The sequence below is a fragment of the Carcharodon carcharias genome, chromosome 5, assembly GCF_017639515.1.
Source record: "Carcharodon carcharias isolate sCarCar2 chromosome 5, sCarCar2.pri, whole genome shotgun sequence".
NCBI classification, from domain to species: domain Eukaryota; kingdom Metazoa; phylum Chordata; class Chondrichthyes; order Lamniformes; family Lamnidae; genus Carcharodon; species Carcharodon carcharias.
The window spans coordinates 73774368-74053388 of record NC_054471.1 but is presented as its reverse complement, the minus strand read 5'-3'; the positions used below and the strand labels follow the sequence as shown (position 1 = coordinate 74053388).

Below are 279021 nucleotides of genomic sequence, written 5' to 3'. Positions count from 1 at the left end.
CAGTTGAATAAAGACATCTTTGGGAAAGATTATTCAGTAAAAATGTTGTAGAAAAATACATAAATGGTTAAATTCTCTTCATTTTTTATTTTTGCTTGTGCAACCTGTTTTCAGCAGAATTCAGTTAGTTCCTCTCTTGCTAGTCTACATACCTCTCTCTCTCTCTACACTCACTGTACTTGCCTTAACTAGCTAATCCATGATGCTCTTAACTTACTTCAAGCTGTTAAATTATATAGGATTACAGCACAAAAGCAGGCCTTTCAGCCCAGCAGATTTGACTGTGTCAGTGGTCCCCTGTGATTTAATCTTTTCTTTGATTGACAGCTCAGACATCTGGTCCCGTACATCAAAGGTTGAACAGATGGCTCAGGTATTTCAAAGACATTAATGTATTCAACTCTGGAGGTTTTGTTTATGGAGCTGTGCAATGGAATCTCATTATGAATGCTTGGCTGAGCTCCAACCCCCACTAATGGAATCAGCTCAGCAGGGGTTGTTGACAAAATCATTCAATAGAATTTCACTTTGGATGCTTGGCTGAGCTTCAATCCCCCACTAATGGATTCAGCTCAGCAGGGATTGTTGAGACAGCTATAAGGGGACTATAAGTTTAATCATTTTGAAGTGGTTTTTGAATGACTTTGTTTACTTTGTTTTATGAGCAATTCAAAGACTTCCCAATGTTATTACAGGGCTGATATGTTCTGTACATTGTGGGTACTGGGTGAGTGGGCATGGGAGGTGAAGGGAATGGGGTGGATGAGTGGCATGGGGGGGATGGAGTTATGGAAGAGGAATGGAGTGAGGGGGCATGGGGTGAAAAAGTGGGCCTAGGGGATATGGAGAGTGAGGGAATGTGGAGGTGTTTGAATGGGCATGGCAGGAATGGAGGGGGCATGGGCCAATGGGGAGATATGGGAGTAGGTAAGTGGGCATGTAGGGTATGGAGGGGGCATGGAGTGATGTTGTCCTAGAGAACTGAGGCAGGCCTTCTGACTTGTCCATCTCAGCATTCACCTGTCTCCATTTCTGCCTCCACCCTACCTGTGAGTCCCTGAATCCAGCCTGCCCCCACCATTCCACAATGAAAGTAGCTTGGACAAGCACTGCCAGGCAAGAGTAAGGATTGCAACATCGGGAAATGGCCTGGCTCACGATTCTCACCTCGAAGATGAAAATCTGGGCCTATGACACTTTAACTTCATGTCACCTTAACAACAATTCCATTTATCTTTCGTGTGTGCTTATCATTAGACCCCTTAAACTCATCTGTATACTTTTCACCTCAGCCATTCCATTTGGGAGCAAGTTCCACATTCTCTGAGCAAAGAACTTTCTCCCGAATTCCTTATTGGATTTATTAGTAACTTTCTTATGTTTATGGCCCCCAGTTTTGGCCTCCTCACAAGTGAAAAAATCTTCTCCACACCTATCCTATCAAACCCCTTCATAATTTTAAAGACCCTAATAGGTCATTTTTCAACCTTCTTTTTCCTAGAGAAAAGAAAAATCCCTGACTGTTCATTCTTTCATAATATTATAATCTCTCAGCTCTTTTATCATCCTTGTATATATTTTTTGGACCTTCTCTATATCTCTTTTGTAATATGGAGAGCAGAAATCTGCACTGTACTCTAAGTGTGTTCTAACCAAGAGCCCATAAACAATGTGCTCTTGCAATTCTGGCCTCTTGTACATCCCTAATTTTAATTGCCCCATCATTGGTAACCATGCCTTCAGCTGCCTGGGCCTTAAGCTCAGGAATCATCTTCCTAAACCTCTCCACCGCCATTTCCAATTGTCCTTTTGAGACTGCCCATTCAATTCTTCAGCACTGACTATAATTATATGACTTTATTTGGCATAAACAAGAACTAATACATTACAATATTTAAGTCATTTACAAATTGTCCTTTGGGTAGAAGATATGATCCTTTTCCCATACTACTATTCACATATTACACCTGTCTAATGCTTTCTGTGGATCTTCTACACTAAGGTAGGCCAAAAACCCTTACGATGTACCTCAAAAACCAGGGCTACCAGAGGATGCCTAAACTTCACACATTGCAAGAGTTAAATGTCCCAGGTTTTGGTTGGAACTGCTTTTAGATTTTTAAATGGATGTTTTGCAGGCCCAGGGTGATAAACAATTGCACCACAGGACTACTTGTATTCCAAAGAGCAGAAGATCAATTCATTAGATGGAGCTAAGCGATCCTGCAACCAACAGGTCAGACCTAAGCTCTGCAGTCCTGCCATGTCCAATCATAAATGTGGGTGGACAAGTAAACAACTCACTGGAGGAGGAGGCTCCACAAATATCCCCATCCTCAATGACCTGGGAGCCCAACACATCAGTGCAAAGGATAAGGCTGAAGCATTTGCAACAATCTTCAGCCAGAAGTGCCGAGCGGACGATCCATCTCGGCCTCTTCCTGAGGTCCCTAGCATCACAGATGCCAGTCTTCAGCCAATTCGATTCACTGCATGTGATATCAAGAAATGGCTGAAGGCATTGGCTACTGCAAAGTTTGTGGGTCCTGACAATAATACTGAAGGCTTGTGCTCCAGAACTTGCCATGTCCCTAGCCAAATTGTTCCAGTACAGCTACAACACTCTCATCTACCTGGCAACGTGGAAAATTGCCTAGGTATGTCCTAAACACAAAAAGGAGGACAAATCCAACCCAGTCAATTTCTGTACTATTTGTATACACTTGAACATCAGCAAAGTGATGAAAAGTGTCGTCGACAGTGTTATCAAGCAGCACTTACTCAGCAATAGCCTGCTCACTGACACTCAATTTGGGTTCCGCCAGGGCCACTCAGCTCCTGACCTTAGTACAAACATAGGCAAAAGAGCTGAACTCCTGAGGGGAGGTGAGAGTGACTGTCCTTGACATCAAGGCAGCATTTGACAGAGTATGATATCAAGGAGCCCTGGCAAAACAGATGTCAATGGGAATCGGGGGGTAAACTCTCCCCTGGTTGGAGTCATACTTAGCACAAAGGAAGGTGGCTGTGTTTGCTGGAGGTCAATCATTGCTGGAGTTCCTCAGGGTAGTGTCCTAGGCCCAACCATCTTCAGCTGCTTTACCTTCCCTCCATCATAAAGTCAGAAGGGAGAGGTTGTCTGATGATTACAAAATGTTCAACAACATTCGCAACTCCTCAGATACTGACACAGCCCATGTTCATATGCAGCAAGACCTGGACAATATTCAAGCTTGGGCTGATAAGTGGCAAGTAACATTCCTGCCACATAGTGCCAATGACCATCTCCAACAGGAGATACTCCAACCATCACCTTTTGACATTCAATGGCATTACCATCACTGAACACCACCCCCCCCACCCCCCCGGACACCCCCCCCACCCACCCACCCACCCGCACCTCACCCCCCGCCCCCACACCCACCACTATCAATATCTTGGGAGTTTGGGAGTTACCATTGACCAGAAACTGAACTGGACTAGCCATATAAATACTGTGGCTACAAGAGCAGGTCAGAGACTGGGAATTTGGCAGAGATTAACTCACCTCCTGACTCCCCCTAATCCTGTCCACCATCTACAAGGCACAAGTCAGGAGTGTGATGGAATACTCCTCACTTGCCTGGATGAGTGCAGCTCCAACAACACTCAAGAGGCTGGACACTGTCCAGGGCAAAGCAGCCCACTTGACTGGCACCCTGCCCACCGCCTTGAATATTCACTCCCTCCACCACCATCGCACAGTAGCAGTAGTGTATACCATCTACAAGATGCATTGCAGAAACTAACCAAGGCTCTTCTGACAGCACCTTCCAAACCCATGACCGCTACCATCTAGAAGAACAAGGGCAGCAGACACATGGGAACGCCATCACCTGAAAGTTCCCCTCCAAGGCACTCACCATTCTGACTTTGAAATATATCACCGTTCCTTCACACTCGCTCGTAAAAAAATGCTGGGACTCCCTTCCTAACTGCACTGTGGGTGTACCTACACCACATGGATTGCAGGTGTTCAAGAAGGCAGCCCACTATGTCATTCTCAAGGGCAGTTAGGGATGGGCAATAAATGCTGGCCCAGCCAGTGACGCCCACTTCCCATGAATGAATAAAACAATTTGTCTAGCAATAACAAAGATACTTAAATTCATCAAGGTCAAATATTGTTTGATAATGCTCCAGTGAAGTGCCTTAGGACATTTTACTACTTTAAAGGCACCATTTAATCAAAATTGTTGTTGTTGATGTGTCACCATGACTGGTATGTTTTGGTTTCAGCTTCCCTGAGCTAACGGGCAAAGGAAGTGGGAGGCAACAGGGGTAGATCAGACAGCGAATGAATTGTTTAATCATGGTGCTCTGGCCATTATGGTGTGGGGCAGGCTTGGAAGCTTTTCCTGTCTGTCAATTCTGTACATGTTCGTAAAATTCAGTGGAAACACTGAAAGCTGCATTGAAGAAAGAATATTATAAAAAAAAAACACCCCTGTAGCCCACACTCTTGTCCTTGATCTAATATCCTGAAAGAGTCCATCTGGTTGGCACAAGTCCAATTGTGCTCCCTCCCCCACAGTCAAACTTCAAAGTTACTCCAAAACCTCAAATAAATTATGACTTTCTGAAAGTTCAATATTTTCAATTACATTTTTATCTAGCGGAAACGATAAATTGATAAGAGTTCACATGCAAATCTGTGGAAATTCAGCTACGACAGTGAAGCCAGAATTGGACTTGGAATCAAACTCCGGGAAAAATGTATGTGGGATCCTTCCCACATGTTGCAAGGAGCTTAAATTATTAGTGAAAGGAACTGACAATGTGAAGGAGGCCAGTGAATAAAATAGAGAATGAAATTCATATAGTCTTACAGCAAGAAAGCAATTCTACATAGTGCAACATCTCCACCACCAGAAAATATACAAAGCCTATATAGTGTGATTAGTAACTTTAACATCATCAACACTGTCAGAATGGGATGTGATAAATTTAAATGAATTTCTAAGAGAGGAATATCTGAGGTCATTTTAGGATAGTTGAAATTTGATGTTAAATTCATTAACAGCCTGACAAACAGAACGGTCAAAATTGTAATTAATGGTTCTCCAATTCAACAATCAGAGGGGTCATGAGGAAATAATCCCTTGTGAGATGTCTAGGTTAGCAACCATACAAAGAAAACAGCTCCATTTCAGAAAATATGACTGTTAAACTCCCCATGCGAGAGGGGCATCCGGAAAACTAGCATTTTTTTTCATTCAATTATGGGATGAGGGCGTCGCTGGCTAGGCCTTGAAAATCATATGGGAATTTCAACTCTTAAAACCTGGCCCCTTATTCTTTAGTTCTTGGTAATTATAGAGGCAAGAATTTTACTTTTTCTAATGGTGGTTTGCAAGTACAGATTTGGAACAATTACATATCCCACTGAATGGTTCTTGGACTTTCTCGCCTGATGGGGTGTATCCCAAGCTTCACAGTCATTTTGATGCCTCCTATTTGACACAGAATTTCTTTGACGTTCTACTATTGCATCTTTTAAAGAAAGCATTATGTCCACCGCTGGTCTCTAAAGGGGCACGAACAGAAGTTTCTGGGTATGCTCATCTGCATTTTTATCAGCGCAAGCATAGGTGTGGAACCAGAGCAAACAGCTGGACCAGCAGGAGGCTTCTGTGCGGCCTTTACAGCAGCATACTGAGGACAAGAGGAGAATCAGGAAAGGAAGGACTTGCATTTATATAGTACCTGTTATAACCTCAAGGCATCACAAAATGTCACAGTTGTAATGTAGAACATAGTGACTAATTGGCACACAGCAAGGTCCCACAAAGAGCAATGTGATAATGATTAGTGGTGTTGATTGAGTGCTAAGTATTGGCCAGGACTATGGCGAGACTGCCTCTGCTCTTCTTCAAAATAATGCAATGGCATCGGGAAGAAGCATAAGAATAAATATCCACAGGGAATGCTAATACTGGCACTGAGTAAAGTGGGCTCCAAAAACCAACTGCTGCTCTGAGAAACAAGCATTCATGGGCACAAAAATAAAATTGATAACATTTCTCCTGCTTTTAGAAATCTTAAATAAGATCTGCAGCTATTTTCAGTCATTTCCATCTTTAGCCGTTGCTGTGCCTCACACGAACTGGTGTGACTGATTCCTAGTGTGATAATGGGCTAAGTCCAGGAAACTCATTTATGCAGACCCACTGGATGACGAAGGTGTGTCAATGGCAACAGGGTGGGGACATCATGAATGGTTTGGAACATCGGGGGAAGTTGCTGAAAATTGCACAAACACAGAATTTGGGTTCCTCACCAGTTTTCTACTGGGTAAATTTGCTAAGCCATTCAGCATTGTTAATGCACCAGAAACAGCAGGAAATTTAATTCATTAAATGACTCTTAGAAATAAAATCTTAAATCCACTTAATACCAGACAGCACCCAATTTCTACACAGAAAGACCCCACAGACAGTAATGTGGACCAGATAACCTTTTCTTTAGGTATGTTGTTTGAGAAATAATTATTGGCCGAGAAACAAGGAAGACCTCATTTTCCAACTGAGTACTTTACAGCCTTTCGGACTGAATATTGAGTTCAACAATTTCAGATCATGAACTCTCTCCTCCATCCCCACCCCCTTTCCGATCCTCCTTTTTTCCAATAATTTATATAGATTTTTCTTTTCCCACTTATTTCCATTATTTTTAAATGTATTTTTATCCATTGTTTTATCTCTACCTTTTAGCCTATTTCGATCTCCCCGCCCCCCCCACCCCTCCCCACCCCACACCCCCACCCCCACCCCCACTAGGGCTATCTGTACCTTGCTCATCCTGCTTTCTATCCTTAATGTCCCATTAGCACATTTCTTAGCTAATATCACCACCGTCAACACCTCTTTGTCCTTTTGTCTATGACATCTTTTGGCAATCTCCACCTATCACTGACCCTCTATCCAGGTCTACCCCACCCCCCACCCCCCACCCCCCACCCTTAACCAGTTTGTATTTCACCTCTCTTCTATTTTTCCTTAGTTCTGATGAAGAGTCATTTGGACTCGAAACGTTAACTGTATCCCTCTCTGCAGATGCTGTCAGACCTGCTGAGTCTTTCCAGTTTTTGATTTTGTTCTAGATTTTCAGCATCTGCAGTATTTTGCTTTTAAGACATTCAAAGTAATGCTGTAGGATCTGTTTTAGCCACATGAAAGGGAAGGTGAGACTTTGCCTTAACACCTCATCCGAAAGCTGGCTCTTCCAAAAATGCAGCAGTGCCTCAGTGCTGCACAAGTGTGTCAGCAGAGATTTTGTGCTCAAAAGTGAGAACTTGAACTTGTGTATCTTCTGATGCAGAGATGAGAGTTCAATGCTGCCATTGAGCCACAGCTGACACCTTGTATGTGCTATTTATGACACTATTGATATATTTTCAATGTCCTGAAGGGAGAATCTAACCTACAATAATCAGAATAGTCAAACCGCTTGTGTAGATCTCATCATACACTAAGGGTACAGATTAATTGCCAGTATTTAATGCAAGACATACTGTTTTCTCACATTAACATTTATAGAGCTATGTACAGGTTTGGTGCCAGAACTAAAAGGAAAAGACAGGCTTGCATTTATGTAGCACTTTTCACAACCACTAGACACCTCAAAGTGCTTCACAGTCAATTAAATATTGTTGAATTGCAGTCATTGTGTAATGTAGGATATGCGACAGCCAATTTGCACACAGCAAGCTCTCACAAACAGCAATGTGACAATGACCAGATAATCTGTTTTTGTGAGATAGATTGAGGGATAAATATTGGCCAGGACACCAGGGATAACTTCCCTGCTTTTCTTGAAACAATGCCAAGGGATCTTTTACATTTACTAAAGTAGACAGATGGGGTCTCAGTTTAAAGCCTTACCCAAAAGATGGCACCTTCAACAGTGCAGCACACCCTCAGTATTGCACTGGAATGTCAGCCTTGATTTTTGTAAACAAGCCCTAGATTCAGACTTGAACCCAATGCTGCTGACCTCTGAATCTCCACTTAGTGGGACCACCATTCAATGGGTCATATAGAGAACTATTTTAACTTTGGACATTGGCATAAAATGGGCAACATCAAACTGGTTATGCATTATATACGTCGCCTGGTGTTACTTTCAATTAAAGTCAGTCAGATCGGTAAATTGGGCAAGGGGAGTAAATTCAATAGCCCACATTTCACACCATGGACCAAAGTTAGAATTGTTTCCCATGTTTTGAGTCATCGTGGTTAGGACGATGGTTGCAGTTCACCCAAACACTTTATGGAGCAGTTACTGTTAACCTTACAGATTGGAAAGAATTCCTGGCACTCGTCGTCTGTCTGGCAAGAATACAAGCCTCTGAGTTGTTTAATAGGAACAGTGGAAAGCTATTCAGTCCTTCAAACCTATTCAGGTGCCTGATCTGTATCTTAACACCACTTACCCATCTTGGTTCCATAACACTTTATACCTTTAGATTTTTGTATCAAAGATAGATATCTAAATTAGCACCCACAGTAGAGAGCTCCTAATTTCCAATGCCATTGTGTGAAAAGGTTTTTCCCGAGTTTACCCCAAAGCCTAATTTTCAGGTTATGCCCTACTGTTCTGGACTCTCACACCAGAAGAAATAGTTTCTCTCAATCAACCCTAACAAATTCTTTTATCATTTTAAACACCTCAGTTAGATCACCCTTTACTCCTCTGTACTTATTCCTGCTTCATGCAACCTTATCTTCATAATTTTACCCTTTCATCTCCAGTATCATTCTGGTGTTTATTGACTGCCCTTCTTGGTAAGCAATTATACTCAAAGGTAAAATATATGGCAATAGGAGATTGGAATCCAATAGGAGAATTTGTAACCTTGTTCCTAGACCCACAGGTCCAACATCACCAAAAAGAGATGATCAGGTCATTTGTTTCATTGTCTGTGGGAGCTTTCTGTGTGTAAACTGGCTGCTCCATTTCCCACATTAAAACAGTAACGTTGCTTCAAAAAAATACTTCATTGGAAAGCACTTTGGGAAACTTGAAGTTGTGAAAGGCAAGCACAAGCTAGAATAGATAGCTAGCTAGATAGATCGATAGGTCAATAGACAGACAGACAGATAGGCAGACAGTCAAAACTGCTCATTAAAGCATCCATCACTAGCAGCAAATAACGTCAGGTATTAGATATCTGAGATTGATTTTTAAGGCTGTAATTTCAACTCTGGATTAAAATGCTTGCTATAACAATCTGGCATCATACATTATGGGGAAATTGGAGATCTCACAATGGGATTTCTGCCCTTTAATCATTCTCAGTTGTCCACTGTTCTCAATTTATGGCCATTTGTGAATTGAAATAAGAGAAATAAGAGAAAAATGTTGGATAATATACAGGCAAAATAATTACCATTGCATACTATGTGAATTCATCCAATTTTCTAAACAGTTTAAAGTAAATGTATAAATATATGGCACATTCATTTTTATCTGTATGATTTGCTTTCTTCATGGATTTCGCTTTCTTCTTGCATCCAAACTTTGACATTTACGTTGACTGCAGCGCTTGTCAGTGTCCGAGGTTTCATGAGATTTGCGTGTGTCTTCTGCCCCCTGCTGTTCTACACTGAACCACCTCTTAAAATGTTCTATTTCTACTTTGAGGACACTTGTCATTGTAATGAATTTGTTCTCACACACTTTCCATCAGGATAATATAACCTCCATTGACAAACACCTCAGTTCAATTTACCCTTTCACAGTCACTCCAATTAAAATCGGGCATCAGGCTAGATTTGCTTTTTGTTTATCACATTGTATCAAATGTCTTCCTAAGTTAATAAAGGAGAAAGATTGAATATCCAGATACCTTTCACATTCCCAGGGTATCACAAAACACAACATAATTAATTTACTAGAACAGTGCTGGGATGAGGGCTTTCAGTTATGTGGAGTGACCACAAAAGCTGGGGCTGTTCTCCTTAAAGTAGAAAAAGTTAGGAGAAATTTAATAGACATCCTCAAAATTATGAGTTGTTTTGATAGATTAGATATGGAGAAACTGTTTCCACTGGCACAAGGATTGGAAACCAGAGGACACAGATTTAACGTAACTTGCAAAAGAAAATGGCAAGAGATGAGCATATATTTTACACAATGCTTTGTTATGCTGTGGAAAGCACTCTCTGAAAGAGCAGTGGAAACAGATTCAGTAATGATTTTCAAAAGGAAATTGCATCTATACTTAAAAAGGAAAAAAAATTCAAGACTAAAGGAAAAGAGCAGGGGAGTGGGACTAATTGGATTCACATTGTAAGTTGGAGAATATAGTCTCCCTCTTACCTATCCCTGTCTCTCCTCCACTGGTTCTGTCTCTCTCTCTCTCTCCATTGATGCATCTAAAGGAAAGCTAGATCAGTTGCATAGTTACATAGAGCTTACAGTGCAGGAACAGGTGTTATAGTCCCCATGAAGACCGATAACTTTTTAAATAAGGGGACCCACACAACAGCAATGGAAAGAAAACTAGTGTACAAGATTTCACTTTTTAAGACTTCTACTGTAACAAACAAAAATCAACATAAATCAAAAATGAACAGGCAGACAATACTTAAAATCAAATAGTAAATTTTAAATAGTCAATACAACAAAGATACACCTCGCTTAGTTACAAGTGCTTGCATCACTTCCTGCACAAATGTGGCACCATGTGTAACCTCACTTTCTTTCAACTTGACTCTGGTACCTCGGATTTCACACATTTCCCAATGGATTTGGCCCTCAAGTTGCTTTCCCCAACATCCGTATTCTATCCAAGATCCCCAGATATGGTTAACACTGAACAGGCAAATATCTACACTCTCTCACTTGGATCACGACAATTCTGATGGTGTGGCTTTCCAAAGTTCCTTTTCAACTGACCAACCAACACATCTGATACAAACACTCAGCTCTTTCACATGTTGCTTCACCGAAAACATCTGGAGTTGTATTTCCTTCTTACTGCAAACAGAAAACTGATCTATTAATAGAAAGTTTTACTTGCATCCCTCACATAAATTCTGAGTTCTGAATGGCAGGTTCTGAGACCAGCTGTAATTCAATCTCCCAATTAGCTGATAATTTTATTAGTTACTTTCTGACTTCCATCCCCATAGCAAATTCAGGTCACCTGGGCATTTCTTGTAAGAAAAATGCTTGCTAGGAAGTCCAATTACACCCTTTCCAGAATAGTCCAGTTTCACTTTGGAATTAAATGGACAACGCACAAAAAAGAAAATACAGGCTTTCCCCAAAGCACAAGGATCCTCACACAAGTCATTTGGTCCAACAGGTGCATGCTGGTGTTTATGCTCCACATGAGCCTATTAAATCTCACCATATCTGTGTAGCCTTCTATTCCTTTCTCCCTCAATGTCCTTATCTAGCTCCCCCTTAAACATATCTATGCTAATCACCTCAACTACTCCCTGTGGTAGCAAGTTCCATGTTCTAATCACTCTCTGGATAAAGTAGTTTTGCCCGGAATTTATTAGTGACCATTTTACATTTATGGCTCCCAGATATTGTAAAAAAGCTACAGAAATAACACATCTCATATAAAAGTTAATCCTGCATTTATATAGTACCTTTCACAAACTTAGGATATCCTAAAGCGCTTCACAGCTTATGAAGTGTGGTCACTGTTGTAATGTAAAAAATACACCACTTAATTTGCACACAGCAAGCTCTCGCAAACAGCAATGAAATAATGACCAAATAATTATTTTGTGATATTGATTGAGGGCTAAAGAGTATACAAGATGGAGACACCAATAGAAGGACATACAGGTAGGGAGGTGAAGTAGGATAGTAGGACACTTGTGTAGAACACAAATTCTAGCAAACTCAATTGGGCTAAATGGCCTTTATCTGGCCCGTACATTCTATGTAATTCTTTCTCTTCACTACTACTTCTCTTTCCTCAAATATTCCTTTTTCACTTTTGTCTTTTTCTTTCCTTTTGCTTTCTTTGGGCTGGATGGTATAATAAAGTATGGTATAGCATGTTGCAAGCTACATTTGGTGAGAACTGTGAGAAAAATGTAGCTTCAAAAGTCCTCTACCCAGCCTTTTACCAAATTACTAATGCCTCCACTAAATCCCTTGTCCCCATTCTATCTTTTTCCACTTCATCACTCCCTTACAGTAATCACTGGTTGGAGGGTTTGGGCCTCTTTGTCTACATCACATAAGCAACAAATCAGATTCATACTCCAACCAGATCAAACCTATTAATGGCAAAGAAGGTCCAAAAATATCATAGGACCCCAATTTGCATATTAAAGAGTGTTGGCACCTGAAACAGACAAACACTTTAGGCGGTTGACGGTAGGCCCATTTCAAAATGTAACTAATCAGGATTGAAGAAACATAAGAAATAAGCTGGAATAGCCTTAGAGCCTGGTCATCATTCATGGCTGATCATCTATTTCAACTCAAACTTCCCACACTATCTCCATACAAATTGATTCCTTTGGCATCCAAAAATTTATCAATCTCTGTCTTGAATATTGCGACTGAACAAAGTGGAGTTGATAACTAGCTATAGTTAAATACCAAAACTTACACAATTTAGGAAACAAGAGTGGGTTTTTTGAGACTAGTAATTAGATTAATGTGCTGGGGGCATGGGTTCAAATCCCACCACAACAGCTGGTGGAATTTAAATTCAATTAATAAATCTAGAATATAAAGCTAATCTCGGTGATGGTGACGATGAAACTATCATCGATAGTTATAAAAACCCATCTGGTTCACTAATGTCCTTGCCTGGTCTGGCTCCAGACCCACAGCAATAATCTTTCAGGTGAAACCAATTAAACCAAATCAACAAAATTGGGATAAATCAAGCACAGCCCCTAATTCAGGTCAGCTGTAAAACCAAGAACAAAATTTAAAGGAACCTTACAAACTTTAAATCAAAATGTGATTAAAGGGGTCAACAAAACACCCCAGTCCCTGCGGTGCCCACCGGGCACGGAAGGCCTCGAGAGTGCCAGCAGACACCGCGTGCTCCCTCTCCAGGGACATCCGGCCGCGAACGTAGCCGCGGAAGAGGGACAAACAATTGGGCGGGACTCCCCCGTCGATCGCCCGCTGCCTGGACCTGTTAATGGCCAACTTGGCCAGGCCCAGGAGCAGGTTCACGAGGAGGTCCTCCTCCTTCCCGACCCCCTTCCGCACCGGGTGTCCATAGATCAGGAGCGTGGAGCTGAAGTGCAAACAAAACATCAGTAAAAGGTTTTTCAAGTAACTAAAAAGGGAGTGCAGCCTACAACACCCTATATACGCATGGTCCACGGACTCCACAAGACCGCAAAAAGGGCATGTGTCCTGAGAGTCCGTGAACCTATGCATTCTCCTATTATAGGGGACTGCTGCATGCAACACCCTCCAACCCAGGTCCCCGATAGAAAGGGGGAGGACACCTCCGTAGAGGGCCTCCCATCGGGGGCCTCCGCCGCCGGACAGACCCACAGCAATGTGGTTGACTCTTAACTGTCCTCTGAAATGGCCTAGCAAGCCACTCAGTTCAAAGGGCAATTAGGGCAACATATGCTGACCTTGCCAGTGACACCCACATCCCATGAAAAAATAAAAATAGCATAGAAGTATCATCACAGTACAGACTAAGTTTCTGTGACAGTTAGTTGGTGGTTACCATTATAAATATAAAAAGCAATTTACATTATACTTACAAGACAACAGAAAAAGTTCACACAAAGGTGAGATACAAGTATGATCATGTGAAGTTTTGGAGATGGGTATATGCAAATGTAAGATTTATCTGAGTAAGGATTATTGACCTGAAATGTTAACCTTGTTTCGCTCTCCACAGAAGCTGCCAACTGCTGAGCATTTCCAGCATTTTCTGTTTTCAGATTTCCAGCCTCTGCAGCATTTTGCTTTTGTAAGATTATTTTTTTAACATTTTAGAATGTAGAGGGATAGAACTTACCTTTATATTAGAGCTTACAACTAATGCAGTAATTGATGTGTAATGTAGGAAATGTGGCAGCCAATTTAGGCACAGCAAACACTTTGCACAGGAACTCTGAACGGGAATTCCAGAATTCATTGAACACTGGAGAGATGCCAGAAAGCTAGACGTTACTCCTTTTTAAATGAAAGTTAACAAAGGTGACCAGAAAACTACAGGTCAATGAGTTTAACATCATTTGTGGAAAAAAATTATGGCAACCCTTATTAATTCATGAAGAGGAGACATTGCCAATTTAATTTACTGGTTTTCTGAGTGTGAGACAAAGTAGCTTGATATGGATGAGGCAGTGAATGCAATGTACTTGGATTTCAGTAAAAGTTTCTGATACAGTTCCTTTGGAAAGGCTGGGACTAAAAATAAAGTAAGTGGAAAAAGGAGAAAACATTTTACAATGGCCACATAGTTGGTTGACCAATGCAACTCAGAGGCTGATGGTACTGGGTTATCATCAGCTTGGAGAGTTTATTACTAGTGGGATTCCACAAGGTTCATTTGGAACCTCTTTTATTTAATATCCTTAGAAATGATCTGGTGTTAAGAGTCAGAAGGACAATGGCTAAATTTTCAGATGATCTCAAGCTGGTAGTACATTCCAGAGATGAACAGAATAAGCTACAGAATGATTTAAATATACTTAGGGATTGGGCAGACAGGTGGCAAATGAAATTCAATGCAGACAAATACAAAGTCACACAGAAACAAGAAAAAACAGGAATCAACAATTACTTGAAAAAAAATAAATGGAAGAGATCCAGGAATCGTGATTAGGGCAGTGAGTAAAGCAAATCAGGTGTTGGAATGAACTTAAAAGATCAATATTGAGTCACAATAGCTACCGCACAGGTCACTGTAGTACAGAAAGGGCATTGTGCCTATTGCAAGGACACTGAAGAAAACAACCAGAATGATTGAAGGGATTGAAAAATTGGATTCTGAGTGATTACGTAAATTAGGCATGCTCTTATTGGAAAACAGAAGATTTGAAAGATATAATGATTACTGTTTAGGATTCTAAAAGGGTTGAATGTTAATCATGGCAAGCTATTTCCACTTTTTCCAGAATAACAGAACCAGGGGACATGGCATGCATTTGAAGGGAGTAAATTCAAACTAATCACAAACAATATTTCAGTGAGCAAGTGGTCAATCCACAGATCAGACTCCCTAGGGAGATGGTTGAGAGTAGTTAGTATTGATCCATTCCTATACAAACTTGATGATTCCTTTCAGAAGGTGCTATTTTGCAATATAGTGTATCAAGGCACGAAATATGTTGAGTGCAGCATACACTTCACTCTGCACTTTTGGTTCCCAAAACTTGCCAACAATGGAGCTTTTCCTCACCTTAGGTCTGGGTCTGTTGTAGACAAATTTATAGAAATTGATTGTTGTGATTAGTCTTTAGTCCATTATCATTGTATCTATTATGTGACTATGATGTAGATGGACCTTGGTACTTTTGCATCCATTAATTCCCACGTTCCTAAAGCATTCAGTTGGAGAAAGGCAAATATTACAGGTAGATGAGCAAATTTATAAGTTTCCCCCAACCCTCCAAAGAAAAGTTCAATTTATCAACATGCCCAAAAACCTGAAAACATTCAATGCTCATGCAATTGTTCTGTGGCACAAAATTGCAAACACAGTCTTTCAGTAGTTAATAAAAATGACAATTTATTAGAATTCCTGCAGTTTAAAATGAAATCAAACATTTAGTACAAAAGCTCAATATCGTGCATCATTGAAAGACCAACAGACTGGGGAGAGGTCCTCTCAACGCAAACTCCTGCCTAACTAAACCTCAGTGTAGAAAGGAGAAGTCTACTTTGTACATTAGTTTAGAGACTTCTTTCAATCTTCATCTTGGTTTCAGAGAATTTAACGTGACCCTTCATCGCCTTTTATTCTCATATGCTTGAAAGCAAAAAATACACAGATGTTTCAGACAAGTGTGAGATTAAAAAGGTACAACTAATGTGAATGCATTAGATACGAGCAGACCAGTGTAATGTTTAACTGAATGGCAACAGATATGAATACTGTGTTATAATGAATCAAATATTTCCTGGAGGATGAAAAAAAAGTAATGGAGCCAAAATGACATAACTACGGGTAAATGAAGCAACTCTAGAAAAGGGTCAGAAATCAAATGATGTTCAACAGAAATGTGTAGTGTATGCTTCAAATTTCAGCAACAAAACGCATTTACACTGAATGGAGCGATTGAAGTAGTAATGAATGCAACACTTCATTAACTTGTAAATATCTATACACAAACAAATTAAAACAAACACGCAAGTGCACAACTTCAAATGTTGCGCTCCTTTCCATTGCTTTTTAAACAATTTTTTTTGCGTGTTTAGATTTTCTTTTTGTATTCTTTGTCTGGCAGGTTAGGCGCCCACAGCCAAGGGCGCCTGCCGGTTAGACGCCCACAGCCAAGGGCGCCTGCCGGTTAGGCGCCCACAGCCAAGGGCGCCTGCCGGTTAGGCGCCCACAGCCAAGGGCGCCTGCCGGTTAGGCGCCCACAGCCAAGGGCGCCTGCCGGTTAGGCGCCCACAGCCAAGGGCGACTGCCAGTTAGATGTCCTAAGCCAAGGGCACCTGCCGGTCAGATGCCCAGAACCCAGAACAGCCAGACTGACCCTAGCCTCAATGAGGTTCCAAAAACATTTCTCCATCACATCTTGCCATGGCTCAGATAAAAGGGCTTCAAACCTTTAACTGCAGCACTGCGTGACTTCACCAACAGAGCAGCACCATTTTAAACAATAATTTTCATTGGGTCTACTCTGCAGCGAAACATCTGCCTTAGCACCTGCTGCGACAATACGCTTCAGATTTATACTGTTGGATCTCATACTACCAGCCAATTTAGTATTGGTGTGGCTTACCAACACTTCTAAAGGCTCCTCAAAAGAAAACGGTAAAGGTGTTCAGGCAACAGAAGCTGATATTCAATAGTTTCCCGTTTCTCCTCACCCTACACATGATTCAAAATATAAAATAAAATAAATTAAATAGCGTTCCTAAAGACCAGCTCAGACTTTTCCCATGTGTTTGCCTTAAGGTGTGTGAACTTGAAGCACAAATTTCATACAGGCCTGTAAACAGGGGTTAACACTGAGCTACACACATTTTTTGTTTTGTTACAAGCTTTAAAATAGTGACAAGTTAAATGGGGACACAGACTCTGGTTTCTACATTTAGCAGCAGTGTCTTGTTTACAGCACAAATGGAATCCACGAATACTCTGATGTAAAGCCTTTCAAATCTGATGAATTGGCTTTCAACAACAATCCCGCACCCCTCATATCGTTCCATCAGTGTTTTAAAATCAATAAAGTGCGGTGAAAAGGTGTTAACTTTGATCGTGAGGTCACATCAACACACTACAGGATCAGAGTTTCATATGCCAAGGCTGAAGGGAAAGACATTCAAATCTATTTTTGGCGGTATACATGTAAACAAAAATGCACATGATCAATTCTTTAATAAAACATTCTAACGTTGGAGGTATGAGCTGTATTAAAAAGTAAAACCATGTTGCTTTGGTAGTCGAGTGCTAGACCTCCAAACTAATACCTACTCCTTGCATCTGGGATAAATTTATGTTCAGTATTGTAGGTGGATTCACAAAGCACAGCCTTTCATTTGGCAGACTGGAAATGGCCCTCTTAGTTTAGTTTCAAAGCAAGTTGCTCATTTCCCCACTGACCATTAGCATCACAGGTAACACTCACAAAGGCAGAGAGTTAGGAAAGAGCAGAGGGTGAGAAACAATGGTGAACAATGATGAATATCAAAGCATTAACCACTTGGTGATCTAGTTAATAAAACAAGGCTGTAAAACTAAAGTGCTAAAAGTGGCAAAGTTGTATAGTGTAAATTCACTGCACTGTGGCATTTTTGCTTTTGATGAGCGTGAGGTATAGTATTGCTTTGCAGCAGCTAGCTTACTGACATAACTCAGAAGGACAATCTTTCTAGCCTCAGAGTGTGCTTGAGTTGTGATTCGAAAAGACAAGAAGCATCAAGCTGTTAATTATTCCACACAGGTTGAGCATCTTTCTGATTTACCAAATGATGACAGGAATTTGCCGTGTTTTGGTCAGGATTTAGTCAGGACAATCAACATCTCCTTCGCACGTACGACATTCACTATATGATTGTTCTGGGTGTCGGGGGGTGGAAAGGAGTTAGGAAGAAAGAAAAAGCAAGACTGTTTTTGTTAAAAAGGCCAGATCCATGCAAGAAAACCATATGTACAAATGGAAGACTCCAATAAGGGGAAGGTTTCACCCACAAAAACGTCCATCAGTTCAATGTTCCTTTCACCTTTTTCATTACCTCGAGCATGCCAGCACAGGTACTGTACTACAAAAATAAATCTCACATCAAAGCAAAATATATCATATACAAAGTGACAGACCACATTTAAGATTAGAATGTTTTGCAGTACGTTGTCAGTGTCCAGGGCGATTAGAGAACTGGTTTTAGGACCGAACGCAAAGGGCGACCTCCTTTAGTAAGCTCCCGTGTCACGCACATGCAGGGCAATGGGACAGCCTCCCCGGTCCTCTCCACTGTGTTGTACCGACAGTCCTTCAGGTGGTCAGCCATGCTGGCAATTTCTGCAAACTTCCACTCTTTAACCGTGCCGAAGGCTGTGCTGAATCGCCAGGCCTGCAAGAGAGTAATGTCACATGGGTCACAAAGTGCTGTACAATTAACAGGCACTGGAGTATGAGGGGGAAAACAGCCTTAGAGCAAGCCAAGGAGGCACTCAAGACAGCAACAGGGAATGCAGTGCATTCCTTCCAATTTGTCATTGTAGTCTTATTGTACAGTAACTCTGATACTTTTTTTTTAATCAATTGTCACCTTCATTGCCACAGCATCAAGTTTATCTTTAACTTAAGAATCCAAAGTGGAATATACAATCCATTGGACTGAGAATGGGCTATTAGCCTGCAAGTGTAGTCAATCAGCCTATGATCTATTAGACTATGAGAGCAGTCCACCAGCTTATGATCTATTAGGCTCCAGCTCCATTACATTAGAAGCATATTTCATTAAATGTGCAAAGGAAATGGGGAGCAAAGAAAGGGTCACTGTGAAAAATATGGCAAAAAAAATTCTTATAAAGTTGTGATGCCATAATATCCCCACAAAGAGGAAAGTGAATGATAAGAGAAAGTCATGTTGGCCTAGATTTGGCATAGAGAATAACGGTGAGGATATTAGTGCTCACCAATCATTTTGAAGTATATTGGACAAGAACATCGAGTCCGCACAGGTGCAATAAAGGGTGAAAATCCAGAAACTGCTGTCTGAGTTAACCTGTTCCTCTACAGGCCACATTGTTACTTGTCAGTAGACTCGGCATTAACACACATGTAAGGGTGTACTTGCTGTACTTCTCACTTGTTACTCCCCAGCAGCAAGTTAGGTGGGTGTGGGGCAGCCAGTCTGACAGTGAGATGGGCAGAGGCCGATCAACGTCAGCACTAAGGAATACAGACAATGCCAAATTTATAAGGCATGCCCCTTTCAATGTCCTTTGCTCCCTGGAATATGCTCAGAGCACCAGGCCAGTTCCCAGACCGGTTGGGAAATAAAGTATCAGGCAAGGCAGCAGCTCTTAAAGGGTTGCTGCTTTCCCTTAAAGGGAAGTGGGCTATTTTTGCTGGTTGTAAAATGATTCTGTGATGGTTAGCATGGGCAGATTGTTAAGTTTGGAAATATAAGATCAGTGAATTGTATAGGCACTGAAAGGAAAGATGCTGTAATTAAGGTGTGGGCGAAAAAGAAGACCTACATGTTTAAGTATATTAAGCAGGATCTTGCCAGATTAGGCCATCTGGCAGTATGTCCCAGAAGTTAGGCCTTTTCTATCACTCTTCAGATCGAAAATTTCTTTTCTCTGTAACTTGCTGGCGGTGTGAACTGATAACAGCATGAGGGTCATGGGGCATCTGGGAATTTACTGGGACAAACAGTGTCTCTCCTTAATCAGATTTAAGGATTGAGAAAGAAACGGGGACATGAGAAAAGGAAACTGAATGAACTAGAGTCAGATCAGGTACGGAAAGAGGAATAGAGGGGAAAGAAAGATTGACTGTGAGAGAGAGAGCAAGAGAAAGGATACAGAAAAGTAAGATTAAAACATTTAAAATTATGAGTTTAAAATGTCCCACATTTTAGTGCATGCAGGAATAAGACTCCAGCTTAAATTGTTCTCTTTCTGAGCCACAGAGGTTGATTGACAGTCGCTAACAATTATCACATTATTAACAGGGTGAACATAACCTCAGGCTGATAATCATTAGTCCTGACTTTGTGATGAGAATGGGAAATTAATGCGCATACTCAGCAAGTTTTTCAAAATAATGAGGGAGAATAAAGGCATCTGTGGCAAAGCAAATTTGTTAGCAAATTTTTAAGGTGTGCAACAAAAATATGGTAGCATTCAGAGATATTTATTATCCCAATACAGGCCGGGAAATGCATAGTGCTAAGGGAAGGGAATGAGGGGAATTTCTAAAGTGCACAGGGGAATTTTCCACATCAATATATCTCCAGTTCAATCAAGGAGGAAGCTGTTTTGGGTCCGGTTCTGGGAAATGAAGTAGAGCAAATGGAATGTGTTACAGGTGATCATCATCCAGCTAGTAGCAACCTCAACAAAACTTGGTTCAAAGTAATTAGAGAAGGAAACCAGAAAAATTCAAAGGTAAAAATGCTCACCTGGGGAAGGGCTAATTTCAGTGATTTCAGGAGGGACCTAACACACGTAGATTGGTAAAGGCAACTGGAGGGTAAAGCGATGACAGAGCAATGGAGGGCACCAGGGAAGAGATAGTTCAGGTTCAAACTAAACAAATTTTTTTGAAGGAAAAAGATACAGCATCTGAAATGAATGTGCCATGATTGGCAAAGGAGATAGAAGTTAAAATAAAACAGAAAAATGAAGCTAATGAGAAATGTCAGGAGCAGGATTCAGTTAATAAACAGGGAGATTATGGAAAGTACAGAAGAGAACTGAAAAGTTCATGTAGGAGGCAAACAGAGGTTCTGAGAAAAGTTTAGTAGGGAACATTAAATTGAAGCCTAAGACATTTTATAAACATAAGTTGTAAGCAGTTAGCTCAGGAAAAGTTGGGCCATTAAGAACCCAAAGAGAAATCTGCAAAAATGAATCTGCAGAGAACATGGCTATCTATCTTCACAAAGGATGCAGATGTGAAGTTTACACTAAGAGAGAGAAGTTACAGAGAAGCAATACTGAAAACGCGTCAGTAACCTGGTCTGGGTGGAATGCATCCGAGGCTGCTCAAAGAAGCAAAGATTAAAATAGCAGAGGCATTGGTCACAATCCTTCAAACCTCATTGGATACGGGGGAAATGCAACAGGATTAGAGAGCAGACAGTGTTACACCACTATTAAAGGGGGGGGGGGGGAATAAACCAGGAAACTACAAGTGAGTCAGCAGAACACTGATGGCGAGGAAACTACTGGAAACCACTTCAGGGATAAAACATGGGTTAATCAATGAGAGTCAGCAAGGATTTGTCAAAAGCAAATAATGTCTGACGAATTTGATTGAATTCTTTGATGAGGGAATAGAGGAGGTTGGACAGTAGATATTGGAAGGCATTCAACAAAGTGCCAAACAGGAGGCTTATTAAGAGGAAGGAAGCACATGGAATTAAGGGGAAAATGGTGGTATGCATACAAAACTGGTTCAATGACATGGTGCTGCTGGATGGGTGTTTTTCACACTGGGAGGTGGTTCAGCGATGCTCCCCAAGGATCAGTTCTGGGTCAATTACTCTTTTTTTAATTTTTATGAAAAAAACCTAGACTCGGATGTAGGGACCATGACAAAGTTTGTAGATAGTACAAAACTTGGTATGTAATAGTGATGAGGACAGTTGTAGACTTCAAGCTGACAGGCAGGATGATTAAATGGGTAAAAGTATAGCGGATGGAGTTCAGCACAGACAAGTGTGTACTTTGGAGGGACGAACATGGAGAGACAATATACTATAAAGGAAACAATTTTAAAAAACATAGGTGAGCAGACAGACCTTGTTGCCCATATGCATAAACCATTAAAGGTGACAGGGTAAGCTGATAGAGTAGTTAATACATACAGTTTTCTTGGGTTAAAAACTGAGGAATGGAATATAAAAGCAAGGGTCACACTAAAATTTAATAAATCACTAATTAGGCCTCAGCAGCCGTATTGTGGGCAATTCGGTGCAACACTTTAGGAAAGATGTTAGAGCCGCAGGAAGGATACAGGGGAGGTTTACCAGGATGTCACCAGGGATGAGGGACTTCAGTTATAAAGAGAGGTTGGAAAAGTTAGGGCTATTCTTCTTGGAACAGAGCAGGTTAAGATGTGATCTAATGGAGGTTTTTGAGAGGAGAAGTTTTGATAGAGTAGAGAAAGAAAAATTATCCTCTCTGGCGAGTGGGTCAATAACGAGAGGTTATCGATTTAAAATCATTATTAAAAGATATGGAGGAAAAGGGGAGGGAAACCTTTTACATTCAGCATTATCAGGATTTAGAACGCTCTACCTGAAAAAGTGGTGGAAGCTAATTCCATAAATAATTTTGGGAAGAAGAGGTGAAAATATATTTATTTTAAGGTATCTTGTGGGGATTTTCTCAAGGGCTGCTTTTTGGTTTTCAGGGGCTCCTTTTTCATTTTCATTAACTCCTGTAAGTGATGCAGTCACGTAGAAGCATTACATTCTGTATTTGTGTTGATTTTATTTTTAGGGTTTCCTTCTTTAGATAAGATAGCACAAATACCGAAGATCTTCTAACTTGGAATCTAGAAATGTTTTTAATTTATTATAAATAAAACTCCCATACTCCATTTCCAAAATTAAAATTCTACTTGGCACAAGGACTGCAGAGGTTCAAGAAGGCAGCTCACCATCACCTTCTCAAGGACAATTAGGGATGGGCAATAAATGCTGGCCCAGCCAGTGATGCCCATATCCCATGATTGAATAAATAAAAAAAGACTTGTTGGGAATGAGCCTCACATCCACAGCCCCTTTTAAAAATTAATTGCAAGCAATTAGCACTCTCCAGCATTCTTTGGTTTTGTTCTGCCAATTTCAAGTTTCCTTCCCCTCAACATTTCTGTTTAAAGTGAGTGCTGACAAACACATCAGGATACTGGCTTCCAAAGATCCAACTGTGCAACAAAGGGAATACACACAAATTAATTCTGCACCAAAAAGATGACCATCAAATAACGAATGGTTTATGTCACATATACTTCATATTTGTGATATTTTTCCAAGCTAATGCACGTCATCTGTGCTTTAGTGAATCATAGGTTGGAACCCGTTTAGCACAGAAGCACCCTAGTTAAATGAAAGACACATACCACTTTATCGAGATGGTTAACTCACTAACCTCACCTCCCCCCCACTCCCAACACCATACTTTTTACAAAAGACATTGAAAGTCTTAAATAATTATAGAAACAGACAGAGGTATGCTGGCTATTAGAAATGTCTTTAATAAATGTCCCCAGCCTGACAGACCAGATTAAGCCATAACCCGGTTACTACAATTAGGTTTAACAAAAAAAAAATGTTGAATTTAATAATGAATTTTACCTTCTAATCGAAAGCACAGCCATGGGTAAGAAATCTGCCCCAGCCTATGCAAACATATATAGGGCAGAATGGGAAGACAGTGTATTTAAAAAGTGTCCCAGGCTCCCTATGTTTTACCACAGATATTTGGATGATATATGGGGTATTTGGACTTGCACACAAGCAGAATTAGAAAAATTCATTAATATCCTCAATAATCATTACCCCTCCATTAGACTTAAAGTCACAACACAGAAGGAAAACATTAACTTCCCAGACACCACAGCATTTAAATTAGCACAAGAATACTTTATGCACAGGCATAAAGCTAGCCACAAAGGTTTTTCAAAATAACGAACACACATAAAAAACCATTACCCTAAACACCTTACAGACTGGTTGGGGCCATGGACAGTGGGAAGGAACGACGTGAAAGTGCAGGTGCTGCATCTCCTGCACTTGCATGAGAGGGTGCCTTGGGGAGTTTTTATAAGTTCTATTTTTCTAAAAATAAACATATTGCAGAAAGGATCTGCTTCGGGTGTGGACTTACTGCATGACTGACTGATTGGCATTCCATTTTCACTGTTCATAGATACGTTAAGTTGACGTTGCTGCCGACTGCCTGTCTGTGTTCCTGCTTTCTTTGTAAAGCTGTTTTGAAAATGTTCAACAGCACCTTCCAAACCCGCCACCTCTACCATCTAGAAGGACAAAGACAGCAGACACATGGGAATACCACCACCTGGAAGTTCCCCTCCAAGCCACACACCATCCTGACTTGGAAATATTTCGCCGTTCCTTCACTGTCACTGGGTCAAAATCCTGGAACTCCCTTCCTAACAGCACCGTGGGTGTGCCCACACTACATGGACTGCAGCAGTTCAAGAAGGCAGCTCACCACCACCTTCTCAAGGGGCAATTAGGGAAGGGCAATAAATGCTGGCCTAGCCAGCGAGGCCCACATCCCATGAACAAATTTTAAAAATGACCTAAGACAGCGTTTATTCAGTAGCATTTGCTTTACTTAATTCTTATATAGTAAAACTCATTTGTTTAAAAAATGTGAAATCTTGTGGCATAGTTTCTTTCAGTTAACCACCAAGTGTTCAAATTTCTCTTTAAATGCTAACTACCTCTACAGTGATCATAACAATGTTGTTTCTTAATTCTTATACAGACAGCAAATCAAATTTATTTAAACAAATCACAAACCTTGCCTTTTGTTTTCCAAGAGGTCTTTCCATGAAGATCCTGCCTTTTTTCCCAAAGTAGGATAACCATTCCCCGAACCTGCAGCAGACTGCTGCATATGTCCCTCATTAAGTGCGACACTTCTGAGAGCTGAGACAAGCTGAACCCATCTAGAAATCCAGCAATGTGCTGTAAAATCTCAAAGGGCAGCTTGCTCAGTTGATCAACGGCCACTCCTATGCCAGGCATCCGACTCTCACGGGTTCCCAGCAACACCGACGGGACACACGGCTGGATTCCAAAGGACTTCAGGTGGCGATCGTGAATGACCTTTGAACCCTGGGTAGAAGGGCAGAACCGTCTCTGGGAATAGGTACAGCCATAATAGGCCAAAGGGCATCGATGTTCCAACCAGCCATTGAGGCCAGCATGAATGTCCCCATGCACATTCTTAAAGTGAGAAGGAAACTCATCTCTCCTAAAAAACTGGCCACATACAAAAGTGAACATAGAGCGTTGCTTCGTTTGATATCGGGTAACACACTCCAGGACCAGGTCCAGCCCAAGTGTGTGGAAAGGGCTCGGGTTCGACAGCTGAGGGTTTGCGTGGTCACAGGCGGATGCAGAGGCAATCTCACCGACCGTGCTATTGGTAGCTAATATGGCTGCCGGGAATGAGAAAGTCTGCGTGCCCAAATCAACACGGCTTCCATCGACACTGCGGCTGTCCGAGATTCCTCTACCACTGGGAGAGTCTCCTAAACAGAACAATAAAGCAGCTGTGATCAAATCAATTCCCTGTAGTTCCAGAGGGTCGTCATCCACTTCCAGGTCTGATGTATCAACTGCTTTGCTTTCCATTTTTTTCCTGTACCAATTCAAGTCCCCAAGATATGGCCTACGTCCATTGTGTCCTTCTAACAATTTGAAAGTGGCAATGTTCTTCAGTGCTTGCCGCTCAGCAGGTCTGTTGACTAACTTTCTCACTCCACAAGGATCAGGAGCCAAGGAGCCCTCCTGAAAATGGTCTGGATGTAACAAACTTTCCACAGTGAGTAACTGTGCAAACACAGGTAAGAAGTGATCAGGCTCCGATGAGCTCCCATCGCAATCCATGTCATTTTCATGGCAAGAGCCATTCATTGTCTCTTCTGCTTGCTGATCACAATCGTATGAATCCATTCCTTCCTGATTTAAGGTATAAGTGTTCACATCTGCTTTGTGAAAACCATTACATAAGGCACTTGTCTTTAGCTGAATGCACCCATCAGTGCCATCACTTGCTTCAGTCACCATACCTGACAATGCATGAAACCCATTTTCCTCCACACACAAGTTCCAATCCCTCCAGGGCGGATCATATGTAACAGAGTCGCAATCTGCACCACCGACAGCTCCTCCCTCTGTTGTGCTTTTGCAAGGATCATCGCTGACCTCTGCAAAGTACGGTGCTTTGGAGAGATCTTCCTCCACAACCTGGACCCCACCATTCCTTTCAGGTTGCTCCTCAGGCAGCCTCCGATTCACCAGTTCCCCATCTTTTGCAGCGTTACTCAAGAGATCAAGGGCCACTACTAAAGTTCTGGTCGTTTCAACCGTTGCTCGGTATAGTTCAGTGTAGGCTTCTTCGTTTGCAGACAGCAAACCGCTGGAAGGGGGTTCAGCCAATGCTTCCGAAGTTCTGGGGATTTGCTCTACATTTTTGAACTGCTTGGGAGCCGAGTTCGAAGCAGTGGTTACAACCTTCAGTGATTCAAGCAACATCCGCTGATCCTGAAGAGCTAAAGCCAAGTCCAACTGCTCCACCCCATCGCCATCTTTGCTTAAACTTTCATAGGATTTGCGGTCAGCATAGCTCACAGGCCAGCGATTCCATTCCATCGTGCAGCAAACCACACTGGCAGGGCAAATTTCCAGGTGCTCACCGATCTTGTTCCGCGCAATGATGAACGGGCACCCAAACTCGCTGTTGAGGCATGGCACTCTCTCGAGAGGGCACAGCAGGCGATGTTCACTCGCTTTGCATGAGTGAAAAACAGCTCCACACACCAAAGGACAGCCAATCAGGTCACACGACACGTTTGTCTCTGGCCTGACCATACAACGTCGGCTCACACAGTTTAAGCAGTGCAGATGTTGCTCCATTATGGCCTCTCCAGTCCTGTGTGGAGAAGTTCAATTAATAACATTGCACATCAACATTAGCATTATTAAAACTATTTCAGCAGAAACATAGAACCAGTCCCTTGAGCCTGTTACACAGGAACAGGGGGTCGTCTCTCAGGCCTCTGAGACATACACTGTCGCTGGGTCAAAATCCTGGAACTCCCTCCCTAACAGCACTGTGGGTGTCCCTACACCATGTGGACTGCAGCAGCTCGCCACCACTTTCTCAAGGGCAATTAGGGATGGGCAATAAATGCTGGCCTAGACAGTGAGGCCCACATCCCATGAATGAATAATCAAAAAACACAGGGAGGCCACTCATCCCCCTGAGACTGTTACACCGGAACAGGAGGAGGCCACTCAGCTCCTTGAGTCTGTTAGCCACAGGAATAGGAGGAGGCCATTCAACCTGTTACACAGGAACAGGAAGAGGCTGTTCAGGCTCTTGAGATTGTTACATAGGAACAGGGGGTGGCCAATTAACTATTTATGACTATTACACAGGAATAGGGAAACACCATTCAGCCCCTTTGGCCTGTTACACAGGAACAGGATGTCTTTCTGCCTCTCGAGCCTGTTACACAGGAATAAGAGACTATTCAGCCCTTTGAGCCATGCATCACCAATGCTGGTCAGGCATCATCACGTGGCCTCCTGTCTCCGCCCACTACGATACTTGCTGTCCGACATGTCCATACTCTCAGCACCTCACGCTCCCAGCCAACTGGAAAGAAAATATACTCTTGACAGCCCTTTTTTTTCCTGTATCTAATACCTAAATAACTAATAACCAAAAGCGTTCAAGGGAAATGAAACAAAAGCACACAATGTTTTAACATCCCACGGATTTTTTCCCCTGGGCTTTTGCTTACAGCAGTGTCCTCCAGATTCACATTTTAATTCCTGCAGACTCCAAGGCAATCCTGAAGGATTGGCAACCTCTATTTAAGCCCTTTCCACCATCTAGTTAGATTATGGGTGATCTGTATCTTAACGCCATCTAACCACCTTGGCTCCGTAAACCTTAATATCTTTGCTGAACAAAAATCTATTAATCCCAGCTTTGAAATGCTCAATTGACACTCTCCCCTACTCCAAGCTTCAACAGCTTGGAAGGAAATTCCTCTTCATCTCCGTCTTAATTGGGAGAACACTGAATCTGAAACTGTGCCCTTAGTCCGAGGGGAAATATCCTTTCAGCATTTACCCTGTCAAGGCCCCTCAGAATCTTGCATGTGTCAATAAGATCACGTAATTCGTCTAAACTCCAATGAGTATCGGCCCAATCTCTCTTCATAAGACAACCCCTTTATTCCAGGAATCAGCCTAGTGGGCCTTCTCCAAACTGCCTCCAATGCAAGTATATCCCTCCTTAAATAAGGAAACCAAAACTGTACACAATACTCCAGGCGCAGTCTCACTAATGCCTTGTACACTTGTGGCAAGACTTCCCTACTTTTATACTCTATCCCCCTTGCAATAAAGGCCAAGATTCCATTTGCCTTCCTAATTACTTGCTGCAAGCTAACTTTTTGTGATTCATGTACAAAGACATTCAGATCTTTCTGTACCACAGCATTTTGCTGTCTCTCCCTATTTAAATAATATGCTTTTCTATTCTTCCCACCAAAGTAGACAACCTCACATATTCCACATTATACTCCAACTGCCAAATTCCCACATACTGTGAATTTATTTTTAAAAATGCATTCATTCGTGTAATGCTTACCTTCAAATAAGACTCACAAAAACTATACATACATCATATTCCCGTATGATATTCACAAGCCCATAATCACTCCTATATATCTTCCATACAATGCTCGACACAGAATGCTTACCTCTATAATAGTCACATCTTCATAATACTCAAGACACATACAACATTTACTCTTATTACTCCTACCCAGATAATGGCCCTATACAACAGTCCCCACCCAATAATGACACCCAGTGTGCAATATTCCCAGAGAAAAAGCACCCTTCTTTACAAGAATCACAGCCATAATTTAACCCCTCAGAAAGTGCTTTTATGATTCATAAAACACTCACATATAATGCTCAGTGGTACAGTATTCAAACTAAATAGCATTCAGAGTCTCCAAATTATGTTCAACTGTTAAGCAAAATTCACCCACTAGGTAATACTCACATTTAATATCTGTCATTGGGAAAATGGTAGAAGCTATTACTGAAGATGTTATAGCAGGGCACTTGGAAAAATTCTAGGCAATCAGGCAGACTCAACATAGCTCTATAAAAGGGAAATCATGTTTAACCAATTTATTGGATTTCTTTGAAGGAGTCAAATGTGCAATTGATAAAGGGGAACCAGTGGATTTACTGTACTTAGATTTCCAGAAGATAAGGTGCTACAAAAAAGGTTATTGCAGAAAATAAAAGCTCATGGTGCAGAAAATAAAAGCTCATGGTGCAGAGGGTAACCTTGGCATAGATAGAAGATTGGCTAACTAACAGGAAACAGTGTATGCATAAGTGTGTCTTTTTCTGGTTGGCAGGATGTAATGAATGGTGTGTCACAGGGATCAGAGGCCTTAACTTTTCACAATTCATATAAATGACTTGGATGAAGGGACCAAAGGTATGGTTGCTAAATTTGCTGATGACACAAAGATAGGTAGGAAAGTAAGTTGGGAAGAGGACGTAAGGAGGCTACAAAGGGGTATACATAGGTTAAGTGGGTGGGCAAAGATCTGGTAAATGGAGTATAACATGGGCAAATCTGAAATTGTCCATTTTGGCAGGAAGAATAAAAAAGCATATAATCTAAATGGTGAGAGATTGCAGAGCTCTAACATTCAGTGTGATCTGGGTGCTCAAGTGCACAAATCACAAAAGGTTAGTATACAGGTACAATAAGTAATTAGGAAAGCTAATAGAATGTTATCGTTTATTGCGAGGCAAATTGAATATAAAAGTAGGGTAGGGAGGTTACAAGACGATGCTGAGGCCACATCTGGAATACTATGTACATTATTGGTCTCCTTAAAGGTGTGAATGCATTAGCAGTTCAGAGAAGGTTTACCAGGCTAATACCAGGAACGGGTGGGTTGTCACAGGTCGGACAGGCTAGGTTTGTATCCACTGGAGTTTAGAAGAGTAAGAGGCGACTTGATTGAAAACTTTAAGATCCTGAGGGGTCATGACAGGGTGGACGTAGAGAGGATGTTTCCTCTTTTTTTAATTCATTCATGGGATCTGGGAATCACTGGCTAGGCCAGCATTTAAATGCCCTCTGAACAAGGGATGGGCAATAAGAGTCAACCACATTGCTGTGGGTCTGGAGTCACATGTAGGCCAGACCAGGTAAAGACACTAGTAAACCAGATGGGTTTTTACAACAATCGGCAATGATTTCATAATGATTTCATCATTAGACTTTTAGTTCCAAATTTTTTTATTGAATTCAAATTTCACCATCTGCCAGGTCCCCAGAGCATGTGGGTCTCTGGAATAAAAACAAAAAAACTGCGGATGCTGGAAATCTAAAACAAAAACAGAATTACCTGGAAAAACTCAGCAGGTCTGGCAGCATCGGCGGAGAAGAGTTGACGTTTCGAGTCCTCATGACCCTTCGACAGAACTTGAGTTCGAGTCCAGGAAAGAGCTGAAATATAAGCTGGTTTAAGGTGTGTGTGTGGGGGGGGCGGAGAGATAGAGAGACAGAGAGGTGGCGGGGGGGGGGTTGTAGGGACAAACACGCAGTGATAGAAGCAGATCATCAAAAGATGTCAACGACAATAGTACAATAGAACACATAGGTGTTTAAGTTAAAGTTGGTGATATTATCTAAACGAATGTGCTAATTAAGAATGGATGGTAGGGCACTCAAGGTATAGCTCTAGTGGGGTTTTTTTATATAATGGAAATAGGTGGGAAAAGGAAAATCTTTATAATTTATTGGAAAAAAAAGGAAGGGGGAAACAGAAAGGGGGTGGGGATGGGGGAGGGAGCTCACGACCTAAAGTTGTTGAATTCAATATTCAGTCCGGAAGGCTGTAAAGTCCCTAGTCGGAAGATGAGGTGTTGTTCCTCCAGTTTGCGTTGGGCTTCACTGGAACAATGCAGCAAGCCAAGTGCGTCACCCAGCCAGTATCCCGAAGTACAGGGATCTGGATGACCAGCTGAAATCAGCTGAAGAATTGATGACAGTTACCGGTGATCCTGAAACGAGAGCCCTGGCCATCGGCCTCGTTGAGAGCATAACGGACACCATGCTTAATGAAGGAAAGACTGACCAAACATGTAAGCGGTCCAGAAACCGAGTAGCTCGCCCAAAAGATGGCAGTAAGAACACGAAAGCCTTGGCTTGCTGCATTGTTCCAGTGAAGCCCAACGCAAACTGGAGGAACAACACCTCATCTTCCGACTAGGGACTTTACAGCCTTCCGGACTGAATACTGAATTCAACAACTTTAGGTCGTGAGCTCCCTCCCCCATCCCCACCCCCTTTCTGTTTCCCCCTTCCTTTTTTTTTCCAATAAATTATAAAGATTTTCCTTTTCCCACCTATTTCCATTATAAAAAAAAAACCCCACTAGAGCTATACCTTGAGTGCCCTACCATCCATTCTTAATTAGCACATTCATTTAGATAATATCACCAACTTTAACACCTATGTGTTCTATTGTACTATTGTCGTTGACATCTTTTGATGATCTGCTTCTATCACTGCTTGTTTGTCCCTACAACCACACACACCCCCCCACCCCCCTCCACCTCTCTGTCTCTCTATCTCTCCGCCCCCCCCACACACACCTTAAACCAGCTTATATTTCAGCTCTTTCCTGGACTCGAACTCAAGTTCTGTCGAAGGGTCATGAGGACTCGAAACGTCAACTCTTTTCTTCTCCGCCGATGCTGCCAGACCTGCTGAGTTTTTCCAGGTAATTCTGTTTTGGTCTCTGGAATAGTTCAGTGACAATACCACAATGCCACTGCCTCCCACTGTGGAAGAATCTTGAACTAGGGGTCACTATTTAAAAATAAGGGGTCACCCATTTAAGACAGAGATGAGGAGAAAATCTTTCTCTCAGAAGTTCAAGAGTCTTTGGAACTTCCTTCCTCAAAAGGCAATGGAAGCAGAGTCTTTGAATATTTTTAAGGCAGAGGTAGATTCTTGATAAACAAGGAGGCGAAAGGTTATCAGGGGTAGGTTATAATCAGATCAGCCCTGATCTTACTGAATGGCAAAGCAGGCCCAAGGAGCTGAGTGGCCTACTCCTGCTCTTAATTCCTATGTTTGTATTTCCTACTAGAGCCATCATAAAATTCTGGGATTGAGTTATGTTTAAGGGTTGTGTCTTAAAACAAAGGGAACTTGCACAAGTTTATAAAGAATGGCCACAGTTTGTGTACCTGACCTTGGGAGGAACCAAGGTGGGAAATATCACAAATCTCAGTCCATTTCAGGATGACCCAGGGGCATTAAGCAATTCATCCCCTTGTAGCAAACAAATAGTCACATCCATTGTGGTGGGAACAATCCAATTCACATGGAATGTCTGCAGGGAACATAGTCCTAGGAAGTGGGTAGTCAACTGGCTCCAGCATGAAAAGATGTTGGGGACACGACCAATTTGCTTCTTGGAGGGATCAGAATTAAAAGCAAAGCAAGTAAAATTTCCTGGTCTTGCAAAGTTGAGTTTTGAATAAAAGATTATAATTCAGGGTTCTAGGGTCTGAGCTGGATGCTAAACATTAATTTCAAGGAATCTAGTTAGAAGTTGTCTAGAAAGATTATATCAATAACGAATGAATCGACTTAGAAAAAGGAGCACGTCACTTGGTTTATTATCTTTTCCTATCTTACCAGAAAAGAAGTGAGATTGAGTTAAGTGGAATTTGCTTAGAGTACAGTCTGTATGTTCTCTTGCTGGCTGTGGAAATAAAGAAGCTTTTATACTGCACATCTGGCCTTATCTCACCAAGTGTTTCAATTCACTTTCAAAAAGATTGCAGAAGCAAAAGCCAAGTGCCAGTTACTTCCAAGAGGATTCTCTCAATCTCCCCAAATACTTTGGTAAATGCCCAGAGATATCAGAGCAGGACATCAGGAAGTTCTCACTCACTGTAGCCAGGTCACATCACAAAGGGGACCATCTTACACCCTCTGGGTTATGCTACCATGCAATTAGATGTTGACTAGTTAGGAGCATACTTCTGAATGCCAAGCATTCTGACTAATTACAGGAATCACCACTGCACTGACAGAATATCGAAGGCAAACCCAAAACTTGTAATACTCCCCATACAATTTACTTCACCACCTCCCCAAGCAACTTGCCCTTTCCACGTAATACTTACTGACCCCAACAAGACTCAACCTCTATATTTTTCATATTCATTCACACTGGCAAGACTATATTTACTGTCCAGCCTTAAAGCAAGTGGTGATGGGCCTTCGCCCTGAATCTCTTCAGATCTTATAGTGATTGCACACTAGGATTCCAGGATACTGACTGAGTGACAATGAATGAGCAGTGATAATAGGATGAGCAGGATGGTAGGAACGTTAAAGATTAGTGTTCAAATTTTTAATACACCTTACATTAAACTCAACACATATAACATTACACATCTCAAATGCTCCGTAATTTCAAACCCACCCATCAAAAACCCCCTCACACCATCCCCACCCATCAAAAACCCCCTCACCCCATCCCCACCCCATCAAAACCCCCCTCACCCCATCCCCACCCCATCAAAACCCTCCTCAGCCCATCCCCACCCCATCAAAGCCCTCCTCAGCCCATCCCCACCACATCAAAAACCCCCTCAGCCCATCCCCACCCCATCAAAACCCCCTCAGCCCATCAAAAAACCCCTCAGCCCATCAAAAAACCCCATCAGAACCCCCCTCACCCCCATCCCTACCCCATCAGAACCCCCCTCACCCCCATTCCCACCCCATCAAAACCCCCCTCACCCCCATCCCATCAAAACATCCCTCACCTCCATCCCCACCCCATCAAAACCCACCCTCAGCCCACCCCCACCCCATCAAAGCCCCCCCTCAGCTCATCCCCACCCCATCAAAGCCTCCCTCAACTCATCCCCACCCCATCAAAGCACCCCCTCAGCCCATCATCACCCCCATAAAAGACCCCTCAGCCCATCCCCACACCATCAAAAACCCCCACACACCATCTCCACATGATCTAAACCCCCCCCCACCCCATCTAAACCCCCCTCACCCCATCTAAACCCTCCCCTCATCACACCCCCCCACCCCCCCTCACCCCATCTAAACCCCCCTCACCCCATCTAAACCCCTCACCCTCTAAACCCTCCCTCACCCCATCTAAAACCCCCTCACCCCATCTAAACCCCATCTCCACTCCAGCAAAACCCCATCTCCACTCCAGCAAAACCCCATCTCCACTCCAGCAAAACCCCATCTCCACTCCAGCAAAACCCCATCTCCACTCCAGCAAAACCCCATCTCCACTCCAGCAAAACCCCATCTCCACTCAGCCCCATCTCCACACCCCCCATCTAAACCCCCCATCACCCATCTAAAACCCCCCTCACCCCATCCCATCCTCACCCCCTCTACCCCCATCTCTAAACACCCCTCACCCCTAACACCCCCATCTAAACACCCCACCCCCCCCTCATTACCCCTCACATCTCCACCCCCCTCACCCCATCTAAAGCCCCGTCATCCCGTCTAAACACCCCTCACCCCATCTAAACACCCCTCACCCCGTCTAAACACCCCTCACCCCGTCTAAACACCCCTCACCCCGTCTAAACACCCCTCACCCCGTCTAAAGCCCCCTCATCCCGTCTAAACCCCCCTCACCCCATCTAAATCCCCCACACGCAATCTCCACCCCATCTAAACCCCCCTCACCCCATCTAAACCCCCCCCACCCCATCTAAACCCCCCCTCACCCCATCTCCACCCCATCTAAACCCCCCTCACCCCATCTAAACCCCCCTCACCCCATCTAAACTCCCCTCACCCCATCTCCACCCCATCTAAACCCCCCTCACCCCATCTAAACCCCCCTCACCCCATCTAAACCCCCCTCACCCCATCTAAACACCCCCTCACCCCATCTCCACCCCATCTAAACCCCCTCACACCATCTCCACCCCATCTAAACCCCCCTCACCCCATCTCCACCCCATCTAAACCCCCCTCACACCATCTCCACCTCATCTAAACCCCCCTCACACCATCTCCACCCCATCTAAACCCCCCTCACACCATCTCCACCCCATCTAAACCTCCCTCACACCATCTCCACCCCATCTAAACCTCCCTCACACCATCTCCACCCCATCTAAACCTCCTTCACACCATCTCCACCCCATCTAAACCCCCCTCACACCATCTCCACCCCATCTAAACCCCCCTCACACCATCTCCACCTCATCTAAACCCTCCTCACCCCATCTAAACCCCCCTCACCCCATCTAAACCCCCCTCACCCCATCTAAACCCTCCTCACCCCATCTAAACCCCCCTCACCCCATCTAAACCCCCCTCACCCCATCTAAACCCCCCTCACCCCATCTAAACTCCCCTCACCCCATCTCCACCCCATCTAAACCCCCCTCACCCCATCTAAACCCCCCTCACCCCATCTAAACCCCCCTCACCCCATCTAAACCCCCCTCACCCCATCTAAACCCCCCTCACCCCATCTCCACCCCATCTAAACCCCCCTCACCCCATCTAAACCCCCTTCACCCCATCTCCACCCCATCTAAACCCCCCTCACCCCATCTAAACCCCCCTCACCCCATCTAAACCCCCCTCACCCCATCTCCACCCCATCTAAACCCCCCTCACCCCATCTCCACCCCATCTAAACCCCCCTCACACCATCTCCACCTCATCTAAACCCCCCTCACACCATCTCCACCCCATCTAAACCCCCCTCACACCATCTCCACCCCATCTAAACCCCCCTCACACCATCTCCACCCCATCTAAACCTCCTTCACACCATCTCCACCGCATCTAAACCTCCTTCACACCATCTCCACCCCATCTAAACCTCCTTCACACCATCTCCACCCCATCTAAACCCCCCTCACACCATCTCCACCCCATCTAAACCCCCCTCACACCATCTCCACCCCATCTAAACCCCCCTCACCCCATCTCCACCCCATCTAAACCCCCCTCACACCATCTCCACCCCATCTAAACCCCCCTCACACCATCTCCACCCCATCTAAACCCCCCTCACACCATCTCCATCCCATCTAAACCCCCCTCACACCATCTCCAGCCCATCAAAACCCCCTCACACCATCTCCAGCCCATCAAAACCTCCTCACACCATCTCCACCCCATCTAAACCCCCCTCACACCATCTCCATCCCATCTAAACACCCCTCACACCATCTCCAGCCCATCAAAACCCCCTCACACCACCTCCAGCCCATCAAAACCCCCTCACACCATCTCCACCCCATCTAAACCCCCTCACATCATCCCCGCCCATTAAAATGTCCAACATCCCTCACCCTCTATTTAATACTCAGCCCCTAGAAGGGGTTTACGCCCTCCCGGTCCCGAAGCAGGGCTGATCCTCTGATTCAAGGCCTTTTCCCCGGTGTTTCGTGGATCTCAGGCCAGCGCCGGGGCCTAGGCCTAGGCCTCTCGCACGGGGCTGGATTGACCAGAGTCCTAGCTTCAGGCGCTCCGCGCCGGCCGCTTGGCCTCGCTGTAAAGAGCAGCGTCAGGCCAGTGGGCAGGCTGCCAGGCCAGCCTGAAGCCCCGGAACAGAGGCCACGGGAGGCAGCTAACCCATCTACCGCTGCCTCGCTCAATGCCGGCGGTCCCCCAGCAGCCGAGGCCCAGGCCTCGGGTCCACTTGCGGTTGCTCGCACTCACCAAGGCCACGGTCAGAACCTCCACATCCGCCCTCAACTGAGGCCAAGCCTGAGACTCAAACCCCGCCCCAAAAGGGGGAGGGGCCATGAGGGGGCGGGCCCATGGGGGAGGTGCCATGGGGGAGGGGCCAGCGGTGTGGGGATCAGGGGAGGAGGGGGAGGTAAGGGAAAGGGAAAGGGAAGGGGCCTGATGAGGGGGAGGGGCCAGGGGTGGGGGAAGGGATGGGGGAGGAGCCTTGGGGAAGAGGCGGGGCCAGTTTGTAGGCTGTCGGGGGCCAGGGGTGGGGCTGTGTCAGGGAAAGAAGTCTAGGGAGGGTCTAGGAGAGAGGAGTCAGGGGAGGGGGATCATGGGAGTCTCCAGGGAAACAGGAGGAGCCAGGGTTGGTGCTATGGGGCCAAAGCAAGGAGCAGAGCCCAAATTCAGAGATGAACCCAGAGTCCCAAAGCCACTGCTCTACTCAGAACTTGGTCGCAGCAGCAGACTCCTAAGAGAACAGTGGAAATGCTTTAGGGGTATCCTCAAAGTATCCCTGAAGAGGTTAAACATCGCTGTCAACTCATGGGAGTCCCTGGCCTGTGATCAACCAAAATTAAGGTTCATTTGGGAAGAGCAGAAAGAGATTCCTGGTCAGCCAAGCAATGGAAGGAAAGTTGGAGCTCCTATCATCATTATCCATTACTCCAGACTACAACATGCATGTAAAAGTGTATGTTGCCATAGCAACTCGGATTGCTGGGGTGAGGGGCATTGGGGGTGTGCTGCCTGGCTCAGTTCGCTGGACAGACAGTGTGGATCAGATCCGTGCCAACAACACAGGGTTCGATCCCCATTCCTGCTGGGGTGGATTCGGGACCTGCCTCTTGCCTTGCACGTGCTGGAAATTGTGGCTGTGGGTCAGACCTGCCTTTAGGCAGAGAACTCAAAAAGAAGAAAAAGATGGAGTTTCGATCGTCACTTGGTGAATCATTAGGCATGAGTGGGCCGCAGCCAGGCCAGGGTTAACAGATGGCTTGTGTTCCAGTTTGCCAGGGGGCAAGATCACAGAAGAGTTCTGCTGCAGAGGAGTCAGGTGAGGACCTCAATGGGGCAACACACAGCTGACGGGCATGCACAGCAAGATGCTAGCTATATTGGCTAGCTTACCAATCAGAATCCCAACACTGTCAAGGAGTGTGGAAGTCTGGCTCCTAGCTGACAGTGTGTATAGTGCAGAACTTCCGTTCTCTGCAGCCTCTACTCCATCTCTGTGATGTCCAGCAGGCCCAGAAGCACTGCCACTGCTTCCCCCAGACCTGCTGCAGCCTTTGTGTGGGCAGTTCACCAAATTCTCTATCCTCCATGTAAGGATTCAGCGGCACTCACTGCCAAATCCAGAAACTCATCGTAACGCCTCCAAAAACTCTCTGCAGTACTTCCAGACACTTCGCAACAGCAAGAAGTTAATTTAAATCACCTTACCTCAAGTTGGATGCCTGACCCTTCAAATAACACTAGTGATGGGCTCCTCTTCCAGCTGAACATTTCATCTCTTATAAATGCAAATTCATTGAATGAGCTTGAATAGTTTAAATTTGGCAAATAGGTGTCCACTGTAAATCATCCCTACCATCTCCTCCAACCTCACCTCCAACAATGTGTGAGTAGCTCATGGACTTCTTTGTCACTAATATTTAGACCATCTGATCAGCTGACTCGGCTGTTTCCCTCCCTTCCACTAGTCACCAGACCAAACAAAAGTTCTCCCTTGCCCTAGCCCTGACTTTATATCTTTTTCTAATTTCTCTCCTCGCTCCCCTCATGCCCTCTCTGAGCTCATCTTGTCCATGAGACCCACCTCCTGCTCCCCCAACTCCATTCCCACTAAACTGCTGACCACCCTCTCCTGGTCCTCATATTAGCTGATGTTATAAGTAGTCTGTCTTCTGATGTTGTCCCTCTCTCCCTTAAGTCTGCTGTCATTATCTCACTTCTCAAAAAAAACTCTTCACCCCTCTGTTCTTGCAAACTACATTCCATCTCCAACCTCCCTTTCCTCTCCAAAGTCTTTGACCCTGTTATCACCTCCCAAACTAATGCCCAACTTTCCTGGGACTCTATGTTTGAATCCCACTAATCAGGTTTCCGCCACACCATAGTACTGAAACAGCTCTTACTAAATACAGAAATTCTTCCTCATCTTTCTTGACCTGTCTGCAGCCTTTGGCACAGTTAACCACACCATCCTCTTCCAACACCTCTCCACTGTCATCCAACAGGGTGGGACTGCTCTCACCTGGTTCCATTCATGGCCAGATTATCGCTTGCACTTGCTGTTCTCATAAAGTTACTCTGGTGACCCCCAAGGATCAATCCTTGGCTCTCTCCTACTTCTCATCTACTCGCTGCCCCTCAAAGTCATCATCCAGAAATACAGGATTAGTTTTCACATATATGCTGATGGCTCCCTGCATGTATGTGAAATATATATACTCCCATCTCCACCACCTCTCTCAATTCCTCCACTGTTATTAAGTTATCAGATTGCTTATCCAACAGAAATTTCATCCAATTTTTTTTATTCATTCATTGGACGTGGGCTTCGCTAGCTGGGCCAGCATTTATTACCTATCACTAGTTGCCCCTGAGAAGGTGGTGTGAGCTGACTTCTTGAACTGCTGCAGTCCATTTGGTGTAGATACACCCACAATGCCGTTAGGGAGTGAGTTCCAGGATTTTGACTCAGCGACAGTAAAGGAACGGCGATATATTTCCAAGTCAGGATGGTGAGTGACTTGGAGGGGCACTTCCAGGTGGTGGTGTTCCCATCTATCTGCTGCCCTTGTCCTTCTAGAGGATGGTGGCCATAGGTTTGGAAGGGGCTGTCTAAGGAGCCTTGACGAATTCCTGCAGTGCATCTTGTAGACAGTACTCATTGCTGTTACTGTGCATCAGTGGTGGAGGGAGTGAATATTTGTGGATGTGGTGCCAATGAAGCGGGCTGCTTTGTCCTGGACGGTGTCAAGCTTCTTGAGTGATGTTGGAGCTGCACTCATCCAGGCCAGTGGGGAGTATTCCATCACACTCCTGACTTGTGCCTTCTAGATGATGGACAGGCTTTGGGGAGTCAGGAGGTGAGTTACTCGTTGCAGGATTCTGAGCAATCATCAGTGAACATCCCAACTTCTGACCTTATGATGGAAAGACGGTCATTGATGAAGCAGCAGAAGATGGTTGGGCCAAGGACACCACCCTGAGGAACTCTTGGAATGATGTCCTGGAGTTGAGATGACTGACCTCCAACAACCACAACCATCTTCCTTTGTGCTAGGTATGACTCCAACCAGTGGAGAGTTTTCCCCTGATTCCCATTGACTCCAGGTTTGCTAGAGCTCCTTAATGCCACACTCAGTCAAATGTGGCCTCAGGAGTTCAGCTCTTTTGTCCATGTTTGAACCAAGGCTGTAATGAGATCAGGAGCTGAGTGGCCCTGGCGGAACCCAAACTGGACGTCAGTGTGCAGGTTATTGCTAAGCAAGTGTCCCTTGATAGCACCGTTGATGACCCCTTCCATTACTTTACTGATGGGGCAGTAATTGGCCGGGTTGGATTTGTCCTGCTTTTTGTGTACACCACACACCTTGGCAATTTTACACATAGACAGGTAGATGCCAATGTTGTAGCTCTGCTGGAACAGCTTGGTTAGGGACGCAGCAAGTTCTGGAGCACAAGTCTTCAGTACTATTGCTGGAATATTGTCAGGCCCCACAGCTTTTGCACTATCCAGTGTCTTCAGCCATTTCTTGATTTCATGTGGAGTGAATCGAATTGGCTGAAGACTGGCATCTGTGATGCTGGGGACCTCCAGGAGAGGCCGAGATGGATCATCCATTCGGCATTTCTGGCTGAAGATTGTAGCAAATGCTTCAGCCTTATCTTTTGCACTGATATGCTGGGCTTCCCCATTGGTGAGGATGGGGATATTTGTGGAGCCTCCTCCTCCTTCCCAATTAAATATTGGGAAGACTGAGCCTCTGTCTTTGGTCCCCACTCCGCAACTCTGTTCCTTAGCTACAAACTCCATCCATCTCACTAGCAACTGTTTAAGACTAAATCAGACAATTTTGGAGTCATATTTGATCCCTAGATTAGCTTCTAACCTCATATTTATGCCGTCACTAAGACTGTCCATTTCCACTTTTGTATCATCGACTTCATCTACAGCTTAAACTTTCATTCATGCCCTTGTTACCTCTAGACTTGACTATTCCAACGCAATCTTGGTTGATTTCCCACATTCTTCCTTCCATTAATTTGAGATCATACAAAACTCTGTTGCCTGTGTCCTGAACTCGCATTAAGTCCTGTACACCTATTTTCCCTACGTTCATTCGCCTACATTGGCTCCAGGTTAAGCAATGCATTGATTTCAGAATTCTCATCCTTGTTTTCAAATCCCTCCATGGCCTCATCCCTCCTATTTCTGCAATCACCTCCAGCCCCACAACCCTCTGAGGTATCTGAGCTCCCCCAATTCTGGCCTCTTGAGCATCCCTGATTATGATTGCTCCATCATTGGTGGCCATGCCTTCAGCTGCTTAGACTCCAAGCTCTAGAATTCCCTTCCTAAACCTCTTCACCTCTCTTTCTTCCTTTAAAGCATTCCTTAAAACCTACCTCTTTGACTAAGATGTTAATGTTATTCTATATGATTTTCTATTCTATTAAAGCTGTTGAATGTGAATAGTGATGCCCTGTGCTTTTCAAACCCCTTCGTGGTTTTATCTGATCAAATTTTATTTTGGCTATTAAGAAAACTGTTAAACTAAAGATTAAAGAATGGCACTATCCCAATAAACAAAACGATGTAAATCTCACATACCCAGTAATAAGCTGTGCTGAAAAAAGACAGATTTGAAAAAGACTTGCATTTATATTGTGCCTTTCATTGCCTTAATGTCACCACTGTTGTAATGTAGGAAACGTGGCAGCCAATTTGTGCACAGCAAGCTCCTACAAACAGCAAAGTGATAATGAGCATATGATCTATTTTAGTGATGTTGGTTGAAGGATAAATATTGGCCAGGAGACCTCCCCTGCTGCTGTTCAAATCATTGCTGTGGATCTTTTACTTCCGCCTGAGAGAGCCTCAGTTTAACATTTCATCTGATTAGACAGCATTCCAAAAGCACAGCACTCCACAAGATTATCAGTCTTAGTCTTGTATTTCATGGGTCTTGAACCCATGACCTTCTGACTCAGAGATGAGAATGCTATCATTGAGCCACAGTGTAGAAGTGATGGTGGTGGAGGAATGTAGAGAGAGGGTTGTTGTTGGCGGGCATGAGTGATGGGTGGAGGAGAGGGAGAAGAGTTGGAACATGTACTCTCCTTGATTCTAAGTTTTCAATGGGAACCTGAAATCTGGAGGCGAGAAGTGTTGACATTTCTCGAGTGTGCAATTTTTACACTTGTTAATACAATGTAATATAGTTGAAGTTAATACAACTTCAAGCTTTATTTAATTTTGGTTCTTTAAAGACATGTGCACATACAAATAATTTGAAACCAGAGCTTTGGGAGTAATTAGAAAGTTTTTTTTAATTTCAGTAAACTTTCCATGTTGCTTTTACTCCAAAGGCTCTTAGATATCATCCCATTCCACTTAATTGTCTTACTAGTAATGAGTATGCTCCCCAATATGCTTCCCAGAAATGTCTGAGAAACATTCAATTCTTAGATACCATGGAGAGAAAATCAAGGAGAAATTGGCCTCAACATGGGGGTGACAGCACTGGAATCTTCTGCCTCTCCGGAACTGGGCCATTATGGGTGAGGAATTGGGCACAGCAATATTGTGGCTGTGTTCTATAACAAATTACTTACAAAAAAACAAATACTCAAGATAAGTTCTGGTTACCCCTTTGAAAAACTACAGGAAATAAAATGTACAATATTTAGTAGGAGCAGAGATGCTAGTGAATGGCATACAATGAAATGAGATGGGAATAAATAGAAGGATGTTTGACGATACTGAATAGAACAATGAAGGCGATGGTGATGAATTGGGGTGATGTGAGAACAAATTAATACTACAAGGTCAGTTATGACTAAGACATCACTGGGCCAAGGAGGGAAGATGCTGTTGGCAGACAACTAGTAAATAGGACTGGATCATCTTCTACTTTTCCAAATTGGAGAATCTTCTGGTGCTAACCAGAAGTTGTGAGGAACAATGTTCAAGATGCTAGTTCAAAACAAGAGAAATTTGCCAGAGTTAGTTGTGCCCGAGCTTCAGTCTTTGATCTTTTCATCCACAACCAGAGTTTGCACTTGAGTGCTGACACTATCAGTAGGACCAGCAGCAGTCCAGTCAAGATGAATGTTTCAACAGAGGGGAGATTTACTGAGCCTGCAATAAAAAAAGGTATTTGAATTAAAAAATGTGTAAAAATCAAAGTGGTAGATCAACTAGACTAGCTAATCCATCAACACTGTCCCCTTTCCCAGTGACAATATCATGACTAGACTCTTCCTAATGTACCCTTCTCCTGCCCCTTCATTGATCCCCACAATGCCCCACCACCCCACACCCGCCCACCCCATCCAGGGCCAATAAGGGGAAAACTAAATACTCTGGAAAATTATTTTCCAACCCTCTCAGGCGATCAAAACCAGTCCAGTAGATCACATTGGCTATGCCTACGGTATGTTTTAATCCACTATATATGATGTGATCTCTGCCCAGCCAGTAACTGGGTAGCTTCAGTTAGCCTGTTAGACTGATTAAAGACACACTGGGTGAAATTTTACAGGCAAGGGGAGGCAGGATTGAGTGCAGGCAGGTATTAAATTCCCCTGAAATTAACATCATTGGAATCCCACTCATTATCATCTTGCCCTGTGTTTCACCAGGGTGGGATTGAAGGCAAGCAGTGAACTCCCTTGGATCTGTCGGGTTCGTAATGAAGGTAATTAAAAAGCCAACAAAGTACTATCTTAACCCTCAATTCAGCATTCACAGCGTACCTATTTCCTAATGTGTCAGCAATTCGCCAGGGTCACCGAGGCAAGCGCACGGCGGGAAGATCTCCTTCAGTAAACTGACAAGCTGGGAAGGCTTTGATCAGTGAAACTGAAGAGCTCCAGCCAGGGCCATTGAGAGACTGCTGTTCAATACACTTCTTCTCTCAGACAGTGCTGTCCTTGCCTGACAAGTGATTGTCAACTCATTAGAAGGCACTTCACTCACCTTCAACTGCACTTCCCTGCTGTCAGCCTTCACCACAGCATGGGAGCAGCTTTTGCAGCTCTGCTGTGTACCTCTGATGAGGGGCAAGAGCATAAGTCACACCAATGCCAGCAGGGCCGACAACAGCAGGAGCAACACTAGCAGCAGCGTCAGCTGCCTTCCCCTCAGCTGCAATCCACCCCACAGGGCAGAGAGAAGGACATTGAGATCTAACTGGAAGGAGGCAAGACCCCCAACATAGTGTCTACAGGCAGAAGATCTGTTCTCTCATGTGTGAGCTCCAGAGCCTGAGGAGGCTCAGGCTCTCATGGCAGGTCGCTGCTGATACCTGCAGTTGCGTGATACAAGATCGCTTTCCCAGTGGTCCAGATGGGCCCGTATTGCCTATGGCCAACAAGGTTCCTGTCTCTGGATGGCCACCTCCACCCCCCCAACCCCCAGCTCAGCCTAGGTCTTAGCCTCTCGCCAGGTTGTGCACTCTCTTCTGCAAGGAGCGAAAGCAGAGAGGTGTGAGTTTTGTAATGACTTCTGTGGAGAGGAGGGAAAGACAACATTTGTGGAGGGTGATTGTGAGGCATGGCTGGGCTGGATGTGATGAAAGTCCAAATTGTTAATTTGCTACAAAGCTATATAGTCAATGCATAAGCGAATGCTTACACCTGGAACATGTGGTACTTAAATGTTGCAATAAATGTTACAATTTTTAAAAAAAAGATAAAGAGGCAGTGGGCCCTCAGAGTTCGGTCGATATCCTGATCGTTCTCAGAGGCTATGGTGGACACTTTCCACTTTGTCCATCTTATGTGAAGAAAATCCATCATCATCAGAATATCTGTCAGTTAGTGAAACTGTCAGTTTTTTTGGGATACCTGCTTTTTGCATGGACATCAACACTCATTTGCAGCTGCTAATACTACTGGATTGGGAAACCTTTTTGGGTGGGAGCAAGTGCTATTTTTGGAGATTTGTCTTGGGAATAATATTGGCAACATTCGATATGTTGTGCCTTTGGAGATTTGGACAGTCAGGATTTCATATCCTCACCAGTAGAGACATATTGGACTTTCTCACAACTCACAGTCGACAATAGCATAGTCATCACAGATTACTAGCAGGCAGCCTTGGAATAAAGCAAGGTGAATCTTTGATGTATCGACCATGTAATGAACAATTCATGTTGACTTTGATTTGACCATTAAATTGAAATACAAAAATGAGGTGAGGTCTTCTTTATTGATTTTTCGTTGTGGTCATTTTGTGATTGCTGTTTTTTTGTCTGTTGATCCCAATGTGGATTGTAACAGAGGATGTGAGTGGACAGTAAATTGAGGCTAGGTGTTGGCTGCTCAGCTGAGGATGTGAGGCATCTGTAGAAAGAGGAATGAGTGGAGCTGCAAGATATGTTGTCCAAGGAGTGCTGTGCAGGAGAATGCTGTGACAGAGATTGGGGATTGGTAAATGAAAATATAATGCCACTCACTAGTAATACTCTCCTGAAGTCCTGGAACCTCTTCGTGCAATGTCTCCAGGTTGGTGGGACTATATTTCCACTGCTGACTTCCTCAGTTACTTCCTGCTTGGTTGGAGAGGTTGCCCTCTTCCCTCTGTCCTTGGGAGAGTTCATCTCGTTGGAGTCCCATAGATCCTGCAGCAGGATCTTCAGGCAGAATGAGAGAGACTTGAGGATAGCCTTCCCAGATCTCTGCTCCATTACTGTGATTGTCACAGCCTCAGGAATCCAATTGCTGGTGAGTCCTTGTAGCCCATGTTGTGACCCCTGGAAATGGAAATCCTTCCTTTGACAGAATGGATGCATCATTCTGCCCACCCTCCCTAATTGGCCAGCAAATCAGAGGCAGGATATTAATGCCGTTGTTCAAGGAAAGAGCTTCGACTAGCCTGCTCCTTTACTATTCTGGCACCTGACCCACACATGGTTCTGCCGTTCCAGCAGGAACTAGTTTGATAAAATTGCACCCATTATCTCATGATATGGACCTTAGTCCGATCAGAGAAAGTTTGTCACTTCCTATATATCTATGTCCAACATGAAACAATCCATATCATAGGCATTTATCCAATAATCTGATTGGACTTTACAACTTAATCAACCAGTCATAAGAAATGTCCTCAGGTGTAGTGAGTTCTTCTTAAAATAATTATTTATAGGTTGATTTAACTCCACATCTGTTCTCCACCTTTTGTCTGGTTCCTCCCTCCTCTTCAACCCACTTAATGCTTATCAAACCTCTTGTGCCTTGTCAATTATTTTAAGAGGAACCAGGACCTTGCATCTTACATTTCCTTGACAGCCAAATGGAAATTGTATCTGATGATATTCTGCCTCACAATCAAAATCCCTCATACTGCCTGACCTTCCCTGCAACCTGTCTGTCAATATTGTACTGAGGGCTGGTAGCACCTTGATTTCCACTTTTATACTCATGGGGGATAAGATAAACTGAGATGTATAAGGCACAGCTGTTGTCATAATCAGCGAAGACAGGCAGAAGAAAGAGGTCTAGTGAGGAGTTTTGCAAGTCTGAAGAATAGGGAAAGTTTCAATAGTGACTTCTGCCACTGGTAGTGACAAACTTTTTCTGACAACCATGAACTTGTTTCAAACTGTTTGAGAGACCCACTGGGATATTTTATCACGCAGAACCACATGTCCCATTCCCCCCACCTACCACCCTACCATTTCCCCAAGCTTCCCCCCACACACTCATTCTTCTCTGGAGCAGGTCTGGCATCCTCTATGGGCAGTGTGGGAGACGGCCATGGTTGCAGATCTTCGTGCAGGAGGTGGCAGCACTCTCTGCTCCCCCCTCACCTCACCACACCCCCAATTCCTTGCCCTTCACCCAACCTTATTGCCTTTTTAGTAAAATGCATTCATATCCATCCACTCACAGTGGTCCTCATATGATCTATATTGTTGGTGGGGCTGATGGTGGAATTGCGGTGGGATTGGGGTGTTAATATCTCGTACACTAGATGGAGCAAAAGTGAGTCAGGCAACATTTAAGCAGGATGGACTCCCACCAGCTATTATAACGTCTCCATTGAGAGGAGAGTTATTGGGAATCCCAGCATTCTTTTTAGAAAATGGGAGCTCCCGCCTCACAAAGCTGACTGCGATCTTTGAGAAAGTGACCATGTAAGTAGTCAATATCATCCAGTAAATTTATAGTTGCCAATTGTCTAGTTTTAGCATTAGTATTTAGCATTTTCAGCCCCATTCACGCTATCCACACGTGAGGGTAAGAAACAACTGATTTAAGGCCTGAATGAAATTGTCCAATAACGCAACACAAGTTCAGGAATTGTGACTCAGTAACGGATCAATTACAGCAACTGTTCCTCAGCAGGGAGACACTGTCAGGTTAACTGTCCACAGTCAGATCGAGTGCAAAATAATGTAATGCACAAATGAATCAACTTCACCAAAGCGATAAAAGTTGATGACACATCTGCCCAGTATTAGATATTAGCATGCTCACATGATATGGAGTACAAATTCAAAATGGACACTTTAAAACTTGAGTATTGCTGAAAAAAGAGACATGTCGAAGCTACGTATATTAATACACAGGGCCCTGTTCTTTGCAGACAGAAAGAAGATGCACACACATTGTGCCTGTTTCAGCTAAATGAAATAATTGACAGCCATTCGCTGACTCATTCTTCAGGGCAGTGCCTTGACCAATCAGGGTCAAGTTGCCTGGTTTAAATTTCAAACAACGTTTGGCAGTTTACTGTCAGTCACCATCACTGGTGCATTCTCCACGGCAACGCCTCTACAAATCAGAGTCCACTTGCCAAACAATCAGCTGTCTCTTAACATACAGTATAAATTGATGTTTTCCCCCTATACTGCTATCCTTGTGAAGTGTCCCTTTGAGTGCAAGATGAAAAGTTTTGATATGTCTCTTTTTTTTCAGCAATACTCAAGTTCTGTACTACCAAAGGACTATTTACTTTAAAACAAAATGGATTTGAGAGGTCAGGTGAGCTTTTCTTTCCTGCCAAAAGACATGGCCCCACTGTCAAGGGAGTGTTCTAAACTGCTTTTCAGGAACTCAGGATGTTCCAAAGCAAATTAGAGCCAATTAAGTACATTTGAAGTGCAGTCACTATCATAATGTAAGAAACATTGCAGCCAATTTGCATAAATCAAAGTCTCGCAAACAATAATTTGATAATGACCAGACATTCTGAGCAGACTATATTATGCCATGGTGGCCAGGCCCACGTCAATTTCCTGGTGATGGGAAATCCTCCCCTGATTAAGTCGGAGGGTAGAATGGACTGATGAGAGATTCCCAGCTGCCAGTAGCGGGATGTCAATTAGGCTCATTAATAAGCCAATGAACACCCATTAGACCTAAACCCACCACAATTTAGTGGTGGCTCAGGGATTAAATGGAGGCTGCACAGTTTCTCGTGCCTCTGGAAGGCCACCCAGCAAAACCTGTTGTGTTTGCCAGCAGCCTCCCTCACTATCAGGCACTCTGTGTCCAATCAAGGGACCTGGAATCGGGCAGGGGCTGGCTGCTGAAAGCCACCCCTTTGCCCTTGCTTCCGATCCCCCTCCCACAGCCCCCACCTATTAACCCCATCTAAAGCTTCACTCAACTGTGGCTTCAGGTGGCTGCAGTACTGCCAGCAGCTACTGCTCCCACTGGTCCTGGTGGCATGAGGAGCTGTCGGCCTCTGACTAGCTGGCAGCTCTCGATGGGAGGTACTTCCACCAATGGGGACCTCAATCACAGGGAAGGCCCAGCGGTGATCAGTTAGGTGCCTGCAGGGCACTTGATCCTGTTGGGCCTCCCCCAAAGAACTGACAGGAATTCCCCACCTGTTTTCCGACTAGTGGGTGAGACCCCCATCAGCTCCACAAAATCTTGACCACTGTTTTTAATGAAGTTCATTGAGGGATAAATATTGTCCAGGGCACCAGGAGAAACACCCCTGTCATTGGGTGAAAATGTGTGTTTTCTTGATTCATGTTTATATGGAGAGTGCCTGTGATATCCAATTCATGTTTTCAGCAGGTAAGACCCTGATATCCTGATATAAGGAGTCAGGTAGATAGATGTACCTTAACTTTCTGATTTTGTCTTGGTTGATTTTCGACTGATTAGCCCATAAGAAACAATGTGTAATGGGGCAAGATCTCTCCGCATCCTTGTCACCTCCTTTGAACTGCTACAATTCTGTTCAAAAGTACAGATTAATAATTAATTTCATTTTTGGAACAAAGCTCATTATATTTAATTAGGCCACAAATTGGTATCAATAACATTATGACAATAAAGGAATATTTGACTCTCCGAACACTAATATCTCATGACTCACTGGACTTGCTAGGGTAGCAAGGCTCTGCCAGGGAGCTCCATAGACCACCCAGAAACAACCATCAAATGTACCACTCATTACACTATAACAAACTTGCACATATATAACATCTTTAACCTAGTAAAATGTCCCAAGGCACTTCACTGCAGTGTTATCAAACAAAATTTGACTGCAAACCATGTAAGGAGATATTACAACAGGTGACCAAAAGTTTGGTCATGGGGTAGGCTTTAAGGAGTGTCCTAAAGGAAGAAAGAGAGATAACAAGTCAGAAAGGTTTGGGGAGGGGATTTCAGAGACTAGGACCCAGGCAGCTGAAGGCACGCCCATCCATGGTGGAACAATCAAAGTCAGGGATGTTCAAGAGGCTGAAATCAGAGATTTTGGAGGATTGTAGGGTTGGAGAAGGTTCTGGAGAGAAGGGTGGTAGGGCTGGAGGAGGTTTCAGAATGAGGGAGTGATAGGGCTGGAGGAGGTTACAGAGAGAGAGCAGGTTGTAGGGGCTGCAGGAGGTTACAGAGAGAGGGAGGATTGTAGGGGTTGGAGGAGGTTACAGAGAGAGGGAGGGTTGTAGGGGCTGGAGGAGGTTACAGAGAGTTGGAGGATTGTAAAACTTAAGGAAGTTAGAGAGAGAGGGAGGAGTCTAGGCCTGAAGCAAGTTCTAGAGATAAGCCCAATTCTCCCAGTGTAACAATGCAGGAGAGGTCCCTCATGGCAGGATGCAAGACCTTCTGAATCAGGAGGTTAGGCCTCACTGCACCTGGGGCTGAACTCCCAGTTCTATGGAAGAAAAGAGATTTTCCCATCTTGGCAGCCACACTATCACCATGCACTGACCTCATTAGTGACTTAAAAGGTCTGTAAGATGCATGATAATTTTTCCACATTGTTCCACAATGAAGTCCATATCTCACTAAGCTGTTGCTATCTATTGAATCTGGGTTCCCATATTTACATGGAATTACAATGAATTTTACAGCACAGAAACAGATACTGGTGTTTATGCTTCATGTAAACCTCCTTCAACTCCTCATCTCACCCCATCAGTCTACCCTTCTATTCTCTATGTTTACCCTATTTGTGAGAGCTGGATTACGACTTCTTTTGATGAGTAATTACATTTTTGATCTTGTACATTCCTAGGTCCTTATGTACACACTTAAACTTTAATTGATTGTATATGTGGGCAAATATCAGCTCAGCCTTTATAATTTCCCAGCCTTTTGCCAGGTGTCGACACAGAAAAGTGAAATATAGACAAGAGGACAACTAGGGATGGGAAATAAATGCTGACTTTGCCAGCGATGCTCACATCTGGAGCATGCATACAAAAGTGGACCTAATGCCTGTTTTTTACTGCTCCCTCTGGCTCCGCAATCATCATGAAAGTTCCTACTCCCTCCAGGTTACCTTGGTATAATTATGGTGACATAGAATCAGGAGAAGAAAAGCTCTGTTTGAATTTGGACACTTTTACATACCCTACATGGGTTTGGCAGGGTAAATATGAATATAATCCCAAAATATGAATATAATCCAACCTGTTTAGGAAGCCAAATTTAGACATCTAGCATTTCCCTAGACACAGAGTAGATAGTAAACTCTAGGAAGTTCTTCATTGAGGAGTTGAGGTTGAGGTATTAAGGATTCCCCAGTGCCTTTGGGTCAATATAAATTTACTGATCCCAGCACTCTTATAAAGGGAAACAGCTCAAAGCTGTGGTTCATGTTGCCACCAATGAAATAAATTGAAATTCCACAAATGGGAGACTCATCTATTCAGTGATCAATTAGATAGCAGGACCTCAAGAGCCATAATCACGTGGATTGTCCTGTCACACCAAGAATAAAGCATCATATGAATAGGATGAAAGGGAAATAAATATGTGGTTGGAGGGAAGGGTCAGAATCCTGGAACCAGTTATGCGGCAAAACTGGATGGATAGATCCCTTGACAGGGCTCGGTCCCCAATGTCTTTGATGCAGAAGTATCTTTCAGACACCCCAACCCCCCCCCCCCCACCAATAAGATATTTCTCTGTATCTACCCTATCAAACATTTAATCATTTTAAACACCTTGATTAGATCCTTCAATGTTATAAACTCAAGGGAACACAAGCCCAGTTCATGCAACCTGTGCACATAATTGAACCCGTTAACTTCTGGTAATTTTGAGCTCAACCCCCTCCAAGACCAAAGTACCCTCCCTGAGGTGCAGTGATCAGAACCAAACACAGTTACTCCACAAAGGATCTGACCAACTGAAGCTCAACTTTCTGCCAATGTATTCTAAAGTGAGGAAGTGATGATTCTTTTGCATAAGGCCCGAATGCGCTTACAAAATCTTCAGTAAAATCAGGAACATTCATTTTATTATCCTTAACAAACTACTAGATGTAGACCTAATTTGCCCCAGGATAGCAAAGTAGCTCATATAATGTCAATTGATTTGGCAGGAGGTGTGACCCAGTTGTTGTGAGGGAAGAGTTGGTGGAAACAACCTCTTAAGAATTCAAGTCATCATAGAGTAGACACATAGTTTACATCCTTCAAACTTCCAGTCATTTAATACTTACAGGCTGACACAGGGCAACCGTGTTGTGACATACTTGAACATGGCAGTGCAAGAAGATATCTTTGTAAAAGTCGCCCACAAACTTGAACATCTGGATGCGAAACATGGCCTCAGAACCTTGGCCTTTTGTTTCCACTAAAAGGGTGCACTCAGTCTTAATCTCTGGGTAACTGTTATAGGAACAATAACACAGTGGCATTAGTTACACCTGAGCTGAAGGTGATTGATTAAGTCACAAGTCTCTCTTATTGCTCCCATCTTCTACTGAACCGGTACTAAGGGTTGCCAACCCTCCAGAATTGCCCTGGAATCAACAGGAGTAAAGGTAAATCTCCAGGATGCTGCTCGGAGCAGAAGTAGAAAAATGGACTGGACAGGAAAAGCAACAGAGCCCTAGGAATAGAGTGATGGAGAGAAGAAGAGGGCCAGAGAGACTGTGAGGGGTCAAGGATTGTGACATTGGACATGAATGGGGACATTGAACATGCAGAATTGCCACATGGAAGCCAAAGGAACTGAACATTGGGCAGAGTGAATAATGGACAATCAATGCGATAGAACTGGTTTTGTTTCCCTGCCCATATCCAGTTTCATCCCATTATTTCTATATATGAGTGGCAATGTCCTGGGCACCAGATTTGTAGGAGTGGTGGTCTCTCGTGGACACTGGGTTTATATGAATGTGGGGTGGGGGTTTCTCCTGAGCACCAGGTTTACATGAGTGGGAATTTTCTCCCGGGCAGTGAGGTACACGAGTGGCAGTCCTGGTCACGGGTTTTTACTGTATGGGATGGGGGAGGCTCTCCTGGGCATAAGGTTAATACTATATAAGTAGTATCTCTTTGGCACCAGGTTTATGTTATATGAGTTGCGATCTCTCCTAAGCACTGGATTTATGAATGTGGAACTCTCCACTAAGATATTCCATTGTGCTAAAGCTGATGTGTATTTGTTAAAACTGTTCTGTGCAGCTCTGACTCTGACTAAGCATTGGCCTCAACCCACTGCTAACCTGGCAGCAGATGATTGTATGTGCAATGGGCCAAACACCAACCTGTCTTTAATAAAGATGTACTGAATGTTGTGATGGGGCTCATTGGTTGGCATTGCCCAACACTTTTCTAGACGCACCAATAAATGATTTGGTATCTGTAAAACAACCACAATTATCAGTTGTGACAGAGAAAATCCCCAAGTGCCTTTTAACTGATGAGAAAAAATTGCTAAATTGTAAAAGTGGAAAATGCAGAAGATCATATTTAGATGCATTTGCATACAATCAATTATTAACTAATCAATTTTTCCATGTGAGGCATTAAATCAAGGCCTCATCTGCCCACTCAGGTGGACATAAAAAATCCCATAGCACTAACTGAGGAGGAGCAAGGGAGTGCTTCCCTGTGTCTTAGCCAATATTTATCCCTCAACCCACATCACCACAAACAGATGAGCTGGTCATTTATCACATTGCTGTTTGTGGGAGCTTGCTGTGCGTAAATTGGCTGGCACCTTTTCCACCTTACATTACAGTGATTACATTAAAAAAGTACTTCATTGGCTGTAAAGTGCTTCGGGACATATATAAATGCAACTTTTTTCTTTCTTTAACAAGTGATCAACCTTTGTTAATCAATGTGTTACATCTTGGTGAAATTTCCTCTTGTATGAAATTATATAATCATGGATAACAATTTTGATTTATGGGAATGGCCCCTCAGGTGTTGACACTGTGAGTTGGCTGCAGTCACCGGACCCTACTCCAGGCACGTACCACTTCCCATCCTGTGTATGCCACCAGAAATCCAGACTTTGCACAAAATGTGTCACAGTCTCATCATGCATAACAAAGTTAAAGGAGAAATTCATATTCAGTTCTCAATATTTTAGGTTTTTTGGGCAGAAATGTCATTCACCAAGGTGACATCAAAGTCTTGCTTCTGCGTGAACTAGCAGCATCTGCAGGCCATTTACCTGCAATGATATAGCCAACAACAACTTGCATCTAAAGTGCACCTTTAATGAGGCAAGGTGTCCCAAAGTGCTTCGCAAGAGGTATTAACAAAGAAAAATTGATGGAGAGACAAAGGAGGAAATATTAGAAAGGGTGAAAAAGACCTTGATTGAAGAGTTTGGAGTCTTAAGTGTTAACAAATAAAAATTAGGACAGGCGACCAAAAGTGTGGTCAAATGGGTAGATTTTGAAGGAACATCTTAATTGAGGAGCGGAAGGCAGAGGAGTTTACTAAGGGAATTCCAGGGTGCGGGGCTTAGACAACTGAAGGAAGGGTTTTTTGTAGGTCTAAAGGAAGTCTCAGAGACAGAGGGGGCCACGGCCAAGAAGGGACTTAGGCATGAAGATGAGGTGGTGGGGAACTTGGAGCCAATGTGGGTCAGCAGGGACAGAAGTAATGGATGAGACGGATGGTGCCAGATAATATATGGGCAACAGAGTTATGGATAAGATGGAGGATGGAGGATAAGAGGTCAACCAAAAGAGGATTGGAATAATCTAAACTGAGCATAACAGGCACAGGAGGGAATATCAGCAGCAGTGCATTGAGGCAGGGAAGAGATAAGTAATGGGGGAAGAAGAGAAGCCATTGCTTAAGACTGGATAGTTAAGAGAGTAGCCATGCAAGGGAAGTCTCTCTGAGCTGGACAGCAGAGGAGTTGCAAGGGTGGTGTGGTCAACTGTGATTAAGCCTACAGAGAGTTTGAGAAAGATGAGGAGGAATTGTTCACCACACTTACTGTCATAAGGGGTGTCATTTGTGACTTTGATTAGGGCCATTTCAGTACCATAGCAGGGGTGGAAAACTGATCAAAAAGGTGCAAACAGGGACTTGCAGGAAAGATGAGGTTTTGACAGGTAATAACATGGTCAAGAATGTGAAACAAAAGGGAAGTTGAAATGGGTCAGCAGTGTGCAACGATACAGGAGTTGAGTGTATTTTTTTATGGGGAGGGCTGATGACGAGTGTTTTGAAATGAAGTATAGTACCAGAGGAAAGGAAAACACTTGCAATTACACCTGTCACAGAAGCCAGGAAAGGGAGTTGGATGGTCAACAGTTTTTTGAGACAGGGGTCAAGCAAGCAAGAGATGACTACCATGGACAAACTGATCTAAGAGAAGGAAGCTACATGAGGATTTAGAGAAGGCTCGAGATCAAGGTAGGTCATGAGCTAAGTGAATAATTTAATCTATTCAAGTAATGTGTACATCAGCCAGACTCAGTTTGTAATAATCCCACCTCTGAGTTCATGACTTAAGCCCATAATCTAGACTGACATTGCAGTGCAAAGGAAGATGCCATACTGGTTAATGTGGGAGCCTTTGATGTGACAATTAAGTGCCAGTTTAAAAAAGAACCATTGAGGGCAAATACGATTTTGCATTTTTTTGGAGCGGGGTTGAATGTAACATTAAAGAGATTATGGGGACCCTGCACAAAACTATAATTAGAACACCTCTTTATAGTGAGGAAAAGATTAGCTCTAGAGAAAACAGAAAGGAGATTTACTCGGGTGATACCAGGACTTAACCTTTGTCACTCGATATTTCAAGGACTTTTGGAAGTTCACACAATCACCATCAGAAAGATACATGAATTTCAGAGAATGTACAAGAGTGGTTATGCTAGCCTCCCCAATCTCACCCTGTGGATCCTAACAGAGTAAATAAAGAGAAACTGTTTTCAGTGGCAGAGGAATTGGTAACCAGAGGACACAGATTTAAGTCAATTGGGAAAAGAGCCAGAGATGAGTTATTTTTTGCACAGCGTGTTATGATAACCTGGAATGCACTGCCTGAAAAGATGGTAGAAGCAGATTCAATAGTAACTTTCCAAAGGGAATTAGATAAATCATAGAATAGAATAGATTTTTGAAGGGTAGAAGATTGCAGGGCTATGAGTGGAAAAGAGCAGGAGAGTGAAACTTACTGGCTAGTTCTTTAACAGAACTGGCACAGGCACAAAGGGTCGAATGGCCTCCTTCTGGCCTGTAAGATTTTATGATTTCTATTTGTACATTAATTATCCATGTAATCATAGGATCATGGAATGGTTACACCACAGAAAGAGGCTATTTGGCCCATCATGTCTGTGCTGCTTCTCTGGAGGAGCAATTTACCTAGTGCCACTCCCCACACCTTCTCCCCATTGCCCTGCAGATTCTTCTTTTTCAGATAATTATCCAATTCCCTCATGAATGCCTCGACTGAATCTACCTCCACCAGTGCATTCCAGATCCTAACCACTCAAGCGCACTCTTAACTCTACTAATGGACTGGAATAAGCCTCTCATTTTATCCTTTGCCTGCCTGCAACTCCATGCCCCCCAATTTGTTCAGCTCTTACATCAAATTTCACAGTTAGTGCAGCTATAATAGAAAGCTTGGATCAAAGCTGGAGGGGTGAGTGTTCATACCATATTGACTTTCACGTAGATGTTATCTTCCAGACTCAAAATGGAACAGTCATCCATTTCTCCTTATAACTTTCATCTTTGAAAAGTATCATTGAAATGGAGAAGTTCCCATCTTCAGTGTTCAATGTAATGGTTCTAGAACAAGCAAGGTGAATTAGCACTGAAAAAACATTCTCACATATCATGTCAAAAAGCTCATGTCTGGAGAGTTGCATACACAGACAGTTACCTGGTGTCAACACTCATCTTGTTTTCAGCATTGAGCTGCTGAACAACATAGTTCATTGGATATCTGCAGGCAAACGTGATGTTGATGGAGGTTCTGGTGACAATGGTGGAACTGTTGTTCTGTATTGTATTACTAAACACAGTGGACAGATCATCAGAGGCCTGGAAACAATACAGTATTTGTTTTTAAATAAAGACAATTTACAGCATTTATTTACAACAAATAAGTTAAGGAAGACAAAAAGGATGTTTGACCATCCAACTCTAGCACCCTAACTCTTCCACCAAAGCACACCTTTCTTCTACATTAACTATCAGATTCAAGGCCACTTTTCTAGCACATTAACTGCTGCTTAGTTTAGTAACAAGTTTGAAGTCCATTCCTACAGCACATTACCCCCTCCATCAAAGTCCATTCCTCTAGTCCAATCATTCCCATATCAGCTAATACATTCATTCTCCCATTAAAATTCATTATCTAGTACATTGAGGGGTAGAATTCATCTTGGGTAGTAGCAATAGTGTTTGGTCATTGCAGTCAATGGAACTTAAAGTCAGGTGCTGAGTATAAAGGGTGGCTGATACACTATCACCCATTTTGCATCATTGTTGGAGATGAATCTCCACCCTATGTCTCCTATTAAAGCCCATTCCTCTAGTACATTGGTTTCCCCACCCAAGGCCATTCCTCTAGTGCATTCATTCACCTATTAATGTCTATCACCTTCTGTAGTAATTATGGTTTTGTTAAATGTTGGACTGTACCTTTAAAAATAGTTCTGTGATGTAAGATCACATGAGCTTGTAAACCAATGTGTTAGCAGCACGGGCTACCTCCACAGTCAGTGTAAAGATAGAGATGGAGTTGAATACACACGTGTATTTGCTGCTGGCTGTATTTTAAATAAACCTATTACAAATAGGCGACAAGGCCACATTACAACAAACTGACAATGAGGATAAATCACGATAAATCAAGATAAATTGGAATTGGTACTGTACCTCACCCAGCAATTGTGAGTATCAATGTCCGTTTAAAATAACAGAAGATATACTCACCCAAAATGCCACAGTTTGGTAGGATCGATCCCTTTGAGCCAGCCACAGACGATTGGTCTCAGTATATAGAATGCCTCAAGTTCTTTCAAGCGAACAAAATCACGGAGGAAGAGACGAGGCGAGCAATCCTCTTATGTACTTGTGGGAGCAAAACCTACAGTTTGATTCGAAGTTTGATGCCACCCAGTGCCCCAGATTCGGAGAATTGGTGGACCTCGTGAAGGGACATTTTCAACCCAAACCCTCAGCCATGATACAGATGTTCCAGTTCAATTTGTGAAATAGAGCCCCGGGCAAGACAATTACTCGTTACGTGGCAAATTTGAAGCAATTAACGTAACATTATGAGTTCAGTGAGACTCTGAATGACATGCTCAGAGGTTGTTTAGTGTGTGGTGTGAAAGAAGACACTATTCAGAGAAGGTTACTGGCTGAAGTGAACCTGGATTTTAAGAAGGTGTTAGAAATAGTGCTGGCCATAGAGAGCGCTGTAAGAGATTCACAAGCAATAAGTGCCTTGCTCCAAATTGGACGGGAACAGTCAGCCGAAAGTGGCGCGTAAAAGTGAGACACCGCTGCGAAACGGGAAACAGGTCCCACTAACCAAAAAATAAGAATAAATAATTTAGCAATTAAATCGAAGGACAACTTTAATCAATGTGAAAACAATCAGTCTTTAAACAATTGGCAGTTTAAAAAAGTAGTGTTACTTTTGCCACAGAAGTGGTCTTATAATGAGACAGTGCAAAGTGAGGTTTAAACAGGCTTGCAAACAACAGAAGAAGCCCAATGAAATCTACATTGTAAAAGAGCCTGAAACAACAAATTCTGACATTTATTCATTATTTTACATGAAAGTTGGGAAGACAGAACCAAAATTTGTTACAGTACAAGTGAATGGTAAACCACTAAAAATGGAAATAGACATGGGAGCTTCCACTACTGTAATTTGAGAACACACTTTCAGACATTTAAGTAATGGTGAACATCAATTAAATTTGGAACAAACATCTGCCAAGCTGAAAATGTACACAGGTAAAGTAACCTAAGTAAAGGTATCAGCAGAATAACTGTCCATTATAGAAACCAATCGGCACGGCTGTCCATGATGGTGGTAGTAGGTGAAGGGCCAAGCCTTCATGGACGAGATTGGTTAAAGGAGATTAAATTAAACCGGTCCGAAATCTTCCAAGTTGAGAGCAAGTGGGCTACCAGAGCTGCTTAAAAAGTACATCACCGTCTTCAAGGATGAACTGGGAAAAATCCAAGGTCTGCAGGCCAAGATTTATGTGGGATCCTGAAGCAATCCCGCACTTCATGAAAGCAAGACAGCTGCCATACGCCCTGAGAGAGAAGGTTGACACTGAGCTGAACCAGGTAGAGAGGTTGGATATCATAAAAGTGGTTCTGTTCTCAGAATGGGCAACACCCATAGTCCCTTGTCCTTAAACCAGACCAAAGCATTCTAATCTGTGGGGTATAAACTAATGGTCAACAGAGCATCCAAACTGGACAGGTACCCCATTCCAAAAATTGACGGCCTATATGCCAAGCTAGTAGGAGGTACAACGTATACAAAGCTTGACATGAGTCATGCATATCAGCAATTAAGAGTTGGATGATGCCTCCCAGGAATTCATCACAATTAATACCCACAAAGGGTTGTACTAATATGCACACTTGCCTTTTGGTATTTCCTCAGCCTGTGCCATCTTTCAGCGAACAATGGAAAGCTTACTGCAGGGACTACCCCATGTTGTAGCCTACTTAGACGATGTGCTGATAACCAGATTAATCAAAAAACATATGGCTCAGCTAGAGGAAGTCCTCAACCCTTTTTACGAGCAGGAGTGTGACTGAAAAAGGAAAAATGCACTTTTCGAGCAAAGGATGTAATTTGGGCCACCAGGTAGATTCTCAGGGGTTACACCCAGTTGAAGAGAAGGTTAAAGCAATAACAGAGGCACCCACACCCAAGAACGCCTCTGAATTTAAATAATTTTTAGGAGTGATAAATTATTATTGGCAATTTTTACCTAATTTATCTACAGTTCTGGTCCCTCTGCATTCACTGCTAAGAAAGAACTAACGTTGATCTTGGGAGACACCCCAAAAAGAAGTGTTCATGAAAGTGAAACAGCTGTTACACTCATCCAATCTGTGAGTGCATTATGACCAGATGAAAGGTTTGGTGCCAACATGCGATGCGTCTCCCTATGGCGTGGGAGCAGTACTATCTCAGAGAATGGACGACGGCACAGAACAGCCAATATGCTATGTATCCAGGATGCTTCCCTGAAAAAGGGTATTCTCAGATTGAAAAGGTCAGTCATTTATTTTTGGTGTAAAGAAATTCACCAATACGTGCAAGGCTAGCATTTCACAATTGTATCAGGCCACAAGCCACTATTGGGTTTGTTTAGTGAGGAAAAGGCTATACCATGTACAGCCTCAGCAAGAATACAACAATGGGTCCTAATTTTGGCGGCTTATTATTACACCTTTGTGCATAGGCCTGGCATTCACATCGCAAATGCCAATGCCCTGAGTTACCTGCCCTTACAAGAAAATGACGAACATGTCCCAGTTCCACAGGAACTCATTTTACTGTTAAATATTCTAGATTCCTCGCCAATATATTCCAGACAAATCCGAGACTGGAGGAGTCAGGACCCAGTCCTATCTCGAGTGCAAGACCAAGTGTTACATGGTTGGGCCCAGGGGCCAGTCTGCGATGAAATGAAACCATTTTTCAACCGAAGACACGAGATGTGCAGTCAAGATTGTGGGGTGCATGGGTAGTAGTTCCTCCAAAGGGAAGGGAGCCACTTTTAGTCGAACTACACAATGCCCATCCAGGGATCTCCCGAATGAAGGCCATAACGCACAGCTACCTATAGTGACCGGGGATGGATGGCGATATTGGAAATGTGGTAAAGCACTGTGTGCAATGTCAGCAGCTGCAAAAGTTGCCATTGGCAGCTCCACAACACCCATGGGAGTGGCCTAGTAGACGTTGGGTGCAGTTACACATCGACTACGTCAGACCCTTCCTTGGAGCCATGTTTCTACTGATTATAGATGCTCATTCCAAGTGGGCAGATGTTTATGAGGTGAAGTCACCAATGTCTTGTGCGACAATAGAGAAACTACGCCAGAGCTTTGCCATCCATGGACTACCAGAAGTAGTTCTATCCAATAACAGCACTGCATTCACAAGTGCTGAGTTCCAACGATTTGTCAGCCTCAGCAGTATCACCCATGTGAAGACTGCACCGTACCATCCATCATCAAATGGACTGGCAGAAAGGGCAGTTCAAACTTTTAAGGAGGGCATGAGGAAGTTAACAGGTGATTTGTTGGAGACCAAGCTTGCACACTTTCTTTTTCACTATAGAACAATCCCCTACACGACGTCAAGAGCAATACCTGCAGAGTTATTGATGAGATGCTGTCTTAGGACAAGACCGAGCTTAATATTTCCAAATTTGGAGGTGAAGGTGGAGAAGAATCAAGGAAACCAAAAAGCTGCACTTGATTTGCATAGTCGTGAGAGACAATTTACTGTTGGAGAAGCAGTATATGTAAAGAATTTCGGTGGAGGACCGAAGTGGTTACTGGGTAAAGTAAGTTCACTGACTGGAGCATTATCATACCATGTGGAAGTAGAAGGGCGAATCACCTTTAAGCATGTGGATCATTTAAGAAAAAGAGAGATACCACAACAAGATATAGTTCTACCTGTACCATTACTGAACCAGTGTTCCCTGTTGAAGATGCTCAACCAAGGACAGACATGTCTGATGTCCCTATCTGAGTGGAAGACACTGAACTGCAAGTGCCCAACGAGGTACCTGATGTTCATGCAGTTCTAGGGAATGTGGTTAAGAAAAAGAATCTGAAGTTTTGGAGCTGCAACTTTCCGCATGGATCAGGACGACCAGCTGAAAGACGGACCTTGTAAATTTCATGACCTGTGTAAATATTATAATGTCATGAGATAAATACACTTGTAAATATAATATGCACAGCAAAGTTAAAGGGGGAGGAATGTAGTAATCATGGTTTTGTTAATTGTTGGACTGTACCTTTAAGAATAGTCCTGTGATGTAAGATCACATGATCTGTGTAAACCAATGTGTTAGCTGCATGGGCTACCTCCTCAGTCAGTGTAGAAATAGAGATGGAATTGAATACACACGTGAAGTTGCTGCTGGGTGTATTGTAAATAAACCTAATGTTTCCATTTAGAAAGTTGTCCGCAGATCAACTCTATTATAAATAGGTGACAAGGTCACACTACAACACCTTTGCCCAATTAAAAGAGACTTGGAGCAGTAGGAGGATATAAAACCTGCAGTTGTTATGGTGGCTACTAAGCTCTTGCCACGGCTCCTGTCTTCTGTGATTTTCCATTGGAAGGAGTTTCATGAGGGCAAAGTTATGCAGGATACAAGCTGAGACCCCGTTGGTGTTATTGCATTGCTCCCTGATCTATGGAGGCAGCAGAAGCTTTTATGGCAGGAGTGGGGGATCTTCTTCTTGTCACAGGCCATTCACACATAGACAAAATCAGTCACAGGCCACACACACATAAAAATCACCTTAATTTAGTCTTTTTAGAGAGAATACAAAAACGTTTAACTCACCCACTGTTTTAATGCGATGGCTGAATTTGAACATTGTATTGTTAAATATTATGGTAATTTTGCTGACGCTTTTATCCAAAGAAAAATCGTAACCATGATGATAAATGATATTTTGCAGGCGCTACTGTCATAGTTTTAGGAGTTTTGCTGTGGGCTGGATGAAATTGAGCAACGGGCTAGATCCAGCCCACCCCTAGTTCCCCACCCCTGCTTTATGTTCCACAGCAATACAAGATTTAGCATGGGTGTTGCTATAACTTCCCTCTGTACTGGTAGAGGAATATGAGCCAGGCCCGCAGGTATGATCCTGGTTACCAATCAACCAGCCAGACCCATCTTCCTCTCCCTGAAACACAGCAGAGTTCCTTAGAATGAAGGTATCATGGCAGGTTCCTGAACATAAATCTGTAATTTGGACTTGGGTGTGTAGTATTAAAGCTCCTGATGACACAGAAGTAGAGGGATATGGTAAACAGTGGAGTGGATTGTGAGTGTCTTTACAAAGACTTGGATGGGTTAGTGGAATGGGTGAATGTAGCTGACTTTCAAAAAATGACCACAATATTTTTTTTACCCCTATTTATAACTTGTTTTTTTTTCATAAATTCATTTGACCAATACTTTTCTCATTAGTAAGTTAATGTCAGTACATAAACGTGGGTCAATGCAAGACAATTGGGTCCTCATTGAACTGCATATCAAGGAGTGATGCCTGCTTACCCCTATTAGTACTAGGATTTAGTAAATGAGGAAAGAATAATCTCTCTTTGTGACACTAACATTAATTGAGAGTCAATATTGTATAATTCTCCTGACATTTCATCATCAAAACATGGCAGGTACCATGATGGTGCCGCAGTCTGAAAGATTCGTTTTTACTCTGAACACATAGAAGTTTTCAGTCTCCAACCCGTGGCATTCAGGATCATTCAGATGTAAATCCCAAATCTGTAAGGAGTCAGGGATTTGATTAAAGGCAGCTGGCATTGCAAACGTTCGGATATCAACATTTTACTATCACATTGTTTGAATATCTGTCAGTGATCTTTCATGAGTTTGACACTGTTTTTGATATTGAATCTTGGTGTGAAACCAAAGGAGGCTTCAAGTGCTCACCAAAAGAGAGAAACAAGGAAAAAGTTAGAGCTCTGCCTGGGGCTCCCACCTCGGATGTCCACTTACAACTCTCCACACTCTTTTTAAACATGACAGAGCAGAGTTGCCCTCTGTTCAACATTCTGTCCAGATAGCCAGATTTCCTCTGCCTCTCCAAGCTACAACTATTATCAACATCTTCCCCCAACCACCTCAAAAATCATTCATTCTAATACTTTTCAGTGGAGAACGTGTAAATCCTGTATTGTGAAACCAACATTATGAGGGAGTCAGTAGACTCTGGGAAGGTAGCAATAGGTTGGAAATAGGTCAATTTGATGCCCAGCTCAAGCAAGAAGACAAAGTAGACGCAGGGCGGAATTTTCTGTGCCCGCTGGCAATGGGCTTGATAGGGGCTTGAGTGGACAATATGGCACGATCAGCTTCACGATGATTGGAAGGCAGGTTGCAATTGTCTGCTCAGCCTGCTGATGGCAGGTCCTGTTTCTTGCCATCGGTCCTTGGGAACGTCATTGTAATACATCAGCATATCATTATCAGGCCATCCTGCCAGGTTCTTGCAGCCCCGCTGGATCGTCCGTCCACATCGGTGGGAAAGAACGCCGATGCATTTCACAACAGCACAGAGGCAACATGTACTTGGCAACCTGCACGTTGGGTGAACTGGAGGTGAGTGCACACAGCAACGTTCCGCAGAGCTCACCAAGGTCACGTGTTGCTTTGCAGGCTTCAGGTGCACCGGAGTCGTCAGGACTAAGTGCCACCCTGCCTCGGAGGCGACTTTTGAGGGTGAGAGGGAGCGGGAGGTAGGTGCAACCCTGCCTCTGAGGTGACTGGTGGCGGGGCGGGGGTGGGCAAGGGCAGCCCTGCTATTGGATATGGGGATATAGTACACAAGGGGGTAAGGTGGGCGAGGGAAGTGGCCACACATTCGGGAAACATGTAGAAAGTGACCATTCCTCTGCAAGTAAGACAGTTCAGGCACAGCCACGTTGGTATGATTGGGTCAGGCTCCTAGCTTATCTGGCCACTCAAGCAACGCAGAGGCATCAAAGCACCACCAAGTGTTCCAGACCCCCACCCTCCGCCACCCACTGAACCCTGCTCCCCCCACCCACTCACTGCAAATTCATGAGCACTTTAGCGGACTGCACAGCAGTTGGACTGCACAGGTTGTACAATCTGCTCACTAAAGCTGGCCATATAGCAGCCACTGCTGGAGGCACTCACAACCTCTTGCAATGTCAGCATCCCGGTTTGGACCAGTCTCCCCCATGATTCAAGCTAACAGGCCAGCCATGCAGCACACAAATCTCTGGCCATCCAAGTGGTGGCCATCACTCTCCAGGAAGCATTAAGGGCCCTTCAGACTTAACCAGGACAGGTTCTTAGTACACGCATGCTAACCACGTGTCTCTCCTTTTCATCCTTCAAGAGGAGTACATCAGGAACATGGAGCCTGGTGAACTAGCTGTATGCCTGGTGGCCTACAGAGCGTGAAGATGACGGAGGAGAGAGCGACTGAGGCACCTGGCTGCACAGAGGCAGGAGCAGCACCCTCAGGAAGAAGGTGCAGCTGGGGCTCCCGCACTTGCTGCACAAGAGCCACAAGGAGCCATTGCAGGCCAATGCCTAGCTACACTCAGGGTCTACAGATGCCACCTTTCATTCCTGCAGATGACTGAGAACCAGTGTCGCTGAAGACTGCAAATGTCTACGGAACTAGTTGCTCCCATCTGCCAGTTACTGCAGGGTTTGGTGCCTTGGATACATGGAGGGCATCTGCTGCCAGTGGCTGTGAAAGTGACCACAGCGCTCAATTTCTACACTAGTGGCTCCTTTCAGGGCTCCACATGTGACCTCTGTGGGATATCACAAGCTGCCACCCACAAATGCATCCATGAGGTCACGGATGCCACCTTCGCGAGGGCACAGAACTTTGTGCATTTTGCCTGGGACCAGAGAGCCAGGATGTAAGGGCCACTGGATTCGCCCAGATCTCGGCTTTCCCACAGGTGCAGGGTGTCATCGACTGCACTCATGTGTTGCTCAGATCACCATCACAACACTCTGTGGACTTCATCAACCGCAAGGGCTTCCACTCACTGAATGTGCAGCTGGTGTGCAACCACCAGAAACGCATCCTGCAGGTATGCGCACGGTTTCCAGGGAGTGTGCACGATGCCTACATCCTCAGTCAGTCAAAGATCGCTGGAGTCTTCCAGGGTCCACAGAAGCAGCAGGGATGGCTCCTCAGGGGCAAGGGCTACCCGCAGAGGCCGTGGCTGATGACACCCATGCGGCGGCCTCAGACTGCAGCAGAGCGACGGTATAATGAGGTTCATGCTGCAGCTCGCAACTTGGTGGAGCAAACCATCAGGATACTGAAGATGAAGTTCCGGTGCTTGGACCAGTCTGCAGAGGGTGTCACACACCTTTGTTGCCTGCTGCGCCCTTTACAACCTGGCACACTAAAGTTGAGATGAGCTGGCCGAGAAGGAGATGGAGGAGCTGCACTTCTCCTCCAATGAGGAGGACGCCGATGGGGATGAGGCTGAGGAGGTCCTCAGTAGTGATGATGACGGGGATGAGGCCCTTGTACTGGCTAGACAAGGCAGGCACACTCAGGAGGCTCTCATAGCTGCCAGGTTTATGGAGAATATTAACGACATGCAGTGAGGTGTCCCCACAAATCCTCACATCGCATGTTTGACTCCAGTCTGGCTTATAGCAGCATGAACACCCTCTGTGAGAATGCTCCTGTCATGGAGATGTAGTGGAGGCCCTAATAGTTGCTTGATTGCTGGAGGATGATGATGACATCCACAGCGGAGGTAGAGGCAGCCTGCTGACTGCAACACCCTATCTGTGATGACCTTGGTGAGCGTCCTCTGGAGGGCCGAGACCTCGAGGGCCCCTGCCAGCTTTCAGGGTCCGGCTGTATGGCAGTGGCACCCTCCTCAGCCTGTGGAGTCAGAGCTGCTGGGGTCATAGGAAGAGGGCAGACAAATGGGCCGGACACTCTTGGAGTCACCTGGATGGAAGGGCCCTGACTGCCCTCAGGGCAACTGCAGATCCTCCTCCCAAGCATGCCTGGGGGCCCCAGGCCGACTCATTGAGGAGCAGGGGTAGCTGGAGTGAGATCGAGCTGCCAGCACCCTTCTTGTGTACACACTGTTGGAGGCCAACTATGGCGTCAGTGATGGAGTTGAACCCGCGCAGCAGGGCAGGAGCAAAGTCCTGGACTAAGGTCTGCATGGCAGCTGCCATCCTACCAGTGGTGACCTCGGTGCATTGGCATGCTGGCACTGTCACCTCATCGGACTCTTCTGTCGTGCATTGCAATCTGAACAGTGCAGCAGACATCCCTTCCTGTTGTTCCCGAGCTTGCCTTTGCAACTCCAGCAACTGTGACATGACCGAGTCCAGAGGCTCGCCATCTGACTCAGACTCGGCAAATTTCACCTGGCAAGTCCCTGCCTCCACCTACTGTGGATCAGACAGTGCGATGTGCTCACCAGATCCCCGAGGCTACCGCTACTCTAAAGCTAAGTCCCATGAAGGTCTGTGTCTGCGCTGGTAGAGGGTGTGGGTGAGTGCTGTTTTCTTTTCGTTAGGGGATGTGGGCCAGCATTTATTGCCCATCCCTAATTGTCCTTGTTCAGAGGGCATTTTTAAGAGTCAACCACATTTCTGTAGGTCTGAGTCACATGTAGGCCAGACCAGGTGAGGATGGCAGATTTCCTTAGTGAACCAGATGGCTTTTTATGACAATTGACAATGGTTTCATCGGCATCATTAGACTTTTAATTCCAGATTTTTATTCAATTGAAGTTCCACCACCTGCTGTGGTGGAATTCAAACCCAGGTTCCCAGAGCATTACCCCGGGTCTCTGGATTACCAGTCCAGTGACAGTACCATTATATCACCGCTCCCCCAGGAGGGACTTCAGGTAGGGTGCTTTCATAATCCTCTTCAGAGGTTCTTCGGGGCTTGATTGGAGGCCCTGGGTCATGGACTCTGCCGGCTGTTTGGCAGATGTGCCTGTGAAAGCAAGGGGAGATAATTAGTGCATGGCAGTGGTTGTCTGATGGATGTTGCTCTGCTGGATCCTCTTTTGGTAGAGCACCGCCAACCTCACCGTCAGCACAGGGCCAGTCCAGATCCTCGCTGGCCAGCTGGATGACACTGTTTTCAAAGTTGGGGAGGACCTTGATTTCAGGCATTCCACCACCAGTCTGCAACCTCTCCCTCTTGTTGTGTGCCAGCTTATCCTGCATGGATAGAGATGGAGAGAGTGTAAGCAGGACGCCTGCCAGGCCAGATAACAAGTATGCCTGGTATGTGTGGGTGGTGAGTGGTCCCATGGATGGGATGAGGACAAAGACGGTGAGTGTGAGAGAGTAAATGGTGATGTCCGTTGAACTGGCAGTGAGTGAGGGCCTGTGATGTGTGATGGGTTTGTGAGTGTGTGAGTTGGGAATGATGGGAAGAGTGACTTACCCTGACAGAACGGAGGAGATCATTCATCCTCTTGAGGCACAGGGTGGCTGTCCTCCTCTGAAGGGTGTTGGCACTGACCATCGCTGCCACCGCCTCCCAAGCCGGATTTGGTCACATTTCTGCCCATTCTGCAGCCGGAGCGGTGGTACAGGACATCCCGGCGTGCCTCCACGGCATCCAAAATTCACCCGAGAGACCCGTCATTGAACTCGGGGTGGGGTTGGGGGGGGGGGGGGTGGTTTCTTCAGTTTCAGGGCCATGTCTTCTGTGCAGCAGTGGTAGTCTGGAAGCACTGAGATGTGTGCATGTGGCTGGACTTTAAATGTGGCACCCAGCATGATGAAGTGGCAAGGTGATGGTGGGAGGGCAAATGAGATCCCGCCCTCCATGGAAATGGCGTGTTTCCCGGGAATATATAAATAATGAGGCGGGTTCGGGACAATATGGTGTGAAAACTCGCCATCACAGCCAGCGGGTAAAACACCTTTTTTACCAGCCTTCTAACGCACTCCGTGCAAACAAATTAGTCTAGAGTGATAGAGATTGGCTTGGTCCAACAGCTCTATGCCAGTGTTAATAATTTACATGAGCCTTCAACCGTCACTCTTCATCTTATCCCATCAGCATATCCTTCTATTCCCTTGTAGCTTGTTTTTTTTATTCTTTTGCAGGATGTAAGCATCACTGGCTAGGCCAGCATTTATTGCTGATTGCTGCTCACTAATTGCCCTTGAGAAGGTGGTGGTGAGCTGCTTTCTTGAGCCACTACTGCCCATGTGTTGCAGATACACCACAGTTCTGTTAGGGAGGGAGTTCCAGGAATTTGACCCAGCAACATTGAAGGAACGGCGTATATTTCCAAGTTAGGAACTGTATCGCCTCCATCACCTTCACATGGTCCATCTCCGACACTTCCCTTCCCTTCCTTGACCTCTAGGTCTCCATTTCTGGTGATCGACTGTCTACCAATATCCATTACAAGCCAACCGACTCCCACAGCTACCTCGACTACAGCTCCTCACACCCTGCCTCCGATAAGGATTCTATCCTATTCTTTCAGTTCCTTCAGCTCCATCGCATCTGTTCTGATGATGCCACTTTCCAAAACGGTGCTTCTCACATGTCTTCCTTCTTCCTTAACTGAGGTTTCCCCCCTACTTTGGTTGACAGGGCCCTCAGCCTTGTCCGACCCATCTCCCACGCATCTGCCCTCACATCTTCCCCTCCCTCCCAGAACAATGATAGGGTCCCCCTTGTCCTCATTTTTCACCACCCCAGCCTCTGCATCCAAAGGATCATCCTCCGCCATTTCTTCCATCTCCAACATGATGCTACCACCAAACACATCTTCCCCCCACCGCCCCCCCATCCCCCCCCGCTCCCCCCCCCCCCCCCCCCCCCCACCCCTATCAGCCTTATGTAGGGACCATTCTCTCCTGAACACCTTGGTCCATTCCTCCATCACCCCCAACACCTCATCCCCTTCCCACAGCACTTTCCCATGTAATCACAAAAGGTGCAGCACCTGACCCTTTACCTCCCCCTTCCTCACCGTCCAAGGGCCCAAACATTTGTTTCAGGTGAAGCAGCACTTCACTTGCACCTCTTCAATTTGGTCTACTGTATTCGCTGCTCCCAATGTGGTCTCCTCTACATTGGGGAGACTAAACGCAGACTGGGTGATCACTTTGCGGAACACCTCCAGTCTGTCCACAAACATGACCCAGACCTTCCTGTCACTTACCATTTCAACACACCATCCTGCTCTCAAGCCCACATGTCCGTCCTTCGCCTGCTGCAATGTTCCAGTGAAGCCCAACGCAAACTGGAGGAACAGCACCTCATCTTCCGACTAGGCACTTTACAGCCTTCCGGACTTAACATTGAGTTCAACAACTTCAGACCATGAACTGTCTCCTCCATCCTCACCTTTTTTTTAATCCCCTTTTTTCTACATTCATTTTTATTTTTTATCCACTTATTTTTATTTTTATTCATTTTTCCGTGGCTTTACCCCCCTTTCTATCCCATTTTCTATCCCTTCTTTCCCCACAACCGCACCCTGCCCCCACCCCATTCCCTACAGGGCCATCTGTTCCTTGTTCCATGTTGTTCTTTCACACAATGTTACCCTTGTTCTGCTATTACCATATTCTACTTTCTTACCTTTATGCCACTATCAGTAACTTTTTTAGCACTAACCACTGCCATTAACACTCTCTTTTTCCTTTAGTTCATGACATATTTGTTAATCCCTCCTTTGTCCCCACCTATCTCTTGCCTTCTATCCAGCTCCACCTGCCTCACCCCCCCTTAAACAATATAAATTTCATCACATTTCCACTTCTCTTCAGCTCTGAAGAAGGGTTATATGGACTTGAAACATTAACTCTATTTCTCTCTCCACAGATGCTGCCAGACCTGCTGAGTTTTTCCAGCATTTTCTGTTTTTGTTATACTTATGGCTTTTGGTTTTGGACTCACCCACAAACTGGAAACATTTTCTCCACATCTACCTTACCAAACCCTTTCATAATCTCAACGATCTACTTTTATTGATTTGTGTATCTGTACCCCAAGATCCCTTTGCTCCTCTAACCCGTTTAAGACCCTTATTATCCAAGTAGTATGTGGCCTCTTTATTCTTCTGACTAAAATTAATTACTTCACACTTATGTGTATAGTTTTTGGAAAATTTGAAGGACATTGAATTTTGGACATTCTTCCTCCTGAGTAATTTTAAAAGTTTGCGGTATTAATTTGGAACTGTGAACATATCATTCTTCAAGAAACCTTGGGTCAAGATTGATGTCCAGCCGGGAACACCTGGTGAGGGGAGGGATACTTTGTATATCTACGTTAACAAAGGACTGCTTTTGTCAGGCTAAAGACTCTTGCTAATTGGTTAAAAACACTTGGCCTAAGAGGAGTACTCTTTGAATATCTTAGTCTTGAAAACTCTCAGAGAGTCTGTGGGGGTGCCTTAGAAGCAAGCTGCAAAAAAAAGACTCTCTCTTTCTCTCTCTTTGTCCCACCTTTGTGTTAAACTTTCCTTAGAAACATCTCATAGGAATAAATCATCTGTTTTTTGAAAGTCTGTGAAGTTGTGATAAGCAAGAGTCGTCAAGGATAGTTTCACCAATGAATCCATCTGAAAGAACTTCCAGACCTATTGTGACCAAAATTCTGTCAGATCAACTTCTCTTCGAATTTTATCCTTTTAAATGAAACATTCTCATGCTCCACAAGTTAACGTTTCGAGTCCAATATGACTCTTATTTGGATCATTGGGTTCCAGGTTTTGGGTTAACTGTTTCTCTCTCCACAGATGCTGCCAGACCTGTTGAGTTTTTTCAGCACTTTCTGTTTTTATTTCAGATCTCCAGCATCCACAGTATTTTGCTTTTATCCCAATGTCAGGACCTGAGTTAGAAAGTAGAAATTCCCATTTATTTGTGACCTCAGGACATCTCAACGTGACTTATAGCCAATTATGAAATGATCCTGAATTGTGGTCACTGTTGGAATGGAAGGTAATGACAAAATACTAGAGAGATTTGGGTTTTGCAACTGTCATGGAAGCAGCTGAGAGGTAACCTTATAAAAATATCCATAAGACATAGGAGTAGAAATTAGGCCAATCGGCCCATCAAGTCTGCTCCGCCATTCAATCATGGCTGATAAGTTTCTCAACCCCATTCTCCCACCTTCTCCCTGTAACCTTTGATCCCCTTACCAGTCAAGAACCTATCTATCTCGGTACACTCAATGACCTGGCCTCCACAACCTTCTGTGGCAATGAATTCCATAGATTCAACACTCTCTGGCTAAAGAAGTTTCTCCTCATCTCTGTTCTAATAGGTCTTCCCTTTACTCTGAGGCTGTGCCCTCGGGTCCTAGTCTCTCCTACTAATGGAAACATCTTCCCCACGTCCATTCTATCCAGGCCTTTCAGTATTCTGTAAGTTTCAATCAGATCCCCCCTCATCCTTCTAAACTCCATCAAGTATAGACCCAGAGTCCTCAAACGTTCCTCATATGTTAAGCCTTTCATTCCTGGGATCATTCTTGTGAACCTCCTCTGGACCCTCTCCAGGGCCAGAACATCTTTCCTGAGATATGGGGCCCAAAATTGCTCACAATATTCTAAATGTAGTCTGACCAGAGCCTTATAAAGCCTCAGCAGCACATCCCTGCTTTTATATTCTAGTCCTCTCGAAATAAATGCCAACATTGCATTTGCCTTCCTAACTACCGACTCAAACTGCAAGTTAACCTTAAGAGAATCCTGGACTAGGACTCCCAAGTCCCTTTGCACTCCAGATTTCTGAATTCTCTCCCCATTTAGAAAATAGTCCATGCCTCTATTCTTCCTACCAAAGTGCATGACCTCACACTTCCCCACGTTGTATTCCATCTGCCACTTCTTTGCCCATTCTCCTAACCTATCCAAATCCTTCTGCAGCCTCCCCACCTCCTTAATACTACCTGTCCCTCCACCTATCTTTGTATCATCTGCCAACTTAGCCAGGATGCCCTCAGTTCCTTCATCTAGATCATTAATGTATAAAGTGAAAAGTTGTGGTCCCAACACTGACCCCTGCGGAACTCCACTAGTCACCGGCCGCCATCCAGAGAAGGACACCCTTATCCCCACTCTCTGCCTCCTGCCAGACAGCCAATCTTCTATCCACGCTAATACCTTGTCTCTAACACCATGGGCTCTTACCTTACTGATCAGCCTCCTGTGCAGAACCTTGTCAAAGGCCTTCTGAAAGTCCAAGCAGAAGTCTAACCTACTTGTTACCTCCTCAAAGAATTCCAACAGATTTGTCAGGCATGACCTCCCCTTGTTGAAACCATGCAGACTTTGCCCGATTTTTCACGCACTTCCAAGTATTCTGAAATCTCATCCTTAATAATGGACTCTAAAATCTTACCAACGACCGAGGTCAGGCTAATTGGCCTGTAATTTCCCATCTTTTGCCTCACTCCCTTCTTAAACAGGGGGGTTACATTAGCGATTTTCCAGTCCTCTGGGACCCTCCCTGATTCCAGTGATTCCTGAAAGATCACCACTAACGCCTCCACTATCTCTTCAGCTATCTCCTTCAGAACTCTGGGGTGTAATACATCTGGTTCAGGTGATTTATCCACCTTCAGACCTTTCAGTTTTCCTAGCACCTTCTCCTTGGTAATGGCCACCATATTCACCTCTGCCCCCTGACTCTCTTGAACTTTGGGGATGTCACTTGAGTCTTCCACTGTGAAGACTGACGCAAAGTACCTATTCAGTTCCTCCGCCATTTCTTTGGTCCCCACTACTACTTCTCCAGCGTCATTTTCCAGTGGCCCAATGTCCACTTTTGCCTCTCTCTTACCCTTTATATATCTAAAAAAACTCTTGCAATCTTCTTTTATATTACTGGCTAGTTTACCCTCATATTTAATCTTCTCCCTCCTTATTTCTCTTTTAGTTGTCCTCTGTTGGTCATTATAGGCTTCCCAATCCCCTGGTTTCCCACTGCTCTTCGTCGCATTGTATGCTTTCTATCCAAGACTGTTAAGGATACAAAAAATGTTACTCTAATGTATTACTTTGAATTAAGTCATGGATGTGGAGCAAGAAGAAACATTATTAAAGTAGTGAAATATAATTTTAGGATTGTCCTGTCCTGTAGGCAATGTGTAGTATCTATATGTACAACGACTTTCATTTATATAGCACCTTTAACACAGTAAAGCATCACAAGGTGCTTCACAGGAACTGAATTAGTCAAAATCCTGACACCCAGCTGGCCAAGTTTAGATCGGGTAAAAACTTGGTCAAAGAGGGATTTTAAGGGCGTCTTAAAGGAGGAGAGAAAGTTTGTGGGGTGGGAGAGGGAATGCCAGAACTTAGGACCTCAGCAGCTGAAGGCATGGCTACAAATGGTGGAGAAACGAAAATGAGTTGACATGCAGCTACAGAAAGCAATTAGGAAGGCAGATAGTCCGATAACTTTATTGCAACAGGATTGCAGTATAAGAGTCTTGCTGCAATTATGTAGGGTTTTACTGACACCACACCTAGACTACTGTGTAGATTTGATTTCCCTACCTAAGGAAGCATATACTTGCCTTACATGGGGTGCAATGAACGTTCACTAGATAGATTCTTGGAATGAAAAGGTTCTCCTATTAGGCTAGATTGAATAGAATGGGCCCATATTTTCTGGAGTTTAGAATATGAAAGGTGGTCTCATTGAAACATATATAATTCTTACGATTTTACATTTTAAGACTTTTACTGTAACAAACAAACTAAAAGCACCAATGACTAAAAACTATTTCAGGAGGCAATTTATACTTTAAACTACAGAAAAGATTCCCCATTTAACATTTAAATAACCAAAAATCTCCCACCATGGTTAGACCTTTGTCCCTTACTCTATTCTCTTGTAACCAGTCCAAAGTGATTCTTAGCTCCCAATGGTTTGTTTCCATTCTTTTCCTGTCCCAGACTAGTAACATTTAACCCCAGAACTGTCTTTCACAGTGTTTTCCTGGAGGTTGCCTCTCTAGCTCAAGCTAGGTAAATTTTCTAGCCTCATTTTAAATCCTCACAAATTTGGTCTTTTCCATTTGAGCACATTTGTAGTCAGTGAACTATAGAAACTTTCCACCTCGATCTACTCCCTCTCTTTCTTGGGTGCTGGCAGATCATCCTGTATGTGAAATTCAGGGATATTTTATAGGAGAACATTGTAATTCGATCCAGCAATGACTTCCTATGCACTCTTCCCATCTCAAAGTCCATCGCCATGTCAACATGAATCATGTGGGCCTGGTATCCAGGTAGACATGCTGATTAGTTATACTTTAGACTCCCAACTTCATTCTATCTTAAAATTAAACAGGCAGTTTAAAGTAAAACCATGTACAAAGCCTAACTTTCTTAACACCTTTCTGGGACTTTGGAGACCAACAGTATTCTACTGTTAGCACAGATGCTTCTGCCACTGTCTACAAGTATGAACACCTTGCACCTTTTTCCCAGTAAAGCAACCTGGGCCGCCCTTTAATCTTTAACAGTCAAGTCACTCAGGTTTGCTGTCAGCGCAATTCAGGTCACATGACCCTTTTCATTCCTCCATTTTAGCCTAAATTAAAAACGCAGGGATAGGATCCAGTGGAGTTAATGTAGAAGTTCAGCCATGAACTTATTTAACGGTGAAACTGGCTCAAGGGGCCAAATGACCTACTCTTATTCCTATTTATTATGTTCTTATCACAGAGGCCAACATTGGAAGGATGAAGATATCTTGGAGTGTTTTAAGACTGGAGAAGATTACAGAGATAATGAGGGGCGAGGCTATGGAGGAAATTCAAAACAAGGAAGAGAATTTTAACATTGAGGTGTTGCCGGACTGGAGGCAAATGAAGTTCAACTTACCTTAAAATAAAATTACTAGTGACTACTTCTGTCAATTTGGTTGTGGTATAATTGCCCGAAGTGCCAAAACATGTCAACTGTCACACATTCATTACATATAAAATCAAAACATACAAATATCCCTACCTAGTCATACGATGCCCAAACAGAATGCAGTGCTCGAAATAGGGTCTAACCAGAGCTCTGTGCAGCTGTAGTAGAAGTTCTCCACCTTTGTATTCCAGCCTCCTGGAGATAAAGGCCAACATTTCATTAAACTATTTCAATTATTTTTCTGTCTGTAGCTGGGGCTACTGTTGTTCACAATTTACATTAACATTCAAACTTGCAAATTGGAAGTACAATTTTAAAAATTGCAGTTGACACCAAATTGTTAATACAGAGGAGTCCTGCGACAAAATACAGGAAGATAATCATAAACGCAGAAAGATCATGGGCAGAATCATCCCAGATTTGCACTGTGTGCAGTAGTGGGCAGGCAAAACGACATTTTACCCACCGGCCGCATGGCGGGTTTTCACACCATATCGTCCCAAATCCACCACATTATTTATGCACTCCCAGGAAACACACCATTTCCATAGCAAGCGGGCTGTCATTTGCCCGCCTGCCAACACCTCACTGTTGCATTACACTGGGCATCATGTTTAAAATCCAGCCACAAGTACAAATCTCAGTGCTTACAGACCACCACTGCTGCACAGAAGACATGGACCTGAAACTGAAGAAGACTGCAACCCCCAGGTTCAGCGATGTGCCCCTTGAGCGCCTTTTGGTTGCCATGGAAGCCCAGATAGGTGTCCTGTACCCCTGTTCTGGCTGCGGGTTGGGCACCAACAGCACTAACCCAGCTTGGGAGGCAGTGGCAGCGATGGTCAGCGCCAACCCCCTTCAACAGAGGACAGCTACCCAGTGCCACAAAAGGATGAATGATCTCCATTCTGCCAGGGTAAGTCACTCTTCTTATCACTTTCAACGCACACAGTCACAAACCTATCACACTTCCACAGGGCCCTCACTCACTGCCAGTACAAGGGACATCACCATTCACTCTCTCACACTCACCGTCTTTGTCCTCATCTCATCCATGGGACCACTCACCACCCACATAGCCAGGCATTCTTATCATCTGGTCTGGCAGGAGCCCTGCTTACACTCTCTTCATCTCCATTCATGCAGAACAAGCTAGCACACAACAAGACGGAGAGGTCACAGACCGGTGAAGGAATGCCTGAAATCAAGGTCCTCACAGACTTTGAAAACAGAGCCATCCAGCTGGCCAGTGAGGATCTGGACCGTTCCTGTGCTGATAGTGAGGTTGGCAGTGCTCTACCAAGTGAGGATCCAACAGTGCAACATCCATCAGACAACCATGCTGTGAGTAATATGTCCTGTTTCACAGGCCACTGCCATGCACTAATTATCTCCGCAGGCACATCTGGGAAACAGCCGATGGAGTCCATGACCCAGGGCCTCCAATCAAGCCCCAAGGAAACCTCTGAAGAGGAATCTGGAGGCACCCTCCTTGAAGTCCTGTCACAGCACTCACCCACACCTTTCACCAGCGCAGAGACACACACCTCAGTGGGACCTAGCTTTAGAGTAGCCTTGGGATCACAATCTGGTGAGCACATCGCACTTTCTGTACCACAGCAAACGCTGGCAGGGATTTCCCAGGTTCCCGGCACTTGGAGGACTACTGGAGGCTAGAAATTTGCTGAGTCCGAGTCAGATGACAAGCCTCTGGACTGAGTCATGTCACAGTTGCTGGAACTGCAAAGGCAAACTCAGGAACATCAGGAAGGGATGTCCGCTGCACTCCTCAGATTGCAAGGCACAATGGAGGAGTCCGTCCGTCTTCAGGCTGAGGTGATAGTGCCGGCATTGCAATACATTGAGGTCAACACTGGTAGGATGGTGGCTGCCATGGAGACCTTGGTTCAGGATGTTGCTCCTGCACTGCTGCGTGAGCTTAACGCCATCACTGATGCATCGTTGGCCTCCAACAGTGTGTACACAATAGATGTGCAAGGCAGCTCAATCTCACTCCAGCTTCCCCTTCTCCTCAAGGAGTCAGCCTAGGGCCCCCGGGCACCCATAGGAAGGAGGATCCACAGGTATACTCTCTGGGCCCATCCATCCAGGTGACTCCAGGAGTGTCCAGCCCATCTGAATCCCCTCTTCCTGTGACCTCAGCAGCTCCAGCTCCACAGGCCAAAGAGGGTGCTATTGCCACACAGCAGGACCCCAAAAGCAGGCCAGGGCCCTCCAAGTTTCAGCCTGCCAGAGGACGCCCGCCAAAGTCAGCAGGCTGCCTCTGCCTCCACTGTGGATGTCCGGGAAGCACCAAGACATAGCAGCAGGGTTAGGAAAGTTAAGGAGAATTAGTTGTATAGCCCAGACACGGGTGTTAATCACTTGGATGTAATGTTCACTATTGTCAATAAAATCCCAAGAATGTCTCCCTGACTATGGCTCCTTGTTCTGATGAGCAGTTTTTGTGTCACTCAGATGTGAAATCTTTCTGCACAAGATAAAAGGCAGGTGTCTCAGTCCAGGGCCTCTTCCCTGTGCTCTGTGCAGCCTTCAGACCAAAGTGATTGTCTGGCTTCACACTCATTGGACACATTAATGATGCCTGCACCTCAGCAGTGCTGGTCATTGCTGCCAGAATGTAGTGGGCAGGCGCCATAGAATTCTCTCATACTCTCAATGTGCTCTCAGCAGCTTTAAGGTGGGGCTGGCCCCCATCTCTTCAGCATCTGTAACCAGTAACACTGTGCTCCTGAAGGGTTCAGGTGCTGAAGGCAGACAAAGGATCCGATACTTTTAAAGTTTTATGGCTGCAAGTCCATGATATGACCCTGATCACAGAGATCAAGCAAGCTGCCCTCAACCAGACAGGAGTCAGACATTCTCAGAGGCCATGGGAAGATCTATTGAGTGTCCTCACTGCATGTAAACATCATCCTCCTGCAGTCGAGTGAGTAGGGCCTCCACTGCATCTCCATGACAGGAGCATTCTCACAGAGGCTATTGTCCCTGAGATAAGCCAGACTGGAGTCAAACATTCACAGATGCAATGTAAGGATCTATGGCGTCACCTTACTGCATGTCGTCATCATCCTCCACAAATCTGGCAGCTGTGAGGGCCACCTGAGTGTGACTGCCTCATCTGGCCAGTGCCAGTGTCTCATTCCCGCCTTCGAGGACCTCCTCACCCTCAGCCCCATTGACATCCTCCTCATCGGAAGAAACCTCCAGCTCCTCCATCTCCTCCTCAGCCAGCTCCTCTCCCCATTGCAGAGCCAGGTTGTAAAGGGTGCAGCAGACAACGACGATGCATGACACCCTCTGCGGACTGTATTGCAGGGCTCCACCGGACCAGTCCAGGCACCAGAACCTCATCTTCAGGATCCCAATGGTTTGCTCCACCAAGTTGTGAGTTGCAGCATGAGCCTCATTATACCATCGCTCTGCTGCAGTCTGAGGCCGCTGCATGGGTGTCATCAGCCATGGCCTATGCGGGTAGCCCTTATACCCGAGGAGGCATGCCTGCAGCTTCTGTGCACCCTGGAAGACTCCAGGGACCCTTGACAGACTGAGGATGTAGGCATTGTGCACACTCCCTGGAAACCGTGTGCAAGCCAGCAGGATGCGTTTCTGGCAGTTGCAGATCAGCTGCACATTCAGTGAATGGACCCCTCGCGGTTGATGTCGTTGACAGCGTGTTGCGATAGAGATCTGAGCGCCACATGAATGTAGTCGATGGCACCCTGCACCTGTGGGAAACCTGAGATCTGGGCAAATCCAATCACTCTTGCATCCTGGCTCTCTTGGTCCCGGATGAAATGCACAAAGTTGTGTGCCCTCACAAAGATGGCATCCTGGCCCCATGGATGCATTTGTGGGTGGAGGCTTTGGAGATCTCATAGAGGTCAGCTGTGGAGCCTTGAAAGGAGCCAGTGGCGTAGAAGTTGAGCTCTGCGGTCACTTTCACAGCCACTGGCAGTGGATGCCCTCCATGTCCCCATGGCACCAAATCCTGTCTTCACTGGCAGATGTGCCCAACCAGTTCCCTTGACATGCGCAGTCTCCGGCGGCACTGGTTCTCGGTCATCTGCAGGAATGAAAGGCACCGTCTATACACCCTGGGTCTAGCTCAGCGCCCACCTGCGACAGCTCCCTGTGGCTCTCGGGCGGGGTGTAGGGGAGACCAAGCCATCCCTTCATCCTGTGGTTGCTGCTTCTCCTTCTGCGCAGTTCAGTCATTCTCTCCTCTGTCATTTTCGTGCTCTGTAGGCCACCAGGCATACAGCTTGTTCACCAGGCTCCGTGATCCTGATGTACTCCTCCTGCAGGATGAAAGAGAGAGACACGTGGGTTAACATGGGTGTACTAAGAACCTTCCTGGTTAAGTGTGACAGCCCCTTAACACATCCTGGAGAGGGCTGGCCACCACTTGAATGGCTAGAGAAACCCCACCATTTCCACCCCACTCCACCCGACCGATTGGCGGCAGCCTTGCCAATTGGACTACATGCTGTGCTCTCAGCTCAGGCACAGGCATTCTCCTAACCCGCACTGCAAGGCTGCACTGTTAGCTTGAACCATGAGGGATACTGGTCCAAACCAGGATGCTGACATTGCAAGGGGCAGTGAGTGCCTCCAGCAGTGACTGCTCCATGGCCAGCTTTAGTGAGGAGATAGTACAATCTGTGCAGTCGTCCAACTATTCTGCCATCCACTAAATTGCTGATGACTTTGCAGTCTGTGCCGGCGGGGGTGGGGGGGGGTGGTGCGGCTGGAAAGCTTTGGAGCACTTGGTGGCACTTTGATGCTTCTGCGTTGCTTGAGTGGGCAGAGAAGCTAGAAGCCTCACCCCAATCATATCAATGTGGCTGCGCCTGAACTGTCTGAGTTGCAGAGAATGGTCACTTTCTACAGGTTTCCCTAATACGTGGCCACTTCCCTCGCTCACCCTTCCCCCACCACCCTGAATGCTTGTGCGCTATATTCAACGGCAGGCCCTTGGCACCCCCCCCATCATGAAACCGATTGCAGCATATTGTCCACTCACATCACCAATCACGCCCGACGCCAGCAGCCTGGAAAATTCTGCCCCATTGAATTAGTAAATGAATTTTATGTAGTGTGACATACAGCCTTTTGATAAGAGGAATAAGGAGGACATAAGCTCCTAAGAAAATAAATCTAAATAGGCTAGAGGAGCAAAATAACCTTGGGGTACAGATTAATAAATCACTAAAGTAATGATACAGGTTAACAAGGACATAAGAGAACCAAACCAAGCATGTGTGTCCATTTCTAGAGGAATAAAACTAAAAAACAGAGAAGCTATGTTAAACTGTGTAGAATCTTTGTTAAGCAACACTTGGAGTACTGTGAACAGTCTGGTCTCCATGTTATCAAAAGTTTATAGAGGCACAGGAGAAGATGCAACGAAAATTTACAAAGATGATACCAGAACTCTGTGGGATTATGAACAATCTCTCCCCTTCCCAAAACACTGGGGAAGATTTTATGAAGGTGTTGAGGGTCTTGCCTGCTGTCTGGAGAGCCAATGAGAGATCTGCGTTGCCTCCTTCAGGAAGGCCTGACGATATTAAATGCCTCTCAGGCACTAAAGTGGCCACTGGCTGGCCTTCCCTGGGATCAAGCAACCTAGGGGCAAAGGTCCCGCCCACTGAGAGCTGCCAGCCAAAACAGCAGCCACCAGAGGCCCATGATCACAGTGCGACCCAGACCAAAGGTAAGTAATGGTGGGAGAGATTTGCGTGGTGGGCGTTGTGGGAGAAGGAGCAGAGAGAGTTAACAGCATGGACAGGGAGGGGTGGATAACAGTAGGTCCCCCCTTCCTGATGCTGGGTCCTTCAATCAGGCACTCAGTACCTTTGAATGAGGGACCACCATGGGAGACCACAAGCAGCACAGTTCACTTGCCTTGCTGCTACACGTGGTGACAGGTCCGCCTGCCGCTGTGTTAAGTCATTGTTAATTGCCCATTGAAGGGCCTCAATTGACAGCAGGGCAGGAAGTCGAACCTCGGGCATTCATGCTCCGGACCTCATTTTGGCAGAGATGGAAGGCGGCGAGGTGCTCGGGTGCCACCCTCCTGCCTGGTTAAATGCCCTCCCCACCTCCAAACACGCCACAAGGGCATAAAATTCCGCCAACTGTACCTAACATAGACTAACCATGTGCAATCTTTCACCCCACCAACCCACAAATTATGTCAGTACAGACCACCCATTATCACATACTTGATGGGTAGAATGGCCTCCAGGTGTGGTGTACTATTCTAAGCTTCTATGATTATATAACTAGCAGGAAGGATTGAACAGGCTGGGACTCTTTTCTCTAGAGGGTTGGTCTGATGGAGGTCTTTCAAATGATGAAAGTGCTTCGTAAGTTAGATGTAGAGAAGGTGTTTCCACTACTGGAAACGAGCGATGGTAAATATAAGATAGTCTCTAATAAACCCGATAAGGAAGTTAGGAGAAATTTCTTTACTTAGAGAGTAGTTAGAACGTGTAACCCACATGGAGTGGTTGAAGCAAATAGTACAGATGTACTTAAGGAGAAGCTAGATAAGTACATGAGGGAGAAAGGAATAGAAGGATATGTTGATGAAGTGATATGGAAAGGATGGAAGGAGGCTCATGAGGAGTATAAACAGCAGCATGGACCAGTAGGGCTGAATGGTCTGTTTCTGTGCTGTAAATTCTATGTAATTCCAGATAATTCATACACTGTGCACTGTACAATAGAGGGATAATCTCTTGTATGAACCCATACGTTTTACAATAGAGGAATAATCTCCTATATAAACATGTAGGCTGGGATTTTACTGCCTCTCATGTGTGGGTTGCCAAATGGGGGAGGGCCATAAAATTGGGCATCATGCCATGGGCATCATTCCTGGCATCGAGCTGCCTGCCCCCACCTCCGTCACAACTTTACCAGCAGCAGGGGAGGAGTTAAAGGGCCTGCCTATCCCTGGACCATTTAATGCCCTTAAAGTAGCCAATGAATAGTCATTTAAGGGCCTCCTCCTACCACCGCTGGAATTTTATTGATGGCAGCTTTCACTGCTCGGGCTAGTGGCTGGGTAAGAAAGGGGAACCTCCTTTACAGTCTCCCTGTGCCCATTGGAGTCCCCCTCTGAAGGTATTCCCACCCCTGTATTTCACCTCACCAGGGCCTGCCAGCCTGGTTGCAGGGAGACCCACCCTCACTTACCTTTACATCAGGTTCCAGCAACGATCACCGGTTGGGACTGGTCCTAGCAGGGCCACCACTCCCCATGGAACTGCTCAAATCAGAGAGCTGCTAACCAGCAGCTCGCAGTGCAGGACTTTGTCCCCAGATGAGGGCAGAAAGCCCACCTCCTGGCCTGACAGTTATTAAATGGCAGTGGAACGAGCTGGTCAAGCAGGGGTGGGCTTACCCCCAACTTACACCAGGGGGTGGGGTCACATCTCCAGAGTAAAATCCAGTCCATACAGTTAACAATAGAGGAATAATCACCTACATAAACCCATGCATTTTACATAAGAGATTTAGGCCCAGGAGTTTGACTCTATAGACCTTTAGAAATGGTGGGCGGGACTCAAATGTGGAAGTCCTGGCCCTATTTTTGACAGATTCAATTTTTGTCAGCAGGGGAAGGAGGGGAGGGGGTGTGTTTCACACAGGAGAGAAACCCCAATTCAGCAGGGCCATTTGAACTTTTTATCTCTGTCCTGTCATAGACTGGGCACCAAGGTCTTTCCATAACAATGGGTGTGAAGGTTTCTCATTTACTTAGAGAGGCTATTAAATTGCTCACTCTCTCACAATAGCTTCCCTTTAGCAAATTAACCAGCATTTATCTCGCTGCTTTTATAAAACGTCATTCTTAAACAACATTAAAAGCATTTTTTTCAATCTTTTCTATAGAGAAATAGCCAAACAATATTGAAAAATGTGATCATATTCATAAACTGAAGGATGTCAAATAAGAGAATCTCATGTATAAAGTTCAGTACACTTGTACATTCACTGCAGTGTTTATTTAGGTCACATTGTCCTTCTGTTAGTAATTTACTTACATAGACTGGAGGACTCCTCTTTAAGAAGAAATATTTGGGGATCTCCACTTCCATCAAGTCCTTGGTGCACATTACTGTTTCATTGATTTCTGAGTAAACAGAAGATGGGTTTACTTACTATACATTGACTGTGAATAAGGAATGTGTGGATTCTGAGGCAGCAGGGAGCTGACCACACAGAGAAATCCATCATTAAGCTTAACAGTCTCCAAGTCAAGTTACAGACAAATCCACAGCCACCCATTGCATTTCCAATCCTCCAATATATAGTGGGTTTGGGATTAGTTAGGCAGTGATGGAGGGTAGGTTGAGGTGGCTGAAAGCTCTGCTGTCAATGAGATCAAAGGATGAGGCGAAGGGAGGAGTGGATTCAGGACAGAGCCAGAGGAGTATAATGTGACAGGGAGAAGCCTATAGGTTGGAGGAAATTGCAAAGGTAGAAAGTGGAAAAGCTGTGGAGGGATATAAAGATAAGTCCTGGAGATCACATGGACCAAGATTATCTATAAAGGCATTTACTTAACAGTGACTCCACTTCAAAAGGATGTTGTGAAGTTGTGAAAGACGCTAGTCCTTTTTTTTTACCTTCTCTGCTGCAGTCAGGACCCAGTGAGGACACAAAAAAGCAAAGTATTTTAAAATAGAGTGGGTTGGGAGGGGGAGGAAAGAGGCAGCCTATCAGTGAGAATGGTTGTGATGGGTTAGAAAAAATGAAACTGTAAACAGGGTGTAGGCAGTTGCCCTTGGACACATTGGAGGGCAGATGCTAGAAAACCAGAAATGCGGCCACTGGAATGTGGTAGTCCACAAAAGCAGCAGTGGGGCTGAAGCAGGAACAGTGGTGGGCAGCATCTTGCAGAGAGGTTCATAATAGGAAGGATGTGGGGTTTGAGCCACAGCTTAGGGTTGAACACATTGTCAAGAGTCGGCATAGTTTTGTTCAGCTTAGCAGAGGCCAAAAATCAATAGCTTGGTCTTCCCAATGTACAACTGAAGGAAATTGTGATTGACTAAAAATTTGTGTTGGGTTGGCAGTATAACAGGATGGCTGTGAGAAGTGGTACAGAGGTAGAGCTAGGTGTCATAGAATCATAGAATGATACAGCATAGAAAAAGACCATTCAGTCCATCGTGTCTGTATCAACTCTTAGAAAGAGCTTTCCAATTAGTCTCGCTATGTTTGCATTTTCCCCATAGCCCTACAAAATTCACCACTTCAAGTATTTATTCAATTCCCTTTTGTAAGTTATAGTGTTTTGAGGTTCAGCATAACTTCCTTGCCCTTGTATTTGTAAAGCCATAGAACCTGCGAGCCGTCGAAGTACATACAAAATAACCTCTTCTTTTTCTTGCATTCCTTGCCCGAAGGCAGGTCCAACCCAAAGCGCCACAACCTCCACCTCGTGTAGAGCAAAAGCAGGCAGGTCCCAAATCCACCCCAGCCAGAATGGGGATCAAACCCCGTGCTGTTGGCACCAATCTGATCCACACCAGTCGTCCTGCCTCCTGAGCCAACCTGCCCCCAAGGGGTCTGAATTGCTGTGGCAACTACACTTTTACATGCATTTTGTAGCCTGGAGCTATGGATAATGATGGCTCCTATTTTTTTCCCAAAACATAGCTGATGAGGAATCTATCTTGCTCTTACCACCTGCCATTTGCATATTTTGGAAGGATTTGCAAGTTGATACTCAATCTGTTTTGTCATGTTATGAACACACCTTCCTTGGCCATTAATTCCCGGAGTGGGACTTGAACCCAAAGCTTCTGGTTCAAAAGCAGGAATGCACCACAAGGCTACCTGTCGAACAGACCCACTGCCCACAAATGAAGTTGCTGAGGAGCAGCATACAAGAGGAGCCAAGCATATGTCAGTTGTGGCTCAATTGGAACCACTTTCACCCCTGCTGTGCTACACTGTCAGAGGTGCTGTCTTTCGGATGAGATTAAACCATCTACCCTCTCAGATGGATCTGAGATCCCATTGCACTACTTAACAGAGAGGAATTATCCCCAAAGTCCTATCTAATATTTATCCCTCAGTACTGAGGGATAAAGAGGCATGCTGTTGAAGCTTTTCGCCTTGTACTCATCAGGACAGATTCACAAGAATACCAAATCTAAAGGGTTTCTGTCCTGATGAGTACAAGATAAAAAGCTTCGACAACATGTCTCATTTTTCAGCAATACTCAAGTTCTGCACTACCAAGCGATTATTTATCCCTCAGCCGATATCACTAAAGGAGATAACCTGGACATTATATTTTTGGTGTTTATTGAGACCTTGTTGTGTGTAAATTGGCTACCACATTGCCTGCATTGAAATGTGACCACACTTCAAAAAGTATTTAAATTCCTGTAAAATGTTGTGGGATTTCCTGCGGTGATGAAAGGTGCTGTATAAGTCAAAATCTATCTTCTCCATAAAGTAGAGACCAATGGAGAGGGATGATTGAAAAGGGCAGTGGACGTGGTCGGCGTTGTCAACAATGTCAAAGGCTGAAGAGAGATCATGGAGAGCAAGGAGGCCACAGTGCAAGAGGAGTTCATTTTTAACCTTGACTAGGGCTACAGTGATGCTGTGAGATGGGGTGAAAACCAAGCTGATTATGGATAAGGTGGACAGGCAGCTGACAGACGACAACACACTCCAGGACATTAGCTAGGAAAGAGAGGTTAGAGAAGGGCCACTAGCTGAAGAGGATAAGACAGGTAAATGTATTGCTGGAGAATGGGTCCCGATATTCTGAGCACTTTATTGCCCATTTCCAGTAGTTTAAGATTGAAAGGCCACCAAGGGACACACAATGAATGAAAATGGGGTGACCTACAGAGTAGTTTATAGCAAGGCGGGGGGGGCGGGGGGGGGGGGGGGGGGGGGTGTGTGTGTGTGTGTGTGTGTGTGTGTGTGTGTGCAGTGGTGTGCTTGAAGGAGAACTTAGAGAATCTTTCCAAGCTATTGGTCATGGAAGTTGTGTTTGAACCAAATGTCTGGAATAGGGAAGCAGATTGACTGGACACACAGATGAAGACTCTCTGTTCCATCTAGTTTGTCACGCACAATTATGTTAACTTGTGTCCATTCTCCAAACAGATCCAAGTCCACCTATAATTTGCTTGGTCCAATCATCTAATTAAAAACAGTATAACTACATTTTGCCTACTTCCTTCCAATCAGTTCTCAATCCCGCTCACAAATACAGAGGCTTTGTTCTTATAGGGAAGCCTCTTGTGCGCTACCTTGTCAAAAGCTTTTTTTTAAGTCTAAGTAAACAATATCTTCTGGGCTTCCCTCATCCACCATCTTGGTGACATTTTCAAAAAATACAATCAGATTTGAAAGATATGACCTTTTTATGAAGCCATGCTGGGTGTCCCTAATAAGTCACTCTCTATCCAAGCAATCACACATTGCATCCTTAATGGTTCCCTCAAGTATCTCCCCTATTAATGAGATCCATTTAATAGGCCTACAATCCCGGGTCCATCTCACCATCTATAATAATCCTGATAGCAGTATTATCGTTTTATATCAGTGTGGACCTGGGGTCATGGAATCAAAGGGCAGAATTTAAATGGTATTCACAAACAGCGGCAGAAACACCCAATAAAACTGTGAAACAGAGAGCAAGAGAGCAATCACACTCCAAAAAATAAACAAGCTCTCATAAATCACGGCATAAGTGATGGTTAAAGTTACTCCTAGTTCTCAGTCAATCTGTCTAAGAGTGCTTTGCCCCTACTTTGACAGGCACACAGTGCTGGCCTCACTAAAAGTGCACAATGCATCAAAATCCCTGGTGCAGCATAGAGGCACCACCCAAACATCCTCAAACAAACTGCTATATGGAGATATCAGTCATGGCTCAGTTAATAACATTCACAACTCCAAGTCAGAAGGTTAAGGGCTCAAGTCCCACTCCAAAAACTTGAGCACAACAAATTTAAGCTAACACTTTAATGCAGTATGAGGGAGCGCTGCACTGTCTGAGGTGCTGCCTTTCAGGTGAGATGTTAAAACCAAGACCCTGTCTGCCCTCCAGGTGGATGTAAAAGATCCCTTGACACTTTAGAAGAAGAGTAGGGGAGATCTCCCCAGTATCCTGGCAAATATTAACAGGTTATTATCATATTGCTGTTTGTGGTATCTTGCTGTGTGCAAATTTGATCACAGCATTTCCTGCAACAGTGACTACCCTTCAAATTTTAATTTATTTGTTGTAAAGTGCTTTGGGACATCCTGAAATTGTGAAAGGCGCAATTAAGTCTTGCATCCTTTTACCTGTCCTCACATACCTATCACCACATGGAGATATTGGCCCCCCAGCTCTGTCATGGTATTTGCCATCCTGTCAGTACAGTTCATTCCACCTAGGACTGATTCCAATGCACCAGGAATCTGAACCCTTTCCTTGTTACACCATCCCTGTACCTGCAAATTCACTGCATTAAGTTGGCTGTCTCTGGACTAGAAGGTGCAAGGCACTAATTGTAAATCTGCATTTACTATCTTGGAACTCCTACTTCCTAATACATATAAATTCTACAATTGCACACTTACCTCCCATGTACCCTGGGCTTTAATAAGTAATGATAAGAATGGCATACAGAGATAAAGGAGCATTATCTAATGATCATTCTATCTGACAAACATTGGAATACTCCCAGAATACTTGGCAAGAAAAATAAATTTTGCTTTATTTAATTGCAGTTTATCCATTGTGTGTAAAGATAGATAGGGAAACAGATAAATAGACAAATATATAGAGATACAGGTAGATACATGTATGGATATGCAGATAGACAAATACTTGAATATACAGATAGACAAATATATAGATATACCGAAAGACAAACATAGATACATAGAGAGATAAATATATAGATATCCAGACAAACAGACAGATATAGACATACAGTTATAGACAGACTAAAAGGTAAACAGCTATGGGCATATAGATGGTTAAAACATCATTAAACAGTCATAAATTCAAGAATCAAAAGAAGAATTGCAGACTATACCAAAGGAAACTGAAAGTAAGAGAGAACAATCCACCTGCAGGCTGTTGGCCAGTTTTGGGATTGCTCAGTGTGTTATGTGAAAGTAGCTGGGAGAGACATGTTGCTGCTTTATTACAGTACTCACGCTTGGCTGCATTAGGAAATGATAAAGTCAAAGTTGGGAAGAACATCAATACGAATGGCAGGCTTAAGCAACCCTTTAAGGTGCTGGTGCAATTCTCAGTCTCGATATGAAGTGTTTGGACACTGCGGAATAGATCTGTTTTTCCCTCACACTTCGGATCAACTCATTCCTCTTTTCCCTTGAAATTTCACTTAAATCCTGAGTGCCTTTTTCAGCTTTAACTGCCCACTTGGAACACATCCAGTTGCTGAGATTCTGAAGGTGAATAGGACAAGCTTGTGGCAGCCTGGGTAACAGCTACACACAGAGAAACTCTCACTAGGCATTCAATGAAACAAACAGCATCAGCTCAATGGGACAATTCTCCAGGCTGACAAAGGACAATGGGATGTGAGTGACAGGCAGGAAGGCAATGACTCCAAGCGCTGCTCCCTCACTGCTGCCTTCTTAGGAACCTGAAGCAAGCCCCCAAGAAGAACTAATGATCTTTCTGTAGCTGTTGCCAGTTACATGGAGTCAGCAATGACTCATCTCTGAGTCAAAAGGCCGTGGGTTCAAGCCGTGCTCCAGAGGTTTCAGTACGTAATCCAGGCTCTCACTCCAGCATTGTACCGTTGGAGATGTTGTCTTTCTGATGAGACATTAAACCAAGACCCTTTCTGTCTTCTCAGGTGTACATAGATGTCCATGACACTATTCAAAGAGTAGCAACTATTTATATTTATGTAAGGCTTTAAATCTAATAAAACATCCCAAGATGCTCCAAAGAGCCATTATAAAACAAAATATGACACTAGGGTTGCCAACTCTGCTGGACATATTCTGGGGGACGTCAATGGAAGTGACAACATGAAGAGTTTGCAGTGTGGTGGGAGCAACCCTGGGAAAATAGTGAAGCTCAACGCAAACTGGAGGAACAGCATCTCATCTTCCGACTAGGCACTTTACAGCCTTCCGGACTGAATATTGAGTTCAACAACTTTAGATCTTGAACTCCCTCCTCCATCCCCATCCCCTTTCCGTTTCTTCCCCCTTTTGTTTTTTCCAATAATTTATATAGATTTTTCTTTTCCCACCTATTTCCATTATTTTTAAATGTGTTCCACCCATTGCTTATTTCACCCCACCCCCACTAGAGCTACCTTGCTTGTCCTGCTCTCCACTCTTAATTAGCACATTCTTTTAGATAATATCACCACCTTCAACACCTCTTTGTTCTTTTGTCTGTGACATCTTTTGATTATCTCCTCCTATCACTGCTTGCTTGTCCCAATGCTTGTCCCAATAAAGCCTCCCCCTCTTCTCCCCCACCACCCCCCGCCCCACCCACCCTTCAACCAGCTTATATTTCACCCCTTTCCTATTTCTACTTAGTTCTGCTGAAGGGTCATGAGGACTTGAAACGTTAACTTCGCTCTTCGCCGATGCTGCCAGACCTGCTGAGTTTTTCCAGGTATTCCTGTTTTTGTCTGGGAAAATACCAACTCACTCCCAGGAGATCATCTCTGTCTGAAATAGCTCCCTACCTGAAGAAGTTAATATGAGAAGTGCACATTATTCTGATGATAAGCTTCCTCCCCTGGTTTTGGGCTGGCCCTGGGTAAAGGAGGATCCGAACTGCAAACACCCAGCTCCAGCTCCTGCTGCCCTGGATCATTTAGAAGTCCCGGGCTGGACGACTGTTGGAATCAATCAGAGCCGCAGGGCTACAATGTTGCACTTTCGGAAGCAAAGCAGACGCGTCCGATCAATGGCCAGCTGGAGTGTCTGAACCTTCGGCAAGCACTGAGGACGCAGTCGCAGGCCCCACAAATACGCGCCAGTGTCAGCAACCTGCATTAAAGATGGTGCAGACAAAATTAACAAAGATGGCAAGTCCCGTCTGCACCGTCAGTTTGCCATTGATGTTGCAGTTTAAAATTTCCTGGAAAGCTTTCTTCTGCCACTGGGAGATTAATGTCAATTCCAGAAGACTCTCGGCCATTCTGAGGTCATAAAAGATGCGGTAGAGATGTCGTGGGACCCTTTTCAATTTCAGCATTACACTGAACCCGATCTGGTGAGAATTTGGAATGACCTGATCGCGTTGGCAACTTCACAGCAGGGCAGTGCCCAACACTGATGTATATTGAATGGAAAGTGGCACGGGAGATGCAGCCTTAATATCAATTAAGCGATGATTTATTCCCTGAACACTAAAATCGTCACCAACAGCTCTTCTTTTTGCCCAGGTTTTGCTTCACTGGTTGCGGATCTCGTTGCTAAAACGCGACTAATGTCTGGTGTTTTAATTTCATGGCTGAAACCGCACAGATTCAGTGTTAATTGTTCAGGTGCAGTGCCCCGAACAAATCCCAGACCAGAGACATCGCTGGAAAGTATTGGCTTCATTCATTGCTTAGATTTATATGTGGGAGAATTGGCTGAGAGGCCTAAATAGCTTTTGTGTTAATGTAACTCTGAAGTTGTACGAGAATCTGTGAACTGCAATAAAAATGTTACTGGGCTTTCTCATACTGTGATCATTCACACTTATATTTGTTAAACACCTATAAAATGATCGGCAGCAAAAGACAAACATTTCCCACCATTCCCTATCTGTGTTACTCTGCCTCCATTCACACAAACTAAAAGCCGCAGGAATGTATCCACAGACTGTTTTATATTTCATATTGGATTATACAAGGTGACTGAGGGCAAAAAGCGAGTTAAAAATTTAATATTTTTTGCTCTTCAAAGGTAAAATTTAAGATGAACAATCAGACACAAACATTCATATTCTCGCTCAGATTCACATGTGGCAGTGGCAGTGGCAGCCTCTGTCTTTTAAGACAATGGTTTTCACTGTGATGGTCAACTCTCTGTCAAACATCGCCTGGTGTGTCTCTGGAGACCCACTCTGGCATGGCAGTCTCTACTGCATTTGCTGCAGAGGAAGGTGCATGATTCACTGGCCTCTGTTTTCTCTGGGTCCTCTTCTTGGCCAATGGAGCTTTACATTTTTGCTTGCCTCTTCAAATGCTCTTCTAGACAGTCAGCCTCCCGAGATCACAGCCGTCAGTGACTGTTTCCCAGTTGTCAGTGTCAATGTCCACTGTCTTCATATTTCACTTGCAGGTGTCCTTATAGCAGAGGTTTGGACACCCAGGAAGTCGTGACTCAGTGCCCTGTTCACTGTACAGAAGGTCTTTGGCCATATGGCCATTATCCATCCAATGAATGTGGCCAAGCGATGCAGGCATCATTGGTTTAGCAATGAGTGTATACTGATGGAATTAGCACAGCAAAGGTGGAAACGACAACCTTTTCTCCTGCCTAGCATAAGTTGCCCAGGTCTCACCACTAGAGGAGTGCACTGAGGATCCAGGCTTGTTAGACTCTCAGTTTGGTGTTCTCAGTCAGGATGCTGTTGTTCCACACTCTCTTACCCAGCTTGGACATAATAGCTGCAGCTTTTGCAATCAGTTGGTTGATTTAAGCATCAAGTGACAGACTCCTGGGGCAGAATTTTACCATTGTTGGGTGAGCTCAGTGGGGGAGGGCGGGGTCAGTCGGGAAGCCGACCGCTGTCCATGATTGGGGCCAGACCGCGATTTCATTCTGGCAGGCCAATTAAGGCCCGCCCAGCATGAAATGCGAGCGGCAGCGCTGAGCACTGCCTGTGCGGGTGGGGGAGGAGGGTGAGTGCGAACTTCGTGCATGTGTGCTTGAAAATCTCCCGAGGCACAGAGCTGCCGCATGGAGATGGACAGTTTTAAAATTTAAAAATAAAGATTTTTAAAATTTTATATAACATGTCCCCTTATGTGACTGTCACGAGTAGGGGGGTACATGTTATAAATTAAATTTTAAAATTTTAATTTTATTTTTATTTGATGTTGGAAACCTCATCCCGCCCATGGATAAGGTTTTGAAAAAAATGAAAAGGCTGCTTGTGCTTTTCACCTTATGGTTGGCGGGAGGCGAAAAATTTATTTCAATGACCTTATTAATGGCCATTTAATTGTCGGTGATATGCTGCCGACTCCGGTGTAAGCCCGCTGACTGAAATATCACGTGACTGCATGTTGACGTCGGGATACTCACCTGACATCAACATGCGTTATTTTACACTCAAGCAGGTTCGGCGCGCACCCGCCCACCAGGGTAAAAGTTCTGCCCCTAGTGATTGTGGGGCTTAGATATGTGAAGATATCAACAACCTCCAGCATCATATTATCCATGCTGCTGGATGGCCGTATGGCAACTTCCTGGACCATGACATCTATCTTCCTGAGGCAAAACCAATCTCTTTACAGGCATGAGAGTCTCTGATTTTACGATTCTCGCTCAGATTCACATACATACACACACACTCACAATCAACTTCAGGATGCCCCAAAGCACTTTGCAGCCAATTTGAGCATTTTTTAAAGTATTATTTCTGTATTGTAGATCAATGTAGCCAATGATGTAATGTAGCCAATTTGCATACAGCAAATTTTAAGTAATATTGAGGGATAAAAGTTGGCCAGGATACTGGTGACAACACCCCTGCTCTTCTTTGGATAATTGCCTTGGCATCTTTTACGTCCATCTGAGAAGGCGGATGGGCCTCAGTCTAATGACTTGTCCAAAAGACAGTAATTGCAACAGTGCAGTTCTCCCTCAGTACTGTACTGGAGAGTTGACCTAGATATTTGTGCTCAAGTGTCTGAAGTGAAGATTGAACCCATGACTTCCTGACTCAGAGGCAAATATGCTACCAAACAACCTGCAGCTGACATTTGATACATCAGGCATCTGTTAGATCTGTGAGCATCCTACTGATATTGCAGTGCTAGCTGGCAAAGAGCCACATGCCTAAGCATTGAGGGCAGTGCCACCCCTCTGCTGCAATTTGGTTGCAGATGTGCTGGCTTCATATGACAAAGTTCTGTAACTGGGGCCCTGCTGACCCATATTGAAATGGAGGAAGTTGCTCTTGGTCATTAGCAGCCACAAACAAGATCTCTGCCACCTTCTTTCAATCTGCACCACTTTCTTCTCCTTCTTTCAATTAGCACCACTTAAAATCACAAAATTCTGTACTTCAGGGACTTTCAAAATAACCTACGTCAAAGAACAACGCACAATAGGGCTCCCAGCCATTCCTGATATCAGAACTGTAGCATCAATGGGAAAAATCTGTAATAAAAGCAAAATTGCACTAAAAATATGAACACTGAAACAAATACTTGCTAAACCTGAGGATCTTCTTAACAAGATAAGCTTCTGGTCTACATCAAGGTATCTCTCTCAAATTAACTACTACTTTCCCATTTCTAAAAAGCATGAGTTCAATGACTCAGAAGCAGGCTTCACAATTTGGAACAATACAATATTTATTTAGAAATGAGTGGCTCCTTTCCCCAAAAAGGACCATGAAGGCGGCAAGTCACACAATATAGATCACTGACATCTTACCTTACTGTAGCCCCCTGAACAAAGGTGGACTGGCTGTGAGGTACCATCTATAAAATCCAATTATGTTTTGTCTTCCTGAACTGAATTTTCCCCATTCACTCAGAACATTCTGAATTGCTAGCTTTAAGATGAACACATACCAAGAACGTAAGGCAGACTGACTTATTTTCCAAATTTCACATCTGCTTGCATTTCACCATCTTGTCACTATTAAACTTAAAAAGTACTCAAATCATTAAAAACGGCACCTTCTGAAGTCATTGCAAAATATTTTGCTTTTACAAACTGTAGTTTATTTTAAAAAGGTGAAGCAATAGAATGTTTTTTTAAAACTTACAGAGCAAGGTTTATATTAACCTGTGGAAAAGGGGTCAGTGAAGAATGCTGAAATAGTAACAATTCCCCAACTTGGGTGGGGCAGGAGGAATGTGCACACCAACAACAAAATCATAGCCAAAAATGGGTCGGTTTTCTAATTAGGAAGTGCTAGCTTTACTATTAGTCAATGAGCTCTGCATGTAGCGATGGAAGTGTCTGATGTCCTAAATCAAACTAAGGATAACCACATAGAGAGTGAACCATATTGAGTGAAGCTTCCAGGATGCTTTTCATCACAGATTGCCTCTTTTAGCACTTCTTGTAGCTTTGAATGTCTGCGTTATTCTCTTCTGCATTTTTTGTAAAATGACATGAGCGCATTAATACTGCGGTTGGGGAATTAAATAGTCAGCAAGCATTTTGAAACAATTCCACACATTTTAGGCAAATTTCCTTCATAAATCTGAAAAGAAATTTAAAAAGGAGGAAGGTAAGAAAGAGGTGCAAATCAAGAATAAGGAACAAGGAAAAAAGTGGTAAGGAAAAGAGGAAAGACGTGTACTTATTATTACACTATGAATGTGTTATATTTGGTTCACATGTTTGACAGTTCAGATGATTATGCAATGCACAACTTAACCCAAGATCAAAGTTCAACAACATGCTGTACCTTATACGTCTGGAACCTCATAATGTGTCAGCCATACTCAACGGGTAGCACTCTTACTCAGTCAGCAGGTGCAGATTCAAGCTCCATTCCAGAGACTTGACAAATTCCAGGCTGATAATCCAGTGCAGTACTGAGGGAGTGCTCCACTGTCAGAGGTGACATCTTTCGGATGGGACATTTAAACAAGACATGTCTGCCCTCTCTGATGGACACGAAAGGTCAAGTATTTTGAAGAGCAGGGAATTCTCCTCCCTTGTGTCCTTTTTGAAGGAACATTTATCCCTCAGTGAACACTTACAATTATATTTATTTGATTGCAGCTTGTGAAAGCTTGCTGTGCATTAATCGGCTGGCACATTTTCTACATTATAGCAACTACCACACTTCAAAAGTACTTCATTAGCTGTAAAGTGCTTTGAGACATCCTGAACTTGTGAAAACTGCTTTATAAAGTCCATCTTTCTTGCAGTGTGGTTCGGTTCAGCTCAAAGATTTAAAGCTTTCACCTTGAATGATTAGATCTCCTGTGTGTTTTGATGCGCCAGAGTACTAGCTTCTGATTTAAGAATAAAAGCTCATGAGAGCTTCAATATCTCTTCAGGTATCAATCCTGGAGTTTTTCAGAAAGTTCATGTATTGGAACATTCTTCATATTAACAGTTGGAGGAAAAAGCTCACAAAATAATTCCCCCATTAATTTTCTTACAGTTAGGAAAACAAAAATCACAAAGAAACATTTTATTCAATTATTACAACTGCTGAACAAATACATTAAGCAAATGTGGTCACAGCAATGAATAATGCAATGAGGATTGAAATCGATCCACTGATAACTTAACAAAAACAAGACAAAGAGTACAAAATGGGAAATCTCGCTTAGTTAAGACAGGAAGATGTTTGTTAAATTTACCAACATGAGGAATTTCTCCCCAAACTGTGCAATAAATAATGTATCAATGGGTAAATAATTCTTTAACACCTCCAAATTCCTGAACATGGGGAAAGAAAAACACAGCCTTATTCATGCGAACATATTACAAGTAGCAATAGTTGATCAACAGCGAGAAATCCCCTCCTGATAGTATTTTTTCATGATGTGATTTGAAAATAATTGTGAATGGGAGCTTGATCTTGCTCAGTCAGTTAAAATTATGGTCTGATTTTTCTTAATAAGGATCTTATCCTATCAAGTCAATCTTGCCGCTTGACCTTTTACATCTGAAGCTTGTATGAGAATACGAGACAATTCATATGGTAAGAAAAACCCTCGCACCCTCTACCAACCAAATTCTCCCATTAAAGTCCATCCCCTTTACTATTTCAGTGTCAGCTTGGCTCATCTGTCAGCACTCATACCTCTGAGTCAGAAGGTTTTAGACTCAAGCCATGTTTCAGGATTTTACCATAATCTAGGTTATAACTTGAGTGCAGTCCTGAGAAAGTGCTCTACTGTCAGACATGCCAACTTTAAGATCCATTCATGGGATGTGTCACTGGTAAGGTCAACAATTGTTGCCCATCCCTAATTGCCATCTTTTGGATAAGACATTAAACCGAGGTCCCATCCATTGTCGCAATGAATGTCTTTCAAGAGCACAGGAGCTGTCCCAGTGCCTTGCTAAACATTTATCCCTCCACCAATATCACCAAAGTAGATTATATGATCATCTATCTCATTGCTGTTTGTGTACAATTAGCTGGCATATATAAACAAGAGTAACTACCCTTCAAAAGTAATCCATTGGCTGTGAACTATGCTTTGGGACATCCTGTTGACATGAAAGCTACTTTTATTTTTCTTATTCTATTTGAACCCTCCCACTTAAATCTATCTCCCTACACCCAAACTCTCCTAAAGTTCATCTCATCTAACCTCTCCGGTCTGAAAGATTTTATTTTCTTTCACTGGGTGTGGGCATTGCTGGCTAAGTCAGTATTTTTTGCCTATCCCTAAGTTCCCTTAGCAGGTGGAGGTGAGCCGCTTCTTGATCCGCTGTGGTCCATCTGGTGCGGGTACACCCATAGTGTTGCTGGAAAGGGAGTTCTAGGATTTTGATCCCATGATAATGAAGGAATGGCAATGTGGTTCCAAAACAGGATGGTGTGTAGCTTGGAGGGGGAATTGCAACCATCCATATAATATCCCAGCTTTTTCAAAGTCCATTGCTTCACCAGTCAAATTTTCCTATTAAAGTCCAATCCCCAATACATCAACTTTCCTATCTCATTATTCAATAGCAACCAAAAACCTTTGATAGATTATTCCAAAAATCAGAGTTGATTTCATATTAAAGACATTGTAGGAAGACTTGCTCCAATACCTATTCATAACATCATGAAGAAAAGTATGAACAACATGCTTCATCACAGACCCTCCTCCAGAATATTTGATGGGCCAGAACTTGCTGTCAAAATACTGCTTAAAAGGGAATTCATTGCCACAGAAGGCTGTGGATGCCAGGTCATTGAGTGTATTTAAGACCGAGATAGATAGGTTCTTGATTGGTAAGGGGATCAAAGGTTACGGGGAGAAGGCGGGAGAATGGGGTTGAGAAACTTATCAGCCATGATTGAATGGCGGAGCAGACTCGATGGGCCGATTGGCCTAATTTCTGCTCCTATGTCTTATGGTCTTAAATAGTGCAGCAATTTTAGGCAAGGAACAAATGCATGGTCAAATATGATTTTTAAAAAATTATTTCATGGGATGTGGGCATCACTGGCAAGACCAGTAATTGTTGCCCATCCCTAACTGCCCTTGAACTGAGTGGCATGGTAGGCCATTTTGGAAGGCAGATAAGAGTCAACCACATTGCTGTGGATCTGGAGTCACATGTAGGCCAGACCAAGTAAGGATGGGGAATTTTCTTCCCTAAAGGGCATTAGTGAACTAGATGGGTTTTTACAACTATCGATGATATTTTCATGGTCACCATTACTGAGACTAGCTTTCAATTCCAGATTATTGACTGAATTTAAATTCCTCCAGCTTTGTCCCCAGAGCATTAGCCTGGGTCTCTAGATTACTAGTCCAGTGGCATTGTCACTACACCATCGTCTCCCCCTATCCAAGTGTTGTTGTCCAAGTTGCTTGACTCTGCCATTAGCTTCATGAAAACGGCATCTCATTTTTAGCCTCCCCTTCTTTTTAAAAGAACCTTGCTGTATTTACCCCTTAAACTCACCACAGAGTTAATTCTGGTAAGTTCTAGAATAAGAAGACTTTTAATGACATGTTAAGTGTTAATTACTGTCAATCAACCTCTCTGGTGCCAGAAATTAACAAATACTAGTAGAATTTCATTCCTTCAGGCATTACATTTCTGAGGAAGATTTTAAAAAGGCCAAATTTTAAATATTTTGCTTAATTTCCTTGTCTCTTTTTTTTTCTCTCAACGTAATCTTTCTTTCCCTGCATTTCTGTTTTTGTACTTGACATTGAATTAACCCCCGTTAATTTACACTCCTTCACAATCCTTCTTGTGTTTATTTCCCAATCTTACAGCACTTTGGTTAAGCAAATGCCCTGTTGTTTGCCCTGTTCACTCAGGTCACTGATGCCTCACTTCTTTCACTATGCCATTATCAGCTCATATTTTTAGCAAAAATGTTTTGAGCTGAAGAGCATAAGGGAAGTTTAACTGATGGCAGATGCCATTAGATGCCCTGCTACAGCAAAATTTGAGCCAACTGTTTCATTTTCGACCTTCCCCATTGTGATTCAATGTTTCATTCTTGACCTTGGTCCTTCAAGCGGTATTGAACATCTCACTAGACATTCCCTTTTGTATTTAACATTCCAAAATTTGGGCTTATTAATAAACAAAACAAGAACAGAATTTCTCCCTTAATTTGATTTTACTTGTGGTTCAGGTCTGTTTCAATTTCATTATTGTCCGGGTGGAGTTCAAGTCCTTTTCTTAATGATGCTCAGACTCCACAATAAATAATAAAGCAGGAGGTGTACGTTATTAATCTTCAGTGCTTAAGTCAATGATCCTCTTTCATTCATCTGTAGTCCTCTCTTCCTCTGAGAAGAGATCTGCCAGGTCCCCCACCGTCAGGACAGAAGCTTCCGACTGTACAATTACCGACTTGTTGTGACTAAAGATCAATTCAGAAAGAAAATCAGATTAATTAATTTCTAAATCATTGAACGATTACAAAATGTGGAAGGTTTTTTTGTTTTCTTAAAGAAATAAATTGTATTTATATGGTACCTTTTACAACCTCAGAACATCATAACGTGTTTTACAGCCAATGAAGTACTTTTGAAGTGCAAAACTATTGTAATGTAAGAAATACAGCATCCAATATTTGCACAGCAGGATCTCACAAGCAGCAATGAAATAAATGACCAGATAATCTATTTTAAATGTTGGCTGAGGGATAAATGTCAACTCGGTCACTGAGTAGAACTTATTTGACAACAGCAAACTGAGGTAGCACTGCACTACCTGAGGTGTGATCTTCCAGATGAGATGTTAAACAGAGGTCCAGTCTGCTCTCCCAGATGGGAAGAAGAGATCCCATTGGACTATTTCAAAGGACAGCAAGGAAATTCTCCCCTGACTAATATTAATCAATCAATATCACTAAATAAAGATCTGTTCATTATCAGATTATCAACGATTAAGGGATAAATATTGGTCAAGACACCAGTGATCACTCTCCTGCTCTTCATCAAAATAGTGTTGAGAGATCTTTCGCAGTCACCTGAGGGGGCAGACGGGGCCTCAGTTTAATGTCAACATTAATGACAACACCTCCAACAATGCAACATTCCCTCAGTATGTACTAGAATGCCGGTCTTGATTTTTGTGTTCAAATCCTAGAATGGGACTTTTGGACCCCTGTTTCAGTGCAACCAACTGAGTCACAGCTGACACTCTACCCATATCCCCTAATTCCCTTAATATCCAAAAATCTATCAATCTCTGATCACCCACTATCTTCTGGGGCTGACTAGGAGAGCATTGGAAAAGTCAAATCTAGAGATAACACAGGCATAGAAGTAGGATGTCTTGGTGATGGAGTGGATGTGTGGTCAGAACCACGTCTCAGGCTCAAATAGAACATGAAGGTTGCAAGCAGAATGGTTCAGCTTCAGACACTGAATTAGGAAAGGAATGGAGTGGGAGAATAAGAGACAGAGTTTGTGGCGGGGTCTGAAGGCAATGTTAGTTGGTGAAGACCACATTACTAAACCTATCCATTGATTAGTTCTGACTGTACAAGCTAAAAGCTTTGTTTAAGAAAAAGTCTTATTTTAATCTTTCAGCAATTTTGGATGCTTTACGCAAAATGAAAATAATAACTGCAATGTGTTGAAATTGAACACACCTTTTTTCAGTACTTTTAAGCATACTCTGCATCCTCTCCTCTATTGTTGCTTTAATTAGAAACCTATGAACAACAGTTGCCCTGGAAAGAGAAAGGGAAATGATTACTCATCATATATAAATTCAAACATTGTGTGGCATTTACAGAGCAGCACAAAGAGCCCAGAGCTTGTATCACAGTTCAGTTAAATAATCCTCGTTCCCGAGGTAGATGACAACCCGCTGATAGTGGCGTCACTTTCGCAGTTCTGATGAAAGATCGTCAACTTGAAAAGTTAGCTATTTTTCTCTCCTTAGATGCTGCTTGACCTGCTAATTATTTCCAGAATATTCTGCTTTTATTTCACTTTTAGAGAACCTGATGAAATTCAACACAGCTTACAAAACTATTTAATAGATTGCTTAGTGGAATTAAGTAGGCAGCTTTCAGGGAAAGGGCATTGAAAAAAATGGCCTCTATCTGCGCAGTAAAATTCTAAGAATAATGTAATTCTTTCCTATGTTAGAACAGTGACTACACCTGAAAAGTACTTCATCAGTTGTAAAATACTTTGGGATGTCGAGGTTGTGAAAGGCTATTTAAATGAAAGCCTTCCTTCTTTTACATTCAAATCAGTTTTGACTTTCTGTTTATTTATATACATTTAAAAAGTGCCACGTCAATTCATTTGACACTGATATGAGTTAAGCTAAAAAGAAATGAGAGACAGCAGTTCCACTCTAGATAGCTCAAATAGGAAAGCTGAGCTCTGAAGGACCATCTCACATCGTCAACCAACATCAAAAACTAACATTTTACAAGGCAAAGCCAGTCCTCAGGATGATTTAAAAGATAAGGAAGCTAGTCAACAATGCAATCATGCTTTAGTTAACAATTTAAAGGGATGCACCAGGCCATATAGAAGGCTGGATATGACCAAGTACTGCTAAAGAACAACAATTAGTTGCATTTATAAAGTGCCTTTAACAAACTTAGACTTACCAAGGTACTTCACAGGAGCGATTACCAAATGAATTTTGACAATCAGCCACCAAAGGAGATATTGGGACAGGGATCAAAAGTTTGCAGGATTGGGACACCAAGCTGTCTTGGAGTGAAGACTGCTTGCCCCAGACATGCAAATGGTCACCATTCCTGAGATTTGGAACACTCTCTCCCACCTGGGGCTAGGAATGGCTGGATGGAGGTCAGTTCCACCATTCTTTAGGTCAACCCCATAGATTTTCCAGGATGGTAGCAGGGTTGGAAAACTAGAGTTATGAAGAGAGTGGAGAATCTAAGACTATTTCCAATGGAGCACAGAAGGCCAACAGGAATTTTAATAGAGATTTTTTAAATTATGAAGGTTTTAATAGAGGGAACGGGACATGTCTGTTTTTTGGGGTTATCAGTGGTTAACAGTCATCAATTTAAAATTACTAGAGAGTGAGAAGAGCAGTCAGAAGAAATGTCTTTACACAGAAGTTGTTGCAGCATGGAATAGCGAGAAGTTGTCCACAAAATTGCAGCACATTCTTGGTTCAGTGGTAGCTCTCTTCTTTCTGAATCAGAAGGCCATGGGTTCAAGTCCCAAGTTAGAGACATGAGTACATAATCCAGGCTCACACTTCAGTACAGTGCTGAGAGAATGGCGAATTGTTGCTTGCTGCTGTCCTTTGCCTGCTTGATTGGACATCAAAAATAAAATCTAGGTTGACGCTTCAGTGTAGTACTTGCATTTCTTCAAAATGTGCAAAAAGCTACCAATCAAGTCAACATAATACTTAATAATAAAATGAAACGGTCAAGCTATTGTATAGAAAGGTCTGCGTCATCAGGGTTAGATGGAGAGGGTTTTTTATGAGGTTCATGTGGACCATAAACACTGACCAGTTGAGCCAAAATAATTTATAGCACAGAAACAGGCCCATGTCAGTTTTATTACATATTTGAACAAAAAGGACAATAAAAATATCAGATCAGAAAAATAGATGGATCATGTAATTCTAAACTACTGCTCACTTTGTTTGTCCAATACGATGCACTCTTCCTATTGCTTGTAGTTCATGAGCAAGGTTTAATATAGGCTCCACCAGCAGCACGTACGTTGCTTCAATGATGTTTAAACCATTCGATGCTGTATGGAGAGGCAGCAGCAAAATGTTGATCTTGGAATCGTATTTAAAAGCCGACAGATTCTCCTGAAAGGTGTAATTATATATTTTGTTAACTACAATGCAATAGTAGAATAATTTTACAGTTAGATGTTGTGATGGAGCCTCCAGGTTATGCACATTAACTTATTCCAGTTATGTTCTGTTGTAAAATGACCCACACATAAGCTTTCTATTTTGTAATGGCAAGGGTGAATCTTTCACTAAAATAAAAGCACCTCCCACCTCCTTTCCGATCCCCCTTTATTCTAATATTTTTTATATATTTTTTTAAATATATTTTTCTTTTCCCACCTATTTCTATTATTTTTAAATTTATTTCCATCCATTGTTTTATCTCCACCTTTTAGCCTATTTCAATCCCTTTCCCCCACCCCACCCCCAATAGGGCTATCTGTCACTTGCTCGTCCTGCTTTCTACCCTTAATGTCACCATTAACACATTCCTTAGCTAATAGCACCACCGTCAACATGCCTTTGTCCTTTTGTCTATGACATCTTTGGCAATCTCTTCTTTATCCTCCAACTATCATTGGCCCTCCATCCAGCTCTACCTTTTCATGGAAAACCAAGCCTCAAGAAGGAATGATTCATGGAAAACCAGGCCTCGAGACGGAATAGGATCATGGAAAACCAGGCCTCCAGAGGGAATCAGATCATGGAAAAGCCAAGCCTCAAGAGGGAATGGGATCATGGAAAACCAGGCCTCCAGAGGGAATGGGATCAAAGAAAACCAGGCCTCGAGAGGGAGTGGGATGAGGAAATGGCATTTAATAAAACCAACATGAGAAGGAATGAGTCTCAAATGTGGCCTAAATTAAGCACATGGTAGAATGGCTAAATGACCCCTAAATGTAGTAAAACTTCCAATAATAAAAATTTCCCTCAGTCTTCACCAATCTCCAGTGAGAACAACCAAAAGTTTTCTAAGAATATCAGGGGCATGTAAAGTAGTGGGTTTGATATTGGATTAGTAATCAGAGGACTGCACAACTAGTCCAGAGACCATGAGTTTGGATTATAAAATCTGGAACTAAAATGCTGATACCAGTAGAAGTGACCATGAAGCTGTTGGGTTGTCGCAAAAACCCAACTTGTTCACTAATGTCCTTAAGGGAAGGAAACTTGCCATCCTTACTCCGTCTGGCCTATTTGCAACTCCAGTCCCGCACCAATGATTAGCTCTTCTAAAACAACGACACAAATCCCTGCATTGTAACAAATCAGGGCAAGTACAGTTGGACAATGCTAGCCTGGCCAGTGACGAGAAAATACTTTTTTTAAACTGAATCCCATGATCAGAGACACATTTTCTGGGTCCCGGGTACCGATGTATACTAGCAACATTCTAATAGATAAGTTTTCCCTTACCTGGAACTTGTGCAGTCCATTGATCTGAACAAACTCCATATTATTATCCAATAAGGCTTTCCCGATTATATCCAGCACATCCTGCCACTGCAATGTAACAGTACAAAATCCAAATTAGGCGAGAACAATTCACTGAAACCTTGAAAACAATGAACTTCAACGTCATACAAACTAAAATTGTCTTACAAGTAGTGGTGCACAGGGACAGACACAACAGAATAGGTCTGTCCATTTACAGATGACTAGTCAGTGGGGGCTATACACTTTGTATTTGATCAAAAAAAAGACTTTGCATTTATATCCTCAGGATATCTGAAAGCGCTTTACAGCCAACTAAGTAATTTTGAAGTGTAGTCACCATTGCAATAAAGGAAAGACGGCAGCTTATAAATGCATAGCAAAGTTCCCCAAACAGCAATATAACAATGACCAGATAATCTGCTTTGGTAATATTGACCAGGCCACTGAGGAGGACTGCTCTTCTTCAAAATAGTGCTGTGGGGTCTTTTACATTGACCTGAGGGGACAAACAGGAAATCAATTCCACATCTCATCCAAAGCTCGGTACCTCAAAGTTCAGCATTCCCTTAGTACTACAATGGAATGCCTGCCTGCATTATGTGCTCAACCCTCTGGGATGGGACTTGAGTCCCCAGCTCTGACTCAGAGGTGAGTCTCTTACCCACTCAGCCAACTCTGACACAGAGGCAAACCATGAAGTAAAATAAAAATAATTTTCCCAGCATCCTGAAACCATCAACAACCACTCTCCACATTCCACCAGTGCCACTCAGCTTCTGACCTCATTACAGCCTTGGTTCAAACATGGACAAAAGAGCTGAACTCTCGAAGTGAGGTGAGAGTGACTGCCCTTGGAATCAAGGCAGCATTTGACCAAGTGTGGCATCAAGGAGCCCTAGCAAAACTGGAGTCAATGGGAATCAGAGGGGAAACTCTCCACTGGTTGGAGTCATATCCAGCACAAAGGAAGATGATTGTGGTTGCTGGAGGTCAGTCAACTCAGCTCCAGGACATCACTGCAGGAGTTCCTCAGGGTAGTGTCCTCGGCCCAACCATCTTCAGCTGCTTCATCAATGACCTTCCTTCCATCATAAGGTCAGAATGGGGATGTTCACTGATGATTGCACAATTTTCAGCACCAGCAAAAACTCCTCAGATACTGAAGAAGTTCACGTCCAAATGCAGCAAGACCTAGACAATATCCAAGCTTGGGCTAATAAGTGGCAAGTAACATTCACGCCACACAACTGCCAGACATTGATGTTCTCCAACAAGAGAATCTAACCATCGCCTTTGACTTTCAATGGCATTACCATCACTGAATCACTATCATTACCAACATCCTGGGGGTTCTCACTGATCAGAAACTGAACTGGACTGGCCATACAAATACTGTGGCTACAAGAGCAGGTCAGTGGCTAGGAATCCTGCGATGGGTAAATCAGCTCCTGACTCCCCAAAGCCTGTCCACCATCTACAAGTCAGGAGTGTGATGGAATACTCCCCACTTACTTGGATGAATGCAGCTCCCACAACATTCAAGAAGCTTGACATTGTCCAGGACAAAGCAGCCCGCTTGATTTACATCACATCCACAAACATTCACTCCCTCCACTACCGACGCACAGTAGCAGTAATTTGTACCATCTAAAAGATGCACTGCAGAAATTCACCAAGGCTCCTTAGACAGCAGATTCCAAACCCAAAACCTTAAACATCTGGAAGGACAAGGGCAGCAGGTACATGGGAACACCACCTCCTGGAAGTTCTCCTCCAAATCACTCACCATCCTAACTTGGAAATATATCACCATTCCATCAACTGTCGCTGGGTCAAAATTCAGGAACTCCCTTTCTAACAGCACCGTGGACTGCAGCTGTTCAAAACAGCAGCTCACCACCGCCTTCTCAAGGGCAACTAAGGATGGGCAATAAATGCTGGCCCATCCAGTGAAGCTCATATCCCATAAATGAATAAAAAGAATTAATTTTCCAAAACTCAAACAATGCCACTCTCTGCTTTTAAGAAGCACTGTACAATGTTGGAGAATGCTGCAGTTACCTTAGTCTCACTAATGGTTACCGAGTAAATTCAGAATTTTTCTAAATACAGAAATGATACTGCTGCTGTTGCGCCCTAGACATGACAACTCATTTTATTTTTTTTTCATGTTGTCTGATTGTGGTGCAGTACAATTTATTATGCAAAGGATAAGATAGGGAAAGATATCCCCTAGTGTTTTCCTTTCTCTTGAAGGCAGTAACAGAGTTGCAAGTTCTTTATTTCTGGGGCGGAAAGAAAATTGAGCAGGTTTTCTAGTAGGCAGATACAAACATATGAACAAGGAGCAGGAGTAAGCCATTCAACCCATCGAGTCTGCACAGCCATTTAATAAGATCATGGCAGATCTGATAGTAACCTGAATAGATAGATCTGAAATCCACATCCCACCTACCCCCATTACTGCTCAGGCAGTGATGCTTTTGTTATAATTCCTGGGATGTGATTATTGCTAATAAGGCCAGCATTTATTGCCCATCCCTAATTGCCCCTGAGAATGTGGTAATGAGGCTCCTTCTTGAATACAACTGAATGACTTGCTAGACTATTTCAGAGGACAATTAAGAGTTAATCACATTGCTGTGAGTTGACAGTCACACATGGGCCAGACCCAGTTAGGATGGCAGATTTCCTTCCCTAGATTACATTAGTGATCCAGTTGGGTTTTCACAATAATCCAGTAATTTCATGGTCACCATTTCTGATACTAGCTTTTTATTCCAGATGTATTTAATTAATTGAATTTAAATTTTCCAGCTGCCCTGGTAGGATTTGAACTCATGTCTCTGGATCATTAATCCATGCCTCTGGATTACTAGCATAACAACAAAATCATCCTTGTTACTGTGCCTGTCAGTTCAAAGTTGAAAATTAAACTCTGCGTCTTTTACCAAGAAAGACACTTCATCCCCCTGAGTGCAAGAAGACCTCAAAAACATGAAGCTGAATCTTTATCTGGTCAAGTACCAACCTCGAAACTGAGCTGTTAAAACCTACCGTGGAGAACACCAAGGCCTTGGCTCCAGGCTCCTTTTGCTGGATTTTCTTCAATGTCCTGAGCACAGCCTCCACTTTGGTAGAATGGCTACCCTGAAATAGAAGGCACAAATGAGGTAATGACTAATGCCAACTCTAACACTCCAGTGCCACTCTCCTTCCCTCCACTGCCTCTATGTTGGCTGACTGATTGTCCAACATTCAGCCTCAGCTGAACCACAATTTCTTCCAGCTGATCAAGAGCAAAGCCTTGGTCTTCGGTTCCTGCCATGGATCCTATAACATTGCCACCAATTTCATGCCCTAACCCAGTTCCTGGCTCAGACTGAACTAGACTGTTTGGAATCTTGGCTTCCTATTCAACTCCATATCCTGTCCATCAGACTTCCAACTCACTAACATTACCTTCTTCCACCCCCATCTCAGCCATTCTGCTTCAAAACTCTCATCCATCCTTGGTTACCTCCAGACTCAACATCCTCCTGGCTGGCCTCCATATTCTACGCTCTGCAAACTTTAGCTTATTCAAAATTCCACTGCCCACTCCCATTCTTGCAGACCTACATTGACTACTGATCCACCAATGCCTCAAATTAAAAATTCTCACTCTCATGTTTAAACCCCATCATGGCCATCCTACTTCTTATCTCTGTAACCTCCTGCATCAAGTCGACACCCCTCCAGAATTCTACATTCCTCCAACTCTGCCCTCCCTCCCTTCAGCCACATACTCTGGAAGTCGCTTCTGCCTTTGCACCATCCTCTTCTCCTTTCACATCCTCCTTAAAATTCATCTCTGACCAAGTCCCATTGACTTCTTGCCCACTTTTGTCTGATTAGGTCTTTGTAAAGCGGTGAGGATAGTTTTGTCATTGGAGGAACCTCTATTAATGCAAATGATTGCTGTTACTTTGAAGCTTCTGCATTTACACCAGGTACAGGCTGGTCTAGAAGTGAACTGGGTCTCCAAGTAAATTGGTCCAACAAACAAATAGCTTAACTCATAAGTTATAATGTAATTAAGATATTAGTGCTAATGCTAAAATAAAACAGAAATACATTTTCTAAGAAAAAGTGAAACATTGAAGATTTTTTTAAAGGAGATACACAGAGGTAGAGAGATAAGTGTAGAATTAAACTCTGGGAAGTTTCAGATTTTGTAGTGGGAAATTGTAAGATTAACCCTTTCTTATGGGTCCTCCTTTTTTGGTGCTCTGATTCCTAATGTACATAGGTAGCACATCCCCATTTCTGGTATTATTGTAGTACAATACTACATTAGGACTTGTGAATGGTAAACAAACAACAATGTAAGATTACCCTCCTTCAGTACGACCCCCTGAGTTGCTCCTACTTTGTGCTCCACTTCTCTGCTCCCACATTATATCTCCCTAGTGTCAGTTTCTGCTTTACATACATAAATTAACAATGATGCAAATAGGTTTTAAAAGCCGCCCTTGATTTGGCAGAGAAGATTTTGTTAATTAAGAGCTTACTTTAATGGGAAATTCATCTTCTTTGTTTGCAGCCTCAGTTGTGAATACGTAAGAGATTTCTTTGTGTGCTGTTGTCTGTCTGCAAATCGCACACTTAATAACGCTCCGGCGAGCACCAACACTGTACTGTTCTATTATAATGGCTATGCAGTCATTGCAGAAGCAGTGTCCACAAGTCAGTACTGCCCACTGTGAATAAGAGGAGAACAGAAAACTGTGAAAGGAAACCAACTGGTAAACAAAATAAGTAACTTCAGCAGCACCTACAAAAAGCTGCTGGAATAAAAACATCAGTTTCCTTCAGTGTTTTGCACAATTTAATATAAGGATCAGCTGTGGCTCACTGGGTACCGCTCTTGCTTCTGAGGCAAAATTTTATGTTCCCTCATCCGCCAGTTTGAAGGTGGAGGGGAGTTGTAAAATGCAACGCATGGCCTGCACGCCACCCAACTGCCCGCCCCAACTGGTTTTCCATTTTACAGGGGTGGGACTTAAATAACTCATCCCTCCATTGCTGCTATATTACCCGCATCAGGGGGTGGCCTACAGCAGGTGGGTAGCCTGGCAGCTTTTACTGTGCGGGCTGGTATCAGGCAAAGGTCAGGGGGGAGAGGGGGGGAGGAACCTCCTTTGAGGGTACCCTATGCCCATCATAAGTACATGACCCCCCCTCCCACCCACCCCGAACTCTCAAACCTGGCCCCCCACCTCCCTCGCTGGGGCCTGCCAGCCAGACTCTGTGGATACCCCAGACTTACATTCAGTCTGGCCTCCATTAACTCCTCTTCTTCAGAATTGGCTGTAGTCCCAACAGTGGCCTTCACTCAAACTTGGCACTGTTGGGACGACACAGCTGACGGTTAATTGATTCGCCTGTAGCTCTCTTCCTTTTTAGATTGGGGCGGAAATCTCAACCTTTGTTAAATGGCTTTGGGGCCATTTCCCCATCGACTTTTCGGGCAGCAGGACAGGAAACTCCACTGTTCGAAAAATCCTGCCCATCAGGTCAGAAGGGTGGGCTTTCAAGCTGCATGCAGAGGCTTGAACACAAAATTTAAGCCAACACAGAGAATGCTAACTGTCAGAGTTGCCATCTTTCAGTTGAGATGAGGCTCCGTCAGCTATCCCAGGCGACGGTAAAAGATCCCATGGCATTAGTTGGACAGGGACAAAGGGATTCTCCTCATATCTTGATCATCATTCATTTTTCAACTCCCGTGGCTACTTAGAACAGAATTGAGTACATTGCTATTTTGAAATTTTGCTGGAATTGGCAGCTGTTTTTGCTGACATTACTACTGTGCCTAAACTCCAAAAGTACTTTGCTGACTGAAGTAATGAGATGTTTGGAGGACATGAAAGGCACAATAGTAAGGCAAGTTCTTTCTTTCTGTATTTAAAACTTCTGAGTTTAAAGTATTAATTGGGATAATGTGTTGTTTTGTGAGATTAATGCTGATGTGCAATCTGGAGGGGTGTGTTTGTGAGAACCTTTGATACTTGGTTCAGACACTGCAGCTGGTTTAAATCAAGCCCAGAGTATAGTAGTTGACCAAATCCCATAAGTGCTGATTATTGGACACTCGGCAACAGGAATCGCCCTCTGGTGTAGCGTGACAGCAACAGCTTGGCACAGACAGTCTACAAAACCAATGTCAGGGAGAAGAAAACTGCTTTGAAATCATTTGAAGGGGAAATAACATTTATGCACCTCATAGCACCTTTTACATAATCTCTAATCTGGCTTCTTTTGCAACTCCAATTTTCATCAACCCACCTTTGGTAGCCATGCCTTCAGCTGCCTAGGTCCTAAGCTCCGGAATTCCCTCCCTAAGCCTTGTCAAACCTTTTGTCTCCTTATGTAGCTTGGTATCAAATTTTGTTTAATAACAATCCTATGAAGCACTATGGGGTGCTATATAAATGCAAGTTGTTTTAAAATATTAAATATGTTTCCACATTACATTTTGATAACTCTGCACCTGCCAAAGAAAACATAGAAAGCATATTGTGCACGCACAGATGCCAGAGTTAACACATGGGTTAACGGTCATTCATGCACAATTACAGAGTTCTCTAACTCGTGTCTGATAGCAAAACACATTTATAAAGCTTAAAGAAGGAACAAACTGACAGGACCCAGAGCTGGTTATGAACAAACCATTTCTGAAAATAAACCCACTATCTGATGTGGGGAGGCAGTGGCATAGTGGTAATCCAGAGACCCAGGGTAATTGAACATTTGGCAACCAGGGAACAGGGGTTAAAATCCCACCACTGAAGATGGTGGAATTTGAATTCAATAAAAATCTGGAATTAAAAGTCTAATGATGGCCATAAAACTATTGTCGATTGTTGTAAAAACCCATCTGGTTCACTAAGGACCCTTTTGGGAAGCAAATCTGCCTTATTTACCTGGTCTGACCTACATTTGACTCCAGACACAGAACAATGTGTTTGATCTTGACTGCCCTCTGAAATGGCCTAACAAGCCACTCAGTTATCTCAAACTGCTAAAAAGTTAAAAAGGAATGAAACGACAATGGCAAACTCAGCCCTGTTGACCCTGCAATGTACTCCTAACACCTGGGAGCTTGTGCCAAAATTGGGAGAGCTGTCTCACAGACTAGTCAAGCAACAGCCTGGCATACCCAGACTCTCAGAATCATACCTTACAGGTAGTGTCCCAGACACCACCATCACCATCCCTGGGTATGTCCCACTGGCAGGACAGACCCAGCAGAGGTGGCAGGACAGTGGTATACAGTCAAGAGCGAGTTGCCCTAGGAGTCTTCAACATTGACTCTGGGCCCCATGAAGTCTCATGCATCAGGTCAAAATGGGCAAGGAAACTTTTTGCTGATTACCATGTACCACCCTCCCTCAGCTGATGAATCAGTGCTCCTCCATGTTGAACACCACTTGGAAGAAGCACTAAGAGTGGTATGGCTGCAGAATGTACTTTGGGTGGGGGACTTCAACGTCTATCACCAAGAGTGGCTCGGTAGCACCACTATACACATAGTTGGCCGAGTCCTAAAGAACATGGCTGCTAGATTGGGTCTGCAGCAGGTGTTGAGGGAATCAACCAGAGAGAAAAACATACTTGACCTCATCTTCACCAACTTGCCTGGTGTAGATGCATCTGTCCATGACAGTATCAGCAGGAGTAACCACTGCACAGTCCTTGTGGAGGCAAAGTCCCATCTTCACATCCAGGATACCCTTCATCGTGTTGTGTGGCACTACCACCGCGATAAATGGGATAGAATTCGAAAATAGTTCTAGCAACTCAAGACTGGGCAATCATGAGGCATTGTCGGCCATCAGCAGCAGCAGAGTTTGACTCAACCACAATCTGTAACCTCATGGCCCGACATATGCCCCACTCTACCATTACCACCAAGTCAGGGGATCAACCTTGGTTCAATGAAGACTGCAGGAGGACATGCCAGGAACAGCACCAGGCATACCTAAAAATGCGGTATTAACCTGGTGAAGCTACAGCACAGGACTACGTGCGTGCCAAACAGCATTATCAGCAAGTGAAAGACAATGCTAAGTAATTCTACAACCAACAGGTCAGATCTAGGCTCTGCAGTCCTGCCACATCCAGTCATGAACGTTGGTGGGCAATTAAGCTGCTCATTGGAGGAGGAGGCTCCACAAATATCCCCATCCTCAATGTTGGGAGAGTCCAGCACATCAGTGCAAAAGATAAGACTAAAGCACTTACAACAATCTTCAGCCAGGAATGCCGAGTGGATGATCCATCTCAGCCTCTTCCGGAGATCCCCAGAATTACAGATGCCAGACTTCAGCCAATTCATTCACTCCATGTGATATCAAGAAACGGCTGAAGTAATTAGATATTGCAAAGGCTATGGGCCCTGACAATTTTCCAGCAGTAGTACTGAAGACTTGTGCTCCAGAACTTGCTGCACCCCTAACCAAACTGTTCCAATACAGTTACAACACTGGGATCTACCCAGCAATGTGGAAAATTGCCCAGGTATGTCCTGTACACAAAAAGCAGAATAAATCCAAACCAGCCAATTACCGCCCCATCAGTCTACTCTCGATCTTCAGTAAAGTGGTGTAAGGGGTCATCAACAGTGCTATCTAGCAGCACTTGCTTTCCAATAACCTGTTCACTGACACTCAGCTTGGGTTCCGCCAGGGCTACTCAGCTCCTGACCTCATTACAGCATGATTCAAACATGAACAAAAGAGCTGAACTCCAGAGGCGAGGTGAGAGTGACTGCCCTTGACATCAAGGCAGCATTTAACCGAGTATGGCATCAAGGAGCCCTAGCAAAACTAGAGTCAATGGGAATTGCCGGAAGACCGTCCACTGGTTGAAGTCATAACTAGCACAAAGGAAGATGGCTGTGGTTGTTGAAGGTCAATCATCTCAGTTCCAAAACATGAGTGCAGGATTTCCTTGGTCCTTGGCCCAACCATCTTCAGCTGCTTCATCAATGACCTTCCTTCCATCATAAGGTCAGAAATGAGGATGTTCACTGATGATAGCACAATGTTCAGCACCATTTGCGACTCCTCAGATTCTGAAGCAGTCCATGTCCAAATGCAGGAAGACCTGGATAATATCCAGACTTGGTCTGACAAGTGGCAAGTAACATTCACCCTACACAAATGCCAAGCAATGCCACCTCCAACAAGGAGGAATATAACCATTGCCCCTTGACATTCAATTCCATTACCATCACTGAATCCCCCACTACCAACATCCTGGTGGGGACCACTGACAAGAAATTGAACTGGACAAGCCATATAAGTATTGTGGCTACCAGAGCAGGTCAGAGGCTAGGAATCCTGCAGTGAGCAACTCGCCTCATGCTTCCCCAAAGCCTGTCCACCATCTATAAGGTACAAGTCAGGAGTGTGATGGAATACTTTCCACTTGCCTGGATGAGTTCAGCTCCAGCAACACTCAAGAAACTTGACACCATCCAGGACAAATCAGCCTGCTTGATTTGCAACCCATCCACAAGCATTCATTCCCTCCACCACTGACACACAGTGGCAGCAGTGTGTACCATCTACAAGATGCACTGCAGGAACTCACCAAACCTCCTTAGACAGCACCTTCCAAACCCATGACCAGTACCATCTAGAAGAACAAGAACAGCAGACACATGGGAACACCACCACCTGGAAGTTCCCCTCCAAGCCACTTGCTGTCCTGACTTCGAATTGTTTTTCATTTATTTATGGGGTGTGGGCGTCACTGGCTAAACCAGCATTTATTGCCCATCCCTAATTGCCCTTGAGAAGGTGGTGGTGAGCTGCCTTCTTGAACCGCTGCAGTCCATGTGGTGTAGGTACACCCACAGTGCTGTTAGGATGGAAGTTCCAGGATTTGACCCAGTGACAGTGAAGGAACAGCGATATATTTCCAAGTTAGGATGGTGAGTGGCTTGGAGGGGAGATTCCAGGTGGTGGTGTTCCCATATATCTACTGCCCTTGTCCTTCTAGATAGTTATGGTCCAGGGTTTGGAAGGTGTTCCTAAGGAGCCTTGGTGAGTTCCTGCAGTGCATCTTGTAGCTAGTATACACTGCTGCTACTGTTGGTGGTGGAGGGAGTGAACATTTGTGGAATGGGTGCCAATCAAGCAGGCTGCTTTGACCTGGCTGGTCAGATTTCTAAGCAAGCGCCACTTGATAGCACTGTTGAAGACCCCTACCATCATTCTACTGATGATCAAGAGTAGACTGATGGGACGGTAATTGGCTGGGTTGGATTTGTCCTGCTTTTGTGTACAGGACATACTTGGGCAATTTTCCACATTGCTGGGTAGATACCAGTGTTGTAGCTGTACTGGAACACCTTAGCTAGAGGCGTGTCAAATTCCGGAGCACAAGCCTGAATATTGTCAGGGCCCATAGCCTTAGAAGTATCCAGAGCCTTCAGCCACTTCTTCACGTGGAGTGAATCTAATTGGCTGAAGACTGGCATCTCTGATGCTGGGACTTCTGGAGGATCCATCAATGCCATTTCAGAGGGCATTTAAGAGTCAACCACATTACTGTAGCTCTGTAGTCACCAGACCTGACCAGGTCAGGTGAGGGGCACATTTCTGTCCCTGAAGGACATTAGTGAACCAGATGGGTTTTTATAACAATCGACAATGGTTTCATGGTCATCATTAGACTTTTAACTGAAGATTGTTATTGAATTCAAATTCCCACCATCTGCCATGGTGGGATTAGAACCTGGGTTCCCAGAGCATTACCCTGGGTCTCTGGATTACCAGTCCAGTGATAATATCTCTACGTCACCGCCTCTCTGTTTCACTGTTGCGGCTTCAAAATCCTGGAACTTGCTCCCTAACAGCGCTGTGAGTGTACCTACACCACATGGACTGCAGCAATTCAAGAAGGCAGCTCAGCACCACCTTCTCAAGGGCAATTAGGAATGGACAATAATGCTGGCCTAGCCAGCGACACCCACATCCCATGAATGAATAAAAAAAATTTCAAAAATTTGATTAAAATTATGAAAATATTTCAACATTACAGAAGTGATGTTTTCATATTTAATTATTTTTTAATTATCTGGCTGCTGATTCTGTTCTAAACCTTGTTCAAAATGTGTGAAAAAGGCTTTATACAAAAACTATCTGTGAATGTGTTGAATGAATTCACATACTGCAGCCTCACATACCTGCTACTAATTTCTTACCTGCTGTCCTAATTGCCGTGCACAGATTGGACAGGGATCTGGATTGACGCTGCCTGTAGATGAATCCTGAGACTGAAATAAAATGTAGGATAGTTATCATATTGGACTTTATAATCATTTCCTTCCTCCTATGTAAATGCAAATAGCAGTTGTTGCTATCATTGTTATCCAGGTTAGTAATAACCCATCAGATTACTTCACCTTGGGTTAGTGCTTACCTATCAGATTACTTCACTCCTTTCGTTATTACGAACCTATCAGATTATCTATTCCATTTTGGGTTAATATTAACCCAAAGTTTTATGTACCCAATCTTGGATTAGCACTAATCCCTCAGATTATATCATACATCCTAGGTTAGCACTAATCCAATTTGATTATTTAATTCATCCTGGATTATTAGTAATCCATCAGATAATTCCACTGCCCTGGGTTCCACTCTAGCAAAGAGCTGGCACAGACACAGTGGGTGAATGGCCTCCTTTTGTACTGTAAACTCACAATGATTTCACAGCACTAAACCACCAAAAATGTAACTGCACAAAACTGTACAGAAAAAAACCAAGAGTTATAAAGAATCTGATTCAGTGTCCTTTAATATGCTGCATGGAAATTAGACCTGCAATCCATCCCAATACTGACTCCTAGTGGTTCCCTTGTCCGTTGTCACTTTATCTCTAATTACTTATCCGTCTCTCCACGAGTGCCAGTCTCTCAGGTTTTCTGAAAATTTAAGTTTGGATCAACTGTATTCGCCCAGCATTCCTTGAAAGAGCTATCCAATTAGTCCCACTCTCCTACACCTTCCCTATAGTTCTGAAAATTTTTCCTTTTTAAGCATGGCCCGGACTTTCGCTCCAGTTCAGGAATGCAGAGTTGGGACATTTCCTGTTTCCGCGAACCTGATCAGTCTGACAGGTTCTCTTCACAGTTCTGACAGCTTAGATGGGTCCCTTTGAAGGTACTTCTGACAGTTGATTTTGACAGGTTTGTTGACAGTTCTAATGAGTTTATGCACATCTATACCTGCTTTTAACAATTCCAAAGGGCACCGTACATGCTCCAAAAGTGTCCTGGGACCAGATTGAAAGAGGTACCTTACCTCTCCAAAGGGGTAGCCTGGCTATCCATATGAATCCACAAAGTTCAGGCCTGCTCTTACCTGGTCTAATCTACACATTTCAGGTTTCTAGGCCCACAAAAATCAGATTTGTGTGGAGGCAGCTGATGATTTAAATGGCCAGCTTTCTCTGTAAGCCGCACTTGCAGCCCGACTCCATTCCCACCCCCGCAAAAATAGGGAGTGCCACGTTCGGCAGTGGGACTTCCAATTTCTGGGCTCATCCGCCATTTTCACCAGCACAGACAGGTACTCCATCGTGGTGAAAATCCAGGCCTGTATATTCAATTTTCTTTTGAAAGTTACTACTGAATTTGCTTCCAACGTTCCTTTATTCAGTGCATTCCAGAGTGCAACAGAGTGTAGAGCAAAAAATCTCATCTTTGGCTTTTTTTGCCAATAATCTTGAATAGCCAATGAACTAAGGGTATCCTGACAAATACAGCTCTGATAGGCCTAGTGGTACCAATGCTCACAGAGGGTAGGTGCCATCCTGGACCACAATAAATAAAGATTCCCAATAACAATAATGTCAGATGGATCACTGATTCCAGATGGATCAACTGCTGTTGAAACTCCTTAATGGTCCTTCTTTCCACTCCATTAATAGGCCAAAATCACACAGCAGCTAACAGAGAAAGGTTGATGCAGCAAGGTCTTCAGCTAATACAACCTGTGGGGAGCTACCAGAGGCAGCAAGGATCTACTAGACAAATTACTGACTACTGCATAGGATGGGCACCTTTGTATCACTGCTACTGGTCTGGGCATTTGCTCCCTGTATGACAATAACCCTGACTCACAGGATTTGGAAGGTGATCATGATGGAGCTGAAACAATGTTTGGATATTCTGGCCTGCTGTTTCCTTTGTACCGGTGTACTTTAGATTATGTCCTAAACATTCAAATAATTGTTCTCACCCTCTCTAGATTTGTGAGGTAGAGGACTTGACCGAGCTTCTTCTGTAATTGTGACGTGGCTACAGCTTTGTCATTTAAGAGCTTCATTCGATTTTGTTCCACCTGTAAAACATGCAACAGTGGTCTTTCATCCGGCTTTTAGAGTCTGAAATGTTCACCCTGTGTAAAACCAGGCAATACCTTGCAATATTGCTGACGGACAAAGATAAAATATACATTTACTGCATATGTAATGCATTATATACATTTATTGCTGCTGCACCATTGCTTCTATATGGCAAAGGCCTAGAAAGTCTTCCTCCTGCACCTGAAGGTATTGGGTGCAACAAATAAAGGAAACGGTCTATAAATCCCTCCATGGCTTCATCCTGCCCTATCTCTGGACCCTCTTCCAGCCCTACAACCCACGAAGAGCTCTCCAATTGTGGCCTCATGTGCATCTGATTTCCTTCGCACCATCAGCACCTTCAGCGGCTGGACCCTCAACTCTAGAATTCCACCCCTATAAATGGCTGGAAATTCCAAACAGGCTAAACGGGTTCAAAGCAAATAAATCACCAGGCAAAGATGGTACTTATCCCAAAGTGAAGAGAAAACTCAAGGGAAAGCACTGAATCATTATAATGGAGGCACTGAGAAAGTTTCAGTATTATACAAAGAGTATAGGTTTTAAAAAGTCATGATTTTCAACAAGTGGGCAGGACTAATTCTTCCATGCTGACAGAAAAAAAAGCATCAATTTTTGAAGAAAGGGTTCCATTTTGCCCTTGTAGCCTGTACAGGACAGCAATCTATTTGCACTTAAGCAAATCGCACAACCAGCAGAATTGCTTCACTTCCTTCTGCCAACCAAAGAATCACTGATTGCTTGTGAAGCACTTTGGGACCTAAAAAATACACATACGTGTTACAAAGAATTTACAGTGTAGAAACTGGCCATTCAGACCAACTAGTCCATACCAGTGTTCATGCTCCCATGAGCGTCCTCCCACTCCTTCTCAACTAACCAACAGATCCTTCTATTCCTTTCTCCTTCATATACTTATCTAGCTTATTATGTACTTATACAAATTCAAGTTTTTTCTTCCTTTTTCACAATCAGTCCCTAGCATGGTTTGAATCTGCGGATCTAAGCACGGCTTCCCAGCTTCGTACCTCATGTGACTCAATGATGTGAAGAACAGGAAGACTTGGTTTGGGCTCATCTGGAAGGCGCACTTGAAAGCGCTCAGTTGCCATGGCTAACTCATCAATAGCAGAAACACGATTACGCAGTGCCATCCAATATTCATGAAGCAACTACAGACACAATAGAAGAACAGGTGCTGAGGCAGAATGTTTAAAGATGGGTTTGTCTGTTTTCAGTTAAATACATCAATTCCTGAGATTACCTCTCTCTAAATGTTTACACATATTTTATTTAACATGCGTGTACACACACTTGCTCACACACTCTTTCTCTCTCCCTCCCCAGTACAAGAGAAACAAAATTTCACAGCACAGAAGAAGCCATTCAGCCCAACATGCACCTACAAGCTCTTTCACATCAATGCAAGTAAATTTTTCTAGTCTTCTCTTATCCTCCTCCATACTCTTTTAAAAAAAAATCTAAATAGTTACAGCCATGTCCCCATTAAGGATTCTGCTTCTGCTATAACTTCTGGTAGAGCATTCCATATCCTAACACCATTAGTTATTTTAAAAAGTCTCTTCACTTTATCTTTTGGCAACAATCATACCCTCCAGTTACTGACTCACAACCAGTGGAAATTGTTTTTCTCTATTTATGTTATTAAAGCCCTTTATAATTTTGAACACCTCTATTAGATCTCCTAACTTTACATTTGCTATGAATGTAAGGTTTTATGAGATGATTATGTTTTGGAGCTGTCTCTTTAATTTAAAGTAACATGGTTGAATGAAGAGGGTCATGTGATCTGCTTCTAATTCTACCTGACAACAAGCCTGGGTTGCTTGGTCACTATTGGGGACAGGGGGTCCAGGTTGTGAGACTGGGAGCAAGGTGCTAAATGTTCACACCTGAAAACAAAGGCAAGAGCAGCTGGGCTAACTGTGTTCTGACATTTAGTCTCCAAGCTTTTGGACAGAAAAGAGAAAGACAAAGAGAGAGGTCTCATAGGGAGCCAAATGGTTGCAGCTACTGTGGTCAGCAGAGAGAAGAAGGCTGCGAGTTCTTTGAGAGCTATCAGGCAGAATGTGAGAGGGGGGATGGTCTCTGGTTGAAGAGATGTTGCAATCTAAAGAATGGAAGATTTTCCCTGGTGAAGCCAGGAAGATAAATTGCCGGAGTGGATCTTACGGCTGGTAGTTGGTTTGGAAATTCTCTGAAAACTGCGGAAAGTGCCTTTCGGGGGTCACTCGATGTTACAACTTGGCAAAATGGGGAGACATGAGCCCATTGGAAACTGGAAGTGGCTGTGGTCTATTGCCTATAAAGAATGTAATCACATGGAGAACAGAACATGCTATATTGTATATGTATGCAGTGTGGGGTTATCAGTCGTGTTAAAACATTAGTAAGAGTACCTTTTCTGTAGTTTTAGTATTAGTTGCTTACCACGTAACAGTTAGTCAATGTTGGCTTGTTACAGTAAAAATTTAAAACGTAAAGGAATTACACAACAAAATTTCAAGTTGGTCACTGAGAATTCAAATATTTTGTTTAAAGTTATCACTGGGGATCGTAACAATTTGCTCCAGTAAAATAACCCCCAAATTCTTTAGTCTCTCCACGTAATGAAATTCTCTCATCCCAGTGTTACTTTAGTAAATCTCCTCTGCACCCTCGCCGTGGCCTTGGCATCTGTCTTAAATAAGACTCACAAATTAGAACAATTGGGTCCTAACCAATGATTTGTATCATTCTACTTTTGTACTCTATGCCACGTTTTTTTAAATATGGCTTTGTTTATCTTGTCATCCCACTTTTAAAGATTATAGTAACTGTTTTGAACTTGGTGGAGGCTGCATAATAAAGGAGTTCACACAGTTAATTGTCAAGGGAACTGTAAACAACTGCAAGGGAACAGATTGGTTAGTAAAAAGAACTATAGAGATGCAAAGCTTGCATTTCTATAGCGCCTCTTAAAAACTTAGGACATCCCACAGCACTTTACAGCCAATGAAGTATTTTCAAAAATCATTTATTGATTGGATTCCTCATTAGTTATTTATTGGTAGCTGCTTATTACTCATTCATTGGTTACTTTCTTACCTATTCCTTTAACTGTGGCATTGAATATGTGATACTAGAGTGGATCAACATGTGTGATTGATAATGTGACCTACACCTTGCAATTGCAACACTAAAGTGTGACAGATAAGTGCTAAATGAAGGTATTTCCATAGATTTTAAAAGTCTTGTGTTTAGCATCTGTCTATCACACTTCAGCCCTTGTTCATTTGGTAGCACACTCGCCTCCGAATCAGAAGGTTGTAGGTTCAAGTCAAAATCAACATCATGAAGAAACATATTATCTGGTCACTAACACATTGCAGTTTGTGGGACCTTGCTGTGTGCAGATTGACTGCTGTGTTTCCCATACTACAACTAATGACCACACTTCAAAGGTACTTCATTGGCTCTAAAGCACCTGTAAAAGGCATTAACAAAATGCAAGTTCTTTCTTTCTAAATATAGGAAAGAAAATCTTAACTATGATACTGCTTTTTAATCACTTGAACACTAATGCTATTTTACAACCTTAACCTCAATAATTATATTTTAAAAAATTACATGATCACATTTGCCAGAAAAATAAACAGTTTCCTTGAAGATACTGTGAATTTCTTTCAACAAACCCTGCATCAAATTAACTACTGATTAGATTATTTAGATACAGAATAACCTGAGGGACTTACATCAGGTGTCCTTTATTTGCAGGTTTCCTTATTTTTCAAAGGGGTCATTGCATGTAAAATAAATTGGATGAGTTAAATGTCCCAGGATTACTGTATATGCTGCAGTGTTCCTTCTTTCTATCGTCCTCACCTAGGATTACGTCTAATTCTGCAGCCCTGCCAGCAGGATGTGATTTCAGTTCTACTTTCTCTTTGTTGGTTTCCCGGTTCATCACCATCCTGAGGTGCTTTTTCATTAAGCGAGAGAGGTCCTGATTCTGGGATCTGCTACATTGGTAGCCTACACTGAAGTTCCAAGAATCAGAAAGCCACACGTGAGCAGGCGGAGAGGGGAAACTGAGACTTTACATCATAAGAGGAGCCATAAGCTGGCACTCTCTTCTGTATCCACCAAATCCTTTTATATTCCTCCTTTCCAGACATTGATCCCCTTTCCTTTCAATTTAAATATTATTATTTACCGCAAAGGGAAATTGGGATGAAGGATCCCATGTATTAGTTGTCAGTTTGAGAACCATCTTCCTCCCCTCACCTTTGGTTCTTCTACTTTACCAGCTGCTCCTCCCACTCCATGTTGTTGCTGTTGCTCTTGACTCTGCAGAGAATGATGGTGCCCACTTCCACTTCTCCCCATACTTACCCCCTACTTCCTCCTCCCTGGTCCCCTTCTCTTCCCTTTCTCCCTTGCTCCCTGGAATTCCATTCCCCACTCTCTACCTCTTCCTGCCCCTGATTTCTGAGAACACCCCCAACCCGTCATGGAATGCTAAGACTGCACCCTGCATCTCCCCTCCCCAATCGTGGTGACTCTCCAGCCCATCCTGGCTGCATTCCATACAGTCACAGCTCTGCAGAGTGAAGTCACAGACAGAGGGTACGGAGGAGTTAGGGGATGTCCTGCAGTGAGAAATTTAATGCAATGATCGCTGTGTAACTAATCTGTAAACCACTACCCTCAGCACCGATCACTCTGAGGTAATTTGCTTTTGTGGAATGGAGATCTTCTTACCCAGCATCCATAACAACAAAGAAACCCTCTATTCTAGGGAGAGAACCATGCAAGCATTCAATCCCAGAGATAGAGCAGTTCTTCTGTCACTTTAGATGGATGAAGATATCCCCATTCCACTCATACTATAATTTTTTGGCCGCTGTCACCATGCATATGAGTAGGAATATCTGATGTTTTCAGTTGAAAATTAACTTGATGCATTGAAGGCCGTCCACAGTCTGCAATTTGCAGTGTTCATGATTTCCAGAAGCAGTTTGTGTCTATTTATTGTTGAGATATTTGGGACTGTCAATAAGTGTCTGTCTTTTGCAGGTACAGGTTTCAGTGTATTTATATCTAACTGTCTTAACAAGATCCAGAGAAAATGTAATTTAATTTGTGATTTCAATCAAATAAATATTTTCCAAAATATGGCAGATCAATTCTATTATGTCTGGGAATTTCTCATGTACCTTGTATTCTTTTTTCCAAGACTCAAACAGTTCCATGAAGATGTTCCCTTCTTCTATTAGCAAGGTATCCATACGGTGTGCTTTCCCAAAGGCTAAGATGGCTTTTAAAGCACGTTCAGTCTCACTTGCAGCCCACAGTCCACGACTAGTGGTTGGCAGGCGTTCATCAACCAGGCCCTCATCCTCTTCAATCATCTCTTCGAAGATTGCTCTCTGCCCCTTAACACTGGACAAAGGCAGATTTTTAGTTTTCCCCAATATAAAGTACACATTCTCTCCCTGTAGCAGTTCTGTTCATTTCACGATGAAATGTACATGCTCTCCTTGTAGGGTTTCTGTTAATCTCACTATGAAGTCCACCCCAGTCCCAAAGGGACATAGACTGCTAACATAAGTCCAGAGAACTTGGGCACAGAGTTGCAAAGCCAAGCCTCAGGAATGCCAAGTGCACAAGGACACAGCTGCAGTTCAGCCAACTAAAACCATAGAGCTTACCGCTGCAGTACACTGATAATTTCCTCACTGCATGCACAGACAATGCTCCCCTATTTATTTGGGCTTTGCATTCAGGGTTATCTGGAGTCAAGTGGAAACAAACCCTGCTTCCGATGGCTCTCTCATTTCAACTTGTTCTTTGATCAACTCCTGGGTCTGTCCTGCTCCGGTATTGGTTTACCAGATCGGCCTCAGGGTGCAGATTTGGTTCAAAACTTTCATTACCAGACATATAATTTGGAGGCATCTGAATCCCACGAGATTGTGTTGACCTTAAGGGGCTAGTCACCAGATGGTCATTTGTCAAATGACAAGTGTGGGTTTGAGCCCTGGCTTGGGGTAAAACAGGTAACAGGAGTTCCTCATGAGCAGCACAATGCACCATAACATGTCTGAGGCATTGCTGCCATCTGCCCGATCACAGCACGGACACACGCCAAACAATACATTTATACAGAACCTCTAAAGTAGTACATCTTCTCAAGGTGCTTCACAGAAGCATACTCAAACAATATTTGACATTGAGCCACATAAAGAGATATTAGTCCAGATAAATGGCCAAAATCTTGGTCAAAGATGTAGATTTTAAGCAGTATCCAAAAGGAGAAGGGAGAATTAGAAGTGGAAAAGTTTGGAGAGGGAATTCTGTAGCTTCGCGCTCAGGCATGGCCATCAAAAGTGGAATGAAGCATGTGGGGCACAGGAGAGGCCAGAGTTGCAGGGACGCAAAGATCTGAGAGTTGTCGGGTTACAGGAAGTGACAGAGATAGAGAGGAGAGAGGAGCGTGACTCTGAAGGGATTTGAACGTGAGGATGAGATTTTTAAAATCGAGGCAATATTGGACCAGGAGCTATTGTACACCAGTGAGCACAGGGGAGATGGAGGAGTAATGTTGGAACTCTGATAATCAGGCAGTGAAGGACAGAATACTGGAGCCTCATCTCTAAACACTTAGAAGCTTTTATTTACAGAAACAAACGTGAGATATTGTGCAATTCCAACTCTCAATCCCTCTTTCAGTCTTTTCCAATAGGAACAAGGGTGTCCCCAATAAATGCTCACCACCTGAATACAATTCACACCCAATTAATATACAGAGAGGGAGTGTCAATTCACAGTGAGATAAACATAAACCCTACAGGGAGAGAATATGTACTTTATATTTCAATGTTTGCCCATTTAGAAGAGACTGTGGAGGAAACAAGGTATCAAACTTACAACAGGACATGCTGTGTATAAAGCTGTGGTAATACCTACCCTCTTATATGCCTGTGAAACATGGACTACCCAACTCCAGGCATATTAAGCACTTGGACAGGTTCCATGAGATTGATTTGGAATATCATGGGCATTAAAGGGGAGGACAAAGTGCCCAACACTGAGGTCCTTCAAAAAGCAGAAATGCTTTGAATTGAAGCATTCGTCATCAGAGGCCAGCTCAGATGAACATGTAGTACGTATGACTGACGAATAAAATCCCTAAGGTGGAGACGTATTCACAACTTAAACTTGGACACTGCCTGTGAGGTAGGCTGAGAGTAAGATTCAAGGACTCTTGGAAGGCAAACCACAGGAAATGTTGCATGTCCACCAAGAACTGGGAGAAAAATGAACATGTAAGGACTACCGGGGGAGTGATCGCAAGTCATGGTGTTGCTTCCTTCGAATAGCAAAGAATACAGGCAGCAAAGGATAAAAGGCAAGCTTAATAGACTAGGCAGTCCAAACAAAGTCAGACAATCCATCCTTGCCCACACTGTGGAAAGCCATGCTGGTCTGCAATTGGACTCCACAGGCATGTTCGTGCAAGAAAAGGCCATTTTCAATAACAAAGGGAAATCAACAATGATAAATTCATAATTAACAAACAGGACTTAGTGAGAGTTAGGATATGGGTAGCAAAAATTTGTTGGGTGGAAGGTGGGAGGCTGGCCAGGAGAGCATTGGAAAAATCTAATCTGGAAAAAGGCTTGAACAGCTGAGATAGAGGTGGATCCAAGTGAGATTGTGGGGGTGAAAGTAAACAGTCTTGGTCAGAGAGAGAAAATAGGGTCAGGTGCTGAGCTCAAGATCACAAACAATCTGCTTTAACCTATTGTTCTGTGCCAGGAGCAGGGTTTGGCATACTGTATCTGAGAACAGATCTTGCTGTATTGTACCCTGAAAGTGGAGAAAATGCACAGAATATTATTCCTTCCAGTTTATGCACTTACCTATGTGAGAACAGCTTAGATTCATATTCTGTAAATAATTCGTCTGCCTTACAGAATTGACAACTGCAAAACAAAGGAAAATAAGGGGCTTGATTAGTATTCGATGTGGGGGAGAAATGTCTCCTTCTGAACACCTGTTGTACCACATGAACAACTAAAACAGAAAATATTCACGCATCTAAGAAAAGCAAAATTATATGGAGACAACTGACCAATTGTGCATCTTCAGCAAAAGCCATTCAGATGCTTGAATGGTGTTGGATTATTCAGTTAGTTCATTCAATTACTGAAGACCATTCACGAACTTCAGAAATAGTTAATTGATGTGTCTGACTAATGGCCAATTCGTGTGTCTGAGAAATGGCCAATCTATGTAGTGGTCTTTTCTGATGTTGAGTTATTCAATTATTCCATTCAATTATCTGGGACAAGGATCCTTTCAGGTATCTGAGGAATGGCCCAACCGTGTACCTGGGAGATTCGTCCTCTCATGTCCCTGAGACAACAACCCATTTGTGTACTTGATCAAATTCTTTGGTTAGAAGTCAGGTGAGATAGTCCATACAGTTGGAATGACATCAAAAAATAGAAACACTAATATCTTACATTTATAAAGCACCTTTAACACAGAGAACATCCCAAAGGAAGAGAAAACATAACAAAAATAATAAAAGAGTGGAGGAATGACTACTGTTGTTGCTGTCTTGACCACACACTTCCCACTTCTAACGTCGCAACACCGTTTTTCTTAATGTATGTTGAATCATGTGGTCTCCTTAGGGCATGCAAGCTAGTTTAATCACATGGATCTACAGAAACTGCTGGCAATGACATTTTTCCCAATAGCTGTTTTGATGGGGGTTTGAATGTTGCAAACCAATATTGGCAATTCCAAAGTAAAAACAGAAAATGCTGGAAATACTCAGCAGACCTGCTGAGAAAAAGAGTTAACATTTCATGACATGATAGTTATCGACCTGAAATGTTAACACTGTTTCTCAATCCACAGACACTGGCAGGTCTGCTGAGTATTTCCAGTATCAGATTTCCAGCATCCACTGTATTTTGCTTTTGTATCGGTACTTCCAAACCTCATTTAACAATTGTTCTTATCTTTGTCAGTCATCGCTTAAGTGGATAGACTGCTGATCCCGAGGCAGAAGGCTGAGGGTTCTAGTCCAACTCCAAGAGACTTGAGCACAAAGTTCAGGCTGACACTCCAGTGCCGTACTGAAGGAGTGCTGCACTATTGGAGGTTCCACCTTTCAGTTAAGATGCTTAACCAAGGCCCATCCTCTCAGGTGGATACAAGATCCCATGACACTATTTCGAAAAACAGCAGGGAAGATTTTGCCTGTCCTGGTCAATACTCATCCCCCGACAATGTAATTAAAGCTGATTATCTGGCCATTATCACATTGCTGTTTGTGGGAATTGATGTGCAAAGATTGGCTGCCAAGTTTCCTACATTAAACAGTGACTACATTTCAAAAAGTACTTCATTGGCTGTGATGTGTTTTGGGACATCCTGGGGTTGTGAAAGGCACTATATAAATGTAAGCCTTTCTTCAATCGAAGCATTGTAAAACCAATTTTTCCCAAAACATCTCACGTTACAAAGATGTAGAAATATAGAAGGCATTCACAAGCAGCTATCGCACAATAGAAACTTATAAGAGAAAAGAACTAGTTTTGCAGTGCCAGTTGACAGGAAACCAATCATGGTACTGCCCAATACACTCACTTGTTCAGGGGAAATCGGACAGGACGAAGATGACACACTGTGGCAAGCCGAATTTCTTCTTGTGATGGAGGGGCCTCCAGATTCTTGACCGAGTCCTGCACCGTCTTTTGGGATTTCTTCAACTCTTCAATTTGCACAGTCAGCAAAAACTGTAGGCCTCTGCAATCCCGGAACCTGAGTACACAAGGTTGGTGATCAACACAACTTAGAGACAACATTTGTCATCATGCCTTTTAGTTGGTGAATGGCTCATTGCATCAAGAGTTTAATCAAAGCAAACACCTATTGTGCAGCAGTTAGTTAGGTTTATTTAATGAATTTTAAGCGTAGCCGTTGGCAAGATTGCACGACAGTTAATGAAGTTTCAGTGCATCTAGTAGATAAGTTTCAATATATCAGTTATGTAATTATTAGTGGAGTTTCAGTGCAATAATTTGTGAAGTTTTATTGCTGACTTGACGTCATGAATACCCACAAAGTTTTGGAGTGCCGTATTAGCAAAGTTTCAGTGCATCAGCTCAGCAAGGTTCAACGTACTGGTGAGGAAAGTTCCAGTGACTAAGTGAAATTTTAATGCAGTTGCTCAGGACATTTTAGGGTCTTTTATGGACCCCACTCCCTATGGCATATCACTCCATGCTCTAACAACTTACTGCATAAAAAAAAATTCTCCTTACCTCTCTCCTCTCTCTTCGTGAAAATTTTAAATTAATGATCCCTCCTCACTGACTCCCCAATCAAAGGAGATGGGGACCCACCTGAGACTGCAGGCTCTGCATCTATGCAAGGACAGCCTTGTCTCTGGGACATGTACCACAGACAAGGACTCTAACAGAGGGACTGGTAAGCAGTAGAAGATGAGAATGCCGAGATTTTCTTGGAATCCTCAACCTCATCACCCACCTCCAGTACCCTAGATTGGCTGCCAGGCAGGTTAGACAGGGCTGGCTGCTGGGGAGTAGCAGTCACCCCTTCCAGCCACTGTTGTACCAGAAGTGCAAACATCCAGTAATGGGTGTACAGTTTCTCGCGTACTCCTTGGACAACAGCGCTCATTCTACAAACACCTATTCCAGGCTACTGAATGAGTCTTGGACCTTTGCTGGGCATCACACTGCTCTTGCATGCACTCTGTGTGATGCTGCACGTGTCTCTCTATGAGATTGGCCATTCATGCAATCGAGTCCCTGAGACGAGGTCGAACTTATCACCGGATGGACTTCTCCACTCGAAGTGCTTGAGCTCACATTGCCTCTGGGAACCCTGGCAGATGTCCACATATCTGCTGTTGTTGATCCAAGTATTCTGCCCAAAGGGAGACTCCTGAGGCCCTAGCTCAATGCCTACTGGACATCATCATGATGATCCTCCCTCCCAAGGGGGACTGTGCATGGAAGTCTCTGACTCAGCCACCTCCTCCCGCACTCTGGTGCGGTGCTCTTCACACATGCCACCGACTCTATACATGCGCTTTTTAAAAAAATGTATTTTTTCATGGGACGCATTTATAATTAAGGTCTTTGGGGAACAAATGCTAACTAAACAAGGTGCTAATCTTGGAATCCATCTTTAAACCTTTTCTCCCTTATCTTAGTTTGCAGCAAACGTTGAGCAGGGTTGATTCCAGTCACCTCTAATCACGGTCCTCCAAAGAATCTCTGCCAGACAGTGGAAAATGCTGAGTTTACTTGTGAAACACTATTAGCTTAACACATTAAGGCTTTCAGGTATTAGAATTCGCCAGCATGAAAGAAAGAGTGCAACAATCATTTATTGGACAGTATACAAATTTACTTACTTTTCAGCCATGGAGAGTTTGTTAGGTTGATGTTTGTAGTTGGATGAGATTTCATTCTGCACCCTTGTCACCAGCTCTTCACCCAGGTCTGCCTGAAGTATACATTCAACGATACCAAGCCACCAAGGAGCTCCAAAGTGAATCTGCTGACAGGACACAAATGAGAAGAGAAAGACATTCCAGTATGTCAAGGTAATGGTCAGCTACCAACTTTCAAAACCAGAAGTGAGCACCAAGTCACAGAAGAAAGTAGCAAACCTTAGGGCAGTGAGAAAACTGTGGGGAGTTGATTTCAATACCCAATTCTTTTTTGGAAAGTAACTTTATATTAAATATTATAGATTCTTAGCATTAGCACTGCTGAGCAGTTCAGTGACTACTTTAGCCTGCTGATGGATAATTGTAGATTTCGGCCATCTGCTCTCCAGCAGTACCACCAAGAGCAATCCCTTTACTGCAAGGAGGTCAGATTTGGGAGTACTGCAGGAGATACCCAAAACAGCACTATCAGCCCTGCAGAAGTATTTTTTTTTTTAAATTGCAGGCCCTCCAGGAACCATGGGACACTCTCCTCTAGGGATAAATAGTCACTGCTACAGTCCCATGCAATAGCATCTGTACCTCAGTACAGTAAAGTTGCGCCTTTAGCAACTTCCTTGTTTGCGTATTTGCTTAGCCCTGCTAAAGCCTTTGTATGCCACATCACCCATCACGTCAGCAATTGTTTGTTTATCTGTGTTTTCTTTCTCCTCTCTCCTCTTTCCCCAAGGAAATGGCAGCCATGACAGGGCAGAGATCTCAACACCTTTTTACCGGGAGATGGTGTCAAAGTCTCTGGAAACAGACTCCTTCCATTAGCCGTGGACTTTTAATTCCCTCTTTTTAAGCACCTTTCTGACAGAGGTGAGGAGCAGTGCCTGGAATGGTTGCAGCTGAAGTGCAGCCTGAATGGAGAGATTAACCTGAGAATGTCCGAATCTCTCGGTCCAGAGCTGCAATAACAGCTCTGTTCAATTCTGTAATGTTCAGATTTGCCTGCCAGATTTGAAGTGATGCATGTTTTTCTTAAATGAGGATTGTTGCTTATTAAAATTTTCAATACATGTCTTGGATGTGAAAAGAGCAGATGAGTTTGTAGTTGGATTATTTTGTTACAACATTGAGCTCAGAGGCTCCCCCCTCATCTGTCATACAAAGATAACACAATTTGCTATAGAGTAACTGCACAAACCAATGCTGCCCTCACATTGCTGAAATCTTGCTAATTGACTCCCATTGTAAAGCTTGATTATCATTCGTAATTTTGCCATTTGCGAGGTATTGCAGGAACGTGAGGACTGTGGGACTTTACTGTATATCTCTACCCGGTTAAGGCCCATACCCACTTTTCAATGGACCCATGGCTCCTATAGTACTTTGCAATTAAAAAATTTACTTCTGCCGGACTATTGTGCCTTCCTATTTTCATGCTGAATTGGGTGTTTGCTGCAGCGCTCCCAACTCTGGTCTCCTTTGCAGTATTTGGCCTTAACAGATAAGCATTGCTGTATACAACTCTTTCACTGGCACTGCGGTACAGGGCTGTGCACCTGGCGCTCCGGCGCAGGGCCGTGCACCTGGCGCTCCGGCGCAGGGCCGTGCACCTGGCGCTCCGGCGCAGGGCCCTGCACCTGGCGCTCCGGCGCAGGGCCCTGCACCTGGCGCTCCGGCGCAGGGCCCTGCACCTGGCGCTCCGGCGCAGGGCCCTGCACCTGGCGCTCCGGCGCAGGGCCCTGCACCTGGCGCTCCGGCGCAGGGCCCTGCACCTGGCGCTCCGGCGCAGGGCCCTGCACCTGGCGCTCCGGCGCAGGGCCCTGCACCTGGCGCTCCGGCGCAGGGCCCTGCACCTGGCGCTCCGGCGCAGGGCCCTGCACCTGGCGCTCCGGCGCAGGGCCCTGCACCTGGCGCTCCGGCGCAGGGCCCTGCACCTGGCGCTCCGGCGCAGGGCCCTGCACCAGGCGCTCCGGCGCAGGGCCCTGCACCAGGCGCTCCGGCGCAGGGCCCTGCACCTGGCGCTCCGGCGCAGGGCCGTGCACCTGATGCTCCGGCGCAGGGCCGTGCACCTGGCGATTCGGCGCAGGGCCGTGCACCAGGCACTGCAATACAGGGCTGTGCACCTGGCACTGCAGTACAGGGCCGTGCACCTGGTGCTCTGGTACAGGACTGTTTACCTTGCGTTGTAGTTCACGGATGTTCTGCTGAACTGGCGGCAAAGCTTGACATGCTACAGAAACTTCGGAATCTGATTTGCTCAAGTAGTGCTGTCTAAGATGTTCAGCCTGTGTATGATGAGGCAAGAAAAGAAATTTTACAGATCATATATATATATATAAAACTCATATAACAGAACTTAGCAAACCTACAGTGGTGCTTATCAGTACCAGTATCTGGTCACGTGTTCCAAACCATAATTTGATGGGTAATGAACTGAAAGTTATCATCAGGAATGTTTGACAACGTGGTCCCTCCTGTGAACCACTTCAATACTCAAGGCTCAGCAGCGCAGGTGACTTTGACATCAAGATAGCCTTTGACTGAGTGTGGCATCAGGGAGCCCTGGGTAAATTGAAGTCAATGGGAAAATGGGAATCAGGGGAGAGCTCTCCACTGACTGGATTCATGCCTAACATGTGGTTGTTGGAGGCCAATCATCTCAGTTCCAGGACATCACTGCAGAACTTTCTCAGGGTAGTGTCCTAGGCTCAACCATCTTCAGCTGCTTCAATGACCTTCCCCCTGTCATACTTTCAGAGATGGGAATGTTATCTGATGACTGCACAATGTTCAGTACTATTCACGACTCCTGATACTGAGAATGCCCTGTCCATGTCCAGCAAGACCTGGACAACATTCAGTCATAGACCAAAAAGCGGCAAATAATATCTATGTATCCTAGAACTCCTTTCCAAACGGCACTCTGAGTGTACCTACACCACATGGACTGCAGTTGTTCAAGAAGGCTGTTCACCACCACCTTCTCGAGGACAGTTAGGGATGGGTAATAAATGCTGGCCTAACCAGCAAAGCCCATATCCCATGAAAGAATTAAGAAAAAGGTACATCTCACAGTGAGTGGCTGAAAAATCACATACCCAAAGTATTGCCAAAAGTTGGCAGCTCTGATTTTGGGACTTCATCTTCTTGTAATGTGGATTATAGGGGTAGTGTTGGTGGTGCCCTGAAGCTGCTTGCCACACTTACACAGGAGTTAGTGTACCAAACCAAGCTGTGAGGCATTGAATTGGGAAACTTGAAGACCAGATGAGAACGGTGCCTGAACTAAAATTTTCCATTTGGTATCCATGTTGGTCACAATGTAACTGCTTCCAAATCAGTGCACACAACCTTCCCAGGAAGCACAAATCAACCAGCCCTCAGTACAAGAGGCAACGAACAGTAATCAGTAAAACTGGTCAGTAAATTGAAGTTACTGTTTTTCTTATTTTAAAATGAGCACTTGTCTTTAACTCGCTTGAGAGAGAACTAACAACACTGCAATAATGTAATGCTATTTATAACTATACTAAAGGCTTTGAAGAGAAAATTCTGCCTGGTGCATGAGCTAAGCAAACAACCACCCTGTTGGGAGAAACACTCATCTTCCGACTTTGACACAGGACAAAAACTTGACTATTGAAACAATCCTGCATGTTTTACCACTAACAACTCTAACACTAACAAGTGTAGATTACCAGGCACAGGATAGTTTCAGCACATTGTCACCACGCATTTCCACAGGAATTCAAAGCAAATGTGGTGAAAACCATGTAGTCAGTTTTGTAACATGGGTACATGCAACAGCCTGAACTTCCAAACAATAAAACTATCATCTCTATGTGTGCCCTGCAATGTCCCAGTCCATGCTATGTGCCCTACAACATCCCAATCTCTGCTGTGTACCTTGCAATGTCCCAGTCTGTGCTGTGTGCCCTGCAATGTCCCAGTCTGTGCTGGGTGCCCTGCAATGTCCCAGTCCGTGCCGTGTACCCTGCAACGTCCCAGTCCGTGCTGTATACTCTGCAATGTCCCAGCCTCTGCTGTGTACCCGGCAACGTCTCAGTCGGTGCTGTGTAACCTGCAACATCCCAGTACATGCTGTATACTCTGCAATGTCCCAGCCTCTGCTGTATACCCTGCAATGCTCCAGTCCATGCTGTGTACCCTGCAATGTTCCACCCTCTGCTGTGTACCCTGCAACATCTCAGTCCATGCTGTGTAACCCGCACTGTCCCAGTCTCTACTGTGTACCCTGCAACGTCTCAGTCGGTGCTGGGTAACCTGCAACATCCCAGTACATGCTGTACACTCTGCAATGTCCCAGCCTTTGCTGTGTACCCTGCAATGCTCCAGTCCGTGCTGTGTACCCTGCAATGTTCCATCCTCTGCTGTGCACCCTGCAACATCCCAGTCCATGCTGTGTAACCCGCACTGTCCCAGTCTCTACTGTGTACCCTGCAACGTCCCAGTCTATGCTGTGTACCCTGCAGCGTCCCAGTCTATGCTGTGTACCCTGCAGTGTCCCAGTCTCTGCTGTGTACCCTGCAGTGTCCCAGTCTCTGCTGTGTACCCTGCAGCGTCCCAGTCTCTGCTGTGTACCCTGCAGCGTCCCAGTCTCTGCTGTGTACCCTGCAGCGTCCCAGTCTCTTCTGTGTACCCTGCAGCGTCCCAGTCTCTTCTGTGTACCCTGCAGCGTCCCAGTCTCTGCTGTGCACCCTGCAGCATCCCAGTCTCTGCTGTGTATCCTGCAACATCTTAGTCTCCACTTTGTACCCGGCAATGTCCCCGTCCGTGCTGTGTACCCTGCAATATCCCAGTCAATGCTGTGTATCCTGCAACATCCCAGTCTGTGCTGTGCACCATGCAATGCCCCTGTCCAGGCTGTGTATCCTGCAATGTCCCAGTCTGTGCTCTGCACCTTGCAATGTCCCAGTCTCTGCTGTGTATCCTGCAATGTCTCACTCTCTGCTGTGTACCCTGTATCGTAACATCAAGCCTCAGGTTAAAGAGAACCAGCAGTATTGGACTGGTTTTCTTTCTCATTTTTTTTTAACATTTCTAAATGACAAATTGTGAAATCTGAATTTTTACAATTTGCATCGCTTAGTTTTTGGAAGGAAATGGTTGTTACAGATCATTAAAAAATTCAGGTCAGAGCTTTCTGTCTCCATTTAATTAGTATTGGAAATGCATTCAATAGGGGCAGGAAGGTACAGCCTAAAGTGAGCAGAGGGCTTTGTTGTAAATGCGAAGGAGATTGTGACATGACAGGGTCATTTTATTGTGCTTCCAATTAGTGCATACTCTGTACAGAACAATCGCTCTATCCATAGATGATGGAACATTCTATATGATTCATGCTGTATGCACAAGTTTATTTAAAGAATCCACCGACAAAATCCAGGAACATTGGGAATAGAAGTAGGTCATTCAGTCCTGAGTTTGTTCCATCATTCAATTAGATCAGCAGCTGCAGGGATCAAAGTACTTCAAACGTGGACATACCACAGAGTGACATAATCATATAACCTAGAAAGCATAATGCTATGTACAAAATAAAGTCCTATTTGCTTTCCATAACCTTCACTTGACTTATGCACATTTAGAGAGCAATCAATGACTCTGCTCTGGTCTCCCTCCTGACTTATTTCTTTCAACAGGATCCCCTCAGTACAAACAAGCCTAATTTCCTGACTCCATGTGCACAACGCTGTATATAAGCTACAAATAGGCCCATTCACTAAAATTTGTCTGCAACTAGTCCATTTGCTTATCCCATCAGCAATTTTGAAAATTGTATGACTTAAGCCTTCTTCTAAAGATTTTACATTTGTTAGCCATGCCAAACATGGAGCTTAAGTTCACAAGCACAAAAGGTAGACTGACATTCCAATGCAATACTGGGAGGGCTGCCATGTCAGAGAAGCCACTCCTTGAATGAGATGCTCAACTAAGGCACTTGAGGACAAGCAACAAACTCCTCTAGCGAACATACCTTCCTCTACCATCAAAAGCCATTTATCTTATGTAGCCAATTTCTGCACAGTAAATAACACTGACCACACTTCCAAAGTAATCCACTGGTTGCTAAACTCTTTGGGATGTAAAAGGCACTATATATATGCAAGTTGCTTCTTTCAGTGCAACATATTTTGGATATATCTTGGTTTTCTGATTTGGGATTTATCTATCAATGAGGCAACAGGACAATGAATAGCCCTTCCCAAACTTCCAGACATACGGAACAAAAGCAATGAGTATGAAATGTAAACAACAAACAAAACAATAAAATCAAGAGTCTAAGGAATGCAATGCTAGGGCGCACAGGACCGCCACCACTCCAGAGTCAACTATTAAATGACAAGTCTTAAAAGCCAAGTAGTAGATGAGAATGACTCTGTACAGTTAGCATGCACTGGCCCCAAAGGAAAGTGGATACATACTTCTTCCCGAAGCTTGTGATCTCGGAGAGTTGGTGGGATCCCTGTGTGCTTTGCCTCCAAGAGCTCAATAAGGTTGTGGGTAGCATGGAGTCGCTGGAAAGAACAACATTTCAATTGATTGGTAAATGGAGAGTGGGGCCGTTGAAAACCCGCAACTAGATACATCAATATGGGATTTATATCATTCTGCAATGCAAATTGAAATCCAGATTGGTCCACTCACCTGTAAAGAGTCTGTTTGAAGTTTACCTTTGTGTTCCTCGGATGAACGCAGGACCTCTCTGTAATATTCAACTGCTGTTATGAACTCACCTGTAATATATAATTATTGGAGTGGGAATTGAAACCACACAAAGATACAAGCACCAAACGTAGGCTGACACTGTAATGAGTAGTGTTGCACTGTCGGAGGTGCCAGTATTTATCCCTCGATCAACATCTTGAAAAATGATTTGGTTATTATCACAATGTTGTTTGAGGGAGCTTGCTGTGCAAAAATTGGCTGCCACGTTTCCTTATTACAACAGTGACTACAGTTCAGGAGTGCTTCATTGGCTGCAAAGGGCTTTGAGACATCCTAAGATTATGAAAGGTGCTATATAAATGCAAGTTCTTTCTTTAGTATCATAAATGTACTTGTTCAATTTGAAACAAAGCCTTTGATACAAAGCCTTTTCATCTATATAATTAAACATTAAGGCACTGCGACAGGTCTATGGCTAAGACTGCCAGTTGGCTAGAAAATCTGTTGTCTCAAACGTACTATTGATAAAAAAAATGGAATATCACCAAATCACTATTAATGGAAAGATCGTAATTGACTCAAACAGCATGAAGATGGTCAGAAAAGCTAAAGATCAACAACAAGCAGTCACCACAAAACAATCAATCAATCAAATCATTATAAGAGAAGTATTGGAATGCTTCCAGCGGCCGTCTTAATTTCTCTTCAAACCCCATCATATGCCCTTAAAAGCTAAAAAAAAAAACTGCATTCCAGATTCAGTGAGTGCATTCAAGATATCATTAGTACATTTCAGATTCAGTTAACACTTTAGTATACTATAAATGCACGCATATCCAAACTCAGACAGTATTAGCTAATCTCAGATGGTGTAACAGTATATTTGGGTTCAGACAGGTTCACATTCAGATAGAGGCTGGAGTAATTCATTCCTGCATTTAGCAGCTTGTGATTTTCCATCTATTAAAGTGAACGGACAGACTGTTGACCACAGAGTGGAGCACTTCAGCCCATATATATGAATTAAGCTGGCATGTTCATATTGAATTAATGCTATATGGAAATATATACCAGTATAACACAGAGACTGATCATTCAACCCAATCAGTCCATTTTGGCTAATGTAATGTTTTGATAACAATTTTTCCACCTTTAGTCCTATTGCCTTTATCCCCTTTCCCTAAAATTAGTAGATTCATATTTACTTAGTATATTTAGATGCAAAAAACCCACTAGTAACAAATATGTTTACCTCTGATAATATGAATGCCAGCCAATCCATTAAGAGCACACACTAGCTGCCGATGAGCCTCTTCACACTCTGTGCAACATTTTTTCTGAAGAGACTTTAAGAGTTCTTCCATCGTCATGGTACTGCAATCACAAAAGCATAAACAGTCCAGGTAAAAGAATAAGAAAATAATCTAAAAGTAAATGACCAAACTTTGCATTTACCAGCTTGAAAGCAATTACACCTCCTGCATTGTCAGCTGTGGCTCAGTTGGTAGCACACTTGCCTCAAGAGTTCAGAGATTCTGGGTTCTAGTCCCACTACAGAGACTTCGTAGTCATAGTCACAGTCATAGAGGTCTACAGCACAGAAAAAGGCCCTTTCGCCCACTGAGTCTGCGCCAGCCAAACGAGTACCTAACTATTCTAATTCCATTTTCCAGCACTAGGCCTGTAGCCTTGCATGGCATGGCATCACAAGTGCACATCTAAATATTTATTAAATGTTATGAGGGTATCTACCTCTACCACCCTTTCAGGCAGTGAGTTCCAGATTCCCACTACCCTCTGGGTGAAAAAATTCTTCCTCACGTCCCCTCTAAACCTCCTGCCGCTTACCTTAAATCTATGCCCCCTGGCTACTGATCCCTCCACCAAGGGGAAATGTTCCTTCCTCTCAACCCTATCTATGCCCATCATAATTTTATACACCTCAATCATGTCCCCCCTCAATCTCCTCTGCTCAGGGAAAATAACCCCAGTCTATCCAATCTCTCCTCACAACTAAAACTCTCCAGCCCAGCCAACATCTTGGTACATCTCCTCTGCACTCTCTCTAGTGCAATCACATCCTTCCTATAATGTGGATTCCAGAACTGCACGCAATACTCTAGCTGTGGCCTAACCAGCGTTTTATATAGTTCCAGCATAACCTCCCTGCTCTTATATTCTATGCCTCGGCTAATAAAGGCAAGTATCCCATACGCCTTCTTAATCGCCTTATCGACCTTTTCCGCTACCTTAAGGGACTGGTGGACATGTACACCAAGGTCCCTCTGATCCTCGATACTTCCTAGGGTCCTACCATTCATAGTGTATTCCCGTGCCTTGTTTGTCCTGCCCAAGTGCATCACCTCACACTTATCTGGATTGAATTCTATTTGCCACTGATCAGCCCAACTGACCAGCCCGTCTATATCCTCCTGTAATCTAAGGCTATCCTCCTCACTATTTACCATTCCACCAATTTTCGTGTCATCCACAAACTTATTGATCAACCCTCCTACATTCAAGTCTAAATCATTTATACATACCACAAACAGCAAGGGACCCAACACCGATCCCTGTGGGGCCCCACTGGACACAGGCATCCAGTCACAAAAACACCCCTCGACCATTACCCTCTGCTTCCTCCCACTCAGCCAATTCTGGATCCAATTTGTCAAATTGCCTTGGATCCCATGGGCTCTTACCTTCATTATCAGTCTCCCATGTGGGACCTTATCAAAAGCCTTGCTGAAGTCCAAGTAGACTACGTCAAATACATTGCCCTCATCTACACACCTGGTCACCTCTTCGAAAGATTCAATCAAATTGGTCAGACATGACCTCCCCATAACAAAACCATGCTGACTGTCCTTGATTAATCCCAAGAGTAGACTAATTCTGTCTCTCAGAATTGCTTCCAATAGTTTCCCCACCACTGGGATTATACGGACTGGCCTGTAGTTCCCTAGTTTATCCCTTCCTCCCTTCTTGAATAATGGTACCACATTGGCTGTCCTCTGGCACCTCTCCTGTGTCCAGAGAGGTATTGAAAATTATTGCCAGCACCCCTGCTATCTCCTCCCTTGCCTCACTCAACAGCCTGGGATAGATTTCATCCGGGCCTGGAGATTTATCTACTTTTAAGCCTGCCAGGCCACTTGGAACCTCCTCCCTTTTTATGCTAATTTCCTTAATTATATCACAGTCCTTCTGCCTGATTTCCATACCCACGTCGTCCCTCTCACTTGTGAACACAGACACAAAGTATTCATTTAGAATCCTACCTACGTCTTCTGGCTCTACATACAAATTACCACTATGGTCCTTAGTGAGCCCTACTCTTTCCCTAGTTATTCTCTTACTCTTAATACATTTGCAAAATAACTTGGGATTTTCCTTTATTTTACCTGTCAATGTTTTTTCATGCCCCCTTTTTGCTCTCCGAATTTTCTTTTTAAGTTCCCCCCTACACATTCTATACCCCTCCAGGGCTTCCACTGTTTTGAGTCCTCGGTATCTGCCATAAGCCTCCCTTTTACTCTTTATCCAATCTTGTATATCCCTCGACATCCAGGGTTTCCTGGATTTGTTGGTCACACCCTTTGTCTTTACTGGAATATGTTGGCCCTGTACTGTCCCTATTTCCTTCTTGAATGAGTCCCACTGCTCTGACGCAGATTTACCTAAAAGTCGCTGCTCCCAGTCCACTCTGGTCGAATCATATCTGATCTTAATATAATCTGCCTTTCTCCAGTTAGGAACTCTGATTTCTGGCCCATCCTTGTTCTTTTCCATAACAATCTTGAATCTAATGGACTTATGATCACTATCTATAAAATGCTCCCCCACTGATACCTCAACCACTTGCCTGGCTTCATTCCCTAAAATTAAGTCCAGGACCGCCCCCTCTCCTGTAGGACTTTCTACATACTAGCTTAAAAAGCTCTCCTGGATGCATGTACAACATATCAGTCAACACCCCACTGCATTATGTTATATTCCAGAAAGCCAGGTAGCAAAAGATAGAACTGGAACCATTCGTTACACACTTTTATAAGCATTTATTTACAGAGCTACACATTCCAAACATGCACCTACTAACCTAACAACCACAGTTTCAATCTGTTCTTAGTTACATGAAAAGATGTGAATCCCCAGTTAATGCCCACCACGTGCATACAATTAAGTACTATGATCACAGTACTGAAAGAGTGCTGCATTGTGGAAGATGCCATCTTTCAGGTGGAATGTTAAAAAGCAGCCCCATCTGCCCACTCATGAGGTCCCATGGCATAACTTGAAAAACAGCAGGGAATTGTTCTTGATGTCCTGGCCACTATCATTCCTTCAGCCAACAATTAAAAAATACAAATGTATTTAACTGCTGTTTGTGGGAGCTTGCTGAACACAAATTAGCTACATTTATAACTGCAACTACACTTTAGAAGTACTCCATTGGTTGAAAAGCAATTTCAGACATCCTGAGGTTCTGAAAGGTGCTATGGAATTGCATGTCTTTCTTTTTTAAAAACGAGTAGGTACCCATTGACAGGTATATTTACAGACCATTAGGTGTATGGCAAATCATTACAATAACTTAAGAGGAAAAGTGCTTAGACAGATTAGATATAACTTATTTACACAGAATGGGATTGGATTGCCCAGGCAGGCAGAAAGAGCAGATAGATATTTGAGGGATTGTCCAAGGAAGGTATTATTAGGACCGGACAAATACAAAAAATGATAGGACATGCCAAAAAGGGAAAATATCATGGATGCTGGAAATCTGAAAACAAAACACACAATGGGTCAGGCAGGATTTAGGAAGAGAAAAGGTTTACAGGTCATGACAGAGGTTGGAAATCCTGAAACGTTAACCTTTTATCCTTCTCTGCACAGATACTTCCTGATGAGAGTGTCTTCCAGTATTTTCCGTTTTTAATTATAAAAGCAACAAATGGTTCATCCAGCATGTCACCTCCAGACTTAAATCCCTCCCTCCCACCTCCCCAGTCAACCCAATATCCTGGGACGGCGAGGCAAGAGACAGAGAAAGATGAAGAGAGAAAGAGAGAGAGAATACTTCACCAATTTAGGAAACAAAATGACCGACAAATACATTATGTTGTGCTCACAGGACCTGAAAAAGAACCCATAGATGCTCATTCACAGGTTAACAGCATATTTTAAAGTGTCTTTTTTTATTAAGACGATGCAGATTAATGGGCGTAAAAGGGTTGTTTGGAATTGAGAATGGCCTGTCATTGTGGACAGAATAGACAGTTTCCAATGGAATCATAGAATGTAACAGCACCGATAGAGGCCATTTGGCCCATGGTGCCTAGGCTGGTTGTCCAATTATTCCCACTTCTCCACTCTTTCCCCACAGCCCTGTAATATTCCTTTGTAAATATTTTAAAAGTTACTATTGAATCCGCTTCCACTTCCCTTTTCAAGCAATGTGTTCATAAGTAGTTAAGAAGCTAAGAAGAAGGGACCACAGACACACAATTAAATGTAAGAGAGTTAGAGCAAGAGAAACTTCTTCACATATAGGGCGGAATTTTCCATGCCCGCTGGTGTTGGGTGTGTTCAGTGGCATTAGTGGACAATATGGTGAGAAGGCCAAAAATCGGTATTGCAAAATCATGATTGCACATCGACGTGACTCACAACAGCGTATAGAAGGTTGTACTTTGAGGGGGAACTTGGAGGCGAGTGCAGAGTAGCATTGTGGAGCGCTCGCAAGGGACACCTGTTGGACTTCAAGATTGAGGCGCGTTAGGCTGTCCTGCGCCCTGCGGTTGAGGTGACTTTGTGGGGGGCGGTAAAGGCTGCACTTAGGCTGAGGCAACTTTGGGGGAGAGGCTAGGGTGGTGGGAGAAAGGGCGAGGGAAGGGCAAGGGAAGCGCCACACATTAAGGTCACCTTGTATAAAGTAACCATTCCTCCACAGTTGAGACAGTTCAGGCGCAGCCACATTGATATGATTGGAGCCGGGCCTCTAGCTTCTCTGCCCACTCAAACAACACAGTGGCCTGAAAGTGCCACCAAGTGCTCCAGTGCACCTTGCGCACAGATTGCAAACTAATTTGCGTTTTAGTGGCCTGCAGAACAGTCAGACAACTAGACACATTGTTCAAACTCCTTGCTAAAGCTGGCCATGCAGCAGTGACTGCTGGAGCCGCTCACAGCCCCTTGCAATGTCATCATCCCGGTTTGGACTAGTCTCCCCCATGGTTCAAGCTAACAGTGCAGTCTTGCAGCGCGAGTTAGGAGAATGCCTATGCTTGAACTGACAGCACAGTATATAGTCCAGTGGACAAAGCTGCTGCCAATCGGTCAGGTGGAGTGGGCAGAGGAAGGTGGGGTTTCATGCAGCGTACTAATCCCAGGCCATCCAAGTGGTGGCCAGTACTCTCTGCGATGCGTTAAGGGGCCTTCAGACTTAACCAAGAGAAGTTCTTAGTACACCCATGCTAACCTACGTGTCTCTCTCTTTCATCCTGCAGGAGGAGTACATCAGGAACATGGAGCCTGGTGAACAAGCTGTATGCCTGGTGGCCTACAGAGCGTGAAGACGACGGAGGAGAGAGTGATTGAGGTGCCTGGCTGCACAGAAGGAGCAGCACCACCATCTGGAAGAAGGGGTGGCTGGGACTCCTGCTCGCTGCCAAAGCAAGCCATCGCTAGCCGGCGCAAAGCTAGACCCAGGGTCTATAGACGCCGCCTTTCATTCCTGCAGATGACCGAGAAGCAGTGCCGCCGAAGACTTTGCATGTCAAGGGAACTGGTCGGTCACAACTGCCAGCTTCTGCAGGATTTGGCACCACAGGGACATGGAAGCATCCACTGCCAGTGGCTGTGAAAGTGACAGCGGTGCTCAACTTATACACCACTGCTCCTTTCAGGGCTCCACTGATGATCGCTGTGGGTTATCACAAGCTTCCAACTACAAATGCATCCATGAGGTCATGCATGCCATCTTCACGAGGGCATAAAATTTTGTGCATTTCACCCAACACCAGGAAGCAAGAGCGATTGGATTTGCCCAGATCTCAGGTTTTCTACAGGTGCAGGATGCCATCGACTGCACTCATGTGGCGCTCAGATCTCCATCGCAACACGCGGTCAACTATGTCAACCACAAGGGGTTCTCTTCGCTGAATGTGTAGCTGCTGTGTAACCACCACAAATGTATCCTGCAGGTCTGTGCATAGTTTCCAGGGATTGTGCATGACTCCTACATTCTCAGTCAATCACAGATCCTTGACGTCTTCCAGGGTCCACAGAGGCTGCAGAGATGACCCGTCAGGGATAAGGACGTAGCTAATGACACCGATTCGACAGCCTCAGGCTGCAGCACTGCGAAGATATAACAAGGCTCATGCTGCAACTCTCAACTTCGTGGAGCAACCATCGGGAATGTAAAATGAGGTTCCGGTGCCTGGACCTGTCTGATGGAGAGTGTCACGCATCGTCATCGCCTGCTGCACCCTTTACAATCTGGCGCTGCAATGGGGAGAGAAGCTGGCTGAGGAGGAGATGCAGGAGCTGGAGGTCTCCTCCAATGAGGAGGACGTCAACAGGGATGAAGGTGAGGAGGTCTTCGAAAGCGATGATGACTGTGATGAGGCCCTTGCACTGGCCAGACGAGGCAGGCGCACTTGGGAGCTGCAAGACGCCATTGCTGTGGAAGATGATGACGACATGCAGCGAGGAGACACCATAAGATCCTCATATTGCATCTAAGAATGTTTGATTCTAGTCTGGCTTGTGGCAGCGCACGTACCCTCTGTGATAATGCTCCTGTCATGGACACGCAGTAGAGACCTTCATCATCACTCCACTGCAGGCGGATGATGACGACATGCAGTGAGGACACTCAATAGATCTTCACATAGCCTCTGAGAATGTTTGACTCCTGTCTGGCCAAGAGCACTCTGTGATCGGGGTCATATCATAGAGATGCAGCCATGAAACTTTAGAAACATCTAATTCTTTGTCCAGCTTCAGCACTTAACCCTTTCAGGAGCTCAGCATCATTGGTCACAGATGCTGAAGAGCTGGGGCCAGCCCCACTTTAAAGGCGCTGAGAGCACACAGAGAGAATGACGGAACTCGGTGACTCCTGCCCACAACATTCTGGCAGCAATGACAAGCACCATCGAGGTACAGGCATCAGTAATGTATCCAGGGTGTATGAGGCCGGACGATTAGTTTGGTCAGCAGGCTGCACAAAGTACAGGGAAGAGGCCCTGGGCTGAGACACCTGCCTTTATCTCGTGCAGAAAGGTTTCACATCTGAGTGACAAGAACACTGCTCATCAGAACAAGGAGCCGTAGACAGGGAGACATCCTTGGGAGCTTACTGACAATAGTGAACATTATGTACAAGTGATTAAAAGCCAGGCCCAGGCTGTGCAACTACATCTTCTCAATCTTCCTAACGCTGCTGCTATGTCTTTGTGCTTCCCGGTCATCCACAGCGGAGGGGGAGGCAGCCTGCTGACTGCTACGCCCTGCCTATGTTGGCTTTGGCAGGCGTCCTTTGGAGGGCCGAGACCTGGAGGGCCCTGACCTGCATTTGAGGTCCTGTTGTGTGGCAGTGGCACCCTCCTTGGCCAGTGGAGCTGGAGCGGCTGAGGTCACAGGAAGGGGGGATTCGGACAGGCCAGACACTCCCAGAATCACCTGGATGGATGGCCCCGGGGGCTACACCTGCTGATGCTCCTCCCAATGGGTGCCCAAGGGCCCTTGGATGACTCCTTGAGAAGGGGTGGCTGGAATGAGATTGGGTTGCCCCACACTTCTCTCATGTACACGCTGTTGGAGGACAACTATGGCATCAGCAACAGTGTTCAGCCCGTGCAGCAGTGCAGGAATGACATCCTGGACCAAGGCCTCCATGGCGGCCACCATCCTACCTTGGTGCATTGGCATGCCTCAGGCTGAAGGCAGATGGACTCTTCCATCGTGCCTTGCAATCTGAGGAATGCAGCAGACATCCCTTCCTGATGTTCCTGAGCTTGCCTTTGCAGCTCCAGCAACTGTGACACGATTGAGTCCAGAGGCTCGTCATCTGACTCGGACTCAGCAAATTTCTGGCCTCCAGCAATCCTCCGAGTGCTGAACACATGGGAAGTCCCTGCCACCGCCTGCTCTGGATCAGACAGTGTGATGTGTTCACCAGATTATGATCCTGAGGCTATTCTAAAGCTAGGTCCCACCGAGGTCTGTGTCTCTGCGCTGGTGGAGGGTGTGGGTGAGCGCTGTGACGGGACTTCAGGGAGGGTTTCAGTGGATTCCTCTTCAGAGCTTCCCTCAGGGTTTGATTGGAGGCCCAGGGTTGTGGACTCCTTTGACAGTTTCCCAGATGTGCCTGCGAAAGCAAGGGTAGATAATTAGTGCATGGCAATGGCCTGTGAAACAGGGCACATTATTCACAGCATGGTTGTCTGATGGATGCTGCACTACTGGATCCTCACTTGGTAGAACACCGCTGACCTCACTGTCAGCACAGGCATAGTCCAGATCCTTGCCGGCTAGCTGGATGGCTCTGTTTTCAAAGTCTGTGAGGACCTTGATTTCAAGCATTCCTCCACTGGCCTGTGATCACTCCCTCTTGTTGTGTGTCAGCTTATCCTGGATGAATAGAGATGGAGAGAGTGTAAGCAAGATGCCTTCCAGGCCAGGTGATAAGAATGCCTGGCACATGTGGGTCGTGAATGGTCCCATGGATGGGATGAGGACAATGAAGGTGTGTGTGAGAGAGTGAATGGTGATATCCCTTGAATTAGCAATGGGTGAGATCCCTGTGGATGTGTGATGGGTTTGTAAGTGAGTTGAGAATGTTGAGAAGAGTGACTTACCCTGGTGGAACCTGGAGATCATTCATCCTCTTGCGGCACTGGGTGACTGTCCTCTTTTCCAGGGCGTTGACGCTGACCACTGCTGTCACCGCCTCCCAAGCCGGATTGGTGATGTTACTGCCCATCCTGCAGCCAGAACAGGGGTAGAGGACATCACAGTGGGCCTCCACTGTATCCAAAAGGCACTCGATGGACAAGTTACTGAACCCGGGGGCTGCAGTCTTTTTGTCTTTCAGGGCCATGTCTTCTTTGCAGCAGTTGTGGGCTGGAAGCATTGAGCGGTGTGTGCGCAGCTACACTTTAAATATGGCGCCCAGTGTGATGAAGCGGCGAAGTGATGGCGTGGCAGGTGAATGGAAAGGCATGTTTCCTGGGAATGCATAATTAATGCAGCGGGTTTGGGATGATACAGCGTGAAAAGTCGCCGTTGCAGCTGGCAAGTAAAATAATGATTTACCCACCTACTATGCACTTAGCGCAAATCTGGGACGATTCCGCCCGTAGACTCTAACTCAGAGTTGGAGACTTTTTCATAGGGTCCTGGGAAGCAGGGGAATTGCCCATCGGAAGTTCAACCTTCCCAGGCAATTACCATGGAGGTCAGCACATCGAGAATTCCACTGGGTCCTGAAGCGTACCTTGAGTCGTACGCCCGGTCTGCGGAAGATCTGGACCGATGGAAACCATTTGCTTACATTGAGGGTAAATGCCAACATGGACTGGGTGAGCCGGGTGGCCAGTTTCCATGCTGCAATTTCGATGCCTGTATGTCGTGCAATTTAAACACTGCCTTATGGTGTCTGGGAAATATTAAGGCCCGAATTTTTGGAGCCCAGTCGAATGGCGTGTTTTCCTGTTTTAACTTCTATGCAATTCTACATGTACCTCTTCTGCAGTGGAAGGAACTCTCCTCGTACAGCCTGCGGATGACAGCACGCCTGTCTTAATCTCAACAAGGGATATAGAATGGAACCAACTGTCCGCCTGTCCAGACTGCTCAACTTGATGCTCCAATCGGAAATTTTCCTCAACTTCTGCAGTGCGTCCTGGGAGCAAATCTCATGCTGGCGATGGTAGAAGTGCCTTTCTACTGGTGAAAACCGCAGCCAGTGAACTTCCTCAGTCTGAGGGGGGATCTGGATCTAGGGAAAAAGCAGCAGACAGGTGATGACGAGATGGAACAGATGCCCAGTTTGCTGATCAAATCCATTAACACTTGACCAGAACAGAAAACTTCAACAGAAACAGCAACGATTCCACTGTGAAACCTAGAGGCAGCATTCCTCTGTAGGTAGCAGGAGAAAGCGGCAAAGAATTATTCACCCCAATTCCAATGTTTCCACCCACTTCCAAAGTCCTGGAAACGATGATGCAAAATCGGATAAACAACACCAATGTAGAATATCCCTAAGGATGGCGAATCTAATTTTCTGAGATACTATACAAAGAGATGGTAAATCTGAGACTGGGGTACCATATCTGGGGACAATGAATCTGAGATTGGGATACCATGCCAGGGGATGGTGAATGTAAGATTGGGGGTACTATACCAAGAAATCACCAAATCTGAGATTGGGGATACCATGCCAAGGAATTACCAAGGAATCTGAGATTGCAGTACTATAGAAAAGGCCTTCAAGATCTGGCCTGGATAGAATAGAAAGGATCACCCAAGCCCTACCGTAGCAGTGTTACAACCAACCCCAATTCAAATCCGCTCACTCAGAACGGATGTGTACAGCCCAGCTATTTGTTGCATCTCGTGAACCGTGGGAAGTGCCCACCTTCACTGTTAGCTGTACTATGCTGGCTGTAAGAGACAAAGAACAATTTGTTCTGCAGCATATTAATAGTGCATACTTTTTTCTTTCATTAACTTACAATACTGGGGTACAAATTGAATCTCGTCGCATCCATTTTGCATCATAGAACAAGTGAAATGAGGCCTACCACCAGGAACTAATATCCTGTGCCTCAAGACACCTGAAAAACATTTGAACCAAAATTGGTTCAGGCCATTTTACAGGTGCTCCTGGCAGCGAAAAAAGAAGTTTTAGTCCTTTTACATGTGTAAATAGGGGACCGGCACATGATTTAGGCAATCCTACCTCAGAGGAAACAGTCTTTATTGAACAGAGAAGGCATTGGGCCTAATCTGGTCAGAATTCTTCCTAAGGAACGGTTGCCAATTAAAGGTGCCAGGGAGGGCAGGAGCACTGTCCTGACAGCTGTGATTGTCCATCCATCCACCTCAACCGGGACTTAGCTAGTGAGGCAAATGGCCTGGAAACCATTGCTGCAAAAGTGACAGCTGCCCATGGAGGCAAAATAGACACTGGCAGCTGGTCCAGGTTATTTAGATGAAGGCCAGAGGCTTAACTTTAGGCCAGCTGAGAACTTCCCTGTTTGGGTGTTGCATATTTCCCCCCACCCCCCCACATGTATTTCTGCTGAAAGCTAGATGTACCTGATCAAGCACATCCTTTTTTGCCGTCCTCCACATGATCTTTGCAATGAGTGTGTAGACTGGAATAGGATTCTTCCTGCAGTAAGGTTGGTATAGGAGTTGGTCCCACCAGTGTTTAACCCAAAATGGGTCCACACCCAAAAACAGAACTAATCCATATAGGTCTAAGGAAAGAAGGAGAAATAAATCAGGCACATCAAAATTGTGTGCGGATTATAGAAGTCAAAAAATGTGCAAGTAAGTTGCCTGATAGTGTATGGACCTTTACAGAAGACAAAATAAATCCAAACACCTTTAGAAGCAAATAAATAACCTGAAAATAACTTCTCCCATGTAACAAATTGATACTTGGCTTACTCCTCAAATACCTCTTCAAACTACTTTAGTAGAGGTGTTGACCTGTTTATTTTGAGATTATATTATAAATCAAAAGGAAAACTATAAAAACAGATTCATAATAATAACGCCGAATTATCTCAAGATAGGCTGAAGAAAAATTACGTAAGTAACAAAGAAAGGCAAGTATTTCTTCGAGATCTATGTGACTGCTTTCTAATCAGTATATTTAGAGTCCAAAAAGGAAAAAGTCGGAATCAGATTCTAGCAAATTAAGTGAGGCAAGTAAAAAATGCAAGGTCAGGGTAACATTTTGAAATGGTAATCATAACATAATTAGATTTGAAAAACCAACTGAAAAGGGGGAATGATCAGTTAAAGGTAAAGGTATTGACTCGAAAGATGTAATGATAAAGAATATGTTGTGGGTATAGGTTTTGAAACAGTATTTGGTGAAGCACTATACTGGAGGTTTAGAATTATATAGCATAGAGGGATGCCCTTCTTGCTAGTGCCTGCTCTTTGAAGGAGCTATCCAATTATTCCCAGTCTGTTGCTCATACCCTGTAGCTCTGCAAATATTTCCAGTTCAAGTACTTATCCAATTCCCTTTTGAAATTTACCATTGAATCTACTTCCACTGCAATTTCAGGCCATACATTCCAGATCTTAACAGCACACGCTGCAGAAACGTTTTCCTTACGTCACCTCTGATTCTTTTGCCAGTTATCTTAAATTCGTGCCTGCTTACTGATCCTCCTGCTACTGAAACATTTTCTCCTTATTTACTTTATCAAAGTCCTTCATTATTTCAATTTTAATTATGTTAATCATAATTTTCATTATTTTCAAATCTAATTATGTTATGGTTACCATTTCAAAATGTTGCCCTGATCTTGCATTTTCTACTTGCCTTACTTAATTTGCCAGAATTTGATTCAGCCTTTTTCCTTTTTGGACACCTGTTTCCTTTTTGAACACCTTTTTCAAATCTTCCCATAACCTTCTCCGAAACAAGAAGCACCATCCTAGCTTTTCTGAAGTCATTCTAGTAAATCTCTTCTGCACCTTCTCTACAGCCTTGACATCCTTCTGAAAGTATGGTGCCCAGAATTGGCCACAAAACTCCATCTGGGGTCTAACTAGAGTTTTGTAAAGCTTTAACATAACTACCTTGCTTTTGTACTCGATGCCTCTATTTATAAAGCAAGGATCCCGTATGCCCTTCATATCAGATACATAACCATGTCTTGCCAATTTCAAAGTATTGCATATTGTTATGACTGCAGTCAATGTTATTTGCTGAGCAAGCCAAATCCCAGAGGGAAACTTGTCTTACTGATCATAACCTTTATTTTGTATTTTGAAAACGAGGGGAAAACTACTGATCCCAGAAGCATAGAATCCCAGTAATACATTTAGGGTTTTAAAATTAAAAGATTATTAACAAGAAGAAAAAAAAAACTTAAGCACACAAGATTAAAAGACATTCTCCAAAAAAAAACCCACTTGGTCAGAATACACAAGTAAACTACTTGGCAACAGCTCTCTTACAGATTTTTAACCGTAAAAATCCAATAATATTACCCAAGGCAAAAAACTGCTGCTACTTTAGTAAAGTATACTGCACGACTTATTAATCTCTTCCACTCTGCTGTGGAAATCCAAGAAAGTTCAGAAACAAATTGCTCTCTGAAAAGGAAGACTTTTCAGGCATGAAACTGGATAACTGCTTTAAATTCACAACTTATCTCAGCACAGAGCTGGTCTCAAGACATATCCTTCATATAGCCACCACAACTCAACTAAATCGCTTTCCTTAATATCTTTGTTCCCCTTTCATCTTAGACTCCATTGTTCTAAGCACCTCTTTGAACTCAAGTTTTTGAAAATATAAATTTTTTTCATGTTTTCCTACTACTTTCACTTTCGGGTCAAATAAAATTTAATAATCTTCCCTTGTTTACTTATGAAACCTTTGGAAGTTGTAAAAGTTCCTTGTCACTTCTAAACTACCTTTTGAAATTTAACAGCTGAAAAGTCAAATCCCTACCTATCACCTAATGCAAATTTTATTCTTACATTCAATTTCACCATAGCCTCTCATTATAAATGCATGCATCTAGCTCCGTTACCTCACACAAAGCCTTCTTTACAGCATACAACCATATTCCCAAAAATATTTTAAAAGATAACATTTATCTTCACAATATGCACAACCTTAGGGTCCTCCATTCCTGCACCCACTTTAAGTATGTGGTATTTAGATTATATTACCCCCTCCTCATTCTCCTACCAAAATGAAACATTTCACACTTCTCTACATTAAATTTAATTTGTCCATTTCACCAGTCTGTCCATGTTTTCCTAAAATTTGTTACTATCCTCCTCATTGTTTACTATATTTCTGAGTTTTGTATCATCTGCAAAGATTATGCCCAGCATTCTCATGTCCAGGTCATTAATATATATCAAAAACAACACTGGTCCTAATACCAATCCATGGGAGATACAATTGCACACTACTCTCCAGTCTGAAAAGCAACCATTTACAACCCTTTGCTTTCTGTCCCTTACCCAATTTTGTACCCAGACAGCCAATGCCATAGCTTCTGCAATTTCCAACCTTACTTCTTCAGCATCCTAGGATGCATCCCATCTGGACTGGATGATTTTTCTACTGAGAACTACCAACCCTTTTAAATACTTCCCCTTTATCTCTTTTTATCCTATACAATTTTTCTATTACATCCTTCTTTATTTGAACATTGGCAGCATTCTCTTTTTTAGTGATGACAGATGTAATACTTATTTAATACTTCAGCCATGCCTTCTGCTTCCAGAAAATCTCCTTTTTGATTGCTAACGGGCCCCACATTTTCTTTGACTATCCATTCAATTATAAAAAAAGTCAGGTTTCCTTTCATGTCATCCACTAATCTAATCTGGTATTTTTTCTCTGTGCCTCTTATTTCCTTATTCAGTTCTCCCTTTTATCTTTTGAATTCAGATTGGTTCTGAATTATGAAGCTGATATGTATCATAAGCCTCTTTTTTGTGTTTCATTTTAATCTCTATATCTTTACTCATCCAGGGATGACTTTAGCTTTGGATGCTCTTCCTTTCCCCCTCGCCTGTTGATAAATTAGGGTACATGGTATTAAAAAGTGTGATACTATGGTGATGATGTTAGTTAAATGACATAAAACAGAAAGTGGTAATTAATGGATATTTCTCTGACTGGAGGGATGTAAACAGTAAATGCAGGGGATAGTGTCTGGACAATTGATTTTCTCAGATGATCTGAACTTGGGTATGGGGGCACAATATTACATTTGGCATAGTTAATTATGCTCCTTATTTTTGTGTGATCTATGAAGAGAACTGTAATTAAATTCAGATGGGCATGAACAAGATTGAGCAGTTGTTTACCAGATGAAATGGAATGCAGAGAAATGTGAGGGGGAACATTTTGCATAGAAGAACTATGAAATAACATTTACACTAAATGATAAGGCTTTAACCACAGAGCAACAGGGAGACTTAGAAATTCAGGTAAACAAATCTTTACGCATTGAATGTTAGGGTAAAGAATCCTGAGATGGATCATCTGGGACACATCTGGGCCTTCCCACATCACACAGGCACCGCTCATCATAGGCTTTTGCCATCCCCATACTAATCTAAAAGGTCCTCTCTTAAAAATTTGATAAACATCACAACAGCTTAGTGATTTAGCTCTTCAAGAAAAATTTTAATTCAACTGTACTTCAGGACCAAACTCGCTCTATGAGTGAATTCTTGGTGAGGATAAACACCACAGTCTCCTAGCCTTTTCCGCAATAAAGTCCAGTTTATCCAAACGTAATTTACACGTTAGCCCATTTAATCACACTGCTCATGTAACTAATTAATTAACCAGTTCAACACTGTGAATTCTCTGGATTTGTTCAGCAAGGAACTGCTCTTTCTCTTCCTGTATTAGGCTTCTCCATTTGCAAAACACAAGTTACTTTAACATAACTCCAGTATGTAGGATGGGCGAGAGAAATCTTATCATGATTCTTCGAATCACACCGGGAAAATGTTCAGGATTCAGAGATTTGTTACCTTCTAGCCCCCTCTGGACTGGAGTTCCCGTGACACACCAACGATTGATGGCACTTAGCCGTAGACACATTTCTGCAGCCTAAGAAGAAAAGAATCAAGGGACAGATAGGAAATGTTATATGTGTACAGGAATGTGTGAAAATTTTTGTGTCTCAAAGTGAAGACGCAGAGCTGTCTCAATTTTCATTTGTCCTCACTCGATTCAAAACTCAATATCATAAAGGGTTATTTCAAAGAAAGAAACACTTGCATTTATATAACATCTATCAAAACCTCAGGACATCCCAAGATGCTTTATAGACAATGCAATACTTTTTTTTTTGAAGTGCTGTTGTAATGTAGGAAATATGGCAGCCAATTTGCTTATAGCTAGCTCCCACAAACAACGTGATAAAGACCAATTAATCTGTTTTTGTGATGTTGATTGGCCAGGACACCAGGCAGAAAGTCCCTGTTCTTCTTCGAAATAGTGATGGGTTATCTTTAACATCCACCTGAGAGGGCATATGGTGGATTACATGCTTATGTTTCTGAAGTGGGGATCAGATCCAGGACCTTCTGACTCATTGTTACCACTGAATGAGAGCTGAAATTTTATGTGGTCTGTTAAGAACAAATGTACTAATGCTGTTGCAGGTACTGCAATTCTGCTGTCACAACAAGACAGTATATACATACTGTACATATAATTTAAACATTAACCTTAAAAATACATGACAAATATCCGATCTGTCAAGTACAATACCTTCATTGTTCAGCACAATAAAGTAGGATAAAAGGCACAGGCAATTGACACAGTGACATTAGGTGTTCTTCAGAACCAGAGTTCAAATCTAGTCCAAAATGATGGGAATAAAAATCTCCTTTTTCACAAGATTAGGAGAGAGGGATGGAAGGAAAGGAATTAAAAAAGGATGACAAGAGAACTAAAATAAATTAACACAAATTAACAATACTGGGGGTCATTCTCCAACTTTACACTCCAGGTGGCGAGGCTCACCTGCTGGGAGCACATGTTGAAGACTTGAGCCTGCATTCTGAACAATTCTTCAACCATTTCAACTAATGATTTGAAAATCATACACCCAATTTCCCCATCAGCAGTGGGATGTCAGGAAGTGATCATCTTCCATCATACAGAACTCTGCCTTCTACGTTCTCACCTTGGCAGTGGCACATTCCACCATTTGAGCCTCGTCCAGACAGATTCTCCACCACTCCACTGCAACCAATGGGCTTGGAATGGCCATGTAACGCTTCTCTTTGCGTAATCGACGCCCATCATCACTGTTGCTGTGAGGAATGTCAACATAGTTTAGCTCCGATCGAAGCACATCGTACGTTGTGATGACTATCTCGTGTTTTGCCAGGGCATGAGGCTGAATAAAGCCATGCTTCTTCACTCCTTGATACACCTGTGGAGGGGAAGTCAGAAATGTCAATGATGGTGCTGCTCTAAAGATCTGAAGTACTCTAAACTAGCACAGCAAGTAATCACACTAGAACGGATGCAATTACTCAAACATCTTACAATTAACTACTTATAAAGTTAAGTTAACCTACTTTGTTATAGATGTTTATCTGTCACATAAATTTTAATGAAACAAGCTTATAATATTGAAAGTACTTTAAGGAAAACAGGGATGGTGGGTGATCGGGATACCAAAAAGGTGGGCAATGGTGGGGTGAGGTAGTGGATGTAATGTAATGCAATGTAATGTAATGTAATAGGAATGGAGGATGAGTGATAGATGGCAGTGGACCACAGTTCCGATGTGGATCTGGGACCAACTCTCCTGCACCTCTTGGTTCCACATCATGTAAGTGCTTTGCTGAAACATTTTAGTGGTCCTTTAAGGGCTGCTGGATAGCTACATACAGACCTGGTTTTCCTGAAGTGGGGTTCAGAGCTGTCTCATTCTCTATAGGGAGCCTCGAACAGGCATTAGATCTATTTTTTTGCATATCCAAAGGACTTAACACCCATTTCAGGAACAGTCTATGAATGTCAAAGCTTTTTCTGCTGATATGGTGGTCAGCGCATCTTTGGCTTGAAATGAACATGTGCTTCCTGCCTGCCATATTGGCAACTTAACTCTTCACTTAGCACCCAAATTCTTTGGCTCAAGATCTTTTCCTGGATTAAATGCACTGAAAACTGATTGAAAGCCAGGACTGTGCTACAATGAATCAGTAGCATCGCTCCAAGGCTGCACTCAATAAAGTACTTACAGAAAATTTGTTCTTCACTTGCCTCCGATAGATAATCTTAACATATGTGGAGAACTAACAAGTGAGAAAGAATAAAGCAGTGATAATGATAATGAAAACTACGCAGTTAAGATTCTCGCGAGTTTTATTTCTTTTTCACTGTGATTCCTTACCAAGATGGAAACGGAAGAAGATCTCACATGCCTGTTAATTTCATCCACCCATTGGTGGCAGATTGAACTGGGTGAGATAATGAGGGTTGCAGATGTGGGCACAGGTTGCATCATGACCAGACAATGTGGGCAGTAGAACGGTCTAATCTTTAGGTCTCCTTCCTTGTAATTAACACATGCAGCATGCTGCCATAAATGGCATTTCAGACACTGCACCCGTGCTTTATAATCAACCAATCCACTTTCCCCACAGATACATTCAAAATGACACTTTGAATTGTTAAAGGGAAGGGCCGTTTTAGAGGGATGGAGCAAATCCAGGTCTTCTTGAGAATCTCTCTGGAGGACATTTGGGCAGCTTTTATCATTTATCATCAGCTGCAGTGGAGTGACAGAATTTTCCTTTATTTCATCAATTGTATTATTCTCCATGATGCCTTGTCCAGTTGGGATCCTCTCTAGCCCTTCATTAGGAACTTCTTCCTGTTTTGAATCAAAGTCCTGTGATGTTTCAGGTGATTTTATTGAATTCTGGTGTTGCTCAGTTTCTCTGTTTTCATTTTCCAGGAGACATGCAAAAGAATCACTTGCCAACGATTTGCTTGGGTCAGTGGCATTCAAAGTTGTGTTGCCTTCTTCTCTTTTCACCTCTTGCTCATTATTTAGAAAAACATGTAACACGTTTTTCACAGGGCTTGGTTTCTAAGCAGAAATAATGAGATAAAGTAAAACAGTATCTATAAATCGCACAATACATTAATAGAAATGCATAGAAGTAACACAAAAACAGGCTACCTAGTTCAATGAGTCCATGTCAGGATTTAACCTCTATGTGAGTAAATAGTCTTCACATTTATCCAACCTGTTCCACATCCCTTCACTCCTTTTCCTTCATCTGCCTAGCTGATCTAACTTAAGCTAATCAATGTTAGCATAGTTTCTGCCTCAACCACTAACTCTGATCGTGAATTCCACAGCTTCGCTACTCTGTACGAAGAAGTTTCTCTAGCCCTCAGTTCTAAACCTCTTGCATTTGTAGTCCCTCATTCTAGATGCCTCAAGCACTAGAACCAGTCTGCTTTTAACTACCCTGTCAATCCTTTCAAAATTTTAAACACTTCTATTCGACCCAAATTTGAATCGCTCTGATGAAAAAAGGCCTAGATTTTAAAGCCCTTCTTCATAGTTATGGTTTTTCATTCCAGGCAGCATGTTAGTGAATGTGTGTTATACCCTAAGGTCCCAATATCCTCCCAATAGTATGGAACCCAATACTGCATTCTAACCGAGGCCTTGAAGTTTTATAAAGGCCCATCATTACCTCTTGGCCTTTATATTCTCTACCTCTTGAGATAAAACATAGAATTCTGTTAGCTCAGTTCTTTTTTTTTATATTTTATGGCTTTATCAACCTGACCAGCTGCTTTTAATGTCTGTCCACCTCTACCCAAGTTCCTCTGCTCTTCCACATCACTGAGCCAATTTCCATTCAGGACATCAATACTTATTTTAAAAAACCAAAATGCATCATCTCACACTGACTGGCATTGAATCCCATCTCCCACTTTAAACTTATTCCCCCAGCTTACCGATATCCCTTTGCAGTTCCCTTTGGTTTTCTAAATAATTAGTATACCTCCTGTTTAGGTAGCATCTGCATTTGACAAGGCTTCCTCTAAGGCTATGTCCAAGTCATTGATATGGGCTGTGAACAGAAGTGGGCCCAGAACTGGATCCTGTGGGGGCAACCTCTACCTATTTCCAACCATTCTCAAAAGCTGCCCTTAACTCCAACACTTTTGTTTTTTTTGCCCTTTTTATCTAATTTTTAATCTTGTTTGCCAACATCCTCATACTTAAACATCCTTTAATCTTCTCTGGTAACCTCCAGTGTGGTACCTTGTTGAAAGCTTTCCTAAAGTCCATGTACACTATATACACTGCACTTCCCCCATCGGCCAAGTCTGTTACTGCCCTAAATAATGCTATGAGAATTATCAAGCAAGCCTATCCCTTTCGAATCTATGCTAGCTAATTCTAAATATTTTCTCTTTATTTAAATATATGGTAATTTCATCCTTAAACACTCAAAACTTCTCCCAATGTTCAGCTAACAGGCTTGTAATTACCCATATGAGCTCCGTCCCCTTTTTAAAAAATGGGTAATACACTGGCTACTCTCCAGTCCTCTAGCACACAACCACACTCAATAGAGCCTGAAATAACATTTCTGGGGTCTCTGCACTATCCTCTTTCAGGATCCTAGGATGCATCCCGTCAGGTCTTGTGCATTATCACTTTGCTCACTTTAGTTAGGAAATTGCCTGAGCAGCTGGAGAACAGAGTAGAGATAATGAGCAGGTACTCTAATTGGCAACTATTGATGTTCCACAAATTGCAAGTGGTAGAAACTTGAAACTTTTTTCCACAAATTGCAAGTGATACTACTTTAATTTTAAATAGAGATTGATAGGTGTTTGTTAACCATTAAGGGATATGGGATAAAGGCACATATATGGAGTAAGATTAGAGAACAACTCGAGGGGCTAAATGGCCTACTCCTGTTCCTTTGTTCAAAAATCAAAAAACTCTCAGCAAATTAAAATTGACCATACCTGCTTTTCTGATCCATTTCTTTTCACTTGTTCCTTGTAATTTTTTCCCATCCTGAAGGACCCTGCCAATCCATGACCTTTGACCTGTTCAATCACTTGTTCTGCAATAAGTTTGGCCAAGGTCTTCCTGATTAGGTGGCGATTCCGCTGAATGTCATATGTGTAGGTAGCAGTGATGTATTTATACATAGCACTGACAGAAGTTGCCTTCTTCACCTTCATTTCCTTTATTGCAGTAATTAGCATTACTCGCAGACCTATACATAAGATGATGGAATCATTAGCAATCAGCAGTACAAAACAAAACATTAATTTGTGACCATCTTTGATTCGTTCCTCATCAACTACGTTTTGAATTTAATGTTCCCATCCTTGTTTTTAAATTCCTCCTTAGCCTCACCCTTTCCTATCTCTGTAATCTCCTCCAGCCAGACTACTCTCAGGGATTTCTAAGTTCCTCCAATTCTGGCCTCTTGAGCTTTCCTGATTTTAATTGCTCCACCATTGGTGGCCATGCCTTCAGCTGCCTAGGCCTTAAGTTCTGGAAATTCCTCCCTAAACCAATCTGCCTCTTTATATCTCTCTCCTCCCTTAAGCTGTTCCTTAAAACCTACCACTTTCTACATGATTTTGTCACCTGTTCTAATAACTGCTTATGTGGCTCCTTTTAAGCTACTTGGGATGCATTACTATATTAAAGGTCTATATAAATCAAGGTTCTTGTTTGATTTGCAAACTTCTTTCCTGCATCTAGAGCACTGTGTACAGTTTTGGGGCTGGATTTTCGTGAAGTGGGGATGACCTTTAGGAATGGCTGACAGGACTTGATTCCAGGATTTGTGCCCCATTCCTGGTGCTGGCAATTTTTGCCGGCGCAGTATAAGGGGATGTACAAAGCAAGCTCGCACCTGACACTCTTGACCTGGCCACTTCCATTGTGAGGGTGGGTATCTCATAGCCCCGACAACACCCTCCCTCGCAACTGTCCAGGAGTTTGGCATGCTTCTCGGGGTCTCATAGCTCACAGCCCCTCAAAGGAGTCATGAACCAAAGTCTGGATTGGAGAACCTTTTGTAGGATATGATTAAAAGGTCTTACCCCATGCCCCTTCCATGCCTCCTACCCATCCTCCATGTCCACTCACCCAGTATGCATTATACAACCAATGAGACATGTAACAACAATAGCAAGCCCAGAAAAAGGCTTAAAACAATATCCATTCAAAAATCTCCTTTGGAAAAAATTGCTGCTCTTACAACCTTATAAAAGTGTCAATCAGATAGAACCATTGAGAGTTTCAGTAACAGAAGGTTTATCTCACTTCATGCCTCTTAATTCTGTAGACATAGACATATAGACATTGGAAAAAACAGATCAAAGAATAACTTATTATAACCTCATAACGATGTCAATCAATCAGACCAAACACTCCACTTCAGTCTTTGTAAACAGACTCCTTGTTCAGTTAATTTATTAGTGATTCTTGGAACTCAGCAAAACATTCATAATGAGGCCATCTGGGAACTGTATCAACAGAAACAGATGGCCAGACATCGCACACCTCTGTGGCCGCGTCTGAACTGCTTCTGGGGTCAGTGGGCCCGACTTAATCCCACCCTCATTGAGCAAAAATAGTGCATGCAGAGGCCACTTATAAAGAGATGGGTCTGCCAAGTTGGGAGGTTTCCCATCTCTAGCTTCCTACCACGAATGGTGAAAATCTGGCCCGCAGTCTCCTTATTTAAGGAGGATATACTTGCATTTAGAAGCAGCTCAGAAAAGTTTCATTAGGCTGATTCTTGGGATGAAGAGGCTGCCTAATGAGGAAAGATGGAGCAGATTTGACCTATACTTGTTAGGTTAAAGAATGAAAGGCGATCTTATTGAAACATAGAAGATTCTGAGGTGGCTCTACAGGGTAGATGCTGAGAGGATGTTTCTCCTCATGGGGCAATCAGAACAGGGGAGCACAATTTCAGAATAAGGGATCTCTTATTTAAAATGGAAATGAGAAAGAATTTCTTCTCTCAGAGGGTCATTAGTCTTTGGAATTCTCTTCCACAGAGGGCAGTGCAGTCTGGGTAATTGAATATATTCAAGGTTGAGTTATATAGATTTTTGATCTACAAGGGAGTCAAGGGTTATGGGGGACAAGCAGAAAAGTGGAGTTAAGACCACAATCAGAACAACCATGGTCTTAATGAATGGTGGAGCAAACTCGATAGGCCAAATAGCATGGTCCTGTTCCTATTTCTGGTAATCTTATTATGATCAATGCAACATGGAATAAGTTTGATCATTTCAGAAAAGCTGAGTGATCAGCAAAGATCTGCATTACGGGATCCACCAGGGTAGAAAAGTTAGGAGCAAAAAACAATGGAAATCAAGAAACAGTGATGCCAAACATTGGTTTAATATGCATGTAAAGTGAAGAATAAAGGAAACAAGCCATTCCACTGTCTTATGTCCTGCAAAAGAATGAGACAGAGTAGGACACTGTGATGAGTTCTACTTTCAACATACTAATGATGTAGTGCAGTGTTTTACGTCAGCAGCATTAACCCATGTGTTATATAAAGGTGATCTCCCCGAATCTATGGTTAAGTCACACTTCAATTGGTGTGGTATCATTCTCCCCAACTGTTTCACATTCTTTCTCTCACTTTTTCTGAATCTCTCCTCCCTTCTCCCTCCCTTTCTCCTCTGCATTTGTGAGTCTCTCTTACTTCTTAACTTTTTAAAGGCCATTATTTATGCAGGAAGATGGAATTCACCAGAAATTGGAGGGTTAATGAGAAAGAATCTGTCAGAGAGATGTTGCAATGTGAGCAATTAAGAAAGACAGACTGAAGAACGACTGGTGGAGTATGTGGGAAGAAGCAAAGAGTTGAGATCAGAGTATTTGAGAGAGCCCGAGAAGGAGTGAGGGAGAGCTGGATCTAACAATAATCATTGAGATTGAGGGAGGCGAATGCTAAGATCTGAAATTGCTATCTGGGATGGCTTTCAGGTAGCTCGCCTTGGAAATAGTCATGAGAGAATTGTCAGATGGGCACAACCGTATGGAAGTTCTAGTAGCTTGACATATGTTGAAAGGATAGGCATACTTAAAGTGAAGCTGAAAGACTCAGAAGGTTGTAGGTCTGAGAGAACTAGGGTGTGCCTGGATTGGTGGGGAATAATGGAAGAGGATCAGAAGCATTGGAGGGGGCTGGGATTGGGGCAGTGGGAGAAAGGGGATCACAAAAAGAATGGCAGTTATAAAAGAGGGGAGTAAATGGCAGCTGAGGCTATTAAGGTGCAAATTTTGAGTTTTCACCTCCTCCTCCCCTGCTTCTGACTGATGTTTTCTCTCTCTCATACATTCCTCTTCTTCCTATTTCACTTTTTCTCTCACCCTTCCATTTCACTTCTTGCTTTCATTCTTCTCCCTCACTTCTCATGCTCACTTTCACACTCTTGCTTCAATATTCACTACTTCTCACTCTTTCATCTTGCTTCTTCGCATTTTGGTCCCTCTGTTCACTTCTCAAGGTTCTTCACAAAATATAGAAAATTATAGAAATTCACTGCACAGAAGGAGGTCATTCAGCCTGCACATGCCTGCACTGGCTCTTTGAAACAGCAGCCATGCTTAGTCCCACATCCCTACCTTTCGGATGTAACCCTGTGAAAGTCCCTTATGCTAAAGTACCTGTCCAACTCACTGTTAAAATCATTCCAAGTCAAAATCCCTTCATAACAGCACTATGGGTGTACCTACACCACATGGAGTGCAGCGGTTCAAGAAGGCAGCTCACCATCACCTTCTCAAGGGCAACTGGGGATGGGCAATAAATGCTGGCCCAGCCAGCAAAACCCGCATCCTGTGAATGAATAAAACAGAAATTACTGAATCAACTTCCACCACCTTTTCAGGCAGAGCATTCCAGATCCCAACAACTCTAAATGAAAAAAAATTCTCATTTCCCCTCTAGGCCTTTTTCCAATGATTCCGAATCTGTGCCTCCAGTTATTGACCCACTCACCAAAGGGAATAAAGTGTGTACCATGCATTAAGCTGCCAAGACAGTGTCATGCGATCCCCACACAAGAAAATCATTAAAAGTGTGAACATTTTGACTGTATGGTTTATTAAACTTTGAACAAATCAAAAGTGTTGTACACCCTTTGTACAACATTGTACAATGTTTTTAGACAGCTTACAGAAGTGCAAACAGATAGGGAATGGGTGAACATCAGTCAGAAGAAAAGTGTCAGGCAGGTAGTCAGGAAATCGCCAGGGTGCATCTCGTTCAAGAACCGTTTTTCTGTGTTGGAAAATGGTGAGAGTGATGGCTCATCTGGGGAGTGCAGCCACGCTCATGGCACTGAATGGCTCAGCTGCACAGGGTGGGAGGAAAAAGAGGTGAAGAGTAATAGTGGTAGGAGGCTCGATAGTAAGGGGGACAGACAGGTGTTTCTGCGGCCGTAGATGTGACTCCAGGATGGTATGTTGCCTTCCTGATGCCAAGGACGTCACTGAATGGCTGCAGGGAATTCTAAAGGGGGAGGACAAACAGAGATCATGGTACATATTGGTACCAGCGACATAGGTAGAAAGAGGGATGAGGTCCTCCAAGCAGAATTTAGGGAGCTAGGAAGCAGATTAAAAAACAGGACCTCAAGGATCTCGATTACTTCCAGAGCCACGCACTAGGGAGTATAGAAATAGGAGGTCAGTCCAGATGAATGTATGGCTGGAGAGATGGTGCATGAAGGAGGGCTTTAGATTTCTGGGACATTGGGGCCGTTTCTGGGGGCAGTGGGACCTGTACAAGGCGGACAGGTTGTACCTGAACCAGAATGGGACGAATATCCTTGCGGGGAGGGTTTAAACTAACTTGGCAGGGGGATGGGATCCTGAGAGGAGGTTCAGTAGGGGGAGATGCACAGCCAAAATTAGAAGACAGAACAATTAAGTCTGGAAGGCATAGAAATTATAGACCAATTAAGGCACAAGGGAGTTTGGCAAGGTTGGATGGTATTTATTTTAATGCAAAGAGTCTAATGAATAAGGCACAAATTAACACATGGGAGTATGATGTCATTGCTTTCACAGAGATATGGTTGAGAGAGGGGCAGGATTGGCAGCTCAATATTCCAGGATATAGGGTCTTCAGGCAAGACAGGGAAGGGGGTAAAAGAGGAGGGAGTTTCGCAATATTGATCAAGGAATCAATTACAGCAGTAAGGAGGGATGACATCTTAGAAGGCTCCTCAAATGAAGCTATATGGGTAGAACTTAAAAACAAAAAAGGAGCAATCACATTGCTGGGAGTGTACTATAGGCCCCCAAACAGTCAGTGAGAAATAGAAGAGCAGATATGTAGGCAAATTTCAGAGAAGTGTAAAAATAATAAGGTAGTAATAGTGAGGGATGTCAACTTTCCTAACACTAACTGGGTTAGTCATAGTGTGATAGGTTTAGAGGGAGCGGAATTCTTAAAATGCATCCAGGAGAGCTTTTTAAGCCAGTACGTAGAAGGTCCTACAAGAGAGGGCGCAGTCCTGGACTTAATTTTAGGGAATGAAGCTGGGCAAGTGGTAGAGGTATCAGTGGGGGAGCATTTTGCAGATAGTGATCATAACTCCATTAGATTCAAGGTTGTTATGGAAAAGGACAAGGATGGGCCAAAAATCAGAGTTCCAGATTGGGGGAAGGCAGATTTTAATAAGATCAGATATGATTTGGCCAGAGTGGACTGGGAGCAGCTACCTATAGGTAAATCTGCGTCAGAGCAATGGAACTCATTCGAGAAGGAATAGGGAGAGTACAGGGCCAACGTATTCCAGTAAAGACAAAGGGTAGGACCAATAAATCCAGGGAACCCTGGATGTTGAGGGATATACAGGATTGGATAAAGAGTAAAAGAGAGGCTTATGGCAGAGGACTCAAAACAGCGGAAGCCCTGGAGGAGTATAGAATGTGTAGGGGGTATCTTAAAAAGGAAATTAGGAGAGCAAAAAGGGGGCATGAAAAAACATTGACAGGTAAAATAAAGGAAAATCCAAAGTTATTTTACAAGTGTATTAAGAGTGAGAGGATAACTAGGGAAAGAGTAGGGCCCATTAAGGACCATAGTAATTTGTGTGTGGGGCCAGAAGACATAGGTAGGGTTCTAAATGAATACTTTCTGTTGGCGCTCACAAGTGAGAGGGACGGTGGGGTATGGAAATCAGGTAGAAGGACTGTGATATAATTAAAGAAATTAGCATAGAAAGGGAGGAGGTTCCAAGTGGTCTGGCAGGCTTAAAAGTAAATAAATCTCCAGGCCTGGATGAAATGTATCCCAAGCTGTTGAGTGAGGCAAGAGAGGAGATAGCAGGGGCGCTGGCAATAATTTTCAATACCTCTCTGGCCACAGGAGAGGTGCCAGAGGACTGGAGGACAGCCAATGTGGTACCATTATTCAAGAAGGGAGGGAGGGATAAACCAGGGAAATCTCAGTGGTGGGGAAACTATTGGAAGCAATTCTGAGTGACAGAATTAACCTACACTTTGAGAGCAGGGATTAATCAATGACAGTCAGCATGGTTTTGTTATGGGGAGGTCATGTCTGACCAATTTGATTTAATTTTTCGAAGAGGTGACCAGGTGTGTAGATGAGGGCAATGCACTTGATGTGGTCTACTTGGACTTCAGCAAGGCTTTTGATAAGGTCCAGCATGGGAGATTGATAACGAAGGTAAGAACCCATGGGATCCAAGGCAAAGTGGGATTGGCTGAGTGGGAGGAAGCAGAGGGTGATGGTCAAAGGGAGATGCACTTGGGCAGGACAAACAAGGCATGGGAATACATGATGAATGGTAGGAGGCTGGGAAGTACCGAGGATCAGAGAGACTTTGGAATATAAGACAAGGAAGGTTATGCTAGAACTGTATAAAAGGCTGGTTAGGCCACAGCTAGAGTATTGACCACAATTCTGGAATACACATTATAGGAAGGATGTGATTGCACTAGAGAGGGTGCGGAGGAGATTTACCAGGATGTTGGCTGGGCTGGAGAGTTTTAGTTATGAGGTGAGATTGGATAGACTGGAGTTATTTTCCCTGGAGCAGAGGAAGTTGAGGGGGGACATGATTGAGGTGTATAAAATTATGAGGTGCATAGATAGGGTTGAGAGGAAGGAACATTTCCCCTTGGTGGAGGGATCAGTAACCAGGGGGCATAGATTTAAGGTAAGAGGCAGGAGGTTTAGAGGGGATGTGAGGAAGAATTTTTTCACCCAGAGGGTGGTGGGAATCTGGAACTCACTGCCTGAAAGGGTGGTAGAGGTAGATACCCTCACAGCATTTAAGAAGTATTTGGATACACACTTGTGATGCCATGGCATACAAGGTTACGGATCCAGTGCTGGAAAATGGGAGTAGAATAATTAGGTACTTGTTTGGCCGGCACAGACTCGATGGGCCGAAGGGCCTTTTTCTGTGCTGTAGACCTCTATGACTCTATGACCCTCTCCTTCCCCTTATGCCTTCTCCGCATTCAGGTCTCAGTGCTGCAGAAAATATCAAGGCAAATAGACATACTGGAAATACTCTAGCTGGGCGAACTCACAGACACATCAGGAAACACTTTTGGCTACTGTTTTTTCTTATAAACAGATTATTTCTTGCAGGAATGGTCTTCAATTCCCACCAAGATACATGATGCCAGTGTGGTTAATGCTCAACTACAAAACTCCAAGTTCCTCTCGAGTGCCCAGAGGAGTATACTATATCTATCTCTTCAACACAGAACAACAACATATTTTTTTTTTCACAACATATAACTGAATCTTCTAAAGCATAACACACAAACTTTGAAAAGGGAAAAGTCCTATGACCTTATGAGTTGGTGATCCTTGATTCTGAACATCGATGGATCAGAACTGCTAAAATCAAATAGTCTCCATGATACACTAAGCAATGCTATTACTTCAATGAAAAGGATTCATTTCTGCTCATTTGATGGGAAACTCAGAGGACCTACTGCGCAATGAAGTCTATGTGGGTGATTTTAACCAAACCCACCCTGCGGGAAGCTGTTGACATTGCTTTGACCACCCATTTTACACTCCATCCTATTTCACTTTTCATTGAAACAGACAGAATGGTTAAAATTCCCACCTGTAAATCATAATGAAGGTGAGTGACCTGTATGGGGTGATTAGCTTTTTCGGCTCACGACTTTTCACTGAGATATGATCATTAATTCTGATTTCACTGGATTGGGTGTGGCATTTTTGTTCCGCACACTCCTTCAGTGACAGCTGAGGCACTCTGACCCTCCAGTAGGAAAGTACAGGCTGGAAGGGCATTGCAGCCTACCTGGCCAGTCCTGAAAACTAAAACCCCTTAACTACCTAATCCCTCAAATCCAATTCTCCTTTATATTTTTACTGCACCCATGGTCTCCACTGGGACCACTGCATGGTCCATTCCAAACATTCAGCACCCTCTGTGTAAAGTAGTTAAATATAAATCACTTGTGCACCTTACCGCACATCGCCTGGTTCTAGAATTTGCGGCAATCTCATTCATATTACCGGGATTCAACTTTTATATTCCCTTCAGGATTTGGGCACTTGAATATCATACCCTCAGGCCCTTCTATTCTCAAGGGTAAATAATCCTAGACTTCATTTGTTGTATAGCGGGGCATAGCAAGGTAGTTACATAAAAGTTTCTCACGTTCTTGCTGACAAGATAAGCCATTCAACTGAGCAGTCTGATAGTGCATCATTTTATTGATGGCTTACAGTGTTATCTGTGGCTCAGTGGGTATTACCTACATGGACTGTAGCAGTTCAAGAAGGCAGCTCACCACCACCTTCTCAAGGGCAATTAGGGCTGGGCAATAAATGCCCTCCTAGCCAGTGACGTCCACATCCTATAAGCGAATTTTTAAAAAATGACACTTCAGACATAGCAATGTAAAGAACCAGACGATTCTCTAAGGTTGTGAAAGGTGCCACTGAATTGCAATACTTTCTTTTTGTCTCATTAATCTTTCTTGCTGTTGTAGTGCGATGTGAAGTGGATGAATCTAAGCTGTCCAGCAAATTACTAGAATTCTGAACACTGGAATAATGGTCCATTGGCCGTATTTACCACCACTGGCATTCATATAAAACAAAGCTCACAGAATAGAGTCCCCAGCACTGTTATTTCAGATGCTGGAAATTGAGATAGTCCTCTGATGGAAAAGGTCCCACACTGTTATCTGTCTATCAGATAATCAGATAGATCTGACTTGACAAGTAATGGGGGCACCTAATAGCTGAGCTGTTATGTAACAGTTCTGCTAATTATCTATTCCTGGGAATCGCACTTTAGGTTCAGAGAAATATTTGGCTTTGAGTAGTTCTGCACTTTTTCCACTACAAATAAAGATAACTATTGTACATAGGTTACATAGAATCATAGAATGGTTAGAGCACAGGAAGCCTTTCAGCTTGTCATGTCTGTGCTGGCCCTTTGAAGGAGTAATTCACATAGTGAATTGTAAAACCCCATCTTTTCCCCGAAGCACTGTTAATTTTCCTTTTCAGGTAATGATCCAATTATCGTTTGAAAGCCACAATTGGTCTTGCCTCCACCACACTCTCAGGCAGTGCAGTCTAGATCCTAATCACTCGCTGCGTGAAAAAGTTTTTCCTTATGTCACCATTGCTTCTTTTGCCAATTACCTTAAATCTGTGCCCTCTGGTTCTTACCCTTTCACCAATGGGAGCAGTTTCTCCCTTTCTACTCTGTCCAGACATCTCATGATTTTGAATACCTCTATCAATTCTCCTCTCAAACTTCTCTTCATACATTGTCCATCCTCAACAACCAATAATGGCCAGCCTCTTCTCCACAAACCTCTTTAATTTCTTTACCCATAGTGCCAAGCATCCACTTAAGTATCGTTCTATCATTTGATTCACCCAATGTAATGTACTGTAATGTAGTTATGATCATATAGCTGTTTGTGGTGTCTTGCTATGCTCATAGCTGTTTGTGGTGTCTTGCTATGCTCATCGCTGTTTGTGGTGTCTTGCTATGCTCAAATTGGCTGCCACACTTCCTACATTACAACAGTGACTGCAATTCAAAAGTACTACATTAGCTGTAAAGCATTTTGGGACATCCAAAGAATAGGTAAAGGGTTATATAAAAGCATGTCTTTTTTTCGTAAGGTAAATTCTACCAGTACTGCTTCCAATGTTCTGTCCATTAAAACGAATGGGCAGCAGATAGTGGAAAGTGAGCCTGCTATTTCTGATTTATACTTCCAGCAGATAAAGTTCATCCCAGAGCTCGTATTTATAAAGTTTCTTTTAGATGCCAATTCAGTCTTGCATCATAATAATAAAGGGAGCACTTACTAGGATAGTTCACCTTTTCCTTGGGTTTGACTTCAGTTTTCTTCTTTTTTGCTTTACAAGAGGCTGCAGGTGGTGAAGGTGGTATGTAATAATTTACAAATTTCCCCTAGTAAGAGAAGCACAATATCAGTGAAGGTTTGACAGTAATAACTTCTTTCTCATTTTAACCATCTGAATGATGTTTCCTTCCAATCTTTTTTAAACAAGAATAACCTTTACTCACAAAACCTCTCTTTGTAACCAAGGTGGGCAGATAAAACACTGTAAAGATCATACTAAAGGCTATTCGAAATTTTGCAATACTAATGCCAGCATCCAGGAAACATAGTCAGCTACATACCACAATAGCAACCTGACTGTTGCATCAGTTTGAATGAACTTGAGAGTGCCAAGCACCTAGCACTCAAGGGAAGTCACCTACTTGCTTTATCTGGCTTTCAATGCAATAGGTACAGCTGTACAAGTGCATCAGGGATCAAGATCTTCACCCATCAGTGCATCCATAACAACTAAAGAGTCTTCTGCTGACTCGATCAGCGACCCCATCTTATATATGATGTGGATTCACGCATGGGCAGACAAAAGTAGGAGGCAGCAAACAGTGTGGAGAATTGCTAAAGACCTCAGGAGAATGTAAGTTAGCAGATGATGGCTGGAAGATACAATTTAATATTGATAAATGTGAGGTGATGCACTTTGAGAGGAGTGGGGTCCTCCAGTTAATGGAACGGGTGTGGAAGCACAGAATGAAATAGGCTTCAAACAACATAATCCTTTGAAAGTTTGAGTGCAGATCCTATAAAAAATGCCCAATATAAATATAAAAATTCCTTTCGTAAACCCCTCCACCTCGATCTCTGTTAGGACACTCCATAAAACCCGTACCTTTGACCACACACTTGGTCAGCCCTCCTAATATTCTTTGGCTTGGCAATTTTTTCTTTAATTACAAATCTGCGAAGGGCAATGGGGCATTTTTCTACCTTAAAGTCTCTATCTAGAAATGCAAGTTGTTGTTTAACACTATCACACAATCTTTCTTCAACATTTTATTTCCTTGTTTGTTTTATGTGCTGCCAACCCAAGTAAGCCACATTTCTGCATCCAACCAGAGTGTGGTTGTCAACTGCCACAAAAACATCTAATTAAAGGAAAGAGAAAGCTTGCATTTTTATAGTGCCTTTCATGACTTTGGCACATTTCAAAGCGCTTTATAGCCAATGAAGTACTTTTTTTAAATAATGTAATGTAGAAAACATGGCAGCCAATTTATACACAGCAAGCTCCCACAAAACAGAAATATGGTATGGGCCAGAAATCTGTTTTAAAGATACTGGTTGAGGGGTAAATGTTGGTCAGGACACTGAGGAAAACTTCCTTCTCTTTCTTGAGACAGTGCTTTGGGATTGTTTATGTCCACCTGAGAGGTTTAACATCCCATTTGAAAGACAGAACCTCAGACAGTGAAGCACTCCCTCAGTACTGTACTAGGTGTGTCAGCCTGTATTATGTGCTCAAGTCTTTGGAGTGGGACTTGAAGCCACAACTTTCTGACTCAGAGGCGCGAGTACCACCCACTAAGTCACAGATGAAAACCAGCAAAGGTCACTAGGCAGGCTCACAATAAGCAGGTACTATAGGACCATCCACTTCATTTTACTTTCCATGACAATCCTGACCACATGACATCATCCGCCATCCAAAGCACAAAAAGAGAGAGAACATAACAAGAGAGGGAAAGAAAGAAACAAACAGAGACACAGACAACAGCAGAGAGACAACCAGTAAAAGACAGAGACACCATCAGCAACATGAAGCCAACAAAAACAAAGAACATACTTTCCATTTATCATGAGCAAAACACTAGTATCCTTAATGTTTTTCACCAGAGGAGACCAGAACTTAAGTATCTGCAGGAGCATTCATATCTACTAATGAATATACATATGAATCAGCAGCAGGAGTAGGCCACTCAGCCCTTCAAGCCTGCTCCACCATTCAATGAAATCATGGCTGATTTAACTGTAACCTCAACTCCACATTCCTGCCTACCCCCAATAACCTTTCACCCCCCTGTTCATCAAGAATCTATCTACCTCTGCCTTAAAAATATTTAAAGGCCCTGCTTTCACCACCTTTTGAGGAAGAGGGTTCCCAAGACTCATAACCTTCTGAGAGAAAAAAATTCTCCTTTTTCTCTGTCCTAAATTGGTGACCCCTTATTTTTAAACAGTGGCCTCCAGATCTAGATTCTCCCACAAGAGGAAACATCCTCTCCAAATCCACCCTGTCAAGACCCCTCAGGATCTTATATGTTTCAATCAAGTCGCCTTTTACTCTTCTGAACTCCAGCGGATACAAGCCTAGTCTATCCAACCTTTCCTCATAAGACAACCCACACAACACAAGTATTAGTTTAGTAACCATCTCTGAACTGCTTCTAATGCATTTACATCCTTTCTTAAATAAGGAGACCAATATTACCACAGTACTCCAGATGTGGTCTCACCAATGCCCTGTTTAACTGAAGCAGAACCTCTCTACTTTTGAATTTAATTCCACTCGCAATAAATGATAACATTCTATTAGCTTTCCTAATTACTTGCTGTGCCTGCATACTGTTGTGATGCATGTACTAGGACCCCCTAGATCCCTCTGCAACTCTGAGCTCTGCAATCTCTCGCCATTAGATAATATACTTCCTTTTTTTATTTTTCCTGCCAAAATGGACAATTTCACAGTTTCCCAATCATACTCCATTTGCCAGGTCTTTGCCCACTCACTTAACCTATCTACATCCCTGTGTGGCCTTCTGGTGTCCTCTTCACATCTTACTATCCTACCTATCTCTGTGTCATCTCTACAGTATTTGACAAAGCAGGTCTCAGCCATCACAGTTTGAAACAAGGGATAGGCAAGAGAAGACATTATACAGTTTGAATCATAAGCTTGTGACCTGATATCACTCTAGTGGATCTGCTATCCTCTTTCTAATATCCTTCCTATAATGGGATGCCAGAAGTGCATACAGCACAGCAACTGTGACCTAATCAACAAATTCAGCATCACTCCCTTGTTTTATATTAATTACCTCTAGGTATAAAATCCAGAATCTCATTTGCCTTGGTCTGGTTTATCCACAATCTCAGCATTTAGGATCTCTATATCTGTTCCATCACCCTGTTACGAGTTTTACTGTCCACAATGAAGTTCCTTTGAGGCTCTTTCCTAGTGTGCTATTTTCTCTGATAGCACAGTTTCCATGGAATTTGCCTTTTAAGCGTTACTGCAACGGATAAATTAGTGTCCAGTAGGGTTGCCAACTCTGATTGGATGTATACCTGGAGGTTTCATTGGCTAATATCCCAACTCCAAATATTCCATTCAGTCTAAAGCCTCCCCCCAACCCTAATCCAAATACTTTTATAACTAATTATCAAAAAGCATGCAAAAAATGTAAAAACCTATTGTTCTTAATGTCCTCTATGATTTTTCTCCTGGGTTTGCTCACAGCAGTGTCCAGAAGATTAATCTTTAATTCCTGAAGACTCCAGGGCAATCCTATATGGTTGGCAACCCTAGCATCCAGATAACCAGTACACTCAAATGATGGGCCATACCTCTGGGAGCGACAGCGTGTCTTGTTTAATTTCTTGACGTGTGTGGGTCAGAATGAGTGCCAACATCTCCACAGTTTTCCCCAGTCCCATCTCATCTGCAAGGATTCCCCCGGGCCAATCTGCACTTTGTAGAGGGAGCTCACGAATAATGCTAAAAACAGTTCGAGAGCAGAGAGCTAACACGTTGAGCAATACAGAACTTCTACATTCATACAGAAATCAAAGGATCTGTCTGAGACAACATTGATCATGTGCGATAAATCAGATAAAAAGCTGTTGATGCAATAGACCATGTCATGCACAACATATTATTTTATTACTAAGGTGGAGCTCAATTTAACTAAAGCTTGATCCTATAAAGCACAGCTAGAAGTCACTCAGAATGTACTGTCGTTTCGTCTGGAAACTCCCTGCAGATTGGATTATATTCATCAGTTTCAGGCTGCACTTCAGGAGTATTGAGGCTTATTTTGATGGCTGCTGTAGATGCAACAAGAGGCTCACACTATTTAGTGTGAGATGAGGTTCCTATCATATATGCCTCCTTGCAATCAATTCTTAAATTTCTGACCCAATTATTCCCAAGAAATAAAGACTTAAAATAAAGAGAAGAGGTGCAGTAGCTATTGTTTCATGTTGTATGTGCCTGCATATCATTATGCTGCTATGGTGCTCGGCAGAGCAAGGATTAACGTGTGACTGGAGAATAGCACCGCCCACTGTATGATGTATAGAGTCACATGGTATTAGACTCAGAGAGGATATTCTAGAAGCAGCTGGTGACAGTTGGTAGCAGTACCATGCATGACAGTAACTTGGGGTCTGTAAATAGTTAAAGACAATCAATAAATGGTTCATGTTTAAACATACAAGTCTCACGATCTCATCATTGAGACATCAAACAAACCCATAACACAACATGGTGGTCAGCAGTGGTACATAGCATGGTGATCAGCAGTGATATGAAAGGTGGCATTTTAAAAGATGAACCCAGAACAGGATCCCAAGATATGGAAAACTGAAAGCAGCTGAAGCCTAACTAGAGAGATGCGCATCTAGGAGTGAAATTTGAAGAAACAGTTGAAGAAGCTTTGATACAGAATTAGAAGTTGAGGAATCCACCAGAGTGAGTGGAAGTCCATTGCAAGACCCCCAAGTGGCACAGAGCAAAAAACCTGCTCTGATCACAAGGCGGGTGAGCAACACTACAAAAAACCTGCAAAACTCCAAGTGATGCCAAGTTAAGACACTTGGCTAGATCACAAGACAGTGCATAAAACTACAAAAATTGCAAAATCTTGAGTAACACACTATGAAAAATACTGGACACTTCATGAGACGGTGAGCAAAAACAGTTGTTAAAAAAGCTGTACTCACATTATAAAATAGATGGAGGCCCCATGGCTCAACACGTCCATAGAGAAGCTAAAACATCTTCAAGTTAAAAAAAAAGACTGTTAAAAAAACCCTGCACAGTAAAAAATAAAGAGACCTGCAGAGTTTAAGAAAGAAGAATTGCCTGAGGAGCAAGTTGCTGCAATTTTGAAGTTTCTTAAGAAAAGGAAAAACCCAAGATAGTGAGGGAACGGAACCTTCTCAGTTGAGTAAAGTAAATTTTCCAATTAAAAAAAAAGATTTTCTGCTGTTCTGAAGATTAAAAAAACCCTAGGGGAAGGGGTTGGGGGGTGGGGGGTGTGAAAGGAGAGCGGGAAGTGCAGGAGCGGGTGTGGGCGGGCACACCTCCGATGGGGGACATATTATGTGGGCGGGCCAATTAAGACCCGCCCAGCGTGAGATCCGCCAGCAAACTCTATGCATGTGCATGTGCGCGAAAGAGCACAATCATCTCCCTGAGGCTAAGTGCTGCCTCAAGGAGATCAGCGCCAAATTTAAAAATGGTGAAGGTGCAAAAATTAAATTTCCCTGACATGTCCCCTCATGAGTTGGGACATGTCCATCACTTTAAAGCATACATTTATTTAAATTTTAAAAACCCACATGAAACCTCATCCCGCCCGTGGATGAGGTTTCATGCTTTTTCTGAAGCCCGCCGGGCTCCTGGCCTGCCCACCAGCCTTAAGGTTGGGTGGGCAGGTCTATTAATTATCTCAATTACTTTTTAAATGGCCTCAATCAGCCGTTGATAGGTCAGCGGGCACACAGCTGATTTGGCTGCGCCCCTGCCGGCCTGAAAATTGAAATGCCTTGGGATGACATCGGGAGTTCCACCCGTCGTCATCCCACATCATTTTACGCGTTGACGAGTGGGCCCCGCCCCCTGGTCACCAACCTAAAGATCCTGCCCTAGGAGTAAAAAAAAACAAACCTACAGAGTTTGGAAAAGGAACATTTTCAATTGGATTCCCCGGCTTCTTATTAAAGAAAAAGCTTTTTCAGAGTCAACAGTCTTGAAAGTTAAACTTTTTTTTTAAACGGCCAAAAAAAGCACAGGAAAATCACACAGGAAAAAAAAAACTGGCAGCTGCAGTGACAGCTTGAAGTTTAAGAAAAAGGTTACTGCCTCAAAGAAGCAATGACATTTAAAACAGTAACTACAAAAAAGCGGCCATGGACATCAAAGTAGAAGAGCCAGATGCATTTTGGCTAAGGAATGAGTTAAACCAGACCAAAGAGTGGGAGCCTTGGAGATGACAATTTTTAGTTTACAGGAGTCTTACAGCATTAAATAAGGAATCAGAATAAGTGCAAGTTGACAACTTTTTATTCGTCTTTGGTTCATTTGCTAATGAAGTACTCCACAGCCAACGTATGGGTCAATACGCAACAACATTTGGTGAGATATTAAAAGGCTTTGACAGACATTTTAAATTCCAAGCTGTAGAGAGTGCAGACCCTAAAAGAAAGTCTAGCACACACCTAACAAAGTGTCAAGGGCAACAAGAGACCTGAGAAAGAGGGCAACTCCCAATAAAGCACCAAGGGTAACAAGTGACTCCAGAAAGAGGGAAACTCCCAATAAAGCGCAACAAAAGGCCCCAGTGAGAGGGAGACAGGAGACCCCAGAGCTTTGAAGATAATATTCAAGGTGGTTGCCGACCTTATCAGTGCAACAGAATGCACAAGCCAGAGAATTTAACACAGAAGAAAGAAATGGCCGAAAAGCTTAAAAATAGAGTTTTTTGAAAATGCTGACACAGTATCCAACCTGAAACATTTCAGAGACAACCCTAAGGTCTCAGGAGGAAATAGTGGCCCTCAATTCCACAGTTGGCAAAACAAAGCGGGAGATGGGAAAGCTCAACCAGATGTGCAGCCAGGTAAAACAGCAGGCAGAAAAGGCACACAAAGAAGTTTCGACCCTGAAAGATTCTATGCAGAATCAATATGTAGCCATGGGAGAACATGAGAAGCTAAAAAGTGCATTGAATATTACTTCAGAAAAAGCTGCATTGGAACTATCAGTTGCAACAAAACGATGCATTGAAGCCCAGAGTATGGTGGCATGAGGTCAACAAGAAAATAATCCATTGAAAAAACAGTTGATTGTCCTTCAAGATCAAATGCAAAAGAAATGCATAATCATTCAGCAACATGAAGAAATGAAGGCTATCTTAAACAGCAGAATGGAAGCACAGCAGAAGAAATTTGAAGACTCTTTTGAATTACAGGAAAGGTCAAGATCAAGCAAGCAAGCTTCGCAAAGAAAAGGAAAACCTATTGCAGAACCTTCACATGCTCAAGAATCCATCAGGACAAAGTTTATTCCTCCGGAAAATTTTGAAGAGAAGCAAAATGAATTTAACATCACTCTGAACAAACTGAAGAAGCAGTTGGAAGAGAAGACTGAGCAATATTCCATATTCCAGGAGAAAGCCGAAAGCTACATGAAACAGATTGAAGAGCTGAAGAAACAGCTGAATGAAAATAAGGAGACATTGAAAGGAAAAGCCACATAACTTTCCAAGCTGTGAGTGGATATTGAAGCCCTGAGTAGCACAATTACAGAACTGAAACAAGTTAGACTTCACCAGAGACAGACCTGACCAACAGTGAAACCAAAATAAAAGACAAGGACAAAGTTAATTTGCAGACAGAGGAAAAAGAAGACAGAAATAAGATCAAAAAATGTAAATCTGACACTGAAGTACAAGGAGCTAGGAGAAGAAAAATCACGGTACGTCTCAGGCATACTGAGAACCATTGAGCTGAATGAAAAGATTCATAGGCTGCAAACAATCTGAAAATAAAACAGTAAACAGATTTTTGGCTGAAATTGTAAAACAAGTGGAAATTAAAGTTCATTTTGCGAAATGTATACATCCAGCATGAACATGGCGAACACCATGGAAAAAGAAAATTCGAGTCCATTCTAGGAATGAACGGAGCGCACATTCCCTTTGGAAGGAGTGGGACAAACCCACAGTGTCCGAAGAAAGTAGATGAGTTGTTAATAAAGAGAAACACAACTCAAAGGAGCTCCAAAAGAGAATCAAATGGAGATAACAAAGTACCAGAAAGAGAGAGTAATACTACCATTCCTCCAAACGGGGCAAACCAAGATGTGGAAGAACTATCAAGCCCCAAGACCATCTGAATTTATAAAATCAGAGACTTGAGGCAGAGGAGATGGGATAACAAAGAAAGACTGCATTGTAATTAGTTATACTCCATTGGAAGGTAGGAGAGTTTTCTTTTGAGAAAAAAGGGGATGTATGATGTTGTATGTGCCTGCATGTCATTGTGATGTAAAGTTGTTCAGCAGAGCAAGGATTAACGTGTGACTGGAGAATAGCATCACCCACTGTATGATGTATACAGTAACATGGTACTAAGCTCAGACAGAACATTCTAGAAGCAGCTGGTGACATTTGGTAGCAGCACCATGCACGATAGTAACCTGGATCTGTAAATATTTAAAAATTAACAATAAATGATTCATGTTTAAACATAAAAGTCTCAAGGTCTCATCATTGCGAAATCAAACAAACCCATAACTCAACAGTAGCAACAGTTAAAAGAGGTCACCAAAGATACAAAGGGGAGGGAACACTAGAAGCAGTTCATAAGTGTAAGAGAGGGATAAACAGAAAGATTAATGATAGTGACACAGCAATTGAGAGAAAGGAAAGGACAAAAAGAAAAAGGAGAATGAAAAAGAAAGAGAGAGTAAAAGGAGGAAAGAGAAAGAATGAATTATTCGCATTTACATCTCTGCTGGATCCATCTTTTATTTCTCTACTTGTCCCGTTACTACCCCATTTGCCTTGCACCACATCCCTTTGTCATTTAATTTCTCCTGCCTTCCACCCTATCACAGACCTTCACTTTTGTTCTTTCCTCCCCTCCCCCTCTCCCTACCTCTGTGTCTGGTTAAGAGCTGTCAGAGCTCTATTTTTTCCGAGTTCTGATGAGAGATCATTGACCTGAAACATTAACTGCATCACTCCCTACATAGATGCTGTCTGACAGTAATTTGTTTTTATTACCTCTCTATAGCTCTTTTCATGCCCTCCGGACATCCCAAAGTGAAGCACTCTTTTGAAGTGTAGTCACTGCTGCAAGATAGGAAATGCAATAGCCAATTTGTACACAGCAAGGTCCCACAAACAGCAGTGAGACAATAAGTAGATAGTCTGTTCTGACGATGTTGGTTGAGGGATAAATATTGGCCAGGACACTGGAGAGAACACCCTGCTCATTTTCAAATTAGCGTTATGGGATCCTTTATATGCACGCAAAAGGGCAACTGAGGCCTTGGATTAGTATCTCATCCAAAATACAGCATCTCTGACAGCGCAACATCCCCTCAGAACTGCATTGGGACTGTCAGTTGAGATTATGTGCTCAAGTCTCTGGGTAGGGAGAGTAAATGAGACACAGGCAGGGGGCAAGAAACAGCAGAGCTGGTAGCAGAAAAAAAAACCCAAGGCACGATGCAGTCCCCTCTAAACTCTAAACTCGGTAAACAATGTAATTGGGCCTTAGATGAGAATGAATTGTTACCTCTGCTTTATTTTTTACAGAACAAAACCCGCCATAAAAGAACTCTAAATACTAGACCCCAACTGCCAGCACTCCTAGGCCAACAAATTTGATCTCAGTACCAAAAGGTGGTTCTAAGGAGTAAAATATACCCACCAGCCAGTGTAGGGGTTGTAATATAAGTTTTTCTCATCCTTTGTGATGACTTCTTTCCATAACAAGTGGAGGGCACTTTCTGCAAGGAAACAGTTGTATTTTTTTAAACTGCATTGTTACATCGAACATTATGATGGAGTTGAATGGCAAAGAATGAGGGTGAAGAATTACAAAGAATGGATTAGAGGCCCTCCACCTGCATTTTACACAGTCAGTAAATGTGATGATATTTTCACATCTATTCTTGCAACTAAAATCCACTCTTTCAACCTTCCCATTATAGTGCCTGGATCGATGCATAAATACCTCGATACTCCCCAGGCCTTGCAGGATGTGCATCGCTTGTTTGCACACGTGCTGGTGTCAGTCGCACTTTGAATGCAGTGCAGACGATGGTAATAGCTGTTGATTAACAGAAGGTGACCAAGTTTTCAACAGCTTAGTTCCTAATAGAGTGAGGGACATCGAAGGTTTAATACTGGGGCTAGATTGGATTCCCAAGCACATCGAAGCAGACCACCAAGGGTGTCAATGGCTGCTTGGGTCAGATAATGGTGCTGACACAGATTGGCTCCAAGGTACTGTTCACTGGTGGTGACACACAATGGTACTATGACACCGTTCAGTATTACCGATATTTAATTACTATCTTAAACCTAAAACTTAAGTGAAAATCATGTCATGGAATGAACAGGATGCATTTAGCAACTGTCCCCAACTCTTTTGTAGACACTTATCTAGTAAATAGTGATGTGATTGGGTCAAATAAAAAAAACTGAAAATGGATGAGCCTGTGAGGGGGCAAGACTACCAAGGAGTTGTGAGGGAGGTGGATGTGCACATCACTCCCTCCCGCAGTGGGAGACCTTTTAAATATTTGCTTTGAAATGGGACTTTCTGGTGCATTATTTCAGCAGCATTTGAAGAAATAACTCAAACCCCTTCCCCCTCACTCACTCATGCCCTCCATCCCCACCTACAACAACTCAGCCAGCTCTCCCTCCCTACCCACCCCTCATTCACTCAATCCTTCCCTACCTCCCCACCCAGGTCCATGCACAGATCCCCAATCCCCACCTGGATTTCTTCATTGCCCAGACTCGGCTCCTTATCGCTGCCACTGCCCCTGCTGTCAGTGGGCGGGTGCAGCTCCTCCTTGGCCTGCATCACTTGGGCCGTGGGGGGTCAGATCCTGGTGAGCAGGGGAGTGTGGCCCTTTCTATTACCGGGCCCATGGGTAGCGCCCAGGTCCTGAATAGGCCGAGCCAGTGCCATGCCCAATCCGACATGGGAGCACAGCCAGGTTTGGGATTTTGGGAGTACATATGGAGCAGAGTTGGGAATAAACACCCACTGCTCCAGCCTTGTTTCTGACAGAGACTCCTCCTTTCTTTTCTAGGTTCTTTTCCTTGGTTCCCAGAAAATGTTGAATAATTAGTGACAGTGCAGCTGAAAGTCTACTGCATGGTGGCCATGGGAGCAGCCAGAACAACTATTTCAGCTCCTTAAATCACAGGTTCCCTCCCTCCTTTGTTGTTCTGCCAATCACAGGTTTTGTCTCTGGAGGAGCTGCAGGAATAGGAGGGCAGGAACCTATGATTGGAGGGGCTGGAGCAGCCAGAGTGGGAGGCACAGAATCTCTGACTGCAGCTCCATCCCTCCTATGCTGGCTGCTCCTCCAATCACAGCTCTGCAGTCAGTTCCTGCTCTCATTGACTGACAGTGGATTTGCAATTGTTTTAAGCCCGTACCAGTCCCAAAGTTGGAACATATATTTAAAATGGCGGATTTCCAAAACGTCAATGTCAGAAATCCGCCAAATGGTAGAAATTCCTCATCCCTGGTTTTATTAATCAAAACTGGGGGTACGGGCTGGAAAGCCATTGAAAGAACTGAGTGGTAAAAGCAAAAAAAGGGAAATCTGGTAAAAAGCTGAAAAATCACATCCCTCATTAAGAGTTCCCAATCACCCTCATTTCATGCAAAGGGACTAAGATATTTTCTCCACTGTGGCAACTGTTAACGGAGTCCACATGGCCTGTTCTGACAAAAGATCATCGATCTGAAATATTAATTCTGTTTTCCTCTCCACAAATCTTGCCTGCTGAATGCTTCAAGCATTTTCTATTTTTATTCCAAAAATGATCATGGTTTTGCTGCAACTGTGTTAATTAGAAACAGCAAATAACTGGGCATTACATGGATTCAGTCTTTGAGGATGGTGCAGACAAAGATTTACAAGGATGACAGTTATAACTTCTCAGTCCTGCTATCAGGAAAGACGGAACAGGCTGGGCTCCTTTCTCTACAAAAGGGAAGGTTGAGAGATGACATGATAGAGGTCTTTAAAATTTTGATGGGGTTTGATATGGTAGACGTAGATGCTGTTTCCACTTGGGGAACAAGTCCAGAATTATGGCCTATAAATGTAAGATAGTCACTAATAAATCCAATAGCGAATACAGGAGAAACTTCTTTATTCAGAGAGCGGAATTTGCTACTTCATGGAGTAGTTGAGGTGAATAGTACAAATACATTTAAGGGGAGCCCAGGTAAGCACACGAGACAGAAAATAATAGATTATTCTAATAGGATCAGGTGATGGAAAATGTGACCAATTGGGCCAAATGAGCTCAAATTGCGCTGAGCGAGACTGCTGGAGTTTGACCAGGTAAAAATCATACCACTTAGCAGCACAAAGCACTGATTCCAGCCTGCTGCTTGACTAGTCAGTAGAGCTTAATCTGTTAAGGCATTAGGTTGCAAAGTTATCTATAACCAAGTTGGAAGCACCTCAGCCCAGTGACAAGATGGTAGGACCACCTCAACACTTTTAATTTTAAGATAAATTTCAAATCATCAAGTTTGAAAAATAATGAATATTATCATTGGAAAGCTAATAATAATTTTCACCCTCAAAAAGAGATCTGTCTTCAGTCCGAAAATGGTGTTTGTGTGACAAGCTGATGTTCACCAATTTCTAGTTCAAACTTACTGCTTGATGAAGGGCCAGCACTATACTGCTCTTTCTGAAGCATCCAACTGACAGCCTGGCACTGATACGGTCTGAGTGTTGGGACAAGCAGAGGGTGCTGAACCTTCTCAATGCACAGACTTTCCTGCTGATGTGCATGCCGTACAAAATCATAAAGTTCTTCAACATTCTCCCTTTCCCGCTCTTTATCGGCTTCTTCTGTGACATTTGTGACCTCTTAAAAAAAAAAAGTACAGAAAATATTCGCATTATTTGAGAGAATTACCAGCTAAGAATGCAAGAAAAATAGCAGCACACAAACGTACCAACAGCTCTGGAGTTGTAAAAATCTTTAGTGAACTCCAGATAGTACTCAATATTTCATAGAGTAACAGTTCATATTGTTTCCTAAATTTTGATTATTTGTGGTTTTGCAGATTCATTCATGTTTGAAGTGCCACATAACAGGTGTGCCAGCAAAGTTGAAGCCCATGGAATAAAAGGCACAAAGGCAGCTTGGATATAAAGTTGGCTGAGTGACAGGAAATAAAGAGAAGTGGTAAATAGTTGTTTTTCAGACTGGAGAATGCAATATGGTGGGGTTCCATAGGGTTCGGTACTAAGAACACAGCTTTACTTGATCTATATTAACGACCTCGACTTTGTGTACAGGGCACAGTTTAAACTTTTGAAGATGATGCAAAACTTTAAGGAGGAGAGTGATAAATTTCAAGAGGACATAGACAAGCTGGGCATGTGGCAGATGAAATTTAATACAGATAAGTGTAAAGTGATACATTTTGGCAGGAAGAGCAAGAAGGAGAGGCAATATAATCTAAAGAGGACAATTCTATAGGGGGTGCAGGAACAGAGAGACCCTGGGTGTATGTGCACAAATTGTTGAAGGTGGCAGGGCAGGTTGAAAAAGTGTTTAAAAAAGAATATAGAATCCTGGGATTTATAAATAGAGGTATGGAATACAAAGCAAGGAAGTTATGTTGAACCTTTTATAAAACACTAGTTCAGCCTCAAGTGGAGTAGTGTTTAATTCTGGTCACTACGCTTTTTGAAGGATGTCAAGGTTTTAGAGAGCGTGCAGAAAAAGATTAAGAGATTGGTTCCAGGGATGAGACATTTCAGTTAAGAAGATAGGTTGAACAAGCTGAGGTTGTTCTCCTGAAAGAAGGTTGAAAAGGGTGTTCAAAATCAGGAGGGATCTAAACAGAGTAGAAAGGGAGAAACTGTTTCCGTTGGTAGAAGGGTCAAGAAGCAGAGAAGACTGATTTAAGATGATTGCAAAAATAGCAACAGTGACATGAGGCAAAGCTTTCTTTACGCAGCACATGATTAGGACATGCAATGCACTGCTTGAAAGTGTGGCAGAGGCAGAATCAACTGTGATTTTCAAAAGGGAATTGGACAAGAAGAGAACAAATGGGCTATGGGGAAAGGGCAGTCGAGCAGGACTAGCTGAGTTGTTCTTGCAGAGAGACAGCATGGACACATGGAGCTGAATGGCCTCTGTGCTTACCAATTCCATGATTCTATTTGTCCTTTCACATGCTTACACTGTTATGTAAAGGTATCCAAGAAAACTGGGCACTAATTCAAGTTAAATCTTGGCAGTATAAGAGGACATTGATACAAATTGAAAAACAAGTTCAGGATTTCTCAAGATCTGGCTGAATGTCAGGACAGTCTTGAAGGTTAAATGGCCTACTCCTATTCCTATGTTCCTCTCAGGGAGCAATTCTTCAGATAAGGAGCAATGATAATCTGAAATTGTTTCTGGGTATGCAGCGATGGCAAAAATTTCAGTGTTATTCAAGAGATAGTTAAACTTTTTGATCAGGTGTTTGTAGGTTTGTACAGACAGCTGCTTAAACTATCCTAATCAGCTGTGGCTCAGCGGGTAGTATGCTTGCCTCCAAATCAGGAGGTTATGTGTTCAAATCCCACTCCAGGGACTTACCGAAATCTCAGAATGTGCTCTCAGTTGCGTACTGAGGAAGTACTGGATGCAAGGTCAGTGTGTTACTTAAAATCCAGACCATTATCACAAAGTCCATCGGATTTGAGTTCCAGGATTGCCTCACTACAGAAAAGCCAAACTCTTTGCATTTGATAGGTTTAGGAATTAAGATCAGAATAGAAAGTGTAACAAACACAAACTTCTGAGACATTAAGGTATTACTTGTGGGAGTAGTTTATAGGCCCCCTAACAATAGTCACACTGTAGGACAGAGTATATAGGAAGAAATAAATGGGGCGTGTAAGCTACTGCAATTATCATGGGTTACTTTAATCTTCATGTAGATTGGGTGAATCAGATTGGCAAAGGTAGCCTGAAAAATTAGTTCATAAGAGTGTATTTGGGGCTGTACTTTCGAGAGTCAGCATCATGCCGTAAGTGCAGGTCCGACCATTGTAAGTAATAACATGGGTAGCAATTGTGACCTGCCCAAGTGAGGATTGACATAAGTCGAGGACCATCTGTACTAGCACAACTCTGCTAGCTAGCGCGTGGCAGGAAAAATAATCCACCCTTGTTGACATCATGGATGCAGAGGCAGGTCCATCCCAAAAAAGGCAAAAGACACACTATTTCAATCAAGAGTGGGAAAATGATTTTTTGTTTTCAAGCATTAAAAAAAAGTGTGTCTGTTTAATCTGCGGTGTGAGAGTTGCAGTGGGGTTAAAGAGTAACGTTGAGAGGCATTTTGCAACTGTGCACAGCATTTTAAGAGGCACTTTCCAACATGAAGTATCTGCAGTCACAAAAGGTAAGTGAGCTAAAAGCTGCAGTGTAGAGACAGCAATCTTTTTTTATGAAACCAACCAAGAAAGCTATTGTACTATTGTCGTTGACATCTTTTGATGATCTGCTTCTATCACTGCTTGTTTGTCCCTACAACCACACCCCCCCCCTCCACCTCTCTGTCTCTCTATCTCTCCGCCCCCCCACACACACACCTTAAACCAGCTTATATTTCAGCTCTTTCCTGGACTCGAACTCAAGTTCTGTCGAAGGGTCATGAGGACTCGAAACGTCAACTCTTTTCTTCTCCGCCGATGCTGCCAGACCTGCTGAGTTTTTCCAGGTAATTCTGTTTTTGTTCAAGAAAGCTAATGCTACTATAAAGGCATCTTTCAAAGTTGCTCATTATTTGACCAAGAACAAGGCAACATTTATAGGTTGTGAAGGGCGAGATGACTCTGATGTCTGTGTCCTTTTTCAAAGAATTTCAAAAACAGCCCTGAAATTATCTCTACCATTTCAAACATGCAGTTAGGAGCAAACACAATGGCAAGAAGGGAATCTGCATTATCGGCCAACATGATGGAGCAGCTAGAGCGGGATTTAAGAACATGCTAGTGGTTTTCTATTCAATGTGATGTATTGGTTGACACAAGCAATACTGCCCAGTTGGTAGTGTTCATTCGAATGGTGTTTGAAGACTTCACCGATAAAAAGGAATTCTTGACATTGTTACTCTGAAATCCACAACCAGGGTAGTTGATGTCTACAACAAGGTCATAAATTATTTTGCAAAAAACAATGTGCCATTGGAGAAGCTAGTGGCAATAACAACCAATGACGCACCAGCAATGAGGGCGTCATGCCAGTTTCATTGCAAGTTGTAAAGCAGACCCCAATTTCCTTCGTTTCTTGAACTACCACTGCATCATCCATCAATAGCCAATTTGTGCCAGAATAATGGGGTTTGATGACATTATCTCTCCTGTTGTTAGAATTATTAATTCAATTTGTGCAAAGGCCAAACAGCACCAAAGTTTCAAGTCATTTCTCAACGAACTGTCAGCATAGTGTGGTGATCTTTTGCTACACACTGAAATCTGGTGGCTTAGCAAGGGAAAAATACTGCATTGATTTCTTTCACTCTTGCCAGAAATCAAAGTATTCATGGAGTCAAGAAACCACCCATTTATCAAACATAGAAACAGAAAGAAGGAGCAGGAGTAGGCCATTTGGCCCTTCGAGTCTGCTCCACCATTCATTATGATCACAGCTGATCATCCAACTCAATAGCCTGCTCCCACTTTCTCCCCATATCCTTTGATCCCTTTCGCCCCAAGAGCTATATCTAACTCCTTCTTGAAAACATACAATGTTTTGATCTCAACTACTTTCTGTGGTAACGAATTCCACAGGCTCATCACTCTCTGGGTGAAGAAATTTCCCCTCATCTCAGTCTTAAATGGTCTACCCCATATCCTCAGACTGTGACCCCTGGTTCTGAACTCCCCCACCATCAGGAACGTCCTTCCTGCATCTACCCTATCTAGTCCTGTCAGAATTTTATAGGTTTCTATGAGATCCCCCTCATTCTTCTGAACCCCAGTGAATATAATCCTAATCAACTCAATCTCTCCTCATATGTCAGTCCCACCACTCCAGGAATCAGTCGGGTAAACCTTCGCCGCACTCCCTCTATAGCAAGTACATCCTTCCTCAGATAAGGAGACCAAAACTGCACACAATATTCCAGGTGAAGTCTCACCAACGCCCTGTACAATTGCAGCAAGACATCCCTGTTCCTGTACTCAAATCGTCTGGCTATGAAGGCCAACATACCACTTACCTTCTTTACCGCCTGCTGCACCTGCAGGCTTACCTTCGGCGACTGGTGTACAAGGACAGGTCTCGTTGCACATTCCCCTCTCTCAATTTATAGCCATTCAGATAATAATCTGCTTTCCTGTTTTTGCTACCAAAATGGATAACCTCAAATTTATCCACATTATACCGCATCTGCCATGCATTTGCCCACTCACTCAGCTTGTCCAAATCACACTGAAGCATCTCTGCATCCTCCTCACCCTCCCACCCAGTTTTGTGTCACCTGCAAATTTGGAGAGATTACATTTAATTCCCTCATCTAAATCATTAATGTACATTGTGAATAATGGGTCCCAGCACCAATCTCTGCGGTACCCCACTAGTCACTGTGTGCCATTCAGAAAAATACCTGTTTATTCCTACTCTTTGTTTCCTGTCTGCCAACCAGTTTTCTATCCATCTCAGTACACTACCCCCAATCCCATGCGCTTTAATTTTACACGCCAATCTCTTATGTGGGACTTTGTTGAAAGCCTGCTGAAAGTCCAAATAAACCACATCCACTGGCTCCCCCTCATCAACTCCACTAGTTACATCCCCGAAAAATTCCAGTAGATTTGTCAAGCATGATTTCCCTTTCATAAATCCATGCTGACTATCTGATTCTGCCACTGTTTTCCACATGCTCAACTATTAGATATTTTATAATGGGCTCTAGAATTTTCCCCATGACCGACGTCAGGCCGGCTAGTCAATAAATCCCTGTTTTCTCTCTGCCTCCCTTTTTAAATAGTGGGGTTACATTTGCTACCCTCCAATCTGTAGGAACTGTTCCATAGTCTACAGAATCTCAGAAGATGACCTGCAATGCACCCACTATTTCTAGGGCCACTTCCTTAAGTACTCTGGGATGTAGATTATCAGACGCCAGGGATTTATCGGCCTTCAATCCCATCAATTTCCCAACACCACTCCCTACTAATACTGATTTCTTTCAGTTCCTCCCTCTCACTACTCGCTGAAGGTAAGCATTACAAGACTGTTTGATTTGGCATTTCTAACAGGTGTGACAGAGAAACTGAACACCCTGAACTGTGAATTGCAAGGGAATGAGAAGACAATTGCCAACATGATTTGTGCAGTGAAAGCTTTCAAGTCAAAACTTAACTTCTCAAGTGCAGAAGAGGAAAATGTAACATTTTCCTTCTGTGCGCCAAATACTGGCAGAAAATAAAGCTGCTGCTGGGCTCCTGGACATTGCTGAGTATAGTCATCTCCTGACCAGGCTTGGCCAAGAGTTCAATGACAAATTTAATGATTTTGAGCAGCTGGAGCCCTGTACGATGTTTACTTTAAACTCCTTTATGGAAATAGATGCTAATGACATTTCTGAACAAATTAGTGTGCTGTTTAACCTTGATTGTGTCACTATGGAAATGGAGATTCTCAGCCTTCAAAATGACATTCAGTTGAAATCAAGGCAACCTGCCACTAATTTCTAGAGTCTCGTGGAAACCGAAAAGTACCGTAACATCCACACAGCAGCAATGAAAGTGCTTCCCTGTTTGGTTCCACCTATCTTTGCGAATCCGCCTTTTCAGACATGAACTTAATCAAATGCAAATTTCGCACGCGCCTGACCGACGAGCATCTGAATGACTCTATCGGATGTTTCCCTCTCAGGATACACACCAGATTACACAGCACTGGTGGACACCATGCAGTGTCAAGTTTCATACTGAAATAAAGGTTAATAATCAATTTTCTTTATTTTAAATATATATTTTTGTAATTCAACTGTAATAACTTAATATGTACCCTTATCAATCCATATATTCTCAAAATACGTTATAGTAGCTTGGGATCTTTTTCATTAATCAGAAGTAGGTCTCATTAAAGAACAGGTTGACAACCCCTGCTGCACAATTTTGTGAAGGCTAATGGTAGGTCAGAAGATTGGACAGATTTAAAGAACCAGCAAAGAATGACTTAAAGAAAAGGAGAAAGAAGAGTATGAGAGAAAGCTAGCTAGTAATATAAAAACAGATAGTAAGAGTGTCTATAAGCACTTGAAAAGGAAAACAGTAAATAAAGTAAGTGTTGGTCCTCTGGAGAGTGAGTCTGGGGAATTAATAATGGAAAACAGGAAATTGCGAAAGCATTGAATAGGTATTTTGCGCCTACCTTCACTGTAGAAGACTTCGAAAACTTCCCAAGATATTTGAAAACCAAGAGGTGAAAGGGAAGGAGGAACTTGAAACAATCACCAACACCAAGGAAAAGGTGCTGGGAAAAACAATTAGATCTAAAGGCTGACGAGTCCCCCAGACCTGATGGCCTGCATACTAGGGTCTTAAAAGACATGGCTGCAGAGGTAGTAGAGGCGTTGGTTATAATCTTCCAAAATTCCTTACTTTCTGTAAGGGTCCCAGCAGTTTAGAAAATAGCAAATGTGACACCTTTATTCAAGAAAAGGAGGCAGAAAGCAGGGAACCACAGGCCAGTTAGCCTAACATTTGTAATAGGGAAATTGCTAGAATCCATTATTAAGGAGACTACAGCAGGATACAAGAATAGAAAAGCAGTATACTATTTAAATGTGAAGAGATTGTAGAATTAGGTGTACAGAGGGATCCGAGTGTCCTGGTCCATGAATCACAAAAAGTTCTTATGAAGGTACAGCAGGTAATTATGGAAGCAAATGGAATGTTGGCATTTATTGCAAGGAAGTTTTACTGCAGCATGAGACCACATCTGGGATGTTGTGTACTGCGTACAGTTTGATCTCCTTATTTTAAAAAGGGTATTAACGCATTAGAAACAGTTCAGAGAAGGTTCACTTGACTCATTCCTGGGATGAAGGGCTTATCTTATGAAGAAAGGTTGAACTAGTTGGGCCTATACCCATAGGAGTTTAGAAAAATGAGAGGTGATCTTATTGAAACATATATGAGAGGACTTGATAGGGCGGATACTGGAAGGATGTTTCCTCTTGTGGCGGAGACTAGAACTAAGGGACACTAATTTAAAAATAAGAGGTCTCCCTTTTAAGACAGAGATGAGGATGAGATATTTAACCAAGGTCCTGTTCTCCCAAGTGCACAAAAGATCACACAGCACTATTTCAAAGGAGAGGCAATTCATCTCCAGTGTCCTGGCCAACATTTTCCCCTTAATCAACATTACAAAAAAGCAAATCATCGGATCATTATCAAACTGCTGTTTGCAAGGCCTTGCTGAGCACAATTTGGCTGCCACATTTCTTATATTACAACAGTGACTGCATTTCAAAAGTACGTCATTGACTGTGAGGCGTTTTGTGACATCCAAGGGTCACGAAAAGCTGCTAGAGAAAGTAAGTCCTTCCTTTTTGATGTACATCAGTTCTAGGAGCATCAAGAATGGCATTATTGACCCCAGGATGAGGTAAACAGTGAAGAAAGGTGCAGCAGTTAGTAGTACTACAAGGGAGAAAATAAGGAAATGAATTACAAAATAAGCTGACTTCAACAGCTCTCAAACCAACTTGATTCTGTTTTATTTTTACTTTGAAAATTATACCTGGTACTGTTAAGTCATAAATGTATTCTATGAGTTTCTGCATCAATGCATTTGTCTTTCTGATCCTGCAGCTTCCTTCACTCAGGAACTCTGGTTTTCCCAAACCAGACTCAAGAAGATATATACCGATCTACAGAGCAAAACAAAAAGGGTTTGTAAGTTACAAGTGAAATAACCAAGTAAGACACTGTCAACATAATATAAATGTAAGTGTCTGAACCAAGTAACTGGTTCAGTTGGTAGCACTCTCACCTATGAATCACAAGGTTCTGGGTGTAAGTTCCACTCCAGAGCTACAAAAATCTAGGTTGACACTCCTGTGCAGTACTGAGGAAGCGCTGCACTGGTAGAGGTGCCTTCTTTCAGATGAGAGATGAAACTGAGGCCCCATCTGCTGCTCTGGTGGATGCAAAAGATCCCATGGCACTATTTCAAAGATGAGGAGGGGAGTTAGCCCCTGTGTCCTGGAAATATTTATCTCTCAATCAACATCACAAAAACAGATTATCACATTGCTGTTTGTGGGAGCTTGCTATACACAAATTGGCTGCTGTATTTCTAACATTACAACAGTGACTACACTTAATAAAGTGATTCATTGGCTGTAAAGCTCTTTGAGACATCTGGTGGTCGTGAAAAGCGCTACAAGAAGTCTTGGCTAAGTTTTAAGCTGTTTCAATTTAACGTCGGTCAGTTAACGAGGCTGGTATTCGCATTGAGTCAGGGACTTCGTTTCAACGTCATTTTGCTGGGAGCACAGTTGGTGGTGAGCTAGAGGTACAGGGAGCATGATCGGTGGTGAGCCAGAGGGTTGGACAGCACGATCGGTGGCAAGGTAGAGGGTCCAGAAGCATGATTGGTGGTGAGCCAGAGGGTCAGGGAGCACGGTCAGTGCTGAAGGGGAGGGTCAGGATCCGCGAACAGTGGCAAGCCAGAGGGCCAGGGAGCATGATCGGTGGCGAGTCAGAGAGACAGGGAGCATGATCGGTGGCGAGTCAGAGAGACAGGGAGCATGATCGGTGGTAAGTCAGATTGTCGGGAAGCACGATCGGTTGAGAGTCAGAGAGACAGGGAGCATGATCTGTGGCGAGTTAGAGAGACAGGGAGCATGATCGGAGGCAAGTTAGGGAGACAGGGAGCATGATTGGTGGTGGGTCAGAGGGTTAGGAAGCACGATCGGTGGCGAGTTAGAGAGACAGGGAGCATAATCGGTGGCAAGTTAGGGAGACAGGGAGCATAATCGGTGGTGGGTCAGAGGGTCAGGAAGCACGATCGGTGGCGAGTTAGAGAGACAGGAAGCATGATCAGTGGTGGGTCAGAGAGACAGGGAGCATGATTGGTGGCGAGTTAGAGAGACAGGGAGCATGATCTGTGGCGAGTTAGAGAGACAGGAAGCATGATCGGTGGCGAGTTAGAGAGATAGGGGGCATAATCGGTGGCGAGTTAGAGAGACAGGGAGCGTGATCTGTGGCGAGTTAGAGAGACAGGGAGCGTGATCGGTGGCGAGTCAGAGGGCCGGGAAGCACGATCGGTGGCGAGTCAGAGAGACTGGGAGCATGATCTGTGGCGAGTTAGAGAGACAGGGAGCATGATCGGTGGCGAGTTAGAGAGACAGGAAGCATGATCTGTGGCGCGTTAGAGAGACAGGAAGCATGATCTGTGGCGAGTTAGAGAGACAGGGAGCATGTTTGGTGGCGAGTTAGAGAGACAGGGAGCATGATCGGTGGCGAGTTAGAGAGACAGGGAGCATGATCGGTGGCGAGTTAGAGAGACAGGGAGCATGATCGGTGGCGAGTTAGAGAGACAGGGAGCATGATCAGTGGCGAGTTAGAGAGACAGGGAGCATGATCTGTGGCGAGTTAGAGAGACAGGGAGCATGATCGATGGCGAGTCAGAGAGTCGGAAAGCATGATTGGTGGCGGGTTAGAGGGTCGGGAAGCACGATTGGTGGCGAGATAGAGAGACGGAGCATGATCGGTGGCGAGTCAGAGAGACAGGGAGCATGATCGTTGGCAAGTCAGAGAGACAGGGAGCATGATCGGTGGCGAATCAGAGGTAAGTAGAAAAAGTTAGCATTTTTATTTTATATCTTTTAATGGACTTTATTTTACAAGTTACTTCATTTATGAACATAGGAATCTAGCAATGTGGTGCGCTTAAACTTACAGGGTATAATGTTTTAATGTTCTTTTCCAGCGGGAAACATGTTACAGAATCTAACTTTTACTTTGGTTATAATGGGAACATCTGATTCACTTAACATTGTTTCATTTAACGTTGCACTTTTCAAGAACTCAACTACAACATTAACTGAAGAATTAATGTCTAAGTTTTTCTCAAACAGCGAAAAAGAAACTCTTTCTGTGCTCAAATTTTATTGACTGGTCCAGTCCCAGCTGGAATATTGGGTCCACTTCTGGGCACCATGCTTTAGGAACGATGTCAGGACCGTGGAAAGGATAAACATGAGATTTATTAGAACGGTACCAGGGATGAGCGACATCAGTTGTATTTAAAATGTTCAAAATTATGAGGGATTTTGATAGAATTGATATAGAGAAACTGTTTCCAGTGGCAAGAAGGTCAGTAACTGGAGGAGATTGATTTAAAATAATTCACAAAAGGTGTTATATAAATACAACTTCTTCTTTCTTACTATATTTCTAGGCTTAAGGTTTAAGCGCACAGTGTATTGAAGTGCTTGAGAGAACATGATCAGCAATTGTTCAGTTTATTATTTAGAACAAGTTAACCCAATGCGGTTGTAGAATTTAATCGCACTTTCGAGAATGACTAAATGCATCTCTCAGAGTATTGCTTCCAAGCAAGAGTAGGCAGGAGTGAGGATGTGAGCAGGGTAGGGTGCAACTGCAGCCAAGGCGTGACTGTAGTCAGCCCATGGATCAAGCAGTAGGGGCAGGAATCTGCATAATGGTTGTGCAGAATCCAACACTAAAACAACAACTTTCATTTATCTAGTGCCTTCAGGGAATTCAGAAGAAATGTCATACCCAAAGAGTGGTGAGTATTTGGAACTCACCACTATAGGCTTAGTTCAGAATAACATAGATGCATTTAAGGAAAGCTAGAAAAGTACATGTGGCACTGTGGCACAGTAGGTAGCATCCCTGCCTCTGAGCCAGAAGCTTCAGGTTCGAATCCATTCCTGGTCTTCATAGCCAAGGAAGGTGCATTCATAACGTGGCCAAACAGGTTGAGCCTCAACCTGAAAATCCTTTCAGCACACGCCAGTGGCAGGCAGTAAAAGAGCGAGAGATTTCTGGTCAGTCATGTCATGGAAAGAAAGCTGGGAGCCTCTAGCATCACTATCTGTAGTTCCAATCTAAAGCATGCATATAAATGTGCATGTTGCCACAGCAACTCGGACTCCCCAAGTGAACTGTAACACACCACCACACCAGGTAAGTACTAGAGGGAGAAAGGAGTGGAAGGATATGTTGATAGCATTAGAATGAATAAGATTTGGTGGAGTGTCGTGTGGTGCATAAACAGCAGCATGGACCTGTAGGGCCAAGTGGTCTGTTCCTGTGTTCTTAGTATTTCACTGTGGTAAAAAAATCACAAGACACTTTACAGGAGCATTACAAAATAAAGTTTGCATTAAGCCACATTAGAAGTTATTAGGACAAGTGGCTAATGGTCAAATTGATTTTAAGGAGAGGTGAATAGGTGCAGAACTTTAGGGAGCACCTAGACAGCTGAAAGCATGGCCGCCAATGATGAAGCAATGAAAATCAGAAATGTGCAAGTGCCAGGATTAGAGAAGAGTAGAGAGTTGGAGGAAGTTACAGAGAAAGGAAAGGGGTGAAGCTATGGAGGGATGTAAAAACAAGGGTGAGAATTTAAAAATGAAGGCATTGTCAAACTGGGAGCCACCATGGGTCAGTGAGTACAGTTGATAGGGAAATGAAAATTTGGTGTGAGTTGGGATACAAGCAGCAGAGTTTTGCTGTAGAATAAAAGCAGAGCAGAACTGGCTTGGAAGGTTGCCCATAAGGTTACACTTCAGTGGTATATTGTTAGTTAGATGATATGTCACTAACTCTGCATTGTAGACAATGTCATTGTAAACTGTTTCATCAGTGTCCACAGTTCTCTCTGTAATACTTCTACACGCTGCTGAGGTTTACTTCTGCTCGAAACCCTGTTTTCACTAATTTAGTTGATTGCACAAAGGGACACAGCTCAAGTTATACATCCCAGCAAATAAGCAGCTAACAGCAGGAAGTAAGGGCAGGTGATGGTCGAAGGACGCTGTTAGTAAGGCTTCTGCAAAAGGTCTCATTTCTGGATGCTTGAAAAGCTGATTAAAACGGGTTGAAGATCCAACTTTGTGTGAAATAGAGCTTTTTAAATCAATACTTTTTGAACTGCTTAAAATAGTTGGCACAATTAACACATTAAAAGAAATACCTTTCTAATTGGCTTCTACAGCAATGGCATTCAGCACCTTTTCCTGATACAGATAGCTGTTAGTGGGAATTATGGAGTGAGTGAACTGGATTGTACCTCCATCTAATAAAAACACTGGTGTCTGTCATTGACACCTGGTTTTTGAGCTTTATGTCTGGTTCGCTCTAATTTCATGTTTCAATGTTTCATGGTGGAGATACTGAGCAAATCAGATGTCAGAGAGAAAAAAAGATTCCCTTTCCACCACTTTGAGAGCTTCTGCCTCAGCATTTGTTAGTGATTGGTGGGTAGCGAAACCAGAAAATCACCAATAGGAAAGGAGAAAAAAAAAACAATCAGGAAGAAGACTCAATGGTCAAGACAACATTTTATTAAAATAGCTAAATACCTTCAGTGTTTGACAGTCTTCAATGTCTTTTTGGAACAATCCAAGTACGTTCTTTTTTTGAAGCCACGTTATGTCCTCCAGCACCTTATAACTGAGTGAAGTTCTTACACAGCCCGTGAATTCTTCATGGCCATCACTCTCAGAATCGCCACATTTGCTCTTGACTGAGACTTGCAACTGATCATCAACACTGGTCTTCATTAAGCTTATATTAAGAGAACAGAGCTTCTCTGGAAATACTTGCCCTGATGGAAGTTGGAGGGTGAACTCATCCAACAGTGCTCGCCACTCTTCACCCGAGGGGATTGGGGAGACAGCAAGGCTGAGCTGGGTGGTGGTACTTGACAGAAGGGAACTTTCTCCATCCTCGACCTCAGACACAGCAGAGATATTCAACAGCTCATCCAATTTCAAACTGCTATCCAGCAGTGTGTCTGCCTGTCTGTGTCCTGGGAAACTCAGGTCCACAGCTGAGGGATTATTGCTGTCATCCAGTGCTTCAAATGGATGTGGCTCCTTCAAGTCATCACACATGTTCCAGCTCAGCTTTTTCTTTGTTTCCTCATCTACCCGCACTGGGGCTGTGCGCTTCCTTCTGTTGCTCATTGTACTGGGAGTTTTGTGCAGGTACACAGCTGCAACAAAAAATAAGAATATGAATGGTGCTCCCAGTAAAAAGCTTGCGTGAAGCATTTGCATTGCTCTGAACCTTTAGTTAGGAAAAGAGCAGCAGAAAACCATTCAGCCCCTCAAGCCTGTTTAGCTATTCAGTTAGGTCAGCATTGATCTGTATCTCAATTGCATCTACACTCCTTGGCAATGGGAGAGTCCCAAAATGTGACACCAGCTTGTAAGCCCTGCGGTTGAGTGAAAGGGCCCACAAGTGTGCGCTGCAATTGATTTTATTTATATAAAAGCCTGATGGTGATCACTTTGGAAGCTTTCGATCTGAGGTAAGTAATGCCTCGAGGTATATTCTGGGTTTCTTATGCCTACAAACAAGTTGACTGTTATTTTCTTAGTGCCAATTGTGCAAACACTTAAAGTTTATCTTAGAAAAAATAAGTTAGCTCAGATTGTTTCCTTTTTTCAAATTTAATTAATTTTCAAACTTTTAGCTTTTTCAGTTTGACTGCTAGGACCCAGGGCTTACAAAGTGCTAATAGTGTGAGTATTCATTCAAATTGGAAAGAACTTAAAGCTTAACAAATGGAAACAAACATCTATATAACATATATACATCTTGGAAACAAAAGGATGAGGGACCAGGCTTGTCATGATTGACAGAAAAAGCAGCTGATCCAGATCAACAGTAACATTTATGGAAAGGACGCAAGTCAGCAAAGTATCACAACTCATTCATCTTTTATGAAAATAAATTGAAACAATGAGCAAATTACATTGACTGTACAGCACAGAATTAGGCCATTCAGCCCAACCCATGCCACTGTTTATGCTCCACATGGGCCCTATCCCATCACTCTTCATATAGCCCAATCAGCAGATCTTTCTGTTCCTTTCACCCCCATGTGCTCATCTAGCTTCCCCTTAAGGGCATTCGCACTATAAATTTCACTTGGTCAATGACTATGAAGTTGGTTGATCTGTACCTTAACTCCAGCTACCCACCTTGGTTCCATTATCCTTAATATCCTTGGCTAGCATTGATTTCAGGTTTAAAAATCATTAATTGAGCTAGCATCCACTGTTACTGGAGCGTCTACCACCCTTTGCATGAATGAGTATTTCCTAACTTTACTTCTGAATGGAGTGGCTGTGATTTTATGATTATATCCTCTTATCCTAGGCTTCCCATCAGTGGGATAAACGTTTCCTCTGTTTACCTGATCAATTCCTTCCAAAAATCCTAAAGCCCTCAATTAAACCACCATTTAACCTTCTATATTCAAGGGAGTACAAGCCCATGTAATCCCTCCTTATAATTTTACCCTTCGAGCCAAGATATTATTCTGGTGAATCTGCACCACATTCCCTCCAAGGCCTTTGAAATTCCAATGTTCAGACTGGTATTCAGTATTCGAGATGTGGTTTAATCAGGGCTTGCAAAACTGTAGCAAAAACTTCCTCCCCTTTATATTCTAGCCCTCTTGTTGCTTTTTGATTAATATTTTGTACCTGACAACTACATTTGTGTTCTATATACATGGACCCTTAAGTCACTTTGGATATTCATTGTTCCCAGCTTTTCTCATTCAAGTAATACTTAGAGCTATCTTTTCTTAGGCCAGAATGTGCATGACCCCACCCCAAATGTGTTGAAATCCATTTGCCACAGTTTAGCTTAAATCTATCAATGACTCTTTATAATTTTATGCTACAATCTACACTACATAATATGCCAACAATTTTTGTCATCAGCAAGTTTAAATATATGACTCTCTATTGTGTCTAAGGCGTTAGTAAATATAGTGAATAGTTAAGGGCCCACCACAGATTCTTTTGGGACACCACAAGTTACCATACACACAAGAAAGTAGAACTTTTGCTAATTGGTTTGTTTCGCTGAGCTAGTTTTTTTCTTCATTCATGGGATCTGAGCATCGCCGGCTAGGCCAACATTTATTGCCCATCCCTAATTGCCCCTGAGAAGGTGGTCATGAGCTGCCTTCTTGAATCGCTGCAGTCCATATGCTGTAGATACACCAACTGTGCTGTTAGAGAGGGAGTTCCAGGATTTTGACCCAGGGACAGTGAATGAACAGCTTTATATTTCCAAGTCAGGATGGTGAGTGGCTTGGAGGGGAACTTCCAGGTGCTGGTGTTCCCATCTGACTGCTGCCCTTGTCCTTCTAGATGGTAACAATTGTGGGTTGGAAGGTGCTGCCTAAGGAGCCTTGGTGAGTTCCTGCAGTGCATCTTGTAAATGGTACACACTGCTGCCACTGCGTGTTGGTGGTGGAGGGAATGGACATTTGTGGTTTGCGAATTGTGCGAATCGAGCGGGCTGCTTTGTCCTAGATGGTGTCGAACTTCTTGAGTGTTGTTGGAGCTGCACTCAGCCAGGCAAGTGGGGAGTATTCCATCACACTCCTAACTTGTGCCTTGTAGATGGTGGACAGGCTTTGGGGAGTCAGAACTTGAGTTACCCACTGCAGAATTCCTAGCCTCTGATTTGCTCCTATAGCCACAGTATTTATATGGCTACTCTAATTCAGTTTCTGGTCAATGTTAACACCCAGGATGTTGATATTGGGGGATTCAGTAATGGTAATGGTTTTGAATGTCATGGGGCGATAGTTAGATTCTCTCTTGTTGGAGATGGTCATTGCTTGGCACAATGTTACTTACGACTTGTCAGCCCAAGCCTGGATATTGTCCAGGTCTTGCTGCATTTGGACATGGACTGCTTCAGTATCTGAGGAGTTGCAAATAGTGCTGCACATTGTGCAATCATCAGCGAACATCTCCACTTCTGACCTTATGATGGAAGGAAGGATCATTGATAAAGCAGCTGAAGATGGTTGGGCCGAGGCCACTACCCTGAGGAACTCCTGCAGTGATGTTTCAGAACTGAGATGATTGACCTCCAACAAACACAACCATCTTCCTTTGTGCTCGATATGAATCCAACCAGTGGACAGTTTTCCCCCTGATTCCCATTGACTACAGTTTCGCTGGGGCTCCTTGATGCCGCACTCAGTCAAATGCTGCCTCGAATGTCAAGGACCGTCACTCTCACCTCACCTCAGGAGCTCTTTTGTCCATCTTTGAACCAAGGCTGTAATGAAGTCAGGAGCTGAGTTGGCAGAACCCAAACTGAACATCAGTGAGCAGGTTACTGCTAAACTAGTGCCACTTTACTGATGATCGAGAGTAGACTGATGGGCTCAGTTGGATTTGTCCTCCTTTTTGCATGTAGGATATACCTGGGCAATTTTCCACATTGCCAGGTAGATGCCAGCGCTGTAGCTGTACTGAAACAGTTTGGCTGAACATTTCATCATTCAGCCTACTTGTGCTAATTCAAAATTCTCTCTTACATTAAAAAAAATCTCCAACATACATAAGGCACCAAAGCAGGATTTGGTGCTCAAAAGGGGACAATTTAAATCAAAAACCTTTTAACCTTGGGTATTTTGTAAATTAAATAATCATGAGTTTCATCTTTATCGCTCTCTCATAATGTTAAGCAGTTCTTAATAAGTTAAGCAACTAATAACAGCTTCAATAGTTTAAACGTACTTAAATTGAAACAGAATTGCTCCCTGGCTTATTAGAAATCAGTTGGAAAAACAAAGAATCTCAGAAATCCTGTTGCATGGTGGGGATAGACACAGCCTCCCGACTGCAGTGAGAGAATCCTATTGATGCGTACTGGAAACCCATAGCCACGAAGTGCCCTCAGACGGCATCATCACCTTGCAGCTGTTAAGAGTGAAAACTGTGGGGAAAAAAATTATGTTAAATTCAAGCACAAGTTTTGCTGAAATTATTTCTCATCATCATTTTAGGTTAGAAACCTTATCTTAATAGAACAGGCAGGACAGAGGGTACAAAACAGCAGATTAATTTTTTATGAAGTTACTGTAACTGTGGCTGGCTTGCTTCCATTGTCTCTTTCTTAAGGAATTTCCATATGGTCAAATTTCAATTCATAAATTTAAATGGCAATTAATATAAACACACATAAAATATCAAACAGGGAAAGAAAAGGAGTAACCTGAAATTGGTTTCACAGACAAGAGGAGATTGGTGTTAGTGACTGTGGGGTTGGTTTCACAGAATCACAGTGCAGAAGAGGCCCATTGGCCCATCGAGTCTGCACCAATTGGTGAGAAACACCTGACCTAATCCCATTTATCAGCACTTGGCCCATACCCTTGAATGTTATGACGTGCCAAGTGCTCATCCAGGTACTTTTTAAAGGATATGCAGCAACCCACCTCCACCACCTTCCCAGGCAGTGCATTCCAGACTGTCACCACCCTCTGCGTAAAAAAGCTTTTCCTTACATCCCCCCTAAACCTCCTGCCTCTCACCTTGAACTCATGCCTCCTTGTGACTGACCCTTCAACTAAGGGGAACAGCTGCTCCCTATCCACCCTGTCCATGCCCCTCATAATCTTGTATACCTCGATCAGGTCGCCCCTCAGTCTTCTCTGCTCCAATGAAAACAACCCAAGCCTATCCAACCTCTCTTCATAACTTAAATATTTCATCCCAGGCAACATCCTGGTGAATCTCCTCTGCACCCCCTCCCGTGCAATCACGTCCTTCCTATAATGTGATGACCTTCCTTTAATGTGGGGCACACAGTACCCCAGCTGCGGCCTCACCAAGGTTCTACACAACTCCAACATCACCTCCCTACTTTTGTAATCTATGCCTCGATTGATAAAGGCAAGTGTCCCATATGCCTTTTTCACCACCCCAATAACATGCCCCACTGCCTTCAGAGATCTATGGACATACACGCCAAGGTCCCTTTGTTCCTCAGAACTTCCTAGTGCCATGCCATTCATTGAATACTTCCTTGTCAAATTACTCCTTTCAATGTGTATCACCTCACACTTTTCAGGGTTAAATTCCATCTGCCACTTATCTGCCCATTTGACCATCCGTCTATATCTTCCTGTAGTACAAGACACTCAACTTCTCTGTTAACCACCTGGCCAATCTTTGTATCATCCTTTCAGTTGCATATCAACTGCTAGAAATTTGGATAAATTAAACTTGAAGTAATGTTTAAATAAAATAAATTAACTTATGCTAAATTGTGATTAAAACAAATGGACGAGAAAATTACAGAATTCCCAAAGCTCTTTCAAGCTTTATGTCTTTGGATTAATTATTGATTATTCAGGAGAAACCAGAAAACTTCACATCTGTCAATTTAAAATCAGGAGTGGGGAATTTCCTAGAAATTACACTCAGATCAAAATTACAGTTATATAGCAACTTTTACTTCCTTGGTACATCCCAGAGCATTTTACAAACCAAGTGAATACTTCTAAAGTGTAATCACTGTTGTTTTGTAAGTAAATACAGCAGCCAACCTGCATATAGCACATCCCGAACAGTAGAGGAATTGAATAATCTGTTGTTGTTGGTTCAGAGATAAATATTGGATTGGACAAAGAGTGAATTTCCCTGCTCTTAACTGAACAGTGCCACAGGGTGTCAATCTCATCAGAAAGATGCTTTCTTGTCTTATATAAAGGACTGCACCTCCAACAGTGAAACAATCCCTCGGTACAGCCTGGATTATGTGCTCAAGTCATGAGTGTGATAACCATCAGAGCCAGAGCTGACACTAATTGTAATGGATATTACACAGAGTCTAACACTACAAAGGTCTATTAATCAATATACAAACCGATAGAATTTGCATTAAGATCTTACAGTTTTAAACTAATAACATAATTACACAGGCACCAAAATAGATATTACAAATACTAAAAGAAAGATATATAGCACCGTTAGCACCTTAGGACATCACAAAGTGACTTTATAGACAACCTTACAAAAAGGTTACTCACTGCTGTAAGGTAGGAAATGTTGCAGCCAATTTGCACACAGCAATGTCCCACAAATAGCAATGAGATCATAACCAGATAATCTGATTTTTTTTTTGGTGATGTTGATTGAAGGATAAATATTGGCCAAGACACCGGAGAGAACTCCCGGCTCTTCATCGAAGAGTGCAGTCGGATATTTTATGTTCATCTGAGAGAGCAGCAGATGAACATTTTATCAGAAAGACAGCACCTCCGACAATGCGGCACTCCCCGAGTCCGGCACCGGAGTATCAGCCTGGATTACTGCGTTCGAGTCTCTGGAGTGGGATTTAAACCCACAACTTTGTGACTCAGGCACCAAAGTGCTCCCCATCAATAGTGGACTTTATACTCACGCTAATGGTGTGAATCGATGTCACTCACCGCTTAGCCCCATGGATTAAGGTTTTAAATTAAACAGCAACAACCCACAACAATAACTCCACCAAACAGCCGGGGACTGATCCGGAAGTGGTTTGTCTTCACAAGGAAGTTGTCCCTCTTCACCCGGAAGTTAACCGCCCCGGGGTCGCGGCATTTATCCGCTGTCATGGAAGGAAAGTACGTCTCGCAGAAGATCAGCCGGGTCCGCTGGCGGCCGGCGTCCGGCTCCAGTCTGCAGCTTCCCGAATGCTTCGCCACCGGATCATGGGACGCTGAGGTGAGCGGAGCGGAGCGGGAGCTGGGAGGCGATGAAATAGAGAGAGGGGGATGGATCCATGCAGCTCAGCAAACAAGGAGACAGACAAATGGGGAGAAAGGAATGGAGATGGGGAGGGAGATATGGAGCGGGGTGGGGGGGGAGGGAGATATGGAGCGGGGGGGGGGAGGGAGATATGGAGCGGGGGGGGGGGGGGGAGATATGGAGCGGGGGGGAGGGGGAGACGTGGGGGGGGGTGTGCAGGGGGAGACGTGGGGGGGGTGTGCAGGGGGAGACGTGGGGGGGGTGTGCAGGGGGAGACGTGGGGGGGGTGTGCAGGGGGAGACGTGCGGGGGGTGTGCAGGGGGAGACAGGGGTGTGGTGTACAGGGGGAGACGTGGGGGGGGGGTGTACAGGGGGAGACGTGGGGGGGTGGTGTGCAGGGGGAGACGTGGGGGGGGTGGTGTGCAGGGGGAGACGTGGGGGGGGGGGTGTGTGCGCAGGGGGAGACGTGGGGGGGTGTGTGCGCAGGGGGAGACGTGGGGGGGGTGCGCAGGGGGAGACGTGGGGGGGGTGTGCAGGGGGAGACGGGGGGGGTGTGCAGGGGGAGACGTAGGGGGGTGGTGTGCAGGGGGAGACGTGGGGGGGTGGTGTGCAGGGGGAGACGTGGGGGGAGCGGTGTGCAGGGGGAGACATGGGGGGGGCGGTGCAGGGGGAGACGTGGGGGGGGCGGTGTGCAGGGGGAGACGTGGGGGGGGCGGTGTGCAGGGGGAGACGTGGGGGGAGCGGTGTGCAGGGGGAGACGTGGGGGGAGCGGTGTGCAGGGGGAGACGTGGGGGGAGCGGTGTGCAGGGGGAGACGTGGGGGGAGCGGTGTGCAGGGGGAGACGTGGGGGGAGCGGTGTGCAGGGGGAGACGTGGGGGGAGCGGTGTGCAGGGGGAGACGTGGGGGGAGCGGTGTGCAGGGGGAGACGTGGGGGGAGCGGTGTGCAGGGGGAGACGTGGGGGGAGCGGTGTGCAGGGGGAGACGTGGGGGAGGGCGGTGTGCAGGGGGAGACGTGGGGGGGTGGTGTGCAGGGGGAGACGTGGGGGGGTGGTGTGCAGGGGGAGACGTGGGGGGGGTGGTGTGCAGGGGGAGACGGGGGGGTGTGTGCGCAGGGGGAGACGGGGGGGGGTGTGTGCGCAGGGGGAGACGGGGGGGGTGTGCGTGCGCAGGGGGAGACGGGGGGGGTGTGCAGGGGGAGACAGGGGGGGTGTGCAGGGGGAGACGTAGGGGGGTGGTGTGCAGAGGGAGACGTGGGGGGGTGGTGTGCAGGGGGAGACGTGGGGGGAGCGGTGTGCAGGGGGAGACGTGGGGGGGGGGCGGTGCAGGGGGAGACGTGGGGGGGGGCGGTGCAGGGGGAGACGTGGGGGGGGCGGTGTGCAGGGGAGACGTGGGGGGAGCGGTGTGCAGGGGGAGACGTGGGGGGAGCGGTGTGCAGGGGGAGACGTGGGGGGAGCGGTGTGCAGGGGGAGACGTGGGGGGAGCGGTGTGCAGGGGGAGACGTGGGGGGAGCGGTGTGCAGGGGGAGACGTGGGGGGAGCGGTGTGCAGGGGGAGACGTGGGGGGAGCGGTGTGCAGGGGGAGACGTGGGGGGAGCGGTGTGCAGGGGGAGACGTGGGGGGAGCGGTGTGCAGGGGGAGACGTGGGGGGAGCGGTGTGCAGGGGGAGACGTGGGGGGAGCGGTGTGCAGGGGGAGACGTGGGGGGAGCGGTGTGCAGGGGGAGACGTGGGGGGAGCGGTGTGCAGGGGGAGACGTGGGGGGAGCGGTGTGCAGGGGGAGACGTGGGGGGAGCGGTGTGCAGGGGGAGACGTGGGGGGAGCGGTGTGCAGGGGGAGACGTGGGGGGAGCGGTGTGCAGGGGGAGACGTGGGGGGAGCGGTGTGCAGGGGGAGACGTGGGGGGAGCGGTGTGCAGGGGGAGACGTGGGGGGAGCGGTGTGCAGGGGGAGACGTGGGGGGAGCGGTGTGCAGGGGGAGACGTGGGGGGAGCGGTGTGCAGGGGGAGACGTGGGGGGAGCGGTGTGCAGGGGGAGACGTGGGGGGAGCGGTGTGCAGGGGGAGACGTGGGGGGGGGCGGTGTGCAGGGGGAGACGTGGGGGGGGCGGTGTGCAGGGGGAGACGTGGGGGATGGCGGTGTGCAGGGGGAGACGTGGGGGAGGGCGGTGTGCAGGGGGAGACGTGGGGGAGGGCGGTGTGCAGGGGGAGACGTGGGGGAGGGCGGTGTGCAGGGGGAGACGTGGGGGAGGGCGGTGTGCAGGGGGAGACGTGGGGGAGGGCGGTGTGCAGGGGGAGACGTGGGGGAGGGCGGTGTGCAGGGGGAGACGTGGGGGAGGGCGGTGTGCAGGGGGAGACGTGGGGGAGGGCGGTGTGCAGGGGGAGACGTGGGGGGGGCGGTGTGCAGGGGGAGACGTGGGGGGGGCGGTGTGCAGGGGGAGACGTTGGGGGGGGAGGTGTGCAGGGGAAGACGTGGGGGCGGCGGTGTGCAGGGGGAGACGTGGTTGGGGGGTGTGCAGGGGGAGACGTGGTTGGGGGGTGTGCAGGGGAAGACGTGGGAGGTGTGTGCAGGGGCAGACGTGGGGGGGTGTGTGCAGGGGCAGACGTGGGGGGTGTGCAGGGGCAGACGTGGGGGGTGTGCAGGGGCAGACGTGGGGGGTGTGCAGGGGCAGACGTGGGGGGTGTGCAGGGGGAGACGGGGGGGTGTCGTGGGGGTGGCGGAGGTGGGGGCAGACGGGGGTCGGGGAGGTGGAGGTGGGGGCAGACGGGGGTGGGGGGAGGTGGAGGTGGTGGGGAGGCGGGGGGAGGAAGGAGGTGGGGGGGGAGGCGAAGGTGGGGGGGAGAAGGGGGAGGTAGGGGGAGGGAGAAGGGGAGGCGGGGGGGAGAGGGGGAGGCAGAGGCGAGGGAGAAGAAGGGAGGGGAGGCAGAGGCGAGGGAGAAGAAGGGAGGGGAGGGGGAGGCGGGGGAGAAAAAGGGAGGGGAGGGGGAGGCGGGGGAGAAGAAGGCAGGGGAGGGGGAGGCGGGGGAGAAGAAGGGAGGGGAGGGGGAGGCGGGGGAGAAGAAGGGAGGGGAGGGGAGGCGGGGGAGAAGAAGGGGGGGAGGGGAAAGCGGGGGAGAAGAAGGGAGGGGAGGGGGAGGCGGGGGAAAGGAGGTGGGGGAGGCGAGGGAGAAGAAGGGATGGGAGGGGGAGGCGGGGGAGAAGAGGGGCGGGGGAGGGGGAGAAGAGGGGAGAAGAGAGGTGGGGGAGGGGGCAGCTGAGGGGAGGCGGAGGCGGGTGGAGAAGGGGGGGCAGAGGTGGGGGGGAGAAGGGGGCAGGCGGAGGCGGCGGGGAGTAGGGGGGGGCGGAGGTTGGGGGGAGAAGGGGGAGGGCGGAGGCGGCGGGGAGTAGGGGGGGAGAAGGGGGGAAGGGGAAGGCGGGGGGAGAAGTGGGGAGAGGGAGGCGGGGGGAGAAGTGGGGAGGGGGAGGCGGGGGGAGAAGTGGGGAGGGGGAGGCGGGGGGAGAAGTGGGGAGGGGAAGGCGGGGGGAGAAGTGGGGAGAGGGAGGCGGGGGGAGAAGTGGGGAGAGGGAGGCGGGGGGAGAAGTGGGGAGGGGGAGGCGGGGGGGCGAAGTGGGGAGGGGGAGGCGGGGGGGCGAAGTGGGGAGGGGGAGGCGGGGGGGCGAAGTGGGGAGGGGGAGGCGGGGGGCGAAGTGAGGAGGGGGAGGCGAGGGGGCGAAGTGGGGAGGGGGAGGCGGGGGAGAAGTGGGGAGGGGGAGGCGGGGGGAGAAGCGGGGAGGGGAGGGGGAGAAGAGGGGCAGGGAAAAGAGGGGAGGTGGAGGTTGAGGAGGAGAAAAGGGGAGGGGAGAGGGAGGAGAAAAGGGGAGAGGAAGAGTGGGAGGGAGAGAGGGGGGATGGGGGAGGGGGAGAGATGGCTGATGGGGAGGGGGAGAGATGGCTGATGGGGAGGGGGAGAGATGGCTGATGGGGGAGGGGGAGAGATGGCTGATGGGGGAGGGGGAGAGATGGCTGATGGGGAGGGGGAGAGATGGCTGATGGGGGAGGGGGAGAGATGGCTGATGGGGGAGGGGGAGAGATGGCTGATGGGGGAGGGGGAGAGATGGCTGATGGGGGAGGGGGAGAGATGGCTGATGGGGGAGGGGGAGAGATGGCTGATGGGGGAGGGGGAGAGATGGCTGATGGGGGAGGGGGAGAGATGGCTGATGGGGGACGGGGAGAGATGGCTGATGGGGGAGGGGGAGAGAGAGGGGAGGTGGGCGGGGGGGGAGAGAGGGGAGGTGGGAGACGGGGGGAGAGAGGGGAGGTAGGGGTGGGGGGAGGGGGGAATAAAAGTGGGGGTGTGGGAGAGACGGGTGGAGGGGGAGAGAGAGGAGAGACGGGTGGAGGGGGAGAGAGAGGGGAGACGGGGAGGAGGGAGAGGGGAGAGGGGAGACGGGGAGGAGGGAGAGGGGAGACGAGGGGTAGGGAGAGGGGGGAGACGGGGGAGAGGAGAGAGGGGGGAGACGGGGGAGAGGAGAGAGGGGGGAGACGGGGGAGAGGAGAGAGGGGGGAGACGGGGGAGAGGAGAGAGGGGGGAGACGGGGGAGAGGAGAGAGGGGGGAGACGGGGGTTATGTGAGAGGGGGGAGACGGGGGTTATGTGAGAGGGGGGAGACGGGGGTTATGTGAGAGGGGGGAGACGGGGGTTATGTGAGAGGGGGGAGACGGGGGTTATGTGCGAGGGGGGAGACGGGGGTTATGTGCGAGGGGGGAGACGGGGTTATGTGCGAGGGGGGAGACGGGGGTTATGTGAGAGGGGGGAGACGGGGGTTATGTGAGAGGGGGGAGACGGGGGTTACGTGAGAAGGGGGAGACGGGGGTTACGTGAGAAGGGGGAGACGGGGGTTACGTGAGAAGGGGGAGACGGGGGTTACGTGAGAGAGGGGAGACGGGGGTTACGTGAGAGAGGGGAGACGGGGGTTACGTGAGAGAGGGGAGACGGGGGTTACGTGAGAGAGGGGAGACGGGGGTTACGTGAGAGAGGGGAGACGGGGGTTACGTGAGAGAGGGGAGACGGGGGTTACGTGAGAGAGGGGAGACGGGGGTTACGTGAGAGAGAGGGAGGAAGTGAGGGGGGAGGGGGAGGAAGTGAAAGGGGGGGGAGGGAGTGAGAGAGGGGAATGGGAAGGAAGTGAGAGAGGGGGAGGAAGTGAGAGAGGAGACGGGCGGGTGATAAGGGAGACGGGTGGGGAGAATGAGGGAGGCGGACCGGGGAATGAGGGTGACGGGTGGGAGAAGAAGCTTGTGGGGGTGGTGAGACAGATGTGGGGGGAAAGGGAGAGACTAGAAGCTTGGGGGTGTTCTGAGGGAGAAGGAGCTCGCGAGGAGTGGGGTTATAAGGAAGGGATAATGAACTCGGGGAGGTGATGGTGCTGGGTGGGGGAGGGAGTAAACCTCAGGGGTGAGGGAAGGAGATGAGGTTTAGGGGGATTAGGGTGTTGAGGGAGCTGCGGGGGGAGGGAGAAGGAGCTCGGGAGAGGGGGGAGAGGAAGCTGGGTGCTGTGGGTGGGAGATCAATGCCTTCAGCCGTTAGGGGGAATAAGGGAAAGAGCTGGATAGAAGGAAGTGGCGAAGGGGAGGGAGCGGGAGGAATTGGACTGGTTGGGGGGAGTAGTGGACCTAAGAGATGGGAGGGGAAGGATGTCCATGGGCTGGAGTGAACCTGGTGAAAGATGTTTTTCATATCCTTGGCTTTATAAATGCATGAAATGCAAAAGTTTGGAAGATGTGTTAAGATCTTCGCTGAATGTATACCAAGCTGACTACAAAACAAAAGAGAGTTGTGGCTAAAGGAAGCTCCTCAGATCAGCAAAATATGGGAAGTGGTGTTGCTGATGCTGGGATCACTGTTGTTTAGAACTTGTATAAATCATTTGAATCAAGAATTGGAAATACAATTTCAAAAATGGGAAGATGACTCCAAATTGGAAGGTAGTGACAAAATCCAGGGAGACATTAACAAACTTGCAGAATGACCATATAATTGGCAAATGAACCTCAATACAAATGTGTCAGGTGGTATACTTAGGTAGAAAGAATAAGGAAGCCAGATACTCGTTAGAAAATTGGTATCTGACTAAGGTAGAGGAGCAAAAAGATCTTGGGACACAGAAACACAAATCACCAATTGATTAATAAGGCCTCAAAAAAAAACAGCACTGGGGTTCATTTCTAGAGGGATAGAATTGAAAAGAAGTTATCTTAAACTTGTATATAACCTTGATTAAACCACACTTGGAGTACTGTGCAAAGTTCTGGTCTCCGCATTGTAAAAATGATATAGAGGCTGGATGAGGTGCAAAAAAAGATTTACTAGAATGTCACCAGAACTGAGAGGCCATACCTATCAGGAAAGGTTGGTCAGGCTGGGGCTGCTCCGTCTTGAAAAGAGAAGACTGAGTGGAAAACCCAATAAAAGTCGTCTTTTAAAAGAGACGTTGGAATGTGGAATTTGCTCCCACAGGAAATGATTGAGGTGACTAATATTGATGCATTTAAGGGGAAACGAGGAGAAACAGGAATAAAGGAATAGAAAGGCTGATAAGGTTAGATGAAGAAGTGTTCAGGAGGAGGTTCATGTGGAGCTTAAACACGGGCATCCACATGCTGGCCCAAGTGGCCTGTTTTTGTTTTATAAATTCTATGTAATAGCTAGGAAGTCATACTAAGCATTTTATAAATCACTGGTTAGGCCTCAGCTGGAGGCCTATTGTGCCCAACTTTGGGTGCTGCACCTTAGGAAGTATGTGAAGACCTTGACCAGGGTGCAGAGGAATTTAATAGAATAGTACCAGGGTTGGAAGCCCTCATTTATGTGGGATTCTAGAGAACCTGAGATTGTTCTTGTTAAAGCTCAATGTTACGGGAAGATTTAGTCAAGGTATTCAAGGTTATGTAAGGCTTTGACAAGTAAATAAAGATAAACTGTTTCCAGTTGCAGGAGAGTCAGTAACTTGATATCGATTTAATATGTTTGCCAAAGAGCTGGAAGGGAGATGAGACTTTTTTATGCAGTAAGGCAGGATCTGGAATGCACTGCCTGAAAAGGTAGTGGATACAGATTCAATACAGTAGGAACTTCCAAAAGGATATTGGATAAATATTTGAAAAAGGAAAATGTGCAAGGCTATGTGGAAAGAACAGAGAGTGGGACTAATTGGATAGCTTTATCAAAAAGCCAGCACAGGCACAATGGGCCAAATGACCACCTCCTTGGTATGAGATTCTAAAATCCTTTATTATGTTCTAGTACATTCATCTCTTGCCTCTCACTAGATGGTTATTAACTTTATAGTCATCTCCTTCAGTTCCACACTCCCAGTTCAGATTAAGTAGCTCACTCCAAGCTTGTAGAGCGCTGTAATTGAAACAGGTCTTGTTTTTTGAAGTCCCTGTAATGAACAATGTTTTTGTCTCATATTGTCCCATGTAGCAGAACAAAGTGTGCCTTTGGAAAACAGTTGATATGGAAGGCACTGAAACAGATCAGCTATTCATGGAGGACACTAAGCCCTTATGTGAAATCAACCACAATGGTGATGTCATGGATCTACAGGTAACTGTGAAGCAGTGGTCAAGCTTGAATAAGACCATGCAACCCACCTTGCACATATCCTAACTCCTGGCTTTGGACTTCATTTCAAACACTGCTGCAATAATATGCATGTAATCAGGATTAAGTTGTATGCAACATGGTATATTCTTGAGATAAAAACAAAAAAACTGCGGATGCTGGAAATCCAAAACAAAAACGAAAACAGAATTACCTGGAAAAACTCAGCAGGTCTGGCAGCATCGGCGGAGAAGAAAAGAGTTGACGTTTCGAGTCCTCATGAACTCAAGTTCTGTCGAAGGGTCATGAGGACTCGAAACGTCAACTCTTTTCTTCTCCGCCGATGCTGCCAGACCTGCTGAGTTTTTCCAGGTAATTCTGTTTTTGTTATGGTATATTCTTGTGTTGAATTATCACAGGAAGAATTGTATTAATGTGGAATTAAGATAACGAGATGAGTGCTGACACCATTGGACAGGACTTTTTAGTTTTAGTTTACTGCTAGAAACTTGCAATACACAAGGAGGCCATTTGGCCTGTCTTGCCTGTGACTCTTCAAAGGATCAGTTGTGCTCACCCCAAATCCCTGCTTTTTGTCTATAACGCCTGCAAGTTCCTCATTGTCATGAACCTGAAAAGTCCCTTTTAAAATTATTTATGGATCAGCTTCCACTGCCTTTTCAGGTAGATCCTGACAATTCTGAGTGAAAATATTTCTCCTCCAGATATTTTTCCAAATATTTTGAATTATGGCCCCTGATTATTAACCCATTTGATAGAGTAAATAGGGGGAAAGAATTCTCTCTTATCAAAACCCTCATTAGCTCATAAATCTCTTAGGTTGCCTAACCCCTGTGCCTTCTGTCTCCAAGGAGAACAGTCCAGATCCCTCCATGCAATTGAAGCCCCCACTCCTTGGTAACATTCCAGAAGACCTCCTCTGCACCAACTCCACCCCTCCTTTTTCCCAACCCCCAAATCCCACCTGCCATCTGGTGAGTGGAGGACATTTACCTATTACGTGTGTAAAGTCACTCCCAGTCCCTTACAGCAGTGCAATATGGGCTGCACATGGACTGCAGCGATTCAGGAAGGCGGCTCACCACCACCTTCTGAAGGGCAATTAGGGATGAACAATAAAAATGCTGTGAATAGTGGCATCACCATATGCTGATTTAAATGTTGCCATAATTTCAGGCCACCACCCACATTCCAGCAAAACAAGCTCTGCCCACAGCATGCAGCATGATGAACGGGCTTGTAAGGAGATCTGTAGCCTAGCCAGCTTCTTAAAGCAGATAGTCTTGGCGAGGTTTCACCACACACACACACACACACACACACACACACACACACACGCACACACACACACACACACACACACACACACACACACACACACTCACACTCTTCCAAATTTGTTGAATTGAATTTCAGGTGCTATTAAGTATGTAACCGATTATCTTTCCTTTTTTTTAAACTATCCATAAAACTCCTATTTTTGTCAATTTTGAAAACCTGGCTTTTAATGTCCCTCAATATGCAAAAAGTGCATCAAATCTCTAATGGCAAAGGAAAATGTTTGATCCCTATGGCAAGTTCTGTGTTAAATCTGGGACAGATCACTGCTAAAATTAAGTTGCCTAACTGTTTTCCAGTACAGTACATCAGCCCTCTGAATTCCAGCAGGGACATGAGCAGCAATGATGCTGCTGGACAAAGGGGAAACTAACGCTCTGAGGACACTGGTTCAAATCTGAACACAGCAGCCGGTGGAATTTAAATTCAATTAAAGGAATTAATGCATTAAGACTAGTCTCAATAATGGTAACCATAAATCTATCATCGATTGTCAGAAAAATCTATCTGGTTCATCAATGTCCTTTAGGGAAGGAAACCTGCCATGCATGACCTGGCATAACTACAAGTAACATTCGCGCCACACAATTGCAGTGACCATCTCCAACAAGAGAGAATCTAACCATCACCCCTTGAGATTCAATGTCATTACCATAACTGAATCCCCCACAATCAACATCCTGGGAGTTACCATTGACTAGAAACTGAACTAGACTAGCACTATAAATACTATGTTAACAAGAGCAGGTCAGAGGCAAGGAATCCTGCAGCGAGCAACATGCCTTCTGACTCCCCAAAGCCTGTCCACCATCTACAAGTCAGGGGTTTGATGGAATACCCTCCACTTGGCTAGAGGAATGCAGCTCCCACAACACTCACGAAGCTTGACACCATCCAGGACAAAGCAGTCTGCTTGATTGACACCTGATCCACAAACGTTTACTCCCTCCACCACTGATGCACAGGGACAGCAGTGTGTACCATCTACAAGATGTACTGCAGGACCTCACCAAGCCTCTTTAGGCAGCACCTTCCAAACCCATTACCACTGCCATCTAGAAGGACAAGGGCAGCAAACACATGGGATCACCACCACCACCTGGAAGTTCCCCTCCAAGCCACACACCATCCTGACTTGGAAATATATCGTCGTTCCTTCACTGCCACTGGGTTACAATCCTGGAACTCCCTCCCTAATAGCACTGTGGGTGTGGCTACACCACAGGGACTGCAGATGTTCAAGAAGGCAGCTCACCCACCACCTTCTCAAGGGCAATTAGGGATGGGCAATAAATGATGGCCCAACCAGCGAAGCCCACGTCCCATGAATGAATTTTTAAAAAAACTCCAGACCCACAGCAACGTAGTTGACTTTTAACTGCCCTCTGAAATGGCCCAGCTAGATACTCAGTTCTACCAACCCACTAAAGAAAACCAGATGGACACAGTGATTCAAGAAGATGGCTCATCACCACCTTCTCAAGGGCAATTAGGGATGGGCAACAGCTGTTGACCTTGCCAGCGATGCTCACATCCTGTGAAATAATTTTTAAAGTAGATTCACCATTAGTAAGTTTAATTATTTAAAATGTAGAAACATTGGGGATTTCCCTGTGTCACGCAAATTCACGAACAGGCCTTAGGCCATCACTTTTGAAAAGTGCCCAGTCTACCTAGGTATCTTAAAAATTTGAGCAACAGGTCAAGCTAGCTGTTTCACACTGCTACTATGTAGTAGCAACATGAGTGGTATTTGTCACTAATAGGATGCTGCTGTCAAGCCAAAAAGACATTCTACCCTTCACACACGAGTAATATGTTATGTGAATTTCAGTGCCAGTGTGATGCTAGGTATGTAGGCCGTATGTCCCAAAGACTGGTGGATCATATCAAAGAGCATGTCCCAGCCGCAATGGGCAAGGTACAGACCGTATTCAACCAACCTGTACTTGCAAAACTCAAAACACAGTGTCTAACATTAGATGTGATTCTGCGGTTGGACAACATTTGCTAAATAAGCTTTAACATGTTAAGCATTACCAATTTAAGAATGTCAGTCGGGCTCACAGTGTGGCGAATTTGCTTATACTGGAAGCTACATATAATGTACACTGGGCCCTGTTCTTGCAGACAGAACATGTACACAAATTGCACTTGTTTCAGCTAAACAAAATAAGTTTTAAGCATTCACTGACTCATTCTTCAGGGCAATGCCTTCCCCAGTCAGGGTCAAGCTGCCTGGTTTAAATTTCAAACAATGCTTAACCATCAGTCACCATCAGTAGTGCATTCTCCATGGCAATGCCACTTGCCAACCAATCAGCACTCTCTTCACACACAGCATAAATTGTTGTTTTACCCTTATATTGGTATTCTTGAGTGTCCTGATGGGTGCAAGACAAAAAGCTTAGACGTAATTCTTTTTTCAGCAATACAATATCTATAGGGATTCAAAGCAAGGGGTCCCAGATTATGTGGGGCACTACCTTAGTGTGTGTGCGTATTTTATTTGTGTCTGCATATAACTGTCTGCAGCTCACCTGATTCCTGTTCTAATTTTTTTGACTCACTGTTTTCAAATTTCTTCCATTCTAAATTCCTACGTTGACTTATAATGGAAGTAACAATGCTTTCATACTTCTATAGTTTCTGGATCAGGAGAGGATTGTCACCGCTTCCTCTACAGGGAGTGTCATTGTATTCCGTCATCATGTGAACAACCAGGTAAAGATACTAATTATGAAAGTTTTACATTAATACCCAAAAAATTTGTGAATTTAAAGCAGAAGGAAAGTTTGTTCAGTCTTCTGTTTTTTATTTTTTAAATGTCGCAAATTGATTTTACTTTTTGTCCAATAAAATCAATTATTGAAGTAAAAAGGTGCCCTTCTGTTATGGTTTCAAAATGGGCATAGTTCATTCTTTAAATCAAAGCACGTTGGCTCCGTGTCTTTTTTTTAATGTCCCTTGGTGTCAATGGCCTGATTCACGCATTTGATATTTTTTTTCTGCCCTCCCCACAGGCACTCTCTGTACTCCAGCACTGGGACCATGCCCACTATCATTCCCATGATAGCGCTCCCTGTACCAGCCTGGTCTGTAATGGCCCTGAGATCATCACCGTCGGGGAGGATGGCCGGATCAACCATTTCCAAGCTGACCAAAAGGAACCGGTGCGGACCATAGGTGGGTGTAATGAAAAGAATTCGGGCTGTGCTTGATAAAGGGAGAACTTGTGTTTGTACAGTGCCTTTCTGGACCTCAGAATGCCCCTTTACAGCCAATGAAGTACTTTTGAAGTGTTGCCACTGTTGTAATTTGGAAACATGGCAGCCAATTTGCGCACTGCAAAGTCCTACAAACAACAATGTGATGATGACCAGATAGTGATGTTGATTGAGGGATAAATAGTGGCTAACGCAGCAGGGAGAACTGACCGGCTGTGTTTCAAAATAGAGCCGTAGGATGTTTTATGTCTACCTGAGAGCGAACAAAGCTCAGTTAAATGTCTCACCTGAAAGATGGCACTACCAACTTCAACACTCCCTCAGTGCTGCACTGGAGTACTAGCTGAGAAACTTGCACAAAAGGAGAAATCAAGTTCTTGGGTTGTTCAACCTTCCATCTCAAGAACACACAAAATAGGAGCAGGAGTAGACCAAATGGCCCATCCAACCTGCTCCACCATTCATTACGATCATGGCTGATCTTGGGCTTCAACTCCACTTTCCCACCCGTTCTCCATTTCCCTTAATTCCCCAAGAGACCAAAAATCTGTCTATCCCAGCCTTAAATCTATTCAACGACGGAACATCCACAACCCTCTGAGGTAGAGAATTCCAAAGATTTACAAACCTTTGAAGTAATTTCTCCTCATATCAGTCCTAAATGATTGGCCCCTTATCCTGAGACTCTGCCTTCTTGTTTTAGATTCCCCAACAAGCAGAAACAATCAGCATCTACCCTATTGAGCCCCTTTAGAAATTTATAGGTTCGCATCTCACTAGTGAAAGCCTATAGGGCAAAGATAGTTGATGCTAAAGTGTTTTGTCCCTCTCTTATGGATCACCACCTTTAGAGAGGTATTTTGTGCTCTCCCCAGTCCCTCTTGGACTGGGCCTTCATTACTTGTTTCAATTTCTTCTATTGCTTATTCTCTGAAAACAAGAATATTTTTGAAAGTAATTTGCACTTGTGAGGCAACTTTAACAAAGTTAAAATGTCACAAAGCATTTCACAGGAACATAATCAGGGAAGATTTGACAATGAGTCACAGATATTAGGACAGACAACCAAAGAGACAGGTTTTGATGAGCAACTTAAAACAGGAGTGGAAGATATTTGGAGAAAGCAATTTTTAATTAAATTCTATTAAACTGGATTGGTTCTTAATCAATGTCAGAGGGATATTTGCACAACAGGTTGCTGAAAAGTTTGAGTCAGTCAACAACCACGTTGCAAAAGTCAGTGACTAGGAATACCCAGGAAGAGATCAGAAACCATTAGTGAAAACACTCCACTGACACCAAAATACTCACTTGTACACAGCAAAGTCCCACAAACAGAAATGTGATGATGACCAGATAATCTGTTTTTAACTGGTGGCTGGGGGACACTGGAGTGCTCTTATTTACTCTTTGACTAATGCTATGGCATCTTTTGCGCCCACTTAAGAGACATGGCCTTGGTTTAACATCTGATCTGAAAGACAGCACCGATGACAGTACAACACTCCCTCAGTATTTGGAGTGTCAGTGTATGTTTTATGCTCAGGGCTTGAACCCACAACCTTCCTGACTTGGAAGAAGAGAGTGCTACCCACTGAGCCACAGCTGATACCTGCTTAATGCATTAATCTTACAAAGTGAAAGCAGGCTTCCAACAACCAATAGCTCTGTCTTACAAGCCACTTTTGCTGAACAACAGTTGCATTGACTTATACTAAACGGAAGATGAGTTTGTTAAAGATTGTTTCTTTGAAAATGGAGCTGAACACCAAGTCTTATTGCCCTTTCTCCTTCCAGACAATGCTGACAGCAGTTCACTCAATGCAGTCACTTTCCTGCGAACTACAGAAATTTTGACAGTCAACTCAATCGGACAGTTGAAAATCTGGGACTTCAGACAGCCGGGAAATAAACCCCGTCAAATATATTCTTTGTAAGTTCAGCCATTGCTATTTTCTCTGTAGCTTGCACCAGATATAGGGAATAGATATGCACAAAACCTCGACAGATGATGCAAGACATTGCAACAGAAAATTACAAGTATCCATAATTGCAATTGTAGAAACATTTCAGAGCCCTTTATCTGCAATATTCATAAAAATAAAAATAGTAGAAATGCACAGCAGGTTGTTCATCACATTAAAAAAAGTTTAACTTTTGAGGGGAACTCATCATTGGACAGTTTTAGAATACCAAATTTGGTGATGGTGAGGGGACATTTATCCTGATATGGTTGTTTCTCTTCAATTAACTGGAAGACCAGCATGAACAAGAAATTCTATAGAAATAGAGCAGCATCTGTTTCTATCTGCCCCCCACCCCCAGGCCGACCTCCCACCCTGCTTCCATAATTAGACCTTGGAGGCCTGCTGTTCATTGTGAAAAGATGAAGCCACCGATCCTTAAATTCATTGCCTTCCAGCCTCTGCAATCAGTGCCAGACGCATCACTGGGGCTTCAACTGGCGCAGGAGGCGTGACAATATGCTGCAAAGGTCAAACATATTTTTGCAACATTTCTCCAAATTTTCCACATCTTGCGTAACATTTTACCATACAGAAAGAGGCCATTCAGCCCATTGCACATGTATTTGGCTACCTTTCCTTTCCCTATTTGCTTTTTTTTAAAAGAAAAAGCAACCTTCCTTTTGAAAGTTCTTAAATGTCCTGTTTCCAACATTTCCACATTGAACATTTCACATCCTGTATTAAAGAATAAATAGATGTCCAGACCGCTCCCTTCATTGATTTGATTGTTAAACCTATGTCATCTATTTACATAGAAAAAAGAAACCACAAACAAACTTGTATTTATAAGACACCTTTCACAACCTCCAGATGTCCCAAAGCACTTGCAGCCAGTGAAGTCACTGATGTAATGTAGAAAATGGTACAGTACTGTGTTCCCCACTCTCTGGGTAAAGAAGCTCTTCTTTAGTTTCCTTTTGGATTTATTAGTGACTGTTTTATATTGATGTTCCCCTAGTTCTGCTCTCACCCACAAATGGAAGCATTTCTCCACATCCACCTTATAAAACCTTTTCATTATTTTTAAGACCTCTAGCAGATCTGGTTGCTGTAGCACAAAAATTATTAGAAGTGTGTACTTAATCTCTGTCTGATTTTTTCTGTTAATGCCATTATTTGTTTGTTCTCAGGACAGGTGACCGAGTGCCGCTGCACTGTGTAGACAGACATCCAAACCAGCAGCACATAGTGGCGACAGGTGGTCAGGATGGAACATTCTGTATCTGGGATGTCAGGCAAGGAAGTATACCCATCTCCTTACTGGATGCCCATTCTGCAGAAAGTATGTTTGTTTGTTATCTTCCCCACCCCCTAATTGCTCAGAATCTCCAGTACAATTTTTTTGATAGCTGGCAAACTTGCAGGTTTAAAGGTCCTATTTTTCAGACTCTTTGGGTGGGATAGGGTGAGTGGTGGGGACAATAATCCAGAATTGAGACACAGGCTGTAAAGTAAAGTGCATTTACATTTCACTGAATTATTTTCAGAAGTACCTTTTGTTTAGAGAGTGGTGAGAATGTGGAACTAGCTACCACAGTGGGTATTTGAGATAAAAACCATACATGCATTTAAGGAAAAGATAGATAAGTGCATGAGGAAGAAAGGGGAATGGAAGGAAATGCTGATAGGGTGAAATGAACTAAGGTAAGGAAGAGGCTTATATGCAGCTTGAATATATGCACTGTCCAACAGTTCCGTGTTACATAGCGTACTGTCCAGACTTAAAAGTGTCATATTTACAAATAAGTTTTGAAGGACTATTTAATTACAAGTTGACACTTGGGTGCCAATAATAATACTTACACAATTACCATTGGTAAGTTATTAATGACAATTGGTGCAGCTTAATAATGGTTTTATTTAAGGGAGTCATCCTTTGACCTGCTTCCAAGGTAATGTACATGGAGTTCATTAAAGAATCCATTTGAATTCCCAGGGGATCCGAGAGGCTGAAGCATCCTTAACCCATCCCACCGATGCATGGCCTAATCCTGGTGTTCATCCCTTACAGCATCATTCATAATAACCCTAATATTCTCATCTTCAAACTTCCTGAAGAACTGACCTGATCACTTCATCTCATCTCAGTGTTCCTTTTTGAATTCCGTCCGTTGTCCATGATCCTACTGTTGCCCTTTGGCTCACATAGAGCAGATTCTACCCATGTCTATAAACAGTGCAGAGATGTTTCTAATGGTCTACACCATCAGCCCCACTCAAGCGATTGCAACCAATTCTCCCCCATTTGTCTGTTGATTGCCCACATTATTAATCTCCTCACTGCTCTGTGATTGGAGTCAAACCACCCAAGCTGAATGGCCACCTGCTCCCCAATCTACTGAGCATTGTTTTGGTGACATGAATCCAATCTTCTCCCTTTACTTTTCCTTTCCCCTCCTCTTACTGCCCTCCCACTAGCCCCTGCACTGACTATCACTTATCTGATTAGACACAACCTCTCAGGCCTCTTTTCCCATCCTTTTGTTTTCCCATCTAATTCCCCTTCTCACCTACTCCCCAACTCTTCTTTTTCCTCTTCCGAAACCTTTTCATCTGTGTCCACTCCTCCCAACACACCAAGCACCCCCCCTCCTCCACCTCACCCCACCCCACCCCAACCACAGCCTCAGCCTCCTTTTTAATCGATTTCAATTACCCCCACCTTGTAACCCTACTTAACCTGAACTTGGCTCTCCATGTGCAACGCTGCAGGCATTAGTGCCATATTAAGACTCTTTTCTGCATGGAACTTTCCATTATAACAGCAACTTGTAATTATATAGTACCTTTTAAGGTAAATTATCCCAAGATAAGCAGCATTATCAAAATCTGACACTGAACCACATATAACATTAGGACAAGTGGCCAAAAGCTTGGTCAAAGAGGTATGTTTTAAGGAGCATCCTAAAGGCGAAGGACAGGGGTAGAGTTGGGGAGGCTTAGGGAGGGAATTCCAGAGTTTAGGATCTAGGCAGCTGAAGGTGCAGTCATCATTGAAGGATTAAAGTCAGGGATGAGCAAAAAACCGAAGTTAGAGGAGCACAGAGGTCTCAGAGGCCAGCAGAGTTACAGAGGTGTGGAGGGACAAGACCATGGAGTGATTTGAGAACCAGGATGAGTATTTTAAAATCTGGGCACTGCCAGTGAGGGAGCCAGTGTATGTAAGGGAGCACAGAAGTCATGGGTGAACAGGATTTAGTGTAAATTAGGATAGGGCCAGCAGAGATTTGGATGAGCTCAAGTTTATGGAGGATGCAAGATGGAAGGCAACCCAGGAGAATATTGGAATAGTCAAACCAAATCAAACCCAAGTCATGATGAAGGTTTCAGCAACAGGTGAACTTGGGCAGCTGCAGTTGGGGGACAATGCTTTGGAGGTAGAATTATGACAATGGCTTTGATCCTCCAAATATTTAGTTGGAGGAAATCTCTCCGTATCCTAAGCAATGTGACAAAACAGAGGTCATGGATGTTGATCGTATAGCAGTTGTGTTTAATTATTTACAAGTGGAGGAGATTATTTGGGGTTTCACTTGAGCGCATGTTTAAAAAAAAACTTAAACTGTGGTGTGGTAGAGTTAGGAGGCATATGCTTACATTTATTTACAGTGTGAACCATTATAAGACTGAGTAAAGATTGGCAATGGGTTTTCTGGAGTAGAACAGTGGAGAGATTGAGAAGTAGTGGTGAGGTACAGATGGGTGTCACCAGCATGTAGAACCTGACATGTTTTTGGATGACTTCACTGATATAATTTCCTATGTTTAAATTTATAATTAAACTGTACGTAAATTAGTTGCTATATTTGGGTCCTCTCTCCTATTCCCCCTCTCCTCCCCTTACTCCTCCTCCCTTACTGAATGCGACAAGTTTGAAGTATCAGTTGTAACTCAGTAGTGCTTTCTCGCCTGAGTCAGAAGGTCATGGATTCAAGTCCCACTCCAGAAACTTGAGCACATAATTTAAGCGTCGCTCCAGTGCCGTATTAATGGAGCACTGCACTGTTGGAGACGTTAAACCAAGACCCAGTCTGCCCCCTCTGGTGGATGTAAAGAATCCCACAGCCCTATTTGAAGAGCAGGAGAGTTCTTCCCGGTGTCCTGACCAATACGTATCCCTCAGCCGGCATCACCAAAACAAATTATATGGTCGTTTTCATATGCTGTTTGTGGGATCTTGCTGTGCTCAATTTGGCTGCTATGTTCCAACAGTGACTACACTGAGAATATTTCATTGCCTATAAATCCACTTAAAATGACTTGAGGTTATGAAAGGGACTTTAAAATGAGGTCTAAATTAAGCCTGTGTCCCATGATCCAATTATCTCTGTCCTTTAGTTTCATTTTACCTCAGATTACACGCCAATGTTAAACACAGTGGAGATCACTTTGTGTGTGCATCTCTCTCTAAATCTTTCATATGCCAAAATGTATGCGTAGTGGTATAGTAATATAGTAAAGGTCTAGTAATCCAGAGACCCAGGGTAATGCCCTGGCAACCTGGCTTCAAGTCCTGCCACGGCAGATGGTGAAATTTGAATTCAATAAAAATCTGGAATTAAAAGTCTAATGATGACCATGAAACCATTGTCGACTGTTGTAAAAACCCACCTGGTTCACTCATGTCCTTTAGGGAAAGAAATCTGCTGTCCTTACCTGGTCTGGCCTGCATGTGATTCCAGACCTACAGCAATGTGGTTGACTCTGAAATGCCCTCTGAAGAAGGGCAATTAGGGATGGACAATAAGTGCTGGCCTAGCCAGTGATGCCCACATCCCATGAATGAATAGAAAGGAACAATTTCCTCTGCCATTTCTCACCAGATTTTAACTCTAAGTGAATGGATTTATCTCTGGCTTATCCTTCTTAGACTTGGCCTTAAGCAATATCTCACAGGTCCAGTGGAGTAGCTGACACTGACCACAGTGGGCTAACTGGCCTTCTCCTGTGCTGTAATCTCGACATGCCTATTCCAGATCAATGGCGAGCATGTCATAAACAAACTGAGTCATCAATACCATATAACCCGCATGCAATTGTGTTTGGTTTTGTTTGCATTTTGTTTGTTGTAAGTGTATTCAGTTGAATGGCAGAGTGCAAGTTTCTTTAAAATTTGTTGTGCTTTATTAACAGTGTGGGAAGTTCATTTTCATCCCTCCAACCCTGATCATGTGTTTACCTGCTCTGAGGACGGATCACTGTGGCATTGGAATGCTTCTGTTATGGCTCCTGATCTGCCTTCCTTTCTTCAACACGGTATGAACCAAGTCACTGATTTAAAATTGCAGGTGCTTTCTGGCATTGGATAGAATGTTAAATCAAATATTTCAACCCAGATAAACAAATGTTAAGGAGTAGAGATTGTTTTATTAAAAAAAAAACACAGAAGTGGGTGGGGAAAGTAATGGGAAGAAATATACTGATCTGAAAGGGTGACTTCATTCTTTGGCCATGAAAACCTTCATTCATGACATCCCAGTTCAACAGAGAGAGGCCAGAGAGAGTGGGTGCTACCAAATCATGTACAATGGCAACATTGACTAAACGGTATTTTTTAGGCAATTTGTACTATAAACTCCAGAAAAGTCTCCCCGTGTGACTTTTAATACGACCAACAATTCCATGCCACTGTTATACTTTATGCCTTAAGTGCACATTTCATTCTACCGGAACAAGTCCAAAGCTATTCTCCTCTCCCAGTAGCCTGCTTCCTTCTCCTTTTCCCAGCCAGGTAACTGTTAATCCCAGAACTGACTTTCACTGTGATGGTTACACTGGAGATTCCTCCTTCTAGCCAAAGCTAGGTCAATCTTCCAACTTCATTTAAATCCTCACAAACTTAGTCTCTTCAATCTGAGCATGAGCTCCTATCCGCATTCTGTGCGATGAACAATAGAGTCAGCATTTTCTCTGCTTAGATACAGGACCAGCTGCCTCAATCTCTCTGCTCTCTTATTCTTGCAGACTGACATGGGTCTATGAGGTTCAGTAATATCTTAGGAAATCCTGTGACCCGATACCACATGGACTTTGGGAAGGGAAGAGTCCATAGAAGTCAAACTCCACGGCAACATGAATTACATTGGCATTTCTACCTGGATACAAAACCCAATTAGCTATCCTCTAGGCCTTCAACTCCATTCTAGCTTAGATTCAAATTGACAGTTTAAACTAAAATTATTTATAAAACCTGACAATCCTAATACCTCACTGTGAGACTTGGAGGCTGACAGTCTCTCCGCAGTCAGCATATATACTCTTGCCATTGTCCACAAGTGTGAACATCTTGCTGTATCTTCCCAGCAAATCATCCTGTGCTCCCTCTTTAACAACCAAGGCATGTAGTCTTGTTATTGGGCAGAATTAAGAACAGATCACATCACCCCCTCCATTCCATCCTAAATTAAAAAGTGTCCCAAAACATAACCTTTTAAACTTCATACTTATAACAACCTGGATCACATAACGGCTAAATCTGGGTAAGAACAGCAGATTTATTTCTCTAAAGGACATTAGTAGCCAGATTGGTTTTTCAACAAAGTAAGTTTTTAATTTCCAAAATGTATTTAATTAACTGAATTTAAATTCTCCAGCTACTGTGATAGGATTTGAATGCATTTCTTCAGATCGTTAGTCCAATAACAGCTACTATGCTATTGTTCCCAACTCAGAGACAGCTAAAGGTTATATTCAATCACTCTGAATTACAAGCTGTCTCCAGATGAAAATGTGTTTTTTTGCTGGTATGACAATATATAGAATGCGTTGAGTTTACAGCAAACCAAGCTTTTAGCTGTATTGGAGCACCAAACTGTAGAGACACTTGGTAGTTGGACTGTAGTTCAAGATTTATGGTTCTGAAAATTTGTTGTTAATTGAGCAACAAATGCACTGTAAGCTTTTATTGCAATAAATGCACAACATTATTCTCATCACTTCTTTCTCCTGCATTTTCTTAGGTAGAAGAAACTTCTCATTGAATGGCACAGTTCCCCATGCCAACTCAAACCAATCATTGAGCAGTGCATGGCTCACCATGGATGCTGCAAAAGGAAGAGTGGATATCGATAACCTGCTGTCAGCTTATACCCTGTCGGTGAATAGCTTGGATGTTGTGGGAGAATATTTAGTATGTGGGACAGATGCAGAAGCTGTCTACATTACTCATAATCTGGAGCTCTAATAGGAGGCAAACTACACAGCAGACTTTTATAAACCTCAAATGTAAATTCCTGTACATGTACCATTGTTCTTAAAACTAAAAACTTGCCAGCCTTTGAGTGCAGCACAATGGCAAGCACACTTGGATAACATTTTTTTTTAAAGTAATAAAGTACAACAATCAAAGCTGCCTTGGTTATATTTTATTTAAAAGCATTGGGCGAAAGACCATACTATCTCAAGTTAGGGCAGAGCCCACATCCCTCAATAGCAAATTCTTATCAATCCATGATGGTATTTTCCAATTAAGTTCACTGAAAATCACTCACTGTAATGTCAATTTTCTCAGCCTCTGTCACAACTTCCGAAATACTAAGCTGGAGTCACGAAACCCCTTCAGACCTAAAAAAAAGCAGTTGATTTGAATGTTTCCGACCCCCCCACTGAGCATCTGGTGGTCTCGCACTGTCGATCTCCAGCTAGGATTTATAGTAGTTTCCAGCTTTACTACTGATTGGAAGCCTCAACTAATGAGGGTGCATATTGAAAATTTGGACCTGCTGGAGTTTTCTGACCATTGTTTCAACTGGTTGGAAAATCACCCCATTAGGCCTTAGGCTGAGGTGAAAACAATCATGCCTGTGAAACAATAAAATTGGATCAAACCCCATTTTAGGACTTGAACAGGTGATGTACAGCAGCTTGCATTTATATAGTGCCTTTAATGTGGGAGAACATTCCAAAACACTTCATGAAGAATACAATCTGACAAAAAGTGACGAAGCAAAAGGAGGAGGCGTTAGGACAGGTGACCAAAATAAGGTATTTTTTAAGGACTGTCTTAAAGGAGTGAATGTGAGATTTAGGAAGGGAGTTCCAGTGCTTGGGGCCTAGATGACTGAAGATACAACTGCCAATGGTGAGGCAAACAGAGTGAAGAATTCAAAAGAGTACTGAATTGGTGGAATGCAGTTCTGAAGGTTGTAGTGCTGGAGGATGTTACACAAAGAGGAAGGAATTGGACACCAGGATGAAAAATTTTAAATCAAGGCACTGTTAGACTGGGAGTGTATGTAGGTCAATTGGTGAATGTGACTTGATGCAAGTTAGGATACAAATAAAACAAATTTTGGATAAATTCAAGTTTATGGAGGGTGCAAGATACCAGCCAGGAGTGTGCTGGAATAAATTGAGATTATTGTTTATATTATTGGAGGTGCCATTCTGGGAGCTGAAGAGACAGCCATATTTGAAGAACAGTATGGGGAAGTCTCTTGGTGTCCTGGTCAACACCACCAAAAACTGGTTATTTCTCACTTCCTGCTTTTTGGGCCTAGGAACACATTGGCTGCCATGTTTGACTATATAACATTGACTACACTTAAAGAGTAAGTAATTTGCCATGTTCACTTCAATTCTTGGGAAGGTACAATTATATAGTTACCCTCCAATTGCTCACCCAAATGGTTATTTTCATGTACTGCGTGAGATCATGTGTATCAGACTATATGTTTGCATGGTATATGCACACTGTGCTGGAGGGGTTGTTTCTGTGGCATTGGTATGAGTTCATTGATTAACATATGGAAGTGAAGGAGAGGAGAAGACCAGCAGGTTCATGGGGCCTGACACATGCTGTCATGGTATAACTTACATACGTCACAATCCCCATCTGTGCCCTACCAACCAGCATACAATCTCCAAAAAGGAGCAAAAAGTAACAGAAGGTTAAATAAACATGCTTTCTGAATATCTGATAACACACATGATTGGGCTGCACTGTCAGTGACACTACCAGTTAGCTGTGATGTCAAGTCTGCCCCCACCTCCTTAGAGAAAAAGCAAGATATAAATTCTTAAAGCCTTTAGAAAGACTCAAAACATCATGACCCATTGATGCCCTTTGCCAAGGCTAAAAGGGGAGACCACTAAGAAGTGACATAAGGTGAAAGGAAAGCCAAGGTACATGCAGGTGAGCATAGCCAATGGAGATGTTACCATGGCACTGGGCAACCTACCATACAACTGTTTCATGTAGATATCCTCTTCGGCCATCAAACATAGCTGGGTTGTCCTGTCACTGGGAGGGGAAGATGTGTTTCAAGGAGGTGTCACGCTGGAGGTAGCAGAAATGGAGAAGGACAAAATCTTGACTAAGGAGGCTGATGGGGTAGAAGGTGAGGACAAGGGGAACACTATAATGGCTTTGGGAGGGAGGGGAACAATGAAAGCAGAAGTGTGGGAAATGATACCAACCTGGCTGAGAGCTGCGTCAACCACAGTGGGGGAAATCCTCGGTTGAAGATAAAGGAAGACATATCAGAAGCGCTGGTATGAAAGGTTGCATTATTGGAACAGATGTGACAGAGAATTTGGGAGAATGGAGTGAAGTCTTTACAGGAAGCGGGGTATGAGGAAGTGTGGTTTGAGGTAGCTGTGGGAGTCAGTGGGCTTATAATGAATATTTGATGATAGACCATCCCCAGAAATGGAGACAGAAAAATCGAGGAAGGGAAGAGTCAGCGATGGACCAAGTGAAGGTGAGAAAGGGTGGAAATTGGAAGCAAAGTTGATTAAATTTTCCAAGGCAAGAGGAGGAAACAGCATCAATGCAATCATCAATGTACCAGAAAAAGAGGTAAGGGTAAGGGGAAAGAGCCTGAGTAGGAGTGAAACAAAGGATGTTTAATATACCTGACAAAGAAGCAGGCTTAGCTAGGACCTATGCAAGTACCCATTGTCACACATTTTTGGAGAATGGAGTTAGAGGAGTTGTTCAATGCCAGGTGGAGGAAGGTGGTGGTAAATGGAGACTTGTTGGGCCTAGTTCAAGGAAGAAGCAGAGACCCCTCTGACTATCTTGGTGGGGGATAGAGGTGTAGAGAGATTGGACATCCATGGTGAAAAGAAGATGGCCAGGAAATTGAGAACTTAAAATGACAGAGGGCATTGGAAGAGTCACGGACGTAGATAGGAAGAGACTGAATATGGGGCGGAAAAATAGTCAAGATGAGAAGAACTCGGTTCACTTGGGCAGGAACAGGCTGAAATGATAAGCTTACCAGGGCAATTCTGTTTGTGAATCTTGGGAAGGAGGTAGGAGTGGGCTGTTTGGGGTTGGGGAACTATGGGGTTGGAGGCCAGGCCATGGAGTGAAGATCTCCAGAGGAGATGAGGTCAGTTACAGACCTGGGGATGATTTTATGTTCATTGGTAGGGTCAGGTCCAGTGGGAGGTGGGAGGAAACGTCAGAGAGTTGGCATTCGGCAACTGCAACATAGAGGTTGGTTTGCCTGACAACAACAGGACCACCCTTGTCAACAGGTTTGATGACGATTTATGATTGAACCTGAGAGAACGAAGTGCTACAAGTTCAAAGAGAGATGTGTTGGTCAATGTGCTGGGAGCAGAGAAATTGAGAAGGCCAATGTCACGCTGACAGTTCTCAATGAAAAGATTTAGAGAAGGTAAGAGGCCAGAGGGAGGAGTCCAGGTGGAGGGGGAATAATGGAGATGGGTATAAGTTGTTCAGGGGAAAGATTCCTGGCCAAAGAAGTGGGCACAGAGGTGAAGGCAACAGAAGAAAGTCTCAGTGTTGGGTGAGTTTGAAATTCATTGAGATGGGGACATCGAGGAATGAAGGTGAGTCCCTTGCTAAGGATAAGTTGTTCAAAGTCAGAGAGGGGATGGTCAGAAGGTATGATGAATACATGGTAAGAAGTGAGATTAGAAAAAGGGATGGAATAAGATAGAAGTGAAGGGGAAGAAACATAGAAACTAGGAGCAGGAGTAGGCCATTCTACCCTTCGAGCCTGCTCTGCCATTCATTATGATCATGGCTGATCTTCCAACTCAATAGCCTGCTCCCGCTTTCTCCCCTTATCCTTCGATCCCTTTCACCCCAACAGCAATATCTAACTCCTTCTTGAAAACATACAATGTTTTGGCCCCTATTACTTTCTGTGGTAACGAATTCCACAGGCTCACTGCTCTCTGGGTGAAGAAATTTCTCCTCATCTCAGTCCTAAATGGTCTAACCTGTATCGTCAGACTGTGACCAATGGTTCAGGACTCCCCAACCATTAGGAACATCCATCCTGCATTTCCCCTGTCTGTCTAGTCCTGTTAGAATTTTATAGAGTTCTATGAGATCAAAAAGGATCCAGAGAGGTGATGTTACTCATGAGTTGTTGAAGCTTCTGATCCTTCACACCTGAAAGGAAGGAAAAAAACATTTTTTGTTAAAGTGTCAGATGAGACGAAGGAAATAGGCAGTCTTAGTCTTGGGTGGAAATGTGGACAGAAGCTCATCTCAGGGTCAAATAGGACACCTATTGTGAACTGTCTGTTTCAGCCTCAGATAGTTGCTAAGGAGAGAGGTGGAATCTGTGGCTAGGGAATAGAGTTTATAGTGGGGGCCAAAGACAATGGCTTCAGCCATTTAACTGGAGAAAATTTCTGCTTACCAGTACTATGTGTCAGACAAGTATTCTGGCAATTCAAAGACAGTAGAGGAGTCAAGAGAGGTGGTGATGGCATAGAGCTGGGTGTCATCAGCATACATGTGAAAACTAACGCTGTATTTTCTGATGATGTTGGTGACAAGAAGCACCTCAATGGATATAGGAGGGGACTAAGGATAGATCCTCAGGGTGCAGGGGGTGGGGGATGGAGACCAAAGATAAATTTGCAGAAGCGGGAAGAGAAGCCATTGTAGGTGATTCTCTGGCTACGATTAGATAGATAAGAATGGAACCAGGGGAGTGAAGTCCCACCCAGCTGGATGATGGTGGAGAGGCAATGGAAGCGGATAGTGTGATCAACCATGTCAAAGGTTCCAAACAGGTCACATAGTTGTGAAAAGCCAGCAATTTCTTAAAAATAACGGGGAGGCTAAGGGAGAGATGCCTTTTGTGTAACCATTGAATCAGCGTAAATCAACCAAGAGGTTCTGGTATGCATATCTCTTAATCTTCCAGATTTATTGACCGATTTGCCCATTAACATCAGCATGTGTCATTAACAGTCTTATTTTGCCAGCAAGATTCAGCATAATATATATTGCAATATTCCCACCTTCAGCCAGAAGTGGCAAGTGGATTATCTATCTCAGCCTCCTCCTGTGATCCCCAGTATCACAGGTGCCAGTGTTCAACCTATTGGATTCACTCCATGTGATATCAAGAAAAGGCTGAAGACACTGTATACTGCAAAGGCTATGAGCCCTGACTGCATTCTAGCAGTAGTATTAAAGACCTGTGCTCCAGAACTAGCTGCGCCCTTCGCCAAGCTGTTCCACCACAGCTGCAACACTGGCATCTACCTGACAATTTATAAAATTGCCCAGGGTATGTCCTGTCCCCAAAAAGCATGGCAAATCCAATTTGGCCATTTACTGCCCCATCGTTCTAATCTCCATGATTAGCAAAGTGATGGAAGGGCTCAACGATAGTTCTATCAAGCACCACTTACACAGCAATAACTGATGCTCACTGATGCTAAGTTTGGGATGCATGAGGGCCACTTAGCTCCTGACCTCATTACAGCCTTGGTCCAAACATGGACAAAAGATAAAAGCAAAATACTGTGGATGCTGGAAATCTGAAATAGAAACAGAAAATGCTAGAAAAACTCAGCAGGTCTGGCAGCGTGTGTGGAGAGAGAAACAGAGTTAATGTTTCAAGTCCATAACACTTTTCTTCAGAGCTAAAGAGAAGTAGAACTGTGTTGGATATTATGCTGTTTAAGAGGGGGTAGAGCAAAATAGAAGATCAGCGATAGGTGGGAGCTCAGGAGAGATTCAGAAAGATATCATGGACACAGAGAAAGGGACTGTTTATGGTAGTGTTAAAGATTAAAGAAGGTGCTGATAGTGGCAAAAAGGTAAGATAGCAGAAGGTGTTAATAGCGGAACAAGGGTCAGTGCTCTGGGAAAGCACAACATAGAGGCAAGTGACAGATGGCCCTGTGGGGGAGGGGGGGTGGGGTTGGGGAAAAGGATAAAAAAGATACATATAATAAAAAAATTAAAATGAATAAATAAACGAAAATTTATAAAATTGAATTAAAAAAGGGGTAAAGACAGAGGAGAGAGTTCATGGTCTGAAGGTGTTGAACTCAATGTTAAGTCCAGAAAGCTGTAAAGTGCCTTATCGGAAGATGAGGTGCTGTTCCTCCAGTTTGCGTTGGGCTTCACTGGAATATTGCAGTGTGTTGAAATAGCAAGCGACAGAGAGGTCTGGGTCATGCTTACGGACTGAGTGAAGATGTTTGGCAAAGCAGTCACCCTGTCTCCGTTTAGTCTCCCCATAGTAGTGGAGACCATATTGGGAACAACAAATACAGTAAATCAAATTGAATGAGGTGGAAGTGAAGTGGTGCTTCACCTGAAAGGAGGTTTGGGGCCATGGGCGGTGAGAAGATTTGCTTGGTGGTGGCCTCATGCTGGTGTTGGTGGAAATGGCAGAAGATGACCCTTTGAATGCGGAGGCTGGTGGGGTGAAAAGTGAGGACATGGGAGACCCTATCATGGTTCTGGGACAGAGGGGAATAGATGAGGGCAGTGGTGCAGGAGAAGGGTCAGACATGGCTGAGAGCTCTGTCAATCACAGTGGGAGGATCTCTCAGTTAAGAAAAAAGGAAAACATGTCAGAAGTGCCATTTTGGAAGGTAGTATCAGACATGAGGGAGGCGAAGGAACTGAGAGAATGGAATGGAGTCCTTACGGGAAGCAGGGCATGAGGAGATGTAGTCAAGGTAACTGTGGGAGTTAGTGGGTTTGTAATGGTAGATAGCCTATCACCAGAAATGGAGACAGAGAGGTCAAGGAAGGGGAGGGAAGTGTCGGAGATGGACCTTCTGAAGGTGAGAGGATGGAAATTGGAAGCAAATTTGATAATTTTTTCCAAGTGCAGATGAGAACATGAAGCAGCACTAATATAGTTATCAATGTACCGAAAGAAGAGTTGTGGGAGGGGGCTTGAGTAGGACTGGAACAAGGAATAAGAAGAGTTGAATTCAAGAAGTGAGGTGAGAGTGACCGCCCTTGACATCAAGGCAGCATTTGACCAAGTGTGGCATCAAGTAGCCCTAGCAAAACTGGAGTCAATGGGAATCGGGGGAAAACTCTCCATTGGTTGGAGTCATACGTAGCATGGAGGAATGTGGTTGTGATTGTTGGAGGTCAGTCATCTCAATTCTGGGACATCGCCGCAGGAGTTCCTAGACCCAACCATCTTTAACTGCTTCGTCAATGACCTTCCTTCCATAATAAGGTCAGATGTGGGGATGTTCGCTGACGATTGCACAATGTTCAGCACAATTCGCAGCTCCTCAGATACAGAAGCAGAATATGTCCAAATGCTGCAAGGCCTGGGCAATATCCAAACTTGGGCTGACAAATGATAAGTAGCATTCATGCCAGGCAATGACCATCTCCAACAAGGGAGAATCTAACCATCAACCTTTGACATTCAATGGCATTACCATTACTGAATCCCCTACTATCAACATCCTCGGGGTTACCATTGAATAGAAACTGAACTGGACTAGCCATATAAATACTGTGGTTACAAGAGCAAGTTAGAGGCTAGGAGGCACCATTCGCAACTCCTCAGATATTGAAGCAATCCATGTCCAAATGCTGCAAGACCTGGACAATATCCAGGCTTCCTTACAGCCAATGAAATACTTTTGAAAAGTAATCACTGCTGTAATGTAGGAAACGTGACAGATAATTTGTGCACAGCAATGTCCCAAAAACAGCAATGTGATAATGACAAGATCATCTGGCTTATTGAGTTTGGTTGAGGATTAAATATTGGCCATTACACCAGGAGGAACTGCACTGTTCTTCCTCGAATAGTGCCATGGGATCTTACAAATTCTGGCAGAGCTAACAGGGCTTTCGTTCACCGTCTTACCTGCTTTGCACTGAACTCAGAATTCCCCCAGTATTATTCGGGGATATGTAAGACACAGTGTAACCAGGTATGTGCAATGCTATAAATTTACCCAGGTGAATATGAATATGCACCAGCTCCCTTGATAGAGCTGGAGTTTGACCTGGCGGCAGTAACTCCTCCCGGCCTGAGGGGGCGCTGCACACACTGGCTGAAGCCTCGCCCTGTCCTGTGATCTCGCGAGAGGAGCTGAGTCCGAAGAGCGGAGTGGGTCCGAGAGGCCTTTGTGGGGCTTTGGTGTCTTGGGGTAGGTAGACCCGGGAGCGGCGGCCAAGGTAGGGGTGGGGGGAGGAGTAGACAGGGGTAACATTTGCCTTCCTACGCCCGGCCCGAGGACAGCGGGGAGCAGATCGCCGGATCCAGGGCTGGCGGCGCAACTGGCGATGAGTTGGCAAGAAGATCCGAGCCTAAAATGGCCGTGGGGCCTAAAGGTGGGATCACGGACAGGAGGGGACTAGAGCCCGGCCCTCCCGCCGCACGGTTGGAGTCCGGTCTCCTGCCGCAGGCCCGGAGCCTGGGCCCGGCCACCCATCGTGGACTGGAGACCCGGCCTCCCATTGCAAGCCCGGGGCCCCACTGCAGGTCCGGTGCCTAGAGCTTGGGCGTGCTGTAAACAGCCGGAGCGTGAATTACCTGGGGCGGGAATGATGCTGCCTCGTGAATTCTGTGATGGATTATAGGGCGGTAATTTGTGCTTTTAAGTTAACAAACGAATGTTACTGTGCTAATTAGTCCCCTGCTCAGCCCTCAGCGCTAGTTTCTTCCCTTTCAATAATTTATCCAATGCCCATTTGAAAGTTGTTATTGAATCTGTATCAGGCAGCGCATTCCAGATCACCATAACTCAGTGTAAATTACATCCCGCCCCCCATTTCTGCCTCTAGTTCTTTTGTCAATTACTTTAAATCTTCGTCTTCTAGTTGCCGTTTCTCCTGCCAGTGGAAACAGCTTCTCATTGAGTTTGGACCCTTTATGATGGTGCACACATCTGTTACATTTCTCTTACTTTCTCTGCTCTAATCACAGTATCTATACAGTGCAGAAGGAGGCCATTCGGCCCACAGAGTCTGCACTGGCTCTCTGAAAGAGCATCCCACCCAGTCCCTGCCTTTTCCCTGTAACCTTGCACATTATCTCTTTTCTGGTAGCGATCCTTTTGAATACCTCGATCAAACCTGCTTCCACCCTTTCAGGAAGTTTGTTCCAGACTCCAACCACCCTTTGGGTGTAAAATTTTTCCCCACGTCACATTTACTCCTTTTGCCAATTATTTTGAATCTGTGCCCCAAGGAAAGCATTCATACGACAACTCTTTCCACGTAACTGTAGTCCCTCAGTGACAGATATGAGTCTGAATCAGTGTTTAATGTTGTGATAATAGCCTTAAACCATTTTCCCAAAGATTTGGAAAAAGTAAACTTAAATCATTTGAGCAATTGTGTGAATGTTACCTTACTTTGCTTTGTATCTGATGGTATACAGTTTGCAACAAATGTACCTTTGCAGACAATAATCCACATTTCATAGCATAACGTGTGTGACAATCACAAAAGCCTTGTAATGAAAACACTGTAATACAGGTCGATTCCTAATGATTCTGAATAAGAATACTTTTTGTTACAACTGACTGTATGTGAGAAATAAGTGGGTTCTCTGTTTCCTGATGAAATTAAAGAACAGTGAGGGAACTTTGTATTTCATGTTAACATGTTTGCAAATGATGATTTCCCATATAATATTCATGTATAGATATGTTGAACAATGGTAAATGTTGCATGTTGTTCAAAAGTGGAAGAATATCGTTTTAGCATTTGAAATTCTTCCATGTTCTTAAGACTTTGTGGATTAATTGTGGATCTGCGTATGTGTTGGAAAGGCATTGCTAATGGAAATGTCTGCATATGTAGTTTGTTTATGTATAAAGACCACCCCCTTCCCCAGCCACATTGTACATTTGAGCAGCCAGAAATTATAACTGATTGCCTAATCATTCTGCATGTTATTCTCATAATATACTGCAAGCTGTGAATTGTCTAGAATTGCTTCCTTGCTAGTTGGTATATTACTGAACCCTGTGGATAACAATTGCTCCAGTGTAAGTCCCTCACCTGTGCTATATAAGTTGATCCTGGGAGAGACTGCAGACTTCACTTAGCTTCAGGGTCCTTGGGTTACATGGGAGGAAAAAAACAGCGTTTCTGCTCCCAATTTCAATTTAAGAACCATTGCTATAAAGTATGAGTATGTGGAATGGTGTGAACCCCCCCCCCCCCACACACACACACACACACACACACACACACACAAAACACAGGGTGGCGTATCAGGCTAATCAGGTAGGTTATCATTTGAGAGATCTTAAAACGTGCAATACTTTAGGTGAAGATGTGAACATTTGTGGCAGCTAGGAATTGTGATATATTTCTTTATAGAAGTGAGCTTGACTTTTTGGTTTTGCTTTTATTATTTGAATCTGTAATTCAGAAACTGTTACTGTTTTGTGTGGTAAACATTTGTATGATAATTTTATTTGAGGGTATCACTTAATGCCAATGCATTTTTTTTTGTTACAGCTAACTGGATCGTGCAAATACACAAATGAGCAGAACAACAACCTTGCAGCTGAGAGAATTGGATACCTAACACAAAAGCCAAGACCACCTGTCACCTGTTGGAATTTTGCTTAATGTAAATGAGCCAAGAGTGGTTGTTTTTTTCTGACACCTTCATGAAGAGGGGAGAGAAGCCTGATGGACATAGACAAATGAGGCCAAAAACATTCCCTGCCAGCAACTTTTCTGGGAGTAGTCGCCAGATGTTGCAGGAAATCAGAGAGAGTCTGAGGCATTTACCCAAACCATCAGGTGATGCTGGGAGTACTGATCAAAGTATGATGAAGCTGGGTGCAGAAGATTCAAGACAACAAGGCCGGAATGCTCTAAAATTTGTAACTCACCAAAAAGCCCTTCAGGAGATTCGGAATTCCTTGTTGCCATTTTCAAATGAGTACAGTTCGTCAGTCCGTGGATCCACCGATGTAAACAAGCAAATGTTACAAGATTTAGTAACTGCAGGGTTTGATGAGGTGAGATCTCTTTAAATTGGACACCATAAAATTCAATTCATTTAGGCTGTGCAAACTATATTGCAATTTCCTTACAGATTGCGAAATTCCATGTTAAAGCTTGCCAAATGGGCTAAGTCTTTGGAACAGTGACAGCATGCTAACAATGCATGCGTTATAAGTGCCAATTGTCCAGTAAGTTCAGGAGATTCAGAGATATGCCATGATTTATGGCCGATAAATGTCCTTCCGCTGCCATTAGGTCCCTACTTGAAGGCAAAGCTGTGGTGCCAGATGCAACTCTACTGGAATGATGTGTCTCCAGCATCCAGTGAAATTTGACTGAAGCAGCAACATCAGTCAAAGTAAACAGGGACAGCAGATCATGGAGGTTACATCCTCCTGTGACCTATCTAATCACAGTAAAAATTGCTACTGCAACATCCATGGTCTGCTTTCCCTGTTTACATGGTTTTTTTTAAATGTTGTGTTCTAGTTCTGGGAAAGTGAGGCAGTAGTTAACTCTATCCCTGCCCCGTTTTCACATGAAGTTTGGAGTGGTCCTTGTGCAGGTTAATTCAGGCCACAAAAAGTTCTTCTCTCCTGTTGGTGGAATAAGATCATTTCCACCATGGAATGTTGCTATGTGCGTGTTTGGGTGCTGATAACAGTCCAAGCTGATCCAGTTCAAAATGTTAACAACCCTTCCAAGCAGCTTTTAATTAGGGTATATTGAAAAGTTGATAATTTAATTACCTCTGCCACTGAAGATGGGTGAAGGTAATATTTTTGCCCCATTAGTCTGTTTGTCAGCCAACTATATATCTCAAAAACTAATGGGCAGATTTCAACAAAACTTGGTATACAGGGCATAGCCCAAAGAAGAAGTGATTAGTTTTTGGCGAAGGCGTGGATCCAGTTCCTGGAATATTTTTTAAAGGATCCATTAACATTGAGAGATAGGGCAAATTGACTTTATTAAAAATGTTGTGGGTTGTTTTATTTAGAATGTTATTGATTGTCTCAGCTGCTGCAGTACAAATTGTCACAGCTGTCAAAGTAGGAGCAGAGTTTTCAGAGCAGGTTGTTGGGTGTGGATTGCCCTGAAGCCTCCTCAATGAGATGGAGGTGTTTAATAAAAAGATTTCTTCTTTCAGCTTTGTAGTTAGAGCGTCAACCAGGCAGGAAAAAGCCTCAAGGAAGGGCTGCATATTTGTAATAATGTTGAGTTAACACAGTGTGGTGGAGATATGTGCTCTTACTGGGTGCCCTCTTCACCTGTTGGACTTATAATCAAGATCACTGGTGTTCTAATTTATTTGATCTGTGGAACAGATTGATGTTGTATTGCAGTAAAACACAAATGTACTGTTATTTCTTATTTGTCTGAGGGTGTGCAAGTGTTAAAATTGTTTCTTTAAAGAGCTGGGCTTTATTCAGTATGACAGCAACCTGTTAGTGTGGAACATCCTGAATGCGTGTTTAACCAGGAGCTAGGATAATGGGTTGACCTTCGTAATAATTGACAGTATGTTCAATTGCAAATCTTGCTAGTAGTTTTGATTCAGTTGTGAAAAGGCATAAAACTTGTAAAACATTGAGATTTTTTCTTTAAACCCTTGGAAGGATTTGTGTTTCATTTATGATTTTGCAATCACATTAGCTTATGAGGTGATTGGAAGTCATTGAGCGCACCCCAGCACTGTTTGCATCTTTAATGCTAGAATGAGTTTTCGGTCAGCATTGAGGATTGGCAGAACAGACAAGCAGTTGTTGCAAATAGTCACGCCTGGCTGACTTGGGAGGAGTGGGTCTCATTCAAAGTGGTAACTTTGGTGACTTGGCAAGCCAATCCTTGATGTAGCCGAAGGTGATTCCAAAGTTGGTCTTTGTCTCGATCCCTTTTTGTGGAAGTTGGTGTATACTAGAAGGAAAAGGATCTTGCTTTTTAGTCCGGCAGAGACAGCTGAGAGAGGCTCCAAGCTGAGACATTATTGCATACAGCCTACAAGACAATGGGTAAGTACCACTTTGTTCATCAACTGTCATCTTGTGTATAATGTTACGACCAGGTTAGGAGGGGTCAATTGGCTTCCCTCTTTTCCTTCTCCTCATTCGACAACACAGGTTTTTGTTTAAATGGATATACTTGGCAATTCAGTGAGTGTTTAACAGTTTGCATGCTGTGATCATATAAGACACAATCAGGCAGGTTTTCTTGTGTTTTAACAAAGAAAAGAGAATATCTTTTATTGTCCTTGACTCAGTCTAAGTAAAATAATAAAATACACTCCAGCTTTAGTGTGTGCACGCACACTCAAAGTTTGCACACACACAAATGGATTACAAAGTAAGCAAGGATAGATTAAGGAAGTTAAAATCCAGTAAAGTTCAACGGGTATACAGTTTGTGGAGATTGGTAACTTGGCTGGCTTCAAGCTGAATTTGGTTGTCCTGCTTTCACTCGATAGTCCTGATGCTTCAAGATTCGAGGTGATTTAAAGATGCAGATAGATGATTTACTTATTCTTCAGGAGACAGTAGTGTTGGATTGAATCTTTTTCAAAAAGTTCTGTCTGTGGCACCTGAGGTTAGTCACAATCAACAGACAGGGTTCAAAAGCTTGTAAGTTGGGTAGAGAGAGAAAGAGGAAGAGAATGACAAGTGATGCTGAACTTTTGAGAATACCTACAGCGAGCCCATGAATTTCTAACTAATTGAGCCGTAACTTTTGAGCCTCCAGAGCATTGTAACTGGGGGTACCCCAAAGGTATGCAGCGGACACCCCCAGCCGCCATGCCCCCCCCCAAAAAAAAAGCTGGAGATTCCATGGCAGTTACTTGAGAAGTGCAAACGTCCCTTGGGCAATTGTCCTGCACTGGGAGCCATCTGAAAATGTGATTTAAATTGCAAACTTTGGATAGTTCCAACTGTGTTGAATCAACAATCACCTAGAAAAAGTTAGAAGGATTAAAACCACTTTTAACTTGTGGATCTGTACAGTAGTTACCCATAATGACCTCCTCACAGTAACCCCCCACCCCGAACTCCCAACTACCCCACCCTCCCTCACGGGGGCTCCCCTCCCCCACAAAGCACAAAAAACCCTCAGGACCGACCCCCCCCCCCACCCCACCCGGCATGATAGAAGTGTTCCTCCTGCTCCTGGAACACACCCCCCCCCCCCACCCCCCACCCGCCGCACACACACACGCACGACCTCAACCCCCGGGCCAATCCAAGGCCTGACCTGAGACCCTCCCCCCACCCTATCCCTTAAAAAATGGGGACATGGCCTCCTTACATCTGACTGAGCTGCCTTCAACACTAGGCCCTGGGGACACGCTGCACTGCACAGATCTTGCCCGGCTGAAGTCGGAAGGTCGGACGAGATAGGATCGATAAAGAATTTCAGGTAAGAAAGTAAGAGCAGAAAGGCAATCCAACTCTGCCGTTCCGCCAAAGTTCAGGCCCATTTAAGATTTGAATAGAACTAAAGATTATTGAATCCTGTTGAGCACTGGCTACAGGTCAGCTAATAGATGAATTTTAAAAAGACTATGATCATCAAGATTAGTTAACATTGCCTTTATTTCAAAAATTATGAAGCACGGTAGAATATTGATAATCCAACTCATCTATCCACTTTTTTGTATTAAGAACATAGAACAAGGGGAGGCTATGCAGTCCTTGAGCCTGTTCTACCATGCAATTAAAAAATGACTGATCTGTTTCCATGTCTTAACTCCTTTTACTCGGATTTGATCCATATTCCTTGATACCATTATCCAACAGATCTATCGATCTTGGCCGTGAAAATTTGAATTAACTCAGCATTCAGAGCCTTCTGGAAGAGAGTTATACTTTTCCACTCCCCTTCTTGTGAAAAAAGTATTTCCTGATTTCACACCTAAATGGCCTATGTTTCATTTTAAGATTGTGCCCCTTTGTTTTAGTGTTCCCCCACCAGGAGAAATAGTTTCTCTGTTCCTTCATACCCTCTTAACCTTTTATCACCCACACAATCTCTTGGCCATTGTAGATTAACCCATGCTTCAATTTTGTAAATTCTGCTTGATTTTTCTTTTAGTATTTTCAAAATCTCATTTTAATTTCTGCACTAATTTAAGGAACTCCAGAAAATCTCTACCCTAATCATCTATTGGAACAGTTGCTATTTTTTGTGCATTCTTTGCTAAATTTTCAGTTGGGTTTATCTGGGTTAGTTTTTTTTAAATCAAATTGAAATAGCTTTTTCCAGTCTGACCGTTTCCATGCCCTCACTTTTTTCAATTTTTATTTCATTAGTTTGTTATGGTCAGTGTTTCCTACATATTTGGCATCCTTCCAGGTCCTACTTGCTCCACTTCATTCTCTAGGATTGGATCCTGTACTACCTAACTCCTTGTTCATTGAACATATACTTTATCTAAAATGAAGCTCTGGACAGATTGCAGAAATCTCTCCAATTTTCCACTTACATTACTTTTGTTCAAATCTATTTTTGGATAATAAAAGTTAGAATCGGCAGATCCTTTCTGATCAATGTTGGCATTCTGAGGAGGTGATGTTCAGCACTGACATTGGAAAACCCCATTGTATCAAATACTTGAAATTCCACAAACCTGTATCAAAGTTCCACAAGAAAGGTGGCTCCATAACAAAGCATTGTTGGCGATACCCAGCAGTGGATAAGAATTTGGTCCCTTGTTTCTCATCTGCCAATGATCAGGATTCAGAAACAGAAGTTGATCAAATTTTCAGTTGATACTAAACTAGGGGCAGTAAATTCTTACAAGCCAGCTAAGGAATTAACAAATAATCGAGATTTTGTTTGTGAGTGGGCAGGACCAGTGGTGGGTGAAATTCAATATGGGCAACAGCAAGGTGTTACAGACGGCAAGAAAATGTTGTGGAGAGCAAGCATAAGTAGTTGAAGGAGATCTGGGTGTGTAGATACAACACTGTCTATGTCTAGTCATGACAAAGCAACAGTTCATAGCATCATTACATTACAGAAGGAGGCATTTAGTCTATCAAGTCTCTGCCGACTTGCCGTAGAGCAATTCTGTCAGTCCCGTTCCTCTGCTCTATCCCTGTAGCCCTGCAAGTTTATTTTCTTCAAATACCCATCTAATTTACCTTTGAAATCGTTGATCATTGTTTCCGCCACCCTCATAGGCAGAGAGTTCCAGGTCATTACCACTCAGTACATAAACAAAGTTCTTCCTCATATCCCAACCCTGCATCTTTTACCCAATCTTAAATCTGTTTCTCCCATCTTGTGCTGTTTTTTTTTGTCTCCCTCATCTGAACCTGTCATGCTTTTGAACACCTCTATTAAATCTCCCCTTAAAACCCTTTGCTCTAAGGGGAGCAACCCCAACTTCTTGAACCTTACCTTGTAACTAATATCCCTAATCCTGGAAGCATTTTGGTAAATCTCCTCTGTGTCCTCTCAAGGGCCTCACATCCTTCCTAAAATGTGGTGACCAGCTTGGGACACGGTGCTCCAGTTGTAGCCTAACAGGGGTTTTATATAGGTTCAGCATAACGTCACTGCTTTTTTACTTAATATCTCTATTTATGAAGCCCAAGATCCCATATCTAATTACTTTCTCAACATGTCCCATCACCTTCAAAGATCTGTGCACAGGTCCCAAAGAAAAATGAACTTATTCTTATAACGCTGTAAGTTCTTGGAATGTAACAAAGCACTTCACATTGTGTTTTTTTTTTGATGTATTCACATGTAGGCAAATGGGCACAGCAAAGCAAATTAATGCTGGACTATGTTGCCAAATCAGTGGAGTATATGCCTGAGGCTGCCAGTGTGGTTAGGCCACACCTTCAATCTTAGTGTTCAGTTCTGGTTGCTGAAGCATGAGAGATAAATCTGAGCCCTAGAAGCAGTGCAGATCAGGACAATGAGGCCAATCCCTACTGTCTGAGACCTGAGTGACGATGAAAAATAAATCTTCAATTTGAGAAATGAATGGGAAGGAACCTCATAGTGTTAAATACTACACTGAACAGAATAGCAATTGTTAACTCCTGAGTAGTGTTTCAAAACCAAACCTAAACATGACTGCAGAGTAAGGGATACAAGCATGAACTGGTAAAGGGAAAAAAAACCCCAGGAAGCAGTTCTTTACACAGGGCTTAATTTTTGCACTGGTCTCCAGGTAGTAGAATGGTGGCAAAAACATGAGGCTATATTTTGGGGCAGGGGGAGGGGTGGTGATACTATTGGTTTCTATCGAAGGGTGATAATAAGGGCTAAATGGTCTCCCACACCTGTACTTTGTAGTTCTTTCTGCTTTAGTGGGAGGGCAAACTCAATTTATTTAAAACTGCCCTTTAAGAGAACCTTGATCACTGCTGTTGACTGTTTTGATATACTTCTTATTCCTTACATCCATGGATGCATTTTAAAAATGTATTGATAAAATCACTAGCGATGTAGTGTTTACTGGTTTTATTATCAATACAAAACAAAGCAGTTTTAGATGAAATGTGTGCTTCACCAACTGCATTTATTTGATAATTTCTAGGACATGGTAGTTCGAGCTCTCAAGCAGACCTACAGCCGCAGTATAGAGGCTGCAATTGAATACATCAGTAAGATGAGCTACCAGGATACACGGCGAGAGCAGATGGTCGCTGCAGCTGCAAGACCAGTGAATGCAAGTGTGAAAGCATCAGGTATACATAGCTGAAACATTATGTCACCTCTAACTCAGTTAGAGGTATACTTTGTGCCTCTGTCACTGGTTCCTTTCACAAACTTGATTATTAGTTCTTGTTATGGTAGTAGCATCCTTTTGTATGTGTCTGATTTTTAAGGGGCCACCATGATTAGGCCTTACATTTGTACCGCTTGTCAAAACTTGACTTTTTACATTGTAGGGGTGTTTATTGGTGTTTCCACTGCTTTGAGTTTTCACATCACCGTTGGCATTTATTTTACTGTGTTATTGTAAGAACAGTTCCCTTTCATATTTGGTTCTGTGCATTTCTACAGATAATTTTGGCCTCAAGCATCTTGTTGAAAGCCCAGTTGTAGCTTCAGCATTAGTGCTGTGCTGCAAATACTGTACAACATTACCCAGCTTTATTTTGGTCCTCTCAATGTATTAGTATACTTGAACCATACAGGAGACTGTATGGAAGTCGAGAGACTAGTTTTTTGAGTGCTACTCTGGACTTGGCATGTATATAATTATCTAGACACCTATTGGCCAATTATGTTCTAAAATGACCCAATCCAGCAGTTGAAAGTGAAGATGCATTTTACTGTTGTGAAATTCTTGTTTGCCTCCCCACTTTCTACTCTTTCATCTTATTATTTTACTGAAGTTATCCTGCTGAAGTTAGCACTCAGTCTTTTACAGGATGTGGGTATCACTGGCTAGGCCAGCATTTGTTAATGCTGCCCATCCCTCATTACCTTGAGAAGGTGGTGGTGAGCCACCATCTTGAACTGCTGCAGTCTGTGTGCTGTAGGTATACCAATAGTGCTATTAGGAAGGGGGTTCCAGGATTTTGACCCAATGACAGTGAAGGAATGGCATTATAGTTCCAAGTCAGGATGGTGTGTGACTTGGAGGGGAACTTGCAGTTGTGATGTTCCCATGTGTCTGCAGCCCTTGTCCTTCTAGATGGCAGAGGTTCTGGGTTTGAAAGGTGCTGTCAAAGGAGCCTTGGTGCACTTTTGCAGTGCAACTTGCAATATAGTACATGCTGCTGCCACTGTGTGTTGTGGAAGAAGTGAATGTTTAAGATGGTGGCTGGGGTGCCAATCAAGCAGACTGTTTTGTCCTACATGTTGTCAAGCGTCTTAAGTGTTGTTGGAACTGCACTCATCTAGGCAAGTGAAGAGTATTCCAACATAATCCTGACGTGTGCCTTGTATGTGGTGGACAGACTTCAAGGAGTCAGGAGGTGAGTTACTTGCTGCAGAATTTCCAGCCTCTGACCTGCTCTTGTAGCCTCAGTATTTATTTGGTTGATCTAGTTCAGTTTCTGGCTAGTGATAACCCCCAGGATATTGATAGTGGGTGACTTAGCAATGGTAATGACATTGAAGGTCAAGGGGAGATTGTTAGATTCTCTCTTGTTGGAGATGGTCATTTCCTGGCACTTGGATAGCGTGAATGTTACTTGTCACTTACCAGCCCAAGGCTGAATGTGGTCCAGGTCTTGCTGCATATAAACATGGACTACTTCAGTATCTGAGGAGTTGCAAATGGTGCTGAGTGTTGTGAAATCATCCATGAACATTGCCACTTCTGACCTTATCATGGAGGGAAGGTCATTAATGAAGATGTTTGGGCATAGGACACTACCCTGAGGAACCTCTGCAGTGATGTCCTGGGACTCAGATGATTGACCTCCAACAACCACAATCTTATCCCTTTGTGCTAGGTATGACTCCCAACCAGTGTAGAGTTTTCCCCCTGATTCCCATTGACTTCAGTTCTGCATGTAAAGATGAGTCTGAGCATGTAGGAGGTAGGAGTCGATCCTTTCCTTCCATGGAATAAGTGGATATCCTGTGATTTATACAAAGTTTATTTGTTTATGAGGTAGGTTGAGCTGTGGAGGAGAGCACTCAGTGGGAGGGAGATGTAACTACATACATTTGATCTTGGGCCAATTGACTTTTGTCTATCTGTCTGTTTTAAGTACTTATTTATTTCAAAATAGCTATTTATGCACAGTTATTGGAGTGACGGAGTGGGTTAGCCTCATTAACTTGTTTGAATTTTACCTAGCATTTGAAGGCCTCCCTCCCCTTTGTCCGTACCTCTGGTAGCTCAGCACAAATGCTGTCCTCCGGCAGGTACAAAGTCTGCTTCCTGATGGGCGTGCATACACTGCACTAAACTGTTAATGATCAGGGTAGCTTGGGTGGAGTTAGGAATGTTCACTCCACAGAGACTGAATGGTTTAATGATCTGTAAACAGAACATAAAAGGAGTAAGCCATTCAACTCTCAAGCTGAACTGTATCTTAATTCACTCTACCAGCCTTGGTTCTGTAACCTTAATACCCTTACCTAGAAATTTTCAAAGAATCTGCTCTGTATTCCCAGCATTGTGTTTCCAATTAATATTTCTAGGATTTGCATTTTTTAAGCTTTATACACATCAGGTATTACCTGCTACTTAACACTGAGCTGTTTCCATTCTATAGCTGTAGAAAAGTTAGGAGTGAGAGCTAGGTTGTTCCCAGGCATTTACTGTAAACAGCTTAGCAGCACTTTGGGGCTAAGCACAATTAGTTGCTTTTAAACGTTGACTCTACATTTTACCAGGCAAACATATTTTTGTTCAATATTTTAAAAATAATTCTTATTAATATCCCAAAACCTGGTAAGCTTTGCGACAGAGTTTAAATTCTCATGCAACAGAATTGGTGGTTGGCACAGAAGTTGTCTGTGAGTTGGGTGGAATTCTACAGGACCTACTCTAAAAGTTGAGCACAAGCTAGCAATCTTCGCAGACAATCTTCGGCCAGAAGTGCCAAATGGATGACCCATCTTTGCCTTCTCCAGAGGTCCCTGGCATCATAGATGCCAGTCTTCAGCCAATTCGATTCATTCGACGTGATATCGAGAAACTGTTGAAAGCACTGGATACTGCATGGGCTATGGGCCTTGACATTACTCTGGCAATATTACTGAAGATTTGTGCTCCAGAACTTGCCGCACCCCTAGCCAAGATGTTCCAGTACAGCTGCAACACTGGCAACTACCTGGCAATGTGGAAAAATGCCCAGGTATGTCCTGTTCACAAAAAGCTGGACAAACCCAACCCGGCCAATTACTGTCCCATCATTCTACACTTGATCATGAGTGAAGGAAGGAATCATCAACAGTGCTATCAAGCAGCACTTGCTTAGCAATACCTGCTCACTGACGCTCAGTTTCGGTTCCGCCAGGGTCACTCAGCTCCTGACCTCGTTACAGCCTTGGCTCAACGTGGACAAAAGAGCTGAACTCCAGGGTGAAGTGAGAGTTAATACCCTTGACATCAAAGCAGCATTTGCTGGAGTATGGCATCAAGGAGCGCTAGCAAAACTGAGTCAATGGGAATCAGGGGGGGAACCCTCTACTGGTTGAAATGATATGTGGCACAAAGGAAGGTGGTTGTTGGAGGTCAATCATCTTAGTTCCAGGACATCACTGCAGGAGTTCCTCAGTAGTGTCCTAGGCACAACCATCTTCAGCTGCTTCATCAATGACCTTCCTTCCATCATAAGGTCAGAAGTGGGGATGTTTGCTATGATTGTGCAATGTTCAGCACCATTCATGACTCTTCGGAAACTGAAGCAGTCCATGTCCAAATGCAGCAAGTCCAGGCTTGGCCTGACAAGTGGCAAGAAACATTCACGCCAAACAAGTGCCAGGCAATGACCATCTCCAACAAGAGAGAATCTTAACCATCGCCCCTTGACATTCAATGGCATTACCATCGCTGAATCCCTCACTATCAATATCCTGGGGGTTACCATTGACCAGAAATTGAACTGGACTAGCCATATAAATATTGTGGCTACAAGAACAGGTCAGAGGCTAGGAATCCTGTGGTGAGTAACTCAGCTCCTGACAAGGCGCAAGTCAGGAGTGTGATGGAATACTCCCCACTTGCCTGGATGAGTACAGCTCCAACAACACTCAAGAAGCTTGACGCCGTCCAGGACAAAGCAGCCTGCTTGATTGGCACTCCATCCACAAATATTCACTCCTTCCACTAATGATGCACAATGGCAGTAGTGTGTACCACCTACAAGATACACTGCAAGAATGCACCAAGGGTCCTTAGGCAGCATCTTCTAAACCCATGACTGCTAACATCTAGTTCAGGCTTGTCCAACCTTTTCGCTTGGGGGGGCCGCGTATCAAAATGTTTCTCACTTAAGGGGCTGGTGAGCAAATTTCAGAAGGATAAACTTTGGCACAACAATAAAGATTTCAATTATTTCAAAATAAAACTGAGGTATGTAAAGAAACACCTTGCTGAGCAAAGAAATGAGTAATAGAGTGAGAGTGCATGCGTGTTGGGATCACCCCCAGCCTCAGGCTGCTCACTCACTCACCCTTGACCTCGGAGAGACTGGATGAAAGTGCATGATGGTGTGTTAGGGTGAATGAGAGCCTTTATACTGGGAGTGAGACAGACTTATGGAGACACTCTGCACCCGTACACACACTCCCCTCACACTGACTCTCTCACAGAGCCCGCCCACACACTCTCAACCCTCCCCACACTCTCACACATACCCCCCCCAACCCCACACACACACACTCAAACCTCCCCCAACACACACACTCAGCACACACCCTCCCCCACCCATGCGCATGCACCCACCTCGACCTGCGCTTGCACGCACCTTCACCGCACCTCCACCACCTGTACTCGTGCACACCCTCCCCATTGCACACATCATCCCCCGCCCTGGCGCCCTCCCCCTCGGGCGTGCACTCCCCCGCCCACGCGTGACCTTTACCACCTGCATACACGCCCCCTCTGCTGCCCTAGCGCGCCACTCCACCACCTGCGCTCACGTGTGTCTGCCGCTGCGCCCAAGCGTGCCCTCCACCACCTACACTCGCCTGTGTCTGCTGCTGTGCCCGCCCCTGCCCTCCCTTTGGGCGCGCCATCCCCCGCCTGTGTGTGCTGTCACCTGCCTGCGTGCGGCCTGCATCACCTGCGCTTGCACGCATCCGCCCCAACAGCCCGCCTGCCTGGGCCCCACTTGATCTTGCCTATGTCCCATTCTGGCTGCCTCACAACTTGAGCCTAGGCACAGCACCTCCGCTCCCTGGGCCACACTACATCGACCCCGAAATCTCTGCTGCTCTTGTTCGCTGCTCTTCCAGTCAATGTTTCCTTCTCTCCCACGTTTGCTGCTGATAGACTTGCTAGTGAGCCTCTTAGCAATGTACATGGGAGAGAAATGGCCTGTGATTGGGGGAGCAGTTCCTTGCAGAATCTTTCATTCAAACTTAGCTGTTTGATCGGCATTTTGAAAACAAGATCCGGTGGGGGGACCACATAGAGGGACTCTGTACGTTGGAAGCCTGATCAGTAAGGACAAGGGCAGCAGAAACCAGGGAACAACTCCACCTCGAAGTTCTCCTTCAAGCCACTCGCCATCCTGACTTGGAAATATATTTCCGTTCCTTCACTGTCACTGAGTCAAAACCCTGGAACTCCCTCCCTAACAGTACTATGGGTGTACAAACATCACATGGACTGCAGAATGAATGTGTCATTCTCTGCAAAGTGTCATCTAATTTTAGAAAACTAAATCTTGTTTGAGTTATTGATGTTACTTTGCAGTGATGTTACAAGGGCAATTAGGGATGGACAATAAATGTTGCCTAGCCAGTGACGTCCACATCCTATGACTGAATAAAAATACACTTGCATCTATACAGTACCTTTAAAACAGTTTAAAAAAATATACAAGGCACTTCGCAGGAGCATTAACAATGTTTAACACCAAACCACACAAGGAAATGTCAGGACAGGCAAGCAAAAGCTATATCAAAGATGTAGGTCACTTTTAAGGAGGAGGAGAGAGGTTGCGATGTTTGCAGGGGAGGGGAAGGTGGTGGAATTCCAGAGTGTAGGACATAGTAGCTGAAGGAGTGGTCATCAGTGGTGGAGCAATGGAAATTGGGGATTCATGGGGGTCAGAATTGCAGGAGCGCAATGCTCTCTAGGGTTGTAGGATTGGAGATTACAAAAATTGGGAGGAATGAGGACATTTATTTTAATAGCCAGAGCTTCACTCTGCAGCCGGCTGTACTGTGCATCTCTTTGGAATTCTTGATTTTGATATTTTCCAGTTGTGATTCCCTTCAGCTGGTGATCTGATATTCACCAAAGAATGTAGGCAATAAGTACATTACAATATTATGATATCAACTGACAATTTAATATGGGAGGAGTAATAATTGTTGAATGCATCATTCTCTCCAAAATGTTATCTAATTTTAAAAAACTAAATCTTGTTTGAGTTACCGATGTTACTTTACATTGTTTCATTTATGTCATCTTCCTAAACAGCATCGAACACTGTTCAGCAAACAATTAACAGGAGGCCAAGCTGGAAGGGTTCAAAAGAATCTTTGGTTGCGCAGCGACACGGTCCATCACTGATGGAAGGCGTGGGATATCGAGCAGACAGCCCAGTCTCCCAGGTAGAAATGGGTCGGCCGTTATCTTCAAGCTCTGGAATAACTGCATACACCCAGAGCCATCCGGGAAATGGACAGGGGCCTTTGGGAGCAGTGAACTCTCAGAGAGCGAATCCCCCACCACCACTTCCAGTGAGGAGTGTAACTCCACCACCGCCTCCACCCAGAGGGCAGACTCCTCCCCCACGTGGCACCACACCTCCCCCACCCTCTTGGGAGGGGAACCAGCAGCCAAAACGTTTCTCTGGAAACATGGAATACATGATCACGCGGATATCTCCTGTGCCACAAGGAGCCTGGCAGGATGGGTTCCCACCATCCAACCTCAGTGCTGCCTCTATGATGAATCCACCACCCCAAGGCCAGAGAGGGATTAGTCCTATCCCACTGGGGAGGCAACCTATTATCATGCAAAATGCCACCTGTAGTAAATACAACTACCCAGCAGGCCGAACAGGCCACCAGAACGGATCGGCACAACCAGACAGCTCAATAGCTGGGCACTTTGTGCAGCACCCAAGTGTTATGGGTGGAAACCCGGTCAATCGTCAGCCACCACCGTACCCACATTCTCAGTCTAGCCGACTAAGTCCTAGTGCCCTCCAAATGCAAGCTGGTGGAACTGCTGCTTCCACCTACAGCAACCTGAATGGAAACATTTCGCAGTCTGTCATGGTGCCGAACCGAAACAGCCAGAACATGGACCTTTATAACATCAGTGCATCTACGATTGCATCTTCATGGCCGCAGCCACCTCCATCTCAGCCCCAGTCTTCAAGTGGTGGCCCGGACATGCCTAACTGGCACCCTTCACAAAATCTGAATGCACCAGTACGGTCCAATTCCTTCAACAATCACCTTCTGTCCAGCCGGCAGCCTCATTCCAACTCCCAGCCGTCCGCCACCACCGTGACTGCCATTACTCCCGCCCCCATTCTGCAGCCTGTGAAGAGCATACGTGTTCAGAAACCCGAGCTGCAGACTGCGCTCGCTCCCACTCACCCTCCCTGGATGCAGCAGACTGGACCAGTTCCTGAGTGCCCTACTCTGGCTGAAGCTCCAAGTTATCAGCCTCCGCCTCCACCATACCCCAAGCACTTACTTCAGCAGAACCAGTCTGTGCCGCTGTATGATTCCGTAGCTAAAGCCAACAATGATGAGCACACAGTAAAGCAGCCCATATTACCAGTGCCTCAGAGCACAGAAGAGGATGAGCACGAGAAGCCCACTGAATACGGGGAACGGTTTGATGCTGCAGAGAAGGAAAAGAAACAGATTACGACATCACCTGTCCCGGTGCGGAAAAATAAAAAGGATGAGGAACGTAGAGAGTCACGGATTCAGATTTACTCCTCGCAAGCCTTCAAATTCTTCATGGAGCAGCACGTGGAGAATGTGCTCAAGTCTCATCAGCAGAGGTTGCATCGCAAAAAGCAGCTGGAAAATGAAATGTCGAGGGTAAGCTTCTCTTCATAAGGCACTTCCTCAACATAGAGCATCCATCAGACAGGTTCCCACCCTGTCCTTTTGTTTGCTGCCATTGCTTATGAGCAGGCAAGAGGATAGAAATGACCATACTGTTCACGGTTTCACACTTTCCATTTTTGTTTTCCTTGAGGCACACCTCTTGTAGCACGTCATTGACATGTAAATAGCCTCGGGCTTGAAAAGCTGACTAAGCGGCTAAGAAGCTAGATATGCAGGAAAATGAAAATTAAAGCATAACCTTATGAATTTTGATTTTTGCCCTATGTCTTGATGTTAGCCTCAGCTCAGAGATGGCACTCTTACCTCTTCATTCAAATGCTTGTAGTATCAAGCCCCACTGGAGACACTTGAGTACATCATGTGGGCTGCCACCTCAGTGGAGGGCTGTACTGAGTACAAGATCCCCTGGTATATTTGAAGAAGAGCAGGGGAGTTCTTCCTCATGTCCTGGTCATTATTCCTAAAACAACAACATTTTTTAAAAAAAGGTTATCTGATCATCATCTTATTGCTGTTTATGGGACTTTGTTGTTACATTTTCTATGTTACAACAGTGACTACACTTTAAAAATACTTAATTGGCTGTAAAGCACCTTGGGCCATCCTAAGAACGCAAGACCGTAAGAAATAGGAGCAGGAGTAGATCATATGGCCCATCGAGCCTGCTCAGCCATTCAGTGTGATCATGGCTGATCTTAGGCTTCAACTCCATTTTCCCACTTGCTCCCCAATGTATCCCTTAATTCACTGAAAAACCAGATATCTGTCTACCCCAGCCTCAAATGTATTCAACGATGGAGCAACCACAACCCTCTGGGGTAGAGAATTCCAAAGATTCATAACCCTTTGAATTAATTTCTCCTCATCTCAGTCCTAAATGATTGGCTCCTTATCATGAGACTATGCCCCCATGTTTTAGATTCCCCAACCGGTAGAAACAATTTCTGTCTACCCAATCAAACCCCCTCAGAAGTATGCAGGTATCAAAGAGATCCTCTTTCATTTTTCTAAAGTCCAGAGAATATGAGCCCAATTTACTTCGCCTTTCATCATAGTATAATCCACTTGTAGTGAGCCTTTCCTGAACCGTCTCCAGTTCAAGTATATCCTTTCTTAAATGTGGAAACCAAAACTGCACATATTCGAGATGTGGTCTCAGGAAAACCTTGTACAACTGTAGCAAGGCTTCTTTATTCTTGTTCTCCAGTCTGCTTGCAATAAAGACCAAGAAAGCCTTCCTAATTGCTTGCTGCACATGCATGCTAACTTCCTGCATTCCTTGTACAAATACACCCAAGTTTCTTTGAACATCAATACTTACACGTTTCACATCTTTTAAAAAAATATTCTGCTTTCTTATTCTTATGAGCAAAATGAATAACTTCATACTTCCCTACATTATATTCCGTGTGCCATTTTATTGCCCACCCATTTAATTTGTCTATATTTTCTTGCAGCCTCTCTATGCCCTCCCTACAGCTTACCATCAACACTTGGGGGTCACTTTAAAAATAAGGGGTTGCCCATTTTATACAGAGATGAGGAATTTTTTTTTCTCTGAGGGTCATGAGTCTTTGGAACTCTCTTCCTCAAAAGGCGGTGAAAGTAGAGTCTTCGATATTTTTAAAGCAAAGGTAGATAGATACTTGATAAGCAAGAGAGCGAAAAGAATATGGAGTGAGATTATAACCAATTTAGTCATGATCTTATTGAATGGTAGAGCAGGCTCAAGGGGCCAAGAGGCCTACTCCTAATTTGAATACTCACATCTTCCCACCTAGCTTCATATCATCAGCAAACTTTGATACATTACTCCTGATCTCTTCATCTCAGTCATTAATATAGATTGTAAATAGCTGAGGTCCCAGCACTGATCCTGCTATTCACTGTGTGACAAATTGAAAAAGTCGTGTTTACACCCACTCTCTGCTTTCTATCCATTAAGCAATCCTCTACCCATGTTCAAGTACTATCCCCAACTCCATGAGCCCTTATCTTACCTATTAACCTTTTGGGTGGCACCTTATCGAATGCCTTTTGGAAATCCAGGTATACGACATCTATTAGTTTCCCTTTATCTACCTTACTAGTTACATCCTCAGAAAAATTCTAAATTTGTCAAACAGGATTTCCCCTTAGTAAAACCATGTTGACTTGTTCGAATCTTACTATCCTTTACTAAGTGCATTTTCAGACTTCCTTAATAATAGATTCCAGCATTTTCCAAACAACTGATGTTGGCTAACCAACCTGTAGGTCACTGTTTTTTCTTTCCTTCCTTTCTTACTTGAAAAGTGGTATAACATTTTCTAGCTTCCAATCTAATGGGACCTTTCTGGAATCTCTGGAATTTTGGAACATCACAGCCACTGCCTCTACAACTATCTCTTTTTTAAAACTCTAGGGTATAGGCTATCAGGTCCCACGGATTTCTCAGATTTTGTCCCTCAAGTTTCATCAGTGCTTTTTCTCTGCTGATATTAATTTCCTCACTTTTTAGCTCCTAGTTTACCTGAGGTTGTGAAAGATGTTATAGGAATTCAGTTCATTCTTCCTGGGGTGCAGTGTATATGGTGGAATCTATCACAGCACTGAAATGTAAAGATGCCCTACTCTTAGGTAAAAGAATGAGAAAGCAAGCTGGCTCACCAGTGAGAGTTACAAACAAGATGATGCAGTGCAAAATAAATAGGAGAAGGAGAAAAGAGGAGCAATGAAAGATCGTCCTTTGTATAAACTAAACTGAAACTTAAAATGGAAGGATGTGATAAAATGAAGACCAGCGATACTGAATATAGAGAATGTAGTGAGAATATGTAAAGGGAGATTTGAAGGGTTAAAAGTGAAAATGGAAAGGCTTTTAAACGTTAGGCAAGCAAAAAATGTAGGTGCATCAGATGTTGCACCTAAGTGTAGTAAAGGAATTCTGAAAAAAAAATTAAGCAGAGCTCAAAGTGGATAGGTCACCAGGTACTGAGAGAAAAGACCCTAGACTGTTGAGATAATGTTGATAATCATGGCCACAATATTCAACCCACAGCTGTGTAATTTGTACCATTGGACTGGAGGGCAGCTGATATGACACTCTTGTTCATGATGGGAGAAAAGGATAAAGTTGTCATCCATGGTGGCAAGGATTTAGAATAATTCAAGATAAAATTAATGAGTATTTAGAATTGTATGGGTTAATCAAAGAGCAGCCATCATGAGTTTGTTAAATGCAAGTCATATTTGACCAAATATATACTTTTTTGAACGTGACAGAATAGATCCAGGGGATACAGTACATATGGTTTGCTATTGGGAGTGTTTGAAGCAGAGATTAATGCATCTTTAATGGAAAATCTGAGAAAGTATTTGAAGCAGAGGAAGGTACAGGCATGAGGTTTAAACTTCTAGCAAAGAGCTGGCAAAGACATAAAGGACCAAATGGACTTTTTCGTGCTGTTAACCTATTATGGTTAATCTTTTTTATTAAGACCATAAGGTGTAGGAGCAGAAGCAGACCATTTGGCCCATCGAGCCTGCTCTGCCATTCAATGAGATCATGACTGATCTGACAATCCTCAACTCCACTTTCCTGCCTTTTTCCCCATAGCCCTTGATTCCCTTACTGATTAAAGATCTGTCTATCTCAGCCTTGAATATACTTAATGACCCAGCCTCTACAGCCCTTTGCGATAAAGAAGTCCACAGATTGACTACCCTCTGAGAGAAGAAATTCCTACTCATCCTAAGTGAATGCCCCCTTACTCTGAGAGTAAGACTGTCCCACAAGGGAATGCAAACTCTCAGCTTCTGCCCTGTCAAGTGCCCTAAGAATCTTATATTTTTCAGTAAGGTCGCCTCTCATTCTTCTAAACTCCAATGAGTACAAACCCAACCTACTCAACCTCTCATCGTAAGAAAATCCTGCCTTGGCCAGGATCAACCTAGTGAACCTTCTCTGGACTGCCTCCAATGCCTTCTCTGGACCAAAGTTGTTCACAGTATTCTAGGTGTGGTCTAACTAGTGCCTTGTATAGTTTTAGCAAGACTTCCTATTTTTATACTCCCTTCCCTTTGAAATAAAGGCCAACATACCATTTGCCTTCCCTTTTACCTGCTGAACTTGTACGTTAACTTTTTGGGATTCATGCACAAGGACTCCCAAATCCCTCTGTGCTGCAGCTTTCTGCAGTCTTTCTTCATTTAAATAATATTCAGCTCCTCTATTCTTCCTGCCAAAGTGCATAACCTTACATTTTCCCACATTATATTCCATTTACCAGATTTTTGCCGCTCACTTAACCTGTCTATTTCCCTCTGTAGACTCTTCATGTCATCCTCAACACTTGCCTTCCCACCTATTTTTGTGTCATCTGCAAGCTTGGCAATAGTACATTCACTTCCCTCATCTATGTCTTTAATGTATATTGGAAATAATTGTGGCCCCAACACCGATCCCTGTGGCACTCCACTAGTTACAGGTTGCCATCTTAAAAATGTCCCCCCTTATCCCAAGTCTCTGTCTTCTTTTAGTTAGCCAATCCTCCATCCACACTAATATACTACCCCCAACTCTGTGGGCTCTTATCTTATTAAGTAGCCTTATGTGCTGTATCTTATCAAATGCCTTTTGGAAATCCAAATATATTACATCTATTGGTTCCCCTTTATCCTAGAATTCTTATCAAAGAATTCTAATAAATTTGTCAGGCATGATTTCCCCTTCATGAAACCATACTGACCCTGCATGATTATATTATGCGTTTCTAAGTGCTCTGCTATTACATGCTTTATAGTAGACTGTTAACATTTTCCCAATGACAGATGTTAAGCTAACTGGCCTATAGCTACCTGTTTTTTGTCTCCCTCCCTTTTTGAATAAGGGCGTTACACTGGCAGTTGTCCAAGCTTCTGGGACTTGTCCAGAATCTAAGAATTCTTGGAAGATTACCACTGCATCCACTATCTATGTAACTACTTCCTTTAATATCCTAGGATGCAACTCATCAGATCCAGGAGACTTATCGGCCTTTAGCCCCATTAGTTTCCCTAGTACTTTTTCTCTAGTGATAGTTATTGTATTTATTTCCTCCCCCTCTCTTTTGCCCCTTGATTTAGTAGTTTTGGAATGCTATTGGTGTCTTCTACTGTGAAGATTGAAACAAGGTATTTATTCAACTCCTCTGCCATTTCCTGGTTCCCCATTATTATTTCCCCAGCCTTGTTCTCTAAGAGTCCTATGTTCACTTTGGCCTCTCTCTTACTTTTTATATATTTGAAAATGCTCTTACTGTCCATTTTTATATTACTTGCTAGTTTACCTTCAATGTTTATTTTCTCCCTTGTTATTACTTTTTTTGGTCATCTTTTGTTGGTTTTCTAACTTTGCCAATCCTCTGGCTTACAACTAATCTTTGCCACATTGTATGTTTTACTTTCAATTTGATACTATCCTTAACTTCCTTGGTTAACCATGGAATGGTATCCCCTTCCCAGAATCCTCCTTCCTCACTGGGATATATTTTGCTGTGAGTCATAAACTATTTTCTTAAACAGCTGCCATTGTTCATCAACCGTCTTTTCTGCTAAAACCCTATCCCAGTCCACTCCAGCCAACTCTGTCCTCGTTCCTTTGTAATTACCCTTATTCAAGTTTAGCACAATTGTTTCTGACTCAAGTTTCTCATACTCAAACTGAATGCTAAATTCAACTATGTTACGGTCACTGTTTCCTAGGGGACTTTTTACTCTGAGATCATTTATTAAACCTGCCTCATTACACATTACCAGATCCAAAATAGCCTGATCCCTCGTTGGATCTACAACATATTATTCTAAGAAATTGTCCTAAATACACTCCATGAATTCTTGCTCATGGCTACCTCTGTCAATTTGATTTTCCCAATCTACATGAAGATTAAAGTCACCCATGATTAACGTACTGCCTTTTTTACATGCCTTTGTTATTTACTGATTTATTCTCTGTGCGACAGTATAGCCACGGTTAGGGGGCCTGCAGACTATTCCCACCAGTGTCGTCTGCCTCTTGTTATTTCTCCTCCCCACCCATATGGATTCTACATCTTCCGATCCAAGATCCTTTCTTGTTATTGTACTTATTCCATCTTGTACTGACAAAGCTACCCCACCATCCTTTCCTTCCTGCCTGTCCTTTCAAAAAGTCACATACCCTTGAATATTTAGTTCCAAGCTTTGATCTCCTTGTAACCATGTCTCCATAATGGATATAAGATCATACCCATTAACCTCTATTTGTGCTGTTAATTTGTTTATTTTTCTCTGAATACTACATGCATTTAAGTAAAGAGCCATTCATTTTGCCTTTTTACCATTTTTCCCCCCTTTGACCCTATTTGTTGCTGTGTTTTTATGTTTGTACACTCTGTCCCTTCCTGTCACACTCTGGGTATCATTACCTAAATAGCTGCCCTGCAATGCTGCCATGTCCTTTTGCATTATAAGTGTATGTATCAACTCCCCAGAACCCTACCCCCCTCTATTTAGTTTGAAGCCTTCTCTACAGCTCTAGTTATTCGATTCGCCAGGACACTGGTCCCAGCTCTTCCCACTGGAACAGCTTTCTTCTACTCCAGTACTGGTGCCAATGCCCCATGAACTAAAACCCATTCCTCCCACACTAATCTTTGAGCCACACATTTAACTCCTTGACTTTATTTACTCTATGCCAGTTTGCCCATGACTCAGGCAGTAATCTTGAGATTATTACCTTGGAGGTTCTACTTTTTCATTTAGCTCCTAACTGTCCAAATTCTTTTAGCGGAACCTCCTTTCTAGTCCTATCAATGTCATTGCTACCAACGTGGATGATGACAGCTGGATTCCTCCCCTCCCACTCCAAGTTCCTCTTTAGCCCTGAAGAGATGTCCTTAATCCTGGCACCGGGCAGGCAACAGAGTCTTTGGGAGTTACGCTCACGGCTGCAAAGAACAGTGCCTATTCCCCCTAATTATACTGTCCCCTACCACTACTACATTCCTAATTCCTCCATTCCCCCCCCTCACTTTAATAGCTCCCTATACCACGGTGCAGTAGTCAGTTCACTCTTCATCTCTGCAGTCCCTGCTCTCATCCGCACAGCTTGCTAGAACCTTGTAGCTGTTGGATAGTTGCAGGGGCTGAAGCTCCTCAAACACTACTCCCTGGACCCCCATGCCTGCTTCACCTGCAGTCAAATTTGAATGACCTAATCTGAGAGGTATGACTGCTTGCTGGAGCAAAGTTCCAGCTAACTTTCACTCTCCCTGATGTGGTGCAATGTCTGCAGCTCGGACTCCAGCTCCTCAATTCGGATCCAAAGTTCCTCGAGCTGCAAACATTTACTGTAGATGTGTTCACTCTGGATCACCTTGGTGTCCAGCAGCGCCCATGTGCTGCAGCAGCAACACATCACCCGCCCTGTCATCGCTATCGTATTTTATCTAATTTATTAATTACTCTAGTATCCCTGCTCTTTACACTTGAAATATCACCCGCTTTTTACACTTATTTGAATTTTTTTTTACACCATTTATCGATCCTATACTTAACAAGGTATTTTTAAGAAGAAGAGAAAAAAAGACTAGAGACTAAACACAAACTAAAGACCTTTACTTTTATTTGAAAGACTGGAAATACTCAGTAATCCTACTTGCCAGTCAGCTGCTCTCCGCCCTTTTTTCCCCTCTTGTGCTCTATAATAGCCTCTCATCTCTCTCCACGCTCTTTAATGGCCTCTTGCCTCTCTCTTTCTCTCTCTCCATGTTCTTTAATGGCCTTTCATCTCTCTCCGCGCTCTTTAATGGTCTCTCACCTTTCTCTCTCCGTGCTCTTTAATGGCTCCTTGTCTCTCGCTTCCCCCTCTGCGCTCTTTAACAGCATTTCTCTGCGCTTTTTAACGGCCTCTTTTTCCGTGCTCTTTAACGGCCAGCCTCCCTTTCCGTGCTCTTTTAACGGACGGCCTCTCTTTCTGCGCTCTTTAACGGCCTGGCCTTCTCCGCGCTCTTTAACGGCCTGGCCCTCTCCGCGCTCTTTAACGGCCTGGCCCTCTCCGCGCTCTTTAACGGCCTGGCCCTCTCCGCGCTCTTTAACGGCCTGGCCCTCTCCGCGCTCTTTAACGGCCTGGCCCTCTCCGCGCTCTTTAACGGCCTGGCCCTCTCCGCGCTCTTTAACGGCCTGGCCCTCTCCGCGCTCTTTAACGGCCTGGCCCTCTCCGCGCTCTTTAACGGCCTGGCCCTCTCCGCGCTCTTTAACGGCCTGGCCCTCTCCGCGCTCTTTAACGGCCTGGCCCTCTCCGCGCTCTTTAACGGCCTGGCCCTCTCCGCGCTCTTTAACGGCCTGGCCCTCTCCGCGCTCTTTAACGGCCTGGCCCTCTCCGCGCTCTTTAACGGCCTGGCCCTCTCCGCGCTCTTTAACGGCCTGGCCCTCTCCGCGCTCTTTAACGGCCTGGCCCTCCCCGCGCTCTTTAACGGCCTGGCCCTCTCCGCGCTCTTTAACGGCCTGGCCCTCTCCGCGCTCTTTAACGGCCTGGCCCTCCCCGCGCTCTTTAACGGCCTGGCCCTCCCCGCGCTCTTTAACGGCCTGCCTCTCGTTTCTCTCTCTCCGTGCCCTTTAATTGGTGGTGGTTGGAGGAAGAATTTTAGCATAATCCACAGGAACACTTCTGGCTTTTCTCAGGAGTATCATGGAATCTTTAACATCATAAATGAATTCAAAACAAAATAGTTCAGACAAAATGTTACAATTTACTATTGAAATTTCTCCTCGCCTTTAGGAAATCTGTCTAATTATGTTTTGCCACATGAGACCTACCTGTTGGCAAATACAAGGGGCATCATTTCTGTTCCCTTCTCACAGCTTCTCTACTTTTTTTGTAACATCCATTCTCATACTTGATTAGTTTCAAGTACATGCAACATTTCTTGCCCTCTGTTTATTATGATGCCTGTGTGCATGTATCCTCTATTGGCATTGGTTAATGTGAACTGGAACAGTTCTGAACAATGAATCCCTCTCCTGAGTTCAGTCCTGGCTGCTCATTGCTTTTGACCCCTCCTATTCCAATCTCATTCTTCAAATGCCAATCTCATAATACTGTTGTCTCATGGTTTCAATTCTATGTAACACTATATTTCCTCCTCCTCTGTCCTTTTGATCGCCAGAATGCCCTGAATTTCATCCTTTATCCTCTCCTTGAATATGTCTTGTAAGTATGGCATCATCCTCCATGTGTATTCCCATGGCATTCATGTTTCTCCACTTTCGTCATTGAATCCATCACCGTTGCTACTTTCTCCAACTGCCTATCTGACAATAAGATCTAGATCAATCCAGTTTAATAGCATTAAAATCAGAGCATAGAAAATAGGCCCTTTGAGCCTGCTCCGCCATTCAGTATGATCATGGCTGATCCTGTATCTCAATGCTGTATTCCTGCGCTCTCCCCATACCCCTTGATGCCTTTAGAGTTCAGAAATCTGTTTCCTTAAATATATTCAGTGACTTGGCCTCCTCTGCCTTCTATAGTAGAGAATTTCATAGGTTCACCACCCTCTGAGTGAAGAAGTTTCTCCTCATCTCAGTCCTAAATAGTCTACCCTGTATCCTGAGACTTTGACCCCTTTTCTGGATCCCTCAGCTAGGGGAAATATCATCCCTGCAGTCTGTCCAGCCCTGTCAGAATTTTATACATTTCAATGAGATCCCCTTTCATTTTTCTAAACTCAAGTGAATACAGGCCTAGTCAGCCCAATCTCTCCTCATGCGACAATCCTGCCATCCCAGGAATCAGTCTGGTGAACCTTCGCTACGCTCCCTCTAATGCAAGTATATCCTTTCTGTAGCACACACTACTCCAGCTGTGGTCTCACCAAGGCCCTGCAGAGCTGCAGTAAGACATCCTTGCTCGTGTATTCAAATCCTCTTGCAGTGAAGGCCAACATACCTTTTGCTGTCTTAACTGCTTGCTGCACCTGCACGCTTGCTTTCAAGAACCCCTCCTTAGCTCTCACCAACATCTCGAAGACTGCAAAAAGCTTCAAGCACCACTGCAAATATAATCAATAGGCATGACAGCTATCTACAGTGCTTGTCATTCATCCTTGTGTTTATCCCACATGCCTTGGTTTATAGACCCACAGCTACAAAAATAGACTCCAACTCTAAAACACTCTCTGTCAGCACGGTGGAAGTGATTCAGTTGTAATTTTCAAAAGGGAATTGGATATATACTCCAAAAAGGCAAATTTGTAGGGCTGAGTAGGGGAGGCATGATGGGCTGAATAACCTCCATGCTGAGAGATTCTCTGCTAACACTATTTACTTGTCCTTGGGTGTAATGGTATTAACTTATTATTTTTAAATTTAGCAAATGTGTCCTGCAGCTGGGATCTCCTGCTTGTCCTAAGTTCTGTGATATTTCCAGTGTTGTGTAGAGGATGACGATTGACAAATAAAGGTTGATCTAGCTTGTAGTTTACCTTCATTTTCCACACTGCCACCAGCTGTATGACTGGCCTTGAAGGGTGCCCATATTGGTGTCTATTCCTCTTCTAGAAGTGGTGTTGCTGACATTGATGTGTGCTCTACCTTTGTATACCACATGGTAATGAGGCCACCAGCTGAGAGCAAAATGACAGTCGACCTTTTGTATAGTTTCTGAGACCATGTTAATTCCAACAATGTGGGGAATGCATCTTCAAAGAAGAAGATAACACTAAGTATTAATTTTTGCTATATTTATAACCAGATTCTCATTTGATAGTGTGACTGGGATATAATTTGTTCAGTTTGAGTTATGCAACAACACGTAGTTGATAGTGAGTCAAATTTTGCGTTGTGGGGTATGTACCATATTGATCGTTCAAACTCATCATTCCAAATGGTATCAGCCTTGACTCAGTGGCAATGCATTTCTCTCTGTGTGTGGGTTTTAACCCCCACTTCAGAGATTTGGACACACAATCTAGGCTGACACTTCAGTGGAGGCCAGTACTGTTGGAGGTATTATTTTTTGGATGAGACATTAAAATGTAGTTCTGTGCCAAATGAATTTAAAGTCTCAAGTGAATTTAAAAGACCCTACAGCATTATTTGAAGAAGAGCAGGGAAGTTCTCCCCGGTATCTAACCAGTATCTAACCCTCAGCCATCACCACCAAAAACAAATTATCTGATCATGAGCTCCATTGTTGTTTGTGGAACCTTGCTGTGCACAAATTAGCTGCTATGTTTCTCTGCATTGCAACCCTGATTGCACTTCATTGATTGTGATCCAATTTGGGACATGCTGAAATTGTGAAAAGTGTAAATAATACAAATGCAGTTCCTATAAGTTCCTATTATTGAACTCAAATTGTATTGTTTCTTTGTCACTACCCAATAAATCACAACCACAATTTTAATAGATTTAATTTTAAATGAATTTCATTTCTTTTCTCAATTGGTGGGAATATCTGGAGTCAGTTGAAGTTTCCATGACCAGTACTTTGATGAGCTGATAGAATACTGAACTGCGACCTAATCTTTGCTCTTCCCCCCCTCCCTCCCTGTTGGTCAGTTGTCTCATCTTTGGTCTGTGCTTTGAGGGAATGGTGAAATGCATGATAACAAGAGACAGGAGAACTGTTTTCTTCCAGTAATTGATGGTAAAAGTAAGTTCTCAGAAGTCATCTGTTTCAAAGCCATTAACTTCTGTCATTGGATTGAGTTGATAATTGGAGGCAGACAAAGAAGAAATTGCCCCATTTTTACTCAAAAGGAACTTGAAGTGCCCAACTCTTGTTACCTTAGCAGCAAAGTTTTAGACAGGAGCATATAACTCATTCAAATCTTCAGCAACAGATAAGCCTTATGTATTAACTGCAGCATTCGTGCTACTTAGCATCATGATATTTTAAGTTTGTGAAATTTTATAAAGAAATGTCAGCACAATAAATGCTTAAAAGCTTAAAATATGAAGCAAATGATATCTGTAATATGTTCAGACCTAATGTCTTTGTGCATTTCCTATCAACATTTCCATTATAAGCTCATCTGTCCACAGTTATAAAGTGAACTATCTATGTAAACTTGTCATAATATAGTTATATTGTCTCATCAGTGGGGAGACTAAGGCCCAGGAAGGGCTCAGTGAAGAGAAATCCTCTGTTGCTCAGGGCAGTATTTTGACAAAGATTGATTCCCCTCTGTTTAAGTATTAGCATCTTGTTGTCTTTAAAAATGTTTATTCAGCATAGTATCATGATGTAATGGGGTTGGGCAGAAGGGCTAGATTGCTTCCCATAATCAGAATTTGTAACACTGGTTGCTGTTACTCCTGGCGGGAGGAGGTAATTACAACATGACCAGTTTACATATGTAGTTTTCATTTTATATGTGGACATAGGAATTTATAATGAAAATATAGAAATAGGGACCACATGTATGATAAAAATTTGGTCTGAACTGCAGTTCAGTGTATGTCCTTGTCCAGTAAGCACCGCCAACCGGCTTCACCCAAAGATTACACTTGATCTCAACGCCCCATATACAACACTACAGGAAATTAATTAGAAACTATTTAACATCTGTTCTTAAGTAAATTGTACACTTGGTGATCAGAACTTGTACCTAAATGGGTTTCAATTTGAAAATTTAGTCTGTCTTTGTTTATTTATAGGTTGGGTTGTCTAAAGATGCCCAGGATCAGATGCGCAAGATGTTGTGCCAGAAAGAGTCCAATTATATCCGCCTAAAAAGGGCAAAAATGGATAAGTCCATGTTTGTGAAGATCAAGACCCTAGGAATAGGTGCATTTGGAGAGGTCTGCCTAGCTCGGAAAGTAGATACCAATGCATTGTATGCTATGAAAACATTGAGGAAGAAAGATGTGTTGCTGCGAAACCAAGTTGCTCATGTGAAAGCTGAGCGGGATATCTTGGCAGAAGCTGACAATGAATGGGTGGTCCGACTCTATTATTCATTCCAGGACCGAGACAACCTTTACTTTGTGATGGACTACATTCCAGGAGGGGACATGATGAGTCTCCTAATCAGAATGGGTATCTTTCCAGAACCTCTGGCACAATTCTATATTGCTGAACTGACCTGTGCTGTGGAAAGTGTCCACAAAATGGGCTTCATTCATAGGGATATTAAACCCGATAACATACTGATTGACCGAGATGGCCATATAAAGCTAACTGACTTTGGGTTGTGTACTGGTTTCCGATGGACCCATGATTCCAAGTATTACCAAAGTGGTGAGTAATATTTACTAACACCCATAATATGGGGATTTTACTGTAGTTAGAGAAATATCAATAGCTGCTCTGTTCCACCATTATAGTCCTGGGTTTTGATAATTCAGACAACGGTTCTGACAAAGCCACTGCTGGCGGAAGTGCATCAGAGTGGGTCTTCTGCATGCCTGTAGACAAGGGTTCTAACCTTGTACCTGGTGAGAGGGTCCTTGATACTGTCGGGTTAGGCCACTCATTCCTGTAAGCTCAGTTACATGCAAAAGAAGATCAGAGCGGTGCCATGCTGCTCTAAGGATGTGGACTGAGGCCTGAGAAATCCAAACGTTTCTCCACTACTAAGAACAGTATTTTGATTGTAATTGATTCCCTCTGTCCTCAAGTATCCGCTTTTTGTAGAGTCTTTAAAAGTTTACTTGGCATAGTATCATGATGTAATGGGGTTAGGCAGGAAGGCTAGCTTGTTTCTCTCAAATAGATTTGTAGTACTAGATGCACAGGTCAGAATTCAGCTTAGTATTTACATGTGATTAATTGCTTACCTCAGTATTTGCATGGGTGTCAACTGGAAAGTCTGTTCCATCATTCAGAAATGTTTAACTTAGCTGGGCCCTACTTAGGAATACCCTGAAGATTCTGCTCCACTAGTCATGGATCCTGTAAGCTTGCAACTGTCTCAAAGTTTGCAATATCATTATTCTCACTGTCTTTTTTTTGTCTGTTTCTCCTTACTTTTGCCTCACTTATTTTCCTTCTCTTTCACTTACTTCTCTCACACTCCTGCCTCCCTCCTGTGTTGAAAAAAATCTCTGATTTTTGGTTCTGTTTGCCCTTTTAGTTCCATTTCTCTCTCTCCTCTCTCTGTCTCCATCACTTGTTTCTGTTCAGTTGCCTCCCTGTTGTGTGTGAAGCACCTTGAGACACTTCAACGTAAATTATGTATTTAAAATTCTTGAGTTCATAACTCTAATGCCCCCAGTTCATTGTAATTAGTGGATTAAATAGCAATGCCCTAATGCATCTTAATCAGCAAGGAACAGGCCATAATATTAAAATAATAATTAATGATGCAATGATAGGCTTGATCCTGAGGTGACACTGTTTCTGATAATAGCTGAACATGCAATGAAAAATTCACTACAATGGTTTCAATCATTAAAAGCTTGTTGATTGTCTCCTCTTCTGTGCATTGTTCCTCTCTCCGTCCTACCTCTGCCTTTTTTTCTCTCTCCAGCAATAAGGCTTAAAAACTTTTAAATAGAAGTATCTTTAATTGATGATTTCTTTTCTTAGCTCCAATAACTTTCACTTCTTTCTGTTTTAACATCTCATTCTTGCTCCAATTTCACCATCTGTTAAACACACCCTAATTTCTATTTGCCATCTGCTGTGTATTTTCCAAATCCTCATGCTGCAGCTTGGGCACCTCTTTCTCTTCCAGTGCCCCCTAAAAAAAATAGAGTTCTCTCCTGGATGTTTTTTAGCTCTTGGCTCAGCCTCTGTGCTTAAGAACATCTTGCTCTACCTTGTCTCAATTTGCTTTCTTCACTGTAATGCCTCCCACTGGTTCTTGTTTACTCTTCCAGCCTTATGGCTCAGTTGGTAACTCTGAGCCCGAACATTGAGAGTCTAAGTTTAACTCCATAGTCCTGAGCTGGTATAGGCTAACGTTCCACTATAGTGCCAAGCACATGCTGCACTGTTGGAAGTGCGATCCTTCAGATGAGACATTAAATTGTGAAGGCCCTGGTTAAACACAAAAGATCCTATGGCATTGCTTGGAAGAAGAGCAGTGGAGTTTTCCCTGGTGTCCTGGCCAATGTTTATTTCTGAACAAACATCTAAACCTAAAGCACATTATGCAGACATTTATCACTTACATACTGTCATTGCAGTAAAGTTTGAGTTTATATTTTGTGCCTGCTCCTATCCTGTCATATTTGAGAATTTGTTATTCATGCTGGAAGAATTATTCCACCTGATTAAAATTTTGACAGTGTCAGGGATATGCAGTCATTTTCTAAATCTGCTAGTTTAAAGTTGTCCAGGCAGATAATGCATTGGAATGCTTTTCTTTCCCATGTTTTGTAACAGTGTTGTATACATTCATGTTAGTGGAATGTTGTCTCACATCATCCAAATTTATCCAGTTCTAAACATTGACTAGGGTGAAAATAAATAGTGGGCGTGTGACATGGATGTTATTAACTGCAGGAGTACGCTCAAAAATCTCTTACAATAAAAGATTGACCAACTATTGCACTCCATTATCATACATCATCTTAGTGTTCAATTGAAGCAATTTATAAGGGGGAAGTTTTATGAGCCTCCTATCTGGGTATGGAGTTTTTGCTAGGCAGGAGCACAGGTCAACATTGCCAGCTTTCCATATAGGGATTTATGAAAGAGTTAGTGAAAGTCAGATCTGTCACCTGAATTGTACCTCTGAGCACTGCTGTTGCACATGTCACTGGTAGTGTATTAGAAAGACTTTAAGTGCTCTATCAGGCCAATCTAATGAAATAGAGCTTGCAAAGGCTGAACTTCAAAAGGGCATAGACATGTTGGTGGATTGGGCAGACAAGTGGCAGATGAAGTTCAATGCAGAGAAGTGTGAGGTAATTCATTTTGGCAGGAAGAATATAGTGAGACAGTCTAAAATAAAGGAGAAACTCTAAAGGAGGCGCAGGAACAGAGGGACCTCATTGTATACATACTTAGGTCATTGAAGGTGGCAGGGCATGTTGAGAGAGCAGTTAATAAAGCATGTGGCATCTTAGGCTTTATTAATAGGGGCATTGAATACAAAAGTAAAGAATTCATGTTGAATTTGTATAACACACTAGTTAGGCCTCATCTGGAGTACTGCGTCCAGTTCTGGGCACCATACTTGAGGAAGGATGTGAAGGCTTTGGAGGGCGTACAGAGGAGATTCGCAAGAATGATTCTAGGGATAAAGAACTGTAGCTATGAGGATAGATTGGAGAGGTTGGGACTGTTTTCCTTGGAGAAAAGAAGGCTGAGAGGAGACTCGATAGAGGTATCCAAGATCCTGAGGGGAATGGACAGGGTAAATAGTGAGAAACTGCTCCCATTCAAGAGAGCATTAAGAACTATAGGGCACAGATTCAAAATAATTGACAAAAGAAGTAAATGTGATGTGAGGAAAAAAAAATTTACCCAGAGAGTAGTTGGAGTCTGGAATGAACTTCCTGAGAGGGTGGTGGAGGCAGGTTTATTCAAAAGGGGATTGGATTGCTATCTGAGAAGAAAGAATGTGCAAGGTTACGGGGATAAGGCAGGGGATTGGGACTAGGTAGAATGCTCTTTCAGAGAGCTAGTGCAGATTCAATGAGCTGAATGGCCTCCTTCTGCATGGTAAAGTTTGAAATTTCTTCAGACAATTCCCAGATCTTCAGATACAATAGTTCATGTAGAATGGTGGAAATGTACCTCACACCTTCTCTCAGACCCTTGTCCAAATCCTTTTCCAAATCTCTCTCACACACAAGAATTATCATTTTCTGAATTCTACTTGCCCCAACCAAACTTGCAACACTCGAAATTAAAAGGGAAAGACAAACTACCAGAGCAAAGCCAGAAAGACAAACTGCTGCTGCTAATAGGGTGGAAGATGGGGAATAGGCATAAGAGCAAGAGGTGCTGGTAGAAATGTAGGGCAGGAGGAGTTTGCAGAGTTAGGTAGTGGTACAGAGGGATTTGAGGACAAGTATATGAATGAAAAAACATGCACTAAGAGTAGTCCACGAGGAGAGGGTGATAAGATTGTGTGAGAGACAGGATGTAGATGGATGAGTTCAGGAGGTGATGAAACTGGAGGGCTTGGCAAAGTAGGTCTCAGTCACTGGGAGAGAGAGGTTAGTATTTACACATTTGATAGTTGGGAGTAAGAGTGCCTTGAGCCAACGGATGTGTGGTTTGAAGCTCTTCTCAGGATTGAACAGGGCACCGAGGTAGGACTTAATGGAGAAGTATGAATGGGGAGCAGTGGAACACAGGGGAAAGAGGTGCTATGACGCCTCTGGCTCAACATTGACCACTTTCCCAATATTCTGTGACATTTGGCTATCCAGTTAAAAAGAGACAGAAATTTTGAAAATAACAGATATCTGCTATGAGTCACCTCATCCTGCAAACAGAACTGGTGTTTAGATGTTTAGAAGTTTGAAGCCCAAATGTTCACTGTGGATGTGAGGTTTTGTAAAATTAACCTTTTCATATGTCCCAACCAACCCAGTTTTAGATACAAACATAGGAAATAGGAGCAGAAGTAGGCCATTCGGCCCAATGAGCCTGCTCCGCTATTCAATAAGATCATAGTTGATGTTTGTGTTTCAAGTTCTACGTTCCCATCTACCCCCAATAACCTTTGATTTCCTTGCCTGACAAGGGCCTCACCTCCACCGCCTTCTGAGGCAGAGTGTTCCAAAGTGACACAACCCTCAGAGAAAAAAAAATTCTCATCTCTGTCCTATAAAGGCGACCCCTAATTTTAAAACAGTGCCCCTTAGTTCTGGACTCACCCACAAGTGGAAACGTCCTTTCCACATCCACCTTGTCAATACCATTCGGGATCTTATATGCTTCAATCAAGTCACCCCTCATTCTTCAAACTCCAGTGGAAACAAGTCCAGTCTGTCCAATCTTTCCTCAAGACAATCCACTCATTCCAGGTTTCAATCTAGTAAACTTCCTCTGAACTGCCTCCAATGCACTTACACCCTTTCTTAAATAAGGAGACCAAAACTGCACACAGTATTTGAGATGTGGTCTCACCAATGCCATGTATAAATGAAGCACAACATCCTTACTTTAATATAAAAGCAAAAAACTGCGGATACTGGAAATCCAAAACAAAAACAAAAATACCTGGAAAAATTCAGCAGGTCTGACAGCATCTGCGGAGAGGAACACAGTTAACGTTTCAAGTCCGTATGACTCTTCAACAGAACTAAGGAAAAATAGAAAAGAGGTGAAATATAAGCTGGTTTGGGGGGGGTAGGGGGGTTGGTGGGACAGGTAGAGCTGGATAGGGGGCCAGTGATAGGTGGAGATAACCAAAAGATGTCCATAGACAAAAGGACAAAGAGGTGTTGAAGCTGGTGGTATTATCTAAGGAATGTGATAAAGGTACAGATAGCCCTAGTGGGGGTGGGGTGGGGGGAAGGGATTGAAATAAGCTAAAAGGCAGAGATAAAACAATGGATGGAAATACATTTAAAAATAATGGAAATAGGTGGGAAAAGAAAAATCTATATAAATATTTGGGAAAAAAGGAGGATCGGGAAGGGGGTGCGGATGGAGGAGCGAGTTCATGATCTAAAATTGTTGAACTCAATATTCAGTCCGGAAGGCTGTAAAGTGCCTAGTCGGAAGATGAGGTGCTAATCCTCCAGTTTGTGTTGAGCTTCACTGGAACATTGCAGCAGGCCAAGGATGGACATGTGGGCATGAGAGCAGGATGGTGTGTTGAAATGGCAAGCGACAGGGAGGTCAGGGTCATGCTTGCGGACAGACCGAAGGTGTTCCGCAAAGCGGTCGCCCAGTCTGCATTTGGTCTCTCCAATGTAGAGGAAACCGCAGCGGGAGCAGCAAATCCTTACTTTAATGTTCAAATTCCTCTCATAGTAAAGGATAGCATTCCATTAGCCTTCTTGATTACATATTGTACCTGCATACTAACTTTTGTGACTTGTGCACTAGAACACTTAGATCCCTCTGTACCTCCGAATTCTGCAGCTGTTCTCCATTTAAGTAATACTCTGCTTTTTTTATTCTTCCTGCCAAAGTTAACAGTCACATTTTCCTACATTATACTCCATCTGCCAGATTTTTGCCCACTCACTCAAGCCATCTGCATGTATTGTTAACAAAGTATCCTGTTACAATATGTACATTTGCAGGAAGCTCAGAAAGAGCTGCAATTGTTTCTGAAGCATTCAGCTTCGGTATGCTGTAACAGGGGAGCTCTACATTCATATTTCACTTAGCTACTGGTTATAGGTAACAATTGGCAGAATTTACTTTGACAAACTCAGAGTTGGTTGACATTTTCCTCATCTGATCTGGATGTGGGTTGCCACCTCTGGTGTACACTTCTGTGCGAAATCAAAGAAGGTGAACCTCTTCTTACACTTGCAGAGCATTCCCTGCTATAACCTCGCCCCCAACTCCTACTCCTTTCCCTGCTTATCTGTACTTTTCTTGATAAGACTTTCGACTGGCAATTTCTATACTGAGAACAAGAAATATAGTCATCAGTGGGCAGCTGAAGCCCTTTAAGGACTGCAGCTATCCACAACTTCCTGCATCTCACTGTTTTTGAGTTTTTATCAGTAAGTCCAGACTGAGCTCAGCACTCATTGTGAATATTTAATCAGCAATCCGTTCACCATATTTGTTCAACCACTGACTTCACCACTTCTGATATTCCTGTAGCCATTAAAACCTTATTCAATCCCACCCTGGTCATTTCCCCCTGGTATGGCATCCTAGCTTCACAGACACCAGTCCAAGGAACCCTGTGTATCTGGCCTTAAATGTCAATTCCCTCCAAAGTGCGAAGCAGAAAAGCTGCAACTGTGCCCAGATAAAATGGCTATTTAGCATGTGTATCATCCTGCCAGCCCAATGACTGATCGCTAGACTGTCCTTGTGGATCGACCAACTCCCCTAAAAGTAGTAAAGATGAGAGGAAGCAAAGAGTACTGGAGAAACAGTGCAGAATGAAAACTCCTAAAAGTCACCATCTTCAGAAACACTACTTGTCTAATTGTTGATGCATTTCCCCTTTGCATGCAGGTGACCATCCTCGGCAGGACAGCATGGATTTCAGTAATGAATGGGGTGATCCCAAGAGCTGTAAGTGTGCGGAAAGACTAAAACCACTGGAGCGGAGGGCAGCTCGACAACACCAACGCTGCCTGGCCCATTCCCTAGTGGGCACACCAAATTACATTGCACCAGAGGTCTTGCTCCGTACAGGTAAGATCAATTACATACATTGAATTACATTTTGGTCTCAATCAAGAATGGGTTTTGTTTTTCACATTTTGTTACCAGTTCTTCTACCATATGTGATGCTGAACTTTTGATACTTCTGTGCATATCCAGGACCAAGTCCTGTTTACTCATCATCCTTGTGTTTACTGAGCTACATTGGGTCTGGTTCAGTAATGTCTCAATTTCAAAACTCTCATGTTTCCAGATTCCTCCTTGGACCTCACCACTCCCTACCTCCTGTAACCTTTCCCACACCTTCAGATCTCTGTGCTTCTCCAATTCTGATTTTCATTGCTCCACCATTTGTGGCCATACCTTCAGCTGCCTGAGCCTTAGGCTTTGGAATTCCCTCCCTAAAGTTCTCCACCTCTCTCTCTTCCTTTCAGAGACTCCTTTGAACTTACTTCTGACTATGCTTTTAGTCACCTGTCCTAACATCTCCTTATGTGGCTTGGTGATTCATTTTATTTAATGCTTCTATGTTGGGATGTTTTACTATGTTAAAAGCTCTGTATTAATGCATGTACTGATGACCAGCCAGAAATTGTTTAAGAACAAAAAAAAATCAGTCCTGCTTGCCAACATATCATTCCATCTGTAGCTTACTTCATTCTTCAGAAATGTATCTCTTGCTTCTTGACTCAGTTTATTCTCCCTATTTCCAAAACCAACTTTCAGAACTAGTACCGTGATTCAGCTTTTGGTTGAAATTGGTTTAGTTTGATAATTGATGTATCGGCACCAAGAGTGTATCCAGAAAGTAAACTTCCTTAAGAATATTCTTCTGGTCACATTCTCTATGTATTACATTTTTTGCAGTGACAGAAACCTTCCCAATCTATAAAACAAAACCAAATTAGAACCAGGCCACTCAGTGTTTGCAGCAGAGAAACAGGCTATTCAGCCTAGCTGGTCTTTGCTGGTGTTTATGTTCTATGTGATCTTCCTCCCTTCTGCATTTAACCCTATTAACACGTCCTTCTATTCTTTTTCTCCCTCTTGTGCTCATCTACCTTCCCCTTAAATGTATATCTATGATATTTGCCTCAACTACTCCTCATAGTAGTGAGTTCCATATTCTCACCACACTCTAGATAAAGAAATTTCTCCTGGATTGCTAATTGGATTTATTAGTGACTATCATACTTATGGCCCCCGGTTCTGGTCTCCCAACAAGTAGAAATATCTTGCATAGTAAATACAAGCATTTGGGAAATCTGGAACCTCCTTCCTGCCCAATAAAGCTGTTGAGGCTGGGGGTCAATTGAAACTTTCTAAACTGAGATTGATAATTTTTTGTTAGGCAAGGGATGAAGGATTATGGAACCAAGGTGGCTAGGTGGAATTAAGATATCGATCAGTTATCAGTGTTCTCCCTCCCTTCTGTTTGCTGTGCATGACTGGTTTGTTGTACTTCACAATCCCTTTAAGATCGATGTGATGCACGCATCTTAGCTGGAACATTGCTTGTGCATGCCTGTTTGTTCCCTGTGTGGCATGCTCCGGTTTGCTACATGCTGCGCACTCATGCAGGTTAGAAGGAACATTGGCCATGATCTAAAAGAATGGTGGGGCAAGCATGAGCAGCTGAATGGCTTCCTGTTCCTATGTTCTGAAAGGTTAAGAAATCAAACCTGAATTTAAAAACCTGACATCTCTGAATAATGCAATTCGGGACACTGAAACCTGGTTTTGGGGTAAATAGTATAAATCTAAATAATAAAACCTGCTTAGAAAGTTAAAGCATAGTGAAATCACAATGAGTCAAACGTGGATGACACGAAGTTCCAGTTTTGTCAAAGCCATCCACCATTCCTGCTAGCAGAATAATAAATCCCATAGAACAATGTGCATGATAAGCCTGAAATTTTGCACTGATAACTTTGGACTAGCTGAACCTGCCCAAGCTTGTCATGTGATGGCACTGACCAATCCAAGCTGCGTTAGACAACTCAAGCACATGAAATCATGGAGCCCGAGGAGGCTGATGACCCTGAAGAGTTCAAGGAATGCTTAACCGCTCACCCGGCTGTTTTCCTTGCTGATGCTGCAAAGGTCCTGGAGATGTTCTGGGATTTCGCACTGCAGCACAAAAACACCGCAAACATGTTTGACTGCCTTGACTACATGGTGGACTGTATCACGCATGCTAAGCAGAAAAAGATTAGTGTTTTTTCAGAGTTAACTGCTGATATTTTTGAATGCAAAGCTCTGCCTTTTACAAGGTCAGGCCATTGTAAGGTTTGAACAAATTGAATAAAGACTCTTTCACACATTTATTGCTTTACTGTGTTTTCATTTGGGCATTAGAATCTGGATTTTGACATGAACCCTGTTTGAGGACTTATCAGCTTAGGTTACATAAACGTGCATTCATGTGGGAATTGGGCCTCCTCAGCAATCACAAAATTCCACTTAACGCAAATTTGTGGACAGATCCGCTGGGATTCAACTCATTGGGGTTTTACTGTGTGTACCAACTACCAAACAAAACCTGAATAACAAAATCAAATATGCCTCTAAATAATATGTCTAATAACAAATCTCTGCTGCATTATTGGTTAATACAGACCAGAATCACAAAACCTTGTTTCAGCAATAAATAGAATCCTCAATGACACATTGTGGTTTCAGGAATATGTAATACAAATCAGTAATTATACCTTGTTATAGATGTTAAAAAGTTCTGACCTGAATGACAAAACCAGGCTACACAGGTAAATAATAGAAACATGAAAAACAAATCATGGTTCCATTGATTTTCAGATGTAATGTGTATATTAATTCGTACCCTGCAGGTTACACCCAGTTGTGTGATTGGTGGAGTGTTGGTGTCATTCTTTATGAAATGTTAGTGGGACAGCCTCCTTTCTTGGCACAAACTCCATTGGAAACACAGATCAAGGTAATAAATTTATTGTGCATGTCTCATTTATTTTCTGCACTGTGATGCTTGCTTCTTTACCTGTTTTAGCCCATTTGGGAACAATTATTACATTTTTTAAAAATGCATAGCAGTGGAATAAAACTGTGTTCAGAGCAGAAAATGGCTATTCTTAAGGGATGTCTAAATTTGTTTTCCCCATAGAGCTGCCTCTCTGGAGAGTCCCAGTTAAAGAGTTTATAATTAATGGGATCAGCCGTAATTTAATTGAATGGCAGCACCATGGTGGGACCATTTTGGCATTTAAAATGCATTTAAACACAACTGCAGATTTTTTAAAAAATCCAGTGGTTTAGCAATGATCTTGATTGTGAAGTGGTAGATTTCTGATTTTATATTATTGCCCATTATCACCCAGGTTATAAACTGGCAGGCGACACTTCACATCCCGTCCCAGGCTAAACTTAGTCCAGAGGCCTCCGATCTCATCATCAAGCTCTGTCGAGGTCCAGAAGATAGACTCGGAAAGAATGGCACAGATGAAATAAAAGCCCATCCGTTTTTCAGACTAATTGATTTCTCCAGTGACATCCGGCACCAATCTGCTCCATACATTCCCAAGATAACACACCCGACGGATACCTCCAATTTTGATCCTGTGGATCCTGACAAGTTGTGGAGCGATGGGAGCGATGGAGAAAGTGTCAATGACACACTCAATGGCTGGTACCAGAATGGGAAGCACCCAGAGCATGCCTTCTATGAGTTCACATTCAGGAGGTTTTTTGATGATAACGGTTACCCTTACAGCTACCCCAAACCATTACAGTGTGATTATCTCAGTCCAGGAACACCCGAACATCAAACAGAAAGTAACAGGGAAAGCACCGCAACGGGCAAAGGGAGCCAGAATAGAGAGCTGGTTTATGTATAAAGTGAGAATCTCCACTCTTTGCCCTTGTTTAATTCCCAGGGACGGATTTTAAGTTTTACCCAATGCTTTTATGTTTAGTTTAAGAATTTCAGAAAAACATGTTTTGTAAGTATTAATTTATTTGAATGTTGTAATTTGAAGCCTCCAGTAGCATGTGAATTAATAGAATGCTGGTTTGAGTACCTAACACTAGAGTTGAAATCAGTTGGATCATGTGATCAGTAGTCGATCAGCAAAATTGTGCTTGACTTTATTCTTCACATACACTAAGTCTTAATAATTACCTTCAATGCTCCCATGATCTTGGAGAGTTTTATCTAGGCAAGTGCACAGTAGGTGCCTATTTTTTTTCATTAAAAGTATAAAGGAGTCATTTAGCGATGCTCCACTCTTAGCACAGAGCCTTCCTTGAAGAGAGCACAAGTCAGAGGTAGGAATGTGATGGCATAGGGGCAAATCTATAACCTGCACTTCCAGCCATTGAGGCTGTATGAGGGGAGTGGGGATAGCATTACTGGAGTATAGGGCTATATCTGTTACCCATTCACCCATCTAACGAGGCCACAAACTAAGAGAGATATTAGGGCTTTAACACTATATGGCCCACTCTGGGACGCATTTTGGGAGTGGGGATAGGGCTATAATACTACAGGGCCCATTTTATACCCACATTGGGAGTGGAGGTAGGGCTATAACACTATATGGGCTATTCGGTGACCCACCCTGGGAGTGGGGATAGGGCTGCAACACTATTTGGACCATTCTGGGAGTGAGGATAGGGCTATAACACTACCGGGCCCATTTTTGGACCTGTGCTCTGTCTAGCCAAGTTGTCCCTATGGGAGCGAACATACATGTCTGAAGTCTGGAAAATGGTCTTTTACGCTGTGCCTTAAATCATCCTTGCTTAGCTTTGACCAAATATGAAGAAATCAATTTGGTGTACTTTACATGAAAATAATTTTCATTTAGAAGTGTGTAGAACACAGGTTATTAGCTTTCTCTTTTTTTCTAATTTATGCATTGAATTTATTTATAAATTATACATGTTGTATAAACATTTAATTTGACTGTAAATACCTTCATTGTCTCATTTTACTTTCAATGACATTAAATCTAAGATCATTTTCAACGTTGATTGTTTTACAATCTTAAAAATTTAGATGCAAATTAACCTGTGTTGTTATCATCCTTGCATCTTGCACCACCACCAGAAAGTTCCCCTCCAAGTCACTCACCATCCTGACTTGGAATTATATCATCATTCCTTCACTGTCATTGAGTCAAAATCCTAGAACTCCCTTCCTAACAGCACTGTAGGTATATCTACACTACATTTTTAAAATATATTCACTCGTGGGATGTGGGCGTCGCTGGCTAGGCCAGCATTTATTGTCCACCTCTAATTGCCCTTCAGAAGGTGGTGGTGAGCTGTCGTCTTGAACTGCTGCAGTCCATGTGGTGTAGGTACACCCACAGTGCTGTTAGACAGGAAGTTCCAGGATTTTGACACAGTGAAGAATTTCCAAATCAGGATGGTGCGTGACTTGGAGGAGAACTTCCAGGTGATGGTGTTCCTATGTGTCTGATGCCCTTGTCCTTCTAGATGGTAATGGTCGTGGGTTTGGAAGGGGCTGTCTAAGGAGCCTTGTTGAGTTCCTGCAGTGCATCTTGTAGACGGTACATACTGCTACCGCTATGCGTCTGTGGTGGAGGGAGTGAATATTTGTGGATCGGGTCAAATGGGCTACTTTGTCCTGGATGGTGTCAAGCTTCTTGAGTGTTGTGGGAGCTGCACTCATCCAGCAAAGTGGAGAATATTCCACCACAGTCCTGACTTGTGCCTTTTAGATGGTGGACAGGAATTGGGGAGTCAGGAAGTGAGTTAATCACTGCAGATTCCTAGCCTCTGACCTGCTCTTGTAGCCACAGTATTTATATGGCTGGCTCAGTTCCATTTCTGGTCAATGGTAAGCCCCCCCAGGATGTTGATAGTGGGGTATTCAGTGATGGTAATGCCATTGAATGTCAAGGGGTAATGGTTAGATTCTCTCTTGTTGGAGATGGTCATTGTCTGGCACTTGTGTGGCACTAATGTTACTTGCCATCCCAAGCCTGGATATTGTCCAGGTCTTGCTGCATTTGGACATGGACTGCTTCAGTTTCCGAGGAGGCACGAATGGTGCTGAACATTGCACAATCATAATGACATCCCCACTTCTGAGCTTATAATGGAAGGAAGGTCATTGATAAAGCAGCTGAAGGTGGTTGGGCTGAGGACACTACCCTGAGGAACTACTGCAGTGATGCCCTGGAACTGAGACAATTGACCTTCAACAACCACAACCATCTCCCTTTGTGCTAGGTATGACTCCAACCAGCGAAGAGTTTTCCCCCTAATTCCTATTGACTCCAGTTTTGCTAGGGGTCCTTGATGCCCCACATGGTCCATTGAGGTCTTGATGTCAAGGGGAGTCACTCTCCCCTCACCTCTGGAGATCAGCTCGTTTGAACCAATGGACTGCAGCGGTTCAAGAAGGCAGCTCACCACCGCCACCTCAAGGGCAGCTAAAGGTGGGAAGTAAATGCTGGCTTAGCCAGCAACTCCCATTTAAAATAAAGTTTTGAAAAATAAAACCGTTGCTTGTTCAAGATTTTAAATCTAAACGTGATTGAACTGGATTTTGCGGTAAATGGCAGCATTTACCACTGACTGTGCTGAAAAATTTGCCCTCGTGGCTGAAGTGAGATTTTTAACTTCTGGCTGCTGCAGCATAGCCTGCTGAAAGGAGGAACAGCAAGCAGCTTGCAACAAAGTACGTTCTGGGCAAAGTCATGCGCCTGATGACGACATAAGTCGTAGATACTCCCATTAAGGTCAATCTTCCACTGAAGGGCAGGTGAGTGTTTTATAGAGTATTTTACAAAGCTCTTAACTTCTAAACAGTTCTGTGAACTTCTGTAAGTTTTTAAAAATGTTTTTTAAAAACTTTGGCATAACTTAATAAACTTTAATAATTTTTTAAAAGTTTAAAATAACTGGGGTAAGTGCATTGGACAGCCTTTTAAAAAGGCAAGCTAAGCAGAACAGTTTTTTGAAAAGCATTTATTTAGTTTTTTTACTTCTTTAGAGGAGGTATTGTGAAAAGCAGATGAGGGGATCAGTTGTCATAACTTTAGTGAATAAGACCTCACATTCAATGATGCGGAGGCAAAGTATCACCACTTTTCGGTTTAAGGCTTCTAGAAAAGTTAGCATCTGGATGTGGAAGGGGTCGCAGATGCTGTGAATGCTAACAGCACTATTCCACGGAGCAATATTGCAATATTATCAATATGATCTACCAGGGCTGTAGAGTTCTTGGAGTTTTTTTCATTTAAGATTTAAAAGGTTATGAAGATTGTTTGTATGTTGATAGGGTGTTCGGGGTTAGGGGACATCAACAGGTCATAAAATCCAGTTGCCTTTGAAGACGGAGCTCACCAAGTGCTTGCAAAGATCTCTTTCTGCACCCCAGAGAGTGTAATTTTGAAATTGTTTCCAAACCACCTAACAAATGCATGTCTATTTGGAGTAAGATGGCTCATAATGCCGAGTGTCTTTCATTGACTGGTGGGGGTGGTGGCCTTTCTGAAGGATTTTAATGAGTATGAAGAGAGAGGCCAGGCAGAGTTATTAATGAGTTATATTTATAAATTACTGTTTGGTTCTATTTAGTCTGTTGTATATATACAACTAACCTGTATTCATTCTAAAGTATTCAAAATAGTTTTTATTAACAAGAACCATTTTAACATTAAAAGATTTTACAAAGTAGAAAAATAGCTAATTAGCACAAATCTTGCACTAAGCAGCTGCAGTTTACATTGTTCAGCAATAACTACCCCAAAAGTCTTGCAATGCGTCCTTGCTGCTAAAATCATTTTCTGTGGGAGGGAAACTGTGCACTCTTAATGTCCAACTGTATCAGCCACCAGTGGCTGTCTAGCCACCTAACAGCTGCAGGCAGGATGACTTCAGGTGTTCCATAAGCCATGGCTCCAACAGCATCCATGTTTGCATCCTCCATTTCATCCATCCTGGTACCATCTTGTCTGCAGGGTGGAAGATCAGTTTTTCCTGTAGGGCAGAGTTGTGCAATAGTGCTTCTGGATCAGCCAATGCAGATAGTGCCTGACTCTGCTGATCTATGCATGTAATGGGCTGTCATATAACAAACCATGCAAAACTGGTGCGTAGAATGGAAAAGGCATGCTTCTCCCTCACAAGTGTAATCTTTAAGTTATTGCAGTACCTGTTAGAAAGATATCCCTCAGTTATTTTGTAGTTGTCTTACAATGTCAAATGCATATAAGCAGGATTTTAAAATATCAGATAATTGTTTTAAAGTACACTTCAATCTTGCTAAAAGTCTTCTACATTGAAACATCAAAGAAGTCATAAATATTGATCGTCATACATTTAAAGAACTTTTAAAAATCATTTCAATTTTATTTTAAAGGTCAAATAAACAAAACCCATTTAAGAAGTCTGATAAGCCATGCTAAAAAGTTATATTAATAATTAACAAATAAAATGTCTGCACTCACCTCTGAAATTTCCCATGTGCTGCTGCTCTGCCTTCCTGGACAGAATTAACTCTCGAGCAGGCTTTACAGCTGATAATAGTTCTAAACGAAACCACATAAGTCTATGTCATGGGCAATTAACCCAAATTGATGGTCCCTGCCATTTTACAGAGCAGGTTGGTGGGACCATCAGTGGTGGCTGCTCTGGGGTGTGTTCTCACGTACAAACAAGTGTGCATTCGCCACTACTGGGACTGCAAAATCAGGTCCAGTGTTTGAGAATGGAGTTGTGATGCCTATCATATATTGAGTGGATATTGAAATGAGTTGAAGGTAGATTTTAATTTACAGTCACGAAACTCATGATCAAACAGCAAACCAAGACTCCTGACTACAGAAGGATTATTTCTCCAGAAAAGTGATAGCTACATAATATAAATTATTTGCATAAAATCAATTCCAGTCACTTATAGCGCAGTGGTGTCCAGGCATGATTGAGGACTTAACCAATCATCTCCTATCTAGTTGGGACTTATGATGTCACTACATGCAACTTTATATACTTGCATGTAATATATTGGGTAAACACAGTACTGTTCTAGGACAGGTGCCAGTTTAACAAATGTTATTGTGTAGTTCCGTGGCAATGCAGAAAGGTGATAAGGAACCAGGTTTACACACAGACATAACAAGGTCCAAGTGTTTTTTCACACTGAAGTCCTGAGGTTTGGACAGTTCTCCAAGTACGCTAGTCATAATTTGCAATGATGTCTGTCAGTGAAGGGGTCTCCATTTCTTGTCTGCTGTTTGTTCAGCTGAAACATGGAAGTCATTCGCCAGGTGTACAGCGATAACTTGCTTCACAAAAAATGTCAAAGCTCAAGTTTGTATTGCTGTCAAATGATCATTTTGCTGTTTGCCTTGTTTTCTGGATCCTACAACAATTTTCATTTATATAAAGCTTTTAACCTAGTAAAATGCCTCAAGGTACTTCATAGGAGCAATAGCAAACAAAACTTGACACTAAGCCACAAGTGACCAAAAACTTAGTCAAAGGGGGCGGATTTTGTGAGAAGCAATGTAAAGGAGGATAAAGGGGCTTAGGGGGGTAATTCCAGAGCTTAGGGCCTAGGTAGCTGAAGGCATGGCTGCTAATGGTGTAACATTGACAATCGGGACGAGCAGAATTGAAGGAGCACAGAAATGAGTTGTAGGTCTTTAAAAAGTTACCCCATTACCATGCTCCACGATCATTCTGTATAAACTTCTGCGAAGACAGGAAATAAAATTTGCAATGTAATCTTTGCAAAAATGTTGCTATAAAATTATGTATATAAATTGAGTTTGTAATGTTTCAACAACTTCTGGATACATTTGTTTTATCAGTCAACATGAATATATGAATGTAGCAAAAGTAGGCATTTGATATATTGTTTACCCAAACATTTTCACTGACTCCTGAAAGTGAAGGAATGGCAGTATAGTTCTGAGTCAGGATGGTGTGTGACCAAGAGGGGAACATGCAGGTGGTGGTGTTCCCATGCATCGGGTCTTCTTGGTGGTAGAGGTCATGGGTTGGGAAGATGTTGTTGAAGGAGCCTTGGTGAGTTGCTGCAGTGCAGCTTGTAGATGTAGATCTTGTAGACTACTGCCACTGTGCGTCAGTGGTGGAGTGAATGTTAAGGTAGAGGACGGGGTGCCAATCAAGCAGGCTGCTTTGTCCTGGGTGATATCAAGCTTCTTGTGTTGTTGGACCTGCACTCATCCAGGTAAATGGCAAGTATTCCATCACACACTTAACTTGTGCCTTGTTTACAGGCTTTGGGGAGACAGGAAACGAGTTTACTTGGCACAGTATTCCCAGCTTTGGGCCTACTCTTATAGCCTTAGTATTTATATGGCTGGTTCAATTCAGTTTCTGGTCAATGGTAACCCCAGGATGTTGATAATGGGGGGAATTCAGCCATGGCAATGCCATTGAACATAAAAGGGATATAGTGAGCTTGTCTTTTGTTGGAGATGGTCATTGCCTGGCACTTATGGCACAAATGTTCTTTGGCACATATCAGCCCAAGCCTGAATGTTGTCGAGATTGTACTGCGTATGGACATGGTCTGCTTCGGTATCTGGAGTTGCAAATAGTGTTGAATGTTGTGCAAACATCCCTCTTTATGACCTTATGATGGAGGAAAGGTTATTGATGAAACAGCTGAAGGAAACGACCCTGAAGAGCTCTTGAAGTGACCTCCAACAACCACAACCATCTTCCTTTGTGCTAGATGTGACTCCAACCAGTGGAGAATTTTCCCTCTGATTACCACTGGCATTAAGGACCTCTAGCAAAACTTGTCACAGTCAAATGCATGTTTGGACCAAGGCAATATGAGGTCAGGAGCTGAATGGCCCTGGCAGAACCCAAACTGAGCATCAGTGAGCAGGTTATTGTTAAGTGTCACTTGATTGCACTGTCGACATCTTCCATCACTTGCTGATAAGAGTAGACTGATGGAATGGTAATTGGCCAGAATAGA

The 279021-nt window shown here is 43.8% G+C and overlaps 4 protein-coding genes across 13 annotated transcripts; 2 read left to right on the top strand and 2 right to left on the bottom strand.

Annotated features, from left to right (window-relative positions):
* Positions 1 to 15719: 15719 nt before the first annotated feature.
* Positions 15720 to 37012, bottom strand: fbxo30a (F-box protein 30a). Of its 6 annotated transcripts, XM_041188284.1 has the most exons (5): positions 36938 to 36960; positions 29210 to 29311; positions 24913 to 27052; positions 24251 to 24401; positions 18581 to 18750 (listed from the first exon to the last, which is right to left on the bottom strand). In XM_041188284.1, coding segments are annotated over exons 2-5 (2328 nt in total). In that variant the 5' UTR covers positions 29212 to 29311; positions 36938 to 36960; the 3' UTR covers positions 18581 to 18715. The 6 variants fall into 6 exon arrangements, with proteins under 6 accessions (XP_041044214.1, XP_041044216.1, XP_041044215.1 ...); XM_041188280.1 differs by lacking the exon at positions 24251 to 24401 and having other exon boundaries at positions 15720 to 18750; XM_041188285.1 differs by lacking the exon at positions 24251 to 24401 and having other exon boundaries at positions 24918 to 27052.
* A 61119-nt stretch (positions 37013 to 98131) lies between these two features.
* On the bottom strand, positions 98132 to 200579 carry shprh (SNF2 histone linker PHD RING helicase). Of its 5 annotated transcripts, none has more exons than XM_041187661.1 (32): positions 200461 to 200579; positions 197762 to 197960; positions 193559 to 194193; positions 188737 to 188866; positions 180615 to 180830; positions 177620 to 177698; positions 176968 to 177036; positions 171521 to 171671; positions 167901 to 168006; positions 157507 to 157763; positions 154892 to 155593; positions 153671 to 153922; positions 152508 to 152586; positions 148062 to 148225; positions 146480 to 146736; positions 136978 to 137099; positions 135705 to 135793; positions 135482 to 135574; positions 131213 to 131320; positions 129003 to 129148; positions 127205 to 127378; positions 125461 to 125523; positions 122752 to 122977; positions 118561 to 118704; positions 117406 to 117507; positions 115365 to 115436; positions 108658 to 108846; positions 107162 to 107254; positions 104084 to 104170; positions 102561 to 102739; positions 100560 to 100640; positions 98132 to 99320 (listed from the first exon to the last, which is right to left on the bottom strand). In XM_041187661.1, exons 3-32 carry the CDS (start codon positions 194162 to 194164, stop codon positions 99221 to 99223), a joined length of 5136 nt encoding a protein of 1711 aa, XP_041043595.1. In that variant the 5' UTR covers positions 194165 to 194193; positions 197762 to 197960; positions 200461 to 200579; the 3' UTR covers positions 98132 to 99220. The 5 variants fall into 5 exon arrangements, with proteins under 5 accessions (XP_041043595.1, XP_041043594.1, XP_041043596.1 ...); XM_041187660.1 differs by having other exon boundaries at positions 200433 to 200548; XM_041187662.1 differs by having other exon boundaries at positions 129003 to 129145; positions 200433 to 200548.
* Positions 200580 to 200597: 18 nt separating this feature from the next.
* On the top strand, positions 200598 to 222297 carry nup43 (nucleoporin 43). The gene is made up of 8 exons (XM_041187659.1): positions 200598 to 200737; positions 208218 to 208340; positions 212343 to 212420; positions 212720 to 212882; positions 214721 to 214856; positions 216081 to 216232; positions 220084 to 220206; positions 221910 to 222297. The coding sequence occupies exons 1-8, from the start codon at positions 200627 to 200629 to the stop codon at positions 222131 to 222133; spliced, it is 1110 nt and encodes a 369-aa protein (XP_041043593.1). The 5' UTR covers positions 200598 to 200626; the 3' UTR covers positions 222134 to 222297.
* A 7939-nt stretch (positions 222298 to 230236) lies between these two features.
* On the top strand, positions 230237 to 273057 carry lats1 (large tumor suppressor kinase 1). The gene is made up of 8 exons (XM_041188199.1): positions 230237 to 230319; positions 232646 to 233157; positions 239691 to 239841; positions 246219 to 247807; positions 260501 to 261083; positions 267903 to 268085; positions 270902 to 271008; positions 271406 to 273057. Exons 2-8 carry the CDS (start codon positions 232765 to 232767, stop codon positions 271919 to 271921), a joined length of 3522 nt encoding a protein of 1173 aa, XP_041044133.1. The 5' UTR covers positions 230237 to 230319; positions 232646 to 232764; the 3' UTR covers positions 271922 to 273057.
* Positions 273058 to 279021: the final 5964 nt, after the last annotated feature.

Excerpts from the sequence above, each read along its gene's own strand:
- fbxo30a (XM_041188280.1), bottom strand. Across the intron at positions 18,751-24,912 it reads CTTGGAAAACAAAAGGCAAG|GCCTGGCGATTCAGCACAGC; the intron begins GTTTGTGATTTG and ends ACTCTCTTGCAG.
- shprh (XM_041187661.1), bottom strand. The coding sequence starts at position 194,164 with ATGAGCAACAGAAGGAAGCGCACAGCCCCAGTGCGGGTAGATGAGGAA. Across the intron at positions 135,575-135,704 it reads TTCAAACAGACTCTTTACAG|CGACTCCATGCTACCCACAA; the intron begins GTGAGTGGACCA and ends TGTTCTTTCCAG. Across the intron at positions 99,321-100,559 it reads CTTAAAAGTACTGAAAAAAG|TCACAACAAGTCGGTAATTG; the intron begins GTGTGTTCAATT and ends ATTGATCTTTAG.
- lats1 (XM_041188199.1), top strand. The coding sequence starts at position 232,765 with ATGAGCCAAGAGTGGTTGTTTTTTTCTGACACCTTCATGAAGAGGGGA. Across the intron at positions 261,084-267,902 it reads TTCCAAGTATTACCAAAGTG|GTGACCATCCTCGGCAGGAC; the intron begins GTGAGTAATATT and ends CTTTGCATGCAG. Across the intron at positions 271,009-271,405 it reads CATTGGAAACACAGATCAAG|GTTATAAACTGGCAGGCGAC; the intron begins GTAATAAATTTA and ends ATTATCACCCAG.
- nup43 (XM_041187659.1), top strand. The coding sequence starts at position 200,627 with ATGGAAGGAAAGTACGTCTCGCAGAAGATCAGCCGGGTCCGCTGGCGG. Across the intron at positions 208,341-212,342 it reads GTGATGTCATGGATCTACAG|TTTCTGGATCAGGAGAGGAT; the intron begins GTAACTGTGAAG and ends ATACTTCTATAG. Across the intron at positions 220,207-221,909 it reads GCCTTCCTTTCTTCAACACG|GTAGAAGAAACTTCTCATTG; the intron begins GTATGAACCAAG and ends GCATTTTCTTAG.